The 288,358-nt window shown below is 38.4% G+C and overlaps 2 protein-coding genes and 1 long non-coding RNA gene across 4 annotated transcripts in view; 2 read left to right on the forward strand and 1 right to left on the reverse strand.

The window, feature by feature from the left end:
• Positions 1-7,363: 7,363 nt before the first annotated feature.
• Positions 7,364-168,501, reverse strand: cadm2b (cell adhesion molecule 2b). The gene is made up of 10 exons (XM_042414698.1): positions 168,191-168,501; positions 65,328-65,354; positions 45,030-45,179; positions 32,590-32,742; positions 31,638-31,775; positions 22,859-23,017; positions 22,472-22,562; positions 22,121-22,299; positions 8,903-9,025; positions 7,364-8,782 (listed from the first exon to the last, which is right to left on the reverse strand). The coding sequence occupies exons 1-10, from the start codon at positions 168,249-168,251 to the stop codon at positions 8,664-8,666; spliced, it is 1,200 nt and encodes a 399-aa protein (XP_042270632.1). The 5' UTR covers positions 168,252-168,501; the 3' UTR covers positions 7,364-8,663.
• LOC121899105 lies at positions 9,708-12,056 on the forward strand. 2 transcript variants are annotated; one of them, XR_006096626.1, is made up of 4 exons: positions 9,708-9,931; positions 10,791-10,904; positions 11,546-11,581; positions 11,666-12,056. It is a non-coding gene; the product is annotated as an uncharacterized LOC121899105 (long non-coding RNA). The 2 variants fall into 2 exon arrangements; XR_006096625.1 differs by having other exon boundaries at positions 9,708-10,904.
• Positions 168,502-201,374: 32,873 nt separating the features above from the next.
• gbe1b (glucan (1,4-alpha-), branching enzyme 1b) overlaps positions 201,375-288,358 on the forward strand; it is a 91,605-nt gene continuing 4,621 nt past the window's right edge. Inside the window, exons 1-15 of the mRNA XM_042414869.1 lie at positions 201,375-201,663; positions 212,007-212,176; positions 214,823-214,938; positions 217,176-217,301; positions 217,935-218,070; positions 220,687-220,777; positions 222,605-222,814; positions 233,428-233,543; positions 235,461-235,588; positions 235,905-236,003; positions 249,762-249,872; positions 249,962-250,133; positions 264,523-264,707; positions 268,771-268,901; positions 277,701-277,818. Coding sequence (XP_042270803.1) covers positions 201,566-201,663; positions 212,007-212,176; positions 214,823-214,938; positions 217,176-217,301; positions 217,935-218,070; positions 220,687-220,777; positions 222,605-222,814; positions 233,428-233,543; positions 235,461-235,588; positions 235,905-236,003; positions 249,762-249,872; positions 249,962-250,133; positions 264,523-264,707; positions 268,771-268,901; positions 277,701-277,818 — 2,007 coding nt within the window. The 5' untranslated portion in view covers positions 201,375-201,565. The remainder of the gene's footprint in view (positions 201,664-212,006; positions 212,177-214,822; positions 214,939-217,175; positions 217,302-217,934; positions 218,071-220,686; positions 220,778-222,604; positions 222,815-233,427; positions 233,544-235,460; positions 235,589-235,904; positions 236,004-249,761; positions 249,873-249,961; positions 250,134-264,522; positions 264,708-268,770; positions 268,902-277,700; positions 277,819-288,358) is intronic.

A 288,358-nucleotide genomic window follows, 5' to 3' on the forward strand; every position in this document is an offset into this window, starting at 1 on the left:
TGGCTGCTTTGAGTACAGGTCCGCCAGCCACTAGGTGGCTTGTTTCAGCCATTCGGCCCGCCTCTTTGCCCATTTTTGATTGGCTGGGAGTTAGGCAGCATCACGCAATGCCAAGATGGCGACGGCCGGAGCAGCTCACTTTGAGCTTCAAAACCGCTCTTCAGAAACCAACGGGTGATGTCACGGTAACTACGTCCATATTTTTATGCAGTGTATGGTATCCCCTCAAATACCTTGGAATTTCTACTCCTGCACCATCGAGAGTGTCCTGACGGGGAACATCAGTGCCTAGAATGGAAACGGCACCGAACTGGAACACAAGGCCCTGCAAAGAGTGGTTTGTTTTGACTGAACATGCAATAGGCAGTGCTTTACCCTGCCTAAAGGATATTTACACCAGGCGCTGCAAGAATAAGACTAGGAGTAGCATTAAGGATCCCAGCCACCCAGATAACAGCCTTTTCTCCCTGCTCCGGTCGGGAAGAAGGTACCGGATGCATTAGGCCAGCACTGAGAGGCTCAAGACATTACCCTCAGGCCACTAGGATCCTAAATGAGGTAATGTGTAATGCAGTGGATGAATGTATGAGGAAAGTATTAATTTGTATGCGCTGCTTGAAGTTCAGCATTGATTTTCCTGGTAAACATATCACAATGTCACAAGTGCTGCAACAGAACTCTGTTTCACAGCATATCAGTCTGTTGATTCTCTGTGTGTTGCATTACCCTTTTCAATTCAGCCAAAGTAAACTCGATAATCAAAGCAATTAAAAATGCAATCAGTTGTGTTTCCAAAATGCTATGTGGAAACTTGGCCTGGCAGCTCTTTGGGATTCTGGACCTTCTCTCCTGATGACCCCTCAAGGTGAACTCTTGTATGGCTGTCCATCCCATGAATACTAAATATGGCTGAATTAAACATTTTCTCCCTTCTCACTACTATTTAATCAGTTGTCTTACTAAGCTGTCTGTCTGGAGTAATCCCGGAGGCTCACCATCACACTGACTGGCATCATAAAGATGACTGGCACGCTACTCTGGAAGTATTCAAGCTTTAGCAATCCCAGTGGTCCTTTCCCTCTTTTTGTATGCACTCTTTTAGCAGCTACAGCCCTATAAATCAAGAGAAGTTCAAGAGAAGAGAAGCAGAAGCTTGGTTATGTGCTTGCAATGTGTTATGTCATCTCTTGACTGATTCTCAAGTATGATTTCTCTTTGCAAAGTGCTTTAATACATATCTTTAATAGGTTTTAGGTTCTGTGTTTGTAATCAGATCACAGATTTATTTTCTTCATTTCAAACATTTTCACAGTAATTGAAGAGAAAACATCACTGTATTTTGTCCTTTTTGGTGGTTCTGGCAACACCCATGTCAACTAAGGGTCATAATGATTGTATTTTCATAGTACAGATCCTAAAGTGCTATTTAAAGTTAAATATGTAATATCAGCTGTTTGAGTAATAGGCCTTGCATTGTCTGCAGTGTGTCAAAGGAAGAGAAACTTGACTTCATGCGTAGTTATACTCATAAACAAACTACAATTGTGTTTCCCAATCAACAACAACAGTGGTTGCTTGTTGTGTAAAATTTGAATATTTCTCACTTTGATGCCCCCAATCATAGTATAAAGGAAGGCACTGTGGCAAACAGACTTTTAAATATTTAGATAAAATACTTAGTTAAAATATTTTGCAGCTTGTGACACAATGAATTTAAATTTATATGGCATGTTCCAGGACTACTGCCCAAATTTTGACAACTGGAGAATCCTTCTGTGTTCCCAGAGCTCCCGACTTCCTTCCACATCGTAGTTTGAACAAAAGGGTTAATGATTGTTCAATTTTGTTAAACTTATCCATACCTAAATGAGGTAGTCTTGAAATCTAAAAGCAAGAAACACACAAGGCAAGAGAAATATTTAACTGTCTACATGTGAGATACTGTATATGTACAGAATATATATGATTATTATATTGATGCAATAGATAACAGTGCAGAAAACAAATGACAGTGCATTGAGCTGAAGTGTAAATTGTGTTATTGATGCTATTTTAACCCAGAAGCAATTAAACCTGATGTCGCACTATTCCATCACCATATACTGAAAAAAGGACACATCCAGAGGAGGGAGAGGAAGACCTTGATGATAATGAGGCTGATGCCAACACCTCATGTCCACCCACATCCAGACAGCTGGCATCCTGCAGGCACGGCAGTTTGTCAGAACCTTTTCAATACAATGTTTACACAATTAATACTCTGTTTGCATTAGATAGGGTTCGTTATTTTAGCAAAAAGAAAATTAAAAAGAAATTCCCATAATAGAATACACTTGAGAAAGGATGTTGTTGATCATTATGGTCATTAAATATGTTAACTTTCTTGCTTTAGCACAGTATCCAGTTGAGGATTTTGATAATAAATGACAAACTATGCTCCAAACTACAGTAGCAAAGTTAATGACGGTGGTTACAAATGTTTGTTTGAACTACGGTTTTCAGGAACTCAGTGACACCTACATATAGTTCTACCAGCAGAACATAGTAAGTTGGGCATTGTTGCTTTTAGGGAAAGGTTCATTTAAATTGCCATCTAAATGTGCATCAGGTATTTATTTAGCAGTTCATTTAGCAATAGAATGATTTTTAGAGACAGTGAAATAGTGTCTCATCATCTTTCTCAAAAATGGTGGCTTGTTATCTGCTGATTAACTGGCTAATTACACTCTGGCCACTACAGCGTGTCTCCTCCACATTAAATATGATACATTTTCTGTGTGAGCGTATACACTTACCTGTGTTTCCATTATGCACATTAGCTGAAACTGGCAAATCCTTACAGAACTTTAACAGATTGAACAGCTCTGAAAAAAGCATTAAAAATTATATTTTGAATATCATAATCTGTAGGGATGAACACTTTTATTAAGTACAGCACTGTCTTTTCACTATAAAGAAAAAATAATCTCAATCAAACTAATGCTATGATTTTACTATAGCTATCATTTAATTGGAGGAACATCAGTCTCTAACTCGCTAATATTCCAACTTTAATTAAGTCTCCGGTGAGTTCCTTGGAAGAATCTCAAGTGAAAGTGCTCAAATCCAAACAGATGGCTCACTATTTATTGCACACCTTATGCCACAGGTACTAGCTTTTTTTCCCCCAAAACACTACCCAAGACAAGGCTTCCCTTTATGTACTCTCCTGGGCCTGCACAATTCAAAATTCAGCCAAACAATACAGAAAAGTTTGTTTTAATTAGATCTAAAAATACAATATAGAATAAATCAAATGGCAGACATACAATCCCAGGGCTGCCTATTTAAAGATGCACCACAGAGAATGTGAGTCAGTGTGGATGAATAGGTTTAAAATACAGTGGGTACCCCTGTTTCAGTCATCAATCCATGGGCCTGCAAGTGGCCTGATTCGTACGGCGGAGCTGCTGCCTCACAAAGTGGAAGCCCTCATGCAGCAAACAAGGGAATTGTATCTGACTGTACACATTCATCTAGACTAATGGCATGGTGATGCATCCAGGGGGATACACAAGCTCATGTTCTTTGTTCCAGATCATTTGACTCCTTCTAACTTCCACTCGGCCCTGTCACAAGTGGAAGTGTGAGTGATCTGTTTAATCTCATCAAATATGATTAGGCAAAACACATCTCAAGATAATACCCTTCAGCCCTCAGATTCAGCAGCGATACAGATGAGGCGTGAATGTTGCAGCTATAAGTCAAAAGGGGGCTGCGTAAGACTTGGCTGTATCCCACCTTTATTAGCTTTATGTGAAATATATATTATATATATATAATATAATATTTAAAGATAAATAAAAGTAAGAAAACATTTGGACAATGATGTTCCAGTAGTATACTTGGCATCATCATGAGATATTTTTTCTGCAATTACTTCATGTCCAAGGTAGCAGCAGTGTTGTAAACATGCAGTTATTATTCTTCCTAAATCTCTATTAGAATGAGCTGTCAATCAAAGACAAAACCATTTACACAAACAATGCAACCTCAAGCTTCTAAGGGTAACAATAATAGACTCCCAACTCAAGGTTCTGAAAAAGAAAGGAGGGATATTGAAAAATTGTGAATTTCATCTTCTACTGTTTGCTCTTTGCACCTCATCTTTCGGTGCAGAGCAATGATTACAAGTAAACCCAAAATATTTGTCCTGCATGGCAGGTAATATAAAAGATGACACAGTATGGGCAGAATAAAAAACGCAGTTGGATTTTTCCAGTTGGGAACGTTATAATTATTGTTATCGGTGTGTATACATTATTGACTCAAGGTTTGGGTGAATCATGGAGTTACCTTGCCATGTCACTAATACCTATTAATCTGTAATTAAAAACATGATCCAGAGGACAAACATTTCTTCATCACATCTGTTTAGCATTCTGCATTTGCTTTGCAATCCCTATCCATCTTTGAAATCCTTTTATCCTTTTACTTCCTCAGTAAATCGCCCACTGCATTACACAAGGCAATTTACATGCTTGGATAGTGAAAACAAGTGGAATAACTGTTATTTCTGCATAAAACGTTGTGCTGTTAATCCAAAAGAAGGACCACTATTTGTGTCAGGGTTGGAGGGCTTTTCATGCGCAATCTTGCCATGGCTCCTCCAGTTGTCACTAATCTACAGCAGAACTGTAGGATGAAAAAGAAAAAAAAAACAGACTGTGTTTACAACAGTCTGGTCCAAGTTGCTTTAAAAACTTTACTTTAATACTGAAATCTTTATGCTGAGACTCGAACAAATCGAGTTCTCAAGAAGTAGCATGCCAAGTCTGACTGATTTAATTTTACAGGATGAGAAATACAACTGCTAGAACAATTAGCTCAAGAATTAATGTTCAGCACTGCAAAATCTGAATTGTGCTGTAGACCTAATATGTTTAAGTGTAATAATGTTTTTTAAGATATCACTTCATCCCTGAAGGATTTTGTCAGAGACTTCTGTGCTGCTATGATAAGAGCTTATTGTGAGCTGGAGGACTGATATGGACCCTGCCTACAGGGTACAGTGGGGATCAGTTTCTTCAGTTTAGTAAGACTTAGAAGGTCTCCTCAGAGGTCATGCTGTGATTGTTACATTGCCCAGGGTATGGTTCTCACATTTCAAGGGTAAAGAGAAAATCCATTTTCCAACTCACTATTTACGATTGCACATGAATGTTTCCCTCCTCGATATCCAATTACAAAATTATGATGGATTCTTAGCATTATTTTCTGCAAGGCATTATTCAAGACAGTCTATCTCAATTTACATGGCTTAACGAAGCACTGAGCTTTTAATAACGCGAAGGAGTGTGATACTGGAAGCTGATGTTTATTTGAACTGGCTGGGCTTTTGGTGGTAATGATTATGAAGTGAGCATTGGGAACCGTCTCAGTGAGAGGTGAGGGGAAGCGAGGCGTTGTGTGAAGCAGGCAGATGGTTGGCCGGACAGTGTGTTGATAATGGCAACATTAGTCTGCTGGGAAGCAACATTATGCTCAAGGTCAATGGGAGCTGAAGAATGGAGGATCATAATGACTCAGGCCTTGTGTCCTGGAACGAGATCTCCCTTTAAGGATGTTGAGATATTTAATATGAGCTCAGTAATCTGCACAAGGTTATTATATCCATCCTCAAATTTCAAAAGGTTCATCTGTGTCACTGAAGCAGTAATAATGGACTATAAACTTTGCTTTGTTTTATTTTTCTAAATTGGTAGGGTGTACTGTACATGTAGTATCCAGATTACTACTTTAAGTTTGATGAGGTGTGATTAGATAATGTGAATATAATACATATTTGCATATCATTTTCCTAGAACACTTTCATCTTGAATTTTCCCATATGCCTCTCATATATTCCTGGTATTTTCATAAGCACAATACTATTTAAGTCTTTATACATTATTTATATGCGTACTAAGCACATATTCATCCTCCAGTAATCCATATTTATGTAATTAAGGAGACATGACTGTTAGTAATACCTGTATCAATCTATAAATTAGTGATTCTCTTTCATATTTCCCACCAACACAAAGAACATTTTAAACTCCATTGTTGCTACTCTATGCTACTGCTTCATCCTTTCTTCTTCATGTTTATTCTTATTTTATTATCTATTCAGTATGTTTATCCCATTTGTCTTTTTCCCTATTAGATGCTATACCTAAGGTATTTGCTTTTTAATGACCTCTTTTCCCCCCAGGGATCAATAAAGTTTCATCTCAAGCATTATCATTTCACTTCCAATTAAAGCAATCAGCTCCTGACACTAAAGAAAGCATCATTGACCATAATGTCAAATCACAAAGTTGTTTGCCTCACTCATCCTACTTCCTACTTCCTCTCTCTAGTTTGTTAAAACAAGGGCAACAGCAGCCTGCTGTGCTAACATCTGCGAGTAGTTTCATGAAGCCACTTCAAGCATATCGAACTGAGCTCCGGTGAGATGGGCGTAGAGTTCACGGAGACTCTAGTCTTCTTTTTGTCACCCTGTATTAATGCACAAATCATAAGCAGAGCCAGCCCTCGGGCCATCTTCCTGAGGAGCTTCATGGTTTTTTAATCTTTCTACAAGTTAGACTCTTTGCATATATTATTAATATTAAAGACTGAGTAATACTCAACAGTTGCATGGAATAACAATTACAGTGCAGCTTTGGTCAAAGCGCTGTCCATCAACAGGCTCCTCTTTATATAACAATAGATATGTGGATACTGGATAGTAACTGATATTGTGACTGTGGGTAATAGCACTGTAATTCAAAAGCACAAAGCATTACTCATGAGTTCATTTCAAGGCAGTCACAACAAAATGGCAGCTTTCAACTTGTTCATATTTTAATCCGCACTTTGTCTCTCTTTTTCTTTTCTTTTAATTTTTTTTTTTTTACAGTGGCATAGTTGAAAAAATGAATATTCAATACTGAGAAAAAAGCAAACCTCACACATCCCCCATAAAAAGCAAATTAATTACAGCGATTAAAACTTTATACAAAATGAGTTATTTATAGCATCATACTGAACTAACAAAATAACATGTATGAGCATTGGCAATGTGGTTCGATATCTTTGATACAGTGACTATATACAGTGAGGGGATGTTTGATTCACCAATGCCTCAACATGTCATTAGTACTGTTTGCAGCAAACTCAAAGGCCATAACGGTGATCCTTGTATTGTTTTTTTTATGAGAAGTTACAGAATTAAAAAATGGAAAAGTTAATGTCAGACAACTACTTTAGTAATAACAGCAATAATATCAATCAATGTAGTATTATATAATAAATGTCAGTCAATCATAATAATAAATACATATATTTTGACCAGATTTTTTTTTCTTTTTAATTTTAAGCAATTCATTAGAATCCCTGTTTGAAGAAATCTTCAAAAGTGTGAAAACAATTTCATCAAAGTGACGAAAACTGATATGACCTGAAATTAAAAGCTATAACCAGTGTTTTTCCCTTTACTAAAATTGAAAACTTAAAGATAATTTACATGCCTTCTGGCAAAACAAGCTCTTGTTTGCCATGGATAAATGAAAAAAAAAAAGTGGAATACTTTAAATACTGTATATGCTCATATACAAATTGTAATGTGTCAGGGATCCCAAGATTCAACAATATTGTTCACCAATATTCACGTTAGCAAAGTATTTTACAGCAATATCCACACATTGAGCATAGTTGTTCAATAAAAGTCAACATAAATAATGAACCACACAAGGTTCCACTCATTCAGTTTGGATCTTACATCACATTGCCAACAAAAAATTAAAATTCTTCATCCATGACAATAACTGCAAGTGTACTGAAATCTTCATCATGTATCTGACACCATCTCTCCATCTAGACTCATATTGAATCCTGAGACAAGAATCAGTTGATGTGTTTTCCCTCCTTGTTAGTCCTCAGACTTTGTGCTTTAATTTTCTAACTTGTTCTCTGTTGGTAAAAATCAACCAGAGCAGAAACCGAAAATAAATGAATGCAGAAATATACAGATCGTGCTAAGAGGGAGTTGATTTCATCTAGAGACAATCACATAGATTGTGCTTCTATGTTTTGTTTTGTCAAAGTTTCAGGTCTGCTTTGTTTTTTTAATGCAGTATGGCTGTGGTGGGGTAAACTCCAGGCAACATCCAAGACCACTGTTTAAACCCTAAAAAGATTCCTCTGATGTCAATGTTTAATAAACTGATATATTAAACATATTCTGCCCTTAAAGTAGTTGCTTTAAGAGCAGAACAGTTTGAAAAGCTAAGACTTGATTCTGACTTGAAGCACATTTCATGTTGCTTCATGATTTTAAAAAGTTGTACAACAGTTAAAGTAAGAGATAGTAGAAAAAAAAGTTAATGCAAGCAATGGAAGAAAAGCAGAAAAATGTACAGCATTTAGGCACCATAAAACTGAAACTGAAATAATCCAAAATTGTACATGGTTCATACTGATTACAAAAGGAGAAGGCTATATCGTCAGCAAATGCTTTGAAAACAAGCATATCCAAGCATGAGCTTTCTGGAGAAGACAAAAGAATAATAAGTAAAGTAAAACACATCATGTAGTGACACTGAGGCAGCTTAAAATTGCATGTCTGCTGTCAAAAGTTGTCATGAAACAAAGCAAAAAGTCTAAATAAAGTACTCTTTCTTTTCCTCTGCATGCACATGGTTTCCCTCAGCGTTGATGATGGCTGTGTCTGCATCAGGGGCGTCCTCTGCTCCTTTGGCCTCATGTGTTAGATATGTCCCTGTAGACACACAGAGCCACAGCAAGTTATTCACCTGCTGAAAAGCGCTAAGACATATACAGTACATTTACTCCAAGCAAGAAAATTGTTATTCAAGGCAGCTCGAGTGACCTCTCTTACCTTTATGTCTGGCCAGATATCGTCCGAGAACTATTATCAAACACAAGGTGATAAAGACCACAACTGCAACAACGCCACCGATTAAAGCATGGTCAGGTCCCTGTTGTCCTAAAGCATTAGGATCTGAACCGACAGAGAGAGAGCAAGTGAGAGAGAGAGAAAGAGAGAGAGATAGAGAGAGAGAGAGAGAGAGAGAGATAGAGAGAGAGAGAGAGAGAGAGAGAGAGAGAGATGGAGTGGATAATTTTAGAAGATAATATTAACACCTGCAAGATGATTTGCTGCTGTCTCATGCAGCTGTGGACATTTTTTAAACAGCAATGAAAAATCCAGATGTAGCTTTTACTCTCGTAAACAAAGGACAACAGTCCCAAATGAGCTTCTGCCGTATTTAGAGCAACCTGACATTGCTGCTTTGATATGGAGCACAAAAAAATCACATGAGCATAAAAAAAAAAAAAAAAGATTAAATAAATAAATAAATAAATAATAAATACATTTTGGTGATGAAAAAGTACATAATTAAATTAATGTCTTGAATGTATTTCTACATTTCCATACATCAACTTTTATGTAGGATAGTTCTGTATTTATTCAGTCATTTATTTATTTATTTATTTCTGTATTTCTTCTTTTATTTATTTCTGTATTTCTGTGTCTGTATGTTAATTGAGTGGGTGGTCCTTACATCAGTCTAAAGCAGGATTGGTCAGCTGGGCGAACCAGCCAGAAGCAAACGATTCTTATCAAATCATCATTGTACAAGCAAGATATGCTAACCCTCTATTAACTACAAGGACAGACTGTATATAAAGATGGACGACGCGTCTCGACTTCCTACTGCTATGCAAAGTGAAGCCAAAATATCGCATTTACGACATGTATGTATTACAGGAGCTGTCATGGTGCTCATATGAAGGCGTTTGCAACCAGACTCTGCAGTAGAGTCGGGAGAGTGGGATTCAGCCCCTCAACTTGACTGACAGCCCCCCACCACCGAGCCGAGTGAACCAAGTAGCCATGATGGAGGTAAACCAGCTGGTAACTAGCAGCTACAGCCGTAACAATGATTACATTCGGTGCAGCCGCACTGTATGTGACCAATTCATATAAACTTGCATCCATCCTGCCCTGCCAGTCGCACAGCCGGTACACACAGCTGTTCAGGAAGTCGCTGGTGCTAACATTAGCATTAGTGATTAGCATGTGTAATTCACAGTCTCTGTGTTAACAGACCACGTTAATGGCCATTTTAAATCAGTAAAGTCTATGAAATGTTTAGTTTATGTTCATCCACCACAGCAGTTCATTCAGTTTTTTTTAATAACATTTTACTGTGTCATGAAGGTAAGTTAATGCTTTTTGTGTTTTATGGGTGTATAAGAGTGAGAATATTGCTAGAATACAGACAGTTAGCCAGCCAAGTTAAACCTGTGAGTCTGTAGAGATGTAGGCTGGAAAGCGAGGTTTATTGTATTTCCTAGCTGACAGATTTAAGGGTAACAGGGCCAGTTAGACTGCCAAGGTCATCCAGTAAACACAGTTAAAGGTGTAATGAGATGTTTTCAATTAGTTTAACTGAAACATCTATGGAACATAATTATTCATGCAGATGAGAAAATGTGTTTATAATTGTGTATGCTCCATATTGTTTACGTATTGTGTCGAAAATGTTGTGGTGCAGGTGCAGTTTACACATGTAGATGTTTGTAGCATTGTGTATGGGATGTTTAAAGTAAGTGAAATCCATTGAGAAGTCTGAAGCAAGCCTGTAAAAGTGGAAGTTATTACAATGAAGTTCAGAGATAGTAGAGCTGATGCAAGCTGAGCGAACGCCACAATGATATGAGTAACGTACTGACTACTGTTTTAAATATGTTTTGCACAGGTAACCCCTGTGAATAAATGTGCTGCACCAGTTTGGACCCAGAGCTTCATTCTGAACCTAAACACACTCAGGCGAACTGGCTAAGATTTAGTGTTAGCTAATCCCAGTTTGCTAGTAAGTAACTGCTTGTTTGTAACTCATACATGTCTGCCTTTTTGTCTCACAGTAACATTTTTTATGTCCAGCAGTTTACTCTCAATTCACATCCATCAATGTTATACAATCCACCAGATAAGTATAGCTTCCTAAAAAATAGAAAATTTTTCAGGATTTTTTTTTCAATTCTTAAATGTTTGACTGCAATTCGACTCTTACTGTTGATAACCAGTGATATAACTGAACAATAGTTAAGATCCACTCCACGGCTGCTGGATATTAGTGTAAGTCTTCATATGCTCCTTTTGTAAAACAAAGTTTTATTCTCTGATGTGGTGTTTTTGCTTCATATTATACACAACCTCTACTTAAGTGTTGTGCTGTGTTGTTAATGTGACATATAGAACTTATAGTACAGTTCTGGATAAACATGGTTGCACAAGACCTGAACATAAATTATTTGCAACAGTCTACTGAAAATGATCTATGATCTGAATACTGTTTGTGTTACCAAGTGTCCACATCAACCAAAAATGTAATATTAATCCATGATGACAAGTCTACTGGCCTTGTATTACTTTAGCTTTAATGTTGTTACTGTACATTACATTCAAACAATTATATGTGTAAAATGGTGTAAACCTTTCACATTATACTAGGAAAAGAAGAGAGGAATCACAGCCAGATCTGCTCAGGTAATAAGTACATTAATAAAATATGAATGTTTATAATTTCTCTGAATGTTCAAACATTTGTCTATCTCTACATTTCTTTCAAAGACTGGCAGAGTGGACATGAACAGTAGAAGGTCTGCTGTCAAGGCTGGGGGTGTCTTCATCTTCTGCACTGTACTGTGGCACAGACTGCTTCTGTAAATACAATACAATCATGTGTAATGTATTAATTGTATATAGATCAGTTTGAGCTCAATAAGTATAAGTATACTATATGTGACCACTGAAATACAAAAGATAACTAACTTTGCTCCTTTGTTCTCTATGATTATTATTGTCACTTCGCAATAAACTAAAGTTCAGAAAATTATTGTTCTTCACACTGAACAGATGCTTCATCACTGTCTGTCCTTTGACTGTCTAAGTTAGTTTATATGTTAATTACGGAGCTTTTCAAGAACTATGGCTGGCTGATAATTTTAATACTTACATTAAAGGGGGCCTATTATGTTTTTCCTTATTTTCAGTCATATAGAATGTTACAATGTTGGATGTTCATATTAAACATGGCAAGGTATCAAATAATGAAGTAAACGTATGTAGAAGTAATCCCTGTAAGCAAAAAGCACCAGCTTCAGATTGCTGTGAACGCTCGGTTTCCATCAAGAAATTCGCCATGAGCCGATGTCGGCTCGTGATGTATTTCTTTATATGGAAATCTGCTCCACGCACAGCATGCCAGTTCACTGCTCCACTACACTAACATTATGGCATTTTTCCATTGTTAAGGGGGTAGTCACGCCAAGCCATGACTCAAGTTGAGCTGGTACATTGTGTGTGTTTTTTCCATTAAACAGCAGGACAAAGTAAAATAAGTTGTTTACTTGTTGGAGGTGTGCTAGTTGTCTGCAGCTCTTCATCAAATATCATCATCACTGTAGCTGTTTCAGCTTGTGCTATGTACTATTATTTCTAACTGATCCACTGAACAAAAAGCTCCAAATATCTCCAAATATTGTGGTGTAGAACTGTTTTTATTGAATAATAACACTGCTAATGAATCTCTGCTAATTCAGTGATGAACATGTTTCATTTCCTATAGTCCTCACAATAAAGGTCTTTTATTTAATCATTTAAAAACTTTTAATATGAATCAGCAACAGCAGGAAATGTTGGGTTTTCATCAGCAGTAACTTAACACAACTCTGATACAGCTGCCCAACAAGCTTCCTGAAGCTGGCCAATCAAGTGTGCGCTCATCGCGAGGGAGGCCTCAAAGAGACAGGAGCTAAGACTGCCTGTTAAGAAACAGAGGCTGAACTGAGGGACTGCATAAAGGGCCAGTATAAGATACATAAGGAGTTTTTGAACTATGAATCATGAAAATGTACTATAGTGGAGTCCTACGGAGCTTTTTCCCTATCTTTATTCAAGAGCGTGGTATATCAATTTGAGAGCATAGTTTATTGATTTCACGTTCAAATTTTGTAATTTGTCCCTAAAAACCCTGCCCTTGCACTCAAATAGCCTCTGATTGTGCTTAGATTTGCTCTGTTTCTGCTAAGCAACATTATATTTGAGTGCAAGCACACAGTTTGAGCAGAAACAGAGCAAATCTAAGCGCAAGCAGAGGCTATTTGAGTGTGAGGGCAGGGTTTTGAGGGACAAATTACAAAATTTGAACGTGAAATCAATAAATTATGCTCTCAAATTGATATACCACGCTCTTGAATAAAGATAGGGAAAAAGCTCCATAGAGTCCCACAATAAAAATATAGAGCTGGAAATTAGCATAATAGGTCCCCTTTAAAATACAATTTTGTGTATTAAATACTTATTGACTATGGTCTTGCCAACTCAAAATCTAATTTATAAACAAATAACTGTTGCCCTACCAGGCCGTGAGTTTTACAGTGGGCTAAGCTTAGCTAGCTAACACAGGTTAGCTGACAACAATGATAAACTTACCGAACAAAAAGCAAAGAAGGCCCAACAGTATCTGTAGGAACAGTCAACAGCAGCTCTACGCCAGTTTAAAAATGCTGGTAGTGAATCACAAATGAAGACATATATGAGCATTCTCTTTCAGAAAATGCTGTGGTCATTCGTTTGTCGCTTCAGATAGAGCTTTGAGGGCCACGGTCAAGCCAAGGCAGTAATAGGAGGTCAGTTCAGGACCTCCTACCTTATTAACATACAGACACAGAAATACATAAATAAATAAATGAAGAAATGTAGAAATACATAAATAAATAAACAAATAAATGAATAAATGTAGAAAAAAAGAAATGTAGAAATGCATAAATAAATGTAGAAATACAGAAATAGTCTAAATAAAAGATTATTTGTGGAAATGTAGAAAAGAAATCCAAGACATTAATTTAATTATGTCCTTTTACATTACCAAAATCTCTTTATTTTTTATTTATGTATTCAATCGTTTATTTCTGCATTTATTTATTTACGCTTATGTCATTTTTTGTGCTCCATACTTTGAAGTACATGAATTGAGGTATAAAAGAAGTAATCCTAGGAAATAGCACAAATCTCTGCACAATTCAACATGGCATTAGCAAAGCAACATGCTGCAAGAAAGCTGAAGTCTAGCTTTGAGTGATGTTTTAGGTTTTTGCCAAAGCATTGACTGACACTATCATTTGTTTTCTCCTTGCACACTGCCACTTACTGCTGCTAAGGAACAGGTTTAAAAAAGAAAAGAAAGAAGTGTTATTTAATGCGAGGCATCCTCCGGGCAGAGAGCGTGCTGAAGGTTTCCCAGGCAGGAGCATGCCTTTGTGTCTGTCCTGTAATAAACTGTAAGTGGCTGTGTCTTTACTGTGCACCTCGTGTGCTCTCATTATCTCAAGCTGATGAATGGCTATGGCTTGTGCTCAGCTTTGCAAAGTGACCCTGGGAAATGACGACGGGGATGTTCCTACAAACCTTGTTATACTCCTCCGTTAAGGGAATGCAACCCTCATTTTCAGAAACCCCAAAGTGTAAAACGTTAAAAAAAAACAACATGAATTTGTGAAACATGCAGTTCATTTAACTCCATGCAGATTAGAACCACCACAGTTGTTTTATCAGGGACTCACAGGCAGGCACTTCAGACTTTTAAGCAATAACTGTTTTGGTTGAACAACAGTTGAACAGTTGAATTAACTCAACTTTGGTTGAATGTCGATGGATATAATGATCTGTGCAGGTGATTCCACTGTCAACAAGGGGCATAAGCAATTTTCATATCACACTCAGTTGGTGCACAGTGCTCACAGAATTGAGACGAGCTGAATTGCTCTTGCTGCATGGCGTCTGAACTTGTCGGCTGAATGCTACTTGCCAGTTATGCTTCCACTTTATAGAGTGAGTAAATGACTATTAAGTATTCATTCTTGTCCAACCAGATTTTTGAGCTTTGAATCACACGTAAATACACTGTTTATTATTATATCAATCCTGGCGTAAACTGCAGAAAAGCAGAATTTACAACCAAAACGGTTGCAAAAATGAGAGCATCTTTCTTGAAAGACTGAGATAATACACTACTCACACTGTCACAAAAAAGGAAAGCTAAAGACATTTAGGCAGCGCACAAGGACATCAATGACTCAGTCAGCCTTATTTTGTCTTATATGGTGTGTAGTTACATAAATACGACATTAAATGGGAATCCTGATTCCATCCTGTCTCCAACAGCTAACAACAAAGAATTTAAAACTTTATGACAAAATGTATATATAAGAAATAAAATATCCCAAACTAAATAGCTACAGAGGAACAAAGCTAAAGAGATTAAATTAAAAAAAGATTAAATCATGAACTTGACTAAAGAAATGTTGTGAAAAGAAATCTTTCTTATAGTATGTATGTGATCAGAAATGTGAAAGATAAAAAGTTCCCAAAATAATTTTGGACCTCATTTCTGCTGTAATCACAAGATCTGGAATCAAATATTTACACCCTGGCCTAGATAAAATCTCCAGCCCAGCTCCACTCTGATATAGCCATCTATTTCATTTTGCAAAGACAAACCAAACCAGAAACATATTGTGTGATAACTTATGCAGCCTGTGACATGGCTGGAGAGAAAGTGGCACGCGTCAGCAGATTGAGCATCCATGCATGGAGATGGTTTGGCTCATGCTGGGTGGAGGCCGTGATGTGTCCTGACCCAGATCCAGATCCAGCATCACACACTGTAAAGCTGGCTTGCAATGATCGTCTAGTGGGATATTTACCTGTTGTGGGCCCTGGAAAGTCTTTGGCTGTTGCCATGGTTGCAGACAGTGACAGCAGTAAGGGAAGACGAGGGGAACAACACCGTGATAAAAAAGGTGACCAGAAAGTTCAAAGGAAACATGAGAAATTAGCATGGTCTATTTTTTTTTTGAGAATTTACTTCAACAGCATGCAGACGTGACGGAAAACAAAGCTTGCTGTCAGAGCCAAATGCATGCCTAATTGGAGAACCATCCACAAGGACAAGATGAAAAATAAAGGCGGACATATAGATTTTTGGCTATATAAAGGAGTCAGTTCACTCAAATTACAAACAATATGTATTTTCTCACTTATCACTAATTGTATGTGGCCATGCAGTTACTTTTATCTTAAATTGTCCAGCTTTTGAGATAAATGTCTCTGATATTCAATAGACCTATCAACTGAATTTTTTTAGTCACCTATGAAAACATGTTCCTCACCTCTCTTGCAGTAGATGGAGGCAACAATCTCAGAGACAGATATCTCAAACCCTGAGCAAATGAAACCAAAACTAAGTACATAGCTAGATACCATTAGTGGTAAATGAGAAAACATATTATTGGAACCGACCTTTTAATACTGAAAACAAGCAATCCCTTTTGGACTTTTAATGGACTTTCAAACATTCAGCTTTCTGGTAACACATTCACTTACACCTGAGAATTCAACAATTTCTAAATAATGGGTACCACTTTCTGATAAGGCATCCTTTATAAAGGGTTTATAAGCATTAATAACTGGCTTAATTAATATTTAAATAATTTACTGATGATTTATAAATCATTTATAAGCCATTAAAAAGCATAATTTGTGGGTTGTCAGGTTGTGAAAAACCCCTCATTTCTACACCATCATAACATTTGCTTCACCTAATTCTTTAGGAAAACACCTCCAGAGTACTGTTCAACCATTTACCTTCTGGAAAGGGCTGCAGGGCATTCAGGCAGAAATCCATTTATTAACAATTTTTGACACTTATAACTGTAGACTTTAATTATTTTCATTACTGACTACTACTCATTTGTTCGGGGTCATAAACAAAGCCTATCCAGTGTGAATCATAGACTGTAAAAAATATGGACGTAGTCACTGTGACATCACACAATTAGTTTTGAAGCTCAAGGTGGGCGGATCCAGCCGTTGCCATCTTGGCAGTGCCTGACTCTACCTAACTCCTGAGGTGGTCTGAAGGAAGCCTGGTTGCTGAAATAAGCCACCTAGTGGCTAGCGACCTGTCACTCAAAGCTGCCATGTCCTTTATTAAGCATAACTTTATGATAAATAAAATTGAAATGGGTGAGTTATAAAAAAATTCACCCCTGTACAGTTGTCATGAACAGGGAAAGTAGCAGTAGAGGCCAAAACCGTTTTTTGTACCAGGCGGTAAACATGTTTATTTCTGCTGTAAAGTTGGACATTTTAACACGGGGGTCTATGGGGATTGACCTGCTTTTGGAGCCAGCTTCAAGTGGCCATTCGAGGAACTGGCACTAGGCACTTCCGCATTGACTTCATTTTTCAGCCCTGGAGGTTGCTGCTTGGTGTGAAATAATTCTTTATAATTGTTGTTGTGGTAATACTAGACCGGTACTGTTACAGATGTTTTACTTCATCCTATTGAAAACATTCAAAGTGCTGTTTTGCCTTTTTTGTGTTCTAGCTTCACCCAAAAGAAGATTTATAATTATTTATAACACCCAATAAGTTATTACCAAATCTTCTTTTGGGGTGAAGCTCAAAGAGTTTTGCTGACGTTTGTAACCATTTTGGATTAGCCAGAAGTTAGGTGGAGTCACGCACTGCCAAGATGGCGTTGGCTTGAGCCACCCACTTTGAGCTTCAAAAGCTTCAATACTTTTGTGTATGACCCTGAACAAATGACCAAGTAGACCTTCAAAAATCATCATCATAAATGATTATAAGACATCAAGTCTTAAAAGTTATTAATAAAGGGTTAGTGTTTCCCATTTTCTAAGTCATCCTGTCTGCAGTTATATTTAATAAGTCATTGATGACAATAATTAAAGTCTACAGTAATAAGTGTCATTAAATTGTTAATAAATGGATTTGTGCCTGAATGCCCTAAAGAATTAGGTGAAGCAAATGTTATGGTGGTATAGAAAGGACGGGTTTTTCACAACCCGACAACCCGCAAATTATTCTTATTAATGGCTTATAAATGATTTGTAAAGCATTGGTAAATTATTTATTAAGGCATTAATTAATGCTTATAAACACTTTATAAAGGGTGCCTTATCAGAAAGTGTTACCAAATAATGTCATATAATGTTACATTTACAATAAGGATATATAGTGCAAAGATTATGATGGGGATAGGTAAGAGTTTGAAAAAATGGCTTACGTATACTGTGTTTTTGTTTTCCTGCATTATTATGAGAATCAAAGTCCTTACACTTTAAGATTTGTGGGTTGATTATCCAAATGAGGCACATCCAAAAATTCCATCACAAAACAAAAGCTATCTTGGCGATTTCACTTGTTTTATCTTCAGAGTGCTCTTGTGGCTCAGTATGGAAAACTCATACATAAACACTACAATACTAATTCTATTAGAAGAGATGAACTCATAAACACAGAGAATGGGATTTTACTAAACATTATTCAAGCGTAATTGCATGTGTTCTTAATGCTTGCTTTAAGAGCAAACAGACCAAGAACAAAGTTATATTCTATTTTCTACTTCTAGCAAAACGGGTGGTTAACAAACAGCAACTATCTTGTGTGGGAACTTACACTGACAATATCTGCAAAACTAATCAGTAACAGTAATAAAAATGCTGGTGGTGTAGCAATGCTGTGTATAAAAAATAGATTAGAAAGGTAAGACAAAAAGAGCATTGAATCCATCCAGTAAAACAATTCTATTTTCTAGCTCAAAGCCTTGTTGTTAGCTCATCAATCATCAACTGGATGTTCAGTGTCATGTTTGTGAGTGCATGGAGCGTTGAGGTGGGGCCATGGAGGGGGTGGAAGCGTACCTGTGAGCGAAGCTGCCTATGCCTGATGTGGGAATGTCGGCATTAGCAGACGGGAAGAATGGAGGCTAGAGAGGGGAGGCAGGGAAGCTGAAGATGGAGGCACTAAGGTGATGACGTCAGCTAAATGAAAACAGGAACAACGGGGAGCAAAAACAAACCTCTCCATGGGGGAACAGGCTCAACATGAGAAAAGTTACAGGAAAATCAAACAGCACAAATCAATTACTGCGCATGGCTGGTGCAGTGGGTTAATTCTGGTCTTTCACCTGAGTGAATACAGGAAAAATAACAAAAAACTAAAAAGATGATCAAATACATCAGTAGCACAAATGACTCAAGCTGTGAATGAGTAAATTCTTTCAGGAATATCTTTCGGGAAAGGATGAGTCATACACGAAGGACTCATATTTCTTATATCTGTTAAATTTTCAAATGATTAATGATCGGTTGATAAACGGGCCACACACATAGAATGCAAACCTCATCATGTATCATGCTTGTTAAGGTGAAAATGTATAATTAATGCGTGAAATGTGAGGGTAAGACGTAAGAAGCGGGGCAGCAGCTTTAAAAGCAGATGCAGATATTTCTCAACTGTATTTAACCAAACTATCTGTTACCATCTCTCTAACATCTCAGACAGAGTAATTATCATATACTGTGTTTCCTCGCTTTATTTAATACAGTGTATTAAGGAGCATAATTGCAGATGGTGATAAATTGCAGCGGAGTGATGACATTTATTGCTTCTCAGCTCTCCTGTCATTAGCAAATTAGGCTTAGAGGCTGAGATGATCCGAAGAGACCCGTTAAGTATTCAGCCAGACATGATGTCACTCTGAAGAATGACTGTCATCATCAGTGGAAATGAACCTGTCTTGCACATCTTTTACCTGCTCAACTCAATTTTTCATCTTTCCCTCGTAACCAGGACTTTGTGTTGAGTGCGAGAGGGCTGTTGAGGGTCATCAGTTTTGCTATTTCCTCAGTTAATCTGACAAAAAGTGAAACACAGCTCACTGATACATATAACAATTCAGGCTAATCCAACCAATTTCAATGTTTCTTTTCAATTTGAAATTATGAAACAAAGTCTTTCTGACTGAAATAGGAGGAATGAAACTTTTGTCCAGCACATGGTGTACAGATATGACAAGATGATGTGGACTAGCCTGACATCACTGCCTTCCCCTGTTCAATGAGCATGATGAAAGAACAAACTGAGATAACAAAAGCTGAAAGGATGAATGTGTCATCCTCCTCTTCCCTTGTTTTTTCCCCAGTGATGGGCTTTTTCTGCTCAAAAGCCTCTGCCTTAAAATCAAACAAAGAAGCTGCTGTGCATCCACTAACTGCTTGTGAGCTTAAATAAGTCCAGTGTCTGAGCTGTGATAAGTTCCTCCCAAACAAACTGCACTCTCGTGTGGGACTGTTTAATTGGCAAAAATGGAAACATATAAATCCATGTTGAATTTTAATATTCTGTCCTTGTTTTGTATTTTTACTTGGCTGTATTTGATAAACGCTTTAAACATGTGCTGCAGAGGCCTTAATGATCCATTTCCTGCACCATGCTGTCTTTATTCTCTCAGCCCCTCCACTGTCTCGGGATTAACTTATCTCTCCTCCAGGCGGTACTTGGAAGCTAAATTCTGCATCCTTAACACTTTTTTTTTCTGTTTCCTCATAGAGTAAGTCCAAAAGCTAAACCTATGCAGCAATATGTACAGTACAGTGAGGTAAACTGGGTTATCCTCCACAGTGCCAAGGCAAGATTTGGAGGCGGATTCTTCTGTAAATGATAATGTGATATATACTGTGGTCAGTTGGAAGCCACTTTTTACTCCAATTTGATACTATACTGCATCCCCACCTGGCAGCAAAACAATGTGATTAAATGTCAGATTTATATTATGAAGTCCAATCAGTGATTTTACATGTTTTATCCCATTTACTCCATGTCATGTATAATTCATTTGGCAGCTAACAATTTTGCAAACTAAAATTTTAGGCAGCTTTGACTTTGGCTTTTGGAAGTAGGGCTGGTCATCTATTAACTACAGTGTTACTGGTTCAATCCACATTTCAAAGTGTGTGACATTGAACCCCTATTGCTGTGACCCCAGCAAAGCAATGCATGTTGAATAGTGTGTGTGCACTGGTGTGTGAGTGTGTGTGTTAATGAGATGCAAAGTGTAAAGCACTTTGTCCTACTAAAGTTGAAAAATGATGTATAAGTACAGTACATGTTGCTAAATTTATTTATTTATTTGCATTTGTTTCTCTGTTCCAGGTTTCGAGTCATTTCCATGCAGTATATAAAAATCAGTAAGCGTGTCATTTAAACTTGCTGTGTAAACCATCAAAGTGAGCATCAAGTTTGCATTCATGATTGTCAAACTTACAATATTGTTACAGTGTGAGGTCAAGCTGTAAACACTTTTTAAATCAATCAGCACCTAATCAAACACGATCACACAACAATATTGTAGTATCGACAAAAAATCATGCAGACTTGATATTCATCTTGGTATGTTACAAAAATCAGTCAAGAATCTGATTATTTGAATTATTTTCATACTGTATGAAAATGAATGGAAATTAATGGCTGCCTCATATGATAATACAAAAATACATTTAAAAATCAAAAAGGGTAAACATGATTTTTAGTTAAGGAGCTAAAAGTTGCAAACACACTGGCAGGATCCTTTAAGTTGTTGAAGTCCATGAAAACTAAAATAGCGCCCAGGCTTTATAGCCAAAAAGTTGGAACACCATTCAAGGAATTAGAAATCAAGTTTAGCACACATTTGCTGATTTATCCCTTTCTAAATATCTATATATTATCCGTACCTGCTTATCCTTTACAGGTTAGCAGGGCCTGGAGCCCATCTCAGTTACCTGTTCACAATCTACTTCTCACACAAAATTGGTATAAAAATACTTCTTTAACATCTTTCCCAAAGGGGCAAAAATGACAAAGTCTCCACCAGTCATTATGAGTGGCACATTATCTGACAAAAACACTGTAATTCCAGAAAATGATGCTGAACCTATTATTGCTTTGTTATTATGCTTTTTGATTTGAGACCATTTTTAACATAACATGCACCGTCTGCATATCATGCCTATTTAGGTTACTAAACTGCCAGACTGACAAACCCTCTGCTGGCTTTGTATTTTTGTAATGAACACCAACCGTCTCCAAAATAGCACACAGTGTAAGTGCACTGCAAAGCAACAGCAAAACTATGATCATCCATAATACAAGATTAGCCCTTATTGAAGTACCCACCATATACAAACAGTACATATTCAGCACTGCTGGACCCCAGGTGGTTGCTGGCCTCACAGCGATACGTGCCATTGTCTGTTTTGTTTAGTGTGGTGATGGTTAGTTCTCTGCCCTCCACGATCATACGGTCAATGTCTGGCAGCTCTCCTCCATCTTTAGACCACAATACTGGTTCAGGTCTAGAAAAGAACACACAACAGTGTTGATATTACTTTCTCGGTTTATTTTGCTGCAGTACTGCAGTATTACTCTTCAAAATTACATTCTGTAATGAAGAGGAATTGCATTTCAAGTCCAATTTCTTCATATTGTCATGCCAGTAATCAACACTGAATTGACGTTGATACTTACATTGGGTTGCCTATGGAAACACACTCCAATTTGAAGTATTGCCCTTCCTGTGGAATAATCAGTGAATGTGAGATCTCCAGATGGGGAGCATCTGTGAAGAAGAGACGAAAAAATCCAAAATTATGACAGCACTGTAGGCTTTAATTCGAACACTGACGAAGTACAACAGTAGTTAGCTCTTTACCCATTGGGCAGCTCTTAGCTCTAGCCCATATCCCTGTTCTGCTTTGGTACTAATCCCTTACCTGCAAACTAATCCGGCACTAATCCTGAGCCGATGCAAAGCTAAACCTGCAGACATAAATGTAATCTCAATTCTAGTATTTCTTCTCAATGCTAATCTTAAACCTAATCCAGCTTTGCAAAGGTATGTATAACTGCACTCACAGTGGACCTCCAGGACCTCAGTTGTCATGTAGGGGTTGGACAGAGACACATGCTCCACGCTGCAGGTATAGGCGACTCCATCGTCTCGTTGGTCCACGTGAAACTGGAGGCTACTCCTCACTGTGAATGATTTTCCTGTGGCATTCACCTCCTTAGTGCCTGTAGAGCATCAGAAAATGAACAGGGGTAAAATGTACTTCAATTACTATGATTGGGGAACAGTTCTGGCATTTGTGCAAGCACTTCATGCAAAAAATAATTTTTGAAAAAGAACCTGAGAAAAACAGAAATCAGCTAGCATGTTAACTAACACGTGAGAAACATGAAATTTTATTTCAAGTTGTTTTTCTGACATAGACAGCTGCAGTGTTGTTGTTTTTCTCTGCATCTCCTTTGAGGGAGAGAATCCTTGGCCTTTGAAAGTCAAGTCAAAGTAGAGTGAATAGTGAGGGGAGAGCAGTGAGCGTTGACTCGGTTGGTTGGGTGTGTTTGCTCCTTCAGGACCATCGCTCAAACATCCCAGTCAACACAAACAGGCACATGTTCCCCCGGCAGTGTGGAGAGGATTTCCGTAGTTGTAGTCACACCTTTCTTTTCTGCTCTCTCCTTTGTCTTAGTTTCATGCCCAAACATTCACTCTTTTCACAGCTACAGATCCTGAATTTTCTTTCTATTCTCCCAGCCCTGTTATTTTGTCTTCATTTAGAGATGCTTCTTAACTGGAAACACTTCTTTGTAGTTCTCTGTCTTTTCGTGTCAACGGTTTGTGTGGTAGCATCACTTTGCTCTGGCACAGATGTACAAGGCTACTGCCTCTGAACAAAGCAAAAAGGACAAAGGCATTTACCTGACAGTGGTCTCATAAGGACTTTTCACTGAAGACTTTTCACTACAACCTTCACCTCTTCTGGACTTTGTGCCATCCAGTGCAAACCTGAGTCAATCAATACATATGTATGTACTCACTCCACTCCTTCATTCACAAATACACTCACAGACACACACACGTAGCACATCTCTGTTCTATTAAATACTAACAGCCCATTGCAATGAAACCCAGATCACCCATATCATCATCATTTTGGGCAGATCTGTTCCATTTGTTCCACTCCACGGATTCTCTTTGATGTTGTCATGTGCAAAGGGATTAATATTTTATTGGACTTTCCAGTGGAAGTACTATTACTACTACAATTGCCACAACTATACTGCTACTACCTATATTCCTCTTGCTATTAAGGTTGGCATTCAAAAGTAATTGTCCGAAATTCACTGTATTGTGTGTTCTACAAAGATTTAAGAGTGTCAGATTTCTATGAAAATGTTCTAGCATACAAAAGATCAAAAGTCTGAACAGTGTTGTGAAGTTGTTGTGAAGTGAAGTTGTTTAATTTTGATGTATTTAAGCTTGCTAGCTTTTTCTAAAAGGAAGTGGCTATTGGTACCGAGTCCTCCATTTCAATAGTCTATTTATTGTTGGTACGGAATTATTACGCAGGCACATTGGTATTGATTGGGCAAGATCATGTGATCAAATTCAAATTGTTTTAAAATGGAGGAACGTTTTTGCTTGCAGTTGATACGACAGTCCTTCCCACGGTTAAAAAGATTAGGTTTAGGCACAAAAACCGCTCCGTTATGGTTAGGGAAAGATCATGGTTTGGGTTAAAACAGTAAAATGCGGTAAAAATGTCCCATTTAACAGAATTAAAATGCACGACATGACGGCCAAAATGTCTGGCAAAAATGTCCTGTTTAATGGCACTAAAATGTCTGATGTGATGGTAAAAAATGTCCAGTTAGTGGTCTAAAAGAGGTCTGGCAATAAATTCTGGAAACCCATGTGGAAACCAATCTGGACCAACAGGCTGTGGAATAGCTGGTGCCTTTCTAAAAAGCTTTACTTTTTTTTTTTAAGCTTTCTATTGTGGGATACAATTATGTACTAGTACTAAGTAGTACTAGGAAGAGGAAGATATAGATAATAACTACGAGGAAGAGGAAGAAAACAAAATCACCGTTTTACATCTAACCTCACTGGCCTACAGGACATCCCACTCTTATGGATAAATTCTTCGAAAAGAAGATAATTTTGACAGAAAACTATGAGCATTACATATCGTTTGAGCAAACAGGAGAATCAAATGCTTTGCATTTTTCCCTGAAGTTCAAAAGGGCAGAAAGGAAGTGTCTCTATGGTGTCAAACACAAATCTCTCCAGCTTTTCCTCTCATTCGTCAAGTTGCCTGAAGCATCAGATCTGCCACAGAGAAGCTGTCACTCTGTTTCAAGGTGGCTGCTAGCATCGCCAGAGAGCATGCAGAGGCAGCTTTCGTAAGAATGTGAACGTGCCCAGGTGCACCTGCTTTGAACCAAAACCCCATGAGCCAAAGCAAATCTACATTCAGGCAACTGGGGGCGCTCTTGTAGTCACCACCTGTGCATCCGCTTTACAAGTAGGAGCCTCAGTGGCAGGATATGATTATATCAGAAATTTAAGTGCAGGCATATAATAGTTCCATAAGGGTAATGTTAGGGTATGGTTTGGGTGACTTAAATGTTGGCTTCCCTTCAGATTAATTATTAATGTTCAGTGGGTCAAGCTGTCATCAGCCTTGAAGGAATAAGTGCATAATAATTAGAGCCTTTGTTTATTTCATGAAGGCATCAGAGGCATACTCTAATAGCAGCATGTTCATTTTTTAGACTTGCAACAACTTCAAACTGTGCCTCTTTTAACACCAGAATCTCCTGCTCAGCACAGTTTGCAACCTACTGCCTGCTGACCAATAATTACAGGCTAAAATGTGTTGAAAAAATTCCTGTTTTCTTTTCTTCTTTTTCTTTATTCTGTGACCAAATTCCTCAATTAATTTGCTTGTCAAAAGCTCTTTAAGTATAAACTCATATTCATGAGAAAAATGTTTTTTTGCCTCATTTAGCAGTTGTCAGGGTCTTTAATTTTACATTGGACCTTTTTTTATCATTAATGAACATTCTTGCACATTTAGAATTTTGATGTTTGGTAGTTGGAGGGTACAGAGGCATAAGGAATGTGCTAATAACTGCTCTGCTGGCAGATCCATAGTTGGGTTCCTGTGTGAAATGGCAATCCTAGTTTATTTTCTGCCAGTCTGAATCACTGTGGTCATTGGTAGTACAATGCTTAAAGATCCCCTCCAGACATAAAAATACTTTGCTTTGAATAATAATTTGTGTCTAATATATTTTATCCACAAAGAAAGTTCAATTACCTTGTTAAAATCCTTAAAATGACACATAGTCCTTCTCCCTCATTGAAAAGTCCAGAATCTATGAATATGCACGTTTTTCATTTCAAAATTTTAACTGGTGGATGCAAAATGTCTCCTTCTTCACACAAAAGTCATTTCTCAGTACATGCCTTAAACTCAGATTTACAGTCAGCAAAGAGAAACTTTCTCCCTCCAGCAGATTAATTAGAAAACAGTCTTCTAGTACACACAAGGCAAGAGAATAACTCTTATTATTTATAATTTCATATTTCATGTGAATAAAAAAGGAATTAAAAGCTTATAAAAATGTTCTGGCTCAAAAAGTTACTTACATTTTTTTTTTTTTGTCAATATTGTGACATTTCTTCACAACACAGGTTTCCATCTATCTGAACTGTACCGTACTGTATTTGCAGCACACAACTTGGCTGACTAGTGTTGCCAGGATAACACTGTTTCAGACATGTGTTGTCCAAGTGCTGTTGTAAGTTTAGATCTCAGTTAACATTGTTACAAATGGCTGAGAATGTGAGATCACCGACTACTGAAGCTTAGCGAAAGTTCAATCAGGAAGACTATCTTCATGCTTACTATTTATATACTCTCTCTCTCTCTTCCAACTCAGCTCACTGAGGGTGTACACTCCTTCAGTTAATCCAATTAGATTTTTACCACAACCTTTGTAAGCCAATCATCTCAAGCGGTCAAACATTTAAAACTCTTCTCTACTCCGTTCACCTCCTCGCTTTCATCAGATCCAGTGTCCATAGCTCTTTAAGCTGAGCTCATCAGAAGTCCTGCTCCATATCTTCTAGAGAAGTTAAAATTTTACAAGCTGAAAGCAAGTTTTATCTTACATTTGGGCACCAGATGATGAAGAGCAGCCTGCTCACTCTGATGTTACATTACATTACAACGCTATAACACGCTGCATCTCACACCCATGAATTAACACTCATACATATGCATGCAGTTGTAGCCATCAGGGAAAAGAGGAACTGAGAAGGGAGTCAGAGAATCAATAAAGGATGTGTAAAAAAATAATGCTAATTTGAAACGAAGTGTGTTTTTATCAATGAATTGTTCAGTTTTCGACTGTAAGATCAACAGTTGTCAAATACATGTGAATTAGTTTGATGAAAATAGCCAGGCAAAACATATGAGTTGTGCTACTGTAGTTAATCAAAACATGGTGGTGAAATTTCAACTATATAAGACCAATGACCTTTTGAATAATAAACTCCACATTAATGTGCCTGAGCAGGTGGTTAGCAGCAAAGAAGCACCACAGGGAACTGTACTTTCACCTTTTCTCTTCACTCTGTATACCTCAGACTTCTAATACAACTCTGAGTCCTGCCATCTGCAGAAATTTTCAGATGATTCTGCAGTTGTGAGGTGCGTCAGTGGTGGACAGGAGACTGAGTACAGGGAACTGGTTGACCGCTTTGTGGCATAGTTTGGGAACAACCCCCTCCTTATAAAAAATGACCAAGGTAAAGGAGATGGCTGTGGATTTTAGGAAGACCAAGACTACGCTAAACACTATTTCCATCCTGGGAGAAGAGGTGGAGGTAGTGGAGGGCTACAGATACCTTGAACGTTCACCTTGACAACGGACTGGACTAGAAATGTAAAACTGAGGCTGTCTACAGGAAGGGACAGAGCAGACTCTACTTCTTGAAGAAGCAGCTTAAGTCCTTTAATGTGTGCAGCAAGATGTTGCTCCTACCAGTCTGTTGTGGCGAGTGTAATTTTCTTTGCAGCCATCTGTTGGGATAGCAGCATCAGAACCGGCGACTTTAAGAAACTGAACAAACTGATAAAGAAGGCAGGCTCTGCACTGGGGACTGCTCTGGAGCCCAAAGAGGTGGCTGTGGAGAGATTCTCTCCATAACCATTGTGCAACATCCTTCTCTCCGAGAGATGGATGTTGGATGCCATCTACAATGACTCCCTCTGACATTTTACATTTAATTTGCACATTAATAGCAATATCTTGCCTTAAAGTTTAAAATTCTGTTTTTATTCTACTTATTTTTATTTAGTATAGTATTTTTTGTATATATACATAATATTTTTGGTAATTCAGACACACACCTCATTGTGTGTGTTTTTGTAAGCTATGTGTGTTTTTTGTGTTTTTTGTCATTTATGTGATAGCTGCTGTAACACTGAAATTTCCCTATAGGGATAAATAAGGTGCTCTATCTATCTAAATGTAAGGAGCTTGCTGTATTTATTTAAGTTATGGTTCAAAGTAAAGTTAGATAAAAATCAAAGGTTTCTTGTGTTTTAAAACATTAGTTTTGGATGGAAGCACAGAGGTCCAAATGTGTTTCAGATACAGCATGAAGGCTAGTTGTCTGATGACATGAAGCACTGATTTGCATATGAAAATGTTTACCACAGCTCACACTCTTTACTACAGTATGCTGTGTATGGGAAACACTGTGAACATCAGACCTCTTTAGTTTAAAGACACATATAGTGCAAACATGAATCAGCTGTACCAATTTGTTTCCAGACTCTTTGGGGGTAAACATGTTTTTTTTCCCACTGATGGGAGAAAGTTGCCACATGTTGCTGTTCGCATTTGACAATTAAAAGTTGCAACAAAGTCAACATGTTGGAGATATGTGAGCAATCAGCAAGCAGCAAGGAGCAAGAGAAGTGTACAACTTAGGGGTGTAAAATTGTTGTAAATCAAAAAGAAAGTTTCTGATTTTTCATCTTTGCTCTGCTTGCTCTTACAGAACAGGAAGCAAGCCAAATTAAAAATGAAGGAGCACACCGACATAAAGATAATAATAAAAATATATTGTCTGCATTCAAATGTCTTGATATCTTTCCTAACTCTGAATATAAAATTAATTGTCATGTGGAAGCTGTTAAGTATCTGAGTGTTCCTTTATGCCACTGTGAAAGGAATATATAGGCCACTTTATGTATGCAAAGAGAGTGACAGTGGGTGGATTTTTTCCTCAATAGATTACAATTTGAAGCTCAGCTGTCATTCAGCGACACAAATAATGACTCTATACTCTGGAAACAAATTATTTGACACCGGATGACAGCTGCATTTTGAGGTTTGTAATGCTGTGTGCTTCTAATATAAATTGTTGAAAAACAAATCATCAGAGCATGAAATAAATATGACATGCTTTTGCTATTACACCTGCTGTCGTCTTGGAGCTTTGTAGACTGGTCCCCCGGTGGGGATAGAATTGACTGACAGGAGACACCGGTGGCAATGATCTACCACAGAAGAACCAATGGCAAAACATGCTGCTCCCAGCACATACTCGCTAAAGAAAGCTTTAAAGCAGCACCTAGAAAAGATTTGGATACGGAGCACTGATTGACATTCCCCTTCTTTGACACTTTGACATGGAAATGAAGTTTTTAAGTCAAACCCTCCAGTCTCTGCTTTGTTCTTTATCTCTCTTTGACTTGGAGATGCATCGCACCAGGTCTGTTTGCCCAAGCGGCTTAATAAAACCCATCTTATGCAGGTAAAACTAATAAAAGCACATTTGTATACATGACACCAGTTTGGGGCAGACTTGGGGCTCATGATCTTTTTTAGTGATATGAATTTCACACATCATACATCAGTGCCATTTCATACACCAAATATAAACGCGGGGAATCATTCTTTTGTTTTAATTTTCCTTTATACATTCTTTGATGCTTGCTGATCTGGGAATGTGGTAAAGGTATTACATTTTTTTATTGTTATCCACTAGAGATGGGAATTGGAGCCATGTGCAAAGTTATGGCACCCCTTGAACAACCCTTTAGCTTTTGACTTTCCATATGTTAAAATATAAAGTTTTAAAGATGGATTTTGATATATATATCAAAACATAAAGCAAAAAAAATAAAAAATAAAAAGATCATCTCAATGCCTCTTGAGATGGACAGCAAACCTTGTTGTGATGATGTGCGCTAGCTCTCCACTGGCCTTTCAGGAATCTACGTGCATGTCATTTCAACAAGAAAATTTCATATCCCAGCCCCTCTCCCATCAATCATCATGCCATGTTGGGCAGACACAGACAGAACCACCAAGAAAAAGCTCTCGGGTGCAAATCTTCAATAAAGAGCAACTGTCACACTGAGTCTCCACAGCAGGCTCTATTACATTAAAGAGCTCCACACAGCTTACCTCTGCCATCAAATTGAGGAAAAACATTCCATTCCTATTTTTTTAATGTTTTTGTCTTTTTTGGTGCTTTTTTTAAACAGCAGGAATAAGACAGCGATGAAAGCTGAAAAAATACAAAGAGCAGAGCTTCACACAGTTTGGAAAGAGGTTTACAAGAAAGTGAAAGCTTGTAAGACACACTATGTGAAACCACAGAAAACTTCTGTTCGTTTAGTGCGATCAGCACACATTACACTGCACCATCTGCTACCTAATACATTGTCTCTGTCAGTGTTTTTTTTTTTTCAGACTGGGTGAAGCAAGTTATGTGGCCTCTCTGAGTTTTCATTCTTGTGTGTTCTTGTATCCTCCTTGACTCATAATCGCAGCTATTCAAAAAAAGAAAAGAAAAAACAATCAGTTAGAGCCACCTGGGGATAGGATGGATGGTTACATGGCTGACAAGAACGAATGTGAAGCCCAGCAAGATCAACCCATCACATTCAAACAGCACTAAGGTCTGTAGTACAGAGGATTTCACACCGTGGGATAAATTAACCCCCGTGTGTCTTTTTCATTGAACACACAACATGAAACATACAGCCATGCTCAGAAAAATGTTGTGCTCATGTTCATAAGAGGCTCTTCCCCTCTAAGACGGTTATGGAGGGATGGCATAACTACAAAACATGGGTTCTTCACCATAACTACTGGCTAGAAATACTGGCAAGTGTTAAAATGATTGGTGAGTTTTGTTGATTAGTTGGTTCAATCAACAAAAGCAGAAATGTCAAACATTTGCTGGTTGCAGCCCCTAAAATGTGAGTATTTCATGATTTTCTTTGTTTTATCTGATTGTTAATCAAATATCTTTGGGTTTTGGACTGTTGATCACACAAAATAAGCCAGAGCACCAGAGCAAGCCCTGGACTTGACATTCTCGTTTTTGATAATCACCTTTAGTATTGCATGACTGATTTGTGTTTCTATTAATCCGCTAGCTGAGTACACCAGGAATCATTACTTTAGTCCCGCTAACAGTGAAAACAGAATGCAGTGCAGAACTTCTTGTTGATGTACACTTCACTTTATAATTAGAATCAATAAAAGACACTCCTATATGTCTTCCCCTCAGTCAGAAGCGTGGATGGCTCCGCCACGGTCCAGCAACATTTGGACAGCTTCCAACGACAGCAATGCTGGCTGTAAGCCAGGCGAATCATGGCAACGCTAAACCTCGGCCAGTGGAACAATGCATGAATATGGGCACAAAGGAATGCAGCAGCTGAATGACTTGACAGTAATGATGTCTCCAAGAGGGTACAAGTGGTAACAGAGGATATGATGCTCTGTGAAATCCACACCACACGCTTACCTTGGACTTCCTTGTCATTTCTGAACCACCGGATGTTGGCTGCTGGTTTGCTGCCCAATGTGGTGCATGTCAGGGTGATTAAGTCCCCCTCCAGAGCAGGCTTGGTGAATCCTGTAATCTCCGGCCGTCCTGGCACTCCTGTGGGGAATGTAAATATAATGCAATGACTCATTTATATATAACATATTGAATACACGTATATGAAGATTTGGGTATAACACAAGAGGATGATACAATCTGTATCCCTCTGACAATGAAAAAAATATTTATTGATTGGCGTCAACTCATTTTCAGATATTACCTGCTTCTTCTCTCAGTCACAATATCATGTTTACCATTTACCGTATTTATATTTTCTTCAGAATTCGTTTTTTAAGTCAGGGAAAAGGGAATAATAAAGATGATTACTCCAAATTACATGGGGAAATAAATACACTGAGATGCAATATCCATCCTAAATTTGTTGTTTATCATATAAAGTAAATTAAAAAAACAATCCCTCAATGTATTTTTCAGGATTACTGTAGCTACTTTCTTGCTGTTTGGCTGTGAGATGACTGATGAAGGTCAACTCACTGAAATATCTAAATAAATGTACTCAAAGTGTTGACATTGTGTGGGAGTTGACTTTTACTTGCTGTCTGCATATCCTTCAACACACCTGTCTGGCTTACACAGGTGTGAAAAGATTCTTATTGAGTTTTAGTGGCTGTCCAGCCTGGCAGAAAATTGAATACAGTAACACGGCTTGCAAACTTACTTTTCATCCTATATTCTAGTAGACAAGGGTATTTAATGCAGCCATGTAATTTTCCTACAATGTAAGAAGTGCCTGGTGAAGAAAAACAACTGAATATAATTCTAAATGCGCAGGTATTCAAGCTGTCAGAACATGACGAATTAGCCACATGTAATTGGTCTGTGAAGACTGGGCCAAAATGGACGTGCTCACCCAGAACAGTGAGAAAGGCCTTGGTGGTCTTGACAGGCATGGTGAAGAGCGAGCAGGTGTACTGGCCCTCGTCTGACAGGCTGACGTCACTAATTCTGATGGTGAGCTCCTGCCATGAGGCTCGCACCAGCTCAATTCTGTTGTCCCTCAGGGCTGCAGAGTGAAGGAGGACACACAGAATCACAAAGAGCACAGAAAGAAAAAAATACAGAAAACAGAGTCACCGCTGGACAAATTCACGCTGATTTCTGTGATGGTAATTAAGTATCATTTGTAATTAACATTACCTTTACCAGAACAATGCATTGTGCTTTTAGTTATTTAGTTGTCAGATGCTGCAAACACATGCTGTGGTCAAAGGTTTGAAACATTTTCTTCCTATTTGCATTCTGGGCCAACTTTGTGATTCACAGTCAATGTGAATACAGAAAGCATCAGCAGGATGCACTGAAGCGTAGCAGCAGAAAAAGCTTAAAGTCTCAGATTACAATATTTATTTAAGTAATCACTTATATTCCAGGTATTGATTTACACTCACTCGGACACTTTTAGCAGCTGGCTCTGACATTTCTTAAAAATCTTACCCTGGCCTTACACAGAACCACTTAACCTGCAGTTACAGTGAAAAAAAAAGAAAAAAAAAAGAAATACATAAAAATACACAAGTTCTAACAAGACTTTAAGTAGTGCAGACAACATCTGGGTAATAATAGTGATTTGATTCACTATTTATTCATTTTCAGTGCTATTGTACTGGGTTAATCGTATTTTAATAACATGTTGTGGTTGTATTTTGTACAAATTAACGATTTGAAGCAAATTGTGATTAAAAACTAACATTATTAAAGGTTTTACTTGATATGCAAATGCATATTTTTTTTAAATGTAATAATGTAACACATAACAATTGCATACAATTACTATATCAATATTGGAAAAAATATTTTTGTTAATATTGTGATGTTGATTTCTGCCAATCACTACTACAACTAAGCAATGCTACTAGTAATTAAAAAAAAAAAAAAAAGCTGCTATTACTACAACTACATAACAATTCAACTACTATGAAAAATACTCATGATAATATAATAATCACTGTCAACATTCATGAGACATAGCTTGAAATGAAAGCTTTTCATGTTTTCTTTAGATACTGGACACCTTCATCACTGTTAATTCAGATGTGACTACACATTCGTAAACTTGGGAAAACCATGCAGCTGAGCTGAAAAAGGTCACCTCGCATCTGTTATCGCTTAAACAATTTCAAATGCAGAATCACCTGCTCCTACAAGCGACCAACCACAGAGGGCAGGAAAGAAAGTGCTCTTCACTGAATAAATTACACATTCTTAATCCTCACACTCCCTTTAGGCCTGGCTAGCTCTCTCCTTGGACCGCTCTTTCATCTGAAGTAATTTGAACTCTATTGGATTGTACTACACAGGGCAAATCTGGCGAAATGCAGCAGAAGTAGGTGTTGCTAAGGATTTAATCAACAAGGCCAATGTAAAGTGGCGCCCTATCAGATGCAGAAGACATCTCTATGAAAATCATTAATCACCAGCTCTGTTCCTATTTGATTTTAGCGATAAACATACACTGCAGACATGTGATACACAATTAAATTAGACTGGCTGAAATGGTTATTAGATTTACACAGACATAAGTCATTATCAACGACGCTGTTCTTTGGCTTCAATTACATCATATGATTTGATGATCATTATCCTATGATCACATATATGCTAAAAAGAAGAAAAAAAAAAGATTGGCTATTATTGATGGCCCCTAAGAAGTTTCTGATTAGAGACTCTTTGTTATCCAAGAATAAAGAGTAGCGTAAATAAAAACAATCTTCCAGCCAGAATTAAAATTTAATAACAAGCTGTGCCATTAGAGAGCCAGCTTATTATGTGCTACGGGGCTTAATACAAACATTTGATAGTCTTACTGAAGAAAACCGCATCCTGAAACAAAGCTGCCTGATGTTCTTTGTAGTTGAGCATCCTCACTACAGTGCCTAAAATTGCCTAGAGGCTCTGGCAGAATACAGCAAACCCTTTGGTGGATGGATGCATTGGAGAGGTGATGGGGTCTAGGCAAACATCATGCAGGAACTCATAAGATATAGAAGTACAGGCTGGGAGGATCAAAGCTTTGGACAAGATGACATACTGTACTTCCCCTGGCCCTTATTCCTCTATCTCTGCAACGCACAGAGAAAAGACAAAGACAGAGAAACAGGCTGACTTTTATTCTTTTTAACCCCCTGTTACTTAAAGCACAAACACTGAGATGCTGATAAATGTTCTGTTTTCTATGGAAGGATTTGTTACAGGAAAACTGACAACTTATGGCTAAAGTGAGTTTCCAACCAAAATCTGTAAAACGTGCAAGTTTGTTCTGACAGAAAAAAGATTTTAAAAAATCCATAATAATATCCATAGAAACTTCCCAAACTACTGCAGCATAATGCACTTGTTTGCTGTCCATCCATATGGTCAGTCTGATCCAAACAATCATTGTTTTGTCAAAATATGGCCATGTATGTTGCTGTTGTGTTGCACCGTTGCCTTCTCTGGAGCTCAAAAGTAGCTTGAACACCAGGGGCCTGATTTATAAAACTGTGTGCAGGATTCACGTCATAAGGTGGCGTACGGACAAAACATAGAGAGTGCTTAAGCACAAAAATATTCTGATTTATAACACACTGCGCATGCATGTCCTATGCCAGTTTCCCTTTATAAATCACAATTAACTCGAAACTTGGCGCACATGAGAGAGCGTCTTGGTCCACCCTTGTAACGCCCATAGTTGCCTATAAATAGTCAGTGAAACGCCCCAAATTAATATTGATTCAGACCAACTGCATGAAGACAACCATGGCAAACACCAACAGAAAGGCTAGAAAAAGAAATGTCACACAGTGTGAAATTGAAGTTCTTGTTGGGGACGTCAAGGCAAGAAAAAATATATTGTTTGGTGGACTCAGTGTGGGCATTACAAACGCCAAACAGGCTTTAGAGTGGCAGCATGTGGAAGACACAGTGAATGCTGCCTGCTCAGAAGGCCGGATCCGAAATAAAATAGAAGTGGTCCGACATAAAAGTAGAATGTTTGTGCCACTGGCAGGGGAAAGGGGACACCGGAGCTCAGCCCCCTTTATGAGTGACTTGTAGGGGGACACAGATATGGAAGACGCACCGGATGACCCAGGTACCTTATTTGTATTCCTTTGTTTGAAAAGAGTGTAAACCTAATGCATTCGAGTTGTGTTTAAACATTTGTTTACACAAATAAATGAGACATTTTCCATTGTTTTTAGTCGCTGCGTGTTCCAGCGGGCTGTGTGCCCAGTCCTGCCGTCTCCACTGCACCTCGTGCATCTCAACCCTCTAGTGGCCATGTCCTCACAGATCCTCGCCATAGAGTTAAAAGAAATAAGACTTGTTTTATGTGACACATCTATGATCCTAGCAACTTGTATTATTTTACTATTCTACTATTAATAACTGCACACTATATACTGTGTAGCCTAAAATTTAAGCCTGTTGGCTGCCTCTCTCACCCAGAATACATTTTACATTTTTCTTCTTTTGTAAATTCATTTTTTTAAATATTATTTTAGGATTAGTTAATTTTTGTGTATTTCTTGTGAAGGACTGTTGCGCACCACAGCAACACCAAGGCAAATTCCTGGTATGTGCTTCCCTGTATGTACTTGGCAATAAACTCAATTCTGATTCTGATTAGCTGTACACTGAAATATCTACTTAATAAATACTGTTATGTTTATCCATACGTTGTGTTTTAAGTGACCCATCACATCCACACGCTGGTGCAAGGCAGCTGAGTTTGGCTCAAATGCCTGTGAGGGTTGAGGGGAACTTCTGCAACAACAGATATCTCCATTTTTATTTATTATCCTAAATCATATTTTTTGTGTGTGTGCACTCCAGGGAGTATTGATCAAACAGGTGTTTATTTATTCATTTCAAGAATGGGTTTTAGTTGTTTTTGCATATTAACTCTTAACATAATAGGTGAGAGGTAATATTTCGTTTTATTTTACAAAATGGTATCAATTTCAAACCATTTCTCGCATGTCATCTTTCTGCCACTGAAGTCACAGTCCCTCATTTCTCCAGTTTATGTGCGTATGCATGAGTCAGAGTTTCTGAGGAGGACTGCACATTGTTCTGTCAAGTTTGTTTTTTTATAAATCCAAAAGTTTGCTTAGAAAGTGGCGTATTCCTTCTTTTGTGTATACGCAACTGTTATAAATGAGGCCCCAGAGAATTATATCATGCTTCGTGAATGTTTTTAGTAATTTCTTCTTTGGCTTTGTTCTTTGTGAGTAATGAAACTACCAACTTTTAAAAATGCCTTTTAACACTGTCTGATACTCAAAGGATGTGGAGTATCATTTAAAATACCAAAATAGCACATTATAATAATAGAACATTTTCTATATCTTCGGAACAATATAACATTACCATCAAAACAGAACTAAATCTAAATGTGAGTTGCTGAAATATTGATTCAGACAGATAGTTTGAACCCATGTAGTGGCTGAGAACAACTTACAGTTAAACAAAAGATGGACTTGACTGATGCGTTTTTGTTAGACAGCCACTGGCACTACACAGCACATAGGCCAATGATATATTGATAGAATGAGATATACAAAGGTTTGAATAACCCAAAGACAAGTGTTATCTATTACTCAAACAGCATATGGCCAGGAAACCATACTACTAGAATCCAATCCAGGCTAGAGGCCCAGACTGTGGGCAGATCCGTCACAATCAGACCCAAATGCCAGCGGCTGACAAAGCTTTTTTCCAGGTGCTTTAGGAAATCAATGTGATGAAAAGGTTCATTTCCCCCAAACCCTAGATAGCTCCTGTGCTGTTCATTCTGCTTAGGAGGAAGCATAAATCTGCACCCTGACCTTGTATATGCTACAGCCTTGCAGCATGGCAGCTTAATGCGCAGTACATCTCCTGTGATGGAGGCCTTACCAAGGCTGTCTCAAATCAGTAAAACTGACACCCCGATTCCCCTCAGGGCAAGGGATACTGTTGCTACTGCCCTTTGATGCAAAGTAATGTTTGCCTTGTTTCCTTGACAGTCCTTTGCACCACCAACCATGACAGTAGCAGACCAATCTGAGGTCTCCTGGGAAAACTGTAGTTTGTCAGATTCAGTTTTAGCAACCTAGGCCAATTTTGCTTAGTTATCTGAATGTACTGTGTCCAAGACCCAGTTCCAACATATGAAACTGCTGTTAAAATCACTTATTACAGTGTGTGCTGTTTTCATGTGTAAGAGAAGAGCTGACAGTTTGCCTGGTAGCTACATTATCTCTGTGCTCAGACAAATCTGGAAGCAGAGAAACTGGAAGTGCACTTATCACATGGCATTCACTTCTGCACTCCACTGAGCAGCAGACAGATGTTAACCAACGTTTCTGATCAAAAATGATGAAGTATCTCCTGACAGTCCAGTTAGAAAAGGACATTTTACATCTATCCATTAGTCTTGGAAACAAGCCGATGGCCCTCTGGTTCAGCCAAAATATGTTACATCCGCAATGCTGAGTGTCCCCATTTGGCCATTTTTGCATGGCCTGTAACCACTTTGAGCTAGTCCTGGAATGTGAAAGCACTAGCTGTCCTTCAGCGAGAACACAGGGTGCTGGCGCACCCCCCCGCTCTCCAGCCAGGGGCTCCACTCTTTGCAATTAGAGTATGTTTGCTGCTGGCTGTGCTCGCTCAGTGACTGCGATTCTGGACGTGTTCCAGGGCTAGTGGTGCAGGCAGGGGGCTCTTTCCCACCACACATGTGGCTGCAATTAAGAGAAGGAAAGGGCCTTGTTTCAGAGGGCCATTGTTACTGCCTACGCTCTCAGAGATCCCACAGAGCAGATGCTACTCAAATTGGATTCATTTTCAGCGCTTTAAGGAGGGAAGGAAACAAGGAGGAATTCTCCCAGCAGCAACACTACGTCCCCTCTTCAAGCGGTAAATAATGAGACTGAATATATTTTTGTCCATCCATTTTTCATCCCACTGACATAAGCTTGATTGTACACCGTGGGATTTTGTTCTGCCTTTGAGTCTCTCTAAATTTAATTTTTATTAAAACAAGTGCCAGTGGGGATTACATAATTCTGTTGGTTTACAATTCAGTTTACACATTTCAGAGTTTGTAAAGACATTAAAGTACAACATAACAATGACTTAGCCCATGTAAAGGGATATAAACATATTTAGGTAAAGGAATTTAAATACAACATCTTCCATATTATTCTAAAGAGCTAATATACATTATACATAAGAGCGCAGTGTGGCACAGAGCTTAGTATAGTACATAGAAAAGCAGCTCTTCACATTAGCGATAATAGCTGAGTCTACTATATAGTGCCATAATGGTAGATTCACATTTCAATGAAGCTGGAGGTAACCCAGTACACTTAAAAGCCCATTAGTCCCTGAAGAAAGACATTAGCTGTGGCCATGAGACCCTTTCTACATTTTGTCGCCAGTAGAAACAGTCACTGATAAGTAAACAAAAGACGAAAAAACTGGCTTGTCGCTTGTGAAATATTGCTCAGTATTATTTTAGTGTAAGATTCCTTTCCCAAGATATTTGATGAAAATGTGAGAAAGCGTCACTGGGAGTGCATATTTATGAAACTGACATTTCACTTTTTACTCTTTCACAAAAAACTTAAATCTTTTTTTCTTTATACATATTTGTTTGTCTATATGGCTTTTTCTTCTCCCTCATACTTTTATCATTTCCCTCTGCTTATACTTCCACTACTACTACTCCTACTCCTACTAGTAATAATAATAATAATAACAATAATAGTAATCACAGTTAAATAATAGTTCAAATCATTTTTAAACTGAGGATGGATTAACACACAGATATGTGAGACTAAGCTGAGGTAAGTGTCCACAACACTAGCTTACAACAGACCTACCGTCAAATGTTGTGTTTACTAGAATGGAGGTTTAAATGTGCTTTCATCGGTGCTCACTCCAGTAATTGCATCCTTGGTAATTATCCTTCATTCTCTTAAGCTAATGAATGTTTTAATGCTCACATTAGAGCATTAATTTACCACATAACAGCATTTTGATTACTACAAGCCAATTAAGATCAATTTTGCTTTGTGACCTTTATGATCCAGGCTGAATATCCCAATTAAATGTCATGAATGATGAACCATAAACTTCTGCTAGATGGAATTGAGATGAGGAAAAGTGATGTAAAATTTGCCACAGCATGTATACGTCTCCATATCTCCGCAACAAGCACATACTGTAGATCAAATGAGCAATTTGTTATCTACCTTTGACATGCAACCTGCAGTGGCTTCTCATTAATTGCATTATGCATATTCACCGTATCTGACAAAAGATTCTGCTTCGATCCTGCATGCCTCCAGGAATATCATTACCATTCTCTGCGGCATTGCTACTCAGGTTTTATCCTTTTCCCACAGAAGCCAAAAGAGAAGTAAATCATAATGAAGACAGCAAAGGACAGCTCTGTTCTCATTTGTCCTGCTCTGTAATAATAACTCATAACCCCAGCAACATATAAAAGGGATAATTCTACAAAAGACATATGGTCCAAATCGATTTCTTCATTGTGGCAGGCCACCACAGAGCGGCTCCCTTCAACAGTCCCCGCTAATTGGCCTAATGTATGAATTATGGTTTGGCCTGGCTATTAAGGCGATCTATCTCTGTTATCTCAGGTCTGTGGAGGTAGTGCGTAGGAATCTGTATGCTGGTCTTTGCCATAGTGTAGTCTGACGCCTCTGAGGTGGCAACAATCAACTAAGACCCAGATATACATAATGAATGAGGAGGAGTGTGCCAAGGAGCCAGCTGGCATGATATAAGAGGAGGGCTGTGTTCAGCTTTAGACAAATGTGCAGAGACAGTCCAACCCATATGGATCGGCTTAGGGAATCCAGCAAGGTTAACACTCTCTTGGAGCTCCGCAAGGTTTGACTGAATCTCGTATGGGAAAGGATGAGACAGAAGTCCTTCTTATCGTTTACACTCTCACCAATAATACATTAGGCTATTGAGCTGTCACCTGCCCACCATTTCCTTCCCACCTGCAACCACATCTCTTATCCTCCTTCCAGGTCTGTGATGAGAATTGTTATTGCTGTGTAGACAAATTGTAGGTCACGACCCATAAGATGCACTGCCAGGATTACAGCTACCTACCTACTTTTAAACTAATAGTGCACCATTGTGATTGTTCTTTTATTGCATGTTGCAATTAAATTAACAGATGTTAATTGGGGTAATCTTGTTGATGGAGTCCTCACTGGAAAAATGATAGCATCTGTGATAGTGTTTACATTTTTTTGGACACTTGTGGTCAAGTAAAGCAAAGGAAGAATTATTTTGCTGTTTTTGCAGTGCAAAATCTCTTAAGGAGAAGTACATCTATTTGGAAATGTGCTAAAGTTACTCTGCTTCATAAAGAAGATCCACTAGATCTTAATAATAATAAACCAATTTCTATTATTTGCACTACAGCTAAAATATTTGAGAAGTTCACTTTTTAATAAATTATCACAGTATATTCATGATCTCATTATTTTATCCCATTTCAGTCTGGTTTTCGTCGTAATTTTTCTACTACTACTGCCCTTGTAAAATTTACCAATGATGTATTCTCATCCCTAGACAAAGGTCAATTTACAGGTGCAATTTTTTTATTGATTTAACCAAGGCTTTTGATTTGGTTGACCATTATCTTCTTTTTGATAAACTGTATGCTATTTGTGTTTCTCAATAGGTATTATTTTGGTTTAATTCTTACCTTCATAATGGTCGTCAGTGTGGATCTTTTCATCACAATCAATCAGATTATTTAATTATTGAAAAGGGTGTATCTCAAGGATCTGTTATAGGTCCTTTACTTTTCTATATTTTTGGTAATGATCTTCCAAAAATTTGTTCTAATTGTTTTGTGTTATATGCAGTTATATGCAAATGGCATGGTTGTATACACATCTGATTCTGATATAACTAAAATTCAAAGCTCTCTGCAATCAGAATTTTATTTTGTTCAAAAATGGTTTTTAAATAAAAGTCTCATATTAAACAAGCAGAAGTCTTGTAGCATGTTATTTGGTACTCTCCACTGATTAAAGTTGATACATTTAAATACTTGGGATTTTGGATTGATTCTGAATTTTCTTTTAGTCCTCATAATGATTTTATTAGAAATAAAATAAATGCTAGTCTCATAATATCTGTCAATTTATTGTTTTACTCTCCAAATAAAAAAACGAATAGTCCAACAGCTTTTATTTCCCATTATTGATTATGGTGATATCATATACCAGAACACCTCTGAAACACATTTTCAGCCTTTAAATGTTGTTTACTATAATATTTATAGATATGTCCTGAGGTGACCTTACTGCACGCATCATTGTTTCATGTATAATACACTTAACTGGCTACCACTTCACTCTCAGAGACATTTTCATTGGTTGCTCTTTGTTTTCAAATGCATCTACTTTAACTATCCTTTATACCTGAAACAGCTTTTAGTTCAATTCAGATCATCATACTCACTCAGACCCTTATGTGTATGTGTATGTCCTTGATGATGTTACTATGTTGATTATTTTGTGTCATTGGATTTTTTAATTCATTATCATTATTACTTATGTATTTTCTTTTGTTTAAATGTTATTAACTTCCATGTTTTGTGCCTGAGAACCCCCTCAAAAGCGAGATGGTGCATCTCAAGTTGTTTATCCTCTAATTAAATTTGGAAACAGAATAAAGTAAAAAGCCTTCCTGAATAGAAAGGTTTTCAGGGCTTTTTTCTCTGTATCATGTTTGGTGCAAAAGATCAATTTCCACATACTTGCTGTCCTTGGTGTTACATTGGAGTACACTTATGATATTTAGTGTCTTTGAAATTCTGAAGAGACACAGAAATCCTTTTTCTCCTTGTCTCTAATAGTCTTTGGGGCTTTTTTTCATATTCTCATTTGTCAGACCTGAATTAAAATGGAACAAATTATATTCAGGCCAAAGATCAGATTTTTGTCTTATTTTACCCAGCAGCTGTCAAACTCAATTGATATAAGATGGAACTTCAGCTTTTTTTTTTTCTTTTTTTACAGATGTTTCTCTTTACTTCACTATAGCTGTTCAAAGGGATTTAAAAGGTCATTTTAATACTCTTTTTCCTCCCTCACTATTTTATATCAGACTCCAAACACATTCACACAAATGCCCTTATCTTTAATACCGAGCTTGAGGGAAAGAATGAGAGTAAAATAAAAAAAACTCACAGAGCGTTTTGTCTAATATAAGACAGCAAGATGTATTTTTTATCATCATTACTAGTATGTGTTGAGCATCCAGAGTTGCACATAAAAGCTGTAAATGCTGAATTCCTTTTGATTACACATGCAATCTTTGTGAGGGAAGACTGGGGGAAACTTGCATGTGCATCAAATGCTGTCATGAGGGGATTGTAGTAAGCAGAGAGGTGAACAACAGAGAAAATGGACAAAGATAACAAGTGCAAGGACAAGAAAAGATTAACTTAAACAACAGGTAAAAAACTGAGAACAACAAAATACAACATACTGGTATTAATTTAATCGTGGCAGTGACAGCAGTCTATGACCAGATGTTCATCAGAAGGAGAGAACAGCCTGCCTTGAGCTTAGCCAGCCAGTTATTGGACTGAAAGGTAGCATAAGGTTGAATCTAACATTTTTCAATGGATCCTACAAGAAGGCACAACAAACAGGAGAAGAAGGACAGTTACAACCCTCTGCCAAGCAATTAACTGGTGATTTGGCACAGTGGAGATTTCTTCCCAGGTGTCCCACCCTCTTCCTCGCATGAAGCCCGTGTTGTTCCACGCCTCCCATTTCTCCTGATGGCCTCACAGGCATCATATTAGTTGTGCCAATAAAGCTTTTCATTTGGCTATTTAAAACGAGATGGAGAGGAAGTGTTCCCACACTTAGCCCTGGCAACCTCAGCTGAGTGGACTACATTCATTTTTGTCATCCGTATTGCTCAAGAAAAGGATTCTGTCATGCAATATAAATGGCTGCCCGAGAGGGGCAAAATGGCTCATACATATTATGCTCTTCAAGCTCTCCTTACATGTTTTACAGCACCAGCATTCTGCATTTACATGTAGATAAAGATTATTGCTCTGTATTCACAGGAGATGGGAAATGTGAACAAAACACAGTTTACTGGCTTCATTTAGGCTACATGAAATGTCCCAAAGAAAAGATTTAAATGATGCATAATGTGTTACATCTCTTCAAAGTAACAAAAAAGTGGTGGTTTTGGAGTTTTTTCTGATGGAATTCGGAAATTTTCAAAATTGGAAAAATAAAAAAAATTAAAATGCCACCAATTGTACACCAAATTACACAGAAAAAATAACAATACAAAGAATGGTTTTGGTTCAATGACTTTTGCTTGAATTAAAATCCTTTGGGCACATTCGCACCGTTCACACAAGAGTGTCTATTTAAGATTCAGTTAACTTTTGCTTAATTGTATTTGGGAGTAATTTCATCTAATAAAACACCTTAGACCTCATTACTAAATCCAATCACTTGCGAAGGAGAAAGTATTTCTTCAAACCAGACGGTGACTCTCTTTCTGCTAGTTCACTCTGGCGTCTCTCTCTCCCATCAATTGTTATTCAAAAGGAAAGTTCATCTTCAATCACTGAACCAATGATATTGTATTAGCAGCTACAGCATAAATGAAATGGGTAATATGCTGTGAGAAACACTGAAAGATGAACACCTCCAATCCTTACAAGACCAGTCCACTGTTATACTCCCTTTCACCCCAATTCCAATTTATCAACTCTAGACTTTTGTCACCTTTAAATTGGATTTGGCTGGTGAGAGCACATTATAATTCATTCTGGCTTGGGCCTTGTTTCATGAGGTTGCAACAGTGCACTTCCTTTACAGAGTGACATCCAAACAGCTATACAAATGTAGGGCAGCTAAAATGCTAATTAAGCCCAATCATTTCACAATCCACAGGCGTTAAAGTGTTGTAAACAACAGCGTCAGTGTTGCGTGATTACAGAAGTTCAATTCAAAAACAGTCTATTTCTGTTTAGTTTGTGCCCTGGGGCATCAATGGAGACATACTGTACATTCATTAAAGTCTGCTACAACATTAATACATTTCTCTCTTATCCTGTCTTTCTCCTCTATTCAGTCAAATTGTGTGCTCGCAGGCAGGGACAATTTTGTACATTCCAAATTTGAAAGATTAATGAAGACTCCTGTAGTAACATAATCTGGCTCAGACATCTTTATCATATCTCATCATTTTATCATTATGGCCATTATCCCCAGGAATATTACTCACCTTTCTTGTCCCCAAAGAACAGGGTCTGTTGTGCAGGGTTTGACCACTGGAGGGAAGTGTTATCATTGTAATCCACACGACAGGTCATGTTGGCTGTGCCCCCCTCCACCACCGTCACATTCTGAGTTATGGGGAACTGACCTTGGCCACCTGTGGGATTATGAGACAGAGTTTGACGTCATGGCCGTGACATGAATATATTGCTGTTTTGGACTCTTTGTTACTGTCTTTTCATTGAATCACATTAATGTACCATTCAGACCTGACACCTTTCAAAGTTAATGTTCTGTCATTGTATTGCCCAATTACATTAATGTCTTCATTACATCACACTAAACCAAAGATAGCTTAATGGGAGCCTGGTCGACATGGACTCCAGCCTTCGACAGCTGTTGGAGGAAGAAAACAGTGTTTTTTTATCCTGAAAACAATGGTAGGTTTTAGTCTCCCAGAGCGCCTTCCTCGCTGCCTTATTGCAGGGCCCTAATTGGTAGCATGGCCTAATTAGAGGTAGTCATGTTCTGCTGTAGAGTCTAGGGCTGCAGCTGGGTGGTAAATTGACACATAATCCTAGACACTGTGGGCCTTCGATCCGAGCGACTGCCCTGCTCCGAAACAGCCGCTCGTCACAGTGTGCAGAAGACATCCAAATGAGGCCTAATCACCCAGCCTTGCTGGATTTTACCTTCTTATTCCACATTTGTACTTGTCGTCTCAGCAAAGTCCCCTAATTACATTGCAGAAGCATTTCCATCCTGCCTGTGTTTTATTGAACTCTGCCAGCCTTCAGAAACAGATGTCTAAAACCAATACTCTATTGTGGGGAATTGAGAGAAGACAAAGTGTAGGCTAATATAAGCCTGACTAGACTGACCCCCTTAAAGTATCACACCAGTAAACAACAACTGTGTTAGAGCTCTTGAGTTCATACTTTGAGCAGGACATGCTGTATTTGCCTGGGTGCATTTCATTCTTCACAGGGTTATGTTTGTGTATGTTTTCTCTCGATTTTACAAGTCTGCTTTGGTGTCCTCTTGTAATGTGCCTGAATATGAAGGTGACTTTGCCTCTCCCAGGTACAGATCACCATAGGGACATTTCAACCAAGGGAGCAGCTGTCTGCCTCATTAGTCCGGGTCACATGGGGGAGCAGGGTAGGCTGGGACAGCCAAAGGTCTATGAACCTTCCTTGACCTCGATTGTCCTGATGGAGACCATTGTCAGCTAGAGGTGAAGGTGAGGCTGGCTATAAATAGTAATGGGAAAACCATTCCAACAGGGGCACATTATTTATCTGCTCATTATACCCAATCACATAATATCACATCACCAAACACGTCACCATTTCATCATGTCATCATTGCAATAATTCAAATGCAGTTGGCTTGGTGTGAGCAGTAGACCGGCAAAACCAGCTATGCATGTCATTACGTTAAAAGGGGAAATGGATATAGGCGTATTGTGTGTTGGGTACCATATTGAGGTGTTGTTGTCAGTTCCTGCACAACTTTTGACTTTTTTGTCATATCATCTCCCCCACCATCTCTCCACGATCTTTGCTGTCTCCAGTGTATACTGTTCACTATTCACAAAAATGTTATGAATGATAGTGAAATCCAAACAGTAATGAATATAAATCACAGTCCCTCGGGTTTTACTCTGGTTGGGGTATATAGGATTGCTATATCCTTATTTATATAGGAATATTATATTCTTTTCTATTTAATTATGCCTACAAGGCCAATAAAGGCTGTTCACATAATCAGACGTACGGCTGTGTCAAGAGTGTTATTTTCAAAGAAGTGTCAGTGCAGGTTTGTGTGCACTGCAGCTAACTGGGCTTCACCTAATACATTCATGAAATTCCACTGTCTTGACATTCTGTAGCAGTCTAGAGTGGCAAATGCTGTCCTTTCTGTGGAAACATAATCCCCAGCGCCAACTACAGAGTGTATTTCATTTTTTTGAGATGGTGATTGGACGGCGGCCGGCTTTACTTATACAGTACAGTGCCAGACAATATTCTAGAGAGTCACTGAACCACATACTGCTCCAAGGACGCTACACTGTGCTGTGTGACCCTGTGCTATGACCTCACTTTAAAGAAGCATATGTTCAGGTGTGTGTGTCAGAAAGGGACACTTCAAAACATATTTAACTTGTGCAAACTGGTCTATGAATTTGATTTATATAGCATATTTTGTACAAAAAGATGTGATAGCACTTGACATTACAACTAAAGAGAGGGTAATAAACAGTTTGTATCTTGTAACAACAGAGTAATACTGGGGTAATGTCATAAAAATAACAACCAGATAATAACTTGGTAATGACAGTGAGAATATTGGTAAATTTAACCTCTGTAAATGGGGAATATGGGTCAAGTAATAACATGGCAAAAATTGCCCAATACATCCATGGTACACCCACTTATTTTTCTTAATTAGACCCCTTCTAAAAATTGTGTGGGCATGTATACCGAGTAAAATCTGGCTCAACCTTTTGAAAGAAGTTACACCTTAATCACTCTTCTTCTTAATTTAAAATAGCACAACAGGTGATTTGACATGACAGAACAAAAAATGAGTTTGGTACATACAAAGGTTCATGACGTTTGGTGACATCATACAGTCCCAGTATAGCTCTGTCCACCTTCAACCTGATCAGAAATCTAAGCAGCTAGATTAAGTGTGTGGGTGTGTGTGTGTGTGTGTGGGGGGGGGGGGGGGGGGGGGGGTGTCTATGACAATAACCAAGTGATGAAAGATATTATCCTTGTATACCATGTCATTACTCAGCTGTAATACAAACTGTTATCAAAGATGCAAAACAGAGCATTTTAAACAAAGCAGCAAATGATTAGAGATACAAACAAAAGAGACAAAAGATTTAAAGCTACTGTGTGTAAGACTTGAACATTTCTGCCATAAAGGTGTCAGAATCACATAAAAATCTACATATTTGATGCTCTAACAGTGGGAAAAAGAACATACGGTGGTTGAGGAAAGACACAACAAAAGCTTCTAAGTAAAAGCAAGTTAATGTAGATTATGTTGAGCCATGGCTGTTTTTCTCCTCTAAAGTGAACCCACTGAGAGGGAACAAACAGTTCTGAGAGAAGTAATAGAGGTATGAAGGTTGTCTGCTCCACTGATGATCCGAGACAACTCAGTGAAGTGCAGTGATGAAATGAGGAATAAACCTGCACTTTTGCAATATGCCTTGGGGGAAGATGGGCCGTCTCTTAAACACAAAGCTTATCAGCTATACAGGCTAAAGAACGTCAATACTGGGCATTGCAGTATCCTTTTCTAGCGCTTAGATGTATTATAGTGAATGAGAGGGAACTACTTATTTTCAGTCAAGGCCGGCAGCAGGCTGACAGCTTGCACATATTTACAGTAGACAGCGTGCAACCTGCCTGCCATGACAGCGAATAGGTGAGGTGAGGATTGAGTAACCTGAGATATCTTGATGAAAGTAGCTGGCGCCCTCTGAAACATGAATACCATTAGAGTTTGCTTTTTCCATGCTGGCAACTCCTCTCCTTTAATCCATGAACATCATGAAGTGCTATGTAAAAGAAAAATTCAATATGTGATAAATCACATAGGCGTTTCTCTCTCTCTCTCTCTCTCTCTCTCTCTCTCTCTCTCTCTCTCTCTCTCTCTCTCTCTCTCTCTCTCTCTCTCTCTTTCCCTCCCTCTTTTTGCAATCCAACCTCCATATGGCTTCTCAGAAAGGGAGGTACAGATTAAAAACATGAAATGATGAACTGTAAACCCAAAATGAACTCATTTTTAAATTAAAATTTAAGTTAATCAATTAAATTCCAAGGTTTTTATTGTTTTGTTTTTTGTGTACGTGCTTAATCAAAAATATTTCCGACATCAGCCTGCTTATGAGTCTAACTCTTAAAGCTATAATTGGTCCCTTGACAGTGCTTTCCCTTTCCACAATGTTTTTTATGACAGTCACATGGATCTGAGAGCTGCTGTTTTTATTTTTAGTGCTAAAGCAAGGAGCCCACTCCAGTAAAAGCTGAAACTGGCAATATCACTCTGAGCTGGGAGATTATTGTCCACATTCAGGTGGGCCACCAGCAAACTGATCATCAGTCACAATGTCAGCACACACGAGATTAGTCAAGTTCTTTGCTGTGCTTCACACAGTCAGAATGATGCTGACACATCTCTCCACTGTGACATTAACTTTCATACAGAATCAGGTGATGCTGCCTCATGAATCAAATATTTACCTGCGCAGCTGAAATTGAATGTAAATGTGAGAGAGGGGATAGCATCTTCATTGTAAACACAAATATTTGATGATTAGATTTTAAAGGGAAACCACAGAAACAGATGTCTGCTAGAGAGTCACAGACTAGATGTAGGTGTCTGCTCATCTTTTCTATACATGTTGGCGTGGGATGAGGTCTGTGCAGCAGGTGTAGAGTATAAATATGAATACAGATGTTCAGATGGCTGGCTGTTGAATTGCATTAACGATAAACTATTTCATCTCAACCAGACTCTCTTCACACTGTTATCAGAATGCAGCTCAGACCGTAGCCTGATGGAATCTGAGCCTGATAGTATTAGAAGCCAAGAATATGATACTTAGGTTATTGATTTTGCGAGTCTTGTGGGTGGGTATCTAGAAAATGTGAATATGAGGAAAGAATCAGAAATCTTCATGACTGTACTTAAAGGGAGGATTAGGGGAGTTAGCTGGTGAATATAAATTGGGAGCTTTATCATTATTGATGATATGGAAATCTGTTGATTCTGTTTTGATATGATACTCATGGAAAATCCCACCATGCTGTGAAACCAGGTTTGAAAACTGGATGATTAGAGAACCCTGCTGCATATTTAATTTCACTGACTCCTCTAATGACCGCTGATCCAGGGCGTAAGGTGAAAAATACGAGGAACATCTCTGTTGAGGAGAACAGAGAGTTAGTGGAGGAAGAATGAGCCATACCACCCCAAAAGCCTTTCTCAGTTTCAGCTGACTGCACCAAATAATGGAAAGCAGTGCCTTGATGAATGGCTAGAGAGCAGTCAAGCACACCACTGCAGAATAAACTGTAAACTGCAGGCAGGATAAAAAGAAAACAAATAACTAAAAAAAATAAAAAAGATAGTTCAAGAAATAGCAAATGCCTCCATTCATTACAGAATAATAACAACTATTAATATTCATATGAAATTAATTTCAAGCCCTTTATCAAACCACAAGTTCACCACTGGTGCTTGATTTTACAAGGGCTTCTCTGCAAATAGAGATGTTAGAGGTACTGAGTTCCCCACTGCATGCTAATGAGACATGGCAACTTTACATAGTGCCTGCTAATGACAAAACATCATATAATAACACATCTCCACAAATCACACACTGTACGTGTGTGTATGTGCATTGAATACTGAATGTCTAAAATTGATTGGTTGGTATTACAATGTAAAGACAGTGCCTGTCTATAAATTAGTCCAGTCCATGATTACATAGAAATGTTTTAAGCATCTACACACTATTACATGTGTATAATATTGCTTTATTGCAGAAATTCACATCAATGCCTCTTACAATCAAGGACAAGTTTTTACTTTATGCAATATGAAAATAATAATTTTAAGGCAACTGAAATCATGCCAAAAATTGGTACATGGGTAAATGGGAACTAGTTTTCCTTTTTGTGCAAATGCAAATACAGAGACTTGTAGTTCAAGAGACTTGTAGAATCAATGCCAAGGCTGAGGAACACCATTCTGGCTCCCTGAACTATGCTTAATGTTAGGTCCCTCTACTACCACCACAACTGCTGCTGCTGGGGATGCAGCACTGTGCACATTAGCTGAAAGGTCACAGATGACTGGGGAGAGGAAGGAGGAATGCCACAGGGCAGTGACAGCATTTATAGTGAAGGGTTTTCTGCAGTGATTTTCTACAGTGGTGTCACCTTGGTTTAGGTAAGCCAGCCAGCATAGATGGTTATACCTCACTCACTTATGCATGCTCAGTAAATGAAAGTATTCAGCAACAATGGGATGCAACCAGTGCTTTTGAGAAGAGATGTTTAAGATGCTCTGTGTCCTGTGTTCTGCTTAGAGAGATGACTGCTGCCCTTAACCCACGGTATCAAGTGCCATCAAGAGACATGATCTCTAACAAACTGATACTGGCATGGTATGCCACAGAGAGAGAGAGAGTGCAAGCTGAGCTGGAGGAGTTGATGTATAGACCAATGTAGCTCAGGACCACTTCATTACTTTGGGAGGTGAGCTGCAAGAGAGGGTTCACCACACAAAAGCTGCCTATGTGGCCCAGATAGGAGATTTTGTGGCAGAAGAGATTCGTCACATTATGGCAGAGTTTAATATTCAGGGAAAGGTGGTAGCAGTAACAGTCAATGCTGCAAACATGGGTGCAGCTGCCAGGAGTTTGAAGGTGGTCAAAATAGGCTGCTTTGTTCACTCTCTTAACCTTGCTGCCCAAAAGGTATACACTGAGCTAACAGTGTCAAAGTGGGCAGTAAGAATCCGGGCTGTGGTTGTGTTGCTGAGGAAGGCAATCTTAGCCAAGCCAGTAGTAAAAGTGAAACAATGCCTCTTAAGTATATGTCTATTCCTCTATTGTTGGCTGCATAATTGTTACCAAAAATCTTAACATGCAAATGAAATGCATGTGCCATGCAAATGTTTAATATGTTTTAAGATCTCCCGCAGCATTTGACGTGCATGACATTAGCATTAGTTTATGACACTGTAAATCATTAAGTTGATATCTTCAGTAAAACTGTTTTTGTGTGTGTGGTTGTTGTCGTCTTTTTTGAGGCATGCAGAGGAGTTTGTGAGAGTGATGAAAATCCTCTACACCTCAACACTCTGTGTGTCCTCAGAAAGGACTCCTTGTGGCCAAATTCCACCCATCCTGCAGAAGCTTCAGGTTCAGGATACAGACCCCACCTTTAATGCAGCAATTAAGAAGAGGGTGTAGGATGACCTCTCAAAACGTTACACAGTATGTATTTTGTTGTTGTAAATCACTGAAAGTACAGATAGATTACATTAACATTATTAAAGGGTCTAATTCTAGTACTGGCATATTATTGTTCTCTTCCAAGATGAAAACATCAGGATGTTCCTGGAAGAGGCCACATCATTGGATCCCATGTTTAAGACCAAAATCCTGGCTACTGCTGTATGGTCTAGGTTGGAGGATAAGGCATGTGGCGAGGACTTCATTTTGATTATTGGTACTATACTTTCTAGGATCTAGGTTAAGTATTGACTATTGAAATGCCACACAGAAAAGTGATATAAAACTGTATTAACACAGCATGTACTGGAAGTCGGATGAGGAAGGAAGAGGCTGCAGCTGTGGAGAACACCACAGCACATGTAAGCTTTCCATAATACTTATACATTACTCACATCCCTTAAATAGACTAAGCTAAGCACCTAGCATTAAGATGATCTCAGTGCTTCAGTGCTTTCCTCTTGGTTAGTCTTAATCAAGTGACTGATTTTCTTTTCTTTTCTTTTTTTTTTTTTTTTACCTTGATACTTACCTTTCTTGACTGCTGTGACTGCAAGTCACTCCATGTCTGACTCCGCACTGGGGGAGCTATTCGCTGAGAAGGACCTGGCCCTTAAAAACAGCCAGGCAGAGCCACTCCTTGACCGATCAGAAGGAGCTTGAACTCTACAGAGCTCTACCTGCAGAGGTGACCTCCATCAATCCTGCTGGGTGGTGCTGGGAGAGGAGAGGGACCTTCCCCATCTTGTTTAACCTGGCCTCTAATTATACATGTGTCCAGGCATCCTCCACTCCAGCGGAGCGAATATTCTCAACTGCTGGAGACACAATCAGCTAGGAAAGAGCATGCCATGCCCCAGAGAAGGCTGACATGTTAATATTTCTTAAAAAGGACTGACTGACTAGTGGCTAGATTGAGAATGCTGGTTGTGATGTTGCCCAAATAATACTACATTGTAAGTTTCTTTTACAGTTATTTAATAAATACTTCAATATTTTGAACATTTTCAAAATGTATTCATAAAAACCATTTGACTGGGGGGTAGTGGTGGCATTTTATGCAACTGAATGCTTTCATTCACATGATGGGTATTGAATGAAGTACTGGCACTGGCATTGGTACTAATAGACAAGTAAAATTAGAATTTAAAGAATTTAAAATAGCCAAGGAGCAGCACTGGAGGTCAGAGGAGGCCAGGGCTGGGCAGAATTTATCTGCTGAGGATGAATTTAAAAAATGAGAGGGAGTGGGTTGTACATCACAGCTCATGGTACTGGAAAATTATTATACAAAGTAAGTTTATGGCCAGAAACCCCAATTTCTCTGCGAAGCATGTTATTCAGTAAACAACCGGAAGATAACACCAGATCCAGCATGTGGCCCTTATTGTGCATAGCTTCAGTCAGAGCCTGCACAAGATTAAACAAGATTAAAATAATCAATCACACTTAAAAACTCTGAAGCTAGGGGATTCTCAAGGCAGCATACATGTACATTAAAATCATCATATTCAGGCATAACAACAGACAAAAGGTCAGGGAATTCTTCTATGAAACCTACAGTGGACTTGGGTGACCTATATACTAAAATACAGAGAATTTTTGTTGACCCTTTTGACACAAAAGGCAGAATTTCAAAAGAAAAGAATAAACCAAGATCACATCTAGGACACTAGACGTTAAGCTATTTTTATGTAGCACTGCTAGACCAGTCCATGTCCGGTTATTCTGGGTTCATTTAGGAAAGTTTACCCTGGCGGGGAGCATTCGACAAAAGAGGAACATTGTCACCATCAGACAGCCAAGTTTCTGTTAGCAGGACAAAAGTCAATATTGTAAGAAATAATGAGATCATTGCATATGAAAGGTTTGTTAGCTAGTGACTTGACATTGAGCAAAGCAAAGCTAATGTGCTCTAATTGATTATTAGCCATGACAATGTGGCTGCAGTGAACAAAGGAGAGGTTAGCCATGTTAACAAATCTATGAGGTAAATGAGTGTGTGACCTGTTATTGAGAAGTACTGGGATACAGGGCCAGGATTAGGAGGTCTGTGTGGGGATAGACAGTCGGTTGATAGACTACTAATGTGTGAGATAAGTAGTTTCCAGGGGGCAGGAGAAGATGATCCACTGTCCGTCAGGTCCACCAGCAGTGCAAAGGAGTTTGACAGAGGTAGGATATCCTCTTTGCCCGTCAGGTCAAAGAGAAGGAGAGAGACCCTACGACTCTCCTTGACAACAGTAGCCCAGGAGCTCACTAACAGTACATCCATTTTCATCCAGCAAAAGAACCAGGGGGGACACCGGTAATGATGTCAGGCTCCAATGCAGCCAGCTGAGAGCCGAGTTGGGCTTGCCACTGCAGGAGTTCATTGATCAGAGATTCAATGGCTCTTAACTCTGATTTAACACCAGACAAAACATCAGCGGTAACCATACTGGCCAGTCGTACCACGAGTCTGGGTTTGGTGGCTTGACTGTTGGACGGAATCGGGAATAATATCCACAGAAGTATCTACTCCCTCAGGCCTCCTGGAGCTGTGCTGTGGTGACCACACAGCGACTACCAGCGGCTAAAAAACTGTCGGAACCAGGCCCAGCAAGTCAGAGAGGACAATACCAAACTGCAGGAGTTTGGCGTGTTTGTCAAAGCGACAGCACTGTGGAAAAACCACACTGTTGCTGAACAAGTTACAAGTCACAGGCTCTTGAAAGCAACTTAAAATCCAGACATCCGATGACTGAAATCCTTTATCTGGTTAAAAGATACAGCTAAAAACGACCAAGATCTGAAAAGTGTATCATAAAAATGTGGCTTAAAACAGGATAAAAAGTCAATTTAAGACAGAGCTTCTGGCGGACACACACAGTGCCAACACTTGCATGGAGTACATGCACAAATGAATATAGTATACCTTTAAACACAATATACTCTTGAGAACATACTAATTAATCACTGGTTTTGCTGTGACTTAACAAAATTCTAATTAATTGGCCAACTCTAAACTGTGTGGCCTATTTGCCAGCATGTTCGGAGAGAAGGAAGTTGAACATCCGCAGTGTATAAATTTTCCATTTAATTAAAACTTGAGGCCTCTTGTGGTGTGCAATCCTTGGTAGAGAGAACAAGAAATATCGGAGCTTGCTGTCTCCCATGTGAGACAAATACAGACAGCTCTCTGTTCCAACTCAGTGTGAAGTTTTGTAAAAGCGTGGCTTACATTTTGCTCTTAACATCCTGTTGGATTCCCAGTGTTACTCCTCTTTCGTTTTGTGTTGGAATTACTTATTATTTGGCACAGGCATTATATCTTCTGTACTAAATTCTTCAAAGAGGTCACATAGGTTATAACATCAAATCTATTCTCTGCTGTAAATAACTGCTGGGCTAATAGTTGTGTCACATATTTTACAATCCAGTCCAGCCTTCTCTGAAGAGGCCCAACCTTGATTCAACCTTCTTTACTAACTCAAGACCTATCTACTCATTTCTTTTTTGTCTCAAGGATGCTAGAGAAAATCGTTTTAAAGCAACTCTTGGTGATGATAAATGGAGGTGTGTTCTTTATTATTATAGATATCAAGGATATAACATTTTGAAAAATAAGAGTTTCTCCAGCACTTGAAAACAACCTGCTGGAAGTTCATTTTACATGAGAGCAGATACAGATGAAAGGTTGGTGTCTCTGGGAATATGCCAAATAGTTGTCAATCTAAATGTGAAATAGAAATGTTTGAGTTTCCTCCACCTCTTTAGTTACATTGTTGTGTACACAAAGGCTCAATTCTGGGGCCAGTTCTATTCTCATTAGAAGTTACAGCTACTGAGTCCCCTACAAATTACATTTGCATATACTAATTTCCAACAGCAAATATGTTTCGCAAGAAAAGCAATGCCTTAATTTTCTGCAATTAAATTCTGACAGCTGTATTTCCTGTCATTCGTTTGACTGCTTTTCAATCTACTTTATTACCTCAATACAAGTTTAAATGTTGGGTGACATTCCTAATGTTAGTCCAGTGATATTTTTTCTGACCAGAATCCTACCAAAATGTCATAGATATCTTCTTCTCTTCATGTGTTTTAGCAAACAAGCATACTTATGACTTCCAGCCCAGGACTAAGTGAGGGAGCCACATCACATTCATTTTAGCAATCACTCATTTTTTTATAACCTGATGTCAAGGTTTTATTGATAACTTTTATGAAGGCGTTGCCCTCAGCAATGTCTCTGACCTCTTGGCCCCTTACTGTATGAGTCAGAGTGCAGCTTTAGCACCACAGGCAAGGCTCTTGGCAGTTTCTAAGTCTAGGCTCAGGATGAAAGATGACTGGATTTCACTGTCAGGACACCTAGGCTATGAAAGGTTGTGCCAGACAAGCTCAGACTGCCAAATCACTATTATCCTTTAAATTCACTTCTAAAATCCCTTCTGAACAAATAAGCCTTTTCAAATTTAAGTTCAAATTGTGTTTATTGCTTGTTTAGCAGGCATATTTTAACAATAACATCAATAAACACTGTACACAGTTACACAAAGAATAAAACATAAAAAGCAACACAGTGTGAAGTAGAGTAGGTCTACACTATAGCCATCCTGACAATAGCAGATACAGTATGTCAAGGGAAAAAAAATTTTATTAATGCATTCATTCAACTTCTCTTTGTTAAGTTACTACTTAGTGTTTTCCAATAAACTTTTTGAAGGGGGGCATGTGAGTGAGTGGAGTTTAACATGAAAGAAATTCAAACCTGTGCAGCCAGCATATAAATGTTTCTATGCCCAGTTGTCCACTTATCCTCCATACTGGCACATTTCAAGTTGCTTTTATCTTTCATATATATTTTATATTTCATAGCTGAAAATAACAGTACTCTGAAGTTATAATGAAATCTATATCTCTAACTTGTCTGTGATAAAAACCCTTCTTATTTTGACAACTTCATAGCAGCAGCGGTGAGGTACCGGGTTTAACCAGCATACATGGGTGGAAATGGCAACTTCACACAGTTAACAGCTGCAGCTTTAAAGACGTGTGAATCTGATCACAGAGGTCAACTACTATGAATGCACTTTTTCCCATCTCGCAGCTGAATTCAGGATCATGTGATTGGGACAAACCATTTCATAATAGTTTTATTAATGTACTGAAAGCTAACCTCCAAGTGTGGTTGAAAAACATGCTTCTTTTATTTCTCTTAAAGAGTATACGCTTTGTCTGCCCTCCCAAATAGTAAAATGTATATATATATATTATGTTCTAATAAATATAATATTGTGTTTTATTTGGGATAAATATATTTATGTATGTAAAGAATGAAAAAATCATGCATGTTGCAGGGGATTAGTAAACACATCTACTACTTTATTTATTCTTGTGGTTTTATTCCGGTATTTTTTGTTTTATTGGTGTGTTATTGTCTGCACAGTGTCTGCACCGTTCTCTGTCTAGGAGTGGCTGAGATTGTGAGATTGACACTAAAATGAGAAAAGCTACCTTAAACGTCAGTCCACCTTAAATGACCCTAGTCAACTTCAGAGCTAACCCCCTTCACTTTTCCAGCAGTTGTGGAAACAACAGATGAGACTTTTCTCTGTCTTGAGAAGCTGCAGCATCTATTAACTAACACACTGTAGCCTATATTGTAGATTTACTGCCAGATTGACAACTTACTGTCAATGTTTTCCTCTGCTCCGCTTGCATTCACCGTCACTTTTCTGCCGCTCGCTCTCCACACACTCTCTATGCACACACTTTACGCACTGCTCTATTCCTTAAAGGAGCTACACTACCAAGAGTTTCCCAGGCAATGACACAGAGGTTGACTCACGTTTCGGAACAGTGTTGCACAGAAGCTTCCAAATGCTATTCATTTCCGAATGAATGGCGTTATTTTTGGTATTAAAAATTAAAAAAAAAAATTTTTTTTGGCCTGCTGCAATAAATAAAACCAGCTCTTCCAAGGCTTTCACTGGCAGTAAGCATCTCACTAGCTCACCTGACAGTGAACCACATTTCACTTGAGATGAAGATTGTGGGTCAAATACAGGCGTACTTTGCTCTAAAGTAGTCTTTTTGTAGATCTCTGAGCCCTACACTTTTACTTAATAGGGCATTGTCAGAAATATGTGGTACCACAGATCCAAACTGGATTCCACAGTGATACAGTAGCGTCAGTTGTTATTATTTTAAATACTGCTAACATGACTGTTTTTGGGTTTGTTTGTTGTTGTTGTTTTGCCGCTTTACCCTAGTGTGTAAATCAATATAATTTTTTGAAATTTTTTATTTCTGTATCATTCCAAACATTTGGTCCATCACACTTGGGATTACAAGACACCACTATTTTGGAAAACATAAATCTTCCAGTTTGCATATACAAAGCATGTGGACAAAGGAAAAGAAAAGAAGCACAAATAAATAAAGACAAAACAAAACAAAAATCCCAAATGAGCTGCTCACATAAAGAACTGTTAAATATCTACAGATTATCTCAATAAAGAGCTTTTTTCCTCTTATCTCAGGCTTTCCCCAGATAACTGGTTAATTTATGTTTCATATGTGAACAGCCAACTCAGTCTGTGTGCATCATCCATATCAACAAAATCAATATCTATTTTTATCTTACTAAACGAAGCATCACACAGTTCACAATAAAAAAGACAGTAGAAAACAAAATGGAACTCATTTTCTATATCATTTCCCCCTCCCTATAAGCTAAAAGATCCCTATTGATCATATCAAAAGCCTTCTGAAAGTCAACAAAGCAGGCATAAGTTGACTTGTTCTCACTAATTCTATTTGTTATGGCTGTAGTCAATGATCAAGACATGAACTTGACTGACGAAACCCATTTTGCTCTTCCTGAAGGAGCCATGCTTTCTCTTGATACAACATGAGCTTCTCATTAAATATAGTGGAATACAGCTTGTAAACTGTGCTCATTAGGCTGATCCCTCTGTAATTTAATGGCATGCACCCTCGGGTCCTCACTTTGGGATTTTTGGTATTGGATTTATAATAGATTTAAGCCACATAGATGGTATTTTGCCAGATTCAAAACATGTTTTAACTAATTTGCACAAAATATCAAATCATGTGGGTGATCTTAATATCTCATTTGGTATATTTTCAATTCAGCTGCTTTTCCCAATTTTGCTTTATTATAGCCATTTGAACTTCATTATGATTAAGACCCTTATTAAGGTCCTCATTTACAAAATATTCCTCTTTTAATATTTGGCTCTCTATTACATTTTTCCTCAAAATATCTTTATAATACTTATCATTAGAATCTAAAGATTCACTGGAGAAGAGACCTTTAAAGTCTCTCTTCCTTTCTAACATACTTGCTCATTGTATGTTAGAGCACGGAAAATTGTCCGGATAACCTACGAGTGATGTCGCAGCGCTGAGTCTGAGCGTGTGAGAAGCTTATAGATGCACAGTATGGAGCGGAGGGACAGACAGCTGCTGAGCGCTGGGAGCTCTGGAGTAGAGAGCCGGGAACAGAGCCGGAGCTTCGGGACAAATAACACCCGGGAGTCACACCGGATTCTGCTCTGATCCGGAGCCGTTTACTGGCGGGAAGAGAGCTCAGAGTTTATTTTTGAAACTTTGAGCAGCAACAACAGTGAGCGCTCAGTCCGTCTCTGCTGTTTCTATGTAGCAACGTCATCATGTAGAAACCTACGTCAGGTCACCTGGGGAAAAAGTTTTTAGAAGAGCTTGGGAAAATGGCTTTTTGACGCCAAAAACATGCACACTTTGATCAAAATTTGAATTTTTGAATACATATGGAACACTAGTAAGAAGCTACAGAATAATATAAAAAACATCAAAAAACAAAAGATAATCCTTTAATCCAAAATTGATTGAACATAGTAGTTCTCTACCCCAAACTTGACGCAGCCGCTCAGAAAGACCCATAATCAGGCCTGAGAGTGTCTGTTTCAGGCTGTCCAGATAATGGCTGCCTGTCACATGATTCTCTACTGCAGCATTGATATTATTGCTCTCTATAGCATTTATGTGGTCTTCTTGCCAAAACTAACAACACCCCTCCCTCAAAGGGAGTGAAATGGAATGATTAATGCCCACGCTTCTGTGGAGGACTACTGAAAATTAATACACACAACCCTTCATTCTAAAACACTTAAACTATCTAACACTACAGTTCAAGAAATCTATTAAACTAAGCCATCTCCACTCTACTAATCCACTAAAATATGTCACTTTTGAGTATGTAGTGCAACGAAACTAGTGTCTTATCATACTGAAATGTGTAAATTACTTTATGAATATAATAATGAGTATATTTGACACATTTTTCAAAAACAAAAACAGCTTCTGCACTTAATGGCAGCTCAGCCTCTGGCTTATCTGCTAGAAGCTGATAGCCAAACCATAGCCATTTCTCAGCAAATAAATATTCCATACTTTATGTTAGCGGAGTGCACCGACACTCTCTCTTTGAAGCATATCATGTAAACAACATGCTCCATTCACTACAGTCTAAATAAGAACACTTCTTAAAAATTCTGGCTAGTTGTTGCTAGTATTAGGTAGAATACTAATGCATGCACATTCCTTACTGAAATAGTTTTGAAATTGAGACAGCTTTGTCAATAGCTGATGTTAATTGCTTATTTACTTAGGGCATGTGATATATACAGCTTCTGTGAATGGTAAAGTGATGAAATTATGTGAAATTGACAAAATAAGTCAGTTTATCTTAACAAAACAAGACGAAAAAGATACAAAGACCTTCTGATCAAGTTAGCAGGGGGATGCACAACAGCAGATAAAGCATTAAAAATGCAAAGTATGGTATGTAAAACTGAATTTATGCAAGTTGGTGCATTACAAAGTAACCAATAGAAAGATGATGCAAGCAGCAAGAGGAATCTGACCACATTTATCATGTAAATAATATCTGAACATGCTCGCTGACACATTCATTAACTAACTGTAAGTGTTGATAATGGAAATGCTTTGAAAGGGAATATTTATAAGAGTAGATGAGACAGCCTGTCTTTTATCAATTGCCCCGTGAAATAACCCCATCATATCTGATTGTTTTCACCCAGAGTGACCTTTGCTGAACAGTCTTAAGAGGAAAAACATGGGCAAAAACATATTTCACGTCGTTTATTTCTTTAACGACTGAAAGGTCATATCTGTCACCAAAAACAATCATTTACTCTGACAGTGTAATTTAAGCCAGATTGGTTCAATGTCAACAGAACTGCTTCCTATGTATACGGCAAACCTGGAGATCTGGGGCATTCAATGAACTTTGCCATTTCAAAAGCTATGAGCGTATTTGATCGGAGTGATTTTGGCAACTATTTAACAACAGAAGCTAATTAGCACTGAATCTAGATCTGATCCATTAACTAAAACTAATCTGTTAATCTGTAAATTACCTGTCCAAAGTGATGCATGTTTTAAAACTGACCATCTACCAGTTCAGACGTATTCTGCTTAGATAATGTCACAATTTAAAATCAACAGGGAACATTTTAAATCTTATTACACAGGCCTTCCAATATGCAAGTCATTCGTTCATGGAAAATCCATATGTAATTATGGTAAAAGCAAAGGCTTTTGCACAGATTAGTAATGTGCTCCATGTCACTCTCTTCCGCACCCCATTTGCATAATTTGCAAGTACAAATGCAAAGAGGATAGAGAAGAGAGTATATGCACAGGTCACAATCCAACTGCAGTTTATATCTTGACTGTTGTTTTAATTCCAGGTGTAAATGCCACCTGAATGGCTTTTGCAACATCAAATATGAATGTCTCTTGCATTAAATGTGTTTCTATGGAGCCTTATCAGGACACATTTGACTGCATACATTCTTTATCTGTGCTGGGGTTACAGTGATTTTCTATAAGGCTCCCATCAATTCTAAACAAGAACAGTTCACAGCAGATCAGACAGGCACAATGCACATGTTACGCCACCACACGACAACCATGTATCTGCTCTGGATTGTATTCACAGTTGGCACTGATAGTGTGATCTTAAATGATGCAGTCAGTTGATTGAGCTGTTATAGAGTCTGATGAAGCCTGTTAGAAAAGAAATAACCAAGATGTAGTGAACTGTCTGTCAGCTTTACCCTCCATCAAAAAGGACATTTTGTGCCAGTTACTGAGTAGCACCTGAGCAAAAGCAAACCTCCCTCACCCATAGGTGGTACTGAACGCTGTCCTCCCCTGTGATTTGCCACAGTGGGGGATGTAGGGGGAAGGTAGGGGGTGGACAATCCACAGAACTAGCAATAAATATCCCTGCTGGGGGAAACTGTTAGCAGTGTTTTTGTTTTGCTGTACAGGAAAAAAGGAAAGAGGCAATACATCAGCTTCAGAAAGTGTGTCAAAAATACTGTATTCTCCAGGTGAAACAGGAAATTACACGTTCCAACTGGTGTTACTTAGATGACTGTACATGTGATGTGCTCAAATGAACTGTGGGATTATGTTTTTTGTCAAATCCTGATGCTTTTAAGTATTCTCACGTTGAGAGATAACACTGACTGGCAGTAGAAGGTCCACATAGTTACTGTGAGAGAAAAAAATGCTCATTTGTGAAGGAGAGATGTTCAATGTTCAATTTATGGAAACGTTCAACTTATGAGTCTTTTCATAAGAATGTGCTAATTAAGCCTTGATGTGATCATTTCATCTACAGGGCCTGACTCTGGCCTCCAGGGTCTCATACGGGAGATGTTTTAGCTTCACGGCGCCAGACTGGGAGATAAGGTGGTAACCTTGGATGGGTAACAACAACTGCCCGCATATTTTCCAATTAAAGTTCATTCTGGCACCAAGTGTCCTTGTTTCTCCCCTCCCCGGTGACGTGACCTGAGCAACTCTATAAGAAGTGATTGGTTTCCTGTTTGTGCTAAGTTTTTGGTATGACTGTGTCCATGTGTATGCTGTGCCAAAGGCTTTTCTGATGTCAAATATTTGTTCTCAATAAACTTCATACATTCAAGTAAGCATCAACTGGAGCCTGTGGAGTCAAGTACTCAACAAGTACAAGATTTTCCCTATCAGTTACAAAAAATGACAAAATTTGGACAAAAAGACCAAAATGCTTTTAGTAGTGATCAACCCAATTGATAAACACTTGATTGTGATTTATGCTGCATGTTTTCCTACTAAATAGAAGTATGGACTTCCTTTAAAATATTGAGGAGTCATCAGGTGGGAATGAATGAAACTAGTTGCCACATGATCTTCAAACATTACTTACCAAGACTGTACTGTGACACTTCTATTCCCAAATAACCTCACAGAATAATGTGGTCAGAAACATGTTACACTTTTAAATGTTCAATAAGACCTTATCGTACTAAGAATCCTCACTCTGTCTGGATGTAACATAACCTCCATCAGAAACACTTCACTTGAAATGCAGCTAAACTCATACTAAACCTGCTCGAAGCCCTTCATAATGGTTACATAACACAATTATGAAAACTGAATCCATTATTTCAGCTTCATTTTGTTACCTCTGCCATAACTACCAGTACAGTAGCTGAACAGATTTCTCAATTTACTCTGCAAAAATTCACTATTACTGCTACCTCAAGCTGAAAAATAGGAGTTTGGGATGAGCATGTAATATTTTCTCATGAAGCAGTTTACTCCCCTTCTACAGTATTTACACTTTAAAAATTAATTCTCCTTTCTCTGCACTTACACTGGTCAAAGCATTGCTTCATATGTTCAGGTGAGAGCAAATAAATCTAATCAGGAGGTCTCTATAAATAAACCCAATGACAACTACCGAGTTGATCTTTTATCTTGGCTTCTAGGCCTTAGGTTTTATCGACGATTACTGCCAAAATTACATGGCAATTACTGGAATGCAATAGGAAAGCTGACAAAATTCATTCATCAATATGCAAGACTGATACATGTGGTTATAGTCATTATCTTCATCATTATTAATAAAAGTTATTAACTGTAATTAGAATGCTGAATGTGTATCTTCTGTTAATTAAAAACTAGCCCCCTAATTACTTCTGTAATTAGAAAACACAGCATTTTCAAAAAGGGGGAAAAAAAGGAAAAACCCTTGGCGTTCATTCATGAACATTAACAACATTAATCAGTGGGTTTGGTTGAAGTCATGTCCAAAAAGATAAAAACAACAACAAAAGAAACAAAAAAAGCCATGCAAACAAACAAAAAGACACTGCCCTAAATAATGCATGATTATATGATGTTAGTAAGGCACATTAGTAGGAAGCAACATTTCATTTCACTGTACAACACAACAAGAGTAGGCTATTCAAATTAAAATTAGTCAACTGCTTACCCAAAGCAAACAAAAACAACTAGAGAAATAAAATGTATACAGAATCCACGAGTAAAGGCATTAACAGCCGCTTCAATAACCATACAGGCACAGTCACTGAGGCACAGAGGTATTGATGTTTGGATGCTGCAACAGTATCAGTCACCAAGAACATGAACAATAACAGTAAATGTATATCCAATATGAATGGAAGAGAAACGGTCTGTAAATCATCAAATGTTCTGTAGCAGGATTTTCTCTCAAAGGTAGAAGTAATTCGTGACTGAGCAAGAAGAAAAAAAAAACACCCTTGGTGGTGTATTTCTCAGTTCAGTGCATAATGAATCTGAAAACGCCAATTTATTAGGCAGTAGATCAGAATCAGTGGCAATGAAGTGAATACCTACACCACCAAACATCGAGACAAAGCATTCACTACTGAAGGGCAGCGGTAAAATAAAAAGTATGAGAAGCAGGCTTGTGATCAGAAGGTCTCCAGTTTGCAGAATGCACAGTATGTCTGGGAGAATCTGGGTAGAGAAAGCAAATGAGAACCACTCTCTCCTCCCTCATCCACTGCTGAGTTGTCCTTGAACCAGGAACAACCCCCAGCTGCTCCAGTGGAGCTGCACAGTCGACCAAATAGAGGAAAAGCATGACTGGGTGAGGCGGGCAGCTCCCTGGTGTGAGCATGTGAATCTATACATATGTGAAACAGGTTGTATCTGAGAAAGAGCAAACATGTTCAGCAAACCTCTCCTGGACAAATAAAAGTTAAAAAAAAAAAAAATGCCCGGAAAGCTTCACAACAACCTGTGTATGTTAATGCGTCCAGGGCTCTTGGGGGAGATATAAGAGTGATCCAAACATTGTTTATTGGGAACTGTGTGCAACATAAATCATGTAGCAAGAAAATGGAGGCAATAACTCACCTTTCGCTTTGCTTTTTGTCCCAGCCACTGATAGCATTAGGAGGTAAAACAAGGAAACAGCAGGTTAGATAGGTAGTATGAAGGGGTAACAATGATAGCATGATTGTTATTTGCTCTGTTGTTGGTTACAGGAAATACAAGATTAGACAGTAGTGCATGTGCAAATGTTTCACAATAATGGCTCTAAAATTGTGAGACTACCTACGCTTTTTGTTTTTTGGCCTATTCTTTTCTATTGGCCTGCAGGAAAGAAAGATAATTTCATATTAAATTTCCTCAGCTACATATTCTTGGAAATATACAATTAAATGTGCAACTTCACATTTTACAATCACAGGCTATAAAGCACCTTTTCTTAACAGAGATAGTGGCGCTTGGATTCAGGTTGGAGAGATAATTAAAACTAATGGCCTTGACATTAACCTATTGAGTTATCAAGGACACTTTCATGTTTTTGTGTTCAGAAAACCTTGGAAAGAAAACCTTAACATGGTGACAGTGAGGAAAATACTTCTGGGTGGCGGGTCCTCCGCTCAGCCAATTGCAAAGCTTCAAATTCTGTATTTCAAATTGTTTTGACATCTACAATATTTTTTTTAAAAGAAAATAATTTTGAAAGAATATCAAATAGTTAAAACAACACAAATAAAATAATAGGTCAGATACCTACACAACGCAAAGACAATGATTCAAACAACAAGTAGCTATGTGGTTTCAGCAATAGCATCATACATAGCAACCACCAGAGCAACAATAGGAAGCCTGAAAAAATCTTCGTAAAAACTGACAAACTGACATCATATACATTCACTGAACAAAGATTATGAAAATAAAATGCACATTTCTCGCTACACGCATTTTTATGTTAAAACTATCTTAAAATATTGCATTTTTCCACCGAGAATAAAAGGAATGCTAGCCTTTTTTTGACTGTCAGAAACTTGACAGTCAGTGATGTGGACACAGGCCAATAGAAAAGAACAGGCAAGAAAAAAAAAAAAACCCTAAAAAAACAAAAAACATCTTTAGAGCCGATATTGTGAAACTAATACATTTTGCGCTGTGGACCAATGTAGCTATTACACATTTTGATGTGAGACTGGGTCGTGTCATGACATGCCAAATGTTAGAATCTAACATCAACATCAGATAGAAACAAGACATTTGGAATTCTTGAAAAAACATGAATACAAATATCACAGCTTCATTCATTCATTCATTAAACCCTCCAACAAGCTAAGCCATAAAGTATAACACATTCTTTAACATCTACAAACCAATATCTGTAGCTATATACTTACACACATGCCATTCTGCAAAAGACACAACACATGTATTTCTGCATTTTTTTCTGATATGACCTGAATGACACTCCTTACTCTATAGTGAACCATAAATGAATGAACAAAGAATAATACTTGGCCATCGGGGCCCCCCAAACTATTAAAAAAATAAGTCCATCCTATATACTCACTTACTCCTGGTTAGGGTCAAGGGATCAGGGTCTACTGTAGAGCTAACACAAAGCCATCCATAAAGATATGTGCCCAGGATGACCTGGAGGCTATAGGCTAAACCTAGCAAGAGACCAAGTCTAATGGTGCATTTAGGCAGTTTAATTAACTCAATAGGTCAAACAGTTCCAGGTTTATCACTAAAGGTTGTAAGTAGTAAACTGTTCAAAACCTGTCTGGAGCTTGGTTCAATTTCCCCATTAAATGCTGGTTTAATTCAATGTCTCTCAATGAAGTTAAGGGAAATTTTATCTTCAGGCATGATAGGAGGAACCACAAAAATAAGGCCAAAGTCGTACATAAAATTAATTTTCTTTTAAAATATGCCATTATAAACCCATAAAATGATAATTACAATTAAATCACCAAGAGTTTGAAATGAATCTTCCTTACCATTTCTGCTTCTGTATTTGCAAGTTAGTCTTGTTTTTGCTTTTATAAGATTACTGTGTCACAGGAAATTATGTAAAATCTGGTTCTGTTTTGGATCAAGAATGCTTATATTCATGTAATGTTTCTATAGTTTAAGGATCATGGGATATAATATATAATAATCAAAACAATTAAGTGCTGAAAAATTGTTCATCACAAGAAATTTAGAAAATCTTTCCCATATGGGCTGATTGGACATTGTCTGAGCAGACTTCTAGTCAATAACTTTCAATTTTCTGTGCAAATTATATGCTAACATGGCAGATTGGTAAACAATTTCCTTTCATCACCACTCCAGAGACATAGTCTTGTTTGTCTCCAGTGGTTACATAAAGGATGGCGCTCAGCCGTCTTTCAGGTAGAGACACTTAGTTAGGTGTAATGAGGACAAAACAGTGTTACAGAAGACTTTAGACTAGAACAGATTAACACTAGATTTGCCGGTAAGCCTCAGATTTAGCAAAGAACTCATTGATAAAAACTGCAAAATCAGCACCAAATGCTAATCACAAGTAAAACTGCAGTGTGTCCAACATAAGTCAAAGCACCATACACAGAAAAGGCCCATTTCCAGACACATTACCACCCTCAAACCTAATATACTATACATCATGGTGAAAGCATTGTTAAGATAGAAGAGTTAAATCAATTGCTTTGTAATGTGGAAGACCTCATCAAGATAGTCTACAGAGAGGTTTTTTGGCACAAGGAAAAAGCTACTCTGCTTACATAGAGTGATGGTAAGAAAGTTATTTCTAACCATTTCTAATGAGAATAGATCACTAAATGACCTTTTGCGTCAAGTAAGAGGCCACTACTACTAAATCTAAAGGAATGAACAGAGGAGGTGAGAAAATACATTCAGTGTCTCAATTTCATGAACACATCCAGGTTTTTTGAGCTATCAAGTCACCCCACTGAGTATTTCTTCATCATACAAAGGAAGAATAACCTGTAACCACACTCACAGAAGGAGTAGGGTAGTCATTTTTAAACTGTGGCATCACAGAGGGAACAACAAACACTGAAACAAAATTCAACATTCACAATTGGATTTCCCCAGGTCATATGATAGGAGGAGGATCAAACAGTCAACCACCCACCTCAAAGGTGACAAGTTGGTATCTCTGCTTTTGTTACACACAAAAAATAACTCATTGAAACACTGCGGATTTCACGAAAAACCTCTTAGGGAGTACAAGGTATTCATAATGACCTTTAACCCAGATGTTACACAACACGGCACACATCAGCAAAACAGAAAATCGTATGAGGAACAAAACCCTGAAGGTAAACCCACTGCTGGTCCTCCTGTTAAAGTCTATCTGTGAGGTAGGAGGTTACAGCTCACATCTGATTTCTCTGGGAATGTTGATGAGATTTTGCAGGATCTGTAGTTAAGGTGATGCTTGCATGGTTCAACAATCATCCAAATGGGAAACTAAGGATGCAAAACACATGATTATCACCATTGCCATACCAGTTACCATTATCTTTTTACAAAAGGTTTGGCACTCTACTCTAGCAGTATATGATTTAGAATAAGTCTACTACTGAACCATCATGTACAGCATTAAGCAGACATGAATGAAGGTGTTTTTTTCTGTTGCAATTGGGTTTTTGGAATCATACATTTTTAGAGATACAATAACACCAGCAGAAGAGTACTGCTAAGTTTGACTTATTTTTCACCAAACAATCATCAAATTGAAAAATTTTAACTGATTTTCATGCAGTTATGCATCTCTGTGCATCCACAAGTTGTAATTTCAGTCCAGCTCAATTTCATGTAAATAGGCACTTAAGCCAACCAAGCTTATGCTAATAAAAAAGTGAGATGAAAAATGTGGAAAAAACACAAAAGCACTGCTGATTATGCTACAAATTAGCCAGAGCCCACCGAGGTAATAATACAGAGACTTGGTATTTTTTGTAATACACATTTTACTTGATTATTTAATATTTGATTCAATCAGATTAGTATTTGTTTTTCAATTTTCAGAATAAAGATACTGAAATTCCTGGATTTTTAATAATTTGGACATATCAGCCTCCTGATAAATGGTTTCATTCCATGTGTAAATTAGAATTCGCACAGATTTATAGAATGAGTAGCCTCACAATTTGCTTGTCCTGCATAACTTTTTTTTCCTCTGAATGAAATACCAGAGTGAGCCTCACCTGCAGCTCGCTGGTGAAGCAGGACTGGTGGATTTCCTTAAAAAGCCCTGACCAAATCTGCAGTGACTGGAGGTTACACAATGTGCTGTTTCTTGTGGATGCAGAGGTTGACTGACAACACCACTTCTTTGCTCCTCAAGAAATAAGCTCTTCTTGTAGTATTTACCTCACTTCCACCTCTGGTCTACTAATGCATTGTGTGCTGACACATCCTGTCTATTATGGGAAATGTCTAACAGCTAACAGGCCGCTGTTCCCTTCCAGCTGGAGGTGCCAGTGACATTGTTCACACCATGCACACATACCTCATTTGTTTCTGTTGTTTTCAATGATCATTTTTGGCTTTTTACCATGTTTCTGCTGCTCAAAGTCGCATGTGTATTCAACATGCTCATCAGTGTTGTATTCATGTGTTGATATTTGAGAACTGCGGGCCATCTATCATAACAATAATGACATGTTTGCAGAGACGGCGATTTGAGAGACACGATTCTGTGTGTGTACCTGTGTGTGTGTGTACATGTTGGCACCTTCAGTCGTAAAGAAGCCGAAGCTAAAAGATTGAGCTGCATTTTTTCTCAGTAATCCACCTCCAATGGGCCACTTTTGCACATAACACATGTCTTTGCATGACTTTTGTAGCCAAGCCAAATGTTCAATAGAAATAGTGATCATTTTGCTCATTACAGCGCCCATAGCTGAGGGTGGAATTAAGCCTTATGGAACGTACTATTTCTAACTTAAAAATAGGTCAATTTTAATTTGAAGTCTGCCGAAAGGACAAAAATGTTTACCTATAAAAATAGGTCACTTCTTGGTGATCCTTGAACAAACTCTTATCTGATGAGGAAACTGAGAAGACCAAGTATGCCATTCTACTATCTAATGGAAATTTCATTGTGTTTGACACTCATTAATCTTTCTGTATGCTCCCAAGCCCGCGCCTCTTCCCATTTTCTCCTTACGTGGAAGTTATTAATCTCTGACTCCCTCTAAATTTAATAGTGTTGACAAAGTCAGACAGCATGAGAAGACTCTCCTTGCTGTGAACTGGAAATGCTCGCAAGCACATGGCAAGCATATCAAGATATTCTATCTGAAAAGTATAAGGCTTTGACATTCCTAAGAGGGCTTTCACTGAAAATCAATAGCAGCGCGCATAACAACACACTAATTCCCCGTAAGAATGTCAATGTGCTTAACACATATATCGCATGGTTAAATGCCTGAGTGCATTCATTACATTCAACACAATCACATATGTGTTTAATATGACTATATGACCTGAAAGTTACAGCATTTATTATAATAAAATGAAAACAAAAGTCCATACTATGTATAGTTTAATAAAACTTACTGAGCGTAATCATCTCTCTAAAGAATACAATTCTTAGAACATGACAGAGAGGTCTTGAAGCTGCTTCACTGTAAACAGACTGGATTTCAGTTTGCACAACGTCATTTATTAGTCGCATTTCAGGGTCTCATATATTTGCTTAATCGTAATGACCAACTGACTCTCAGAACATTAACCTGTAATGACTTTTCCTGGGAGCAGAATCATCCTTGTGATACATAACTGTTCTAAACAAAGCATTTCTCAGGTGATTTTATTTATCATCAACAACACTCTACTGTAACGCTGACAGGTAGTTACACTATCAGTGACTCGGAAGCAGTGCAAGGGTAAAATGATATATTAGCTCGGACAGGCAACATATGGAGCTAATCAACACTTAACAAAAGGAGGATAAAACAATATGTCACTATATGTTTAATATACTCTGATTGCAAAGTTTAGTCATAGTTACCAAGTTGTTTCCAGTTGTTTAATGTAGCACCAATGACACCATGCCCACCAATTTTTCATGACCAAAGGTTTTTATATATATATATATATATATTTATATATATATATATATATATATGTAAAACATGTACATATAATTGCTATTATGTTGTAGTTTGAGAACATTTTGTTAATTTGGATTCCTGTAAAAAAAATTAAAAAGCACACCATCATTATATCACTTCAGGAATATATTAAAACATCCTTAAAACTAGATTTTTTTTTTATTTAAAAAAACAGTCCTGATTCTCTGCCCCCTCCTTGAGATTAAAAATATAACTTGTCTATACGACCAAGACAGAAAATGGCATTGATTAATTCATAAAATGAATCTTGAAATAATATGAGAGCTTCCTTTCAAGATTAAACTATTCTGAAAAATGACTAACAAGGTCTAATGAATGTTGATTATTCATCAAGTTCAGTTTATACATATGCGCATATTACATTCAAATGAAGATTATGCAAAACATTATACGACCCAGTACAAAGTAAACAATGCACAGGGAACAATAGACTACCTAGCTTTGTCTAACAACCTCAGTGAAGAGGAGGAGAACTCCTTGAAAGAACAGAAAAATAGAAGGAACCATGTGTAGGATTAACAAGGATCTCACTCCAGATGAATGAGTGCAATATGTGCCGGAACAAAACAATAAAATGGATAATAGCATGTCAATGACAATGAGATAAGAAAGCAATAAGAAAAAGAGAAACACAACAAGGCAGAAAGATGGGACTATGGCCAGTTTGGCCACCAGAGGAATAAATATGGAGCAGTCAGGCTGCTTGTTAGCTGTATTTGCATTGTGGAAAGCTCAAAGTGCAACGGAATGAAGTGCATTCATTTATCTGTCAGACTTATTTCTGAAGTGGGATGCAGGCCTGTAACAAAGCAATAGCCGCTGGTCCCTGTGGTGATTAGTTTAACCGACCACTGAGAGGTTTGTCCTCTAACACAGTGAGAGTTGGCCTCTATCCCTCAGCTGGCCATCACTGGGGTCACTGCGCTCCCTCTGCCAGTGTCACACAACAAACTCTCCTGGGACAACACGTTTGTAAGTAACCCTTTGACAGGGAAGCACTTCATCATATTCAGCTCACACCTACATACTCACAGGTGGAATCACAAGGTAGTTTTAAAAGCTGCTCTGGGTAACTGTGTATGTTGGCAGCCCTTTTATGTCAGGTAACAGAAATTTTGGGCTTCCATACCCAGAAATGTTGTGCGAGCATGTCAGACCTCTGCATGCTGGTTGGAGCTAATTTCATATGGGCTAAATAGAGCAAGTTTTGTATTTTGATCTTGTTTTAATATAGACCTACATAAGCATTATTTTCATCATCAATTAATCTGTTAATATTTCTTTTTATTCATTGTTTAGTCTAAATGTAGAAAAATGTCCATCACTCTTTCATAGAGCCCCAGGTAACATAAATTAGTAGTTTCATCCAACCAATGTATCAAAATCCAGCAATGGTACAATTGTTTATACCAAAACTAGAATTTAATTAAAGAAAATATGGATAAAATGTGGTATCTCATTTAGAGATATCAGGATTTTTAAAATCCCATTCATGATACTTATAAGAGAGCAACAAAGTATTTTATAGAAGAAAAGCTCATAATTGAAAATCCATATTTGTGTGTGTGTTTACGTGTGTCAGTAGCAACAGGTCAACACAAAGCTGTTGGTAGTAACAGACAAGTGAAAGTTTGGGAACTGTAATCTATTGAGCATGAGGTGATACAGCTGGTAAAGTTCAACAGACATAATATCCCCTCGCCTGTGTCCAGAGTTTTGTGAATAATTTAGTCTTTAGTGGATTATTGATGAGGCTGAGCTGTAAGAAACGATGAGTGCCTCCAGCTTTTTACAGCGATAATACCGAATGAATTACTCGATTAAAAGAACTAACTCCTCCATATACAGCAGCGACTCCCATCGGAGCAACACAAGCATGTTTTCCTTATTCCTGGCAGCACATCCCGCTGCAGGGGCTTGAATCTCTGCTGCTGGCCCAATAAAAACACCACAATTTAAACACATTTCTAGAGCACTGTGAAATGTAGCATTACAGGCACACATATTGTACCTCCTGACAATGCCCCAAACCAATTCCTTCTTCAATTTTCTCATCTTGTCTCTACTGTGTTTCAATCGGAGCACTTCATGTAACAAAAGCCTGCGAGTGTCCCTCCAGTTAGAGTAACACAAGCATGGGAAGGCGAGCCATAGAGTAATTGAGAAACCTTGATTTCACACAGCTGTGTCATGGTGTAGCCATGGTGTGATGAAAAAGACCTACTCAGCTTTTCATGTCACACTAGTATTGTATAAATAAATGCAACATACAATCCTTGTACACGGTAATGGAGGATGTCAGTAAAACCTGACCTGCCCATAAAACATAAAGGGATTATTCTTGTCATTTTCTTCAACTCTTATCCCGGGATCAGAGCAGTACAATTTCAAAACAATAAAAACAGTAGTTACTTGTTGATCTTCTTTAAAACATCACAGCACTGTAATGTAACTACTATTTCATCATTTTACAGTTTCTAAAAAAATACATTGTGATTGTAAATATCTATAAATTCTGTTAATAGTAGACACCAGCTTATTCAGCGTGAAGCAGTTTGAAGCAGCTTTGTTACACAAGATCTACTGCTGCTTTGCAAGTCTGACCAATGCAAACCTGCAGAAGGCACTCTGTCACATACATTTTGGTTTTGTAATAGATTTTTTATCTGTTATTTTTGGGTGCATTTTATGCCTCTATTAAACAGTGATAATGGAGAGATGATGAGGAAAATGAGGGTGAGAGAGATGCAACAAAGGTCAACAAAGGTAATGTCTAAGCCACTGTGGCACCGCACTTTTGTCCCACATTGACAGGGTATTGTTATTATTAGTACTGTTGTTTTTGGCTGGTACTTTTAGGTACAGTATATGCCAATAAGCCTGAAGCTGAACTTGCTATTTTTATCTGTTCACTTCACTTTTCATGTTCACTCCATTTTACATCTCCCAAGAGCCGTTCAAAAATCTGATGATGCTCAGATTAATCACAGCCAAGAGACTAATTCCAACAAACTAGTAATCCACCTCAGGAAGTACTGAGTTAAGGAGGGATTTCCAGAGTGGTCTCAATCACAAATATAGAAAATACTGAGTTTTTTCAACAATATATGATATTTTTTAATATTAAAGGCCTATATGCCTTGCCCTCCTTTCTCCAAATCATACACGAGACATACATTTAACAAGCATTTAACCTGTTGGACCGATTCATATGAGACAGCTATCACAGGTTAATCTCTGATTGTCACCATCTGCAAAGTCCAGTTTGCAGTGTAGTTTCATATACCTCTGCTAAACAGTGAGTCCCTCAAACTAAATGACAAAACATGTCAGTGGTCCACACACTCCAGTATGACAGATAGAAGTGTTTTGTGATCTGACACCCCTATCGGCACAGCTTCATCATTTTGTGACTTTAGAATTATAAGTTTCTATCTGTATTCTGAGTGGTTTTGAGACATTGAGGTTCAAAGTTTTGACACCTAGTTAGCAAAACTGAGTTACAGTATAGTTCTCTTTTATTTGTCAAAATAACAGACACTCTTAATGTAGGGTGAATTAGAGTAATGTGGGATCATTTCTGCAATTGGCACTTCAGCAATATATTTTGATATGAAGCCAATACATTATATCCGCAACCAATACCATTCTGAAATCCCCAAGATGTTTTCTAATCATATCAGAAAAGAAAATGCAAATATCACACTTGGAATAGAAATGGCAAATATAAAAGTATCCCTTTTTCCAAATTGTCCCAGATTAAGTACATTTCCTAATGTGGGATATTTCAGGCTGAAATCTGGGACATTCATTGGGAGGCTGAAAAGCCCATGCTAAAAGGTCTAAATCACCTTAATTCATACAATAAAAATGTCTTTGGTCAGTAACACTGAAGGCCAAAGTGCAACTTTGAGAACTTTTCAGTTGGGATTATAAAGTTCTCTCTGCTGAGGCTTCACAGAAAGCTGTGATTTTGTTGAAAAAAAAGTAGACAGATTAGTTGTATCTCGCTATCTCTCTATATAAAGCAATGAATCTCCGTCTGTCTGTCTGTATGTTTGTCCTTCACATATCTCGAGAACCATTCATCTTATCTATTTCATACCTGGCAGGTGGATTGCCGGGGAATCAAGGAAATGCAATGTCGATGTTAAGTTGTTTAAATGAGTGGCTCTTGAGAAATATATAAAAAATACCTCATAAACAACATTGATTTGCTTCTTCTTCTGCCCTTGGCGTTAACGAGCGGAAATACAGACAGCACCACTCTGCCATTGCAACCCACATTGTGGTCAGAGGTGGGATTACAACCGTTGTGATAAGAACTACCATAGAGAATGAATTGAAAAAGTTTAGATAGTTAAGCTCTATCCCCGTTCCTTATGCATGGGAACTTTGTATGTATGTTAAAGGCAAAGTGCAGGATGTCTCAGGCACGTTTTGAACAGGCACTACAGTTCATCTGATCAACTTCAGCTCAATTCAAAATTGTAGTCTCTAGATATTCAGCATGTGAGGCATTTAGGGAGCATCGGTAAATTGTAGCATCTACCAATCGTCTGCATGAAAGGTATTTAGGGAATGGACACTGTTCTCTCTAGGTAATGAGAAATTGGTCCATTCCAAACAGGCACATTTTGAGCAGGCACTGCACTAGTTTTGTTTAAAAACACAAAATCAATGTATGAGCTACTTCAGGGAGTTATGATTTGAGATATTTTGGCACACACAAAATTTAGTTGCTTGTTTTAAATGACTACATTTGGTTTTCATTGGCAGATTTGAACTAATATTACAGTTCTTGAAGTTTCACCAACAACAATCAAGAAAATGTTTCTCCATTAATGTGCTAATATTTTCTCTCCTTGCTGTATTTGTTCAAGTCTCTGTCTTCATTTCAGAGCATTTCTTGTCTTTTTCTTCTCCAAACTTTTTTTTATAACTAATAATAATCCAATAACTATTTTTTGACAAAAATGTCAGATGGAGCCTTATAATTCTAAGGTCACAGTTTGTCTGTGCCTTCCAAAACCATTACAAATCCCTGTTGAAATGTTTTATGATGTGACAACGCTATGGTTACAGTCTGGTTAGGTTCAGACACAAAAACGACCTGGGGTTGCTTTGTTAAGATTAGGAAAACATTGTGGTTTGGATTAAAATTATTACTCCATTAAGGTCACAGGTCCTTCATCAGCATGGTTACGATAACAACCACATGGTTAAGGTTAGGAAAAGATTGTGGTCATGGTCAAAAGAAACAAATTGATTCATAGTTGGAAATGGGAAACAGTAGTCTCCCAAGTTAAATCTTATGTTTTGTTGACCCATCCATCTGCCCCAGACTCCTCCCTACATTGTTGTTGCTCTGTCATAACGTCACCTCATTTCCTCCTTTGCTCCCTTCATAATTACCACAGTCACTAGAGGGCTTTGTCACTCGAATGTAAATGTAATTTTGGGGCACTTGGTTAAAACGACTGATTTTGTTGTTTTTCTTGGAAGTCTCCTGCTAAACCAACATAATTATATTCATTTCATAATTACATTCATTTCAGTTTCACTTGTCTCCTTGTGTCGGAAAACTCATAGTTGCTCTCTCTTATGTGCAATGACCTATTCAGATAAATTAGCGATGCAAGTTTGACCCACATCACTATGTTGGTCTAAATGGGGTCATAGACACTGCTATGATTGGAGCAAGTGACACAGACCTGGCTAAAGATGTGTATTAGGCTCAGACACACTACATAGCACTTCATGTATACATGCAAATAGCAGCAGTGTTTGTGTCCACATCCACAAATTAGAAACTTTTAAGACCAATATTATGTATATAAGACATTATGTTCAGAGTGGGTAAAGAATTTGGTTCTGCTGGGATTAATAATTAAGTTATAATCATTACCTTATACTCAGTAAGCTTTTTAACTGACAGCACCACCATTTTAATACCAGCAAGCATTTAAATGTGCCCATACGTAACTGCCAGTATATATGCCACCTTAAACATGATGCCTATTGACATCATCATTGTTGAAGAAGTTGTTTAAACTCACAGCTATGGTAGAAACACTGCCCTTTGTTTAATTCATGGACATGATTTTGAAGAAGTAGCGTGTGTGCAGCCATTAATCATACTGGCGAGAACAGGAGTCATGGCTTTCAGACTGGAGACAGATTGATGTCGAGATGAAGCTCAAGCCTTTGCCATGATGTGGAAGACTGTGATGTCTGTTACCTCTCTTTTCTTTTTGTTTTCTTCTACACCATTCTGTCCATAGCAGCCTTGAACTTTATCATGGCACTTAAATCAAATCTTTGTTTTTGCTTCAGGCACAACCTTTTAAGATTTACAATTTCAATGGTCCATTCGACACAAAATTGCCTTTTCAACAGAGGATGTAATAAGATGTTTTCAGTACAGCAACATGAAAGATTCAGACCTGCAATTTAATATGAAAAGACACAAGCTAACTCCTGTCTGGTAGCTGTACTCCCTGCACCCTCTAAAAAAACTTTAAACAGGCCACAATATTGAGCTTAATTATACAGGTATACTATACAATAAACTCCTGTTTTTGTGGGAGTCATGATAAGGTAAACACACCATAACAAAGACAACCACAGTGCCTGCAGTTCCTCTATCATTCAGTATTACCTGCAAGATGGTTTATGGTGTGCAGGCCATGTGGTGCCTGACACCATGCCATGAGGATACGCCTCAGTCCAGCTGAACTGTATTTGATATGAACTGAGATGTTTCAAAGTGATTTTGGAGTGTCCATCTCTACTCTCCACTCTATTAGAAATCAAATTTCCTTGTGTTACAGAAAATTGCTTGACATTATGTGGCTGCACCGATGGCTTGCAGCAGCCTTGTGCATGCAGATGAAGGTCCCTGCTTAAGGCAATCCGGGACTCAAACCTGTTAAGTCTTTATCTGCCTACCCCCAGCATAATGGCAGGCCTGCACACACCACTCCTCTGGCTTCAGTCTAGCATGATGGGGACACTGTCAGACTTCATATCTTCATATGGCACACAAGGGAAATGCATAATTCCAAACCCAATTTTACAATCAATGTGTAACAATAACGTTGGGAACAAGGTTTATCATAAGTTTAAATGAGAAATACCTACACATTATGCTGACATTTCCACCATTTGATTTGATAAAACGATAATATTCCAATCATTTCTGAGATGAGAATTTGCTTTTTTTCCCCCTCTACACTAAGCACCCGATTCATACCTTGACTAAAGCACTGCACAGTTGGGATGTGCAGGACTGCATATGTTAATGCAGTCTAAATTTGGCCCTAAAATGGCAATAAGCAGGGTGCTTTATTTGCTGGATGACTACAAGTACAAGTACAAGGTTTTAATGTTGCAGAAATTACACTCTATGAGCATATTTAGGCAATTGTGTGTCACGAATTGGTTCCAGGGACGACCATTTATATTCAAAACATAACCTAATAGTTAAAAAAGCAATGTTAAGAGAGATGTGATGAACAGCAGGAGGGAATGACACATGCAAAAAATACTGTACTTTGCTGTACATCTTCTCATCACATAGTGTGGTTCTGAAGAATAAAAAAAGACCTAAAATTCAGTGTTTACAGTTCTCTTGGTGTTTACATGAAGTTAAAACCCTGCATGATGCCTGACAGTTATCTTGGGCCCAGTTCCAAACTTTTTAGATATTTTTCCCAGTAATGTGTTGTCATGGAAAATGTTTAAGAGTAATTGTTTTTCTGCAAAGAGGATTTCAAGCTGTGAAAAACTGATAATGTTCACTTGGAGCAAATACATGTCACATTTACTGAATGAAGTGTTTCTCACCAATAAAAAATGAGATTCAATGCTATTTATGGAAATCCTATAGAGCCTCCCTGGGGTCAGCTGAAAAAAAAAAAATCCAGGTGTAAATCTGTACTCTTGGTTTATAAACTGTACTCTTGGATTCATAATCCGTGCCCTTGAATTACGAATCCATGCCCACAGTTTTGTAAACTGTGCATTCCGATTTGCAATTCATGTGCTCAAATGTAATTGATTGTAAAATGGGAAGTTGCTCATTTAATTTTACATTTCCATGAATATGTGGCTCAGGATATTTAATATGAAATCATCATCTTTCATAAAACATATTCCTCCTCAATTAATATTGAGCCACGTCCTCCAATAAAGCACTCCAACGTGTGTGTATGTGTATGTGTGTGTGTGTGTGTGTTTGGGGGGTCTTTTCTCTCTTAATCAGTTTGAAATAAGTAACGTTTTTCTAACAGGTAATGCAAATGACTGGCTTCATCTCCATAGCAATGTAGCCTTTCACTATTCAAAACTGACAAAAAAATCTGTGGGCATGGATTCGTAATTCTAGGGAACAGATTATGTATCTGAGAGCAGTTTATAACCTGTGCACACATATTTCTAAACCGAGAGTACTGATTTACACATGGATCTTTTTTTTTCAGCCGACCCTAAAATCCTATTGAGTGAAGTTAAATGCATTTTTGAATGAACTGTTGGGTCAAGCTTCTTCACTTTGATTTGTAACTGGTCTGTCATGTCAGGCCTGCATACACCTCTCCTGCCTCAGAGGTAGAAAAACAGACAGAAATGGAGGGAGAAATGGAGGATGAAGCGGAGTTGACGTTCTCAAGGTCATTACATGCCAGAAAAAAGGGAGAAAGCAGGTTGTCATTGGTGACGAACCCTTCAACTAAATGTAATTCATACAAATGTCTGCAGGGAAACTATGGATAGTACTATGTCATACTTAACCACATGTGAGGCACACTTACACACACACTCACTTCATCACCGTCCTGGCATATCAGTCTCTTATCTTTCAAAACACACCCATAGTTGTGTTGCATGTCCCAGTGATGGAATTCTAAAGAAGGTCAACCTCTGGAGAGTACTTTCGGTCACAAAGATAATCCACTTTGATGAATCTGTTCACATTTTCAAAGTGTCATCCTTAAAGCCTTTTGGAGGCATGACTTCCACCTTGATATGAAATAGATGCTTCATAAATCACCTCAGCTTGCAAACATTGTTGTGCTTTACAACACATCAACCTGAATTGAAAACTTGTTGAGAATGACAACATGATGTGTTGTAGATGTTACAATGAGGGTCACTTATTGTAACACAGTAGGTCAAGAACAAAATTCAACCTAACACTGCAGCCAAAATACTGACTTTGTTATCTAACATTGACAATAATATTTGGTATTAAGCAACAGAACTCAGGTACTGAAATCAAAAGTTGACCAAGAAAAACAAACTTTTGTATTAAAAAACTTTTTTGCACTGAAAAGTTTTTTATTGGCATCAAACAACACCAATATCTGAGGAATACTCTGTTTTCAGTATGCAATTCTAATTATTTTATATTGACTTATTTTTTGCATTTAGTTTTTTTTAAATGACAGACTTTTTTTCAGTGACAGTCTTTCAGTGTTTCTCTTTTAGGCTGATGTTTATTTTGTTTGTTTTTTTACTGAAGGTTTTCCAGTAACCATCTTCTGTCAGTCCTTTGGCATGGAGAGAAGGAATTTGAGGGGAGGGGTAGATGATTACCATAAACTCTACATAATGAGGAGGGAACATCAATCTGGTTGACCTCCTCTGACGCCTTGTACACGTTGACTTTTTCATGGGGGAAAAGTTCATAATCACCGTCTCCTTGTTCCGCCTTCTATTTGACAGCACAGCTGAGCTTTCACACAAACAACATGGTGAATGAGAAGGTTGTAGCAATTGTGAGGCTCCCAGGTGAGTTTACATGCCTCTTTCCAAGAAGTAAAGACGAGAGGAACCATCACTGAAAGTTTCTCAGCTGTGTTGGCTCAGTTGATAGAAAGGCACATTGTCATCCGGTCTCTACCATACTCAGGGTCACAGTGTACTGTGTACAAATTTAAAGCTAACTTTTCAATCATGGTCCTGACAGATTCAAATGCAAACTACTGATACCAAGTCATTGATGCTGGGTTGCCTGTGGCAAGGGGAGTGATGCTGATACACTGTGAATCTGCCTTTGGACAGAGACTCCCGGGCTGCAACACCCACTCTTATTCCTGCAGATAAAGAGCTGTGTCCATCCATCAGTGATGAGGCCTTCCACTTGAGAGTAAACCTGATATGGCCCTACTCTAGTCAGTACCTTCCAAGACCAATTTGCATTGTTAAGTACTGACTATCAAGGGTTTCTCCACATTTTTGGCATCTCAATAGAGTGCTTGGCAAAGAGTACTTTTCCTCCACCCTTCAAAGTTGCATGTCTGCATGAAGGTCATGTGTCATCCACAGGAGGCCTGCCCTGGAGCCACCAGGAATAGAGTTGAGCAAGGCAGGTGGTAACCTGTCCAATGTCACCAGGGCAGGTGCCAACAAACAGTGCGACCAGGCAGGTGCTTGAGGCAAGAGGGAAGCTGACCAGCTGACCAGGGCCAGGTCCCTCTGCAAAGTGAATTGAAATATGACCTCTTTCTGCTCAACAGTCCTTTTATGGATGTTTTTACAGAGCTATAATTATTATTATCATCACATTCTCTCTATTTGTTTTATTTTACAGGAATAGATATAAAATTCATGCAGAGGAAAACTATTTATCAGGCTATATTAATCTCTTCTCCTTCTTTCTTATCCCTTATCTCTACTATGACCTCTCTGCTCTCCACTTCCAAAAGAATGACTGTGCATATAGCCAAGTTCCTAAAAAGTTAATAGAAGGAAAGAGAAGACAACAATCTCTCATCTACAATACCTAAAAAGTTAACATGAACTCATTGCCTATCATCCTATGTTAAACAACTAATTTAACTAATGGAACCTCATTAAATTACACCATATTCCAAATAAGTCTGAACTAATGGATCTCTTCTATGACAGATACTTCTATTGAAATCACAACATCTTAACCAGATAACATTATAAAAAAACATATTGTTGTCTCTGTTTACATTGTGCCTTAAATGGAGTGGCCTGGTATACAGTAAAGAGAGCAGAGGCCTCAATTCGACTGACGCCTTATTAACATTTTTACTTTTCTGTATTCTTTACCATAATTAAAATGACATCAAAAATCGGAGACTGTTGTGGTCTGTCAATGCTCCATTAAGTCAATGCTTTATTGACTTAATATTTTTACTTATATTGTTTAGTATGTGAGGTTAGTGTCTCTGTAATGTTGTTTAACTGGACCCAAGCGCAGAGAACCCACTACAAAGGTAATGTCTGACTTCAAATATTTCTTTTCTTTGATCAGGTCAATACAAAAAAAGAAAGTCTAATGCCAGAATGAACAGGTAAATAAAAACAGAATTGGCCGCAGACAAAGGCAGTGAGCTAACTGAATGACTCTCTAAATGATATGGAAGTAGAGGGAGCTTGGTGTTGGTGTCTCCAATATACAGCAACCAAGATTTTGGTAGATATAGTGAGCTTGGCATGTGAGACAAATTATTACGCTGATCAGACTATAAAGAAAACTATTGGCCATTCCACTGGCTGGATTCCTGCCTGTCAATGCGAATGTCAGGGAATGCCCAGGGCAGCATCTGATTCATAACCCTGGACAGCGGTCATGACAATGAGTAAAGCTCTATGGCTATGAAACATTGTGTTAGTATGTCACAAATATTACATTGTACTTACTTAACATGTCCATGTGAAAAGAAAGATAGAAACCAAAACAAGTAAGGCAATTGATATAAAAATATATATATTTTTAGGCCATATTTCATTGGTAAAATATGGACAAGGAGCATTGCTAAATTCAAAGATACAGTATCTCTTATACTGAACTGAAACGGGAAGGATGCAAAACATTCACCCAAATTGTTCTGCACAGCTGCACTCGCAGGCCCGGTGACTGATGATGATTGATAATGATTTTACACATACCTTATCTATAGAAAGAAAAAAAAAAAGTTTGACAATATAATCTTGCCTCAAGGTCCACTTACTATCTCCTTTAAGAGCTTTAACTGCATCTACATTTCATCTCCTCAGCAGTGGATAAAGCTGGCAAGCAAGTGCTGAGTTAAGATTATGTTGTCAAGCTACTATTTCTAAGAATATATTTTCACCAGCTGAAGGTCCTCAACTGGTCCAGAATGCAGCTGCTAGAGTCCTCACAAGGTCTAAAAAGTTGGATCTTATAACACTGGTACAGATGCGTCTGCATTGGCTACCGGTTCATGCAAGAGCTGATTTCAAAATCCTCCTTTTTACCGATAAGGCTTCAAATGTATCTCCAGCCTTATTGCTCCATATACTCCATCCTGTCCTTTATGTTCCCTTGGTGCTAGTTGCTTAATTGTTCCTTGATTCAATAAGAACACTTTTGGTGGTCAAGCTTTGCCCACCAAGCTCCATTTCTCTGGAATAATCTATCACTGCACATGTGGGAGGCAAGCTCTGTTAATACTTTCAAATCCAGGCTGAAAACACATCTTTTTTTTCTGTTTACTATGACCTTTCCTATTTTCATCGGCTGGGAACCCAAATCACTGTTTTCCTCCATGACATGTAGCTACCCCAACCCAGTTGGGGTTATATGATCTCTGTTTTAAAATTACTAACCTAAACCTTGTTGTAATACTAACATTACTACCTATGTATGCGTGTGTGAGTGCGTGTATATGTGTGCGTACTTTTACAATATATATATGTAATGTATGTAATATCATGTGCTTCTTTTTTCTGTTGTCATTTTTATTGACTTGTAAAGACACTCTCTTGGTGATGTGCACTTAAAAAATACACTAGGTAAAGCACAGTGTGTTTATGTTCAACAGCCTGCAGTATTAAAAAGTCTTTATAGAATTCAAAAATTCTGTTCTGTGAAAGTAACACTTTCAAATATTTAAAATATAAAACAACATAGACTTTGACTTTGAGGGCACCAATGACACACAATTGTAATAATGTCCATTATTATACTAAAATCACTGAAATGGCAATTTTATGGCAAGGAGATTTGTGTAAAGAGTTGTATTTACAAAAAAAGGTAAACTGCATAAGCCAATTCACAAAGGCGCATGGCCAAAACAAGATCTATTGACTGCCACAGTCACAGCCCATGACTGTGGGGTTTTTCATGCTCTCTCTTTACCTATTGTGTTTATTGGATTTTTTAATTTGAAGTGGTCCTTGAAGGTAAGGAGCCCAAATAAAACTCCTGTTCAATTTTCTGAAACATTTTTTGAGTGGCAGCCGGTGAAGAAACATCTATCCACTGAACATATCAACTTCAACTCTAAGAGAAGAACACATTTACCTAAACACCAAAGTTAATACAAATTGAATTTCAGGATGAACTTACACTAAAGCCTGGGTCAATAAGGGGTTGGTTCTTCAGCTGTACTCTCACTCTACTTTCACTTTCTTTACAAGTAAAAACAGCTAAAGATTTGTCACCAGGCATTTGGCAAACAGTCCATTTTATCATTTGCCTCATATTGTGCCTGTTTGGAGTCACTCTGCACAGCCTTCAGAAGCTGCTGCTGCAGGAAATTAAGAGGAGGCAGGCTGGTTGGATCCATAATGCCTGTTACCAGGTCTCACCTGACCACAACAGGGTTCAGCTGCAGCTGAACCAGCAGCTGGTCAAAGGACTGTGCCAGTAGAAACAGAAACATGGTTCATAGTGGTGGTGGAGGTCTTTTCCTTCCAATGAAGAGCACAGCGTAATGGAATTCAAATCAAGTCTGTTTATATGTCCTTTTATCCAACACGTCTCATGTCTATTCATACCATGCATGACACATTAAATTATATGTGTCATGTACCCTAATGCCATGTCATACATATATTTTAAAAAATACTGCATCGTCCCATTAGCAAAAGGTGCTAATTACCAATACTTAATAACTAACCTTTTCTGTAGAGTGATTGTTCAGTTGTCTTTGGTGTTTAGGTAAATCTTTAACCTTTTAATATCAAAATCATGACGACATGACTGGTCACACTCTGCTTTTATTATTTATTTGCTGTGCCATGCTATTGTGTTTTTATGGTCTTATCTAAATTTTATGTATTCTATTCTACATCTTATTTATTTTCTTTTGGTCCTCATAATTATGTCTGTGATTTTATTTGTTTTTATTAATAGTAATTGAGACAATACAAAATACAATACAAAAAATACAGTAAATCAATCAAGACTGTAAATACATGGCCGTGCAAGTTCTCTGGATTTTGTTGGAAGTCATCAGCAGAAATAACAGAGGTAGGTTGAGGGAAAGTGACATCAAAAAAACCTTTAGCATGTACATAATATTGAGGATAAGGAATAATATAGGCTATGTGTAGATAGTATCGACAGGTAGATTAACATTAAAAGTTTCTATTTGTAGTACAGGTATCATTTTTAATCTTTATGTACCTTTTTGTCATCATTTCTGATACTTTGTTAAAATTCTCACAACAAAAACAACTCCAAAAACAAGGCAGTTCAGATGGTTTCTCTGAATTAAGACATTTCTAATGTACTGTATTTGCTTCTTGAAAAGATGGTACTGCTCAACACCATCATAACAAATTAACCTAATGAAACTAATAGCTTCATTCATGTCAATGCTTTACAGCATTAGGCTAAGTAATGGAATTAACAGCTACTATGGCCCCAGTCTAAAATCCATTAGTCATGCTTATTGTGCTACCATCAATTTTAATATTATTATAATTGAATATTACGACACAATATTTCCATAAACTATTGGTGAATAACAAATGTGTCACTGCAATGGAGGTGTTTTAACTAAAAGAGGACAAATAATATTGCACTACTATAACAAAAAACATTTTTTGTTTGTTTGTTTTTTTAAATGGATCAAAATCAATGCAGCAGAACCAGCAATATCGTCTTCATCCATGCTTTCTTCTTCCTTGTCAAAACGTGGTGCCTACATTACCCATGATACAACTCAACCAGTTCTTAGTTGGAGATTCGGGTGTGTTATGCTGTGTGGTAGCGATCGTTCTACCATTTAAAACCATTTTAATCAAACTGCTCGAAGGCGTCTACAGTATACTGGTGTGGTAATGTAACATGGTTTCATGAGGAGGACACCAGCCTGTTTTATGGTCTCTGCTGAATGCTGTTAGGGATATGTAACTGTTCACTGATAAAAGATAAGCATGACCAAACAGTTTTTGGTTTTTTTTTGTTTTGTCTTTTTGACTCATGGCAGGACTCAGTCACTGCTCTTTGCCAGCTGGCCAGAGTCTCTCTGAAACATGAATATGATTTTGGCATGCGGCAGCCTTCTTGTCTTTAATGGGAGTGTAAAATCAATTTTAGCCAGTTAGTGAAAAAACATTTTATTATTATTGCGGTCAGAGGTTGATTTTTTCCTTTTCTCTTCTTTTGGTTTCCTTTCTTTCTTATTGTTATTACCTTTCTTGTCCTCTTCCCTTTATATGTCTGCAAATGAGCAGACTGTAAAGGCTTAATCATTATTTTGAAATGAGAAAAAGCAATTTAATCCCAAAATACAAACTAATATCCAGAATTCACCCCACACAGTAATGATACAGTTTAAAGAATACAATTTATAATGTTTGAAGGAGCTGTAGAGTTAGGCCAACAAAAGGCAATTTGTGTAAGAAATTGAAGCCTTTCATGGATTTTATTTTTATTTCCCCCTCAGTGTCACTGTCAGTGTGACTGCACCTTTCATAAGTGTGAGAAATCAAATTCATTCATAACTAGCACTTATTGTTGTGAAACTTGCTGGCACATTATCTAGCAACATGATCAATACTTGAGTGGGATGATGACTTAATGTTACTTAATGTCACTGCTTTGATAACATACAGAGCAAATGTTATTTCCCTCTCTTTTCAGAGTAATCAAGTAACCTCAGCACTGATACAGGCCAGTCAAGTCAAGAGCAATCAAGACTTCGGTGAAGGCAGCTCGGGGAAAAGAGATGAGAGGGGAGGGGAACAGTGGGACTAACAACCACCACGACTGGAGACACGCCCTGCTGTGGATGAGACGATGTGTCTGCTGGAAATGAGCCAGTAGACACACTGAGTGCAGTCCCCAGACTGGTTCTGAGGCAGAGTATGTGGGATTTCACTTTCTTTTGACACCAGGCACAGCGCGGGTTCTGGCAACACAGCAACCACTTGGCCGACAGTGGGAAATCCAAGGAAACTGCTCGCCTAGCAAACATCACTGCCGACAGGGTCATTCCCAGTAGCTCAGTTCCCAGTGCCATAATTTACTCTTAATCCCTAAAAGACTCCCTCTTACCCTTCTAAAACAACACACAATATCTAAGCAGAGCCACAAGAGAGTGAAAACACAAGCCTCATGTTTAGCTTTATAAGGCCTATAATGTTTACTCCTGGATTTACTGCAATAAAGGACACAATTTGAGAGAGAGAGAGATAAGCAGAGGCAAAGAGAGCAACAGAGAGAAGCATGGCACAAAAAACAAAACACGTCCTCATAATTAAACAACCACATTGTACCATGCACTCCACAACAACCCATAGGAGGGTTTTCTAATACGCTGCCTCTATCAGTTTCCAAAACCATTACAAATTACTGTTAGAAAATAATTATGTTTTACGCTGTAGTTAAGGTCTGGTTAGGTTAAGGCACAAAAACCACTTGGTTAGGGTTCAGGAAAGATCATGGTTTGGGTTAAAGTGATCACTTGAAACATGGTATGGGTTAAAGTTACTACTTCCGTAAAGTTAGGCTTCCCTTGTCATCATGGCAACAGTAAACACCACAACAATCGAGGTTTTTAAAAAAACTGTCCCAACTCACGATTATAAATGTGACACTCGAGGTTGGAAACAGGAATCAAACAGCGGTCTCCTGCAGCTAAGTCCACTTTCTGCCATATATCTATCTATATATGGAAATTTGTCACCATATATAGATGTCATCTAAACTGTGTACGGCCGCTGCATGGCATCTGTCACTTACACATAACTATAGGTCATTTTCCTTGGGAGGAGGGGCTGAAAAAACAAGATAGTTCAAAGAAGAGATTGTTTGAGTTTAAACAAGGCAATACTTAACCACATTCATCCCTATGGATACGCTGGATTATTCATGACACATCCACTGTGTAATTGTCAAAGTAGACTGCAGAATGCAGAACATGTACACACACTCAAATATGTATTCACTCAGAGGTGCAAAATCTCCCTCCATGGGCTACACATGTCACTCTGAGTCTTGCCAGGTTGGCATTTCAGGTGAGGACTGGATTTCTTTCATGTTTATTTCAGATGGATCAGGTTGATTTTTTTATGTCTTTTGGAACAAGTGTGATTGGGAACAGTCATTATTCCCATGCAGATACCTTTCTTAAAGGGCTGGTTCATGAATTTCACATTTATTTTTCAGGACAGAATTTTTTTTCTGCTTTTTTCTGCTACGGTTTTGAGATATCTGTCAAATTCGAACTCCAGTGTTGTGGAAGTTAATGGAGTTCTGTTTATCGTGCTCGCAGCAATGAGAAACGTCATTGTAAAATTGAATAACAAAATATATTTCACAAATACAATGTCCCCTTACTCTGGATAATCCAAAGACCTCTCTATAACAGTCCTTCTACAAACTCTAGCATATTCTGTAAATTATCTTGACTAATACAAACAGTGGGTTACTGAGAAATTGATTCTGCAAAGAGATGTTGCTGTTGAATTTTAATTAAATGCTATTACATTACATGTAATATAAATGTTATTATAAAAAAATGAATGCAATGCCATCATTTACCTGCATTTTATTGGGGTGGCGTCAGAAATCTCAAAATGTGTGCAAACTATCTATATGACTGGATACAACAGAGGTACATTGAGATTTTTTTAATTTAATAATAGTTTTTTCAATTTTTTTCAATGAACTCACCCTGGAGAAGAAAAACAGGTTTGAAAAGCACTACCTGTTTTATTAACTGTTTTCAAGGAGTTCTTATCTCTGGCTTCACTGCATTTCACTACCTATGAGGCATCTTCCCAGAGCACTGCCACACATTCTAATTAGTGAGTACACAGGCTGAGTGGGCCCTTTAAAAATAGCTTCCCTGTAGATTAGCATGTAAAAGTACAGAGCAAGAACAGTATTGTAAAAGGATATGGAATGCTCTTTGAGGACAAAAAAAAAAAAAAATGCAGCAGCTCTGCCTTTAAAATATAGGTATTCTTCACATTAATGTGCGAACAAAAACTACCAGTGCAAATATTATTGGAAGACAAAAGTGGGCCCATTAAAAATGTGCTTTAACAGGTAACTTAAATGGCTTCAAGGTACTAGAAACCCTGCAATCACACTTCAGAGGAGTAGACATTTCCTCATCTGTGACAAAACTTGAGTGTGCTGCAATTTAATGGATCAGAGTTCTGTGCATGGCAACAGATGGGTTCTAGCTGGCATTCCCCTCATTATTGAGCCTCCAAGCCCTCCTCTCTCGCATTGCCACCTGTCCAGCAGGTCTAATGTTATTCTCGCACCTGGGCAGGCCATCACAAGCTATCATCAAAGTTGTGCTCTGAGGGCATCCAGTCTTTCTGCAACATGTCACAGCGAATAGAAAGTGAAATGACACACATTCACCTTGAGACTGCACCATCCAAAGATAACAGTTACCGAAAAGAAAGAACTTGTAAAGCGTCTTCAACGGGAGATAGTTTTGAATAACCTGTGACTATTGAAAATAATGAATGGAAATTTCCCTCAGCTCACCGTGAGGGCACATCCGCATTTATTTTGTTGATTAACAGAATATGTATTTATTCAAACCACGTACTCACGCTAACCTAAACTTCCTCTTATCTCCAAGCAGGAGCAAAACTGTTCCAATCATGGGACGGAGCAGCTGACAATGATTCAAATGGGATAGAACAATGCTCTCAGAAGCAGCTGAGAGATCCATATGTATGAAGATAACCGTGGCATCAAACAGCTGAGTCCACTTGTTTACTTCTCTCCAAACAGGAAACTTATAAGGAGCTGGCCACGTCTGCCTTGCCTTCATGATTATTCCTGTATTTTGTCTAATGGACAGAATTGGAATGAGTCACCCAGCGAAGCATCTCTTTCTCTTTTGAATTCTTTTTAGTCCTTATTTGCCCTTGCAACATTTTCTACCTTTTTGCATTACTGTGGTGTTGTGACACTACTGTAATAAAAGTAAATTCAACATGTTATGGTTTTTCATAATATGTCGCTCAGCGATAAGGAGAGATTTACTGAATCCTTATGAAGTGGATGTGACCATCCTACTTATTGCTTTTTGGAGCTTGCACTGAAAGTAGCAGTGAATGCTGCTCATCCATCAAGTGTAATCTGTTGTTTTTGCCTAGATCGCTACAGATATCTTCAGCTAAGAACAAACACCTCAGCTGTCATCAGGGCTGTGTTTCACCATTTCAGTCTGTCCGCTTCAGACGATGCCTACAACGGGCAGAATCTTAGCCAAGAGTACGAGTGGAGAGTGACATAAGTTGTTGAGATGATAGCTTTGCAAACAGCTTTCACAATGTGTTGAACCATCAGTCCTTGCCTACGGACACAAGGTATGTGCCTTCACTGCTTTCATTAACATATCTCTAAAGCTACTCTCCAGCACAAGGTCTAGAAGTTGATTAAAGGCTTGTTTGCTTGGAGGCAGGAAGAACAAAGGTTTCACAGCACCGTACGGGGAGCACAGTATCTGCACGACTGCCATTAAAAACTGTAATATCGGTTTAGCCTCCCGGACTCCAGCCATCAATAAGAAGGTCTTCATGACTGACAAAGGCAAACAGGCAAACAGCAAACAGCTCACAGGCACAATCCCACCTGATAAAGCCCATAACCTCATTCACTCTTCACTGGAGGAGTTAATCGAGTCGGGCTGACATCATGAACTGAGATAATGCCAATAAATACCATTTTCTCACTCCATGTTCGATAATTATAGCTCTCTAATCCACCAATTGCCTGGGTCTAAGGGTGAAGACACCGCTTAAAGATAAGGCTCTGTATGTTCATTATTGCAATCACATGGAAACGGTTACTTTTTGTGCAACAGAATGTGATCTATTGTATATTAATAGCAACTTTCTGCTCCGAGAGCATTTCGTGTTGCCACCAGTTCTTATTCCCAATGCAGCAACATTGAAGAGAAAGTGAAATTAGTTTTTTGTTTAGCCTAAGCAGCTCATACTAATGGGTCTTGCAAAGGGGTGTTGTTTGTACTGGACTATTTCGCCTTTATTAAATTATGTATTCATGGCTTTACTCCTCACTCTAGAGGAAATAGGAAATACATAACTATTGACTGCAGGGCTAGCTTCTCACATTCTCAATACAACAACTTCAGCATGTTCTGATCTCAGCCCCCTGTCTAAACAAGTGTCTCTTTCACTCGCTTCTCTGCCTCCGGTGCAATGTGTAATTTTGCCCTGTCATAACTGATATCTATGACAGTATTTCTGATAGTTCCTTCATAGACTAACAATCATCAGATTTGCTCATGTCCCCATGTTGACAGAAAAACAAGAGCTTCAATTTTATCAGCATTGTCAGTTCAGCAGTCATCCCAGTCAAGCCACACTGAATGCCCTTGACTACAAAACACTTTTCAGCGCAGGCTATTATTCATGCGTTTATTTACCCCATGCCACAACAAAAAGCCATGCCATGGCATTTACCCTATTTTTTATTAACCCACCTTTCAAGCAACTCCGCAATTAAAATAAAATCACTTTGGACTAATTTGTCTGGATCGCTATGTGTCTGTATTGATGGATGTGCTGTGTGAGAAGGGGCTGTTCACACACCGTTGCTGAGGTATCATTTCAGCCTCTGGAGAGAGGGCAGAGCCCGGGTGGGATGTTAGCAAAGTGATGTCCCTGGCTGAGCCCTCCATCACACTCCTCACAAGATAGACAGAGAGAATACTCTTCCTCCGCAGAGATTGATTGCCCGCAGTTGGCTGTCGGGAGAGATTAACCTTGTGAGCCTGGAAATATAAGGTTCTATCTTCTTCCAGGGTAGTTTTGATATATTGAACATTGACATCAAAAGTTTTAAATTGCAGGGTAATTAGAATATTTATGTTATCAAGGCTACAAAACTATAGGTGTGAAATCAAAGTCAAAAACCATTTGGTGCGTAAAGAAATGACTTGACATCAATTTAGATGGAGGAGTTTTGTGTCTGCTACCAAGTTAAATTAGCAACTGTGCACTATGTTTTATTTAAAATGTGCATTTTGAATTAAAAATAACATGTTCTTAAACAGGAAGAGGAATTTCTTGAAGAAAAACTACAACAATAATAAAAAGAAATGGAAATTACTAACCTGAGATTCTGTAGCTCTATTTCAGTCTGCACTACACAACTTCAGTTCAGTGCATTCATGACATAACCACAGCAATGCCCAAACATTAACCTATTTTTAAACCATCTCAAAAACTTCCAGTTGTGGGTAGTCGACAAAATATTATTAACGTAGCTTTGTACTGGAAACACAGACCTTTTTTTTTACTTAACAGTTTCACTATTGATCTCACTTCAATCAAGAAAGCCAAACACCACCTGCTTGAGATTCATGCCATCTGTATCACATAATTAATACCAGTCCTTGATTATGGGCTCATTCATGATAGCCTGTTACGTTCCTAATAGATGCAGTCTGCATGGATTCACATCTTCAGCAGAGCAGTCACTGTCACATTTCAGCATCCTGAATAACCATATACACTGCAGAGGGAGATGCAGTGGAGACTTACACAGTAGCACTCCCATTTTTATACATTATTGACGATGTTAAAAAAAGACTTTGTTCAAATATTATTTCATTTGACTGCTCAGATTTTAAGTCATTGCAAAAATTCACTTGATTTTACATGCAGTTTTTCAGTTAAGCACCAGAATCAATCATAAAATATTTAAAAGAGGGTAATCCTTCCACTCAGGCCAGTTTGAAGCAGTTATTGGGAAACCTCTACTCAGCAGGTTAACCAAAATGTGGGTCAGTGAAGTTGGTGTTATCTGCCCAGGGTCCAGGGAGAGAAATAAATTTAATTTAAATAAGCTCATCCAATTTTACTAGTTAAATATTATAAATATTTAGTTAAATACAACTTTACTTTTTAGAATATGGAGTATCAATCTGTCACTAACCTCTGTGACTAACACTTTTTGTAGCAGCTTCACAACTAAGTGTGCAGAGTCATCCGAGTTCACTTGCTGAAAACAGAGTAAATGTGAGTGGAGACTGAACCATACAGCAAGTGTGCTCTAAAACTGAAACAATAAAGGCTGAAACAAAAAAGGCAGTAGTGTGATAACTCTATGCAGGTACATCGCTACCAGCAAACCCTTCTCTTGGAAAAACTGTAACATTTTATTCTGCTCTCAACAGCTACAGTTACGCGGCTAAAACACACTTTTGAGACACTGTGACCACAGAAAAATCATCAGCTAAAGCTGAAAAATGTGAATTACCCTCTCAAAAAATTATACTTTTTTGTCTTTTTTTGCCTAATATGGTTCATTAAAATGTATGTCAAGACAGATGGCCTGGTCATAGATTATATCCTTGATGAAGTTAAGCATGACTTATACGGCCTCAGTTTATACTGGCCTATAATACCAACACTCCAGTATCTGGGCCACATTACTGACACATCTGTTGTGAGATGAACAACCCATAACAGAGCCGCGAGGAGAGATTACTCTGGTTTTACAGGGCAGCAGATATTGGACTGCAGATTGCAACCCAAACAACATTTTACACATGAACTGCAGTAAAAGTGAAAGCTGGAACAGCATCAGAACCATCAAAAGTCGACCGCAAGTTTATAATGATTTGTTGACACGGGTGACAGAACATCAGTTTATCTGGCCACATGCAGTCACAGCTAGGCTGCTAAGAGTAATCAAGCTCAACAAAGGTGTAAAGATGAGACTGAATTTGTCACAGTATTCGCCATCTGTGTTGTCTCACAGTTAATTTATAATTCTGTGTTCAGGGTTCGGCTGACAAGAGTTTGGATATATAAAACTAACCAAGGACAGCAAGCATAAAGTGTTTTATGCTCCACTGTAAAGCCTAAACGTCCATATTTTCTGCCTTTGGGGAATTATATTCAACTTTGATATTCCTTGGGTACATTTACACCTGTCATTGATGTGATGCGAATAATGTCCAATTAGGTCAGACAAAAATAGCAGAGCAAATAAATCATGTTCTCTGCTCCTGAGAAAGGAATGCACATCACAGACTGTCAGGTGTGCAAACGAAATTACACTTCCCATGGGGAACACGGACCATGTACTTCATTATTCCTCTTTTGGAGGGAAGTAAAGTGCACTCATCACACTTTTTTTACCCATACACCTACAGTACCATTATTTCTGACACCAGCAGCTTGGCCTGACAGAACTACTATAGCATAAGCATCTGGGCCAAGATTCAGAGCGAAAAAGAAGACTAATGAGTCTCTCAGTTATACTGTAGGTAGGCTACTGGACTAGGGAAACACCAGATCAGTGTGTGTGTGTGTGTATTTGGAAGGTCAAGCCAGGGTAAGTGTCGTCTGCTGCCTTCAAGGATGTAGATCCTAACGATCAACCAGCCATATTTGTGTAATAACATTTGTTTGTTGTAGTTTTCCGTCTAGTTAAAAGACGTTACTTGAAGTAAAGCTACAGTATCACGTATGCAAACCGATGTTCTTTCATGAATAATAACAAATTATTCTATTCCTACAAGCGTTCTGTTCATTCAATTTCATCGGCACACAAGGAGCCAGACAGAACAGGTTTCACATCTCTGAAAAGAACCAATGACTCATGACAGAAGGATGGTATCCAATTTTGGTGAGGAAACACACGCAGAAGACAGAGGCACAAAAATCGCTGGAGTTCCACTTGACTGTATCATCGGCTCAGCATGAACGTTCTCTTTCACTGGAACTATCGAGCCTTGGCTTCCCAGGACTCACAGCAGTGACTCACTACAACAACTCCTCTAACTCTCCAGCCAAACACACCTCTCAGATGAGTTACATGGTGGGGCCAGTATGGCAACACAACACTCAAGCCCCATTCTCCAGGTAACTGACAGCATTATCCTGCAGCAATCGGTAATGCTTGCTACTAGTAACTTTACCACTTTAACCATCAATGGAGGAAGAGGTATTCAGATCCTTAACTTTGACCTTGGATTTGGGACCTTGCTGTGGGTTGGATGATAAATCAGAGAGGTTGCAAAATTATTAACAAGATAGTAAATGAGAAAAACATTTGCTACAAAAAATACCCTTCAGGCCTCTATTCAAATTAAACTATCTGAGAAGAAACCATGTGAGAACCACTCTGGTTGAAATGTTTGCAACTTGCAGAAATAATATTAAACCTTTGATGATATTTCTTTGCTTTTTACAAGCCAAAAAAAACTGGGCACAAGTGACTTATTGTGAGTAAAAGTAAAGCTCAGTATTGCACTGATAATACTTTTGTACAATTAAACTAACCATTATGGTGAATGTGCCTATTATTATATAGTTAAATTAGTTGATCATTACTGATGTATTAATGTGTTGGCAACATTTTAATCTTGGTCAAAAAAGGGTTAAGATGAAGCAAATGTAACTACTGTTAAATAAATGTACTGAAGCAAAAAGTAAAATGGTTCCCTCTGAAATATAGTGGAGTAGAGAATAACTCAAAATTGCATGTAAGCACAGTATTTGAGTAAATGTACTTACCACCACTGTCTCCCACTGCTCATAATACTGAGTAATAATGTTGCAATCTACTTTGCGAATGACATGCATAACTGATGAAACCATTACAACACAGAAAGCTGAGTGTAAAATAATATAAAAAAACGGAGACAAACAAGAGCAAAACACATAAAAAGGTCAGACTAAAACTACCTTTTTTCTAAAAGTGAAGTTATAAGATTTGACAAGCCTGAATGCCTCAAGAAGTCGCCCCAAAGCCTGATGGAAAATGTCTGATCACCTTTCACAGACAAATAAGCATATGGATTGATTGAAACAAAATACCACCTGGGTTTACTAAATCTACAACACACTTGCACATTCTGAACATTTGAAAAACCGTAGATTGTACAGTCAATGAACCTTGTGCAGACAGATCAATGTGCATCGGGAGGGCTACGGCGTGTGACACCACTTCACCTCCTCCCTATACTCAAATCCTCTGGCTGCGTCAAAAATATCCATACGGTCACACACACACACTATGTGCCTTTCTATTGTATGAGGGTAGGAAGCCACACTCTTAAATTAACTGGTCTACTGAAGCAGTCAGGGATAAGCTGACACTCTTAAGAATTATCATCATTATACTGCTCTGTCAGAAATGGGTATCAGATTATCAGTGATGAGACTGAATACTAACAAATCTCCCTGCAGCCAAGAAGCTTGAAGAGAGCAGGGTGGCAGCTGTTGCCCTATAAATCTGATCATGTTTCTGCTCCCAGAGGAGCCCAGGAGGCTTCCAGAAAGAGCAACCAGAGCTGCCCAGCACATTGGCATTGAGTATCAGCTGCACCAAATTCACAATTTCCCTTCTTTATTCTCTTTCACCTCAGATTTAAGTGTCATCTCCAATGCCAAATGTTAAATGATTATGCTTTTCTAAAGTACAGTGTATCTATTTAGATAATAATGATAACAGGTTCAATGTAATTACACAACAGCTATGCAAAAACTAACTAAACAGCTATGATAACTACACCAGTACCACTGGTACTGTACATAAAATATCATACAACAGTTGCCTTGTCTCATAAGTGCTTAGCTGAAGTGAGAAGCACCTCTTACACTAACCTCTGTATAATCCCTCACAGGAAGCTCAGACAGTCCTCTGGAGCTCTCAGTGATGCATCCATCAAAACTATTTTCTTTCCTTTCACTCTCTTATGCTATAGGCAAGGGGTTTGTCCCCAGCTGAGGAAGACAGACTGTAAATACTACCTGCAAACGACCTAAATATATATTGAGTATAGTGCACGCTGTCATTACTGTGGGTAAAAAAAGCCTAAAATGTGCTGTGATCCATTTTGGCTTTCATCATAATCCTGCAAACACACAGTTTGGTATCAAAGAAACTGCAAGAGCAGACTTAAAAAGACATCACTAAACCAACAGTCTGCACTGTAAGATGCTAAAGGCTATTAAAGAAAGCCAAACATTTCCACTCATTTTGAATTATGTACAATACATCACTGACAGACTGACCATGAAAGAAAAATAGCTCTACTGTCTTTGCAGCACATCCTCAGGGTAAACTCTATATCACATTAGAACCACTGGCCATTCTGTAATAATGTCCACTGCCCAGTTGCGGTCTGTGGTGCCATGGGGTCTGCTCATTGTGATCTGTGGCTCCATGACGAAGTGCTAACAGCCAAGGGCATTGTTTCATGCTGTTCCACAGGGCCATAGCCTGACTCATCTTTTCTGATATATATCTAGCCCTAGGGATGATGTTCAGTTTAATTATGGATACACGGGACATCAGTCAACGTTAATGTTGTTCTTGTTTTACAAAGCCATCCATACGAGCTGCCTCTGCCATGCCATGAACATCCCAAAGAGATTTGAAAGGAGCATCACAGAATCTTAGGGCCAGGAAGTGAGCAAAGAAGCCAGGTGAATCTTTGAATAATTGATACAGTCTAATTTTCAAACCCAAGCATGTCTCCAGCTGCTGTCATCTAATCATCATTTCACGGAGTATACATCAGAGCTTTGTTGCAACAACGGTTTATACAGTATCAGCGGGTTTTTCCTCTGCCAATACTTTAAGATCGCTACGCCAACACAGAGCTTTCCAATGTGGTTCTTATACAGGAGCCGTGACAAATACTGCGCTCAGCCTTCGTCTCCTGACAGTGGCCTCCGGCAACACTCATCCCTCCCCTGGTAGAGCTGCAGGCAATATGGCCATTACCTTCAGCCCTGTGGAACTTTACCTCCCCGGATAGCCACACACTCAGAGATGCTGATGCTCCTTATGAGGGTTCTTCCTTATGGCAAGAATATTAAAAATGAGCCTGGTGGTGCCCACTTGGGATGATGTCCATCTTTATTGTGTGGGGATGTGAGCAGACACTTGGAGCAAATGTGCAGGTACTGCTCTCTCCCTGAGCTGACAGGATTAGTCTCACTCTGCAGGGATCACTTAATGTTATTGTAAAAATGCTGAATTAGACTGTTTCTATTGTCTTACACAGTCATGTCTAAAATTATGTATTTAATTTATCCTTTCCTTTTGTTTCAACTGAGTATGTGGCCAGCTAATCATCATAGCTCAGATTTCTTTGTGAAATAACACAGAGTGTAGATTAATTGCAACAGTTCCAGCAACAGAACAGAAGCGATTTCTCAAAAAATATGCTTCTAATGACTGGATGCGCCTACTGTATGTGTGTATGCCAGATTGTAACCAGCCAGTCTGATGTGATAAAAGAACAGGGGGATGCACAGATGGCTAAGGTCATTACTTGATTGATTTGCATTGTGATTGTTCTTAAAAATGGACCGTTAGAGTGAATTTGTAGAACAATCAGAAAAAAAAAACTTTCTCCGAGAAGAGTTAATGACTACCTTTTTATCTCTGTACTGACATATTCCCCAATTACCGCCACGATTTCCAAACGGATGATGAAGACTGTCAGGAGCGAAAATGCAAAGTAACTCCAACATCGAGACCAACACATGTTCTCCACTGCTGGAGCCAGAGACTCTTGGCTCCGAGTGACAGCTTCCCAGCCAGCTCTTCTTGGCATTGCTGGCTCTCTGTCCTGGGCATACTGATTCTCATATCAGGGTTCATTTACATAATCCTGCCTGCGATTGGTCTCAGTTTAATGAAGGGTGGTAATGCATTTCTATTACAATGTTTCATCCCTCAACATGCCAACATAAACAGAACAGTGTGATGACATCTGGTGAAGCACTCGCTGACTCCATAATCATAAAGAAGACAAGCCAGTCGGCGTTCAGCGGTGTTAGGGCTCCGGCATTTTCAGAAACAAAGGAGCTGTCAAACTTTTTTTCTGGATGCACGCTGTTGGCTTCAAGTGTGGCAAACTGTAAAAAGTGAGCAGATCGAAGTGGTAGCCATCAACAGAAATTCCTCCTCTCCTGTATCTCTGCTGCAACTATCAGCAGTGCGGCAACTGGCACTGCAGCTTCCTCTCTAACCTTCTTAAATATTGTAAATTAGTGAAAAGTAAATGGTTATTTTGTCTGTCAAAATCAAGGTCTTTCAAAGTACTGCTCTATCTGCCAGCTCATTATATGCTAGTGCCTGAACAAGGGAACAAAATGTTAATTTTTCAAATCATACCCATCAGAAGGGGAGCTACAATGCAGCAATAGAAAGATATTTAGTAGAAAATTGGCTTTTTTGATCATTTAGACGAATCCAGTTGCCTTTGACTTTGTACCTCTGGATATCCTATGACCTGAATGATTGAGAAACCTCCTAGGCATGTTTTTGACGAAATAAGAAATAACTAGGAATAAATGTTAAATGAGAGAGTAACATCCTGTCTATAAAACTTACAATATTTTCCTGTATTTTTTTCATTTTCTAATCAATGCTCTTGTAATCTCAGTTAAGTTAAAGGTCTAGGCAGTGGAAAACAACATTTTACGGATGTTACAATTGCACTAGTTCGGAAACCACCTGTGAAATTCACTGCATCACACTCATCGAGAATCAAACAAAGTCTGAAAATGAAACAACTAAAGCAATGCCATTCAACTTTGACTGAACTCCATTTGTAACACCTCAACAGATGGCACCTTATGTCGACTCTGTGAACTCCTGATGGGAAGCTGGGCTCACACCTCCAACCTCCCAACACTGGGTTTCTTCTAATACAATGCAGCCATGGCGGAGAGATTAAGTAGGCTGCCACAGGAGTGCACAATGCTTCATTAGGCCTAGTAAGGAGGGATGTCTGTGCCCAAAGCAATCTGGGACCCAGTGAAGTGTCGGGGGACCTCTAATGCAATCCTGCATGCTACTCATTACTGCCCACTGTATTGACTATATTCAAGGAGGGCTAGAATGATTATTCAACGGATCAAATCAATTCCTCACATAATGCCTTCACTCAAGATCTAATCACGGCATGCTTAATGTATTTAATGGTGCTAAGGCCAGCAGAGCATAAAACCATGTATGTGAAGGTGGTGATGTTAATGACTTAAGTAACTTGTGACTCCAAAGAAAATCCTATAACCAGTGCTGCTGTGCTGAGACAGTGTAATCCCATCAAGAAACTTTCCAGAGTTTTAATTATACTGAGCAGTCAAGCTTCAGGTCTGCTACGAGAAACTTCTCTGTTGGACTCACAAGGGCAGTGTTAAATTAATAGTACACTGGAAGATTATATGGACTCCCTGCCTTTATGATGATTCTGGATTCTGACATCCTTCAACCTCTAATGTGAATGATCGTTGATGGTAGGGTAGGGAAAACATGTTGTTAATGGTAAATCTCATTATGCGATTCCAGGTGATGTCACTTAAGGTCCAGTGTGTAGAATTTAGTGGCATCTAGCAGTGAGGTTGCAGATTGCAACCAACTGAATACCCCTCCCTTTCCAAGTGTGTAGGAGAACCTACAGTGGCTTTGAAACTTGTGAAAAACGCAAAAGGCCTTCTCTAGATCCAATGTTTGATTTGTCTATTCTGGGCTACTGTAGAAAAATGGAGGTGCAACTATGTAGATATAAAGGGCTTATTCTAAGGTAACGAAAACACAATGTTTCTTATTTTCAGGCGATTATACACTAATTAACACATACTTATGAATATTATTTTCTGTACTTATGAATACTATGTTTTCTGCCAAGTCCCTTTCACTTGATGCCACTAAATTCACAGCACATTTAGACATGTGTTCCCAAATAACTTTTCACCTTTTTTTCAGTGATATTGTGACTGAAATGAGCAACCAAAGATCTAACAAATGTGTTGAAGGAATTTCCTTCCTTTAAAATAGTTTGGGATCTGCATAATTTACACCCCTGTTTACACTGCCTAATAGTCTTCTTGTTTCATGTCTTTGCTGGTACATTACATCAACTGAGTGTCGATCATTGGAGTAGTGTGACCATTGACAGGAATATGTATAGCTGCTCATAAAAAAAACACAAGATCAGTGGCTTACATGTAAAATAATTTTTACACATCGGTCCACACAATCATACTACGAGGTGACAAATTTAAGAAAGTACAGTACCAGTTAGAATTTAAAAAAAAGAAAAAAGAATGAATCCTATATAAGTAGATGAGGGACCTTTACTTGACCCATATCTTAATTAGATGATTCTCATATTTTCATTATTTCTTGGGAAACAGTGTGCATAAAGCTGGTCTGAGGGAGAGTCGCTGGTCAGTTTTGTAATTGTATGTACTGCTAATTAATTCTTACTGGCTGGAAAACCAACCAACTTCACACTGAAGTCCTCCTGCTGTTTATCATCTTACTGCAAAAACACATACACTTACTCTCTCACGTAATACAATATTTGTTGACCTGTACTCAAATGAAAATATGCTTATGATTCTGTGTTTGTATTCAGAAAAAGTGCTGTATTAAAACCCCTATACCAGCTTCCAAGTATGTTGTATATTGTTGTATTTCCTCTAAACATTCCTGCTCACGTTGTAAAAAAAATCATTCAATCATCAAAAAGAAAACCATTGTTCAAGTGATGCTTTCTGTCCTTGATTGTGTTGAAGTAATGTAAATCCATGGTGAAGCAGCAACAGTGCAGTCCATCCACAGAAGTATCTAGTTTTAGAGTCTTGATGTCTCTTGAGAATTAGGGTAATCTCTTAATTTTTATGCAGCTTACAAATAGTACAATGTACAGGAAAACGTGAAATTCAAATTTATCACTGAGTTCATGTTCACACTTTTAAAGTACATGATTGTTACTTTTAAGGTTTTATGTATTTTTAAAATGCTAATATATTGCATGTTAATATGTTAAATTACTCACATGTGCTAATTTAATTATTAATAATAATTAATAATTATGTTTATATTCAACATGGCAAGAATATGGCATTATAGAAATGCAGGACACATCCTTAATATGAATCCCTGGTGAAGATAAATTAGCATCGAAAAAAAAAAATTAACTAATCAAAATAGTTTCCCACACTCAAACACTTTGCATCCTCAAATCAACCAGTGACCTGAGCTCTCCACGGGCTTCATCAGCACTCTGTCAGTCATTTTCAAACTGGATCGAGCAAAGCAGATTAGCCTGGCTCTACACCGGCGACACTGTTGACTCATTTGACTCACAGATGAATATAAATGATCTCTAATTCATTCAGAACAAGTAAATAGAGGAAACATCGTCTGGCATTAGGCTTGATGGAAGGTGTCATTCCAGGATTGCTCTGCTTTTCACCTCTGCTTGTAGGACATGAAGGTCACAGCACACGAGGCTCGATGCGGGCCAGCTCTCGGCAGCGAGGCAGGTTGGAGGGGCTGAGCTCCATCTCCAGGAGGACAACAGAGTGCCACTGTCACAGGGAGTATATACCCTCTCTGCCACCGAGAGCGGTCAAGTGGAAGGGGCCAGCCCTTGAGGAGGCATGCTTTGTGTGAGTCTGTATGTGTGTGTGGCTACGTACTATGCACAGGGAGCAATCTGGAGTGTGCTGGAGGCTATGGCCTCTTTGACATGATAGATTCCCTTTGCAGCCTGCAAAGCCAGGAGGGAGCCAGTCAACATCCTGCCACATGCCCTGCTGTTTATCTTCCAAAATCTGGTGGCGGGTTGCATCCTCTGGGCATGCCCCAGCCGCTCTCTCCTCTCACCGTAATCACCATAACTTATGGTGACATAAATGACCATACGCTTTCTAATGTTTTTTAGCTAGATTGAAAGACGACTGCTTTAAAACTGATTTTTTCCCCCCCATGGATTTCCTGTTATTGAGCTGAGAAACCTGCAAGTGGCATTTATATGGATATGCAAATCTTCACTGTGCTTTAACAGATTCAAGCTGAATCAGGTTTCCCCAGAAAAACAAGGTAGATAGCTCAGCGCTCTGAGATCATAGCCTCTTACTGAAGAGAAAGAGAGCTGGGAGGGGAAAAAATTCAATTCCAAATCTGCAGCTTCAAAAGTGGATGGAAGCTGAATGCAAATAAAGTTCTGTTTCTCTGTGTTGTGATTTATCACTGTGCCGAGCAGTAGTGCCGGAGCAGGCAGTGTATTGAACGGAATGACTCTCCTCACATATTGGAAAAGCAACTTAACAACAAAGCACAGGAAAAAAATAGAGCCAGACAGATGGATGACCTTCAGTCCTCCTTGGTAGGAATAAGGAATTTGTTTAGAGGCTTAATTGTTCACTCCGGTGAAATAATTGTCTGGGAAGTCCATCTATACTTGAAAAAAAAAATCATTGGGCATGAGTTGTTTTTGTGAAGTAAAATAAAATGCTAAGGGGATGAAAGTAAAAAATGATGGACCAGAAAAAAATAAATGAAGCACGTAATGTGGTTATTTGATATTTCAAAAACTTTGTCGGAACAGAATGACAATGCTTTTATCTTTCCTGAAAAATTATTATTGAATAAAATACGGGCAACGACAATCAGTCTGTATCAGCCTGAGAATGAGAATACAAATGCCTTTCTTATCATGAGCCACATTATGGATGCACCATATCCAAATATTAACACAGCATTTGACATTTCTCTATGGCACAATGACATTGCAGTACTCCACCCATACCATGCACTGGTAAACAAGCCTATTATGGACAACAACTGTGTACTCGGAATCCTGCTTCAGCTGAACCGCCACATTTCTGCTGAAATGCATCTTTTTAAGCCCCTGTTGCTTGTTTGCTCCATCTACAGAATCTAACTAGGGTTTACTATCATCTGTTGGACAAAACGGTGAAACGCATGGGGGACTGGGGCTTACTTGTTGTTTGTTTAAGCAATTATTTTTGCTGTTTGTTTGTGAACCACTGGGATGCTGTGCTATTCAGCACATCAAGCAATGTTCAGTATAAAACAAAACTGTCTAACAAATGGCATAAAAAGCAGGTGGGCTCCAGGCTTCCTGTTTTACTGTATTCTGATCCTCCCATTTGGAGCTCATTCTGAATTTCCAGTAAACAGGATTGATTGAATAGGGGCCTTGTGTTTTCCATCTCCCTTCTCTCCATATAATTCTCCGGTGATGAGTCATGTCACCATTGCTCTGCCATGGGTGAGCCTCAATCTCCGTGCCCAATGACTGCACCAGAGAGCAATCCTTCAACGCAGCCCTGGCATCAATCTTGCTTGGAAGCAGTTGGCGATGAACCTGGACTGCCTTGAAAAGTTCTCTGCCTGACAGCTTCCATGATCAGCCGTCACAGCTGGCTGTCTGATTCATACCTGAACGCCACATCAGGAGAGTGATGGAGAGAGAGGTCACCCTTCTGTTCTGCTTCCATGTTGAATGTTCACTACAGAACACAGCAGCGCTCTCAGTCCCCCTTCAAAATGCTCCACGAGTTACGTGTAAAATTTGGAATGGAGTAATTCTGTCAAACATGGATACAGTAAGACCTGGAGCAAACACAGGAGAATAATGGGACCTCTAGTTTCATTTGACTTCATGTGGCAAGTAACGAAGGTGCTGGCTATGTGCTTTATTTTAATTGAATTTTCATTTCCAGGGTAGCAAACAATGAACTTTTTTTTTTAAAAAAAAAGGTCAATCAAGTTATAACTATTTCATTTTCATATATTTAGTTACAATAAAGGTTTTATATCCTGAAGAAAAGCAATGGTAAAGGGTCAGTTCAGTTTTCATGGGGACTATTTCTTTAGTATAAAGTAGTTCCAATGAAAACTTTTCACAGGGAGGTCTGTGGATTATCCTGAGTAACCATGGCACTATTTCTGGAAATGATGTTTCAATGTTTCATATATAATATTTTGAGGATTTTAGTGCCACAAAAAAAAAAAAAAAAAATCATTCACTTCTATTGTGTTTAGGAAGCTACAGAAATGTCAAAGACAGATACTTAAACATCTCAGCAGGTGAAACCACTGCATGGCACTAGGGGTGTGTACCACCAGGGTTAACTGAAGAAATGTGTTTTTTTAATGATTTGGGTGAACTGACTCTTTAACATGTCAGTATTTCTGTAGTGACTTTGACTCAAAGAGGCAGAACCAATAACAGTTAGTTACAATAACATTACTTATTATTCTGTAGTCACACATTGGCAATAGAGATGAATAAGTAGGCTAATAAGATTCAAATAGAGGTTTGTATCTATCACTGTACAAGGAGAAATATACTCATGTCAAGATGAGTTATAAAGGAGCAAATCTCACACTGTAGCAAAGTCATTACTAAGGCTTGGGTAACGACCCAATCAAACCCTCCAGATATTCAGTATTAAGGCCATTTTGTGCCATGGGACAGTAAAAATAGTAATTATTGTACCTTTTTATTCCCAAAATAGGGATGTTGGCAGAACAAAACAGATGTCCTTGACTGTTATATTTTACTAATACACAAAGTAATTACAAAACCTCAATCATATCACTTCTGAATAATGAAAATCTCTCAGCAGGGTTTTATAAAAAGACCTACAAAAGGTGAATAGCATCAGGCCAGTGTCAGAAAGCTTACACATGCTGCCCTGTATCTCGATAAGAGCTGTGAAGAAACAGGCTGTTCTCACTAACCGACACTCTGCCATCTCCATATTTGAGCTGAGAGGGAGAGCTCATCGCTCCTAATCCTCACCGGCTAATCTAAGAAAAAGATTGTCATTCACTCTGAAAACTGTCTCTCACAGGTGTGCTCCATTTTTCCGCAATTCACAGAAAATCTTTAACAGGAGGAATCTTCCCCATGATCATATTAAAACTCCATTTACCCAGTTATCAGCTTTTAGTGGAGCTCAGTGTAGCAATATCACCCTATGAGGTCTTGGAAATTTACTGAAACTGAAAAGAGGAGACCACCTACTTACAGACTTATACACCAACACATGAATAATTCCTTAATCTAGCAATCACCTAGTTTATGTATTTAAAATGTTTTTCATTTTATTCACTGTTATTTGAACCCTAATACAAAGTATAATGTGTATGTTCCTATATTACTATAAGGTCAAGGCTGGAATGGCTTCGTCAGCTGCATGATAATGAATTATTCTTTGGCCCACTTCCATTACTTGATGTGATGTTTGAGGAGCCAACATTTGGCCAAGATATACGTGACCAGTAATTACCCTTCCTTTGTGTTGTCATGCTGCAGACTCTTGCTGGCTCTTTCCCAGAGGAAAAGAAAAATCAATTACTTACTCTCATATTTGAACACTGCATTTACATACTGTACAGATGCACACAGACATATTTTTTTGTTTGGCAGGAGTATTTCCTGCCAAACAAAAACTACACACGCAAAAAAAAAAAAAAAAAAAAACTCTGGGGTTGACATATAGTCTAGGCCAGGGCGATAAAACGATGTAGACACTTGATCAATAGCAATAAGAAAATTGTTCGATAGAATGTTCAATAGTTTCACTTAAATGCATTAAATGCAAACCGCCATGAAAGCAGAATAATGAATACACAAAGTTTGGTTGCATGAACAAACCCCAAGTGTGCTCCCTCCTAAGCTCATAAACAGTCTTGATAATGGAGCATGCTACGAGTGACACGCAAACAGCCAATCATGTAACAGGTGTGTTTGGTTTGCACCATCGACATGTGACACAACAACAGAAACAGTGTAGAGTAAGAAAATGAGTGCAGGAGGTAGGAAGAAAAGTACAGAAAAATAGTGTTTTTCATTGTTGTATTAACATTAAAAGTATCACCTGTGTGCCTTGATGAATAAAGTGGTTAAATTCAACCTTTTTTCTCCTGGTCTTTATTAAAAATAGGTCATTAAACATTATCAATAATTACTGATAGACTGAAATTAAACATTTTATTGTGATAAATATTTCAGTTATATCGCCCAGCCCTACGTGAAGTACATCAGAATGTGGACTAAAGCAGGGTTATTAAATGTCTGCCACTTCTGCCCATCACAGAAAGTTATTTAGTTTCATATTATCCTGCATAAACCAATATTGTTTGCTTGTAAATGATAGCACTGATTTGCTGCAGACAAAATAGATTGAAGACTTCAACTAAAGAAATCAAAACCATGACAAGCTTATAAAGCGGCTTTCTTGTGTCTTCAAGCTATTATGCATTCTTTTGCCAGCACTGCAGAGGGGAGTTGCGCTCTAATTAAACTCACCTCCAAATATCCTTGCCGACACCTCCAGAATACTCAAAAGCTTTTAAAATGTGGCTGAGATGGGAATTTGTTATGCATGTACGCAGCAGTGCTAATAAATTCCCTGTTTAGACTTCAGCCAAGATTAGCGTTGCAACCTGCAGAACACATCTCTAGCGTGCCACTGAGTCACAGAGGTCACTATTCAAATTCTTTGACACATGAAAGCCTCCTGTGATTGGACCAGTCCTCAGAGGTAACGCCAGCTGCCGAAGCAGGGCTGTGTGAACTGTTAACTACTGATTGCTGCTGCAAACATCTGTGTGGATAAAAAGCTTTGCAACCATTCAACGTTATCAAAGCTAAGAAAATAAGACTTGACAATGAAGCAGCATTCAATCCAAAAATGGGGATCGCTGGTGGAAAAAAAAAAAATGACTACAACACATTTTCTGGATGTTCTCTGGGGTAATAATGAATTTTAGCTTTGACTGTAAACTGCAGAAAAGATAAACCCCTGACTAAATAAAGCAGATCTTACTTTTGAGAAACCAGCTAATATCATTCATTCACTGCAGAAAAACAGTGTCAACAAGGAATTAATAAGAATTGGTTGTCTAATTTTAAGGCTCTATCAACCTAGCATCATTTGTGCATTGTTGCTCTGTTAAGAGGCTTTTAGAGCAGGCAGGACCTTTAAATTGATGTTAACAGTTGAATAAACACACCCCTGTCAGAGAGGAGAGCAGTGTGTTCGTTAACAGCTCCATCCCCGCACAAAGAAAGGAATAAACCTCCTCTGTGATAAAAGCTTATTAGCTACCTGCGAGGATTAAATCTGATCACTCGGGGCTGTTCCAGCAACAGTAAATAGATGTGTTTCTACTTTCCTTTCCGCTTTGTAAATCACATGCATTTTGATTCCATTATAAGCCCACATAAAATCTCTGCCTGGCACCAATTTTTATGCCCCGTGAAAAATGACATTGCCGTCACCTTTAGAGATATACCTTCAAACATGACTGCTAATCTACTGCGTTTGCTAAGTGCTTGAGGGGAAAGGGTGAGTTATTAAGATTGAAAGTAAAGACATCCTAAACGATTAAACACATAATTAACAGCTTCTGCATGAAGGGCATGACTTGTCAAATCTCAAGGGAGCCCTGATCGGCTAGCTTAAACCTCCCACAACTCATTCTGTTGCTCAAAACACAACATCAGCTCAAACACACAACATTGTGCCTGCAGCAAATGAAAACTTCTACTATCTTTGAAAATATGCTGTAATTCTTGTGATTATGCCATCCAGAAATCCCTGGAATCAAATCTAAATTCATCTTTCTGCAGTAGCCTTCCAAGATATTTTAAAAGAGCACTAGAGCTATGTCTGGGCTTTATATGACAGCCAAACTAACAAGGAAGCCAAAGCACTGTTCCCAACAAAAATCTATGTCCTACAACCAAAACAAGTTCAACAATTACATCTCTTTGAGGAGAGATAATTATTCACCGATGTGCCAAATGAACAATTTTGTTTGTCTGACAACAAAAGTATGAGCCACAAGTCTTGCGTGACAATCCAGAAAATCAAGCTGAGCTTTGGCCGCTGCCCCAGAACAAGCATCTGTCAAAACAAATGGATCTTGTTTTCCGAGTATATAAATAAATAAATAATCTATGATCCATGGATGGATTTTTAAAAAAAAAAAAAAAAAGGACATTGACAAAGAAATGTGGAATCTCAACCGATACACGTGATGATCATGGCAATTTTATTCTAAAAAGAAAAAAAAACATGCTCCCACATGCAGTTGCAGTTTGGGATTTGCTGTAGAATATCCCAAACTGCAACATTACATTGTGAAGAAAATAACCTTTAAGGATGCTGGTGTTCAAGCAAGTCAAACAGTGAAAATAACTTTACCACAAAGAAATACCAAATTACAGGTAAAAACACACAGACACACACAGAGGAAAGGGTATACTGTATTTGATTCCTCCTTCACACTGGGAAGGCAGCCGAGTAAATTTTGCTCCATTGGAGTGAAAGATCAGTCCTGTGGTTACTCCTCTGTTGCTTGTTTTTTGGCATATGATTGAGATGTTACATTTTATACCAACAACAGATTTGGCACAATATCCAACAGCTGAAGTAGACAAAGGACATACAAAAAAATCAGAGGAGCTTAGTCGCCAACCGAGGATGCTTTAGATGTAGACTTTGGCTAATTGGATTGAAAGAAAATCCTCATCATTCATTTGAGAGAATGATGCATAACATTCAAAATGCACTTTTGTCTATAGTACATAGCTGGTTCAATCAGATGGAAAAATGAATATAAAATAAATAATTCATTCACCTCCTTATTGTTATTCAGGGTCACAGAGACAATCCCAGCACACGTTGTGCAAAAGGCGGGGAAACACAATGGACGACTCAACAGTTAATCATAGGGCTACAACAGACAATCATTCACACTTACATTTATGCCTAAGGGCGATGAATGTGACTTGCATGTACTTTCAATATATAACATGAAATCACCTTGTCTGTAAAGTTAAAAAGAGAAAAACACCGTCAAACAACAAAATGTGCCCAGAAATACAAGATACAACACTTTGAAAATGTCTGTTTTCATTTTTAATTACAGATTGCATTGACACACATGTCCACACGTTTCAAAACAGCTCCTCATATTTACTATCCACAGATCAAATGCATTTTCCTTTTCCTGATTGCCAAAACCTAAAATAAAAGGAAAACACACACACACACACGGCTAAAAAAAAGACTTTAAAAAATAACTAAAAACCAAAACCTGACTAAATTTTAAATAAGTAATTTTTAATGTCATCTTTAATGATTCAAACCTGTTTCTCTTTTTCTATTTGACAGTATCTAGCACTTAATAAAGAAACAGCTCTTAATTTTTGCAGACAATTTTACAGTTGGTCTGGTATTTTAAAGAAACTGAGAGGCAAACAACAAAAGTAGCCGCAGAGACACAATAAAACCATCTCAAAATGGCCACTTCAACTGGAAATGACACCTTCTCTGAACATCCTGGTTGCCTGCAATGTCTCTTCACAAACCTTTCACAAATTAAGCAACCGTTTCCCCAGTTAAACACAATTCAGTCATAACTAACCACACACCACATGAGGTGATGTCAAACAAGACTGTGGGTGGTTGTTAGGTGAGTGTAAAGATGCGTAATTCCCACAGTCCCTCATGCTCATAAATGGGACAGATAGCCACTGTCTGTCAGCATCACAGCCATTGTTTGTGGCTGGTTTATTAGCTGAAAACACACACGCAGTCATGCACGCACAACTTCTCTTCCTCACTGGTTATTTTTTACGGTTTTATGTGCATTCCTAAGATTTACGGAACAGACGCATACTGCAGCACCTCCAGTGTTATAATTGGATAACTACAGTTGAATTACAGCTGACCTCATTTGGATGACAGCTGATCATAAATCACATACCAGTCTGGAAAAAGTTGCATCACTTAATTTCTTTGTGTGTGTGTGTGTTTGAGTACAAATTTTAATTGTTTGGGAATGGATCTTTCCTTTAAATTAATGAGTACAATCTAAGTGGGCAGTATAAGTCATGGGGGCATTAGGACAAGGGGCATTATGGGATTGAGAAAACGCCTCTTCTACTTCCAATGAAACAAGAGTGAGGCAAATTTGTGATTTGTGTACACATACTATCAAGCAAAGTCAAAAATGCCCTTAAAATTCTTTCAAAAAGGACAAAGGTGATAATTATGAGTAACTAACTAAAAACTGAATCACTCCACAAATACATTCCAATGATATTTCTTTCCTTTTCTAACACAACTGTTTGTTCACCAGTGTTCATCACATGCCAATCGTCGAGTCCATCACATGGGGGCGGCGTGTTTCGTCAGGCTCCTTTTTTCTCACCATGTGTTGAGCCCATTATATTGTACTTCCTGAATCATCAGAGCTGCTTGTCTAAACAGACTGAATTTCAGTAAATAAAAGCTAATCAGTTGTATCTCAAAACAAATTATCCATGTTACACTACCAGATGAACTGTACTCCATGATGGCACCCACGGGGGTTTGACATGCTTTATGGAGAGGACTCCTTTCAAAATGACTTAACAAACTGAATGGAGGTTAACTGAGCAGGTTATCACCTCTTAATCAGTCTTTCTGTGTTCACATCTATCAGAAAATTTGAGAGAAAAAGTTTATTTTAGAGCCTTTTATTCGTTTCTGAGTTTGTCAAAGGGGTCAGTAATCATAAAATAATTGCTGATTAGATTTTAGAACTATTATATTTTAGAGTATTTAGTTTGACAGGATGTGTCATTGTGCTTTACAAGAGTTATCTGTTTTACTGCTGTCAAATCAAACATGCAAGTATAATTACACTTAATAGAGAACTACAATTTCATCTTTTCATTTGCGACTCACTGTGTGGGGTGTCCTGTATTATGAAGCTAATTAGGTCATTTGCTCCATTGAAGACATTGTTTGGAGATTAAGTTGCTCTGACCCATCTGGCTAATGGCCTGGTAGGGTCTCAACTCCTATTAAAATATCTGCCACAGAGGACAAAGAAATATATTGAATCCTATTATTGTCCTAATCTAATTATTCAACATCAGTGGACTATCATTTCCCCATAGCCCTTGACAATTCAAGCATAATTGAATAAGGAATCCAAAAGGATTTTTAAACATACATCAGTTAAACGCTGATATGTTGTGCATTTGAGCTGTATTATTCTATTTATTTATTTCAGTTGTTTGAATAGTCTCATTTTGAGAAAATGTACTATACTGAAAATATACATGAGGCCACAGCAACTTACTGATAACGGATGGATCTTTTTTCCTCATATTCTATTTAAGTGAATAGAGTTTCATTACAGAAAACACTGATTCCAGCAGTCAGTCATTTTTTCCCTACCAGCTCTTCAGCTAAAAATTGTGACATCATTTCCTAACGATCCCAAAGTGAAAAAGTAATTAGGATGATAACAGTTATACCACATAGCTAATGGGATGCTTCACAAGTTCCCACCCATCGCCATTTCATCATTTACTGGTTGGCGTAATCTTTGCCTTATGACTCACACCCATCTGTCTAGTCTAAAAAGGACTGCAGTGATACTCTGACCAGCTTTAGTGCCCTAACGCCAGTCACTGGCACCAAATCTAAAATGACTATGACAGCTGTTGTCTCTGGCATGTGCTTTAGACATTGGAAAATATAGATGAAACAGATAATAAACCACTTTAAAGAGCCTTACAGGCTTAACTCACTTTCTTGGTAATGTCATGTTGCCAAAGTTGGATAACTCAATTCAATATAGAAAGTGATGTTCTGCACAGTGATTTCATCTCAGAACTGTCTGCTTTATCACTGGGCTGCCAACAAACTGCCCAGCAACAAGGTGTTCTGCAATTTATCCAGCTAATGTAAGAATACTTTTTTTCGAAGTCACTGCAGGGGAGAAGAGTCATGGACATCCATTCAAACTGAAACAGGTCTGTGGACCATTTTCCTAAATGTTTTTCAAAATAGTTGTGCATCTTTTACCAGCCATTATGTAATGAAATGTTCCAGTTTTATCTACAACTGTACTGATGCCAATGAGAATATTTCTTTTATCCTGCCTTCACAATAACTCAAAATTATTTTTATAAAAAAAAATATTCACAGTAGAATTTTCTATGTATTATAATATAATCTAAATTCACTATAACTAACATTGTGCTTGAATTACAGATTAAGAGACATACCTGTATCAAAATTAGAATTAGATCACAATGGCATGACAAATATATATAAAACAATGAATTATTAATCTGTAATGAAATGTTATGACTCATTTAAAGCACTGCATGGAGACATATAAATTACATCATGAGGGCATTATCATACAGCATATTGCCTTTCTGCATACTAGAAATTTCAGATGATTACACCTGTAAAATAACTGACCAAAACTGACAGAACTTGCTCTTTCTTAGGTGTGGTTTTCAGGATTACTCAGTGCACAGCTTCATAAATATATCCATAAGTACAATCTGTTCTTGTTGAATGAAAAAAAAAATTATTTGGCACTATGCATGGAAGCAAGTTAATACTACGCAATTAATGTTACACCGAGGGAGTGCTGTGAACAAAACACAAAACAGTGAAGTAAACAAGAAAATACCCTTGATTACCAATGAACTTCATGAGACATCATGAATCACTTTAATCTACCAGAAAGTGCAACATGTTATGCTATAAATATACAGAAAATACAAGAGTGCATCTTTCTCTGGAGTCATTATGTAACCATAGCATCCCTCCACTGCATTACATTTCTAGCTGAAATAAGTTACTGAAATGTTTACTGGTTCAGTTAATGACACTTTGCACTGTTTTGTAGGTTATAATGTCCCATCAGTATGACACAGTTACATGTTTTTAATGAAGGTAAGAAAACGTCTGACTAGAGTTGTATTTCTATCTTTCAGTTTTGTTCATAAAGACTTACAACTCCAGCTCAGCTCTAGAGAAGCTGCCGTCGTTAAATTGCATAAGATGTTATGCAGACTTTTCTGAGAGCCCTCCAATCATTATTTTGGGTGATTTCCAGGTCAAACTGTGCACTTAATAGAGACAGAGTTTTCAGCTTCAACACAAATCTAAAGTTTGCTCAATCTCCTTGATTGTAATGGGGTCGTTTATATAAGCCTCCCACAATCAGGTAAGACAGATATCATCTGTTGTCTGCCACCACTGACTAATATCAATGGTGGCAGACTTAACTCTAATCAATGACAATCATTTCTGCAATTAAATGACTATAAGTGGTGAAAACAGGATATATGAAAAACTTTATCATGGAAAATCTATTAAAGATAGTTTTTCTGACATGGATAGATCTGTCAGTGTGCACATCCAATGACTGTTGAGACAGACACTATAGCAGGCTGAATGAGATTATCTAAACTTGATAGAAGAAAAACTGTGAGAAATTCCAGCAACTGAAAAACCTGTATTTCAAGATTCAAGATTCAAGATTTAGATTCATTTTATTGTGTACTTGCATACATAAAAAAACAAAATGCTGTTATTCCCAGCCCACAACAGCACAACAACAACAGAAAGGATAAAGATATATATTGAAAAATTACATTAAAAAATGATTAAAAAACATATAAATCCCAAGAGGAAAAAAAAAACAAAAACGACAAACAGTTAGCAGCGGAGTGCACTGAAGTGCATTTAGAGAAAAAGTGCATGCTTCAATTTGATGTTGACAGCTGGTGCATGTCAACAAGTGACCCGCACTGATGGGGGGGTTAAATAATCCATTTTGCTGTCCAGAGAATGAACATTACTCAGCATTATTGTTGGAAGTACCGGTTTGTAAGGGTTAGCAGTTTGCGTAGCTTGCACTTCTCCAGGCTTGCCCGGCTTACGTATCCTGTCACATCACTTTCGATGTTTCCTCTCCGGCACAGCTTCAGGCAAGGCCGTGGTTGCCTACGGTTCCACTGGGTGTAGCAAACCAAGCTCATTCAGCTGATTTAGCTCCCAGCCAGTATTTCTCGTGGCAAAAGTCTTTGTGACGAATGTCCGAAAGAAACTGACGATCACGTTTTCCTTGCACCCCACACAATGACATAGACGTAGACGTAGACATGGACAAGGACACTGCATAGTCGGAACTAGGAGAGGCCACCTAAAATGTTGGTCGCGCCGCCATTACACCATGGAGAAAGACTGAGAGCTGAGTGCTTATGATGATCATGGCTGCGATCCTGCATTCAAAAAATTAACTTAATTTGCTTGGCAGATTGCTGAGAAGTAGCCTTGAAATGGGACATCAAGGCCTGGATGCCAACTCTCTTGTCTCAATTATAAAGGCTAATATCTTTTCAAGAAAGACAAACATGGCTACAAGTGGTGCTTAAGTCAAGCAACAGGAGGCCTCGCCAAGGGCAATGTGACTGCTGATAAACCCACGAGTCAACTGCAGATTTAATCTCTGCATCCCACATGGCACATAATGGGAGAGTTCAGTAAGATTTATCTTAGTAAGTCTTTGCACCTACGTACGCTCTAATTTTTTTATCTCATCAAGTGAATGTGGCATTGAAGAAAGTATGACAAGTTTAATTTCCAGTGGGTGGTCATGACAGGCGAGCCCTAGATCCCAGCGCAACAAACAAACTTAATTAGAAAGGAAGAAAGCGCTGTGGTGTACCTTCTGTTATGCCTGCAGAAACAAAGCTTTAGAATAGTACATTTGCAGCAGAGTTAGCCTCGTTGTCACCTGTCGGTTACATCATCTGATACCCTCATTAATGATGAGCTCACGCTGGCGCTGATACAGCCAAGTAACAAAGCCTGGATTATCACCACCATCAAAACAAACACAAAGTGTGTGTCATATATGGTGAGTTTTCATTCAAAAGGAGCAGCTTTCAATTAATCTAAAGATCCAAAAGAACTAATCATTACATTCCTCCTGCTAATTGCTCTTAAAAAATAATTTATCATTTATATATTCAGTGTGCTTGCTGTATGTTGCTATCTATGTAGACCAGCCCAGCCTGCTACCAGGACAGGCTGACCTGCTCCATCAATTACAGCTCCTTGTTTCCTGGCCAACTAAATACCAGGAAGTGTACTGTGTGGCCCTAGTGAGGCTTTGTCTGCAAATGTTGCTTGTCGGTAAAGGTGATTAGCTTGAAAGAAATTTTAATAGATGGTGATATGGTGCACATACGTTAAAATAAGTGACACATTCTATGTGCAGTCTTTTTTATTCAGATGAAAGTGCAAGCATTCGCACACAGAGCTGTTTCACAGAGAGCAATAATAGGCCTAACTATGCAGTTTGTAATGGAGTTTTTTTCTCTTTTAAGCATCCTCCTTGAGGCAGAAACCAATGTTACAGTAGAAAACTATGACAGCAGCATGTGCATGAGTACATAAATGATAATGACACTGAATGAATGTGGAAGTGTAACTGAATAATTAAGCAGTGAAAGTAAAAGCTAATCAATGATGTGTCTTTCCTCATTTAACAGGCAAACTGACATTTACACAAAAGTGAAACTCTAAAACAACATGCTGCATTAAAAAGGTAAATGTCTGCCCTTTCTACCTGCCTACCAGAGTCTTTGCTCATCCACAGCCTGCCAACGGCCATGCCTGACTCCAGGCTTCTCTGTTTGCTTAACTATGCAATCCTGAAGTTTACACTGAGTGGGCTGGGCTAGCTGTGGGAAACACAAGCTGATAATATCTAATCCTCTGTGTGAAGGACATATTTGTCTTCCCACCCAGTATCCAGCATGTTTAATAAACCCACAGTAGCTTGCTGAAATTTGACTGCAGCACACCTATTCACAGGCTACCGGGAAACATCCAAATTATCTTTAAACCTTATTATTCATCATTTTACAGGATTACCATTAACAAGAAGCTTGTAAAATAATACAAACAAGGGCTCGAAATGGTCATTTTTTCTATGTGACATATGGTATGTGCATTTACTCTAAAGTCAGATCTATAATGGATTTGACTCCATATTGTATTGAGCCAAATTCTCCCACCTTCAAGGGCAAATACAATTCTTTATGTCATTGTGCCCGAGTCTGCAAGTCGATCTCTATATCCTGGTGAGCCAGATAAGACTTCATAAGTTCATCACGGCATGAGCTGTATAGATGAGGAGGAAGCAAGATACTGTATCTCACTCTGGCCCTATGTCTTGATATCATAACATCATCACTCCAGCAATACAGTATTCTAGTGATGTTAACTGTTGACAGCCTGAAATAGCTTCTGTTGTTCTTACTAAAGGTATGTTTTTGAGATTAAAAACCGTTAGAGAAAAACATGTTTGCACTGGTTCTGTGCCAGATTGCTTGTTGTGTTTCGACTTTTCTGTCCCCATTTCAGTGTTTGTGTCGAGGTGCTCATACAAGTGAACTGACACCCACTTTGCAGAAAGCCACATTTGAATCTTTGCATATGCATCTGGCCGCCATCTCCTCTAAAATAATTTTACTCCCGGGAATTGCCACCTTGCAATACTTGCATTATGCTAAACAGTCAAACCAATCAGCCCAATACATGTACTATATGCAAGTACCAGCTGTTGTAACAGAGATCACTCTTCATTTTCATACTCACATCTTTGTTTGTACCTGTCACAGTGAGGGCACTGGCTACAGGTTTGTACTTAAAGTCTAACTTGTAGTTAGTGCAGAAATTTCATGAACATATGTTGTCTTGATTTCCTAAGATGAATCTATGCGACCATTAGATGCTATTTTATGAATTTATGCTTCTTAAATGAAATAAAAAATAATTCAACAGAGCTCTATAGGTGCTTTTATTATTATAACTTTGCTGCTGTGAGATCACAGAACCTATCAATTGAATAACCAACAAAAAAGCCCCCCAGAAGAATTAGGAAAACTGTGTGAACTCAAAGGGTTGTCAGTGAGCCAGCTTTATGCTGAGACTTCAGCTGAACAGGGTGAGCAGACGGGTCTCACCCTCATATAAACACATGACAGCTTATTCAGCAAGATTTCTTATTGTTCTGATTGTAAACTATTGCAGCGGCATTACTGCCAAGACGTGTCACCAAGAAAGCTTTCCCCTCACAGAGCCTGAAACCTTGAAATTTAGCTGCATGCAGTGAATCATGAGGGGAGAAATGTATTTTGCTAACTTTCATCCATTCTTGTCTGTGTCTGCTGTGTGTAATTATATCTGTCGAGGCGCGCGTCGCATTATGAATTCCAAGTAAACAGGCCTTTACATACTGATAAGAACTGTACTTCAATTTGTCCAAGAACAAGAGAGAGAGAGAAAAACAATGTCAGCATAAACAAAGGCAGCAGTTTTAATAATGAAGCATACTGCACACACATGTACATGTAACGTGTGTGTAACAGCTTTAATGTCTGATGTCTGTTTTCATGTCCGTCTACTTTATCATTAAACGTTGGAAAGTCAGGAGTGATGGTGCCTCTGTCTTTTATTCTAATTCACAGCCCTGCCAGAATTTCTGTTTGTATTTTCATAGCGTTGCTTTCTGAAATGTTCAGTATGCATGACGACCCTCTGGCCATAGAGCCGTGGCAGAGCAGAGCCTTCACTATGCTCCAGACAACTGTAGTAAAATGATATTAAGCTAACACGCCAGGCTTGTTATCAGGCAAACTGCCTCTTGATAACAAAGAAAATGGCTATTCCAAAGACTGTAGCTTACTGCAAACTGTTTTAATTTTGAGTACTTGTGTGCCAAGGGGTTTAGTGCTGTAAATGCATGAATCAATATACTATTACCATATCTTCCTTTATCCATGTTTTCAGACTGAAACTACTTGTAAAAATTGTGCAACAGTTTTGTATTCGACTGGATGTTACAGGATATGGTCTAAAAAACATCACTCAGGGGGAGTTAAATAGGCAGTCCACTGATGCAGGCATTTCCAGCAGTCAGCTACTCTCACTCTAAGGCCCAAACAAATGAATAAGGAAATGAGATCTGTTTAGCTTAAACAGTTTTAAGGTGATAGCCAACTCGCAGCGAGATATGACATGACACCTGAGTAATGCTGACGGAACAGATTCTAAATGAGGTGCAGAATACAAGGTACTCAACCATAAGGTGAGCGCATACAGTACCTGCTTCAGGGAGGTGGAGGAGGGAAAATATTGACAAGTAAGTGCTGCTGGAGTGTGTCGAAGTAAACGGAGCTGCTCATAATATAATAACAACTATTGCTGCTGCCTTGGCTTCATCAAGGAGCAGAGAGGAAAAAAAAGGTGTTTTAGGATTGTTTTCGATTGTTGCTTGAAACTTGAAGTGCTTCACATTCAGCAGCTCAGACTGTAAAACCTCCACACACACGACTACGAAGTTGAATAGAACCTGTTTTATCCGATTTGCTTGAAAGGAGTCCAACTGAAGTGAAAAAAAGGGGGGTGCAGCAACTGAGGAGCTCCTTTACACAAGGGTTTATAACACAGGACCTACATTAAAAATGTTATATTTTTTAAATCGTGTCACCTGCCTCTGACCCTGACCTAAAGTAGCCTTATTTATCAGGTAAAAATGCCACACAATCATTGGTTCCAGCTCCTCAAATGTGAGGATCTTCTGCATTTCTATGTTTTATATCACTGTAATTTCAATATCTTTGGGTTTTGGGCTGTTGGTCAGGCAAAATACGCCATTGCAAGATGTCTCCCAGGGCTCTGGGAACATGTCAGTTTTCATTTTTCACTTTATATGCTAAATGAATAATCAAAAAGAGAACTGATAATGAAAATAATTGTTAATTGCAATCATATCCACCAAGGTATGCATATGCTGGTGAATCCTTTGTAACTGGAAGATGGGCTGTTTTAATCCCCTGGGTGAATAATGTACTTAACTTTTAAAAAGCCCAGTCAACAAAGATATAAATTACAGCCTATCTTTACTTGCAGAACAAATCCCCATGGTGTAAAAAAATAAATGAATTACACAAAAAAACTGAATTTTAAAAAATTATACATAAACAGCTTTTTTTTTTTTTTTTTTTTTACCTCTGGTTTAAAACACTGTCAAATGATCAGCACTGACCTTGGTCGTCATATTTCCCTGTTAATGTGTTAAAATCTACCTCAGACCCTGAAAAAAACACAGTGACATAGTAAAATGTCCTCTGGGGCCAGCTGTCGTAACAACTTTATGTGAATCCTACTATAAAGATCCTAAAGTGAGAGGAAGCAGAGCAGCTATCAAACTATCACTCTCGGGTAAAGTGCCAATGTCATGTAATATCTTCACTGTGACTTTATTAACATAATATACATACAGTATCAGGGTTCAACGGGGTCCCTAAAGGCAAAAGCATGCTTTTTCGAGGCTGTACCTATACCTAAAATGTCAGTGAATGCACCATTAACTTTGGCTTTCTTTGTACATTCAATAAAAAAATAGCTACTGTGCCCTCTTTAACTATCAAAACCAGTAGCAAAAGTACTGCAAGCTGTTTCTGCAATGCTTTACACAGTACAGAAACAACCTTCCTCATAACCCTAAAGCTCAATGTTTCAGATGTTGTACGGCTTCACCTTAAAACAAATTGGGGTGATGTTGCTTAAAAGGCCAGTATTGCACTTTCGTTGTTTTCTGATTCCTCTACCTGCAATTCAGCAGAGTCTTTGTGAGAAGTAGTGCTCCCATGCTCTTTCCAGGCCATGGGCTGTACAGTAATCAATGTTGATGAATGAGTAGGAAGGCTCTCTTTATTCCAGCCCTCGCTGAATAGAAAGTTTCCATTATCTCTCACAATGTATTCACTCTATCAAAGTGACAGGGTTGAGGCAAGCCACACTCCATTGCCCTCACTGTGCCCATACCTACCTTCATCCGTCTACTCAAAAAAAAACAAAAAACAGGGAAAGCCGGAAGAGACTGCTAAAATAACACTGCACGAACCTACAAAATCTATAAGACTTTAACTCTTGAGTCTCATCCATCAAGTTCAAGACCTTTATTCTTGTTGTTCTATTCTTCTAAATGTTCTAAGGTGACTACCTTAGAACATTTTTAAAGAAAAATGACAGAAGAGAACAATTTGCCCGCCTTATGTTCAAGCAATATTTCACTGTGCTGCAACACTTTTATTTTTCAGCACACTTTTGTACCTGGCCTGATTTGGCTGGCCATCAACTTCTGACACTGTTAATCCAAAGGAATCTGTATTACCCACTGAAATTCAATTTTTAAAAAATTCAATAGCTAAAAAGCAAAATTACATTTTGAAACAAATAAGCCACATTGGGTATCTGATGTCTAATGGTGAAGTGAAAGGTAATGAGAAATAGAACTAAATAAACAGAAGTTAATGACCATTACAACCATTTTGGGGATATCTTACGCTATGACTGACAACGCTTTGCAAATTTGATTTACAAATGTCCAGGCTTGTCCTTCATCATCCAGTGAAGGTCCAATTAAGAATTGATGACCAAAAATAGTGCCTAATATACAAACAAGATGGCTAGAGGACCTTTAGTGCTATAGCACCTCTGATGTATTAACAAGAGAGTGAAGGACACAAGTTTGGTTTCTGATGTGGGAAACACAGTAAAGTCAATTAGGTCAGGAGGTCCTTGGCTTGACAAAAAACAAAAAAGCAAAGCTATCTGTATGCTGTCATGTGTATTTATACATGCACTTTGGAATTAAACCTTAGGACCTTAAACCTTGATGACCACCGGGGCGGCTGTGGCTCAGGAGGCAGAGTGGGTTGTTCACCAATCAGAAGGCCAGTGCTCCTGTCCACATGTCAAGGTGTCCTTGGGCAAGATACTGAACCCCAAATTGCTCCTAATGGTTGCACTAGCCAACAGAGACTAAGTGGTAGCTTGCCACCATTGGTGTGTGAGATTGTGTGAATGTGTGAGTGAGCAACAGAAACTTTAGATAAAAGCTCTACATAAATGCACCTATTTACCATTTTTACCATCAACTTTAGTTGCATGGGTGTTAAGTTTGGCAGTCACTATCAGTTCTTTTATGAAATGTATGGTCCTTTGCTTTGGTTTATGTCCAGTACATGTGTTTACTTAAAGACATGTTTTAAAATCACACTGTCACCTGTTAATCAAACTAAAAGGTTTGAAAAATGCACTTTTTGCACCATGCAGTGCCTGGCTACAGGGCTTCTTGTCAGGCCTCACATGCCATAAGCACTGCCAATCAAAAGGTATTGATTTAAGTTTATATGGTTGAGGTTAAACCGGCATTAAATGATTTTGGGGGGGGGACATCCTCCCCATCTCCTCAAAGGAAACTACACTCTTAAGCCAGAGCTGACTGACTGGGCATTGTACATTATGATACTGGTCTGTCTGCTAATCAGTCAGAACAGTCATTCTAATAAAGCTGGAGAGGGATGCAAGGACCATAAAGAGCAGCCAGTATACACACGGGGCCCAGCCTCCTGTATCATTATGTTACTCTGCTGTGGTTGCCTTTTTACAGGCTGAACTCATTATTTTTTCATGTTGTTGATCTTGGGACTTTACGCTCCCCTGAGAATAGGGTCATTCTCTTCTCCATTAGTTTTGTTAAACGGCTTGCACCTTCCATTGTTGCAATACTACAACACAAAAGCAAACTCAGGTAGTGCATAGATTAGTGAGATGGAGGACAAAGTTTACTTCATAGGATTTTTGTGTTGCCACGAAAACTGTATTCCCTGTCATGACTGTACGCTGAAAGAACAAAAGAGCAGTTCCTCCCCCAAAATATAGAAATGTGTCAAAATTATCTGTAGTTTTTGTCTGACACAACTATCATTCATTTGTGGTTGCATTTTTTTTTCCAGTTATTGTTCTAAGTCTGGAACATTTTGGTGATCTGATGTCTGTTTTGAGAAAAAAAAATCACAACTCATGATATTATTAAACATGACAGCTCCAAGAACCAGTAAATGTAATGATTAATATCACTGGATAAGTATTTAAAAATGATGAACCAAATCAAAAATCAGACACCTTTTTTAAGTCAAGCAATGAATCTAATTATAACTGATATCCCACCTCTCCTACTTAACTTGGTGTGATCACACTGCTACTCATCTCAAGAGCTCACTATTAAAGTCACTAAATGCCATCTTCCACTGTGCTATTTTAACTGCTTGCAACTGTGAAGTCAGTATTATAAGTTTATAGAGTCACACATACCTCAAATATTGGATTTCTGGATGTAAAAACATTAATTAAAACTTTGGTATAATTGGGAGTGAAAACAGAGATATTTGAAAATAGTCAGCTGTCTGTGGAGACTAATTTCAGAAAGCTGTAATTATTGTCTCCTGGAATCTTCTTCTATTGCTGAAAAGTAAGCCGGGTAGTGTTTCCACTTCCTGACACACAACCAGATGGTCCCGCTCGCAGTTGCAATACTTAGAAGCACTGAGAGTAAACAAGATGAAGAGGCTGAGTCTGAATGCATCGATCAGTCTATCAAAAGGATCTTTAAGCTTGATGATAAAAAAATTGTCTGTATCTCATAAAACTTTAAAAAGGTAAAGCAACAATGGGTTTTAAAATCAGAATAATAAACACAAAACACAGCAAACTAAAAGAGAAATTGAAGAGCACTTTCCCTGCACCTTGAAATTGCCATCCAGCAGGAGATGGATTTCTAATAAAAGTCCAATAAAAGTTGAAATAAGATGAAGAGGTGCCTTGACATTTTAAATTTGAGTTATTCTTCACCAGGCCTGCATCACATAATGAGGAAAGGTTTTAACATTTGTCCTTTAGCCACCATAAAGACTGCTTATTACCATTTTAACTTCTAAATGAACATATTTAAATGCACATGATATCCTTCTATCTGTTTGATGGTCAAGTCTTACCCATACCAGAAAAGTTCTGTTAAGCTGTGGCTGCCTGAAAAGACCACATCCAGTTCACCGTGAGAGGTATAAGGTTTTATCTGTCTTACGGTAAACCCTGAATACAATAGTCATTACTTTTAAACTGTGGCATAAAAGAACCTTATCTGGATTTTGTTGTCTTTTTACGGCATCATCGCATTAAACACCTGAACTGGTATATAAAACACAGCCAATATTCAGAACACTATACATATGAATACACTGAAACCAGTTTGCATTTACTTCTATCATGTACCAATTAGCTTCAATAAGAGCAGCCAGGATGCTTGAAAAGCTCCTCAAACCTGCAATCTGTGTTTAGATCTTATCTACAGAGAAAGGCAGATACGATGGGCGTGAAAAGAGACGAAGGTTTATATCTGACAGAGACCGGTTCCTCCTGAATTGCACTAAGCCATTGCAACCGCTTTCATCACTGATCCTCAAAAGGCCAATTTCCATCTGCTTCGAATATTTAGTTACCTAAAATGAACCCAATTGCTTACGAGCCTCCTCATCAAACAAGGGTTTGCCTATCAGTGTCATCGGCTTAGTGGGATATAAACATCCCTCATTGTGACCGGGGATTGTGGCCAGGTGGATGGCTGAGCAAAATGACAAACTGTTATTGTCAAGCCACAGCCCTTTGGTATTAAGCTTATAGGGCTGCAGGGATCATCACCGCATGCTAATGTCCCCAATCGAGAGGACCAGAGCACTTCCAAGGTGACTGACAAGCCTTGTGTGATGTCGAATTAAAATGTAATTTGTTGCAGAAAACAGAGATGCATCAACAGGCTAATCATTTACATGTTTTTTTTTTCTCTGCCAGGGTATTGCTGGGCAGGCCAGAATGTTTTTTAACTAAATTAACGTTCATTCATTCACTGGTGCCGTTAGTCTTCATCAGTGAGTGTCTTTATACAACTGAGTCAGTCCAACAACAAATAATATAAACCTGGAGTTGCAGGCTGTATCAAACTAAATATTTGTTCCTGTGCCTTAGATAAAAAAAAGAAGTACTGGCTCTACTTTTTTTCTCCCGTAAAATAGCTTCATCTTTGTTATTCATTAAAATATGCTGTAATGCATAGCTTTAAGGTTAACAGGGATTTTTCTGGTATTCTGCAGAATTTGAGAGCTTCTCTCATCGCAAGCTCCTCCTTGAGGATTTGTCACAGGCCATTCTATCTAATGCACAAGACAAATGTCATCATCCATCAGCGGTAGGTGAGCTATACCACAAAATGAATAGATCATGTGTCAGTAACTGTCAATTACAATGATGAACACTTCACAGGTTCAGGAATCTTAAAATGATTTCCTTGTTGATGAGGAAGCAAAGCACCTTTGCCTCTGTGAGTCTCTAAAGCCTCAAAAGATTCAAAAGCCTATGTTAACACAGACGACAATACTCCAATATTTGTTTAATTTCACACAGCATTTTCAGTCTTGGCTCACATTGTTACCTGCCACCTGTACTGTGTTTGTGTTGAGATCAGGGGGTGTACTGTGATACCTATGCAGACTTTCTAAGAGACTATTTATTACGTTTGTTTTATTCCGACATAATGAACTATAGATATTACAGTCAGTTGGTCATTTTAGATGATGTTGAACCTCTAACCCCTTTGTAGGAGGACAGGCAAAACTGAACATAAAGCTTCATCACAAGCTACGATTTAAATAACTAATGTTTGCCAAATTTCAAGATAATTTACTGAATCCTTAAAAACAAAATTACTGAGAAAATCCGACACTTACAAATCTCCTGCCTAATCACCTCTCACCAGCAACACATTGGAAAGAAAAAACAAAGTATAATGAAGCAGGCTGAGCACAAAACCCAAAATAATTAGCCAATTAAAGGTGTGAAGCAACAAAGAGGAGGCAGCGTGCGCAAAGTCTCAAGGTCAAACGCATTTAAATGCAAATTCAAATAACCGATCAGCGAGGAGGATGTGTGGTTTAACGACCACATACAAATGAAACCATCTGCCTCTGTATAGCTGAAGTAGCTGAATAGTTTACAAGAATGCACTCGCATTGTGTAGTGAATTAGCAAATTGCCTAGATGAGCTTACAGTGCAATTACCAAACATCAAGAAGTGATATTCATGTAAAAGGTACACCAAAACTCAGTTGAACAATGATAAATGCAATTCAGGCTCTGCAAAAGAAGCATGAGAGGAGAGACCTGGAATACAACAACTATTGCTGTACTGAGTTTGCTGCATCCTACATGTTTGTTGATTGATAGCATACGCAAAAACATAGCATTTATTGATAAGTGATTTTTCAGCCCAGGCACCACGCAGCAGCTGGCAGGATAAGACAAAGTGGAAGAAAACCATATTTGAAATGCCGGGGGTGTAGAAACATGGATAACAGAATCGATACAACTAAAACCAGGCAACACAATTTCATTATGTCAAACTTGTTAAAAGGCTTTCGAAGAGCGTACCTGTGAAATATGTAGAAGACATATTCCACTGTCGGAGACAGGCAGTGATAGTAGTTGGCTTACAGAAGTGGTGTCATTATGTGAGAAGGTTCTATAGTAATCACATCAAAATCAGACACTCATATTACAAGAAAGTCATCACATGTATCCAAATAACATCATTCGTGTAGCTTAAAGTCTGCTTCTGACATAAAAAAAAACATTTACTTTCACACAAAGTAAACTTGATCCTTGATAATGTGTTTCGCTTGAGTGTATTATTTTCTGCCTCCTCTGTGAAGAACTTCTAAATGAATTTCAGTGGACGCAGCTGCCACACACAGAGACGTGTGCACAAACAGACACACTGTCTGCACTCAAGTGTGAATTCCTCAGATTTAATTAGAAGCTAACTCTGAGTCATTATACAACTGAAAACAATATGGAAATTAGCTCATAGGTTCCTGACAGTTCAGTTGACTTTGACCAGAGAGAAGCATGACAAATTGTAGAAAAAAATGTCTCGTTTACTAGCGTCTAGTTTACTAACCAATTATCTGATAGCTGAACAGGGGAATCATAAATCAAGTGTGGGGAGCTAAAATGTGGGATCTTGTATGCAAAGTGTCATCTTAAACACTTCTGCCTTCAGAATAACAGGATTTTCTTCTCAGCAGCAGTTATAGTCATATGCATTCATGATTGATCTTCAGGAGCTCCTTTAACATTATTTGTCTACGCCTGTGTAACCACTGATGCGTATCCCTGTTTATTACAGGAAATGCAATATTTTCTTATAGTCTTACAGTGAAAATATTCAAATAACTTTGTGGTTATTTTGTGACTCCCTGCTGCTGAGGGACTGTTTCATTTGAAATTGTTGAAACTCCCAATGCACCCCACTGTTTAATATTAAAGAGCAAAGTGAAAAGTTTGCAAAAAATTTCCCCACTAGCTGAAACTCTGCAGCCCAGAGAGCATATCTCCTCAAATTTTGTATAATCACAAACATGTCAGTGTGCTTTTTTCCTCCATGGCACACAACTTGAAATACCTCCAGGACCCACATTGCTGGATGTGTCATGTAATCTCTGCTGAAACTGTAAAAAAAAAAAAAAAAAAAAATCTTATTTGCTTTTGCAAATGCAGCCACTTCCTCCTCTATTTCAGCCTCAGCCTGCACCTTTACTATATACACTGTATATACAGAGAGGGCAGAGCAAGCACATGAGTTCTTCATTTGAATTCAGGTGAGAAAATGCTTGTGTGAGCAATTTCAACACATATACAGTATTTGCTATCTACACCCTGACACCCTATTTCATCACTACAACTAAACTGTTTCCATTTTTTGTCTCAACATAATTTGTTTTAGTTCTTTTTTTTTTCTTTTTACTGAAGTAAGCAGGCTGATGATCTTAAAACGCATCATACCCTCTTGCTCTGGCCTTAATGATGTTTCTATATACTCCGTTTCAAGTTTACTTTAAATTATGATTTTGCACTTAAAATCATTCTCTATAACATGTAAAATTAGCAATTTAATACTAATTTAACGTTCATTACACTGCCATAACGGCGTCTTTGGAGACTTACAAACATTTTTTTTCAGCGCTATCAATATCCATCAATACTAATCTTATTTCAATGACATTATGACATGTATAATGCAAAGGCAGCTGTAGAAATAATAGCATTTACATTCAATCAAAATGCTAATGAGACCTAATTGCACAGCAGGGTTGTTTTAAGCATGAGAAAGCTCACCTTAGTTTCCTACATAGACTTGCAGTACTTCATACAACCTGATTGTGTACTTCAGAGATTACATTTAAAGCTTTACAACAACAATTAAATGAACTGGAGTGAAATAACATTTCTAAATTTACACACCATTATGCAGCCTGATACAATGATGATTCACAGATCATCAGACTACTGGGTGTAGTCTCTTTTTTTCTCTGCATGGTGTTAAGTTACTCTTTTAAAAAAAAATGGAAATGCAAAGATAGACTGGTCTTAGTTTTACATCATGCATCCTTGCTTCAGTTATGAATTGATTCTTAATAGAGAGTTATGGCTCAGTCTTAATCTTGAAATCCTGAATCAAAATACCCTTTTTTTCTTCAATAATTATTTAAACCCTGTTAGAATGCAAGAGTGGGTTGTACATTCTTTGTTAACAAGTGATTCTTAGTCAGCAGTAAAAAGCTAAATAAAAAAATTCTCTGTCTTGATGAACAAAGTGAAAAATATCTTTCCTCATTATTTTTGGCAGTCCAAATTAGTGAGTTTTACTGTCTCCACATTAAAAAACATTAAACATTTTCAATTTAACCCTGGACAATTTACAGTATATTGAAAAATATAGTCTGAGAAAATGAAGAATTATTCTCAAGACCCTCTGCAATTTGTAAACAGAAATTGCTCTATACTGCAGCAGGATACTGATAATGAAAGATTAGGCATATTCCCTCTGCTCAGTAAGCGTCACAGTATACTGATACTGGAAGCCTAATTAACACTTAAGAGCTAAATCCGACCCCATATGTCTGGAGTTCAGTTTGGCTCAAAGACACAAGTTTGTTAGTAGAAATAACACATAATTACCTGTCTAGTTTGTTCAAAAACTGTCCTTCGTTTGAATATGGAAGGCTCTTTGTAAAAGCAACCTTCAGCATTTTCTGCACAAACTCCAGAGCTCATAGCCTACAATAGAGACAATGGAGAGTTTGAATCCATCAAGCTTTTAACCTTGCAGGGATATGTATTTTATATAAGTTCTGAACTTGTCGAACTAGTTAGTTTCTCAAGTTCTCTGAATTGTTTTTAAATTTTAATGTATAAATAATCGTTTATTTTGTTGCAAACCACACTCTTTACGGCAATATTTTTCATCTTTTTGAGTCTGTCCATCTTTTCCGCAGATCACACTAATAAATAACTCTTATTGGCTTTTTACTCACAAAGCTTTTATTGCATAAGAGTAATAAATGTCTCTCCTCTGCTCCGCTGTGTGTCCAGCACACACAGCAGAAAACGAGAGCTCATACCTAAAAGTGGGGCTACTTCTGTTGCATGGACGTGGTTTGGGTATCAAAAGTCTGACATGAACCAGAAACTATCTATTCATTGAATTTACAGAAAAATGTGCTATATCATGATATATATCGTTATCAGGATATGAAATGACCTATATCAGGATATGAGATTTCAGTTATATCGCACAGCAGATCCCAAGTTCTCAGATTCCAGCTGAAATGTTCCTAGTTGCTGAAAATGTCACATTTTACTGGATAATCGTCTTTTATAATAAGAGCTTCCACACCCACACTGGCAATGATTATCTTCCAGAATTTAAGTGATTTTTACAAAGCACTGTGCACGAAGATGCACACACAACATATTGCTGTAATGGCGAGTGTGGGAGATCAGATTAGATTGATATTTCCTTCCTCTCACCTCCTCCGACACTTCCTTTTATCTGAATGAGTGTGCTTCTTTGCTGAGTTCTTGTGGCACATGAAGATTATTTAAAAATGTTGGTTATCTTGTTGAACAGATTTAATGAGCTGGCAGGGCATGCAGAGGTGAACAAACGTAGATACTAGGATTATAAACTGTGAATACTTTGTACATCCAGGCCAGTGATTAATGAATCTCCAAAAGTAAAAATATTTAAGGGTTAATTTGCCTATATTACAATACCATATTACAAAAAACAAAATATATTTTCTCATCTGCTTCTAACAGCACTCATCCAGGTAAATAGTTTCAGCTTTATGTGCAGAGGTTTTGCGATCTCCCTGCTGTCAACAGTTATAGAATATTAGGGACTTATACAGTCCCTGTAGTGAAAACTGTGTCATGCTGATGAGTTTTACAATGTTTTGAGCACCACAAAAAAAAAAAAAAATCCATTCAGGTCCTATTGTTTTGGAATGGCAGGAAAAGTCCCACATCTCAAAACCTTGGAACATAAAACCCAAAAGTATCTGGCTGGCTGCATATTGCATCAGGCCATGTAAGCGGTAGAAAAATGTATTTATGTAATTTGGGTGAATAAAGGTGACAACTTTTCACAATAGTATTACTGTAGACAGAAGGTCAGAATTTGCCACTCCAGTCAGATGCACTTTTGATGACATTAGAGAATAAACAAACAAGTTCTGCGGATTACAGTCAATTGGGAAACAAATGCAAAACGCTAACATAATAGGGACCATGGGGCAAGGGACCATGCTGGTTGGTTGCTCCACCACTTTGGTACAAAGTGAAATATCTTGACAAATTTTGGATCAATTGCCATGAAATTTCATACAGACATTCACAGTCGCAGGGGGATGAATTCTACAGTCTTTGATGATCCTGACACTTTTCTTCTAGTGCCTTGATGGGGTTTACACTTTTAGTTTATAGTGAAATATCTTGAGAATTGTTGAATCGATTGCCATGAAATTTGCTACGGCTCCATTGTGCCCAGAGGATGAATCCTCTTAACTTTGTCGATCCCCTGACTTTTCATGTAGTACCACCAGCAGGTTAAAGTTTTCACTTCTCCAGAGAAATATCTCCACATGCACTGGATAGATTGGCACAATATTTTGTACAGACATCTATGGCACCTTGCTTTTCTTCAAGCACCACCAGTAGGTTATTTTTGGTTTAGAGTAGTTTTAAGGTGTCTCAAGTTAAGCTAAATGCTTTGTTACATCCTGTAGGAGACAACTACAGCTGGTCAAATTAAAATTTAACATTTTACTATGAAAAAGTAATCACATAGGGTTTTGAAATATTCAAATTCACTAAACTGCATCATGTACTTTAATTATCATGGTGAGAAAAAAATAAGTTTAAATAGAGTAAATACAAGCCTTAAGGTTAAACTTACAGAAGCAGCAGTCAACTAATGCAGACCTATGAGCAGAAGGTCACTAGTTCAAATCCATGCATCATCAGGGAAAATCTGCTTAATGATTACTTTAAAGCTGCCCTTAAGCAAGGCACATAACCTTCAGCTGCTCCGGAGAAGCTGCTCAGTGATCAGTAGTATGAGACTGTAGTTGTACAGAGCAGCTCTCAGGTGCAGTTGCATTATGAGTCGGAGGTATGGAGCGACTGGAAAGGAGCATGTGTGGACAGAAATCCTTGCCTGTATAAATTTAAATGAGGAAAAGCTGGTATGCTTGCAGCCACCACATCAGCAATACTGTACCTAAGCTAACAGGCAGTTTAAAGAAGTGAGATGGCTGATGTCAGCACACTGACACTGCAAATGGTCGGCCAGATACTCTCTCGCTAGTTAAATATAAATGCTCTCAAAGTTAGCCGATTCCTTTCCCACCAGTCCCTTTAAACAGGCACCTGCAGTACTGGATGGGACTGATGGATAACTGTTTGTACACTTCAGACAGAAAGAGTCACTTGTTTTCACATTCAATGCTGGAGTTTAATAGTGTAAAGCAGTGGTTTTCAAAGTCTGACACCCCCCACCCCTGTGCACCTCACAGTTTGAAAACCTCTAGTCTAAAGTAATAATCCATAACATTTGCACATAAATACATTTCTGTGTTAATACTTTCTGACTGGTCTACTCAACAGTGATCCATTCTATACAGGCAAAAACTTTTACATTTCCTGTTCTGAATAATCAGTGTCAGATAGGTCTTTCCAGGAAATAGATCTCTATCGTCTGAGATGCAAGAGGTTATGTTTTAAAGTTCTAGATGCAGAAATAGTGATTTGTTTGGGATTATTACAAAGATAGCTGGCTAAATGGCATCAGCAGTGATAACCACTAATAAAGAAAAACACAGCAGGTGCTGCACTGTAAACTTCACAGAGAAAAAAAACAAAAGCAAAATTATAGCTGGAAGCAACAATACTGCCAGTCAGAAACTCCCTCCCCCCACACCTTTCAGACGTTGGAATTGGTGGCGCTATGTCCGACAATTTCTGTAACGTTACGAAACGACAATCGGGCATTCATACCTACTTTACGCTGTGATTCACCAGCTGTGCGGAGGTGACTAAGGAGCCATGGTTTGAACTTCACTCCGCCTTTGAAAGTGTCCATTCTGAACAGTTACCTGTTCTTTTCTGGTATAGCCCTTAGGTGCAAATAATCCTCCAAAGCACTTCTTACTTACTGATCAGTAGGTCTTTACATTGCTTAAGACCTGCAGGGGGCATCCTATGGCATCCCCAGGTGGCAGCAGGAGATAGCCAGTTCAATTTTTTTTACAAGTTTGAAGGCCTTCATTACCTCTTTATCTTACATAACTTCAGCAAATGCACACTACTCTGACCCAGAATACTTCTTCTTAGTGGCCAGTGGGAGGGGAGATGCATGGTGAAGAAGGAATATTTTAGCTGAAGTGTCCAGCTTTTTCTGAACAGGATGCTCACCACTGCTATTTGGAGGAAATGTTTCAAATTGATGCTCTACTTTTAGCAAATAGGTCTAATCTAGAGGATCTAAATTGGGGTAGGCAGGTTGCTCATTCTGTGTTTCAGCCTCATCACACCATCATACCTTGACTTACAAAATAACAGATGAGTTGTATCTATGGTAACTTTTAGGTTCTGTGGTACTCAACATTAAGTTTATGCTGTCACAGGCATTACTGAAACGTACATAGTAATTTTAGTACTGTAAATGCTTCTCATTACAACCGTAGGACATTAAACTGCATATGTGAATTGTAACATACTACAATTAACCATAATGAAACTCATATGCAAAAGTGACCACAAGCATTACGTTTCCAAGTTACATTATAAGTGCTTTCTTTGAGAGTAATGTGTAAATTATTCTCATCTTGCACAACACATTTTCCCTCTTAGATTTCTTGATCAACTAGTAGTCTTGTACCTTTGAAGAAAAGGAAACTTTAGGTGAAAACGTGTCTGAGGTGCTAACAACAACATGACAACTGCCATGCATGGGTTCAACTTCATTTCCTGACAAGCAGCAAGATCGAATGTAAGCAATATGGTTCACTGTGAGCTTGTTTTATCTCGGCTACAGGCTGCCCTGCCTCTGCCAGGCGCCTGTAATTGCATTGAGTGTCAGAGGGGATTGGGTGTGCTTTCACAGAAGATGTCTATAGACAGATGGACTGAGGATCTGCATTGACATCCTGATGGTGACAGGCCATGATACCTCACACTATGTTGGCCTGACAACAAAGGAGCCTTCCACCGTGCAATAAGATGACGTTCTGCCCCACAAGCTGTTCCTGAGCTGCTTAGATAGCAACAGGCTTAAAGCATGTCATACAGGACCGCACATTTAATATACACATCTCCTGGAACAACAAGAAATTGACAAACAATAAGAGAAATATGACAAAAAATCAGCCTCTTAGGATAACTCTACTAAAGCCTTGGCCATTTTGGGATTGTCTTTCACCTTGTGAGTCTGACCATATTAACATGCAAGGTGTGCCAAGGTCTTGGATCTGCAACCTTAAAGGTATGGCAGTTAGTCGATGCAAAATACTGAATAATTTATGGGAGGACAAATAAATTCCAGGCAACAACACAACACCGGACTCTGGGGCCGATTGGTTATTAATGTGAAGTTGGTCGGGAAACTTTGGGCTGTTAAAAAGGGCAATGGCTGAATATCTTACTCCAGGAATTAGTATGGGGCTTGCCAGTGCATACAGAGGCCGAATCAATGTGTAGCAGGCAATGAATTTAAGCAGCAATGGGAAGTAAAATGCAAATTACATGAATGTCAGGATGCTATTTGATATTTCTTTTATGTTATTTGGTTAACATCTATCGTGAGTAGGGGTTGCCATTGCATTGATAGACATTAAATCTGACATTTCTTCAAAAGTCCAGACCCTGTGTGCTTTGCACATCAGTTCTCAACATTTAACCTCCTTCATGCATTTGTATGGTGATGATCCGCAGGCAGTTCAGCTCATCACTGCTAAGATACATTTGGGGAGATAGCTTGAACTCTCATGAATATTAAAGATTTATTTTAAGATTATTTTTAGTATGTTTGAAGTTGAAAGAAGGAGACTTACTAGACCTCTGATTATCTGACAAGTAAGCTGACAGACTGTATTACAAATGTATAATGAAACTTTGAAATGGACTGTGAAATTAGTAAAGGCTGAAGTTATTCACTATTCACATGTAATATAACAATGTGATTTTATTATAGTTTGACAAGATAATCAGTCATATTCTGTTGGATATGAATTACTCTAAATTATCACTGGCAAGAGCCTTTGTTTGAAACAGACTTACATTATAGACATTTTACTTCTAATTTTCTAATTTCCTCTCATGGTATTTTATTAAGAAGCCTCACAGTTTTCAGATCTGCTCCTATTAAAATTTGCTGTTGATGCTGTTTGCTGTTTATGCCAACTCAACACTTCCTCCATGTTTACCTGTTGTCTTGATTCGGGATAATGTACATTTCCATTGCATTTATTGCATCAGTACAACAATAATCATGTCATACTCACCATCCTGCGGCTCAGCAAGCTCAGCTTTTTAACAGCAACACTGTCTTTGTTTACAATGATGTCCTGTCAGTTCCACTTTTAATTCACTTTAAAAGCCTTTCAGTTTCTCAAAGGGCACAATCCCTCTTTTCCCAGGTAGGCTTTTAATGTTAAATATCCACATGAAGTATGACATTTCATTGGCGATATCTTAACAGCACAAAAGAAAAAAACAAACAAACAAGTAAATGCAAATGGAAATGATTAAAGAATAAAGCCTATTTGTGTTAAAAAGAAAACTCTGTGCAGCAGATTGATAATTATGACTATTATGACTATGTTCTTGTACGGTTAAAATTAGTGCTGTGGAAATAAATTCAGCTCATGTCTGAATTTACCATACAAACTGCAGGCACTAACAACATGCTTAATTCATATTATATCATGACTATTATGCTGTGCTTGTACGGCCTTCAGAATGAGTGCCTGAAATTATTCACGATTTTCTCAAGAGGTTTATCCTTCAAGCAAGAGTCAAAAGCTGTACGTGCCAAACTGCCAAAGCTTGATGTTGATCAGAAAGTACCGCTGGTCATCTGATATGATAATAAAATCAAACTCAGAGAGATGTTGCACACAGAAACAGCTAATGCATACAGCAGCAACTCGTGTCTGTCTTCAAAAACAATTAACAGATGCCTTTAAGGGACTTTTACTTGAGGCATCTCCTGCCATCTGCTACATCACGGCTTTGACATTAATGCCTACTGTGAGACAACTGAACCACCACATAGAGAGCATTCCTCCCATAGCTATGGTACACTTGTACTGAAGGTAAAAATGAAAATTAATTTGGTTTGGAAAAATAACCTTTAAAAGGTTCCAAATTCATAATGATGTAAATTTAGAAATATTTCTGCTTTGCTTTAGTCAGCATCGACATAATCCAATCCTTCATGCTTTTAACCAATGTGAGATGAATTTAAAGTACTTTGGTATTTCTACATCAAATGATGGCACATCTGGTATTTAATATCTTATCTCTACAGTATAAAGTTGCATATTAACACTGCCAATTTCATCCTGTAAGAATCTGTATTACGCAGACATACAGAAAGAATCTCAATTCAAATAACTGGTGAAGCAGAAAATGTTCCCTCTGTGATAAGCTCTTTGGAATAGTGGAGTGACAGATATCCGCAGCTTGGGCTTTCCCTGCAGGCTTCTACACACACAAGCACACCACCACCATCGCTACTCTGACAACTTGAACACAGGACACCAGTTATCCAATACTGAAGACACTGGTGCTTCACAGTTACCTCATGCTACAATGAATGCAAGGGTAAAAAATGGAAAATAGGTCACACCATGAAATTAGCGCTTTCAAACAAGAAAGTCTGAAAAAAAAATGGGTTTTGTGCTCTGGTTCCTGAAGTGTCATCAGACTGTCTTGTCATTATCTGGTTTTGTCTGAAGGGAATCTGATTCTGAGTAAGTCCTAACAGCTGTAGAATATGGTCAGTGTGTTTTAAGGTATAAGTTATGATCTACTATATGTGTGGGATCACATTTAGCATAGATGCACCATGACAAACAAAAATATCCAGTTCTATCTTCATGACATTTAGTTTTGAATGTCAAAATGTCTCAGATACAAAAAGTGCTTGATCCTTCCTGTTAGAGCTGATTGTAGGGCTGAGAATTTCTGATTTGATAGAAGAATAGTTTAGAGGCATTAATAAAAAAAGATGACAAGCAGAAATAAGTGAAATTAATTAAGATTAATTAATTAAGACACTGACATTTTCAACCACTGAGAAGCCTATTGTGTAAAAAACAACAGAAGCCATTGTCAGAGGAGCCTTGCTCTGCTTTTTATTAGAGGTGGGACTAAAATATCAATATTGCAACATATCGCAATATTTCCACTTGCGATACATTATTGATACACTGGTATAGATTCAGCTACTTTGGCTTAATCACTACCAGAGTGCCACTACTAGAGCTGACGCGAATGCTTTGAAGCTTCATTCCATACCATGGTATTCAAACCAGTATTTGAATATTCATATATATATATTTACAGTCATAAGCAGCAACACATTGGTGAGAACAGGGAAGCAGGCACACAGCATGGGGACCCACCAAATAAAGCAAAAGCCCCCCTCCCCACCCCCCCACCCCTCAGTCATAGTGAATCTTCCAATAAATTCTAATAATTGCTGCCGAAGCATCGAAGCCCAAAAACAGGTGCTCGGGACAGTCCCAACCACTACCCTCCGCTTTCTTATGAAGGTGCTGAACAGACTGGTGACAGTCAGATAGAGACCAGTTGTAGGTAACAATTAAGAAGAAATGCAGGCAAAATAAGGAGCCATGAGCTGTTACCATCAGAATCTCTGCATCCGTGCTTGAAACACAGACAGTCCGCTGGAGCTTTGATAGTCACTAGAAGCACATTCAAGGCCCTCTGTAAAAAGTTCTGTGTTGTATCTGAGCTAGCAGCTCTACTATGAGAGGTTCTCCTGTGTGTGTGTGTGTGTATGTGTCTGTGGGGAAGTGTCAGTACGTAGTTATAGCCCCGCTGTTTATCATGTTAACGTTACCGTCGTCACTCATCAGTCCTGAATATCTTGAAAAGCTTGAATATAGTACGGTTAGTTATCGGCGGGTTGTGTGTTGTGTTTACTGCCACAGAAAAGGAATATATCTTCGAGTTATTAGCACAACGTTACCTCACTATTGTCTTATCAGGCTTACTAATGCTACCAGCAGCTCTGTGAGAGTCACAAACTGAGGCTACGGTTATCAGTGTTCTGATATTTATATGTAGCGGCATTTCTGTCGACAATGTACTGTCAATAAAGATTGTTCATTATCTGACTGTTTCCTGCTCTTTGAAATATTTTTTTCTTTCTACTTCAGTAACAGATATCATGATACATCATAGACTATTTCTTGTGATATATTGTGTATCACAGAATTGCCATTGTGATATGTCATTATCGTTGGAGGAATATCGTAATAGCATCGTATCATATCATCATCGTATCATCATCTCTGCTTCCCACCCCTACTTTTTATTTGGCTCCTGCTGCTGTCTGTCTTATGATATTATTTGTAGATTTTTTAGTGACACTGTTAACAGCAAGAGCCCACATACTGGTACAGAGAAAAAAATCTACCACTGCAATATTTCTAATGACCAAACACATGAGAACTTTTTGCTGTAATGAGAATCTGTTATCTTATAAAATGTTACTGTGGGCTCATAAAATACCATACCAGGTTTGTGCGGGAACAAACAGCATTAATATGCCTGGTAAAAATGATGGAAATGTAATGAATTAAGAAATTTAAAAAAAAAATGCATTCAGTCAAAAGTCTTGCTCAAGTCAAACTTTTAAACTCCAAACTTTTGAAGCTTTCAGTCTTTGTGAAAGGACAAGAAGAAATGCCAAGATCCACAGATGCCACACTGAGCCTTGAGCGCCAACAACCATGGCTGAATGTTGAAATTAATGTGGAAATGCCTTAAGATGCAGCTCCCCGATGGCTGCTAGATTCTGGCTCTGAGTAAACCTGTTTTGAAGTGAATGGGAAACTTTCAACTTCTCTGTAGAAACACAAAATCAACAGTTTTCTTAGCAGAAGTTAGGCTCTGAATAGCTAATGCCTCCTCGTCTAATGTTTGTCTTTTGTTCAGAGGATATTAAGACAGAAAGAAAAAGTGGTATGTCTGGGGGCGTTTGCTTGACTGACAGGTGTCTTATGCATTCAGCATTATGGTTGTTGGCCAAACTCAGTACGTCCCAGGCTTGACCTCTGCTTTGAAATGAACTCTGCTTTTTAACATTTTCCCAACAACTGATAAAATGGCATAGCTAAAGGTTTTGCACCAACCAGAATAGGTCTGTAACAAATCATTATTTATATAATTTATTCATCTGGCAATTATTTTTTTAATAAATCAATTGCTTGGTTTATAAAATGTCAGAAAACAGCAAAAAAAATGTGCATCACATTTAACCAGAGCTTCAGACTGCTTCTTTTGTCCAGCCAATAGTCCAAAACCAAAAATATATTACCAAATGCTAATTTTTTGATCAATAACCTACCTTAACTTGTTTTCAATTACCAACTATTTGTTATAGAGCTACGCTCATTCAATACTAGAGTCCAGAGTTCAATAAGTACAAGGGTATTTGATCTTAAGTATTTAAGATGTCATGCTGTGACAGATTCTGGTAAAAGTGAAATTATTATTCTGCATTTGAGAACTGTTGACATGAGAATTTTGTCAAGATGCAATTATCTAGACATGACAAAAATCACATTAACTTATAGTTTACTATAAACTAGGGATGTACAGAATTGGATTTTTCGATATCCAATATGCCGATATTTTCCATTTCATTTTACATTTATATATGCACACATTTTTTTCTACCTGGCTGAGGAGACTATTGCGCATGCAATCATAGATTGTACTAAGTACGATTAATCAAGACAATATAGGAAGGAAGAACTTAGGAAGACTGGAGTTCAGGAGCTCAGTATTAAAACTTTAATGAACCTGCCAAGTGGGTGGAGCAGTAGAGTTTTCGTTGAGTTTATTAGACAGGCAGGATTAATGGGTAGGATTTAATCTCTGGTCCACACACTGAAGCAGAGGGTGGCGATAATGCACCTAATACGTTGGTTGCCAACCGCCCTTATAAACCAAAAAGAAGAAGAAGAAAAAGTTTTTTCAAACAGAATAGTACATCCTGTCAGCCTAGGTGTTTCCTATCTGTGCAGCCGAACACAGAAACTCCTCTGCGGACTGTTTCACATTCCCGGTGCTTCCTCCGCAAGCTCTACTGCACTCAGCTGCCTCACAGACCCACTGCTTCGTCTTACTTTAACCTGAATAACAAACCGGGGCTCAGGGCTCGGTGCTCTGGTTGGATCCACACAGAGAGCCGGGGCTAGCTGGGAGCCTAGCGGAGCGTTAGCTGCCGCGTGGTTGGAGGGAAGTAAAGTGGAGCCTGCGGAGGAAGCACCGGGACCGTCAGGGTGAAACAGTCCGTGGAGGGAAGCACAGCCAGGCAGCGGAGGAGAAGGCGACAAATTGGCCTGTCATATCGGCAGAAATGCTCATTTCATGCCCATGCCGATATTTAATTTTAAAGCCATTATTGGCCGATACTGATGACGTGCCGATATTATCGTGCATCCCTACTATAAACCATATTCAAGTCTTCAAAACATCCCTCCGGGAGGCTATGGGTGATGTCATAGATGCTGTATGTATTTTTTTATACTGACCTTGCATGCGTCATGATGCAGCATGAACCAGACATAAAAACCAAATAGCCACTGGAAAAAACACAGTCCAATTTGAATAAATGGTGCCCAGATCTCAAAGTGCTCACTCAACTCTCTGGTCAAGTGATTTTTCCAGCAATAGTCATGGACTTGTGGAGCTGTACAGAGGATAAGACACATGGCTGCCACACTTCCTCTTGCTCAGCTCTGCAGTAAACATCTAAAGACATCACAATCGCTGGCTTGCCGCTTGTTTTACCAAAGAATGTCTGGAAACCTTTCTAAGAGCTCATTCAGGTATAACAGAAGGCCCAGCAGTGCCTCAATGCAAATCACCTCTGCACACTGGCAGCTTTTTTGTTGTTATCTCCTCTGATACAGTATGTCAAGTTCATTTAGAGATCTCAGAGAAGCCTGGCCAGAAAGCATTTACATTCCAGGATCCTGAAAGTGCCATATTGGCATAGACTGCTCACCGCCAAGCTTTGCCTTTGAGTATTAGCCTATGATTCATCACTTAAAACCAACTCCTGCCCCATTTCATGATCAAATGATGTATTTAAAAAAAAACAGCATATATCCATTCTCTTCCTTGGCAATTCTGCAAACCTTCAGACACATTTCAAGGGGATCCATCATCACCAATACAGCAAAGACAAAATAACAACAGCTGCATAGCCCAGAGAGATTGTAATTGCTGGAATTTGGTGAGCACATACAAAAGGCTACCCTCCGCTATATTAATAGGAGGCAGGAGGGGAAACATAAATCACAGCCACCCAGCCCACTTTTAAAATCTTCGGCTAAGTTTCACTTTGAACCCATAATACAAAAGGGTCAATTACAGAGAGATAATCCATAACTAATTCACTTGATTGATGGTCTAATTATGCCTGTTTATGTCATGCTAGATAATTCACTCTTTGATAAGCATAAGCACCCTCTTGAAACTCGGAGCAGTGGCAATAATGAGCATACAAACATGGATATTGCTTGGAGCTCTTCTACAACCCCTCAAGAAAGCATCATTTGAGCTGGCTTATATCTTGTCCGTGTCTCACTATTGACTCCATACAGTTATAGAGTGCATCTGAAATCACCCTGAGGATTGTTTTTTTGCATCGAAATGGGTACCACTTCAGTGAAAACAGCATGTAATATGGACTAACACCATTTGAAGAGAAAACATTTTGGACCAAGAAAGTTAACCGACTGTTATAATAGATTTATGATTAGTTTTTAGACAACATCCATACAAATTTGGTTAGTTTTCATGCAAGTTAGTTTTCTTGTTATTTATCGGTCGACATATGTGCCAATATCCATATGCCTGTGATAAACTTCTACTGGTAAAAATGAGGAGTTACTCAGCTATATCTCAGCTGGTTAAACCTCTCTCCAGGATCACCTACATTGTGTTTAAATAGAGCCAAGTGAACCCGTTAGTTATTCCCACTGATATGTTTTCTGTTGCAGCTACTGTTCAGCTGTTAACCAAGGGCCCGTTTCACCAAATTTGCAACATGCAAGCCGCAATTTGCAACGTGAGATAATTTCCTCTCGCATCAATCTTGACACATTTCATTAATCAAAACAACTTCCATACCTGTGATCCATGCATGAATATGCGGGAGCCCTGTAATATTCACAAATTTACCTGCAATTTGCAAGTGACAATCATTTGTGAAACGTGAAGTTGCCATAATTTGATGATAATATGATCTGCGTAAGCAGCGCTCTAAAATTGCTTTTGTGAAACGGGACCCAGGTAAACAGTATTTCCTGCACTGCTACAGAATGAATCATAATTTTATGCTTGCTACGCCCTTTGACAATATAAACATAAATACAGTTCAATGACTCCTGTTATTATGTGATTATGTGATCGACTACATTGACTTGAGTGATCACAGATACGGTCAGAGGGGACAGAAAGTTGGCATCTTAAATTTACCACAACGAAGCATTTGACCCTGTCTGAGCAGGCTTATTTAGTTTTCTAAAATCTTTGTTTAACCCGCCCACACTAAAATATGAGGCCAGCATTTTCAGTTTGTCCATGATGCTGGCTTACAAAATGCGTGATGCTGGACAGTAGGCCAAACTGGAGAGAAAAACTGTTTTTAGATTTATCTCACTAAATATTTGTGTGGTCTAAAGCTCTTTGATTACTCTGGCACACACAGCAGCTATGAGGTGATGGGTACTAATTCTTATAATTATGTCCAAAGAGAACTTTTCATCAGATCATGCAATTTGACTATCGTTGTTTTCAAGGGACTAGCATAACATCTTTCAGTACCTCATGAAATATTATTATTCGTATTAATACTTCAAACTGCTCGCATCAAGGCCTAACATACATTTTTGCTAGAGCTTGAGTGAAAACCCCAAGCAACAGGCACCCCACTATGATCTCTTGTGAATGCAGGCCAATTACGTAACTGCTGAACACAAACCAAACAAGTCTATGAGGCTGCAACTGTGCAGCTTCTGAGACAGAGCAAGTCAGAGCAAAAAGCACTTAAGCACCCTGATTTTAGAAATAATCTAACAACTGTGGAAAGTTCAGTTGTTGTGACCCACTATCACCATTTCTGGGATCAGTTTGCCACAGCTTATAACAGACATAGTTTTTCCTTGCTCTACAGTATGTTCAGGGTCTCTCGCTTAGCTGCAACTCCCCAAACAAACCAATAAGAAACTATATTTCCCTCAAGCAGCATGTGGGAGGCTAGTGTAAAGGTATGAGAAGGGCTGGGATCAGGAAGTCATTGAAAACTACCAAAAGTTTCGGCCATCAGCGTTTCCAGAGGTTTTGTTTTCAGAGTCCATCCAACACTGATATATGTACACAGATATGATCAACTTCAGCATTCACATTTCTGGCAGTGTCTGTACTCTAATTTGGAAATCAATTCTCAAGAGAGTATTCTTTACTCAAGTGACAAAATCCCCCCCTCACACTGACAGATGAATGAAAAAAACCAGTACAAGTCACTAGAGAGTACATTACTGTAAATGCATTTTAAAAACATGGGGCGCTTCCAGGTAAATAGGTTCAATTTGAAAGTTTATGATGGAGGATTAGATGGAAGGAAAGGTGTAACGTGATCACTTGCCAAGAGATTATGAAAATAAATCCTTCCTGCTAGTGTCCTTAAGGATATAGTAAAGGAAATACATGCTTAATTTGATTATAATGTAACATGAAGGAGAATTTGAGCACCCAGCGATGAAGAGGTCTACTCCTCTTACGGTGTAGATGCTTTTCCGGTACAAGTGGGAAAAAGATGAGGATTTGTTAGCTATAATGGAAGACTTTTAAAAAAATGCTTCCCTCAGTTTAAAGGTATTACACTGAAAAGGGCTACCTTTAATTGGGAAACATTTAGGAATGAATGCTTCTATAAATAATTACAAATGTATATAAAATAAAAATAGAACTAATTTCTTGAACAACAGAGGACAAAAGATTGCTGAAAGCGTCTATATGGTGCTACAGTATGTACAAACAGTAAGAGGCAACGAAGGCAGCAAACTCTGCAGCTCTTACGGGGGTGGTATTTGGTACAGGCAGGGGAAAGGATATTATAACAAGGAAAAAACACATCATAAAAATTAGCTTAGGGAATAAATGTAATGCCAAAAATTGATTCATTAGCAGTTTAAATGAACTTAAAGGCTATCTATCTCCCACGCCACTGGCGCCGGAAACAGGGTGGCCAAGGTGCCATTGACTCCCCCCATTTTACCTCCTACATTCTTTTTAAGTCGCAAATCACTGTATCCCCTCAAATACTCCTATATTGCAATACTTACAGTAAAAAGTGCACATCTCGTTTCTGCTCCTCAAAACTGGTATTTTAATGTAACAGCTTAATGTGGAGCGACAGGGATAGATGGAGAGATACGGTGCTGCACATAACAAGACACATACAGGCCATGGATGTATTATAGGCAGTAAAGTTGCTGTTTACAGTGAGTGGAGCAGTTTTCAGTGTTTCAGGCTTTTCTCCACATTTCAGCACACAGATTGGTCCATAATGAAAACTGCAGAGAGCACAAAAGCCTCAAATTGCATGGCTTTAATTAGCAGAGGTGTGCACACACAGACTTCTCCACAATCACAAACCAACTTTCATGTATTTTGCTTCTTTTACTTCTCTAGTATTTTGCATCTATAACATAATCCACTGGAATGTCTGTCAGAATAGACTCCAGCTATTAATGTGACTCAGGCAAATCTGAAACGTGTTACATTAATGTCTGAATTTTACATTGATGTCAGGATGGCTGTGGCTCAGGAGGTAGAGCAGGTCGTATGAATGTGTGTGTGAATGGGTGAATGTGGCTCTTAGCGTAAAAGTGCTTTGAGTGGTCAGAAAACTACAAAGGCGCTATACAAGTACAGTCCATTTACCATTTACCATCTCGTTTAAGTGCGCGCATTTACGCACGTTGCACAGCAGCGGTAACTTCATTAAAAAAGGATCAGTCAGGATCTGACGGTATTTAATGTTTTGTGTTGTGCTACACATCTACACTATTGACTGTATATAAAGAGGTCAGCTGTTGCACACAGACTCCAGGTTTATACGGTGGAGTTGTTTGTAATAAGGCAGCCCTTATGGATCACCCTTGCTGAAAACAGTCCTGTGTAAAACAACACAAGGGGCTGCGTTGGTGTGGGCGTGCTGTTCAAAGTGTCGGTGAGACAATGAAATATGATCGAGCAGTCCAGTTGGAGTAACAGATTATTGCATTTAAAGGCTGAGCAGGAAAAAAGTGCACAGCGGTAATATTCACAACTCTGGAAAGTTATCACGCTGCAACCCTGTTTATTAGTGCCTACATGTGGAGTGCATCTGTGTCCGTAGAAAATATGAAAAGGCCTTAACACAAACACACACACACAGATAGTACATATATTAATAAGATGACTACATTTTCTAAGACAGGACCTTAAACACACAATATGTAATTTTCTGCTGCTAGGGGCCTCTCATTCAAAAGAATAACAAAATAGCATAGAATCATGGATGTTGCTGTCTTCGTCATTGTAGTTCGCTTCTCCTGGTTAGGATTCCTTCAGTGTTCAGCTGAATCATCCACAAAGGTCTCCTCTCCAAAACAAATGGACCTGGTGATTAAAACCAGTAAAAATACTGAATAAAGCAGATTTAGTTTTTAAAATCAGTGTTTCTCCCACGCTGTTTGGGGGACACAGGACATCCAGAGGGGCCGCAAGTTGAACCCCTGCTAATATTTGCTCAGCTTGTTTCTCTGATAACTTAAAATCCAGATGTCCAGTGAGTAAAATCCTTCATCCGGTTAAAATATATGGTTAAAAATGACCAAGAATTAAAAAGTGTTTTGTTAAAATGTGGCTTAAAACGTTTCTGGCAACAACCACAACACTTATGTATGCGCAAAGGGGATATGACGCCATTGACAAGTGACAAAATGAAAGACAGTTACCTTAATTAAAATTACAGATTTCTCTGGGTTTGAAAACTGTTGGAAACATTTGGGATAATGTAAATACACAACTCAACAAAATATATAGCGTAAGTCTAGTTGTTTTTAGACATTTTAATGCGGAAAAGTTACATATTATACCTTTAAAGCACTGATTAATACCACATGCAGAATTAGTTGTTTTGATAGTAAATGAAAAGGTTAACTGCTTGTCTCTAAATTCAGAGAGGCATGTTGTGATTAATCTAGTTCCGTATCATTATGTGCACCCCAGCACCCAGCAGACCCACTGCTGCTACACTTAACTCAATGTGGTGTATACATTTAGAGAACATACTGTATTTTCAAATAATTAATTTACATGAATTACACTGACATTAGATACAGATTCTGTCAATTAAAAAAAAAGTAAATCATGACTTTAGAGTGGCTATATGTTTATGGTTTCCTATCATCTATGGTGCTTTCAGACAGCAGTCTGTTGTTTCAAGGCGTAAAGTGCAAGCAAGTTATTATCTTAACTACTTTTCTCCACAACCATCACTTTCATTAATGTTATACAAAAATGTTCAGGGGAAAAAAAACACAGTTGGATTTTTCTCATTCTCTCTATTCTGAGCAACCTTTGAGGATGTACTGCAGCTCTGAACTATTTGATATAATCAGCTATCTACATACTTAGACTGTATAACCAAACCTTTCAACCATTAGAGGTTTACTTTAAAGTACATTTCATTTTAATGCAAATTAGCAGTCTAACCAATCTTTACTGCATATCTTCAATAACTGAAATGCTCAGAGCTCTGCATACGAATAACTTAAATCTCAATACAAACTGCATATACTGTATTCATTAAAACACTGATTGGGTCACTATAAAATGAAGGTAAGAAAATCATTAACTCAAAATAATAGAACAGTGAATAATTAAGTAAAATATACTGTAGTGTGTTCGTTCCAGCAGAAATGTGCATGTGGCTGACACTCTGTTCATCAGAGGGATGTGTTATGATGTTGAAATATTAAGCCAATTATTGTAAACGATTGTAAGAGCTGTGGTCTTTGACTTCATGACAGAATTTTCATGACGGCATTTACCAAGTGCTGTTTCCATGGTTTCTGTTAATTCATAGCAATAATGCCTTAACTTATTTCCCTCTTAAAGCAAAGAATTTGTGGGCTATTATTAATTTTGCAAAGGCCAAAATGCCATAAAGCACACCTGCTGCTACTCCAGACTATGGATCAAAATTAGTTACTTTTGAAGCAGTAAGTGTAATGTTCCCTCACGAAATGTCAAATTATTACCAGTATCAAACAGCAGGGTGCTCTATGGATGAGGTCAATAACATGATGTTGTGATGTTTTGTTTGGTGCTCTGCACTCTGGGAAACATTTCCTGTGATCCCTGGTCTTGTAACAAGAGCAAGAAATATCTGACAGAAATGCAGTTTGCACAATTTTTGGACCTCCCTTCTAATTTCACCTTTTACATATCCATAACAAAGAAGCATCCCTGCTAACATACCATGAAAATTATCATAACTTGTCTAATGATTTACGTGACATACATGAAAGTGTGAAAAAGATCTGGATTCTGATGAGAATGTATTATGTATAAATATGAATGTGTAAATAAATGTTTAGAGAAATTAGCTTTTTTTATTTACAGATGATGCTTACAGTACGAAAAGTGCTCAAGTGAGAAATGTTTCAGTCATCTCATCATCATCACTATTTTCAATAAATATGATGGTCAAAAAAAAAGTCATATAGCAGGTTTCAATTTCTTTTCTAGGCTAATTTTTATATTTTTTGTCACCAATTTCGTTTTCTCAAGTGTTACCCATGGAAACAGCTATATATATATAATCTAAAGCAAAATAGGAATTTCATACTGACTGTAGAAATGGTGACTTAAATGTAGGGAATTACAAGATTGTGTAAAGATTGTTATTAGACATAAGTTCACACATACTATCTGGATGTGTAGTAGAATGTTAACGTAGATGTAGATTGAAGGTTAAACTTCAGTCACATGATCCTCAGTGAAGTGTAAGCAACTGATCAAACTTTACACAATTTTTCCTGTTAAATTTGGTCTTCAAGAAATGACAGTGGGTTACAGTTTCAGTGTTACTATTGAATCTAAAAATCCCCACTGGAGACTGTCAATCTAGGATAAATTTGACAAAGCCTTTGTAGAGCTAAGAATATCTTGAAAACCCATATTTCCTATTACTGCTCCTGTGTTGCCACTGGCAAAAGTGTAAGTAATTTAGGATCAGCCCAGTGCAGCGTTCGAGAAGAATATCTTAAAATATCCTGATTGTGTTTCACCGATTGTGTTTTCAAACCAAGAAAAGTAGAGCACCGAGATAGGTTTAAAGTCAAGAACAATTACAAGTATCATCAGTTATCGTACTTGTGCACTGTGCACATTATTACTTTTTTCTTCTGATGAAGCCCAGTGCTGAAACATATTGTTTTCCATGCTCTTGCTGTTTAGATACATTAAAGACACACACTCACCGGCCACTTCATTAGGTTCACCTGTGTGGTCTAATACAGTCCAATACAACAGCACTGCCATAAATTCTACATTTATGAAGCTTATACATTTTTAGTTTTTGTTGACATTGTCAGAAAGGTGATAATTCTACTTTATGTTTATTATTGAGGTCCTAATGGGTGGTGGTGGTGGTGGTGGTGTACTGGAGTGCATTGTATTTAAAAATGTTCCTAATATTTTGCCCCTCTCATGTATGTTAATGGAGTGGACAAAATATTCAATATAATATATTGAAACGGATATATATATACTGAAACAGTCCCTTTTGTCCTCATGTATTGTCATAGTGCTGATATGAGTGTCACAACTAATGGCATATTCGTTTTCATAATTATCATGATATTTAAAAATTAAATTGCAATATTATGTTATTTTCTAGTGGCCAGGCTTTTCCCTGCCTATCTAACTCAAAGGTGGGCCGCCTTTGTATTTCTGGCTGCCGCCTTTGTTGGAAATTCCAGTATGTGATGTTGACAGAACAAAAAAAGGCAAAACTCAACTGCAAGGGCAGTGCCTCCCACTCAGTTTGTTATTCTTGTACAGACAGGGACTGTAAGATGCTTTCAGATTAATTAATTCATTAATTAATGCAGTTAACTTTTAAAATAAAACGGCTGCCAGTTATGTTTCATATTGTATTTCAGTGGAATAAGGACACCAGTGAATGGTTTGGCACACAATATACTGGAGCAAGAGACTGAAAATAGTGCCAACTTTTCTATTAATTCAATAGAGAATTGATTCTGAATCGAATCGGCACCCAAGCATCATGATAGAATCGAATCGGGAGATAAGCATATGGTCCCAGGCCTACAAAATCAACACCATCATTTGTCACAACCTTTATTTTTCATCTTTTTGTTCCATCTTAGTATAAAATTTAAATCTCTATGGATACTTTTGTCTGTAAAATTGTGATTTTTTTCACTTAAGGGTGGATCTTTATCTCCAGACAGACAGACAGATAGACAGATAGATAGACAGATAGATAGATAGATAGATAGATAGATAGATAGATAGATAGATAGATAGATAGATAGAGATATATAGTAGTTTTGCCAGTTAAGAGACTTTATTCACCTGTAAAGTTCACCCATGTCGTGGGAATACTGTGAATAGTGTAAAGGGGACAGATTTTTTGTTGAACAAGAAAGTGGAGCATCAGTGATGGCAGTGATAAGGAAATGCAGTTAACCACATAAGACATTTCTGCAGTGAGCACCCTGATACTCTGCAACACCGACATCCCTTTTACACCTCCTATTATCATCCAATCTATCTGGATATCTCATCTTTATAGGGATCACAGAATACGTTGTAATTGGCACACTTAAGAAATAAATCAACCCAGTAAGTTAAAACATCACATAACTCCACCTCTTCCTGCTATTTCAAGCGAGCCCTGCAAAAAGCTACAGATGACCCCCTTCTCAGGCAAGGAAAAATAATAGAGACCATACTATAGAGGCATCGCTTCACCAGACCGTGGGACAATTCACGTTTGTTGACTCAGCCAGCTCCGCCTACCTTATTTGCAAATTGAAATCCATTCACAATGCAGGAAAAATTGAGATAATGAGAACACTATAATACCAGGTGTAAATGCAAAGACCTGTGATCAGATGTCATTATCCAGATAACAAATCCAGATACAGATAGCATGTTAATACCAGGCGTAAATGAGGTCGGAGACAGTTTAGTTGTACCACTGTTGCATCCTGTTTGCATTATGTTCAGTTGAGCACAAGGTTGCATCAATAATGTAAGCTTGACTACATTCGCTGTGATGTTATCCAGGTTGCTCACACATGCAGACTATCACACACACACACACACACACACACACACATGCAAACATACATTGTCTCTTCTTTCTGTCTGTCTCAAGTGCATTTTCTCAGCTAAGCAATTAATTATGTGGATATTTGTCAAAATATTTGTGTAAATTTGCCTTTCTTTGTCTTTGTTCGGGGAGACATGGTATTATTTAAAGAAAAAAAGGGCTAAAATGAGGGGGATTATTAACAGATCCAGACAACAGCATAGACACAAAATGGAGCAACAATTTATTACTGGCAATGCAAAGAAAGCATAGAGCAGTCTCAATACAATGATGGACAGAGAGGTTAGGAAACAACACTGCCTAGCCACAGATACTGTCTCCTTTGCCAATGAGCTAAACCAGTTCTACAGTAGGTTTGACAAAGACACTCATGGGGACATACTCGACAATGTATGTTGCCCAGTTTGGGATCCTATCACACTTACTGAGGAGGAGATAGGAGGCAGTCTTGCTAAGATAAGGCCACACAAAGCTCCAGGCCCAGATGGTCTCGGAGGAAGAGCCATTGCAGGGTGCACTTATCAACCAAAAGGTGTTTTTTTTTTCAAGATTATTCCAGGATGTGCTTGATGAACATGTTGTGCCACTCTCATGGAAGAGAATCATTCCAGTGCCTAAAAAGAGTCGTCCCTCCTCACTTAATGACTTCAGACCCATTTCTCTTACAAGTATCTTATGTAAGTACATGGAAAGGGTGCCTAACATCTCCCCATGGTCAGCTAGACAACCTCCAATTTGCCTATAAAGCACAGAGAGGTACTGAGGACAGTACATTAAGATTACTGCACATGATTACCAAACACATCCAGCATCCTGAGACTAATGCCAGAATTTTATTTATTGATTTTAGTTCAGCTTTTAATACGATCAGGACTGACATTTTATTAAATTCAATTTTTAAACTTGATACCAGTGGACACCTGGCACTGTGGATCAAAGACTTTTTTCCTGACCGCCCCCAAAGAGTCTCTGTACAAGGCTCCCTGTCTGATGAAATCATTTTGGATACTGGGGTGTGCCAAGGTTGCATTTTATTTCCTGCACTTTTTTTCCATGTATCTAACTGAAATGCAGATCTATGACAGCAACCTTTGTCTTTTTAAGTATGTAGATGACATGACAATGGTGGGTAACGATGAACTAGAGAGTTCCTACATTAATCACATCAACAATCTCTTAACATGGTGTCAAGAGAGTGCTTTTGCTCTTAAATGCAAACAAGACCAAGGAACTCGTCAACAATAGGGTTGGGCGACCAATGTGTCAGCCAATTATAAGTGAGGACCAAGCTGTAGAGATGGTAGGTAGTTTTAAATATTTAGGAATGATTTTAGACACCAACTTGAATTTTAATGAATGCTCAGATTACATTTTTAAGAAGGAAATGCAAAGATTGTTTCTTTCAAGGAAATTAAATATCTGGCATGCACAAAAACGTCCTGAGGATGGTTTACACCAGTCTAGTGGAAAATATAATTTCCTACAACATCACATGCTGGTATGGAAATTTAGGGTCTAGGAGTAAAAGCAAAGTCACAACAATACTCGCAGCCAGCAAGATTATACTGAACCCCAAGAGACAGTTGGTGGAGCTATTTAAGATATGTATTCATTCTTATTATTTTAGCACTTTCATCCCAACCATTTATTATTACAGGCCCACTTGTTTATTGTCTTTATCTCATGTATTCTAACCCATGGCAGAGGAATTCTTTAAGTGTATGTATGTCTGTGAAGCCAAAGATGAATTTCCATGTGAGTGGAAAATAAAGATGTCTATTCTATTCTATATATATATATATATATATATATATATATATATAATATGTATTTTAAATATTATTACATCATTATTTTTTGTTTATTCTTGTTCTTCTATGAAAATCATGCACTGAAATTGTGATGTGGGTAACCCTATTAAGTATTTACCTCATATGATAGGTAACCTTGTAGATATGGAGCCTACCTTCAGATTGTAGATTGGCAATTCCTAGAAGAGTCATATCGATGCTTGGAGCTCACCATCAAAGAACTGGCGGTATGTATCACACAGAAAGCAATTGTGTGCAGAGTGCCTACTTCTACATCAAGCTACCTCACACAGTGATTGTTAATTCAAGGCTGAAACTATGGATACTGGAAAACTCCATACACTATGTTGACCCTTCAAAAGAAAGAGTATCTAAATGTTTAATCATCTCCAAGCCCTAAAGCTCCTGAATGGTTTGAAGGTGATCAATTTGTTATTTCAAAGGAACCACATCATTTTTCAAAAACATCCTAAGTAGTGCTTCCGAGGCTCAATAACATATGAGGCATGTGGTGCAGTGTTGTCTACAACCATCAATAAGATATTACTACAGCAGCTAACAGCTCCTTTGCTACCACATTCGGGATTTCAGAACACTGCTTTGTTCAGCGTATGTAATGTGTTTAAAATCAGACCAGTCACAATTTTAGTAAAAACTTAAACAGACATTCAACATTATCTATTACACAATGACCCTGAATTTGCCCCAAACAAGGTACTTTAACATTCTGACGAGCAATTTTCCACCAACACAAATGGAGTCAGTATTTCTGAACATATCGTTTTCTTCAGGTTGAGACCACCATTGAAAAACTGCATTACACTTTTAGAGACCTCTGCCATTTGTCCAGTGTAGCTGAACTTCAGCCTCCACAAAACACAGTCTTCATGAACCTGTGAAAATGCCAACAGAGCCTTTTTTCACAGCACAAAAGCCTCCTACAAGTATGCATCCATTTGAAAAGTGACTGTCTGCAGCTTTCCAACGCCGGTCCATATGGTCCCTGTATTTACGGGGTGATGAGGCTTGCTCCTGGGGTTCAGAGTGGTCATTATCTGGGGGATGCTACAGCTCCAGTAGTTAAGGTCACCTGGTACACACTGGATGTCCTCATACTCCACCAGTGCTGGGGGATACTAAATGTGTAATCATCTCTGAGCCCACAAAAGGCCGGGACAGTCCAGACTGGCCATTATAAGAGCTTATTGTAGGGTCCATCCTGGCTTTATATCCTGCTATTTCTGCAGCCCAATCCAAAAAAGTACGTCTTTCCTGTGGCATTTTCTAACAGATAGCTAATATAGCTGACCATGGGGAAGGCAGGACTCTTATTGGGCTCAAAGTTCATACCAAGAGCAAAACCAGTATCTGCTCTTCTCACGCTATTTCCTGAAATCAATATTTTGTTCATTTAGTATCAAATTAACACAACTATTTTTATTTTCTCACCACACAGATCAAATTTATGTACAGTAAAAACTGTAGCATTAGCATCACCTGTACTAGCACTTCTTCTTCATGATCATTTCTTTACTCCCAATATCCACTTGGGTTTGGACCTTCAAGGGTAGTTCTGACTTCATGCTCTGCTCACAATCATGTTGGCAATATAATTGCAAAAAAGTAATTTGCAATGTTTGAGAAGGATAATGACCCTGTTAACCTAGGTACATGAACACAGTTGTTTGATTTAGATATTCAGACTATGAGGTCAGCGACCCTGTTTTATACTAAATGTTCAACAATTACACAGCAAAACCTCCTATACAGTTTAATCACTGCATGACTTAAAGCCCAAAATTTGTTAAAGCATCAGCAGATATAGTTAACATATGCAAACTCTCAGAAAGAACATGCAATGAATTGAAATAACTGAACTGCACAGCAAGTATATTTTAACTTTACTTTTATTTTACAGTGGCCATTATAAATTATACTTATCTATGCTCTTTATTCTTTCTTTCAGTACATATTGTAAAATGAATGAAACATTATGTATAGTAGAGCTGAACAATTTTGAAAAAATATCTAATTGCGATTATTTTGACTGAGATTGCAATTGTTGTATGATTTGCAATAATAGAGGGAATCATCAATCATCATTATTCTCATTTTCATTGAAAAACATTAAAATGATTATGTTGTTATTTTTGCAGGGATCTGTACAAAACAAAGATGTTTTCTGAAGTCAGAGAATATGATGTGTAGGCCAGGACATCTCTGCAGCACAACAATATTTAATTTAAAATGGTATTTTGACACACATTTCACCTTTAACAAATATCGCCTCCTGCAATTTGAAAATTGCAGTTAGCCGTATTGCGATTTCAATAAAATTATGATTAATTGTTCAGCTCTAATGTACAAGCTACTACACAGGAGTAAAATCCAGAGTTTCAGGTGAATTATTATTCCAAAATACTGGCAGGTTCTGCAGAAATGTTTCTGGTTCCTCTTCTTTCTTTTAAGAAATTTACATAAATAAAAACTAAATTAGTGAAACATTTAGTGAATCTCCCTGCTTGTCAAACCTTCCTGCAAGTTATTTTCACATTGTACATATGGATGTTGTTTCTGCCAAGCCCAAGACTGGGAGATTGTAGCACACCATTTCTTTGGCAATGGCAGCCTTGCCAGCCTGGAGCATGGTTCAGATGTTTGGAACGATGTTCCATGTCCCCACAAGGATGGATTTCTTTGGCATCAGAAGGTGTGTCGGCCATGAGCATGCTCAGGAAGATCTGGAGCTCAATCAATCCCAAAATATGCATCTTTAACTGCAACGTGAATCAGGTGATGATGTATGGATGAGAGACATGGAGAACAACAAAACACACAACAAACAGGCTGCAAACATTTATTAACACCTGCCTCAGGAGAATACTAAACATCTGGTTGAGAGACAAAGTAAGCAATGTGGACCTGTGGAAAAGAACAAGCCAGGATCCTCTTCATTGACTTACAAATTCGAAGGAGAAAGCGGAGTTGGATTGGACACACCCTCTAAAAACCTGCCACAAACATGACCTAACAAGCCCCAAGGAAAATAGGAACAAGGAAAAGAGGTCGCCCCAGGAACAGCTGGAGGTGTCCAGGCAGAAATGTCTGGGAGTGGGCTTAACTGGGGAGATCTCGAAAAAAAAACACCAACAACCGAGTGAGGTGGAGGACATTTGTCAATGGCCTATGCTCCCTAGAGGAGCAAAGGTCTTAAGTAACATATGGATGTTGTCTTTTCTGTTCCAACACCAAATTTTTATTGAAGTTGGTATTTTTCATCAGCACAGGCAAAAAAATCAGCTGTTTGGATCAGAAAGTGCTGCTGCTGCATAATACAGTGCACGGCATGCATAGTGGCCGATGGATTTTTTCATCTACCAGCCACCTTGGCCGGTGAGTCAAAAGTTAATTAAAATAGACTAGAACTGGATCCTTACCTTCAACTCTGCTGAGCGTTTTACATTCCATGAGAAGCTCAACCGCTCCTGTTTTCTGTTGGCAACATCTGCTATGTGACTTCTTTTCTTGCCTCTAAACATCGTCAACTGTAACTGTGCACACACAGTCTTTAGATGTTTAGTGCTTATATACATATTTACTGTATTTACAGTTCTATAAAGTTCCCTACTTCCCTCCAGAGCCCAGATTAGGCCCAACTAATGGGGGAAGGAGGTTACCTGACATTTTGCAACTGGCAAAAGACAATTTGCATGAGTCACCATTACCTCCTCTAGAGCCAATCATATGAACCATACTTATTTATACTCTCCGTTTATACCATGTCTGTCTCCCTTAAATGAAGATGCAAACTGCATCAAAAAGTATGCCCTAATATCTAATAACAAGTCATTTAAGAAACAACCATCTGCTGGAAAATGTGCAAGATATCACACTGTATGTTTACTTTACTTTTTTTTACCTGAGTGGTTATGTTACTTGCACACCTGAAGTTGAGAGGTACAGTTTAAGCTGCAAAAATAAACCAAACTGAAAGAATAACGCTTCAGGGTTAGAATAAACTGCTCTGAACGTGCTTGGTGTGAACACACCCTCACAATGTCATCCTCGAGGAGCAGTCAGCAGGTGTTCAAACACTTTCCATAAAGACGACTCCCAATGTAATGTAGTCTCTTTGAAGAGAGAGTCATCTATCCTTACTAGTTCCTATGAGCACAGTAAACTTACTGCAACTTTGATTTATGTTGATTTTCCTTGAAAATCTCCAGCTTTCTTTCCTCACATAAATCTAATGTATAAAGAAAAAAACTCTGTGAAACATCAGTGTGCTATTTTATCCTATATGAAATGGTTTAACCTTTATTTTAAAACTGCATTAACCCCTTTTACATCTCACCAGTCATAGCAGGTGGAGGAAATGGCAGATCTATCTATGACATGAATCTTTGCTTTTTACATTTTGTGTGCCTCCCTGTTTCACACCTTCTCTTCCTTTCCCCTTCTTGCTCTCGGCTTAGCGGCTTTAAGGCTTTTTTCTCTCCTAGCAAAGCATGCACTCTGGCTCTGAGCACTGGCATCTCTTGCATCGGTATGCAGCTCGCGTTCAGACTGCTGATCCCTCTTTATGAGGACATGAGTTTCAATGCTTTTATCCCCCACCTTCACTTGCAAATATGCCTGCATTCAGTATCTACACTCCAGCTTTAGAGACCCGTGGGAAGCCTTTAAAGAGGAAGTCAATAAAAGGGTATAAACATGCATGAGCTTAAGTTTGTGCTTTTTGTGTCTTTATTCCAAAGTTGGGTTTTTAGGATGGCATCTCACTTGAGCAGGGTTGAAGAACTTAATCATTTTCCACTTGTTACATTCAAGCAGAAGCTGTTTATATTTATCTATAACATATTTTTTTCTTCACTAAGTAAGAGTAAAACCATTTTCCAATAAAACTGTTGTTCACTTTTACATTTAAGATGTGTGAGCAGTCATAATTGCCTGTTTATTTCAATTCAACATAATCTGCAATAATCTTATGAACATTACAGATCTGGTTAATGGTATGAATACCATAAGTGAGAACATGCAATTCGTTATTTTACAGATCTGCACGGTATGTATATATTAATTATAGTGGACATCATGCACTAGGAAGACTCCTCTGCAACCTTAACGTACTTTTAAAAATCAGTCATTATACTGTATGGCTTATACAGCATGATATAGATGTGGGTATAAAACACTATAAGACTATAATATACTGTATGTGGTTACCAAGAATAGCAGAACACTTATCTGTGCACAATCTGGAGAGAAGCCACATTTCATTTGTAGGATCTATGTGGGTTTTTGGTACTAATACCAATAATCATTCTATGCAAAATATCGCTGGCTGATGCTGCAGTGAACTTTTTTAAAATTTGTCAGGGACTGGGTCTATAGTGCAACTGTGACAACGCAGAGACTCAGTTGCTTGTTCTACTGCCTTCAGACAGCGCATGCAGTGGGAATAGGTCTACTGATAACTTCAAGCAAGTTTGCTCAATAAAATTGTCAAATTTAATTGCTATAAGAAAATAAATAGGTTGGACTTGTGCTTTTTTTCATGATGCTCTCAGGCACATAAACAGTCGCTTTACTTATTTTGCAGTGATAACACTTGGGAGTAGAGAAAAACCAAAAGCACATGGGAAAATGTCATGAAATACTCTGAAATACTGCCAGACTTGAAGACATTTTAATTAGCCTCCTCTTTGTTAAGTTTTACAGTGTGCGCTCTTTAAGTTGGCATGTTTTCCCCCAGTTCCTGCAGCTTTCCTCACAGTGGACTGAGACACTAAATTGTCTTAGAACATGAATGTTACTGTCTGTCTGCAGGCTTTTTCCTTCCTATCTAACTCAAAGGCCACCTTTGTTGAAAATTCAAGCATCTCATGTTGACGGAATGAAAAAGGCAGAACTCAACTGCGAGGATGGTGCAGCACCCGGACAGTCCACAGCTCGCACATGCTAGAGTTATCTTATAATCTTATATATCTTATATATAATTATCATCTCCAAAAAAGGCACCGGTTGCAAGCATTTTTTTGATTTAATGACTAAATAATTACCTTTGTGAGACCAACATGAAGTATATTGTGAATCCTTTCTACACCATTACTCAGAGACTAATGTTAGCAGAGCAGCAATCTCCAGTATTAACAGACGAGACCGGCTGACCAACACACACTGCAGCATAAAACAGTTTAAACTAACTCTGAGGTGAAGAAAATAACTTGACGCACAGTCTGTTTCACCTCAGAAACCCTGCACCCGCTCAGTGTCCTGCACAGCGTTGTCTTTCCCCGGAGCTAACGGTGCAGCAGAGAGACTGCTCTCTACTGCTGGAGACATGACTTTAATAGCGAGCGGAGCATTCCACCTCCCGCTCAGTTTGTTATTCTCACACAGGCAGGAGACTGTAAGATGTTTCCAAATTAATTAATTCATTAATTAATGCAGTTAACTTTTTAAAATAAAAATGCTGTGGGCCATTTATCTTATCTGCCAGTTCTGTTTCATATTGTATTTCAGTGGACTGAGGACACCAGTGAATGGTTTGGCACACAGTATACTGGAGCAAGAGACTGAAAATAGCGCCTCCTTTTCTATTCATTCAATCGAGGATCGGTTTTGAATCGGCACCCAAGTATCGTGACAGTATCAAATCAGGAGATATGCATATCGTCCCAGGCCTACAAAATCAACACTGTCATTTGTCACAACTTTTTCATCTTTTGTTCCATCTTAAATGGACGCTTTTGTCTGTTAAATCGTTAATTTTTTCACTTAAGCACACAATATTCTAAAGGTGTGCATACAAACTGTGTGCGCCGCATCACACATGTTCTCCAGCCTTTGCCACCTTTGCCTCAAAACAATCCAGGGAAATCCCTGTATCTGTACACAATGGCCTCTGTGATGGGCAGGTGACCTGTCAGGGGTATTTGCCTGTATTCTGCAAAATGTATGCTGGGATAGTCTACAGCTCCTCATGACCCTGAGAGGGATTCAGCGAGCTGAGAATATGGATGGTTTTCATTTTTGCCCCGACAAAAGGTTACAAGATTTTCTCACAAGTCAACAATCTTTTGTTTGCATGTTTCCTTCTTGCTTGTTTTGATTTATTTTCAGGGTATTTAATTTGTATTGGCCATATCAAATCATATAGCCATAAAATGCAAACCATTACCCTGGAATAAATAACTGAATTTGCCATGATTTGCTGCTTACAAGTCTATGAAAATGCATGACTTATTCCAGCAAGCTATCAAATTTCCAAAGATAGTGCAACAGAGTCTCCTTTATCTGGAGCTCAGACGTCCAGCCTGACTGCTCGACTGAAGGAGCATTATGAGCATGGCAACCCACTGATGCAAAATCCTGTTGACTGTGTGAGACTGATGGAAATTCTGTGTTGATACATAAAAACACAAATATTTAAAACCTCAACATAGAGTGGGCAGTAATTCCAAATGTACTTAGCCTACATGTATTGTTTACATTTCAAAGGTTTGGGGAGGTATGTCCAAGATTCTCTACCTCTAAGGATCATATTAATATGAGCTGATAAACCCATTACAACAAATTAACTAACCACAACAGTCATTTACATCCTAAAACACCAAGATTCAGTATAACTATCCCTGAATACTGTTTACTATGCTTACTAAGTACCATTTTCCAAAGCTGGAGAGTGGTTGCTCACACATGAGGACTTTTTAATATAAAGCCACTTTTGCCTGGACTATCAGTGAAGTAAAAGGAACACACATTGATTTCAATTTCTGAATTAAACTTGTACACTGCTAAAGAGAGGCTCCCTAGCTTATTGTTCTTATTGCAGCCATACTTGTGCCCTGGAAAAAAAGACCCTGACATAACTCAAAACAAGCAGTCACTTCTGGTCAGGCTGCCAGGTGTTTGGTTGCAGTGTACCTCAGCTATTCAATCACTCTTTTTGGAAGCCTCCCAAATATGCACAGCAGAAAAAGAAGAGGACATCTATTATGGCCACATAATGCTCCACATAATGCTCCCAATATTTCATGGTTAACATTCTGCACTCAACACCGCTCTTACTTTCATTAAACGGCTAGTATTGTGGAAAACAAGAAAAATGAGCTTTGGGATGGATCCCTCCTGTGCTGTAAAATTACTCAACTCTATCTCCTCTGTCTTTTTAAGTTATTTAAAATTTTGAAATTTGCGGCTCAAGAGTGAATGGTGTTGAGGCGAAACTACGTCACACCAGAAAGTCAAATCAAATTTGCTAGGTAGCTGTAGCATGAGCCCACCCCTGCCGTAACTTCTGTAGCCACAGTTTGCATTTCATCCGGATGACAAGCAAAGAAGAAGGTCACTGGAAGTGTGCTGTTGCTGGCCGTTCAGCAGCTAAAAAGTCTTAACAGCCTTCCAGAGGAGACAATCTTCCCTCCGTTATCAGCAAGTGGTTGTGTGTGTGTTCCACACATTTTACAGCCGACTGTCTGCTTAAAGAGACTCAGTACGCTGCTGGGTTTTCAATTTTTCATCTTCAATCTGTGGATGAAGTTTTAAAACAAGTATACTCATAAACATTGTTTCCCTCTGTTACTCAGCTAAAGGAATATAATATATCTGTGCTAAAGCTAGGCTAGCAATCTCCAGTTTCCTTTGAAAAAATGACTTTGACTTTGTTAGGAAACTTAGACACGATCTTACCGTTCTGAAAAATCCTTTTGAAATCTCAACCGTGTGACAGCAGGTTCTTCCTCTTCATTCAGGATCAGACTCCGGTTCATAGACCACTATATACTTTCTCTCATCTCCAGCTGCAGACATCACTCCAGGTAAAGATGCAGCGTAAGGGAAACTGCATTATTCATTATATTGTATTCCAATTGGCTAGGGGTGAAGGTGGGGGCCACACCTCCAACCAATCGGAGCAGGCGGTCATTAATTATGCCAATTTTACGTAAATGGCTTCCGAAACAGCCTGCTGGAGGACAGAGGGGAATCTGGGCTGTAAGGAAAGATGGATTTAAAGAAATCTAAACAACTTTTGGTGAATAAAATGTCACAGATATTTTTAAAATAGACTCAATATTAAGAAAAAAGAAGAAAAAAAGGCCATAATACCAGATCTTTCAGACGGTTAAGATTTTCTTTTTAACAGAGCAGACTGAAGACTACTTTTGTGAAGATGTCTTTCACTTCTGTGATAATAATCAGAAAAGCTCATGAACAGACAATAGAAAACAGAGGTGACATAAGTTCTAGGTGCTACAACATCCACTGTGAAAAAAATGACTAATACAGATTACATGCCCACTGGGTCATGGAATGGTCTATCGCTGTCATTTCTGAACAAAAAATATTAACTTTGTTCATAGAGACTGCAGCAAGAGGAGAAAAAGGAGATCATCACACAGGCTAAATGAGATTCAGAGGCTCATCCATAGTCGGGCACAAAGCCCACTTCAACAGAGATGAGGGCCAAGAGAGATTGGTAAAGGTCAACACTGCAAACGGGCATAAAATGAAGTATAGGCTTCATTTTGGGCACAAAACTGAAATGTAGGGAATGCATAAAACACACAAAACAGGCGTCTATCACCTTCCAACAACACGACCGAATCTCATTCATCAAAGCTTCAATGAGAAATGTTCTTTATTCTATTCCCTGCAGATCCTATTGAAATAAGGTTTCACTCAAGATTTTTTTAGATGTGTGATATTGTACATATCCAAGTAGATATTGATTCTACTGTATTTGCATTGACTATTGTATGTTACCAGAGTAAAAAAAGTCCAGGTTTTTTTTAGAATGACATACTATAAAGCCAAAGTATGACCTATGGGGCTCAGTATAGCAATCTTCAAGCTTTTACTTTGAGGACCTCACATCATTTATTTCCTATTTCTATTATATGTTTGACGACTACAGTGTGTTGTGTTGTAGACACAATGAGTTATGGATGCAATTATTCACTAATCTTTGTCATTTAGAAACCCCAACGGCAAGGAGCGCCAAGTTTGAATGTCAGCTTGGTGTGTAATGGCAAACAAATTACATGTGGAACTGCTGCTAATTTACCCAAGCAGGCACATCAAATACATAAATGTTTGGATGACCAATATATTGTATTAAAATTCATTTGGAAAAAGAACTGCTGAAAGTCCTGATTTAGTCCTGATCTCAGAGTGTGCTCTGAGTATGATTTACTAAAGATGAAACACAAAAAGCGACAGTGCAGTTTTCTTAAATTCATGTTCATTCATATCATGAACAACTATTTTACTCTAATAATCAGCCTCCATTTCCAGGAGATTTGATTCATAGCAATTGCATACTGCATGATAATATAAAATCTTACCCTGACTTTGAAGTCAATCTCATACAGGTCTAAAACGTACATCCGGCTCTGCAGAGTAGCTGCTGTTACTTGATGACATGATAAATGATATACTTCCTGTTGTGCTTCCAGCTTAAGCAGAGGACCGTTCATGTTTAGAAATATTAACTCAGCTGTCTGAAATCATAGGAATACATATAAATTCTGTTTCATAGTAGATTTCTCCTCTCAGATGCATGAACACAGGTGCCTCTTCAGGAGTCTGAGATTGATGTAGCACTGCTTTAACCACTTTTCAGCGTGACCAATTATGGCATTAAACTTATCATGGGTATCTTGAGACAGGCTTCTTGACAAGTAGAAAAATCTCTTAACCTCTTCCGCTCAAATACGGGTCAAAATAATCTTTAATAGCGTAATTGCCCTTACAGTCTATCAACTTCATTGCTAAGCCTATACCCACTCGGAGGGGGCATGGCGTGTAAAAGTGCTATGACAAAGAGCATGGCGAAGGGAGACTGACAGCACACGGCGCAGTTGGGGCAGCGAGCAGCTAATCTTTAAGCCCGTTCCCCACTTGTCTGAGCACATTTGCTTCTGGCTTGTGGCTTATCCTTGCAGATGTATATCTGTCAACAGAAAGCAAGAAGGGCAGCAGTGGCTCTTTTGGAGCACATTTGTCCCCTTTACTGGATTATTCATTTGCAGTAGTATACAACATGGCACCAGAGCCAGCACTTGGCAGCTGGGAGACAGTCTGCAGGGATAAGCTAACCCTCAGCAGTGAGGAACGGGTATCCTTGAATGTAAACCACCTTCCTCTGCCTTACCTTGCCTTCAGCTCAGCCAGCTTATTCCTGCTGCCTGATTATTCCAACCCACAGGAGATGCGCCCATGCATATATCTCACAGGCTCCCTGTGTCTCACAATATGTGACATTTTGGGGTTCACTTTCACTTGGGTCCAATATGTATTCATTTCAAGAGATTTTCAATACACCCAGATCCAGGCTGAAACAGAACTCCATTTTCACATAAAAGAACTATGAAGTGGTGCAGCAACTGCCATCCTATAGTGCACTCAAAATGAAAAATCGACTGTGCTGGTAGGAAAGTTATTCACATCTATGTCCACTGTCCAAATGTTGAGAATGGTGCTGAAATCAACCATGTTAATGGCTGAAATGGCTTTTTATAAAGGCCATGTGGTTTCAGTCCCAGACAACTATAGAGCACCAAAGAGAGCTAAAAGGAAACACTCTGATGCTTAATTTCAACCCTGATCCTCTAAAATTCTGCTGTGTTTAATTTTGTTTCATACATAATGAATATTTTAGACTATTGTTAGGCTCGAAAAAGCTGATTGGATTTCCTGACATAATAGGCTATAGAAAACCCTAACCATATGCATACAGACCAGAATGTGTTAATTCAAACAGATTCAGTTTATTTAGCTTATCTATTGGAATTTCCATCCTGATGAATGCAAATGAAAACATTTCAGAAATGCAAAGCATTTTATACTATATAATGTATGCATTCATATGAATTGTACATATAATACGCTTCTTATTTTTGAAATAGCTTTGGATTGGAATTCCAGTACATGTGAGTTTCAAATATTGCCTTCATGCAAAAAATATGCAAATAAAAACACAGTAATATTGTGTTAGATGAATGGCATTATGGAATCATAATAAAACAATTGTAAATCACTAAAATGCAGTTCTCGGAGTGTTAATGTTATTTTGGGAACTGCATAGACTGATGGATCATCACTTTCTTTAGTGGTCTGGCAAATATAGTGGAACATGGAAAGATAAATGGACGACGCATAACATGTTTTGATAACAATAAAAACGACTTCCTGTTCTACTCTTCACAAATAAGCAACACTGAACAATCACAGTAGGTGTTTTAACCCTCAAAAATTGGTAGGTCTTCTATTAGGCCAATATTTAAAGGAAATATCAAATGTTTTACAAGATGCTTGCATATTTTATTACTTGCCTGAATCCCCTTCCTAATCAGGGAAAAAATTTCACTTACATTATGAGGGAATTATTCATCCTCAACCTCCTTGTCTCTTTTTGTCACTAGTTTTTATGTCTGTGGTTTTGATACCAGATTAAAAGTCTAGACAAAAAGAGAGCCACTTTCATTTATCCTCCACTTTGCCCTCATTACTGCCCCCACACGTTATGGTCAAATACACACCAATGCTCAAATGTCACCTGCAGGTTGTACTTGCCAAAATGTCTGACAAGATAAGAAATGATGAAAGGCTCCATGCTCAAACAAAAGAAAAGTTCCCTTGGCGGTATGGGAGCTTTTTGGGCTCCGTAAGAAGGAAAGTGATGAAACACTTGAGTAGAAGCAATGTCAGACCAAACCAGAGAAGCTGTGGCCAACAAAGAAAGACACAGATCATAAAACTTACATCTCTGACACAACCAGCCCGCAGGTCTCCAAAGAGACTAAGTATAGCCGCACCACATGGCTAATTAGCATTACTAGCCTGTCTGCCACCTAACCTGTTAACTGGCTCTGACAAATCTGTCAGATGTCTGCATGAGCTGGCTTCAGTGAAATCTGTTGTGATGACTCTGGTGCAGTATATACCGACACCTTATAGAGTGACATAAGTTCCCACTGATGCACATATGGGGACAACAGAGAGAGAGAGGAGACATAACAATTCATCTCCTCTGTCACTACAATATATTAAACATTTAAGCAGCGGAGCACTTCATAGGTTGCAGCTATAGATAAGAGTCCAGCAATGTATTTAAGCAAAATACTAATAGTATAGTTGTTCTAAGAAGGATGAGCCTGCATGAAATGGGTCTCAGCATTATCGAGCATGAACAGAGCTGCTGAGGCTGAGGTCTTGTCTACAGTATCACTGCAGTGTGTGGTGTGGCGCACAGCAATTTAACTGTCGATTAGGCTGTGATCACACAAGATGTATGCACCGTATTACCTACGCCAAAGAGGTTATGTTTTCAGTCCCATTTGTTGGTTTGTTTGTCTGATAGCGAGTATGAGTTCTCAAAAACGTGTTTACAGATTTTTAATGAAATTTACTGAACGGTTCTGCCATGGCCCTGTGCAGAACAGGATCTAGATGCACATCATCCACATCCAGTTTATTAAGACTTGTTAACACCACAGCATAAGACATTAGAACATAGGACAACATTTTTGAATATTTGCCACAAACTACGACCACTGAAACTGCTGCAAAAGTCTGGCATATGTATCCAGTAATTGCCCACCCCTGTGTGTTTTTTTCCCAGCTGATCCAGATCCCAATGCAGATAAACATTTTCTGAGCATTTTAAAAACAAATGTATAAGATTGTGCAGCCTTGGTGGAGGTATGTGCTCTCTGAGTGCTTTTGAGTTTCATTTGTTTCATTTATTGTTTGACAGCAACAAGCTCACGAGTCAGAGCTTTATGTTTTGGAAACTGAATTTTGTGCTGATGCCCTGGTTGCTCGGAGTTCCATGTGTCTAAACTTTAGCCACATAGGATAAATATTTAAAGTAACCCTTGAAGTCGGGACTATCTCAGCAGAGCTCTTGGAAAAGATGATAAAACTCTCTGTGCCCTGTTCTCCATGGCAGGATGTCAAGAAATGAAATCTGATTCAAAATGGGCTAGCTTGCTCATGCCCATTTTGAGTCTCAACACTGCTACCTAATGATGCTAATAGTTCTAATCATACTATCATAGCCAAAAACTGAAGTAACAATACAATGCAACAATGTATCATGTGGTAATCCTAAAGGCTTCTCACAACATCAATATTTTTTTTAATATTTAGATCTTCTTACAGCGTAGCCCCTTAATGCAATCCTGTTTGGAGGCCAATTCTGAAATCCTAGTTAATATAACAATACCTGCTGACAATTACAAAACTAAAGCAAGTTTCATGTATCTGCCACTAAATTTGTATACTATAGTGATTGGGACTGACGCTAAAGGCTTCCTGGATGGTAGGAAATTAGATAGATCAAACATAGTCATTTAACTGTAACCCTCTCCAAAAGGGGTAAATCTTGAGGGGGCACAGCAGGAGGTGGATGTGGTTGAATGTGTCATCAGGCTGCAGCCGTATATTGATGGCATTTGAAGTTGTACAGCTCATTGAGATGAATGAAATGTGTGGGGTTGAAACTTGCTGAAGAGAAAGACAGCAAGACTGCCAAAAGCAACATATATTAACAAAAGAAGATAAATTCATAAGTCAGTCTTGTAAGATTTAACACCATAACGTTTGAGTTAAAGTGAAAACCGGCTGTGTATTTTCGTGAAGACATAATGGTCTGACACTTGGACTAAAAATAATTAACACGAGGCATGAGGTGATGTTCTCGACAAAATCTAAGATTGCAATAGGACTCATTTAAGAGTTGATGTTTGATGTGACGATGCAATGTGAACATGACATGAAATATAGCAGTCGTGTAGCGTTGTTGTAGTTGAGAAGCTGACCATTGGTTGATGGTCTGTTTTGGTTCCCAAAGTTGGCATTTTTGGGATGGCCCCTCACAAAAAACAGGAACAGGCTATAACTGATCATAGGTGACTTTCCTATTATCCCCTCAGTACAGTGCACTGAATCAGCAATGATAATAAAAAAAATATATATTCCCTCCTCATATCATGTGGAACAAACTGTTATTAAATTGGGATGAGTGGGCATTTTTTGCTTTGATTTGGGACTTCCTGACATTACACCCTTTGACAGCCCCCTCCTCACCCCCCCCCCCCCCACCCCCCCACCCCCCTCCATGCTGTGGGCGTTATGTATCTGCGCACTGGTCGCCTACAGGGCGGTGGCTGCGCAAGCATGTCCAAGAGCGGGATGGTCTGTGGGGAGTTGAGGGAGTTGTCATGAAGAGGCACTGAGACCTGGCTGCATAAAAGCATCACACACACAACCTTACCTGCATCTGATCCCAGCAGCCCAACTTTGAATGAGCGACTAGGCTACGGGGCTTGCACGGTCAGTATGCTTATACATACCGACACTCTCGGAGAATACACACACACACAGTCACACACACTCTGTCTACACTTTACCACGGTGCGCAAACTGCCCGTGCTGGAGACAAAAGCTCAACTCAGATGCAGTCATTGGTGTATGAAAGAGAGAAGGCATCTAAGTTATTGTCACCTTTGTTAATTCGGCGATTGAAGCCAAGTGTGAAATTGCTTTAAAAGGCCCACAGAAGGACTTATAAAAAAAAAGGATCCACTCAATGACACCGGTCGCGCAACAAACAAGACGCACGCCAGCAGCTGCTGCAACCTTTTGTGCATCTCTGTGTCAGCTTCAGGGGACATAACTGGCTGAACAGACAAACAGGAGGCGACTGCAGGCGATTCATCTGCAGCCTGATGTTTGATATGTCAGTTAATACCAAAGGGAGGGCAACATCCAAGTTGTCTCCGATACAAAAAAACTTGTGCAGCCGCATTCTGCTTTTCATAGCGCCGCACAATTCAACTTCCAGGCATTCCAGCACAGTCGGCTCTGACAGCCGACAACGACAGCCGTCCGCCGGCCACAACTGCTGCGCAAACACACCTCATCTTTAAAAGAAAATGAACTCTCTTTGCATTGAACACTTAGGCTCACGTGTGACATGATCACATATGATCTTTACACTTAACGCAGCCACATCATCCCCGCACACCACGCCCGTCTATACAGCATACATCCAGCGCTCACCTTTAAAGATGCTTGCACAGAGGCTGTAAAGGATGAAGATCAAGTGCTGCTTGACAATCATATTCTTCTGTTTTCCTTCACGATTTTACGTCGACACTCCACTCGCGTTTGACTGTCCCTTTTTTCTCTCTCTTTCTTTCTTTCTCTTCTCGTTTGGGATGGACTTATCCAGCTAAACGGCACAGTTTCGGACTGAGCGGAGTTACATTGATGAACTCTGCCTTTTTCCAGAGAAGTCCTGTGTATTTGCGCAGATCCGGGGGCAATGATTACTGTAGTGAAGCAGGACGGCAGAGATGCTCGTCGGCAAAGTGCAGATCCTGCCTCTCTTTATTGCCTCTCTCTTTGACTTGCTGCAGAGAGCAAGAGTCCCGCCCACGCTTTTTGACTAATGAAGACGCTTCACCAGTGGAGAACACCTCGAAATAGTTCTGATTTCTGGTTAACTGTCAAAACAATTACACCGTGTGATGTAAGGGTGACTTTCCAAATCAGAAATCCCCTGATCAATTTTAAAATGATAATTTAGCAAATGTCAGGGCAGAACAATACCTATCTGCGGAAACATGAGGAGACTTAAGGAGAAAGACACATCATAAAAAAACATAATGAAATATAATAAGGTCAAGTGATGCTGGGCACCATAAACCCTCTATATAGCTCTAAAAGGATGTGATGCTGATGCTCTCTACTTCCTGTTTATTGTCAGTGTGAGTGTGGCTGTGAGTGCAAAAGTCACCATGCCAGTGATTTAATGAATTAAATGCCCACAGCTAGCAGAGTTAATTTAACACTTTTAGACAGTTTTGAACAGCCGCCCCAGAGCCATAACAGCTTTATGAGCAGACAAACAAGCCTGCAGTCAAAGCTGGACAACTCAAAATAAGTGTCGCTGCAAAATCGACACATTATTATCACTTTGGTAATATTTACAACGCATTTAGTGAGTTTCTCTCTTGAAGTATTGGGAATGCAATGAAAAGGACGGTACTCAGCAACAAAAGAAAGACCTGCTTGCGGTGTGTGAAAAGGAGGTTGCTTTCCCAGAGGTTGCGACCTGGTGTCTGGATGTGTGTCAGGAATCAGTGCACAGGCACAGGGGAGGTTAATGGGCTCCTGGTCATCCTTCTTCCTTCAAAGGCTCCTACGAGTGGTGCACAGGAATGAGTGTGACCATCCCTAAAGACAGAGGTGGGGGGAAAGTGGCGGCTCCAGCCAGGGATCGTTTTCTAAGCCCATCGCGAGGATTTTACACATGGTTTAACATGCTGCCAGGCGAATTTGGTTCAATTTTGCACAGTGGCCTTCCACGCCACTCCCACTTCAAATCAAATTGCTGACCTGGCCATACCACCTGAGAAAAAGCTTAGTGCTAAAAATATATCTCAGGCTTTTAAATCACCGGCTTTTCTCTCAATATGAATACATGTAAATGACGTGAGAAGCTCTGGCAGTCATTATCTAAATAAGCAATCAGTGGGGTCACTAATTTTCATTGCCAAACAAGAAATTAATGCAGCGTTTTTCCGCATGTTCTAATCCATTACAGCTTTTAATCAGAATGAGACGTATGGGGACCTTTAACTAAGACGTTCGCTCACTCAGTTTTGTATGTTGATGCTGCCTGTTAGCCTTTTAACTTGCACATCCCTGCACATCTCTAATCCCTTGGGAACCATTGTTGCCTTCTGAACTGTAAACCCTGAAGGACTGAGCGCTCTTGTGTGACATACATTCACTATACAACTCACTTATAATTCAGAGCAGAACTATACGAAGCCAATTACCATGAGGATAGTGGTAAAGAATCCATCCCATGTGTCCTGAAGGTCAATTCCTCGTCATTTCATTAGATCTTTGAGAGTACATTCCTCTCATGCGCCTTTTTAAACAGCAAGAATTTATTGACCATGTGGGTTCAGCAGAAAAGCGTGCAGTGCTGACACAGATCTGTAATGCAGAGGAGCATGTTCTCCTTTGCATTTATCTCTAGGACATGATACTGCTATTCTGTGCTTTGTACGATTTGAAATGCTAGACTGTGTGCATTGCCACATTTCACAAGGTCACCTGCTTCAGAATCCTAACAACCTATAAGGCTACAATCCAATATAAAACTTTTTTTTTTCCTCTCATACTGATTTGGATCCTTAAATGAAATTAAATAAAAACATGAGACTCTGAGCCAAACACAATCCTGCAACGTGCACAAGAGGGAATCAAAACAAAGACAAAAGACAAAAGTTTAAGCTAAGCTGAATTACATTAATATGCATTAACCTGTCACTGATAGCATTTAATCCTCCTCACTGATCGAAAAAACAACTAATCCAGACACACTCAGTGCACAATCCATTTCAAGATTGGCCTGAATGACGTGTCGTAAAGCCTGAATGCTTTATGTAAATGATCCATTCCAGATGATGAAGTGCTGCACACAGGATCAGGACATGGACTGTGTCAGTCATTTTGTCATTCAAGCAATAAATACTGTACTACACTACACCAGAGTTAAGATTTAGCATTTCAACATCTACAGTTAACAAGAGCTTCATGACAACTAAACAACTGATTTCCATTTTAAATTGAGAACCTTAGTATGTGCTTCTCCAGCATACAGCATGTTTGACAGATTTAGATTTAAAAGTCAAACAGTAGAATTCTATATTTTTTCTTTTTTCAACTTTATACCTAATGAGAGATTACACAAAAACTGAACCCACGTTCAATAATGTAGAGGTTACTGTAAAACACTCATTATAATTACAACATAATTATAATGTATATAATTATAACGATGTATGAATATGTTTTAGATGAGGCAGTGCTGGCCAAAGAACAGTGTTTTTTTTCTGCTTGGATTGTTACTGAAGAAATAGAACCTGACTGATAAATCATATATTATCTTGCCAATATTAGCTTGCTGCCAATATCATTGCATATGTCTTTCTATATACAACAAATGTTTTTTTTAATGATGTGTGTTTATGTTAAATATATAATATATCGTTTTCCATTGGACAAGCAAAGTATAAACGCTTTCAGATGTACATTGGTGTTACAGAATCCCAATAGAAAGTTGGCTTTAATAAGAGAGTAATGGTGTGCAATGGTGATCTGATTCTACATGGACAGTTTCTGTCAGGTTTAGGTTTTCTGAGCTCACTGGATGAGTTAAACCTGACAAAATTCAGTTTAAATTTGCCTGCTTTGAACAAGATGTATAAACTGTGCATTTAATAATCACAGAAGAGTTGTGCACATAATTGAAAGTACAGTTTCAAACAGTGTGTTCTCACAATGTGTGTGTGTGTGTGTGTGTGTGTGTGTGTGTTGTATTGACTCAGAAATATCATGAAAAGCACTGAGATTAAAATGTTCAGTCTTCATACTAATGAGCTCCCAAAACACCCGTAATTAATAAATTCATATGATTCAATTAAATGTATCACTCACAAAAGCATTTCAGTTTGGTTCTCACCTTGAGGGAGATTTACAGTCGTGTTTTAAACATTAGGAATACAAAGACCATCTCTGTGAATGCCAACCTCACATCCCTTTGTAACAACCTACTAAATGCTGTACATAATTCATATGTTGTCACTAAGATTACAATTTGTAATCTTATTTTTCATCAGATGCATTTTCAAACACTTCTGTCTCCCGCAAGTGGCAAGTTGCTTTGTATTGAAAGATGTCCTGGCAGATTCACTGTTTATGGATACAGTTCAGTTGCCAGACAACTGGACCAGACATCTTCTAACTGAGAATAAACTGTAGTGTTAGCATTGCATTTTTCATTCTCATCGTATGTTCTTGATAATGACAAAAAGGTAGCAGATACAGTAGCAGCTTGATAAAGAAATATATATAATATTTTAATTAGCACTAAGCTACTTTATCACAATAAGATGAGCACAACATTTCTGTCGTTTAAATCAGTGTCATTATTCTGCATCATGCTATTGTGTAATGATGTGCAGCGGATGCTTGTTGTAATGTGCTGTTGAAGACACTCGCAGACATAGATGAAGAGGAGTATTTAGAGTTAATGTTATTGCTCTGAATGATGCCTGTTCATCACTGCTTTCCTGTATCACTTGTAGCAACACCAATTATAATGAAGTGATTATTTTAAGACCAATATTGTGTCAAAATAACACACCTTAATTAGTCTAACCACCTGCAAAAGCTGTACTTGTTTAAATAAAGGTTGTAGAAACAGTAATACTGCTATTCATAGAAGTACGGTGCCTTTCCACCTGTGAACTGAGGGTTAAAGCTTAGACCACAACAGTAGCAAAGCATTTTGCATACTCTCCATATGAGCCTGTTCTAATCCAGTGTGTCTGATACATACATACATTTTTCCTGTCAGTGCTCCACTGGGAAATAACACCTGCTCCCTAAAGCTTTGTAAAGCTTGAACTTTAACGTGTTGTAATGAGAGCTTTATGTTCTTTGTGCTTTTCCTTATCCCTCTAAGAATATGTGCTATTGATGGTTGGTAGGAATACAATTTTATCTGTTTATTGCCTTATTGATGGGACACTGGAAGCTGCTACATTTCATAATGGGTTTTCTGTACCAGGCAAAGAACATGCAAGTCAGCACTCTATGGATGTCATTACATGCAGCAAAATTAGAAGTAATCACTCATGTATGTTGTCTGCAGATGTATGCACCTCACAGCCATTCCCCACAGTATTTTAATCTAATCTCAGTATCAAGTATACACAGATGTCATTGGTGCCTTGTCAAGAATGTTGTTCTTGCCGGTTCTGATGACTGTTTTCCAATAAAAGTGCAACCATATGTACGTCTAATATGATCAGCTATCTAACCTAAAAATGTATTCTTGATATCAGCCATATGCTGCCAACAAGCTGAAGCGTCAGTCAGCTGGAAGAGTGACAATCAAATCAAAAGGGATTCAGCTTTGTGCGGCAATGTCGCAGACAGATGAAGGGAAACCAAAGCCTCTTTTAATAACCTCAGACCTAAACATGGATTATACTACATGCATAACACAGAGGCTTCATAATGGCTTCATCAGACGTTCATGACAATGAATTCTAATCTTATATTTTTATGTATTAACGAGATAAATTCCCCTAGGAGAATTCAAATTGTTTTACATACTGGTCATTATCAAGAATTCCTAGTGGTACTAGCCAGTGTTGCTGAACCTATGTCAAATACTAGGGAATGACAAAATATCAGGTACACAGAATAATGCAATACAAAACAAAAATGGAGCAATTTAGGTTTTACAAAGGTATCTTTTCTTTTGGAAGGCTGAGGAAGCACTCCATACATTACTGATTCTGTCACATAGCGTTCCCTATGCATGTCAAAAGTCAAAATGTCATTTTTTTTACCTGTTATCGAGTGGTTCCATCTTCAAACGTGATCTCGCAGATGTCTACTGTCTGCCTAGAATGATAAAATATCATGGGTCAAGGTGAAGCCAATATTTCCAGAGACTGTGCTGCTTCGCTAGGCTCTTGGACGTATGTTAAGTCCGCTGCACTTACTTATGGCAGGTTTGTGAAAATATTGGATTTCAATGTTGGTTTCGCTCAGGGAAACATTTTATCATTCTGGGCAGATTGTAGACCTCTGCGACATCACAAAAACATCTTTGAAGAAGCAATCCACTGTCGGATAACAGCACCATGTGACAGAATCACAACTTAACGCACAGAGTGCTGAGGTCACAAATGGGGTTAGGGGGACTATTGTATTTGATTACATTGGATTCTAGTGCTGTTTTTGTGTAACTGCCCCTGTTAGTGGTTTTCTGTTTTGTTGCATTACAGGGAATTGAGTTTGAAACATTATACTGTGATTCTAACTAATTAAAAATAATTTAATTTGTGGTTGATCTATGTAATACATTTCCCTTAAGACTGAATCAAGACCTGATTCACCTGGGTTGTAGTCAATACAGGCTCCAGGTAGTCACTAAGAACAAAACATCGGGTCTGTTCCGAGAAACAAGTTGAGTTATCTGGACAACATGAACTGATAGAAAGCACCTCAAATGAAAAGTTATCCTGGTAACTTAGTAGCTAAATCTTGAAACAGGCCCCAGGATAACCGTGTTCTCCTTTCAAACTATTTAACCCACAGCACATTCCGCTTCTTAAGATTATTGAAAACATAACTCAACAAACTACAAGGCAAAACCTTGAACAGTATTTTAATATATAATGAAAGTTGAGATTTTTCTTCGAAACACACATGAGTACGAACATTTACACGATATTCCCTTAAAGCCCTATTATCCAACATAGCCCTCAGTTTTCGAGTAACCATATATTACAGCTCCGGCTGTGAGAGTGTTTGCACTTGAGTAAAATATTTCAGCTCCATTTAATGTAGAATTGCTTACTGTACAAGGATACCCAGCAAAGTCCCACTGTTGTATTCCTCACATCACGGAATTTCTGGGCAGAACCTTAGTATAGCTCATTAATTGTGACTGAAATGTTGAATAAACATGGTGACACAGGAGACCCCCACCTTATTCTCTTCAGAAACTACTATTGAAAGATGAGTCATCTCTCAGCCATGAGAGGTGCATGTCATTACTGTATCGTTACTGCACAGCTCCAGGAGCGCCGAGCTGTAATAATTCAATCAATACTGGCCTTTTGTCTAAACTTTACAAACCAAGCATCTTTTCAAGGGCACATACTAACCCCGTGGGATTACTACGAAGGCATATTCAAGCAGACGTGCATTTCTCCACCTCTCCATCCCTGCCGATACAAACAAAACCTAGTGCCCTGGTTATGCAGAGTGAAGTGCTTTGTGTTAGGGCTCACGTCCACGATAGCCCACAGCAGCTGGTGTTCTCACAGACCACTGCATGGAAAATGGGCTGATTTCAGGATTTAGCTGCCCATGGTGGATTTCTCACTCGGTGCTCATTGGAGCCAGAATCACTTTGATATGGACTTGTGCAAGATTAACAGCAAGATTTTAGGTCCCCAGTCTCAGTTTTGTTAGGTTTGGGTCAGTGTTGCTGCCATTTAGCATCGTTATGCAGCCCTGACAAAAGCAGCCCTATTAGCATACAGCTATTTAATATTTGCATCTGAACAGACGATTCAAGCTCTGATGCATCTGTTGTTATGATAGTTGTGTCTGGAAGAAAATAACATGTCACATCAAACATCAAGGTCATTGCAATACATTCATCAGTGAGGAAGGTCGACATTTAGTAGTTATAGAAAAACCTTAATGATGCTGATGTTATGTAAAATATATTGATGTACTACATCAAAATATATGAAAGCCTAAACAGCTCCATCAATCAAAAAGCAAAAGAAAAAACACATCTGGTGTCTATCAGCTTTTATTCATTATACACTAATTGAGAAACAAATGAGTAACACGTTTTAGAAGCATTGCACGACTTCCTTAGAAGTCTGACACAGCAAGTGATACCAAAAGTTTTGATACTTGGATAGCTGTGTTATACACAGAATTATGATGCCAGTGTCTCATAGCTCATCAGCACTCTGGGCACCTCCTTTGCTTATCTTTGCATAACTACACATCCTGGTCATGTTTCCTTTCTCCTCCTGACCATCTGTTCCCTGCTGCCAATCTTCCGAGTGTGCCAGCTTCTGCCTCTACATCCTCTCCCTACTGAGTCAATCTTAGTATTGATATCATATTCTCCCTCGCTCCTTCTCTCTTTGTTTCTGCCATCTTTCTTTCTTTGACATACACCAATATGAAGTGTAACAGAGCTGCAAAACAGAAGTCTTGATAGGTATGGCAGTATGTTATATGGTTTATGATTTGTGTTACACATCTTGAAGTTTTATAAACTGGCGTCTGGCTATATCACTGGGGGAAAAAAACTAATATTCCTTGACAGTAATAAGGATTAAATGTTGTTGGGATTTAGAAATATGAGCATTAGCATTTAAAGTAATAACTGAAATAAACTGAGCTATTCTATTTCTCCTTCAAAACAATTTAATTCTTTACTTAAATGTAAAGAATTAAATGTCATAGCTTATATATTTTAGTTGTGATTCAGTATGAAGTCAGAAAGTTCTTTCACCTTCTGTTGTTTCTGTTGATTTCCATGTTTACATGTTTTGCAGCAAGTGTCCATGCAGGTAACTTCACTTTCATTTAGTTTGATGTACAAATAATCTGATAACTATCATTCAGAGTTATATGGTGTAATTATTTTCCCTAAATTAATCAACTCAAAGGGATTTGTTGTGTAAAACAATTACCTACTCAACATGGATGCTTGCTAAATTGCTAAATTAGCTATGTTGTTATACACAGAATGTACCAGCTGCAGGTTATTCCTAGTTATAACAATATTGCTGGAATCAATATTTATAAGAAGACTTTCCCAGTATACAGTATTACAATGTGGCAAATGTATGCAAAGTCATTTATAAATGTAATTTGTGTTTAAATGCAATTAATTGTGTTCACCTGGTGTGCATAACATCAAATACATAGATAACCCCTCTCTGTAGTTTTTGTAATTAGTTTGGAATCATTAATTTTGACAACAGAATTATGTTAAATTGTAACATGACTTTATACCATCATGATACAATTCCATGAACTAAACAATATCAAACCATCACCCAGCCTAACCTTACTGAGCATCTCTGTTGTCACTGAAAAAGTAAAAAACAAAAATCAGTAAACCAATAATGATGTTTTGCCTACAGACTTAACAGCCAATCTGCAACAAAGTATTAAAATGTTCAGCCGCCAGCTTCCTTTTAAAAAGTACTTCATTGTACTACGAGCAGTCAAATGCAGGGAAAAGAAATTATTCAGTAGTAATAAGTGCAGCTTGCTGTCAATTTCTTTGTTAAAACCAAATTCTACCCATAACTCTAAGTAGACCTTCTTAATCAGGTTTTCCATAATTTGACTACAAGAGCTCTAGTAAATGTCAACTCAACATCATGTAACAAAAAGAACGTCATTTTCTCTTTGCAGATAAAATATTTTTATGATTACAAATATTTATGTGTTTGCCACAGAAGATTGTATGCTGTCTAATTTAAAACATAACCTTAGTATTTTCTGTAACTGTGCACTATTGTACCTTTTCTTTGACAGGCCTCTACACTCACCACTCCACTGTATTAAGAACTCTACTGCTTGCCTTGGGCTTTTAAAGGAATGACTAATACACTCTTTGCAAACCACTGAAAGACTGCTGTAAAATATCTCAACCTAAACAGAGTGATGCATGTGGGTGCAGTAATATACTGTGGTCAACACATTTAACGGAGGTCTGTTTCTCTAACGTTCTTATCAGTAGTGTTTGCAAACATTATTAAGGTGTTTGAGAAAGGTTTTCTTCGAGTTTGCTAAATAGAAGCATCAAACATATGGATGTTACCAGCATATAATATTGAAAAAATGAGTTTCTTAAGTTTTGTTTTGGAAAAAAAGTGGAATTCCATCAGTGCATTATGCATAACTAATACATAATTCATACATAGATAAAAATTTCATCAAGGAAACATGATGACTGAGGTACACGCAATTACAAGCTTTGCTCACATCAAAGTAAAATAAACTGATATAAATAAGTGATGGTACGTAGGGAAGCATGCATTCAGGCTAATTGATGCTCCATGAGAATCCAGAGTGCAAGTCGTATAATGATGTTTTTGGTCAAGCGAACTACCCCACTGACAAATTACTATAGTATATAACAGCCTGCTGATGTTTGAGTTTTTTTTTTCACTTAAACCAGAATTTGAAAGTGCACTCATATTTTGGCTGGCTCAAACTTTAAGATGCATCACCCAAAAGAGCTTACAGAGCAGCAGGGTGATGAGAGTCTGTTGTTTTGCTGTATACTTAACATGGCTCTGTTTGCAAACCTGACAGGTGTCACGCCAAATCCATTAAGAGGCATTTGCACCTCTTGCCTAAAGAGAGTATTTCAAAAATGTCCTCTTTGGTAAAAACAAAGCTGCCAGGGTGGCGATGCCAGACCCAAGAGGACAAAGTGGTTTTCTGCCAGGCAAAAACCTCACTGAAAATTATTATGTAGAAGAAATGACATGGACTTCAAATTATAAACTGTCTCTTCATCCTCTAGTTTAAGATTCCCTCTTAAGATATTATCTTAAATATATGGCATCTACTTAAAAGATTAATATTTTACAGTGGCTGATATCCTACGCTGTTGTACATTTACTTTGGTCTAATCAACACATTTTTCTCTCTGATACAAGCCCTGCACTTCTCTCTGTGTTCCATTTACAATTTCCCTTTTTTTTTCACTTTCACAAAGACATCTGTTTTAGAGGTGAATAAGCCTTTTCAGCTAATGGCTAATTCACCTCTAGAGTCTATTAGTCGGGTGCACTACCTGCTGTTTCTCAAACTGTGCTGCTAATTTTAGATGACTCTCTAGTCGCTGTACATGTAAAACAAGGTGAACCACAAAAACAAAAACATACCGAACATAAAGCGCGTATTTCAACACAGCACACAAATAATAGATTTTTAATGTCACATACTGTCGATCAAAATATATTTTCCAATTTGTAATTGTCATACACAGTTAGATTTCTCACACTAAAGCACCCGAAAACAAAACTAGCCTTGCAGATAATAATAATTTCCCTCGGGTATAACCTCTCACTAACAGTGCAAGAAAAAAATCTTGATTAGTTCTCCTGTGATTTGTGTGGTGCTCAGATATATCTCATTTACTTGATAAATATTCCAAAACCATTCCCATAAAACTTTTGATTTCAGCAGTTTCATTTGACACATATCATGTACCCTTTTTGCTGGTAGATTTTGATTGATTTCTCCAAATGAAATGTCAACGTGTCATGGATCAAACCAGTTTCCAGTTGTTCCTATTGTTCCCTGGAAAATTGGGAAGGAATTCACCTGACAAAAAGAATGTATTTTCGTGCAGGGGTGAGGCAATACATCAAAATGCTGTGATTCTTTTGCCAGACAGAAAGCAAACACTGATGTTACTTTCAGCATGCGCGACGTTTCATTTCACCAAGGAATTTGTCAATTATCTCAATACACTCTTTCTGTGTGTGCATGCAGGGTTAGATTCACGGTTTCTACTATTATGAGCCAGAAATGTGTTGTTTTTTCTGTGAGGTACATAGCAATGACTCATTTCCAACTGTGCTTAAGTTTTTCAGATTTAGCCCAAGGAAATGAAATGCTCCCTGTATCGCTTTGAATGCATCTCATTTGAAATGATGAATACTTCAGGTGCAATAAACTATAATAAATCTAATAGTCTCATGCAGCACTGTGGAGAGGAGGGGGGAGCTGCTTACAGCAGCTAAGTCTGCTGCTCATCCCCCAATCAATTAGATCTGTGAAATCAATTTCTCTTTGCATGTTTGCTCTTGTTTGCAATCATTACAACCTCCACCCCAAACAGGCATGATAAACACCCCCTGATTTAGAAGTGTTTGTTCAGATCGGAGGGACCTGCTGCTTGTCTTGCTGTTTATAAACTGTGGAAATCTACAGGGATTACACAGGCTCATCACCATCTGTGGCATTACTCCAAAACAGGTCTACACAGAGAAGAGCCCTATCGGGGCAGTGAGTGGAGGAGGCAAAGTCGGACTGACATATAATGGGCTGCTCTCACCTCATCTGGAGAACAATGCCATCGCCATTAATTGGGCTGTTAGCAGAGACACACACACGCACTGTGTCTATATATAGATATGTATTTGAGGGATTAGGACTGATTTTAACACATACATAGTTGCACATGTAGAGGGAAATATTATGTTTATTGTCATATTTTCTTAAATATAAAACTACAACTTTATGTCTGATGAATAAATGGTGTTAATAAAAGCTCACTGCATCCTGTTCTATTTGCAAAATGTTACTAAGATGAGATAGAAATGTGTCTAAAAAAAAGTGTTTGTTTTTTTCATCAAAACCAAGAGTTCTGTTAGTTTACTCTGACCCCCAAGAGTATGACATACACAACGCAACGCACGACAACAAAACTTCACAATACTTCCTGGATTACAATGCTTCATAACAGATGAAGATCATCTTGTACTGACTTCTAAGGGAGGAGTTTCTGGTTCTTGAAGTCTACAGAATTGTTTGACTTTTTTATTGACAGCTGTCACAAATCAGATTAATAATTACTGACAAACACTGCCAACACTTATGACAGTGACATTAAAAGCTTTGACAATAATAGAACATTTTGCAACAATGGTGCACCACTTAAAATATAGCCATCAGGGAATCAAAATTAACTTCCAGCTTCATTTTAGGATGAGGTTTAGAATGTTTAGAATGAGGTTTACTGATAAACTGGCCCACAGATTGTGCATGTATGCCCAAATGTTCATAAATGCGTTTGTATACAATCTGCATATTAATGCTATGCAAAATGTACCTTCCAAAGAACAATAGATATTTGATCTTTGACCAACCATATGCTGCAAGAATCTCTTCCTAGTAGTGCTCACACTTAAGAAAATTAGCATCAGCATTTCCATTAAAGCACCTCAGTTAACTATAATGTCTGTTCTTGTCATCAAAATAGTTCAAATGCAGATTCTTATCTCAAGAGCCCTGCTGAGACAAACATTCATATATAGATCCATACTGAACTTTATATGCAAAATCATAATATTTGATTTTTTTCTGCAGAGCGTAACTCTCTCCATATAAATAATGAATTGCCTTACTCTCACAAATCATGAACAGTCTCCTCTATGTCTAACATTAGTCGTTATGTTAAAGAATAACAGACCTTGACGAGAAACGGACAGGTTGTTTTTTTTTTTCCATTTTATCTTAATCCCAATTTTGTAAAAGTGGGATTTGGTTAAGCAGGTCACAAGTATAAATTTGTAAGCAGCATATTACTGTTCACTTGTGATGTCTATTTCACTAAATAGTACAAAGATATGTAGCTGCTGCCAGAAACCTCGTTTTCTTTGAGCAAAATGTACCCATGACCTTGTGTTAATCTGAGTTTGTATAAATGCCAAAAAATGAAAGTGAAAGGATGTTCAGCATGATCAGAGCATAAGCTTGCCTTTCCAACTGAGCTATAACCCACAGCTAAGTGCACTGACCCAAAAACCATCTCACTGGCTTTAGAACATTGTCCAAATGGTTCCCACCATAATTACATTTAGGTTCATAATTCTTTCATTAAATTGTCAGTAACTGTGTACAGCACAGTGTAACTGTAACTACAAAGCCTTGGAAGAGGACAGAAGCAAATTAGATTCCTGACGTATATCAAGGTAAAGATGATGACAGAAATATGTCCACTAACAGGTACCTGTTAGTTAAAAATACCTACAGAATACAATCTTTGTAAGTTCCCACATTGTTACCACCTTATTCCTTAACTTCATATATTGTTCCCTTGTACCTACATGTATATACAGTATGTACTTTACTGGTAAACTGTTAGCACAAAATATAGTTTAATAGTGTTACCCTAAATTTAATATTTCCTTGCAATTGTATTAAAACCGCCGTTATATCATTACATGTCAGTGTCTCAACAATGTTTCAATTTATTAAAAGTCATTCCAGCAAATGTGATTTCTAATCAACGACTAGCTCGTTTCTAAACATGCCTTGGGTTTTGCCATACACGGGAACTGTGTAATATTTGAAAATGAATTCTTGGATTAAATGTTTTTTATTCTTTTGTGTCATTTCACAGTCATTATTGAATCAGAAATTCTTTGCACCTTGTTGAGTCTTTATCTTTCTTTATACTGTAAAATGGCCAACACATTGAAAAAAGAGACATCATTTTGGCATTTTTTTGACCTTTGGTTTACAACAAGGACTTGCGTACATGTTTCTAGCACTCATTCATACCACGTGCAAACTTGTTTCCCTACTGTATCTAAAAATAAAAAATTTAAAGCCTTTTTTCACGGTTGTCTGAAGGCACATATACACCCCTCCTGTGACCTCATCAACCATTTGAAATTTTTCAAAGAGGCCTTGAAAGCAAATCATTGGTTCAGAGGGCAATGAGGGAATGACAACTAATTCACCTTCTGCAAAAGTGAACTTGAGGCTTGTGAAGATAATCATCACTCTTTGTAATGGACCTCTTTCAACGGAGCCGAGTAAATTTGAATGGTAGGATGAGACCACAGAAGGAGGTCTTTAAAGAGTGAGCGCAAAAGCTGAACTTAAATGGAAGGTTATTAAACTGCCTTTTATGGCATAACAAAAGACTTGTCATAACTCTATAGTCCTGTTGAGAGAAAAAATACCTCATAACCACTGTGCAAGTTATGGTGCTGAAGGCTCACTTTTTTAATCAAATATTGAAAACATGATTAGTGTTGGTGCTATTATTAGTAATGATATTATCCCATTAGCATGATCATTATACAATTTATTATTAATAATAGGAAAAAGACAATGATGGTCGATCCTAGTTATTTATGAGCGGCATAAAGACAACTGTCAATGGGGTGATGATGGTGATGATGATGACTATAATTACAATTGTTATGAATATTAGGATTAGCAGAGTTATTATTATTGTCAAGATTGTTATAATGATAGTGTTATTGCTGCTGTTTGCTATTCATATTATTATCCATATCATCCAAGTGTTATTATTATTATTATTATTATTATTATTATTATTATTATTATTATTATCATTATTATTATCTTACATTCAGTAACAGTATAATCACATATCATCACATATTATTATATGTGGTGGTGCTGGTGATAGTAGTTGCAATTGTAGTAGTAGTACTACTACTAGTAGTAGTAGTATACATTCAATCAAAGACAGGAACTTCATCCGCATCTCTAACAGAGCCCCTTTTTGTTTTTGTGGGGTTTTTGTTTGTTTTTCTTTGAATTTGACTTAATTACTGTTAATAACACATAATAACAGATATAGGTACAATGAAAACAGTGATATTATGATAGAGTTGGATGACGGTGGTGGTAATGAATGATATTATAATTAATAATACAAAACCATTAATAAATAATTAATAACATCTTAAATTGTTGGCAGCTGAAGTGCGTGACCCTGTCTGGCAACTAGTTTCTAGTTGGATTTGCCCGTGGGCTGAGCCAGCGTGGAGGGCGCTAGGGCAGGGAGGTATGACCCTTCTAGCCAGAAGAGGAAGAAAGGGAAAATAAAGAATAAATGAATTAAACAAAACATCAAGGACAAATTGTGAGCGAATTATAAGGTTCTATCTCACATTTTCAAAAATGAGTTATTCACATGAAACTATTCTTTCTTTATGTGAACATTTTGTGTAGCCTTGTTTTTTGTTTTCTGCATTCTTGGCCCTTAAAATTGAGAAAAGAAAAGGCTCTGTCTCAAAAATCAATCTCAAACTTGGTATTATAAGGTTCCAACTGAAAAGCACCAGTCAGTGCTCAGAATAAAGACAAGAGGACCAGTCAGGTTCCACCTCTTTACTGTGACTGTGGTTAAAGGAGCTGAAAATATCATGAAATGTTGCTCAATCTTAAGTTTTGAAATCTCTAAATTGATTATTTTATCTAAATCATTATAAATGAGTCTGATACAAACACCAACTGAGCTGAAAGTCATTTTTTTCTTGTTTGAACTTTATGAAAAGCACCTAAAGGTACCTTTAGCTACCATGCTAGTCAACTAGCTTTGTAAATTTAATTACAGTTACCACAGTTGTTAATAATGATTAATATTATTAGTGACTTAAGTTACTCTGATTACTTAAAAAATGACAGAAATGAAAGTCAAACTGTTAATATGTAAGAACATGAAACACATTCAGGCTGCTAGCTGCTAGCTGCTGATGCTAACTCTACCTGCTGCTAACTGGGTTTGTGTCTGTCTAACGTTATAGCAGACACAGCGATGATGGTGACTACATTCAGAGCTCAGATACTGACAGAGACCCCAGATTGTCAACAAAAGAAGTAAAAAAAAAAGAGAGAAGTAAATAAAGAAGCAAATTTGAGAGCAGCAAAAAGAAGAGCAATAGACAGAAACAGCAGTAAAAACGACAAAACAAAATAGAAGAGGAAATATCAGCAAATTAATGGAAAAACATGTGTTTTTCTATGTCAATCTTCAGATTTTTTTCTGTTTTTCAGTCTCAACTTTCTGTTACCATTTTGGCATAGAGAGGAAGGCCCTTGCTGGGCCTTCATTATCCAGTATGCCTTGCGGTCTGACGAAGATATCTGAGGGCAATGAGTGACTGTTGTAATTTTCTCTCTAGGCCTGTTGATATGTCACTTTATTAAGATTTATTATTTGCATTATTCTCAGGGGAGAAAATATCTTATTATTAATAGTAATAATATTATTTCGATAGTATTCATTTCCTTACTACTCTCTCTCCCTTGTTTGTTTATTTTTTGCTTTTTCCTTTGTTTTAATTCTCTGGCCCTTCCCCCTACAAACATACTCAACCCAACCACACACACTCTGCCTCGCACATTTTAACTGTAACCACATTGTTTAATGTCCTAAGCTGTTTGGCTGTCCTGTCTTAATGTCTGTATGTTCTGATACTGTCCATCTGTCTTGTCTTATGTTATTATGTCTTTTGTTATGTAATATTGCACCAATAAAAAGAAAAAAAGAAAACATGAGATTCTGAATCTTGATCAGAGCTTTGTTGTTTTAGTTGGTTATTTTTAACCAACTTTTGGCTCCATCTCAAAACAGCTTTTAGAGTATTTTGAGTAGAATGTATCAGTATAAGGTTCACAACATGGACATGTAAAAACCTCATTCATTCTGTGCTTTCAATTCATCAACCATTGAAGTTTTCTCTAGAGTACAGTCGAGCTTTGAACACAGTAGTTCAGCCTCACTTCAGTGACCCGGTCTAGATCATGTACTTTTCAGTAATTGGAGGTACTATACATCTAAATTGCTGTTTTGTATTTGGGTTCTTCTTTTTCAAAAGGTTTAAAGAGTGACATTTCACACCAGTTGCTCAGTTTTTTTAAACATTCATTCAACATTTTCTTAAAATTCAAATAAGATTCTAAAGTTCTATATAGCACTGAGACAGGCCTTTTTAAAGTAACAAATGACCTTCTTTTAACAGTGTATGCTGGGGAATGTTCGATCCTAATCCTTTTAGACCTCAGTGAGGCTTTTGATACTGTAGATCATGCAATTTTAATTGACTGCCTCAAGCACTGGGTGGGTATCAGAGATACAGCACTGTGCTGGCTGAGCTACTGCATTTCCCATAGAACCTCTTCTGTCACTGTGGGCAATTTATCATCCTCCTCGCCAGACATAACTTGCGGGGTCCCTCAGGGTTCAGTTTTGGGTCCTATCTTCCTTGTGTATGGTCCCACTTGGCCATAATATCCATAAAACATATTGTCAGCTGAAATAACTGAGAGTTTCTTAATTATAAACCCTCATATATCCCTTTGTCTCTTTTCTAGTGTTTTTTCTAGACCTTACAGATAAATCAGATAAATGTGTCATAGAAAATAAGATGATTGTTGGTTGTACGATTTTCAAACAACTGAAAAACGCTAATCTGATCTGCCCTCCAATCTATACAAATCTCAGATTATCCTCCAGTCAGTCACACTGAAAAATACCAGTCCAGATGCTTTAATCCACAAAGGTAGTAACACACTGATAATTAACATGTGCATCAATGATTCTGCCATTGAAACAGACTGATCAGTCACATGACTACACAGGTAAAACTTGTGTGTCAGAAATCTGTACATGGCTAATGGAGCAGGCTTTACAGAACAGACCAAAAACCTTGGCACATGCTTGTGAACCACAGCTGTTGTGTCCACTGTTGCTGGTATACACCAACATGAAAAGGGAGGTGTTCAGTGAGCCTATACATCCGGTGCAAATTGGCGGGATGTAATGACATCAGTTGTCAATTACAAATCCTGGTGAGGAACACATTTCCATATTTCATAACTGCACTGATTGATCTATAGGCTCTGACCTCACACACATCCACAGAGTTGAGCACAGCAGAGACTGTTGTGATAAGTACATAACACAATCTGTTATCTATTCAACTGAGATGGATAAACTTAAACCCAGCCTGCAGCAGCAGGCTATGACACATCAAGCAAAGCAGCATAAAATGATTCACTCAATTACTGACTATAAATGCGTATTAAAATCACAAAACTTCACAGTCTCTTATAAAGTTATAGCTTTGACCATCAGTATGACATAAGCCTGAGGTTGCAGACAAGTACAGCTGAGTGTAGTGGCAGCATAATACACAAAACAGGAGCTCAGCAGTTTAGATGTAATTATGATACAAAGAACAATAATGCAAGCTATCACAGAAATGTTCCAAATGCTTTGCTGAATATGAACGGTGTGAACAAAATGTGACTGTGACTACCTTTTGTTTGACGACAACCATGGTTGTTGGGGTCACACAGATAAACAAACAGCAGGGGAGGAAATATCCAAACCAAAACACATACTGTAATATTCAGACATATACACATAAGTATTAAAATGTCACAACTATGTACATAAAGCTATAGCTTGAAAGCATCATAATGCAGGTGCCAACAACAACCCAAGAAAAATTAGTTCAGCCATAATCCACAGTATGCAAAACCTGCACATAGCAGAAGCAAATTTAGCTAATTTAGCAAAGCACACAAACACCAACTCAACAGAGCCAAGACATAATGTATGTTAGCACAGTCAAGCAGAACTTACCATGTTGAAGTGAAGTAGTCAACAGCAGGAGAGAAAACTTTCAGCTAACTACTGACTGAAGTTCATCTTTTTTGCTGGCAAAGCAAGATAGCTTGTGAAATGTTACATTAAAAGTAACAGTAGCAGTTAGTTTGAAGCAGCATTACAAAAAAGCAAGAAAATGAGCAGTGCTGCAGCAGCAATAGTTTAAATAGCCCATGAATTTGCAAAAAGTGGTGTATATGCAAGTGGATAGCTCCCAGTCTGAAAAGTGTGGAATGTGGAATGTGAATGTGGAATGTGGAAGTGCCTTAAACCTGCATTCTTTCTTATGGCCAGTAGATGGCGACTCCACTGGTTGAAAAAAGAAGTCCAATAGTACAGAAATTTATGAGAAGATGACCCTACTTCTCACTTGATTTATTACCCCAGTACACACTTTCCTAATGAGTTTATGGTCTTAATCGTGTATGGTCTCAATCGTTTCAAGTCTTCTTCAATACAGTGTGATGTTCATTTTGTAAATTGTGGTCCAATTTTGAGTAAAATAGACGATAAGGCAGGCTATGTTTTAGGGCATGGCATGAAAAGTTAATTATAACATTTGATCAGATGATTGTGATAAAAGACCCTCTGAGGAGTTGGCCATTCAGTTTTTCCTTTAAGTAGATTTTGTTTTAATGGTTTCAGGCCTATTTTTTGCTCGTAAAAATTAGCATTAGCATTAGCATTATCAGAGTTAACCCATGGATGTATTATAAGAGCTCTTATAATACATCCGTGAGTTAACCGTAGACTGTAAATGCATAGGGCTAACTAAGCTAGCAGCTAGCATTAGGGTCATCTCCACCCTCTTGTCCAAATATGGTCACTTCTGGCTCCAATCAAAGATGACAACTATCAAATCGTTTAACTTGAGGTTTCAAAATGGCAGTCCACAAACCAAAGGTTGACATCACGGTGACCATTTATTACTGCTATCCATTATACTCGGAACTCGGAAAAAAATGACCTCCAACATGGAAAAGTGCAATAAAACAATCAAGTCGGAAACTAGGGCAAGTGCCATCTAGCCTGAGTTTGCTGACATAAACGCATCTGATGTCACAGCAATATGGTGGTGTATGCAGTGAACAGTGCAGAATTACCTTTTCATCAATTTTTATTTAATGTAGTGTTTCTGTTGTGAAATGTGCTGTGACAATGTTGTAGTTGCCATTTCCATTCAGTTGATTTCTTTGAAGTCTTTGCGAGCATGCGGTGCAAGCCTACTCCTCCCGTTTCTTTTAAAGTGTGCCAATCAGCTGCTGTAGTGTTGGACTGGAATGAAACCCTGCATGTACATGACCCTTCAATCAAACATCAGTTCACTGCGGGCATCCATGTTTTCCCGAGCAGATGCACTGGGACGCATTTAGATTGGAAGTCAGGAATCCCAACTTGGAACTATCGACTTCCAACTTGCAATGGATTGCAGCATATGTTCGTTGGTTAGGTTTTTTTCTTTTTTTTCCTCTCTCTCTTCATTGAACATTATGTACATACAGACACTCAGCTGGTGGACATGGAATGGAAACTCTCTTCAGTATTCCAATGTGTGGAAAAAGTAGATATCAATCAAATGAAATATGAAAAAGTACACAAATTAAATTAAATATAAAAAATAAAGTATCTAAACATAATAAATAAACAATATCATCAATAAAAGTCAATATGCTTTAATCAGGAGCTACAGAAAATATTTCTTTAAAATATAGCAGTGTGCATTCACTTTCTTTGTTCGTCATAAAGGTTAATGTATCTATGTACAAATTGAACTCAACCGGAAAAATATTAAGGCTTGGGAAGGACTTAGAGAATCTTTTCTTTTTAATTTAATCTTTATTTAATCAGGCAGTCTCATTGAGATTAAGATCTCTTTTCCAAGAGAGACATGGGAACAAGAAACACAACAGCAGACAGAAACAACACAACTACACAATAAACAAGGAATTAATAAACACGAATCATGAAGAACATCAGATAATAAAGCTTTAAAATCTCCAAGGGGAATGTAAGACTCAAGTTTGAGGGCATTCTGCAGTTTATTCAATTTAAAAGGTGTATTGTACCTGAAACCAGTTCAGCCAACATTGGTGCAAACATGAAGGATATCTAAGGTCAAGTAGTTACTGGATGGTGTACTGTAGTTACTAGATTTAAATGAGAGAAGAGATGTGAGGTAGTTGGAAACTACAACAGCAGAGCTTTATAGATGAATAACATGAGATTGTTATTTCTTCTTGACCAACCTTGAGATACAGAGAACAATGGTGAGTACAAAGTTTGTAATTTGTGATAAAGCTTAATGCACTATGATCCACAGGATTTATACAGTGCATCTTGCATTATGTGGAATTCACCAACCACAAGTATAAGATTTGTCATGTAACTCAAAGGTTTATTATTACATTCAAATTTAGTAATAATGTCTTTAGGCATAATTATTAACTAACTTCTCTATGTCTCTCCAAAACACAGATGAGGAGGGGCAGTGACTGTCTCTGGCTCAGCACCACAAAAGGTGCATTTAACATCTATGTCAATAAATTTGGAAATTATTAAAATGAATGAAAATGTTATTTTAAAATGAATTTCTTTGATCTTGTTTGAAACACAGAATAGGAAGGGGCATAACCATGCTTTGTGCCAGTTTATATTATCTAATCATGAACTCCAAAAGGGTTTCCCTTTGGGTGAGATCTCATTATAGTTTTGAAGCTCTTTCCTTACATGTTTGTATGTGCATTTTTTGTCTGTTAATTTTATCCCACCAACTTTTAAACAAGACACTTGAACATTAACATTTTCATAGCCTGAGTGACATTTCATTAACTCAATTATACCTGTGGGAATAGCCCTTAATACAGAAGCAAATTTGTTCTATTTGACTGGAAAAGATTTGGCTCTTAGGAAATTTTGATAACCATAGAGATTATCTTTATCATCAAACAAAGCTCTAACAAAGATTATACCCCCTTCAATCCAGTTCTCTTTATAGATACTTACTAGTAATATTAAAGGCGTTGTTCCAAATTATATGCCTATGTGGGGAAAAGTTGTGAACATACTGTAACACAATTTCCAATACAGTACATCCTGCTGATAGAATTTTGAGAGTTTCATCAATAACACTCTTCCAAAAAGCCTTTGTTGGTTAGGTTTAAGCATTAGGGTAAAAATATCCAAGTAGGTCTATCTGCGGACTCACAGTATCTACACAACACACCCACTTGGTTAAGTTGAGGCATGAGTAGGTGAGATGGTTAGAATTAAGGTTAGGGCTCGAGGGGGGATTTGTACTATAGTGGGTATATCATGTAAGTCTACAAGACTGCAGACCCTTCTCAAAATATCAGGGTCAGAGCCAATCAGAGGCAGAGTAGGGGCGGGTCTTACGTGTGTTAGATACATCCAGAGCCCTAACTGGGGGTATGTTAAAACAAGTAGCAAGAGTATACCATGTGGATGTTGTGCTCAGTGCTGCCACTGATGGCTGCAGGCTAGATTGCAACAGTAAGGTTTTGGGGGTTTTGTTTTTGTTTTGTTTTTTTTAAATATGTAGGCTACCATCCAAGACTTAACAGGAATTAAAACAATTTATTGTTTTAATAAGTGTTCTGGGCTACTTTGGATTATATGAACTTTTATGAACAGTGCTCTTAAAATTCAATAACTGATTTAAAAAACTGAAAGCATATAAATGTAGGTAATAAATTGTAATAACACTTCTGCATCAGTGTCACAGAATGTTCTGTAGTTTCTATATAGATCAAATCTTTAGTGTATTAAATGGATAAATTGGAGGTAGCTCAACATAATGGGTTAGTTAAATGTAAGGCTTAACTGTTGCAAAATACTGTTATAATGCATATTTGAATTAGCAAATATTTGTGGAGAGTTTCTCTTGTTGAGTTCCTGTAAGATTAATTTAAAATGCATACATAATTCTCCACTGTTATGTGGAAACATATCAGTAACTAAGAAAATAGACATCATATCATTATGATTAATAAGAGAATCTGTACAAATTTGAAAAAGTTCATTTTTAATGTGCATGACAAATTAGGTTCATTTTCTGCACTTTTCATTAAAACTGATGGATACCTACAGAATAATTACATTTAATTATACCTTCAAAGCTTGCTAATGCTAACATTTTCCCCCACTGTGACAAGTGTCAGGTGAAAAAAAATATGAAAATGTTGAGGTAGCCTTTTAATGGAAGAGTTCTGAGTTGAAAACAGCTGGCCCTGACTGGGTTAGAAAGTACCTTATATTAATAGACATGTTCTGTCACATTATAGGCACTCTACTGAACTCAATTGAATTCAGATATTCAAGGCATTCATGCATCCATTGAGGCTAATGGAGGACATTATGTGCCTCTTAAGTTAATTATTTTAATGCAAATGTTCACTGGTTCAAATTGATCACTGTTTTGGGCTTAAAGACTTGTAAAAGGAACTTCACAGCCTTTCACAGACGAATGTGAAATTTTGCTTCATTATCACATTACAGTTAAAACACTGTTTTCAGACAATATTCAGATGGAACAATCAGAGGGAGGCTTATTCTCATGTGTCCAACCCACACCAAGGTTTCTGTAGCTAATGTTCTCCTTGTAAGAAATAAAAACATATTAGCTCTCTTATTCTGAATATTAATTTTGTTTAATAATGTTTCTTAATTGTCCATGAGTATATCCTTTGTTTTTCTGAATAACATTTGGCTAAAAGTGATCTTCATAAGGTGTTGATCCATTTTTGTTTCTTGTTCGTACTGGGTTATTTGGAATCTAATAACAATATATCAGCTGACAGATTTTTTTCTTTTTTACATAAATTCATAACATAAACAATCAAACAATAAAGATCCCTTAGATGAGCTGAGCTGAGCGGGACATTTTACAGTTGAAAGACATATTTGTCGGTGCTCTCTGGTGGATAAAAAGACACTGTTTCTTAATTACGTCAAACCTACTTTGGCATTTTTGTAATGCAATTTCTTGCTACTTATTGGCCAATATATACACCAATGTACACCAATACCGATATACTATAACTGCAGTAAGCTAATATTGACCAGTACATCAGCCTGGTCGATTTATCAAACTGTAGCTTTACCATGAGCAATTATATATAAGTACAGCAAGTTCATTCATCATTTCAAATGCCCATCTTTGGAAAATGAACACTTGTGATCTTATACATTGTTGTTTCAGGTTTTAAGATCTGGGTGTTCAATGGTAAAAAATATGGCTTATGTTGACTTTTCTCAACCAGTATTTTAACAGTTAAATATTCTCCAGTGGAAGAGAGTGTTTCAGGATATGGATGAATCCTCTGAAGTCAAATCTATAGATTTGCAACACAATCAGTCATCATTGCAAATTTTAAACATAATAGGATTGAGATCACTGGGGGACTGATGCCAAGAAGGAAATAATATTCTCACAGCATGGCATATAAACCAATGATGACCACAGCACGCATTGGATTAGTCATTAAAATATGTTTTTTTTTAAATACTGAGAGGCCAGTGTAATTATTTTTCTCTAACCTTATTTTGCAACTGTCTTCTTGTTTCTGTTATAGAAGTCTTGACTTCCTCTTGCTGAGGCCCAGTTTAATTTTGGCCTCTTCACCCCCTTTCTTCAATTGTCCCCTGAGACCCTGCTGCTTGATTTAAACCATTTGGCCTGTTATAATGCGAGGGTCAGGTGTTAACAATTCGCTTTTTCTGAAGGGGCTGACTAGTCTGAAATTTATAAATGAGTTTTGCCGGAAAACCTTGAGTGTGGCGATACAGGCTCTGCTTACCTTTTCATGTCCTCAACCTACATTTACAACTGTGACGTCGAACATAGGAAATCACTTTGAATCATATATTTTTGACTCTGTTGCTTTCACTGCCCACATCCACGATGCTCTGATTCAGAAAGAGTACAATGAGACTTTCCATATGAGGGTCATGAGTGGACTGAAATGACATATGTGGAAAATCTCAACTTCATAAAGAAATTCATGCACCTGACAGGCTCAGAAACCACTGTCAGCACATGCTTTGTGTTCTGCCTCATGCATGCACTCCGATATCGCAGCTTCCACCTTCTCTAATGTCTCTCATTAAAGACATTCCCTTGACACATGGAAAGAGATCCTTTCCAGTCCTCTCCGAGATCCCAGCTCCTCCATCCTTGAAATTGAAGGCTGAAGTGAATCTTATCGCCTCTCATTAGCTTCATTCCCATTCTCTCTCACTCTCTTTATTGCTCACTGTTAACCTTCTCACTTGGTGGCATTCATGGAGAAGTGGTGTCCTTCTTTCAGTGGAATTATATGAGTTGCAATATTTCACACAGATCCCTGACATCTAATTTGATCCCCAGCAGTAGGAGGTTGTCTGTATTGTGCCTAGATCCCATTCCTATACCTAATTAAATTTTAATTACCATACATTTCCATTTTGTGTTACTGAGACCTGTTAGAATAGGAGTGCATCAACAGCTTCATTCATGCAGCTCACTTTTAGTGGGATTAGTGCCAAAGAAAATGCATCACAAAGTATACATATTTTTAGGTGTTCATGAAAAACACCAGAAAAATGTCTGAACCCAATTGTCTGATGAAAAATTAAATAATATTCAGTTCCACGGACTCAGAAATCAGCAGGAATTTAAGACTCAGAAAATGTATGCTAATTATATTGTTGGATGAATGCAGTTCCAAAACCATTGCGTTATGCTTTTGTTTAGTTTGATTGATATATTGTGCATTGATGCAAATAAATAGGCCTTTTTTTTGCAATTCACAAAGAGAAGAGCTGACTCTGCTCCTGTCTGACAGCTGGAGTCGGGAGATGTCTGTTGTTTTGAAAACCTCCTCCTCTGAAAATATCCTTCTTCAGTAGACTACTGTGACAGTGTCCATCAGTCACATAAAAAGGGTTGTTCCCCTTCCAAAATCTTAATCATCTTAATCTTCAGTCAAGTACTACACACACAGATTCAGAGTTGCAATCCTTAGAGACTGTGTTCGTAAGGCAATCAAATTGGCTGCAAATATGAATTAAAATGCTCATCTATCATCTATCCCCTTTTTTATCCTCTTTACCTTGCCATTTGGCCACAACATCTGCACATATGTTGTGATATACTGCTAAAATAACTTCAACTAGTTCTCAGTTATATCTCCCAATTTACACAGTCTTGTAATTTTTAAAAAAATATTTTTTTCTTAAAAATATATTAACAAATATCAGGGTCATACAATATTGTTGTCAGATTTTTTAGTCATTTGGAGCTGCTCTGTCTTCTTCCCTTTTTTTATTGCTCATTTACTTGCCCATTACAGTTTCCTTGCATGACCCTCAGAAACACTGCACATAATTTAGCATTTCATTTCCACATCAAACTGTCAACTTCTCTGTTGCCACGATATTTTGAAAATCTGTTTTTCTTCACTTATATGTAAATAGCGCATTTGTCTTTGAACGACTGTACATAAATGGTATTCTTCAAATTCAGTCGTCAATCCAACATTTCTGATGCAGACTTTTTGAAACAAAAATATCGAACAAAGGGGTGCAGCAGCTTTGTCGTGTCACGAGTTCAACATTCTCTCAAACCTGTATTGCATTGCTTCTCCTCAAAACTGTGTAAAATGTTGTTCTTAATACTGTATATGATTATTAACTTTTATCATGTGTGTATTTTGTTTTTCTTTTAAACATTGTTTATCCAGGATTCCTGCCTAGTAAACATGCTGTTTTTCAGCACTGTCCTGCTCATTCATAGGGTTTGGTTTCATGTAATAATCCTGTATGTTTGGAGCTGCCTAGTAAAACCACTATTGAGACACAGTGAGAGTTAGGATTTGCAAGGAGATGCAGCTGATCTTCTTTTTTTTTATTATTTCTTTTCAAACCATTTCAGTTTTAGTGTTCACTGACTTCTCTGCTTAATCCTCTGTCTTCTAACAGCTATAATTTCGCCTTAGAGGTGTGTTACTGTATGCAGGTTGAACACACTAGGAAGTAATTCTTTCAGCTTGGATGCATTATAATGCTTTGATGAATAATTACGGGTATTGAACAAGCGATTGTATTTTTTCATTTCACATGATATCAGTGCAGCATGCTTGCATACCCACATCAATTAAGTCAAATAAGAAGCCTGTTTGTGTCGGCTTCTGTTAAAGTCACGCAGTGGCATTTCGATTGTGTGATGCATTTCTGATTCAATGTCTTCCCAACTAAAAGTTGTGGGACATATACAGTTCAGTACCACAGGGACGCTCAGACTTCACAAATGTTTGGGACTCAATCTTCAGCCATTATCTGGACTATTCAGAATGAATAAATTACAGCTACCCAAGGTTGTAACCGTGGTGTCTTGGGAAAAGGAAATAAGATTTTCTTGGGTTGAAATTTAGGTGAACAAGATGGGTGAAATGAAAACAGGGTTTGTTTAGAAAGCTGTGATGCTATTATTGGTTGTCAGTTTAATGGTTATATAATGTTTTGATTGAAAAAAAAAAAACCTAAATCTGCAATTTTCAGGATGTATTGAGGAATATCAAGTTTGATCCTGCCTGTAAGCCATCTTTGACCAAGCACCTTGTTGATGGGGTAGACACAATAACCTGAAAAAAAGATCTAACTCTAATGCTAGGTCAGGTCAGTGTCAACCACAACAATAACCACAAACATAGAGCAGACCCACAGCAACACTGATGCATATTCTGATACAAAGTGGGGTCACATTAGACCACATAAGTATGTGTCATCTCCTTTTATACAGTGTAATAGTCTATTATGTCCCTGCCGTGTGTGTCGTATGTCATCATTTTATGAGACTGTTCCTGTTGACCTGTGAAATTTTGCAATATTTGCCCTTTGCAGGCCAGTTAGCTAACTTGTGCTTTGTCTACCCCATTTGTTGCAAGAGAAATATCTTTTTTTATTTAAATGTACAGTATCTTCATATAGAACATCTTGTCTGTTACAGCTGAGAAAATAATTCAACTGAATCAGATTGGTTAGGTAGTATAAATTGTAGTTGCTACTCATTTTGTCATATTGCTTTCAGATAAAATTGATTATTTACTTCAGCTCATCAAGCTAACATCCTTCAGATAAAACCTAGTATCTGTCTATTGTTGTCATTGGGTATTGTATATTTCCACATACCCCTGTAAACATTTGTTATTTAGCTGTGAATCACATAGACAAGAATTTATTGGCATAACCTTCTAGGGTGGACAGTAACACTTGTTCCATCTATTACCAACAGATGGCTCTTTAGAATGACACTCACTTTGTGACCTTTAGCTGGGACAGTTTTATTTTGTGACAAGGACAGCACTTTCAAGAGCCGCACTATTTCTTCAGTCAGCATGCATATTTATCAGGTTTTTCCGAGAGGAATTTAATCTAAATTATAGCAAGGTTATTCTTCTCAAGTCCATTAAGATAGTTTTGCCACTTCTGTGAAGGAGTTTGTGGTAAAACTTATTTAAGCCAGGGACATAAGATCCAATCAGTTCCTGCACTGAATGTCAGAAGAGTAGGATGAATAAAGGGAAAGAAGAAGTCTGTGCTAGAGATGGCCTCATCCAGTTATGTGACAGCGGGCCTTGACACTGAACAAACTTTTTTCAAATTAGACTTTGCTCAAATCAATCTGATCTTGCTTCATGAAGTCTGTCTCTGTTAATACACTGTGCCAAAGTCCTTTTTGCTGAATGATAGGCAAGTTAAATCAATGCATTCTCTTCTAATAAAGGTTCAGTTTCACCACTGGACATTAAGTACACAAAAAATGATTGCAAATAGTATATAGATTAATTTGTGTAATGCCATGTAAACACTTTTTTCTATTGTCATATCAAATCAAATTTAGCAAGTTTTTAGTTCTCTTACTTGTGACTGCAGAGTTTATAGCATGGTCCATTACCATTTCATTTTTACAAAACCTCCAAAATTGAAGGACAGTACAAAACTGTACAAATATTCAATTGGCTTAAAATGTCACAAATAAATGCCTCACGAAAATAACTCATTATAGTAACTCAGCTCAACAATACTACATGTGTAAAGCCCCAGTAGTGGCCCCAAGAGGCTGCACTGTTCGTTACACCTCACTTTATGAAAGCATTGGGCAGAATAAACAATATGCTGAGAATTTCTCTCAACCAAGGGGTCATTAAAATCAAAATGGTTCATCCCCTTAGGAGAAGGAATGAATTTAATTTCAATCTGCCCACTGGACTGTGAGAAATCATGTGTGCAAATTTGACATTTTGGCTGGAAGGTGACAAAAGCTCATGAAGTATCCAAAATGGAAAGAGTTCATCCGCTGTGGAGAATGAATGTGTTCAGGCAAGTTCACAAAAATAGTCAGTTTAATTTTTTTGGTCAATGGAAATTACTGCCTGACAATGGTGCAAGAGTGGTCAGGGGATCCATTAGAACTTTTGGATTTATTGTCTAGGTATTCTGAATGTCAAGGAAGAAGATGTTGGTCACAAAGAAATTTTGACCTGACACATTGGCCGACACCTGCTACTAGAAAAAAGGTCATAGGATCACCAAAATTATGAGGAAGCATCCTCTGAGGACCATGAATGTCTGTACTGAAATTTATAGCAAAGCAGCCAGAAGGTCATGGGGTCTCAAAAATGATTAGAAATCCTTTATTACAATTAATATTAACACCAAATGCCATGATGGTGCTGCATAAATGGATAAGCTATTGCTATTCAATACCAATGACATTACATGTCCCCACATGTGTACTATTTAAGCCAGGGACATAAGATCCAATCAGTTCCTGCACTGAATGTCAGAAGAGTAGGATGAATAAAGGGAAAGAAGGAGTCTGTGCTAGAGATGGCCCCATCCAGTTATGTGACAGCGGGCCTTGACACTGAACAAACTTTGTTCAAATTAGACTTTGCTCAAATCAATCTGATCTTGCTTCATGAAGTCTGTCTCTGTTAATATATTGTACCAAAGTCCTTTTTGCTGAATGATAGGCAAGTTAAATCAATGCATTCTCTTCTAATAAAGGTTCAGTTTCACCACTGGACATAAAGTATACAAACAATGATTGCAAATAGTATATGGATTAATTTGTGTAATGCCATGTAAACACTTTTTTCTATTGTCATATCAAATCTAGCAAGTTTTTAGCTCTCTTACTTGTGACTGCAGAGTTTATAGCATGGTCCATTAGCATTTCATCTTTACAAAACCTCTAAAATTGAAGGACAGTACAAAACTGTACAAATATTCAATTGGCTTAAAATGTTACCAATAAATGCCTTACAAAAATAACTCATTATAGTAACTCAGCTCAACAACACTAAATGTCTAAAGCCCCAGTAGTGGCCCCAAGAGGCTGCACTGTTCGTTACACCTCACTTTATGAACGCATTGGGCAGAATAAACAATATGCTGAGAATTTCTCTCAACCAAGGGGTCATTAAAATCAAAATGGTTCATCCCCTTAGGAGAAGGAATGAATTTAATTTCAATCTGCCCACTGGACTGTGAGAAATCATGTGTGCAAATTTGACATTTTGGCTGGAAGGTGACAAAAGCTCATGAAGTATCCAAAATGGAAAGAGTTCATCCGCTGTGGAGAATGAATGTGTTCAGGCAAGTTCACAAAAATAGTCAGTTTAATTTTTTTGGTCAATGGAAATTACTGCCTGACAATGGTGCAAGAGAGGTCAGGGGATCCATTAGAACTTTTGGATTTATTGTCTAGGTATTCTGAATGTCAAGGAAGAAGATGTTGGTCACAAAGAAATTTTGACCTGACACATTGGCCAACACCTGCTACTAGAAAAAAGGTCATGGGGTCACCAAAATTATGAGGAAGCATCCTCTGAGGACCATGAATGTCTGTACTGAAATTTATAGCAAAGCAGCCAGAAGGTCATGGGGTCTCAAAAATGATTAGAAATCCTTTATTACAATTAATATTAACACCAAATGCCACGATAGTGCTGCATAAATGGATAAGCTATTGCTATTCAATACCAATGACATTACATGTCCCTACATGTGTAATTTGGTCATTTCTCCAGCAGTTGAAATTTCTTTACAACCACAAAAGTCAAGAAGTCCCACAACACTACTCTGCAACAGCCTACAAAACAGCACATTTGCATAAAAATCTGAGTCATCTTCCTCTGAAGCGCCAGATGTTCTTCTTCTTATTATTGTTTTTTTGTGGCAGTTGGCATCCATTATGTCGCATTACCGCCATCTACTGGATTTAATCTAAAATCTCAACTGACTAAATAAAATAATAACCTCTACCCAATTTCTACTCTGCTATAACTTCTCTATTTTTAGATGTTTGAGAGAAACTAAAAGCTTCTCTCAGCAGCTGCTGCACACCTTTTCCAGAAACTCCCACAACACCCAGAAATCTCCTCGCTGCATCTACAATTATGTCAGTTTTCTCAGATTTTCTTTCTACTCCAGCAGTACAGTTAATTGCCGTTGCCAGAAACATAACCTGATCCGTACAAAAACAAAACACATCATGTCTTCTGGCTGATTTGTCCTCCTTAGCCTCTTGTCTCACATGACAATATATCTTACCTACTCCCTCATGGTTAATTCTCTTCTTAGATCTAACCATGCTGCATGATTCCCTTTGCAAAGAAGACACTCTGGATCTTTCTCACATTCTTCTTCACAATCATTCTCCCCACATTTACCACATCAAAATCACTCCCACATACAAAAAACCTATGATCAAACTTCCAACAATTCTTGCACTGCAAAGGTTTAGGAACATACTGCCTTACTGGGTATAACACGTGATCCAAGAACACTCTATCAGGCAAGTACTCCAAACTAAAGGGAAGCATAACAGATATAGTTTCATACTTTTCATTAACTACTTAGTCACACCTCTTCATTCTGTAGCTGTCTGTCCCCTCTTTACACTCTTTAAATCTCCTTGCATTCACTCTGCGTGAGACTCCATCAACACCTTTTATTGGAGCTTTCTTGCTAAGCAGAAAACATGCCACTGGGAACATATCCATCTCAGAACCCAATGCCAAGATTTTCAAGGCTTTTTCCACTGGTACCTTTAACGTACACTCAACAACTATCAAGCCGGAGCGTTTCATGTCGATCAGTTAAACTTCCCAGTGAGCAATTTTTCCACTGAAAAGATGTTTAAAAAACAGCTATGGTCACCGGTGAAAGGGCGTTCAAAATAGGTTCAGAAGTGAAAGTTTTTTCACCGACTATTTAAAGATGTTGATTAAATGTTCACATTAGGACCATATTTCACCGGGATTTGAAATAGTGGCTTTCAACTGAGAAATTAGGATGTGGGATGTGGTTTCTTAATTAGGCTCCATGATGATGATAAACTATTATTTTCACATTGTAGAGGATGAAAAATTTCACTGTTACAATTCCTGGTGAAATATGGTCTAGCAGAGGATGGTTCCTATGACAGGTCTCAAATTCCCATATCATAGAGAACTGCACTGACCAGTCAGACAAAGGTCAGCTGCCCCAGACACACAGACCGCTGCTATTTATACATCCATGACACTGAGACAGACAGCAGAGCGGAGCAGAGGAGAGGTCCATAGACAGCTCTGTAACCTTGCTACACAAGTCCCACAATGTTTGTTTTTGTTTTGTTTTTTTTTCAAATTTTTGTACGAAATAAGCATTTGTACAAATCCACTATCTGAACTTTTCCGAATACTGTATTCGTATTCAGGTCCATTCCGACTATATAGTTCCATATTTATGATATTTTATATGAAACTTTAAATGTGTTGAAATTACTTCCTCATGTAGACCACATTTCTACCAGTGTAATATGACTTAAGATAAATACCTTCACACAAATCAATATCCTCTCTCTTTAAAGCTACAACTGAACAAATGATCAAAATGATTAAACAAATTTGTGTTTTGTGAAACGTTGGTGTTGTAATCACATTCTGGCTGGTTGAAAAGAAAGCAAAAAGAGGTATTCGACGTTCAGATCGAATATCACCCAGTTTTCAACTACAAATCAATGTTGAAATTCCGGTTGGTGTTCACTAGTTTCGCCCACATTCTTAATCCATTTTGCCACAGCGTGCTTTTCTGACAATCCAGCACCTTCTTTCAAACCCCGAATCTTCATTCCAACCATGTAGGTTTCTTTTTCATGTTCACTCTCACTATGACTCATGAATCAACTTTCTTCCTCTTCCCTGAGGCTCTCCCGCTTCTAAACTTCAAAAATTCTCATCTTCCATTTCCCTTGTTCCCTCTCCATTTTCCGACTCCATCCCTAAAGTTCCCCCACCGACGAGCCAGATGCGTCCTCTGCTGTCATCTTAAAGTTACACTGTATCCCGGCAGCGCGCGTCTCGGCTCTCTTATCTCTGACCCGCTGGAAACACAGCATGTTGTGATGGGACGGGCTTGGCGGAAAGCAGCCTGATTCGCTGTTGTCTCCGGATGCTGAAAGCGCTCACAGTACGTGCCTGTCTGTCCTTTGTTCATGTCAGTGTCTGTGCGTCCGGGCAGCAGCAGTCGGCGCTCGATTGGTCTAGTCTGGTGCAACCATGGCAGACCAAGAGGATAATGTTACAATTCCTGAGTTCGACAGCCTTCTCCAAATGGATCCCTATCTCAAACCGTACGAGAAGGACTTCAAGAGGAGGTAAAAAACGGCTCAAACGACGGTTTTGTGCACAAATTGTCGCCAAAATCAGTCCCCGGTGGTTCGAGCTAATGCCTGGTTTACGCTGGCTTTTGTGTTTTTTTAAATAAAGATACACATATAACAGATAAAATGAGATGTTTACAACAAACAAGACAGTCCTCTATGTGTCCGGTTTGACATTCTGAATGACCAGAGGTCGCACAGACCTGCGTTTCCCTGTCTTGCACAACAGATAGCTTGTCTTCCCCCCTTCCTAGCCTGCTGAATAACAAGCGCTTTAGAGGATGTTCAGCTTATGCAAAATTAATGAACAGCTACTAGAAAAGTCTTCTCATTTTAGGTGACAAGTTGCAGAAGAAGGCGAGTTGTCTCTCAACTCGTTTGACAGTTTAGGAGTAGGCATGTTTTCCGAGTCAGCTGACGTCACGTCGCATGGTGAGGTGGTGCTTTCAGGTGAATGACTGTTTTGTTTTCAGGCTGCTTGTGCGTCACTGTGGCCCAGCATCACAACGCACTTTCCTTACTGCAGGCCCTTATTATAAGATATTTTAGTAATGAGTTTTCTTCTTAATTCTCTGCAGTTGTTATCGAGGCATCACTTGCTCTAAAATGTTTTGGTTTTTTTTGTTTTTTTAAAAAAATGGGATTAAAGTCTGGAGTTAGTTGGAGGCTTCCAACTCGCAGCACATACTGTACAGTAGTTGATTGGGTTGCTTGCAGTGTGAAATGCCCTGAAATATAAATAACCCCTCAGACATTAATTTGACTTTTTGCGGTACTCATATGCTGCATGATTTTGTTCCCCCTTCAGCCCCGATTTGGCCCCCATTCAAATTAATTATAGGGTGGAAATCTTACTCTGTTAGAGTGTGTGGGACCAGTGATTGTGCTGTGTGTGTGTGTGTGTGTGTGTGTGTTTGGGCTAGTGCATTTATTAATCTGGGATTATGTCCAGCACGTTTTCCAATCACACTTTTCCTGCAGTAAACAACAAGTATGATGGTTGATAGTAGGCTATCCAACTACACAAAGAAGTAGATTCCAAAATTTAATGACCAGATTAGAGTTTTTTTGCAAGATGCTTCCTCTTAACTGAGTCATACATTTATGCTCAAACCAAAGCAGGAAGTTATGATAAATGAAATAACGGTCTTTTCGGTTCACTGGAAGATGTCTTAACAGCTGTCTTTGAGATTTATATCACTGCCAGGGAGGGCCTTTAATTTGACTGCAAAATGCATGGTTCTCTCTCTCTCTATCAATCAATCTGTATTCTCCTTTTGACTTATTTATTCTAGGGCTGCAGCTAACAATTATTTTCATTATTGATTAACCTGCTGATTATATTCTTGATTAATTGTTTAGTCTATGAATTGTCAGATAGTGAAAAATGCCTGCTGTAATTTCCCACAGCTCAAGGAGATGTATTCAGATGTCTTTGTTTGTCTGTCCAAAACTCATAGATATGAAGTTTATTGTCACATATGATGAAGAAAAGCAGAAAACCCTCATATTTGAGAAGATTGAGCCAGTATATTTTTGGGACTTCCACTTAAAAAGTACTAAAACAATGAATTGATTGATTGAATTTTCTATTGATTAATCAACTAATCATTGCAGCTTTAAATGGAGCATTGTTCCAATTCCTTGTAACTTGATTTTGAGAGCATTATACAGATATATGTGTTGGTTCACCAAACATCTCCCAGGAGAGATTAAAACATACAAAGTGTTTAGTTTAATGAACTTGAAGTTCATAAGGCTCTTAGGTCTGTTTATTGTCTGTCACTTCTATCACCCAAAGGCATCTGAACTAATACAGTGAATATTTACAGCTAATTATACAGTGAATACTTGCTTATTTTGAACACTGAAACCAACATGTTTATACACTATATGCTTAAATTAGTGCCATGTTGCCTCACAGAGACCTGAAAAGAACCACCTGGTGTCCTTCAGTAGTAAATGCAATGACCTTGAGTCCACACTAATCTTCAAAAGTAAATAGACAGTCTGATTGTAAGTCAATAGACTGTCGTCTCACAGTTTATTTTCTATAAAACTCCATTTAATATTCATTTTTTTTTGGTCCTTGTGTCTTTTTAATTGCTGTGAGTTCTGGTTTTAACCTGATAAACAGACTGGACTAAAATGAAGAAGTGGACTTTTAAATAACTTCATAATGGCTGAGTAACAACAAAATGTTCGAGTTAATAACACGATGTTGATTTCATAATGGTTTCTCTGTCTTTCAAAAGAACTGTAGCCTCATTTCTGAATGCAAGGGCGAGTGACTCACAAACTGACAGTGTTATTCCTCAGCTCCATTCTCCAGCTCATGTACAATTAGCCTTACCTGCTGCTGGATTTCTTTATATTTAATGAGTGTAATGTTTTTTACTTAAAATTCGACAGCGATAATGACTCACGTTGATGCGGTATCAGGTCATCGTCGGGTCGTCTCAGAAACTAGACCTTAAAACTCTGCTTAGTGGCCATATAGTTTCATCCATTTTCATTATGTGTCAGATCTTGTCTCTAATGTGGCAGGTAAGGGACCACCTGCTTTGTATTTGAAGCATGTGAGCAGGGCTCTAGCCTTGCAGAGAGATGAGCGTGTCAGTTCCATCTCAGACACAGCTTGGGATTGCTAGGCTTCACCGAGCTCTAGACGTGTCTCAAACGCTTCTCTCGCTGATGAAAGTTACACATAAATTATTTTACATATAGGAGCACTGCTGTGTGAAGGTTAATTTTTGATAAGCCCCCCGTGTTCTAAAGCCCACAGTCCAAACACCATATCATGAACACAGGCATAGAAATCAAGAGCTTTCTCAGGCTGTGGTGTCACGCTGAGTTCTCGCACCCAGCTGCACAGTGCTAAGAATTCAGCTGGCTTATCAGAAATAGACCTATGACCACACAGGCTGATTCTTTAGATTTCACCACCATGTCATGGATCAAGGCTACCCACCATCTCAGGTTTGTTGAACTTTTGCTCACACCAGGTACAGCCAGTTTAAATAAACAGGGCACTTAATATTCCTGCAGTTTTTGCAAGTCTCCCATTCTAATTAGCTATTCCATGGTTGCAGGCGGCTTATTTTATGTTATCAGGATGCTGGTTTCAGATTGATTGTGAAAACAAGCGTTGATGGTGCACGCAGGTTACAGCCCCAGTGAGCAGTGCTCTGTTGACATGCTTCATTATTTACCCTTCCTGTTGTGCAAGTCTGCAGGAAGTGCTGCTAGGATTGTGCAGCTCGTTCCACCATGTGTCTCGTAAATTGGACCAAATGAAAGAAGGGAGCATTGGGACTGTTGTTTATTATGGCAATGGGTTCTTGCAACGATTTTAGAATGTCATTACAACTTATTTCAATGTGAATATGCAGCAATGTGTCTTGAGTCTTATGCTTGTGATGGTGATGCAATATATTTGAAGCAAAACTGATTATTGACTTTGATGCAATGACTACCAATGCATGAGCTCAGATTGAAAAGAAATGCGTGCGCCTTGCATGGCAGCCGCTGCCATCAGTGTATGAATGTGTGTGTGTGAATGGGTGAATGTGGCAGTTAGTGTAAAGCGCTTTGAGTGGTTGGATGACTAAAAAGGTGCTATATACAGTTGTATGCAAAAGTTTGGGCACCCCTTGACAAATAACACATTTTGGTGATTTTTTTTTTTTTAATTGAAAAGATGTAAACACAGCCTCTCTAGGATATGCAACATAAAACACAGTATTTTCAGCAAACATTATTGCATTGATACTTTCTATGTCATGAATTGAACAAATATAAAAACATCATTGTGGCATGTGCAAAAGTTTGGGCACCGCAAGAGTCTTGAAGTCTCAGATTCTTTTTACAAGGTCTCAGACCTTAATCAGCTTGTTAGGCCTGAGCCATGTGAACAATTGTCATTAGGAAATGTCAGCTGGTGCCAAATTCAAAGCTTTACAAATACTCTGACTCTTCAAACCTTGTGTGAACACTCAGCAACCATGGGTTCCTCTAAGCAGCTCTGAAAATTAAAGTTATTGATGCCCACAATGCAGGGGAAGGCTACAAGACGATAGCAAAGCGTTGTCAGCTTGCAGTGTCCACAGTGCGAAATGTAATTAAGAGATGGCATTTCAGGCCAATTGTGGAGGTCAAGATGAGATCTGAAAGATCAAGAAAACTCTTGGAGAGAACTCCTCGTATGCTGGTCAGAAAGGCAAATCAAAACCCCCATTTGAGCAAAGGTATCATCAGCAAAGGTATGTTTGGAGAAAAAAAAAGGAACAGCATTTCATGAAAAGAACACCTTGCCAACTGTTAAGCATGGGGGTGGATCTATCATGCTTTGGGGTTGTGTTGCAGCCAGTGGCACAGGAAACATTGCACGGGTGGAAGAAAGAATGGATTCCACTAAATACCAGCAAATTCTGGAAGCAAACATAACACCGTCTGTAAAAAAAACTGAAGCTGAAAAGAGGATGACTTGTACAACAGGATAATGATCCTAAACATACCTCGAAATCCACCATGGACTACCTAAAGAGATGCAAGCTGAAGGTTTTGGAATGGCCTTCACAGTCCCCTGTCTTAAACATAATTGAAAATCTGTGGGTTGATCTTAAAAGAGCTGTGCATGCAAGAGGTCCAAGAATATTGCAGAACTAAAGCCTTTTGCAAGGAAGAATGGGAGAAAATCCCAAATACAAGAATTGAAAGACTTTTAGCTGGCTACAAAAAAATGTTTGCAAGCTGTGATATCTGCCAGAGGGGGTGTTACTAAGCACTGACTATGTAGGGTGTCCAAACTTTTGCACAAATGCCACAATGATGTTTTTATATTTTTGCAATTTATGACATAAAAAGTCACTAATTGCATTAATGTTTGCAGAAAATATTATGTTTTTTTTCCCATATCCCAGAGAGGCTGTGTTTACATCTTTTCAATTAAAAAAACCCCCACCAAAATATGTTATTTGCCCAAGGTTTGTATATAACTATAAATGCAGTCCATTTAATAGAGCTTAAATACAGAAATTAAAGTTTGGTAGACAAAAAAGTAACTTATAGTTTCTTGGTTTTCACATTTGGCACATTTGCACAGAAGACAAACTTGAGGGAATTATTAGAATGACTGGATCACATATATAAAACTAATTGGCCTTATATGTTGTATTATAATGAGTGGATGTTTTATGCATATTCTTCAAAGGTAGCTTTGGCAGCATTTATTTTCCTGTCACCTTGCTTGAGGGTCAAAGGTATGAGGTTAGCACAGAACTTTAGCTTTCATTAATCAACCTCCCCGCAAATGTTCAGGTCCCTATTTAGCCTCATTAAAGCACTCAGTCAAAGACGGACATTAATGACAGTATTTGAAAGTCAACTTGCCGCTAGGCTGTATGGAAGCCCTTAAGGGTAGATGAGATCAGAGGGAGTAAAGCCTTTTCTTTAACTTGTTTTTCTCCTGGCTGTTGCAGACTCTCCTAAAACCTCTGTGCTTCAGCTGTCACCATCAGTCACACACAGCACAACAGACCTCAACACTCACCCTAAATTTAGATGCCCGATTGTCTAACAGTCGGTGTATGAAAGGTATTAAGTTCAGCTGCTCCGTGGGGAGACTTTTAAACAAGCAGATGATAAATATAACTGAAGATTTAGAATTGTGACCATAATTTAGATTAGTTGTAGTTTATTTATGACATTAAAATGTCAAATGCTAAATGTCAAATTGAGATGTCTGTCATCTTTTTTTCTATTGAGATCATCATGTAACACTTCATATGGCCTTACCATGTCTAATTTCTTAATTTAAATGTTTTAGTGCAGATTTGAACACTGAAAGTTCCAAATAATTCTTTTAATTGACTTCTCTGATTCATTCAGCTGTTGTTCAATCATTTATTGATGATTAAACAACATTAATTATTTGGTGATCCCATGAAACTGCAAAAATATTCTCAAAATGCGACTCAACTTTGGCCTGATGGTGGCGCTAAAAGTATTGTCAGAAAATACACATGCATATTGTACAGGTGTTTTGAAAACACATGTATCTACTTGATTGTGAACTTGAAAGAACTGTATGCCTCTCTTCTTTTGTCTGCATCTTATCAACCAGGTTATTTGCACATTACAGCCAAAGAATCAGGATCATTTAAATTATTGTCTCAAAAAGGTTTATTAAACACCTTAAAATAATGACATCCCAAAGATTCCTTTCATATATGATGAAGATTGGATCGACTTTGTAGAAAAGGAAGCACAAATGTGTTCATGGTTAAGACAGGCATCCAAATGAATTGGCTGAAATTGACCAGAATATATGGAGGGAACTTGTTGACCTGAGGAACTCTGGGTAAATCAGAAGTTTGTTGAGTATTACAGTGGAAAAAAGATGTTTTAGCTATTGGTTGTGTTAGATATATTAACTGCAAAATTAGGCAGAACATCATTATATTACTGGTCCACTGTGACTTGTTTATGATACTCAATAGTATAATACCACCTTTTGTTTGTATATTTATCAATTATGGATGCATCTATATGACCCATATGTCCAACAAAATGTTGCACTTCCTTTCCTGCATTGTCTCTGTACAGCTGGTTAACAAGTGATGCTCTGACAGTCTGGTCAGGTATTTTCCTGACCTTGACATCATCCACACAAGAGCTTGGCTATCAACGTTTTCTTCTCGGACTTTTTGCCTCCAGATCATCCAGCCTGGACTTCATGCTGCTCTGTCTCTTTGCCCCCTTTATTTCTCCTGCAGGGTTTTCTCTTGCCTCCGCTTTGGCCCTGAGTTAGTTGAGATCTCCTTCTGCCACTGGAGATGATGGATCATCTGCTGCTCCTCATCATGCTTCAGAGCTTAAGTCATAGTCCTCCAGCTGTTTCTGAGCCCCTGTCCTTTTATTCAGGAGAGCCCCCCCCCCAACCCTCTCCAAGTGTTCTTCTTTTTTGAGCACCCTCTGACCCTCAGCTTTCTCATTAACAAGATCTTCTTCCAACTGACTCATCTTCTCAAGGACCTTCACCTTTGTTTATAACTGATCCACTTTCTTTGGCAGCTCCTGAACCTTTTAGGAGAGTTTTCTATAACTGAACAACTTTCTCCACTACCTTCTGAGACTTGCTTTTCTCTTATTTACTCTCAGGAGATGTTAAAAAATGTCATTGTACATCACTACTTCAAATAGAAATTTTTCGCTTACAAAATCATGAATAATACAACAGGGGGTATGAACTAAACACAATCCCATTTGAAGGCACAGAACATCTCAGAACTAATACTTCGCTTCTGCAACATTGCCAAGAATTTACAAGTTGTAGGGAATATTAAGTTAACCAGATAGTTTTGAGGAGAAGCAGAAAATGGTCTGATTTCAGTTATTTGTCAGGTGGTTGATGTCTGTCACTTACAATGATGCTGTCTGCAATAAAATCTGTAGGAGTAATTTTTCAGTGGTGCCATATGATATTTTCTTCAGTATCTTCGAAGATAAAGAACAGTTACCCAAACTGTGAGATAAGAGAGCCAGGACTGTAATCTGTGACTCACATCTATAATCGCCTGCTGCTCTATTACCACTGAACAGGGGACAGGACGAAACTCCTTTGTAATTTCTGGCTACAAGGGTTAGTAGTGTTTCTTGTCGTGTACAACCCACAGTAACAAAGAGCAGCAGGGTTTCACAGTGCAAAGGAAAATTAGAAATGATGTAATATTGCTTTGTTCTATTGAGAAGACTGGTCAAGTGGTGAAATCTCCAAAGTGGCCAAAAAATCATTCAATGCAGGTTTAAGTTTTTATTATTAGGAGAGAATGTCAAGTACTAATATTAATATTATAATACAGTACATCACAGTCTAGACATGCATCCACCAGTCTCCATGTAGCACCTCTGTAATTCATAGGATATTGCAACTTTCCCAGCTTGGTATAACACTTAAATATTTCATGTGTTTAACTTGCAATCGGGGAATATATTTGAGAGCAATAGAATGCAGCATTATGTGAGGAATAATACATTCTCACATAAAAACTCCCATTTTACTGACTGACTTGATACTTTAAAAATATTTCTGTAATCTTAAAGCCTCTATGTGAAGGATTTGACCATTTCTGACTGTGATGACTCCTAGTAAGATGCTGTAGCTGTCAGCAATGCACACCAAACACATAGCAGCAGAATCATTTTAACGATGGTATAATCACATGGAATTTCTACACTTTTTCATAACTTACCAAGAAACGTGACAGTTTTAGGTGAAGACAGGGAAACAGCATGAATTTAGCTCCAGTTGTGCTGTTCTAACACTGACTTGCTCGTATTAGGAATTCAGGGCCAGTACTAGAGGGGGAAAAAAAGTGTTGCCATATGTGATGAAATGGTCACACTTGGAGGCTTTGCTCTTTGCAGCTTGATGAGAGAGTGTTTTACGGCCAAATGTTGCCCGTGGATATTATGTGCAGTCCCGTAAACTGAAGAATATTGTAGTAAACATGAAGAATTAGCAAATCACAAAAAGGGGACAAGATATAGAGATGTGGCACCAGTGCTGGAGGTAGAGATGAGTTCATATTCACAAACATAAAATTTTGTAGGAAAAGGGCACAGGGGAGGGGAAGGATGCTCGCAGAAAGTCTAATTATTGCTAATAGCCAAAGAAATCAAAGTTTTGATTTGGCCTATAGCTTCAACTCTATTGATGACTTTCAGAAATTAAGTTTGCCTTTTTTGCCTCTTTCATTGTCTGATTGTGATGTGTGGTCTGCTCTCGCCTCCTCGCTGTAATCTCAAGTGGAAACAGGCACAAGAGATGTGCAGAGAATGCTGCTTCCATACAGGATTTTGGATCACTATTCCCACTGGTCCAACCCCCCTGGAACTCATTTGTTATAATCATAGGCATGACTTTCATGCCTATTAATACTGTGGCAGTGGAGCTCTGCCCTCATGTGAATCCTCCCTTTGTCCTTCCTTTCAGTGTATTCTTGAAATGGTGACAAAGTGGCAAAGGAGGCATGTGGCAGCATTGGTTGGACTTTAAAGGTTTACATTTGGCAAGCACTGTCTGTATCCACTATGCTCAACACAGGGAGCAGCTGCTGAGAAATCGCGCTGTTAACTTCAGCCCATCATCACTAGCCCCAGGGCCTTCACAGGCCAGTCTGAGCTTGGCTTTGGGGCTATAGGGGAGAGAGTGCACTTAACTCAGCTGGCTGAAAGTGGCTTTCTGTACCAGGGGGAATCTGATATGGACACCAGCTGGCTGCAGGAACTTAAGTGAGATAAATTGCAAAGTAGTTAGTCTATCCTTCCCAGTTGAAGGTAACAGACAGAGGTTTATCTCTCAGGATAGGCCTGTAGTCACACATTCTTGAGGGAAAGAGGTAGGTTTGCATCCTGAGGTGGGACCTCAAAGAGATAAGGTTAGCGTGGAAACATTAAGATGCAGTACCATGCACTGCTGCACTGTATGTGCAATATTTGAGAAAAGTTGTACATCTGTAAATCATTTGCAAATGGAACATTTTTAAAAGCATACTTACAATACACAAATAATTAAACAGTTAAATTTGTCTCAAAATCATTCGTCTGGTGTGTGAGCACTTTTCCACCCTAAGACACAAAATATCATTTTACAGTGGCTGAACAGGTAAACTAAAGAAACATTCATATTAGAGTGCATATTTATGTTTGTACTGCAGCTGGATTGTATTGATTGAATTTAAAGTGTCTGTATCCGTTCACCATTATTCAAGATGGCTAGTGTTTAGCGACTCTGTATGTTGTGTGTGATCTTATTAATATCTTGTGTTGCTATTGTGAGTAGAGAACAAAAAACATTAACATCATATAATTTCCACTGTATTATCATTCTGTGACCTGTAAAGTGTAGTAGCTGTTGGTTAATGAAATGAAATGAAGACGTGGCGCACCGTGTCAATTACGCTACATGAATATTTTACATACTTGATAATTGATCTGAAAAAGCAACGGTTAACAGAAGGTTTCGAGTCAGTAATTCAGAGTCAAGGAGTGAGTACACGTCTTCCTGTACTCACTGTATTGACAATAATATTCATCAGCAGTCGCACCAGAGAGAAAGCTGGAGAAACTCACCCTCTGTCATCCCAGTTACTATTGTTATTTCTGTCCAACTGAATGAAATGCCAACTGAAGTACAACCTGAAAATAACTGAATTGTATTTAACATTACAGAATGATGATGTATAACAGTGTGCAATATGTATCTGATAGATTTTCAGTCTCAAGAGTAGATTTTTCATTGAATTCTTATTGTGTGCTTTCCTGTTTTTTTGCAGGTATGAGCTGTTCCATAAGCAGCTCTTACTGCTGGAAGATGCAGAAGGAGGCTTTGACAATTTCACACGCAGCTACAATTCCTTCGGTGTGCAGCGACTGCCTGACAACAGCCTGTTCTTTAAAGAGTGGGCTCCGGCTGCAGAGGCCCTCTTTCTCACCGGTGACTTCAGTAAGTGGACTGATCCTCCTCAACAGCATATCGGCAGTGTGATGTCCAGGTCCAGGTTGTTTTCTTAGAGCTTACAGAGTTTTATTACTGCTCATTTATTATCCTCACTTGCATTTTCTGTGTTTAAAGGTGCTAAAAGTCATACAAAACGGATTCAGTATGGATGTGAACACACTCAAATTAAAGCTGAAAGTTGGCACTTGTAGTTATGCTATCAATTCATTTGTAATAAGTAATCAGTGATCACTTCTTCAAATAGTGAGTCTTTCAGTGTATTGGGAAATCTTTTTTTTTTTGGCATGACAGCAATTCTCATTGTGTTTTAAAGAAGCGTGCAGCAGGCTGATAGATGAAAGTATTTTTCACTAAGTTCTGTAATAACAATCGAATTGCAATTATAAATCGGATTACTAAAAAAGAAATGACACTGTAATATAAAGTTACCTTCACTGTTGGGACCAAAAAGGAGAAGAGATTTCAGTGCAAACAGAGAGGTTGCATATCTTCATGGTGCATTAAATAAGATATTTGACATTTCTGTACTTCTGAACACAAAAAGGCCAAAAATTAAGAAAAAGTGAAGTCAACCATGGTACAAGGGTATCAGCCCTTTTGATCAACCAACTTGGGAGTAGGAAATGTGGAAAATATTGATTACACAGGATAAACTTGCATACTGAGGGGGGTTCTTTTGAATGTGGGAGTGTTAATATTTTAGTAGCTGGTTATTTCATCATTGCCTGGAAAGTTGTTGAGAGTGCAACCTCTGTGTTTGCACTGAAATCTCTTTTCCCTCCAGTACAAACTTTGAAAGTCATTTCAGGTTAATAGCCTTTTGAGTTTTATTTTCGGTTAATGTGGGCTGTGGAAATACAACAAAGTTACTTATTTTGATCATCATTAACAAGATTAAATGAGACTTGTTCTCATCTATCAAATAGATATACAAGGAGTATGCTCTCAGTGTCAATTTGTTTCTTTTTTTATATCTTTTTCTTTCCTTGATCAAATTTATTAATGCATTGCAATCTCATTACACACACCAGCAGTATATTACTCTCCTTGGAGATACAAAAAATAATAGAGAGAATAAAAAAAAAAAATAGACTTGTGCATGCAACTCAAACACAATTTGCCAGACCACACCACAGCACAAACACTTCCCTCTGTGCCAAAGCCATTCTGAATTAAGTAACACCCTGCAGGTAATGATAAAGGAAAGCAAATGCTAATAGTAATACCCTCAGATTGATACTGTGTGCAAAACTGGAGATTTATCCATTTGTTTATTGTCCCTACACATTTTATGGGCTAGTTAGTTCTGTTGCTGCCATTTCCTCTTCCCATATTTCTCCCTTTCCTTCTTAATTATCTTCCCAGGACCTTGGGCAGCAGCTCAATTCCAACATTCAATTCTGTGAGAGATTACATTTTGACACGGCTCAGTCATATTATTTGATTTCAATTTCATAGTAAATGTGGAAACAGCCCAGCAGCCCTAGCCATGAATATGGTGCAGGTTGGATGCATAATGCACAGTTTTTTGTAGAGGAGTTAAAGCAAAGGGAGATAAATAAATTGTGAAAAAAAAAATGACTTGGCCTGCCGATGAAAAGTGCTGGTGTTGTGCCCGGTCACTTCTGGAGCATCTCCTGTGATTCATTCTCTATCCTGCCGTTATTTTTTGCTCATGAATAGCAAGCAGATATGGATTACTGAATAAAAACAGCGTCCTAAATTGACATGCCAGGGTGGTCGCTTTATAATAAAAGTTTTGTGTCCTAATATATTCTGTCAGTCAATGACAACTGGTAATGTGGTATCAGCAGGTTATGAATGTCACACCTCAACGTTGTACCCGCAGAGATATAATTCACTGAGCAGTGAAGTGGTATTTTTTCAGTTTTTCTTTTAGATGACTGAGCCTGCTGGTTTACTCGCTGTTACAAAAGTCACAGGATACAGGAGAGCAGTTCAGAGCACAAAAACAACAACAGGAAAGAATTATATAAGAGGTTTTAAAAGGAGAGAGAGGTGTGAAGACTCGAGTATAGAAATTATAAAAACAAAGAAGCCCTGTGACCACGGGGAATATTCAAATAGAGCAAAAGCCATAGTGGTGACTATCAGCTACAAGCTGTTTCAGCACAAGGCAAAGTGGCACCACACTGCTGTAATTAGGTTCAATGTAACTGTTAATTGTTTTATTTGCAATCAAAAATAATTAAAGCCCCTGTAGTTGGGTTTTAAAATTCCCGATGTCGGCAACTCCTAGTGGTGGTATCAAAAAAGACATTGAAAGAAACACATAGATGGCACCAATTATCACTCTTCTTTTATTGCTATGAACAAAATTGTATGTCGTAACTTTATAGGATGCAATAATCACACACATATGGTTCATAACAAAATAATAGGTAGATATCAGAAAGTAAACTGCAGGTCTGTGATCATTTTATGTCAAAGAATACCAAAAGGACAAAAGACATTCATGCATTGACTTTGGCAGTTCAGTTATAGGCATTTTTTTTCTATACATACTGTCTGTCTTTGATCGGGCCTCATCAAATCAGAACTGATCTATGTTGTAAACCAATTATTGTTGATATGATTTGATATATTTAAATCTTCTCTGTCCACCCTTAGATGGCTGGGACAAATTCTCCCACCCTTACACCAAGAAAGAATACGGCAAGTGGGAACTGACTGTACCGCCCAAGTATGACAAGTCTCCAGCTGTGGAACATAACACCAAACTCAAGGTAGAGAACAGAACATCTTCACGCCTATTTTCACGCCCTCAGTAGGTGCCATCTTGCCTCTGCGCTACAGGTACTTGTCACTGTAATATGAGAGGGAGATTCCCTGTCATGTGTGGTGTCTTATGAACCAAGTGAAAACCTGGCGTGTCGCCGTCAACAACATGTCATACTCACAGCGCGCAGACGGGAGATTACTGTACGTACACAGTCTGCACAGTGGAGGGTAAGATACACCTGAGGAGCCCAACCGATGGCTTTTATTTCAGCTCCCATCTGTGGCAGGTATCCCTCCGGACAATGTGCCGTGTTTGTTCTGTGCAAAACATAGCTCACAGTGGGTGTAGATGATTGGTTTTTAGCTCTAGTAAATAATTCATCAGGGTTAAATGTAAAAGACACACCTCCCATTATGCATTGTCTCCCAAGCAAACAGTGTGGATGAGAAATAATCCTGAAATGAGATGCCAGGCGTGGAATGGATGGCATCGCAGCACCACTCTCCTTGGGACCGGGTCATCTTTGGCACACTCCTGCGCCCTGGACAGGCTGCCCAGCTCCCATTGTCAGCGGAGGTCAGTCTAAGGACGATAAGAAGCAGATGGAAACGTTGGCACCTGGCCTTTCCTTGTGCACCCCTGCTGCCCATGAATAGCTGTCTTGCTGTGAGCTCCACTTTAGAATTAGTTCCACAGCACTCCCTCGTGGAAGCACAAGCCTAGCTCCAATCTCTCTCCTGTAGAGCAGCTTGCCCTTCATCCCCTTTGTTCAGGGCCCAATTTGTCTCTATAAACAAGCAGTGTCCTTTTGAGTGTACAGTATTTACAATAAGCTCTTGATGCCGCGAGTTTGCGAGAAGTGAACTGAAGTGTTATCGAAGGGATCAAAAGCCGTTTTTTTTCATCCACACACCTAACTTCTTGCATATCGCCTGGTTCTTAGTTGTTATTCCTGTTCATGCACTCATGCTCCTGCCTAGCAGTCTGATTTTTTTCTTTAATGTGCCTAATGCTTGCCAATTTGTCTGAAGGACCACCGCTCTGACAGGATTAATGCCAGTCCACTTATCCAACTATCTTTTCCTAATCCTATAAACTGTGAAGCATGTCATAAGGGGAGCCAGGCAGCTAACCCCCAGGTGGTCTGGCCATAATGAAAAAACCCCAGAGGGGGGTCTGGCCAACGGCTCGCAGGTAGGTGGCATTGGAACAGTCATTACTTCACAACAGTAGCCAGAATTAGTTGGGTTCTAATGCTCGTTTCTGCAGGGGACAAAACAGGGTGAACACATACTGTGGCTAACACTACAGGATCGATTTCTTGGTGGGTTTTTTTCAATTCCCGCACTGGCTTTCTGCTTTCTTATTTGAGTGATGGAGGCAAAGTAACTTGCCAGTTAGATTTCCTAACTATGCTTATTTGACCCCCTTCCAATCCTGAATTGCAGACATAATAGATAAAAGATAATGATTTAGATTTCCTGTTTTCCTAAATTGCTCCCTAGCTCAAATCTCATCTCAAGATGGGCCAGTCAGTGGCTGTTACAACCCATGAAGAGGTTGCACCCCTCACAACATAATTACCATCGAATCCAAATTCACCGCAACAAGTATTCCGATCAATACTGGAGCTTTTTGTCCACTACACCATATTATGTCTTCAGTGCTCTCTGAGAGCCCTGTACAAGTAGGATATAATCGTTTTAAAGCTGTGAGTTTTACATCGGAGAGCATTGAGCTGCTCTCTGGAAGAAGGACAGTTTTGTTGTTGACATATTGAAAAATGTTTGGTTTATTGGTTGAACAATCTGCACCATCTTTTTTGTGTAATGGATGGGGAGTAACAGCATGGTTTTATGATGTACAGTAAGCACTTCATGCCTGGAAGATGCAAATAAATGCTGACTTCAAAATCACATACATCGAAGGAGAGAAACAGGCAGGAGTCACAGAGGATGCTGAGGCCCTTGTTGATTTGTCGCCAGGCCTCGAGGACTGGTATCTTTTGCAGCCCTTTTTTTCCATTTTACTTAAGTTTGGCTACTATTATCCTTCATCCTTTCATTAAGTATTTGTTCAATCCAGATTTATCTTATGATCCATACCTTTTGTCTGCTTATTATACAACATATATGTGTCCTTCACTCAGCTTATGTAAAGTCTTTTTGAATGTCCCCTCTCTGTGTCATTATTTTGAGTGCCCTTGCTGTATTATAATACTCATTTGTCTTATTTTCCCAGGTGGTAGTTCACACCAAGGATGGTAAGCGGCTGTACCGGATCTCGCCCTGGGCAAAATATGTGACCAAGGAGGATAAATATGTCATCTACGACTGGATTCACTGGGATCCCCCACTACCTTATATCGTAAATACGGCTTATTATTATCATTGTTTATTTCTTTTTAGAAAAGCAATTTTTTCAGTGTTTATTTCGATTAATTAAATACATTATACATTTGAAATCAGTCTTACATCTGGCCAAGCCACAGCTGCTCTGGTTATTCTTAATAGGGGTACTTGAAGCTGCTGATTTGAGAGGGTCTGAATGTGTCTCAATGCTACTTTACGTCGTTAGTACAAGTGCACACGAGCAAAACAATAAGAGGCTATTAAAGACCACCTTGCTTTCTTTATCGCTTGTTATTTTGCACCATTTTTAATTAGAGGAGACCTCTCACTGGCTGTATATTCACTTTATTTACAAGTGGCTCAATCATGTACTTCAAATAGTGGGTTCACAAGAGTGGTTGGTAGCCATCAGGAAATCTAGTCTTTGTTTAAAGCAAATCCCTTCTCCGTTTTGTAACACAGACAGTGTGAATCATAGATCTTTTAATATTTAACAGCCTCTGTGGTAAGATATTGGTGGAGGGACTCAGAAAACCCACACTTTGTCTTTGACCTTATGGTTCATAATTACTCACCAAATGTATTTTTAGGAAAATGAATTGGACTCTCATATGATATCTTCTCATATGAATTTTGATTTCCTCTTCAGCACGTCCACCCTCGGCCAAAGAAACCCACGAGTCTGAGAGTATACGAGGCCCACGTAGGCATCGGTTCTCCTGAGCAAAAGATCGCATCATACACCAACTTCATGCTCAACGTTCTGCCCCGTATAAAAGATCTGGGTAAGACCTCCATATGTTTATTCTCTTCCCCTTTGGCCTCTTTGGTATTTTATTTGCTACTCAAGTCTTCAAAAAGTACTCAGCAATCACCCTGCTGCGATTCTCGTCATTTTAAGTGATTGTCAGTCAGAGCTTTTGTTGACTCAACTTATCCAGCCATGTACAGAGAGGAAGTGAAGCATTGAGATGATGTTTGTATACACGTCCCTACACATCAAATCTGAGCCAACAATGTGGTTGGAAAAGCAATAGTCGAGGGCTTTGAGAGTTTTTCTTTTCTATCTCTCGGTGTCCATCTCTGTCAACACTGGTTCATACCCCAGCAGACATGCCATGCTGCTTTGAGTGCCACTGTTCCTCCAGTACCAGTATTTTCACTGGCAGACCTGTCACACTCCCTCTGCACAAAGCCACATCAGCAAGTCAGCATCCTGTTTACTGGCATGACCTGAAGGGATCACTGACCGTTGGACAGTGTTTTGTTAAGGGGGCTCCACAGTCTCAGTCACACTCCTCGCAGCCGAGAGCGGGCTGCAAAACTGACAACTTGTTTCGGTTTCCATTATCTTGCTCTATATAAGAGAGCCAATAGTGGAGAAAAAGCCATCCTTTTACACCTTGCATCATTCAGTAAAAAAGATATCATACAGACTTGCATGTACAGGCTGGACAACATGACCTAATCTTTATATAATGATACATGTTTCCAGTAACAGTAAGTATTTTTTAAGTACAGAATGATGTTTTTTTATGTTATAAAAGAAATTAAGAGGCAAACACAACATTTTTGACACAACAAATCATTTAAAACAAAGTATATTGAGTTTTTTCAAGTGTGATTTTTATATTTGTTGAGTTTTTTCAGATGCATTTTTTTTTGTCTGTTTTCTATTTCTGCTGGTTTCTTGACCAAAAGTGTGCCTTGCCATGATGAAAATTCAACAAACTTATATCATAATGCTCCAGTCTCCAAAATAACACAGACTAAATAGTCTTTTCCCTGATGGTGGCGCTATAGTGACCTGATGAAGTTCAAAACAAATTATTGAGGACTTAATTTTCTATCAATGAATTCTGAACAATTGCTAAAACTATACATCGCCATTCTTCTTTCGTGACTAACTTGCTCGCAGCTTTGATTAAGATTATTCATACCCCAAAGAAATGACAGTGTGTGTTCCTATCAGGCAGCGTTTGACGTGTTCTCATTACACATATGTCTCAATAACTGGGACGTGTGATTAATTTTCATTAATCTGATTCATAATAAAGCGCAGGATTCAATTGTGACTTTAACCTTATGGAGCAGATCCTTGTCTTGGTTTGAAATTTTGCTCCTTACCAAATGATATGAGATATGTGGCATTATTTTGCATTCAAATACAGCCTGCTGCACTGACATTATTAAAAGACACAGATATGACTGGCATAGCAAACCAGGAGCGATCTGATAAATGCTGTTTCCGTGGTCGTGTCATCCTGTTTAGTTGGGGGAAAAAAAACCTGCCAGAGTAAATGCTGTCAAAGAATCTACCTGCAGCAGCTGAGGGAATCTGCACAATAGGATTCTCCAGGAGGCTAAACTCTACCGTCTCTAGTGACGGCTGCCTTTGCCTGCCATTTCATTTTCTTGACTGTGGAGAGAGTGTGTGTGTATATATATATATATATATATATATATATATATATAAATATAAAAAAGAGAAACTTCCTCTCACCCCAGTGCTTTGTCACACTCCTTCAAAAGCCAGAAGTTTTTTTTTTTTTTCTCTCTCTCTCTCTCTCTCTCTCTCTCTAGCCTGAAAAGAAGCTGTGATATAAATAAATAAATCCGCTCCACACAACAGTGAAAAACTGCAGGGCCTCCTTCTGGAGTGCTCAGTGGCAGTTTAAAAGCCTGTTGTTCTCTTTTTCATAGAAGCAGTTTTCGTAGGTCGTTTTGAAATGTTGTACATGACCTCCTGACTCTGATAGCTGGTGTTTCCCTGTTGCCACAGCTTGTCTGTAGGATACCAGAGCTTGTGTCAAAAAGGAAATGCCTTAGAGCTCATATATACAGTTTGACTGACACGGGTCTAATAGTATTACAGTAAGTCGTAATATCTACGGATGCTTGCTGCACCAAATTAATGTGGACAAACATTCAGATAATGTCAGTATTCATAAGAATTCAAAAATATTGTATCGTCTATCCTGTGTGGCCAACCGACCCAAAACATCACAATAATTTTTTGCAATTTTTCCTGAGATTTAGTGTATGATCCAGACAGCTAGTGTTATTTTTAAGAATCATAAAAAAAAGAGAAGATGGCAGGAAATAATAATCCCCTGCAGTTATTGCAGGAAATGAGGCTATCCAAATACACAGGATACAAAGCTCCCCATAATAAAGAAGCACCAGGATGTCAAGCAACATTGAATCATGCTGCCATACGTATCCAACACATATTTTTTTTATCATACATAATTTATTAGTTTACTCTCAGCTAATATCTGAATGGTATTAACATCAGTTAGAAAAAGTTACTTTTGGAAAACTCTAAAAACATGACATAGAGAATAATCTTTTTTGAAATATAAATATGTATTTTTCTACTCCCTCTCCTTTGTATCCAGGTTACAACTGCATTCAGCTGATGGCTATCATGGAGCATGCCTACTACGCAAGCTTCGGGTATCAGATTACAAGTTTCTTTGCCGCTTCCAGGTAAATGTTTGACAATTTCAGTATGATTTATGTATTTTTCATGTGTTTTTATTATAACAAATCATTTTGGAACTCTTTACAGTCAGCCTTTTTTCAACAATAGCCATTGAGTGTATTTACAGTCTGTAATTATCTCTCTGTTTAATACTTTTCATTGTAATTGGCGGAGGATTGAAGCAATTCCGAAAAAATCATTATCTTTTATATGATGTCAAAGGCAAAGCTGATGCATGTGCACATGTCACGTAATGCGGAGGACAACATTTAATTGTGAGTTTGTATTTCTGTGTCAGAAGACACTGCTGACTGTCTTCTTTGGTTTTCTTTATCAAAAAAAACATGATGCAATATTTCTGTCAGCCCAGAATTGGTTGGCTGTACTGTAAGCGGATACACCACTTATTCTTTCATTGAGTTTCTGACAGCGAAGCCCCTCAAGGCATGTTTGCTGCTTTCATTAGTGAATACTTGTGCCATTGCAAAAAAAACCTTAAAAAAAACCCTCTTGGTCCTGCATTATCAAAACACACTTGTTATCAAATCAGACAGCTTTGCAGTGTTTCATATGTACACCACCTTACCTGCCTCATCTGCCTTATAATACAAATAATTTTAGAAAAAAATGATGTTTATTCGGAGGGTTGAGTAACTTCACACAGTCATTAAAACAAAACTGTGTGAGCAACTATCCACTTCAAAAAATCAGTCACCTCAAATAAAGGTTAGGAAGCCCGACAACAGTAATAATCTCTCTGTAAATACATTTGCTGCTAATCCAGAGAGTGGAGGGACTCCTAGATAAAGTGGACGGTGGACTAGTCAGAGTGTTTATCTTCTTTCAGAGGTCCCCTTTCCTTGCTTAGAGTTAGAGCATAAACTGTATGTAATGTATATAGTGTAATTTCACCCATGATTGATCTCTCAGTGTCATTTAAAACCTGAGCGGTCGAATACTGGGAAGCGGGGTAATGCTGTTATTATGTGTCCTGTTTTGCAAGGGAGCTGATATAATGATAGCTAGAAGGACAGATGGGACATTATTGGACAATATGGGGAGTATACACAAAGATGTGCTTACATGGAGGCGTGCATTCATACATACAGTCTGTGGTTTTCTGTTTGTGTCTTGAGTTCTACAGTGTCCTCTTTACAGCACTTTGAATGGTAATAAAGAACTGTAGAAGAGTTATACTGTTCTACAAAATATATTAAATTACAAAGATTGTTGGATAGCTTGTTTCTGGTGGACCATCTTTAGACAAATGGCCCAAGGAAGAGATAATGTTTGTGAAATAATATACTGTTCAATACTGTCCTGGTTATTTTGAATTACAAACACCAAAAAACCAAGGCTTGTTGGTCATCAACTTGCACAAGCCAGGTTTATTTTTGGGTGCGGGGACAAGTTTAGGCCTAGGACTGAAGTTAGGAATTAGATTTACAGTAGGAGAAGTAGACTGAGAATCATAATTAGGGTTTTTTTTCAAGGAAATAACATTGTAACACACAAAATAGAAACAAGCAAATAAATAAATATGCTCGTATGTAAGTACTGTATGTAATGTACTGTATACTGCATGTAAGTATTGCATTTGTGTAAGTATATTAGGTCCACATGAACACAAACAGAAAAATTGGTCAGATTGTCCTAAGTTAGGACAGTGGTTTGATCAATCAATAAAGGATCATTTTAACATTAGGACTTGAATGTAGAGTTAAAAACAGAATTAAGGGTAGATTCAAGTTACACTGAGTTTATTTCATGAAGTGGAAAATCGGACAGGGTTAAGATGTAGTGAACTAACACATGTGTTTATGTGACCGCAGTCGCTATGGTACCCCAGAGGAGCTGAAGAAGCTGATTGATGTGGCTCATTCGATGGGCATCATGGTACTGCTAGACGTTGTTCACAGCCACGCTTCCATGAACACAGAGGATGGTCTCAACCAATTTGATGGCTCCGAAACGTGCTTCTTCCACGCACCTCCCAGAGGGGTACACAAGATGTGGGGCAGCCGCCTCTTCAACTACGCCAGGTACTCCTTGTCTGGCTGTGGTGTACTGTACCTCATCTTTAAATGATTATTATCATTTCCTCACGCTGCAGTACATGTATTGATTTGGCTTGCATGTTTAGAAGGTGCATTCATTAAAAGTTAACTCAAAAGCCATCAAGGGCATATTTTTAAAAGAGATATATTTATAATTCATCGTGAGAATGTCTCCAGTTTTATTATGTTTTATAAACTGTATATTTGTTAGTTTTAAATTGGACATTTACCGTACATTACATCCTGCCATTTTCCACACATCAAGATGTATGAACAAAACAAGCTGTTTCATTTTAGCATAATTATGCATGAAGTTTATTGGCATCTTTGCACAACATAGTTTAGATGTGCATTGATGCATATGGTTAAGGCATGGTGTTTAAGTCAATTTGATGCATTTTTATTGCAAATCACAATTTACATTTTCAGTGTCAGCGAGGAGGGAATAAAACTTTCTTAGGGAACATTAACAAGTTATTGGGAACAAGTTATAGGGGCGGCTGTGGCTCAGGAGGTAGAGTGGGTCATCCACTAATCAGAAGGTCAGTGTTTCGATCCCCAACTCCTCCCATCTGCATTTCATAGTGTCTTTGGGCAAGATACTGAACCCCAAATTGCTCCCAGATGGTTGCACCAGCACCGTGTTAACTTGCAGCCATTGGTGTGTGATTGGGTGACTGAATGGGTGAGTGAATGGGTGAGTGAGCAGCAGAAACATTTTAAAGCTGTTGGGATAAAAGTGCTATGTAAGCAGCCATTTAAGTCTTTATGGAAGTTGCAAGAGCCTTGAAGAGCATATTCAATACCGAAAGCTGTGCTTTATAATTAAATCACAATGCAATTACTTACTGATGTACAGTAGTAGTGAAAATGTACCTACTATACATTTTGTGCAGTAGCTCTGCATTTAATCATCACCATGGGACTCCTTTACTTTGACTTTATATTACTATAATTTTAATGTAATTAAATCTGACATTCTGTTTTATTTTTCGGAGCCTTTTAGTACTGTACCCAATATAAAGGCAAAGAACTGCCCACTGATTACTGCGATTTCAACTCAACTCACATTATGCTCTAGCTGTGGAGATAAAAAGCTGCACATAATATGATATGTGACACCAAACTCATGAGACAGAGGGCTCCTGCTAACATTTAAAACCTGCCATGGCTGTATCAGATATATAAATGTTTACCTTTTGAAAAACAAGGTTGATACATGAGCACATCAGTTTTAGTGCTTTGAATTGAACTAAAATGTATAAAGACCATATGAATAGATTGATAAATGAGGCCAAATAGGAGCTGACATACAACTCTTTATTTTTTCCCGAGACTATCTGGTACGACATGATATGTTCAAGGTCAAAAGCAAGACAAATGACCATGCAGTCAGGTTCAATGTTAATCTCATATTCCTAAGGCGGAGAATGGGCCATTAATGGTGAATTTAAGTTTCCTCAAATGCTCTTGATTTCTACCTTTTACACATTTGGCCAGACAGGTGTTGAATATTAATGTGTTATGAGTAATGATTTGATGTTACAGTGCTGGCAGTCTTTGGTAATGTTCATATTTTCAGCTAATTACAAGTGTGAGGAAAAACATGAAAGGCCTAATGTCGGCAGGCTGTTTTTTTGACTCTGCTGGTGCTCAGTGTACACCAAAACTATTGATTGGTGTTGTTGTAGGCCCTGTTAATTAAGTGTCTCTCCTCTCGCCTCTGTAGCAAGAAAATGATCCCAGCACACATTAAAGAGGAACGGGTACTGTTGAGTCTATCAAATGCCTTTTTTGAACTTTCTTTTAATAAGTGTGTGTGCGTGTGTGTATGCGTGTCAGTAGTTTCCAATACATTATACAATGCTTAGTGTCAGGCATGGGGGCTGTAATAAGAGAACAAGGTTCTTCTTTCATTAGTTATTGAACTCTCCTCATATCTGAAGCACTCATTAGACACGGTGCAGACATATGCCACGGCTGGGAGGCATATGAGGAGTCATTTGTAAAAGCCCAAAGGAGCTCCGGCAATGTCATAGCCAGTTCATTTGTCTTCTCTGCCTCTCACAGGTTGTTTGGACGTGTCGTTTGTGTCAAGCTTTTCTGCTACTCCCTTTGGAAGGAAATGAACCTCGCAGGGTAGCCACGAACCTAGTGTGAAATACAGCCTGTTTTTTATTAATCAAGCAGCCCTGCTATCAGCCATCAGAGTCTGACCATGATTAGGTTGACAGAAGCTGACTGATACAAGCTATCGGAGCAGAGATATATTCTCCTAGTTGCAGCCTCTTCTGCTCAGCTTCCACTTTTTTTAAATTTTTTTTTTTGTTGGTATGGGTCTCTCTTCAACTTTTCCTCATAAAACATTCAACTCAGTCTGAAGAGAATGCTGTTTAGATAGATGCCTTGTGTCCAATTTGTTAACTTGAGTTGCCTCGGAGTCAAATGCGTCTTCATTCAGTATTAACAATGTCTGGCTTTGCAAATATCAGTTCCAGGCTGTAGAAACGCTAGAAGTGGTTTTGCAGTTGCTGAATACCAACTTGATAGAAGGAAAAAATGGGCTGCATTGAAACTATGTAAGGTCACATACTGCAGATGCTTGCCCTAGCTGACGCTATAGCTGGTGGATGTCAAGAGGTTCTTGGCATCACTTTCTAGAGAATCGTTTGTACTTCTGCCTTATAGAATTAGATGAATTATTTGAGTGTAATGGTGGAAACTTGCTTGAGCGGAAATGTTCCAAATGCCCTTGAAACATCAGAAGATGATGTTCTTATTTTTCATTGAACCACCAGATAAAGACATTTCAAACTCCTTAACTTATCAGAATGTATAGTATAAATAAATACAAGTACATGTGCCTTACACCTGCTGTGATGAGCAGAAATGAATAAGGGCTACTGTTTCTTTTATAAACGTTTTCAAAGACGTCAAAGTCACCTTGAGACAGTGACCGAGTAAATGGAGCCCACGGTTTGGCGTGTCGAGGTTGGCAGCCAGAGAAGCCAAGCCTGTTTGCAGATCAGGGCCTTCAGATGTGAGAGTTCTGAGAAGCTTGATGTTGGCTCGTTCTGTAATCCCCCCCACCTCTCTCAGGATCATTTGCATCCATTTTTCATCAATCTTTGTGTGGATTCTTAAGATATGAAAAATAGGCCGAGGGCCAGGATTTTGAAAACTCTTTTTAACTCTTCTTTATGCTCTCATGCTGAGCGATCAGCCCTGTGTTTGCAGACCACAGAGTGATAATTCTGTCTTTGACAAGATTATTCTATACATATGTTTTTATTACGTTCAAATATTTGTTAATTATGTGTGTATGGGGCAATATAAGTAGTGAATTTATCTGTGCCTCTCTGCTGCTGTTGATCCTAAATGAATGGTGACAAAAGATAGCTTTTAGACATTCACTAAATGAGATTAACACTGCTTGGATTGTACTATAAGTATATTCTATGGGAGCTTAAATAAGGCAGAATCAAATCACGTGGGTTCTCTGATATGTAATATAGTGCTAAAACCAGTGATCAAGCTATGTTTTTAATCCATAAGCTTAATGTCATGAAACCTTAAGGATTCATCATTACAAGCTACTGGCATGTATAATGATATATTCTTTGTATTATATAACTGTTACACATGGTGTTTTTAAAAGAGCAATCTAATGAAACATGGGACTGGTATCATGTTCTCAGTATGACTTTTGTAAAGTCTAAAATGTGCCAGCATTTAAACTGCGAAATAAAGGAATATCAGAAGTTTACACAGGGAAGACATGGAGGCAAGCAAAGAATCTTCCTGCTGATAAAAGACAGGCTTTTATTTTAAAGAAACAGAGCAGAAACAATCACAAAAAAACAAAAAAATCTATTCCCCCTTGGAGCATTTATGTTTTTACATTGTCGGACCTACTTTGGACTATAGCTGAGGCCAGGCTTCTGTCTGATCGATCAATGAACTCACACTTGAAGTATCAACTCAGTCCAAATTCAGTAATTTCAGTATTTAGTACCCTTGAGTTATTCCCCCTGCCCCATCAACTCACACAGCAAGGGGAAAAGCTGTTTTTCCCCTCTGGTGAGCTTCAGCTAATGAGCTCAACTTGGCTGTAGGTGTGCATGGCGGTTGGTTGGAGCTGCCTGTAGTGCTTCCAGTAGGTGCTGGATGGAGCCAGTGGTTAGGAACGTATAGCTTCTCTGCACCTTCATGCCCCTCAGCCCCTTAAAACTATCTGACAAATACCAAAAAAGTTTCATGGCCGAAAATCATCTCGATCTCAAATGTCCATCTACGTGTTATAAAACAATTCATTCTTACAAAATCTTTTTAATTAGAACTCTCAAAACTCAAATTATGTGAATCATAGCAATATAATACACACAATATAGGCAAGTTACAGCATGAAAATTCATTCTTTAACTTGGAAATAGTAGTTTGACAAAATTATTTTAACTTGTAAAGAGGAAAGGTGTTTTTCAGTTGTACAGGAAATGTTCATTAAGATCAAAGTTGAGGCAGCTTGTTCACTCAGACACTCTTGGTTTCTCATGTGATAAATAGACATGTTTGTTTTGTTGGTGAATTGTTTCATTTGCAACTAGTTTGAGCGAGCAAACCTTTTTGTAACATATTTGGAATTCCATTGCTTAGCCAATACTAAGCAAGCAGTACGTGCTCTTTAAGCTGCCTATCACCAGTTAACAAATAAACAGAGTATTTCTCCCTCAGTAAAGCCTGTAAGGCAGTGCCCTCCCTCAAGCCTGGCTGCCAAGTTCTGCCCAACCTCTTTTTGTAATTAACCAATCTCAGAAGGTGAGTGCATTGGAACACATGTTGGTGCTATTAGCTGGCTAGCTAGAAGATTCAAGAGTTACAAGAGCTTTATTGTCATATGCACAGCAACACAGCAGATGGCAACATTGAATGCAGTGAAATTTGGCTTTTCGAGCTCTAGTTCCAATTAGAGTATATAATTGAAACAGAATAAATATTTACAATGTTAAAATGATCTGATGCTTCTATATTGTTGGGGTCCATGATGATTTTTCCAGCTTTCCTCGTGCTCCTCTGGATGTAAAGGTCCTGCATGGATGACAGTTCAGACCAGGTGATGCACTGAGCAGCCCTGATGACACTCTGCAGGGCTTTGCAGTCCTGCTTGGAGTTGCTCCAATACCAGGCTGTGATGCAGCCAGAGAGGACACTCTCAAAAGTGCATCTGTAAAAGTTGCAGAGTATCCTCCTGTCCATGCCAAACCTCCTCAGTTTCTTGAGGAAGAAGAGGTGCTGGTTCATGGTCCTCACCAACGACTCAGTGTGAGCTGACCACTTCAGGTCCTCGTTGATGTGGATTCTGAGGAACCTGAAGCTGCTTACTCTCTGCACAGGCGCCCCCTGGATGTAGACGGGGAGTGTGTGCTTCCTGTACCTTCCTGAAATCTAACACCATCTCTTTAGTCTTGCAAACGTTGAGATGGGTGTTGTTTTGACACCATGATGTCAAGGCTATTACCACCTCTCTGTAGACTCATAACTCCCGGTGTTCGGGCCGATGGTGGTGGTGACGTCTGCGAAGTTAATGATGGTGTTGGAGAATAGCTATAATTAGCTGTGATTTTGGAGACATGCCTGTAATTTACATGCTTTCTTGGTCATTAAGGTCATATCGGTTAGTGACTAAGGGTGATTGGGCATTTGCTATTAGAGCTCCCACACGATGGAACTCTGCCTACTGAACTCACACATACTAATTCACTAGCTTCTTTTAAACCTTTTCTTAAAACTTTTCTCTTTGTAAAAGATTTTAGAAATTTTTATATTATTATATCACTTAAATAACTTAAATGATTATACATGAGAACGTACTGTACACATTTAGAGGTATTCTGCCACTGTTAAAATATAGCTCATTGGAGAAAACTCCTATGGGGCAGCTTTGGCCTGCCAGACTGCAATTGATTCCTGAAAGGCAGTAAGTACAAGGTGATACTAATTACAGGCTGCTAAACGTACAAACAGTCTCACAGGCAGCAGAATATCCCTCCTAGGATGCCAAGCAAGAGCAGCTAGCTGCCAGGCAGCCTAAAGAATGCCAGACAAATGGCAGATATCTGACACAAAGCACAGCAATACAGGGACAGTCTGTCACACAGCTAGATGAGTTTACCTTGCAAGGCTGCCAGCATCACCAGACTGCCTTGAGGGCCGCTTAACAATGCGGTGAGAAGTATAAAGACATATTTCTTATACATGTCCAGCACAGACCACAATTGTGCATTTTAAGACATACCTAATTCTGATGGGTCATTGAACCATTTGCTGAACTCTGTTGTACTGGACTGCAATTTTGTTGGTATTTTATGGAAGGATTGAGAATGTGTGACAACTAAACATGATTATTTTTTGTTACATTCAGACACAAAAGCAATACAATATAAGGCATACCCTTCAAGAATTTACTTTGCATATGTGTTTGTAATTTATCCATAACTGATGTGCTTGATGAAAAATTCCATGATTCAGTAAATAAATAAATCAGGCTTCAACCAAGAAATGTGAATTTATTGCAGGTGTCACTCCTGTCAGTGTCTCTGTCCTGGACACATTAATGGCTGCAGGGACTGGAGAAAAGTTTGAAATGCGTTAAATGAGGCACCTTATTTGTCCTTTTTGGTCCAACAAATGCACACCATCCATCAGGCTGTCTAGCACCGTTGTTTGAGCATCACACTTCTTGTGGAATGACCTGTCAGCTTCTTAAATTTATTTGGTCTTATCTACAGCTTACCTGTGATGTTGTGAAAACAGGGACTTAAATCTTTCTCTCTGCCATCATGACAAGTTGCCTTGACCCCTTATGCAAAATTGACTTCCAGAAACAGAGCATTTTGATATCTGCTCTGCTTGCAACCAGATGTAAATTCCATAATATGGTTTTCTTTCATTTTCAGCTAGAGGAGGAAATAAGCTCTGATAAGAAGCAACTAAGCATGAAGATGCTCTGGAAAAAAAAAAAAGTCTGCTATTTGAATTTGCTTGGTGAGTTTTATAGCGGTGTGTGCTTGCAGGTAAAACAACAGCACATATGATAGATTACCTTATCTTACTCTACAAGCAGCAATATTAGAGCTTTACTCTATTAGGGCTCCCTAACCAGGTTTCACTGTCACTGCTGAGCTTTAGCATGAGGACAGTGTAATATGCAATTTGCTTTTGTATTAACACCACAGACCGAGTGATAACTTCATTGAACTGCATAGATAAGCGGTGTATTGCATCGGGTATAGAGATCTAACTTTCTCACTGTAATTGGACTTGATGATGAATGGCATTGTGGGTCCTAATGTGGCAGTATGGTTTCATCCCGAGCCTCTGGCTCTCACTGGCTATTATCTCCATCCCGTGAGGATACATTGTGTCTGAGCCTTTGTTGGCTCTGCGCAGTGGAGTGGAGGACCTAATCTATTTATCACAGGGTCTGCGTGACCACCCAGCCAGGCTGCTATATCGGATCATACCAGGCTCCCTTGTGCTCTTCCTCAAGGGAAGGAGGAAGCACCGATGTAACATGCAGCTTCACACCTGTCAAACAGTGCCGGGGTTGGTCGTCCCTGAGGGATGGAGCACAGAAGGCAACGCATTTAAATGTATTTTGTGTCATGGCTTACTTGGCAGTAAAAAAAAAATCTGGGATTTTATCTTTTGCCATGGAAGATGTAATCCTCAGCATTTAGTGTTTGAACATGCATGGGATGAATCGGTACATTTTAAAGAGGACGTATTATTGAGAATGAGAATTGTCAGGTGTTTGGATGGTTTTGCCGTTTGAGATGTTATTGAAGTTCTGTTGAGGCATGAATCTATGACTCATCACTGCTTCAACGACTTTTTGAAGGGAGGAAATTGCATCATTCAAGCAAAAAAATGTTAGAACTGCTCCTCAGTGTGGTGTCACAACTGGAAAAAAACTCTAACAATATTCAATATCTAACTTCTCTAATTCAAGGTCTGAATCAGGTTTGCAAACTGCTATGTAGATATAAAGAGCTGACCCAAACCAGAACTACATTTTTATATTTTTAATAACACAAATCACTAGAAATCCAGCCCTGCAACATAACCTTACTCAACAGTCATGTTGTGTTTTTGTTTTGGTAACTCAAATGTCACCAGCTCATCATGCTGAGACTAGTCGAATGCTGTACTATTGTCAAATTTCACTTATCCATCCACACATGTAGAAGGGTATAACAAAAATAGGCATAAATGTTTTTTAGACTGCAGTAATAACTCAGAACTCAAAATTTGGACATTAGAAGACATTGATGACTTGGATGATATCAGAAGAGAACATTTGTGCATGTAGTGTCTTAACTTAATTGCAAATGTTTTTGAATAGCATACATTGGTGAAGAAACTGTTACAACAATGTATTATGTGTGCTGCCATGCTGGTAAAACTTGGTAGGAACAGTAGTTTTTCATATTTTCTAAAATCCAGTACATCTAGGGGACCATTCTCTACTGCTGGTCCATAACACTATTATTACCCAGGTTCATTCTTACAAATACTTGAGTGTACATATTGACTGTAATCTGTCTTGGAATGTCCTTGTGAGTATATGCACTGGGCTCCAACAGTGACTCTACTTTTTGCGCAGACTCAGGGTGTTTGGGAACAGGCAGAGGGTAATGATGTTCTTTTATCATGCTGTGATAGAGAGTATATTATGTTATGGAATCTCAGCTTGGTTTGGTAACATATCAGTTAAGTTAAAATCACAAATAAACAGACTGATCCACACAGCAATGAAAGTGATGGGGGGTGAGGGAGCATCCCTCCCTCCAAATTCTCTTTGAGAAGACTTTAGCTAAACAGGCTAGGAAAATTATCGCTGACCCCTCTCATGTCCTGTCCTATCCTCCCATCACGTAGACGCTACAGGGCTCCAATTAAATACAGGAAAAGATGCCTGCATCGGTATAAAAAATCACTTTGATCGCTCCATCAGTGAATCTTCTAAACTCAGGACTTAAGGAGGTGATGAAATGAGGGGTTGTGTTGCACGTATTTAAATGCACTTTATGTTTGCACTTGTCTGTGCGATGCACTTTATGTCTGTTACTGCACTATAATTTTATATATTTTTTATGTGGCAGCCTTTATGTCCAAGACAAATTTCCTCAGGGACAAATAAAGTAATGTTGACTCTTGAGAAATCATAAAATATTCAAATTATATAGCAAGTGCTGTAGTAGATACATCCCAGAAATATTTTTTTTTAGAAAGAACAATAAAAGAAACACTTAATGAAAAACAACCTCAATGTTCTTTAGATATGGAAAGTCATGGATCGTGAATTATCTTTTATTACATTCATTAACCTGAAACCATCTCTTGGCCAGCATTAGGTTGGTGAAACCAAATGTTTGATAAAGAAAAATCTCATCATTGTTCCTCATAGACATACAGTAGATACCAATATATGCAAAATAATAGTAAATAATAGGAATACGTATTATCTACATTTGTTTATAGGTACATTACACATATAACCTCACAGCCATTGTTGGAGCTGAGTATACAGAGAGCATCTGAGATGTGAATTTCAGCCTAAGCAGAGACAGCAGCTCACGTTTAATCAGTGTCACAAATGTGTCATTCGCCTCACATCCTCAGTGCTTTGCCGCTGCTTTCCTGCATGGCATCCATGTGTACAATGTTTCATTTGGTGCTCATTACGCACACCACATAGAGACAACCAATCTAGAGTTTTAAGTGACGTTTCCATGGCAACACACCACTGAATGGGAAGAGGTGAGGTGTATAGTGTGCTTCACCTTGAGTGGCTGTTCAGATCCGGATGACTTTCCCATCGCTCAGTCAGGAATGGGGACTGGGGCCATTTATGGCATCCACCTCCTCCAGCTTCCACCAACTCAGTCCAGTCAACAGCATCGAGGGCTACAATACACAGCCAGAAGTTACACTTTCATACTCAGATAGTTTGTTGGTTTCCCCCATTTTTTTTTTTCCCAGAGTATTTGCCCTCCTGCTTGTAGGACAGAGGAGCATGTCATACATTGAAGATGGAAGCCAAAGCGAGAAGAAGCGTATGATTTATCTCAACCTCAGGAGAGGGAACTCAATTCCCCTGCATGGTGTTTGTTTACCCAAGTGTAGCATGAAATCCTATCAGTTGAAATACACAGGGATGGGCCCGGCTAGACTAAACGCTTGCCCAGTGGTCATGCAAGTGGTCTGATAGAAATCAGAAAACTTCTCTGTGTACTGTAAGCAGCTGATTTCTCATCCTGACAACTGGATATGTGAAAGACAGCATCTCCTCTGCGGTGTACAGTAGTTAATGAAAACACCATCTCCAGTCAGTGACACTCCATCTCCAACATAATGAAGCTTTGCTTATCAACATGTGAATGTCCTGTAGCTGTGAAAATTAATCTGTGGTGCCTAAAGTGCATGATGAGATGTGTGAATAATTCACAGCTTCTTGTTTATCTGACCTTGAGAATGTGTGTATGTGTGTGTGTGTGTGTGTGTGTGTGTGCCTGCCTGTTTGTGTTTTTTTTTTCTAGCTGGGAAGTGCGGCGGTTCCTTTTGTCTAACCTGCGCTGGTGGATGGAGGAATATCGCTTTGACGGCTTCAGATTCGATGGCGTTACCTCTATGCTGTACCATCACCATGGCATCGGTAAGGCTGGTGTATGTGCATCTCGCAATTGAGGACTGAGTAGTGTGTGTAAATGTACATGTCATCCCCTTCTCCTGTGAACCCCGAAGTGCAGTTTGACTTTCAATTTACGTTAAAGAATGAGGCCAATAAGAGTTTAAATGAGAGGTCCTACTGATCTCAGCCGTTTATCATTTTTTTTATTATCTACACAGGATGTGCCAATTAAAAAAACATATGGTCACTATTCTGCTAGTGGCCTTTTTAGTTGTACAGTAGTGTAAATGTGGCCTCATGAATTAACTTCACATGAAAATGTTTTCAAAAAGCTCAAGGTGAAAAACATTTTTACAAATGATGACAAATACATTTTAGTTGAGTGAAAACATATTTATTGAATTTAAAAATGAGACCCTCGCAGGCAGAACAGCCGCTGGTCGGTTGACAAAAACCAGCTCCTCTGTTTTAAATGAAGTAAACCTTCTGAAAGGAAGTGTTATTTTATGTGATACAGTGTGGCTTGTTAGGAGAGATTTGACGAATTATTTAGAGAGGAGTGTCAATCAACTTTAGCTCAAAAGTCGGCCGAAAATTTTTTATGAGGATGGAAATGCGTTTGAAATATTAGTCAGGGCTCCAGGATACACACAGTGAGCCTCATGCAAGAATGTATTTTGTATTCTTATCCTAAAACTCTTTTTTTTTTTTTTTCTGTGAGGTGTTGCAAGTTGGAGCAGGCTTTCTTAACTTCACAAACGTGTTGTAAATGGCTTGTTTCAACCTGAAGAATGCCAACTGTTCATAAGCAGGGGCACGTTTGTGAGATGTGATCATTAGCATGATACATGTCACTAAAATTACTACATAAGGTGACCTGTTCTGCTCTGTTTGTGCAAGTTTCATTCACAAACGTGTTACCAAAGAGTAAAAAGAAGAATTTTACAAATACAAAAAAATCTATATCAAATAATATTAACTGAAGGCAAAATCATAGAAGTAATATGGGAATAGCATGCAATACAATATTGACTGTGTAACAACACAAAACACAAACATAAACTTATGTATACCTGTCATCTTTACAAATGTTATTGAACTATTACTTTTTTATTGGAATGGACACGAAAATCAGAAAAATCCTTATAAATATACATAAAGGATAAAAAATAGATTCAACACAGTTACTGTTGTAGTTGTCACACAGTCTGCAACATATTATATTCTGTTGAATCTCACTGAGTATATTACTAATGCTGGTATGTGCTACTTTGCAGTCCTTGAAGTGGCATCTTACTGTGTACCTTTTGTACTTGTGAACAGGAAATAGAAGTATATGTGTATATAGTGTCTCTGGCTGTGTCTGAAATAAATCCTACCTGTTATTATTATTTTTATTACCTATTATCACCTATTATTGAGTGTGAAATACGTGCTTTATAAAGTGCCCTCAAAAAAATTTCAACAATGGCACGAAATATGTAGTGTTAATGGCATTGACACCACTTGCTGATAACAATCCCACAATTCAGTACATCATATTTAAAGATACAAAAATGACCTGTGTGTGACTCATACCTGTTAGTGATCAAAATGGGGATTTATACGTGTATGAAGTCTCAAGTTAGGGCTCACTAAAGAAACCTATTTACTGTATAAAGATTGAGAGAGTGACTTTGGAGGCAGCCGCTGTTTTTGCACAATACAATATTAATCCAAAGGTTAGAACAGTGAAATAAGGTCTTTATAAAAATGTAAGTGAGCATTGTTATTATAAATTACATTTATGTTTTAACATTGAGTATAGTACAGAAATGTGTCATACTGTAGATTTGAGTCAAAACAGTAGCAGCACTTATAAACAGAGGAGTGAAGGATTTCATAAGTTTAGTATGGGTGGAAGACATGATGTGTGTTGACTGTGGATGTTTTTCTCCTCAGGCATTTCCTTTTCAGGGGAATACAGTGAGTACTTTGGCCTACATGTGGACGAAGACTCTTTGGTTTTCCTGATGCTTAGCAATCACATTCTTCACACCCTTTATCCTGACTGCATCACCATCGCTGAGGTAAAAAAAAATAGACTCTGTCACACACACACATTTAGCATCCTTTTACTTTGCAATGACACTGCCCACAGCTACTATTAATTAAAAGCACTTATTCATTAGGCATAGCTTACTTACGTATTCATTGGTGCAATTAAGAAGTAATGCAAAAGGAAATGGGATGTCACTCTTTTTTTGGCCTGTGGTGTTGGATTTTCACCTGATAATATGTGAGTTGTGGAACAGTATTGATGTGATCTTCGCTGACTACTGGAGAAAAAAAAAACTGTGCGCACAAAGAGAAAATGTGATATGACATGTTGTGACTTCTCTGCAGGATGTGTCAGGGATGCCTGCTCTCTGCAGAGGCGTGCAGGAGGGAGGACTTGGTTTTGATTACCGACTGGCTATGGCCATTCCCGACAAGTGGATTCAGGTGAGATGATTTGCCTCTTTTTTTAATCTACCTCTTTTTTTTACCCCCAACAACTTAATAGACTCTTAACTTTAGGTATGCTCATACTAAAACTTCTGCAACAAATCAAGAGAAAAGTGAAAGTGTTTCATTTCAAAACGGGGATGAAAAACAAAAAGAGAGACAGGCCATGTTAGGAGGCATTAAACACTCTTGTGCTATATTACAGCTGTAGATTGTTGCGAAACTTTTGAGCCTTTTAGGAAGCTTGTGAAAGTGTAAAACTCACTTAACGATATACAGTAGTGACACGAGGATCTGACCTTGTATTTTCCTAGAAGAAAAAGAGGAAAACAGGAAAAACTGTATCAACAGACATCTTGCTTAAAAAAGTTTGTGCTTACATTCACTGACGAGAAAAACTACAAATGCCTGCAAAATGCACTTCACGATGTATTTAAATGATATTCAATACAAAGATGATCTTTTTGGGGCCTATAAAATTTGTTTTTTGTTGATTTTGTGGTATAAAGGTATTTATTTAATGTAACTTGTGGGACAGCAGTTGCTGGTGTTTTTGTATTAGATTGCATTATATTAAGAGGGGTTAATGTTGCATTGTACACTTTTCTGGTCACTTAATGTATATGCCAAAAAATGGACTATAATACTTGAATTATTTTACGCAGCCATAGTCTGATTTTCCTCAGCATTCTTCTTGCATGCTGTAGTTAATTTGGTTTTTGATTTGAACACAATAGTTGACAGATTAACTGTTTCTGTAATACCAACAATACTATACAATAAAAAGGAAAGAAAATGCAATGCGAATCAAAGTGCTTTGCATAAAATTTCTTAAAAATATCCCCATTTAAAATACAATACAACAAAGTAGAATACATTTCAATAAGCAAGGCTACAAAAATTTAAATACCAAACAAATTACTTACTACCAAGATGGATTAAATGGCGATAATATACTGTATTATTTCATATTTTTAAGCTATAGTATTCAATTCCTATGAAACAGGTAACAGTTAACATATTCCAACAGTTATTTTCAATTTAACTGTCACATTCACATGACATTCAGAGAGGGACACATAAATATAAACAGGTCACATTGTTTTCAGAGAAAAGCGGTCTAAAGTCTCTTCATGTGTGAAGAGACTCTGCACTTGAGTCTTAATATCAAGCCTGAGCTTTGAGAGCAGTTTTTTTTTTTTTTATCAAACTGAAGAAGGTCTTTGTGCTTTTTCTAAAGCAGCACTAATTTATTTTTCTTTTTTTTCCCCCTCTTTAATCCTACCTACTGCATGAATGAGAAGGTCATTATTTATCCCCTCAAACACAGAGTTATGAATAAATGATGGAAGAGACATAATTGTTACTGAAAATAAAAGTATTTGACATATTTATTCATGATGACCTTTTTCTTAGATCAGTAATTATTCCGAGTCCTTTACATGGATGTACAGTGGCGTCCAAAAGTCTGAGACCACATTGAAAATCTCTAATATTTTTACGTAAACCACGAAATAATCAGATTCGGAAACATTTAAAAACACAGGAAGTTATGACATGGAAAATGAAGAAGAAATATTTAAGATTATGCACTATTTTAGATCAGTAATCAAATTTGTGGCACTGACCAGCTTAACTTCTTTGTACAAAAGGTAAGATTTCCTTGAGTTGTATCCCTTCCATTAAAGCATGTGTTCAGATGACACTCAGGTGGACTTCTACTCATCAGAGGCTCGTTCAGGTAACTCAACTTGCGGCCAGTGTTCACCTGTTATAAATATGGCTGTGCCTTGAGATTTCAGCAGATGATTGATTAGTAAGTAGCATTGTGATAATGGGAAACCTGGCATCAGAACTAAGTGAAAGTAACAGAAGTCAAATTGTTGTTCTTTGCAAAGAGGGGCTAGACTAAAGGTTTCTAAGGGGGCAGTGCAAGGAATTCTAAAACGCTTTGCAGAAACTGGATCAGTTGTATCCAAAGCATGATCAGGCAGACTAAAAGTGAACACACCATCAGAAGATCAATACATCAAGCTTAGTTCCCTGAGAGATAGAAAAGCAATTTCATCACAGATACAGAATTTGCTAAATAAAGAACGACTCCAATCAGCAAAAGTACTGTCAAAAGAAAGCTGTGTTGTGGTGGTCTCAGAGAACGAGTAGTAGTTTCTAAACCACTTCTCAGGAGGGGAAACAAGGCCAAAAGCTTGGGATGGGCTAAGAAATACCAGCATTTCACAGTGGATGACTGGAAAAAAGTCCTCTTCACTGAGAAATCCAAGTTTGAGGTGTATGGAAGTAACAGAAGGGTGTATGTAAGGAGACAAACAAGACAGGGATTGAAACCACAGCGTATTAAACCCACAATGAAACATGGTGGTGGGAATATTCAAGTCTGGAGGTGTTTTGCCTACTCTGGAGTTGGACACCTGTACCACATTGACTCCACCTTGACCAAGGAGAAGTAGCACTCCATTCTCTGGTTTGCATCTTTGTGGAGAAGTATTCATACTGCACCACGATAATGACCCCAAACACACCTCAAAGCTTTGCAAGAACTACTTGAAGACCAAAGAAGACAAGGAGTCCTGACTGTCATTGACTCTCCTCCAGAGTCGTCTGACCTCAACCCCACTGAACATTTATGGAGGCACTTGAAGACTGAGAAAGCCAAGCATACTGTGACATCACAAGAAGCTCTTTTGAACATTGTTAAATCATGCTGGGATAAAAATGGGTCATCAGGTTTTGCACAAACTTTGGGAGTCCGTGCCAGCTCGAGTTCATGCTGTCATTAAAGTAAAAGGAGGACATACCAAATACTAAGATATTCTCAAATTCATGTACATTTAAGATACAAGATGCAACTTTTCACTCAAATTGTTACGCTGATATTATTATTTGTAATGAAAAAATATAGTATTATATTCAAAACAAATGTAAAATAGAAGTATCTTGTCTAGTGGTCTCAGACTTTTGGACCCCCGCTGGTAAATTTTCATTTGATGCGAGCGGGAAGAAAGACGAGCTTTAATAATGCTATCATGAAGGTCATCTATTCACTGATCCAGGCTGAAATGTCTTTTGTGATGTTTTTTTTTTTTCTTAAGTGGAGCATTTGAATAGGTTGACAGTCAGCTTAACATTTCACTTTGATTCATTATTCAGTCTGAAATGTCTGTCCTTGCCATAGCTTTATATGATATCAAAGCAAAGGTTATTTTTAAGTTTGAATTCAATGCTCTGTTTATTCTCCCCAACCAGTCAGACAATCTTTATGAAATCAAGAACATTTCATCCCCAACAACAAATCCTCGTCCTAGCAGGTTTATCATCATCCATTCAGTTATAGGGAAAGTACAGAGGATAATTTCAGCCATAATAAACAAGAAGAGGAAGAGGGACAAATATTTTTCCCTACTTCTGGGGAGAGGAAGCAGTAAAGAAATATAAAACAAATGTAAGTTTTAAATTGAAATGATGGGATTTCCATGAATAAATTTCATGAAATGGCAACAGAGTGTGACAGTTTATGGTCATAAAATTGGCCATGAGCAGTGAGCACCAGATTTCTGATTCTTTTTCAAGCTTTAATGACTCAACAATGCTATTTTTGTTAATTATGGGTGAGGTTCTAATATGGTAAACTAAAAATGTGTTCATTTGTGAAGATTATCTTGTAACAAATTGAAAAAAGTAGAGAATAGTGTTGTGTACCAACATATTGTGACTCTAAATGTTTCAATTTTTCCAAGAAATTTTCTACTGTAGTAGAAGGGTTAAATCACTATTATTACACTTATTATTATTACATATTAACCACCTTGTTTTTAACCTTGGTTTTTGTTTTACACTATGCTGAGAAAAAGCTTGTTTGGAAGAGTGATGTCTCGTAGGTAAATGTCCTGCTGGGCAGACCAGTTTTCTCGCCTACTGTCAGAGCTTTTGAGTTTTTCCATGTCTGGTTAAGGTTACTATCAGTCATGCTATACAGAGTACGGTGTAGATATTTGCTCTGCTGTCTTTCAGATGAAACATGTGTGTACAATCAAACACAAAAAAACATATAGACAAACACCTACTGAACTAAATACACTGAACAACCAACATGGCAAAGTACAAAAGGAATTGTTGCACATGTGTTCACTTCGGGTGTGTATTTATCAGGACTGACACACTTAAAGTGTATGATATGCTGATAAATGTCAAATCACATAAAATATTGCTTCATAATGAATGTCCCACTGTTGACTTGCAGCAGTGGATGCAAGAGTTATGCTTGTAACCATTGCTGGGTTTACGGTTAATGTGACACTAACTACCTTTTACTATGTTATTATTTTATTTAATCTCTTTAATAACAGCAGTTATACTAAATTATTATTACAGTTATTCTCCTGTCCTTTCTTCAGTTTCAGAAATTGGATATCTTTGAACAGTAGTAGCTCAAAAAGCCAGCAAGAGGAGACTTGAGAGTTGTTCATTTTTAACTTAAATCTTAAAAATGATATAATGTGGCTTTACTTAACAGCGCATACAACATTAAAAGGAAAACCTAATCTCTGCTCTTTGCATTTATCTTATATCTTAAATTTAATACGTACTTGAAACCAGAATTTAATTTGAGCACACCTGCTGGAAAAGGTCTTGATCAGGGAGGATGTGACTTTTTCTTTTTCATTCAATGGGGCTGTGAAGTGGAGCTATAACATTAGATTTACCATATAAAATACACCATCACCCAGATCAACAAATAATGAGAAAATGAACATGGTGATGGTTTTTTTTTTTTTTTGCTCATTTAATCTCAGTCATATAAATTTTGGAAAGGTGATAATAAAATCAGAAACTTGACTTTTTAGAAGGGTAACTTTACAAAAACAACTTAAATATTCAATATCAATACTGAAATAGAAACGGCACTTTCTACCACCGATCATAACTAGCAAACATGAAAACATCATTGAGTGATGTGTTACCATCCAGTACTGCTTCAGACTGGATGGGAAATTCTGGGCACCAAATATTCTCCATCCTTCCACAACAACCGTTGAAGCACCCTTTAGCTTGCCACTTCAGCCCAAACTGCCACTGTGAAAGTACTTAATGGCCCACAATGGGAAAACATTGTTTATAACAGTGTAGCCATCAGGTATGAAAGTCCATAACTGTATCATGTTGAAGTCTGCGTAGCACAGGGAAAGTGCACGCCAGCCATCCATCCAGAGATAAATAAAGGCTATTATATATATATGTCTTTACCTGATAGTTTGTTTTTTCTTCCTGTCTGTTCTGATGGCACCAACATCCCTCTCAGAAAGCTTTGTTGCAACCCTGTTCTGGTGCAATGTTTACTTCTTCTGGAGAACTTGGATACATTCACTGTACTTGGAATCTGTACATAGCTCATAATTTATTTTATTGCCCCCCCCCCCCCCCAGTGCTTTCCTCAAAGCCTTTATTGATAAAGTTAAAAATTAAAAATGCTACCCAATCGTCAGTATGCGACAGCGTTTTTATGGAATCAGCAAATATTATTTTAGAAAGTACATTTTAGGGCAGCATACAGGCAGAAGGTGATCTCTGGGGGATGTGTGTGTGTTTGGGTTAGCTGGTGGATGAATGTGGATTGTTTTGTGTCCTGTCTTTGTGTGTGCATGTGTGTGCGTGCATGTTTAGAACAAGTTGAGGTCTCTTCTTGTTTGATATTTTTAGGAAAAATGTTGTTTTCAGAATGCCTTAAGAGGTTATCTGTTGCAAGATTCATGTAAAGCTTTGCCTTTTTATCCATCAGCCCAAACTGAAAGTTATATTTACTCATATTTTGGTGAAAAAGCAAAGCAGAGTGTGTGACCTCGGCACCACATGCATCCTCTCACACTACAGTTTCTTGTGTTTCTCGATGGGGGAAGTCTATGCATCGTTAATCAAGTCTGTCTCTCACAGCAGTGGGTTTTACTCAGTAGCGGGGATGGAGGGAGGAGAGGAGAGGAGCAATAGAAAGGAGGGAGGGGGAGAAAGAGAGATAGTCCCAGACTTGACCTTCCTCGGTGATGCTTGCACTAGCTGTGCGGCAAACAGTGCTGTACCGCTGAGACGCAGCCTCCTCCACGGTAAGCAGAGGTTTCACAGGATTATTCTCAGGACGCCTCTGGAGAGGTTGTTGCTGCTTTTACTTTTCAAACAATATTGCTTGCAATGCGATATTCGCTTAGATACTTCTTCTGGTTGCATTTTTTCAATTAAATTTGTTGCCTCCCTGAGGAGACTTGACTTGAATCGTAAAGCTGAAGGAGAGCAAGTGAGCAGCGAAATTCATGTATTTCTGTGCAGGGGAGCATTCATATGAACATGCCTTGGTATAGTCAGTGAAGTGCACTCAGGGCTAGCCTTGCCTCTTCTCACAGAGTGTCAATTAGGGAGGGATTTGAATGGACTGAAGTGGAGCCTCCAGTTAGGTGTGTGTTGCAGAGAAGGAGACATGGAACAGGGAGGACTGGCATTCAGGAAGATAGACAGACAGACAGACAGACAGACAGGGAGAAACAGAAGGAAAGAGAGACAAAGAGTCAGAGCCACAGAGCTGTGAGCTTATTTATAGATTCACATGTGTGCACGAATGAATCTCTTTCGGTTCCTCGAGCAGGGCCTCACGCTGTGTTTTGTCCTCAGCATGACTGATTGATATGACTCATTTACTGGCTGCAGAAGGCTGTTAGGACCAACAGGCTGTGAAAAATTAAGATATCCTAATGAGAGGACCAGATAAGGCGCACAGCACAAGTTTGGATGATTCAATCTGATTATAACCATAAAATGCTGTCACTCCTAATGGATAATGTTACAAAAGCCCTCTAATTTAACAAGCACCCTTCCCTCCAGCTACAATGGATTGAGATGTAATTGAAACAATTAGAGGCGGAGGAGGTAGAGGGCTCGCTGGTCGCAGCTAGAAAAAGAGAAGGCGATGCAGAGAATTCTCCGGCATCCCTCTGCTTCTCTTAGCTCTTCAACTTGAATGACCTATGAGTCAATTGTCCCATTTTTTGTTTCTGTTCCTCTGTTTATTTTAATTGAATGAAAATATAAGACTGCACAGTTCTCTCGTTATTAGTCTGAGAAATCCATCTCTGGTCCACATACTTTGCTGTGTCCATCATATTGGAAACGCTTTCAATTAACATAATTTAATGAAATTCAGGCCTCTGGCAAGTGATGATGGACTACAGCTTGTTTACGTAAACATGTCAGCGGCTTCACCGCCAGTCTTTAAAGGGCGCCCACTCTCTTTGACCCCCTCGCCTGGCGTCACCCGCCGCTCGTCTCCTTTAACAGCAACATTACAGCTTCATCTTGCTTTATTTTATCAGCTAATTGCCCTCTAAGGCTTTCCTGTATGGTGTTAACCGGTATGCAGGATTTAGACGGCACGCGCTACTGCAGCAAGGCTTATTACAGGAGAACTGAGGTGAGCTAAAGAGTGCCTTTCAGCTGAGTGAAGACTCCGGCAAAGACATTTGTGTGGGCAGAAAGTTCATTAATTTCCAAAACTGTAAAAATATAAATATAGGGAGGCATTAGCTTGATCCATGGGATTGAGCATACACCTTGGTTCTCTACTCACCTCTGGGGGCGGCGCTGTATGTGTAGAGAGAGGATGTCCCCATAGCAACACAAACTCAAACACGGTGTTTGCAAAGACAGGAGAGGCAGGATGCTCAGGCAAGAGCTTTACACTAAACACATCTCTGCCTCAAAGTCCTTCCCAGCAACATGTGATGGTAGTAGAGAGGCTCTTGAATCAGTCACAGCATGTCAGTTTGCAGTTAGATGACCTCATCTTGCACTGCGAGATTTTTTAAATTTTATTTCTGGCTCTGCCTAATTAATCTGGGCACTCTGGTTGGCTCCTGACAGCAGGCTTGTAAAGTAAGATTTGTGCACTTCTCATTATCATTGATGAAGTGGAGTGTCAGTGGTGCCAGGGAGCTCGGCTGGTCGGGGCTGATGTGGGTGAGCTGGTGGTAGGGTAGTCGTCAGCCCAGTCACTCCTGTCTCTGCGCCGACACTCCCACTCCCAAATTAATTGCTCCCAGACCACTTTTGCGGTTGAATTGAATTGTAATGATTCATAAGGAAGTGTAAAGTGTCTGATTGCACGTGGATGAGGAGGCAGCCAGGATGATCCCCGGGGTATATTCTGCAGATTCAGCTGTTTAGCTTTTATATTGAAACTGGTGGGGAAAAAAGAATCCAGCATTTTTATTTGCATATTAACCTGGGATATTATCTGGGATGCTACCAACTCATCTGCCTTAACAAGATACTTTTCATTCAGAAAAAGGTCTTGAGTAAGTCCTGACCCATATCTTGATGTCTAAGAAACAGTGTTGATATTTTTCACACCTGTGTTCATGTACTTATAAGATACTTATAAGATACTTATAAGTACATGTATGTATCTCATATCTCCCTGATGGTTTCCTAATTTTTGGCTGGACCGCAACAGCGGGGCCAGCCCTGACTGAGTGATGAAGTCACACCACTGGTTGGCTGAAGCTAAGTATCTCAGAATGCATTTTGCATCAACAGACAGCCAGCAGCAATGACAGAGATTAAGCTGTTATAATTTTTGCTGTAGGGCTATTAATTTGTCACTTTAAGTTTTAATATTTTTTCAGGCGAGAGTAGTGCCACCTACCAAAGGAGACGGTTGTGTGACATTTAGGTGAGAAAAGAGGATCTATGCGCTGTCACCAGTGTGACTTACTATCAATTTCCATGTTGCATGCGTTTAGTGTCTTCTCAAAATAAAGCACTTCCATGTTCATGATAAATAAAATAAAAGCAATATAACAAATACATTCACAAATGCAAACTTTACACACATGAAACACACTATATTGGAGTCATTTACACTTAGTATTAATGATTAACTTGATAGTTAATGCATTAAAACAATTTTTTTGGTTGTGGTGAAGTGAAATAATATATAAAACATATAAATAATAGCCTAAATCTTAACTTAACCATTCTTACAACAGCACCATATAGTCTACACCCAAAATCTGGTGCAATGTATTTTAAGTATTTTTAATGTTTTTCTTATTTGTACAGCATATTGATTTACAACTACTGTATGAAAAGTGCCATACAAATAAATAAATTTAAACATACATAAAAACAACCATCCTAAAAATGCTGCAATGTCCATGTCTGATGGTAACCAGGCAATGTACACATTAAAAGCCCTGTAGTGTTTCATACACAGTCCAGCCATATACGAGGTTTTGACCTGGCCTTGTTTCAATCCATTTTCAGACCTTCATTCATGTTCTAATAGGTGTTCAAAGGACTATCATTTACCTTATGGTCATACTTATCATTAGCAATATACCATTACATCAAATATAAAGCCATTTATTTTGTCTTCAACATCAATTTTAAAAAGCAGCTCATTAATGGTGCCAAATAACATGCTTTTTAAAACATTTGATTCATTTTTTTAATCCCTTTTTTAATTGTACGATATGTATTATACCTGTCTTTTTCCTTCTTATTTTTTACATTCTGGAGAGGACTTTGTGTAAGCCCCATTGGCATTGTTCTTCCTTGCACATATCCAATTAGTTTTAATATTGTATGTCTTTTTGGAAAAACATCTCCTTTTCAAGACCTAGATTCAGCACTACATTATTTTTCTAAAATATTTACCCATACTGCTGACAGTCATGCTCCTTACAAAACGTTTAGAATAAAAAATTGATCAAACCCTTGGTTTTCTCCTGAACTTGCTCTAGCTATACATAATAGAAATAAACTTTGTTCCATTGCTAGAGCTTCTGGCACAAACACTGTCTGGCAGAACTTCAGACAGCAGAGGAACGGTGCCTTTATAAGAAAAGCTAAATCCGACAGTTACCTATCTTCCCTCTCAAAGTGCAACTGTAATGGAGCTGCATTCTGAAAATACATAAAATCCTTAAAGAACACACTGCTCCCACTAGTAATTATAGGTGAAAATGAGCCCATTATTAATAAAAGTGACATGACTGAAGCTTTTAATAAGCATTTCATTGCAGAATGTGACATGAAAACCTGTCCATACACACTGTCAGAGACAAAACTCACAAAATCCTAACTTGAACCATAAGAGCAAATTTTCACTTGGAACCTGTCACATACAGTACTCAGAGGTATATAATGCACTGATAAACTTTAACACAGGAAAGTCTCCTGGTTAGGATAATTTTGACCTTGTTATTACTGCAGCACGTGTACACATTTTTGATTCAACCTTTACTTCAGGTAAAATTCTCAAACTCTATGGAAAGCAGCTCCCATTGCATAAAGTCCTATCTGTCCAAAATCACAACTACGTGGTCTCCTGGAGGATAATAATGTCCTTCAGCCTCAGGAGTCAGGCTTTAGACCGGGTCACAGTGCAATAACTGCTGCAACTGCTATTGCGGAAGACATTATTGACCTGCTTGATAAAGAGCAACACTGTGCTGCACTCTTTGTAGTATATGTTGTAATGCTGCTGACCACAACATTTTGTTTAATGAGCTGCTTTCTGTGGGTTTTGATGTTTCTGCTTACAGCTGTTTGAAGTCATAACTGTTGGATAGAGTCCAAACTGCTGTTGCTGTTGGTTTCAAATCAAGCCCCCAAATTGTTGATAAAGGTTTCCCTCAAGGATCAATATTAGGTCCACTGCTATTTACTCTTTACATAAATAATATTTGTTTTCTAATTCAGCACTTAAATGTTATTTTTTATGCGGATGATACCATCCTGCATGCCATCAGCCCTACTATATACCAGGCCTTTTCTAGGTTACAGTCTGCTTTTGACAACCTCCAGTCCTCTCTGTTTAATTTCAAGCATGTCCTAAACTTTAAAAAGACAAAATGTCTACATTTCATAAGAGCATGAACCTTTGATGTTCCCACACCTATCCATACGTTAAATAGATAGGCCTTGCTGAGGTTTTCTGGTGGCATTGGCAATGACAAATATGGCCACACATGGCTAAGGTGAAGAAGAGTGAATGTGAACAGATGGTGATGTATAGAGTGGGATAGCCTCTATTTAGGTGGACCAGCCAGTTCATCTCAGACATATTGATCGGCACAATTTATTCTCTTTACTCGGAGGATTATGGCTCTGTAGAGTAATATAAAGGTTTCCTGACATGTCAATCAGCTGTCATGGCCAATTCCACTGAGCAGACTTAAGCCTGTCACTGAGATGGACTTGCTGACTCCCCCACCAGTCAGACAGGCTGCATGTCTATCACCAAGGGTTCTTGGAGGGCATAAGCTCTCAATTTTCTTGTTTGTTTTTTTTTCATTTAGGAATGATATTGGTATTGTGGCTTTCTAGCTTCTTAGTAGTTCATTAAAGGGGACCTATTATACTCATTTCCAGCTCATTTCCAGCTCCATATTTTTATTCTGGGACTCCACTAGAGTAGCTTTGCATGATTCACTGTTCAAAAATCTTCTTATTTATATTATACTGGCCCTTTATGCAGCCCCTCAGTTCAGCCTCTGTCTCTTAACAGGCAGACTTAGCTCCTGTCTCTTTAAGACCCCCCTCCCGATGAGCCCAATCTGTTGTGATTGGCCAGCTTTCTGGGGGCCTGCTGAGGGGCAGCCATACCAGAGTCGAGTTAAGTTACCCCCGATGGAAACCCAACTTTTCCTGCTTTACTGCTTCATATTAAAACCATAGACTGTAAAAAATATGGACATAATCACCGTGAGGTCACCCATTGGTTTGTGAACTGCCGTTTTGAAGCCCCGAGTGTAGCGATTTGAACATTGCCATTTTGGATTTGGCCGTCGCCATGTTAGATTTTTGGAGCCAGAAGTGACCGTATTTGGACCAGAGGGTGGCACTGACCCTAGCGCTAGCTGCTAGCTTGGTTAGCATGTTGCATTCACAATATAAAGTTATGCTAATGCTAATTTTTGCTAGTGAAAAACAGGTCTAAAACCGTTAAAACAAACTGTACTCAACAGAAAAACTTATTATCCAACTCATTGATGGGTCTTTTATTACAACCAGACTTTTTTTAGGCGACCAAAATGTTACAATTAACTTCAGTGAACTGAAAACACATTGTGAAATAGCAGCAGCTACGCCTATACACAATGGTTACGTTACATAAGCAACGTTGTCGCTGTGGTAATGACTTGTAAATCACAAAGTAGCCACGCCCTGAAGCATATGCTGCTTTATTGTATATTTTACTCTAAATCGGTCCATAATGTACAAAATGAACACCATGCTGTATTGAAGGAGACTTGAAACTAGCAATTGAGACCATTAACAAACCATTAGGAAACAGTTTACTTAGGTAATAAGAAGTAGGGTCATTTTCTCATAGACTTCTATACAATCAGACTTCTTTTTACAGCCAGTAGAGTCGCCCCCTGATGGTCATTTGATAGAATGCAGGCTTTTAGCACTTCCGCATTGGCTTCATTTTTCAGCCCCAGAGGTTGCCGCTTGATTAAAACCTTTTAAATTACTAAATAGCGGGAGACCTTTATTGTGAAGAATTTACAGAAAATGAAACGTGTTCCTCACCAGATTCACACACCTTCGTCAGCAGTGCAAAAAACCAGTCAACACAACATCACATGGAGATATTTGGAGCTCTGTTTAGCGGATCAGTTAAAAATAATGCAGGGAGGAATAGTACAAGCAGAAACAGCCACAGTGATAATAATGTTTGATGAAGAGCTGCAGACAACCAGCACATCTCCGACAGGTAAACAACTTATTTACTTTGCCATGCAATGTAATGGAAAAACACTCACAGCATGGCAGCTCAACTCGAGTCATGGCTCAATGTGACTACCCCCAAAACAATGGAAAAATACCATAACGTTGGCAGAGCGGAGCAGTGAATGGTGCACTGTGTGTGGAGCAGATGACCATATAAAGAAATCCGTCACAAACCGACATCGGCTCAGGCTTAAAGTAGAAAAAAACGTTGGAAACCGAGCGTTCAGAGCAGTCTGAAGCCGATGCTTTTTGCTCACAGGGATTACTTCTATATACGTTTACCTCATTATTTGACATTTTGGCTATGTTTAATATGAACATCCAACATTGTAACATTATATATATGACAGTATATATATATGAGGTCCCCTTTAAATCATGTTTGTTCCCACTGCTGTGCACGTGGTTATCTTTACTTTGCCCTGTGCTCTCGTCTGCTTGTGAAACTGTGAGTGATTAGGAACAGCTCTTGTGACCATATAACAGCACTGTGTGGGCAGATGTGCTCGAGATGCGTATTTCGGTGACCCTCTGTTTCCTTCTGACCTCTGAAAATGACTCCCTGGCAGGAAGTGTGCATGTAGACTGGCCAGCGGCAGGCATTGATTCCATGGTTGGATTTATTGTTGAATCCCTCCGTTTGGATGAGAGGCTCTGACCTTGCCCATCTCAGGTGGGGAGAGCTGATGCCTTACTACCCATGGGCTGTGGTGAAGTTATTAAAAACTCCATTACCGCCATTCAAAGGTAGACATAACTCACAGTGCGGATATAGAGATGTCAAAACAGAGATTGATCTGAGAAAGAAGTGTAACCCAGAGAAAACTTAAGAAAGGTAGAAAGACTGCCAGAACTGAAATACTGAGCTTTAGACATCAGTCAGACCCTGAATGGATCTCTCAGCTGCACATCTATCATACCCTTTTTCAATAAGCCCTCTCTGTCACTGTGTAGATCCTGAAGGAGTTAAAGGATGAGGACTGGAACATGGGCAATATTGTCCACACACTGATCAACAGGCGTTACGGAGAGAAAAGCATAGCCTATGCCGAAAGTCATGACCAGGTAGGCTATTTTCTACCTGATCCTACTACAGCATCAATACAGTCTGCATTATCCCACTGTGATTAATAGAAGATGACCTACCTTTCCAGGCTCTGGTTGGGGATAAGACTCTGGCCTTCTGGCTGATGGACAAGGAGATGTACACCAACATGAGCTCCCTGACTCCCATGACACCCGTCATTGAGCGTGGCCTGCAACTCCATAAGATGATCCGCCTCCTCTGTCACGGACTGGGTGGAGAAGGGTACCTCAACTTCATGGGTGAGTCATCACGGTAGCACACAGACAATCTGACACTCCACTCACATATAAATGATGCTGTATGTTACAATGGATAATATTAAGTAGTCATTAAGTAATATTTTATTAGCCTTGTTATCTGCAGTTCAATAAGATCCTGTTTTTGTATAGTGTCTTATTGTATATTTTAGTGCTGAAATGATCTGTTCCTTGACAGAAAATTATGATAATTAATTAATAATTCACATCACTTGGCCAACAAAAATGCCATTTTTTTTCTCCAACATTACATAGTCTAAACAATTTGTTGTTGTCAACAGTAAAAATAATTGTTTCTTGCAGCCATAATATACTGGGGTTATATTATATATTATATTATTTATATATTTTGCATGGCTGAATTTGATCTGCACACATTCAAACTGAAAATTCTGCAATAAAATTTGCAAAATAATGTACATACTGCATCAACATAATCATGTCAATTTCGCTTTACATCATGTACTATATCACATTTGACACAACATATTAAATTGCATCATATTAGATGCCATATTGTCATTTGTGGTCATATAAGCATATATTATGTCCTACAATCATACAATCAGATCATATTTCTGTATAAAACCCAAACACGTCTGTGTGGTTCAGATGACATTGAAATGCTGAACGGTCAGGAGGCAGTGTCCCTCTGTTTGGTTCATTTTTTTTTATTAAAACAGGTGAGGGGAATCATTTCAGATCCCTCTCATGCACTGTATTCTTCTTCAATTTGAGATTCTTCCCTCAGGCAGACACAACAATCCCTAAGTGTTTACCGAACAGATATAAACACACGTTTAATCGCCTGTCCATCCTAGTCCTCCACAGGCAACAGGCAGAAACAGGCTGCAGTATAAATATTTAATTGATAAGACTATCCCTACTGTGTTCATTTGCGCTACTGTTAGAGGTGTTATCTTTTGTGCTATAATGTCATTTATTTTTGGACATATCATTATGTCATAGTGTATATGTAGGGTTTTTTTAGCTTCAGGTTAAGACCAAAAAAAAAAGCTTTACCTTTGAAATCCTAATTCATAAACGCTTAAAATAGCTTGACGTAGCCCTTGTAATGTTTTTTTTTTCCATTTGGGGAAAAGTGCTCAGTTATTAGATTTGTTATATTTCTTTCATGGATATATCTCGAGTAGCTCACCACCAATGAGTCATAGCTGAAGATAAGCATCAAAGGAACCTTTTGAAGTGGGGTTGACATTGGTTAATACTCACTTTCCAGAGCTGATTGTGAAATACAGGACAAAAGATGTCTAAGATCAGATAGGCTCTTTTTTTAATGGATCTAATTCCCAGTCAGTGTTGAGATGCTCCTCATTTTCAACTCATCATCTGAGCTATGGCATGGCTCTATAAAGGCCTGCTGGTAAAGATAATAAAGTGATAATTAATGATGTTAGAAGCTGACCTTGGATGAATGTGTTTCCCTGCTTAATGTAAATACAGCCTACACTTGTGATCCACAGCATTTTAGCTCCACCTGGTGACTAGGTGATCGGGTCAAACTCTGAGTCCAAAGAATGTATATATTTCTACAACATCTGTGCTGCCTCTGTAGATTCATTGTCATTATTCACAACAGTGTACAATCTTACATGAGGATAAAGAGAAACACCCGTTGAATTTCCGCCAAGTGGATTGATGTGTGTGGGGGGGTGGGGGGGGCAGGAGCACAAACAAAGCAGCTGTTCTCGATGGACAGTCATAACAGGGCAGCTCATAATGAACAGGATGTCAGAGAATTGACCCCATGTGGGCAGCTGAAGGACAGTTGAGAGTAATTACATCTGATTCTCTTGCTAAAGTATAGCTAAAAGGCACACTCTGCTGTACTCAGTGCTTTGTCTCCTGTGGATTTTTGGTGCCACATCTGCTCTCAGACAATCAGTGCAGCATCTGAGTCACCGGGAGTTGATGAAGCAAGTGAAAAAATACTTGAACTGTCAATTTGACAATGATATTATTAAGGCAATAAATCATCTTTAGTGAAAAATAGATAGAAGGATTTGTCCATTCACCATCCAATCCTTATTTCGCCAAATCACATATATTATTACAAATTCCATAAACATGTACAAGTAGCAAAAGGATATTCTCTTGTCTGGATGTGTGTCAACATATTAACAATGTATAATGACACCTGTTTTATGTTGCTATTTCTAATTTTACTGCAGGAGCTTATAAATACTCTATGACATATGACTGTTTCTATTCCCTCAGTTATTCAAATTTCTTTCAAGGGGTTATGATGACCTGTATGCTCTTTATTGTAGATAGTTAAGCAATTCAATTGGGCAGTTGTGAGTTTTTCATATCTACTTTTGTATAAACCTTTAATGCATCAGTTAATTTTGCCAGTTTTTGTTCATAGGTGTTGTGTCATAGATTTAGAGAAAGGACAGGCTCCTCTGCGGTATTAATAGGGAACTGGAAGAGTAATCAAATATAGTGAAATAAGATGACCCTTTTCAAAGCAATTATGGCTAATTGTTTTTCATTTCATCAAATAAGCATTTGCAGATTTACTCAGCCAAATAAGGCAAACTCCCAATTCAAACTTTAATTTACCCCATTCTATCTAGCAATGCTTAGCAGTTTGAAGAGCAGAGATATAGAAAGGAGACCAATATTAAGGACGCAGAGAGAGGAATATTGCTCCTTTTTTTGAGAACTGCTGTCTGGATTTGTAAATGAGTAGTGCCATCGTATTTTGATGATAGTAATAATGTATGAGAGTTAAAACTTTTTTTCTCAAGAACACAAAATGAAGGAGCTGAAAAAAAAAGTCTTAAAATCTGCAAAGACACAGTGCACTGAAGTTCAGCCCTGAGAACTTTCCAAAGTTCAGGCCATTGGGTGAGCATTAGGGAAATGCTTGAGAAAAAAAAAAAGTAAATCCAAGATGACATGCCGTGTTAATGGATCAATGACGGCAGAGTCATTTAGCCAGTGCTGAGTAAGAGTAAATTGTTTGAGCAAGCAAATCAATTTGAAGTGCCGAGCCTAGAAAAACCCATTTATTTACTCATGACCAATAGCAAACACAGCACAGCAAAAGGACAGAGGGAACATCAGTATTTGAGATGCTGAGAGATGGATACTGTAAAGGATGTTGGAGTGTCAATGACATTAAAGCGCCAAGTGGCGTGGCAGTAATGAAACGCCTCAGTGGTTTTATCATTACATCAGCAGGGACAGAATGGAAGCGCTCGCACTTCCTGACTTTCAGGCTCACAGAGACTCAAGATAACCTTGCAGATTTACAGTCTAAATTATTGAGCTCAAAACTTCTCCCAGCACTCAGTATTCATGAAATGTTACAATGCAACAGGCAACCATTATACTGCAGCCTTGGATGGTGAATTGAAAACCAGCGCTTCCTCCTCACACATTTCAAATAGATAATCTCACTGAGAGCTACAATAACTGGGTTTTGAGACTGGTGGTTTTGGATGAACGTGCCAATCCCACCTCTGCTGTTGGACCAGTAACACTTATTTAATGTGTAAACTGGGAGTGGGAGTGTACATTCACACTGTAACAAGAAATCAATCTAGCAAGTGCAAATAATCATTGCATCACTTCTGCAGCTTTTTTTTGGCACTGCATCTAAAACCTTCTGTGACTCTCGCCTTCCCATCCTCTCTGATTCCCTCATTGATCTTCCTTTACCAGAATCCCTCCAATGGAAAACACATTGATCCTTGGCTCCTTCTTGTGCTGCTAATTACTGAGGGGACTGTGTCACTGTCAGGCCCTTATCTCATGCAGGGCTGTGTAGAGGAGTAATGGGATGTGCCAGCTGAAAAGCTGTCTGACATAACCTTGTGTAAACATGGTTGCCCCGAATTAATCATATCATTATTGGAACCACCCTAAATTTACGCATCAAATATCATATGAAAGCAAAAAGTTACATAAAGTGTACATATTCTTTTTTATATTCATAGTTCTAGCTATTATTGTTATTGCTTACAATAGCTTTTAATCACCAACTTCATTGCTGAGATCTGGTGACATCACTAGATCAGAGTCCAACAGGGCAAGGACCACATGCGATCTGATGATCACAGGACTTTTTAATATATCATTCAGATGCTGCTTTTATAAAAATCTAAACTAAATCCTAAACTGCAAACTCTACTACCCAAACTATGTTTCAAGTTAAGGACATCAGATTAAATTATCCCTATCCTAGTTTCCCTTATATACAGTGATTCTTTGGTTAAATAAGCAACTCTGAATTGTTTTTTATACCTCCTTGCCAATGACAGCCATGGCCGGAGGCATTATGTTTTCGGGATGTTTGTCCGTCTGTCTGTTCGTCCGTCTGTCACATTCTCATGAACGCGATATCTCAGGAACACCTTGAGGGAATTCAATTACATCCGGCATAAACATCCACTTGGACTCAAGAATGAACTGATTCAAATTTAGTGATCAAAGGTCAAGGTCAGTGTGACCTCACAATACACATTTTTGGCCAAAACTCAAGAATTCATACGCTAATTACGACAAAGTTTCACAGTCTCTAAGTTAAGACAGCATGTGAAAATTATTCACATGTGAGGTGGTATTTCTAGGTTTTTTATCCCTTAAAGGATTACTCAAGTTTGTGACAACTTGGGTCTTACTTTTATAGTTTTGGCCATCATCTCTATTGGTAACATTAACATTATACTCACTGTTTATTGCTGAGATCTGGGAAAGCAGCAACATCCCTAAAAAAATGCTTTTGATTGAGCAAGAAACATGAACATTCTCATGATCAGACTAGTTTTAAACAAACCCTTTGATTAGCCAAACCTACTAGGAAGAGAAAACAAAGATGAATAATTACATTTTTACCTTTTCAGTTCATGCACTTCAACTTTGACCTGTTGTGCTTACTGTAGTTGTGCACACACATAGTTTTCCTGTGCAAAGAAGGATTATTACTGATATTTCATTACTAATCATAATTAACTGCATGGTAATTAACTGGAATTATCCTTTAATGATCTCTACAAAGAAAATTATTTGTATATTTTATACAAGAACCCCTCATAGTATTTTATTTCAGATCACAGAGCTTTGAGTATATTATGAGACACAAATGATGAATTTATTTATGTGTATATCAGGGTAGGAATCCATCATCCTTGTAAAGAATGTGCTATCTGGTTTATTTCAGCTGTGAGGAAGCAGAGGAAGGTGATTATCATGGTGATTAATGCAGGCATATGGGAGGAACATTACCGTATTATCGAAGAGGAGAGGGAAATGATTACCTTATGGAGGTGTGTCCAATGTGTTTCTTTAAAGCTGAAATGAAAAAAGAGTCAAAGGCCTCCATGGGGCACTGAATCAAGCTGTACAGGGAATCAATCATCTCCACTAGTCTTTATAAAATAATAACATCGGGAAACTGAAAGTAAATACAAGTTAAAGAGGCTGGTGCACTTACACTGTTAATGAAGTGTAGCTCTTTTGAAGCTTTTATCAAAGTACAGGCCTGTATCTGAGTTTGCCATCTTGGACAGAGATTAGCAGGTAGACCATGCTGTTTTTGTTTGTGTTTTTTCCTCTAACCCTAGTGTTTGCGTGTTAATGTGCCTGTATACCCGACACACACACACTCACAGAGCAAGTGGATGGTAATAGCATAATGATGCCTGCTCATTAATGGAAAGGTACAATTACAGTAAACATTTTCACATTGTTAAGTAACTGTTACTTTGCATTTCTGGGTACATTTTGTTGTTTGGTGGTGGTCCTATTTGTGCAGGGCAAGTGTAGGCCAGTAGATGACTTGACATTGTGTTGAAATATTTCAAGTGCAGCATGGAGTAACAGCTTCTTTATACGCTCATTATTTTTGCCCTGACTGTGCTCACATCTGTAGTTCAGTTACCTCCGTTTGAACCAAAGAAAAAAAATGATCCATTGTTGCCTTTTGGTTCTAGACCATTAAGGGTTTATATTGACTTATTACAAACAAACCAAGAGTCATAAACTTAAGTCACATGGACTGACAGGTAACTTATTCATTGGACAGTTTTGGTGACCTATTCTGCATCATCAGTGCTATATGGGCCTGTGGGGGGAAATGAAAACAAAATTTATTTCAATGACTGACAGCGAGTGACGCTGTGCTTACCGGCGCTTGAAATCAAAACTTATTTTCCCTGGTGGTCACAAAAAGCATGCACTAATAGCAATAGCTGGCCATGAGCAATAGTTCACACTGTAATTTGTATTAAATAATGACAAAATGCGTATTGTATTGCTGTATAATTGGGGGAAATTGTTGCCAACAGCAAATGAGTGATGTGAAATTGTTATTACATATCTGTTATCAGTATCTGTGATCACTATGGCTGCGAACATAGACCAAAAGTAATCTTTTCCATCAGAAAGGTTGTCTTAGAGGATTTATCACATAAAAACATTGCACACATAAAAAATAAGGTGCAGGGAAACCAATGGCTTGACATTGGCCTGCAGGGGTATAATGTGTCATGGAGGTTTCTGAGGGATGAGGGCAAACTCCACACAGAAAGAGCCCATCCGGCCCAACCTTTTTACCACTGAACAACAGTGCTAACTACTGCACCACCATGCCACTAACTGTAAATCCAACTGGATTTGCAGTTATTCGATAAATCAATGTACTTTCCCATTTTGTCCTAATAGGAAGGGATAAAAGGCAAGACAGCTGACAGGTGTCAATCAAACCACAACTTTAAAAAGCTGCTGCCAGTTAAACTTCACAAAGAGAAAGCAAACTGTTTTCTGCATATTTAATACTTTTGTTTGTTTCCTGAGATCATACCGAAGTTTTTTCGTCCACCATCCACAATTTGTTTTGATTTTTATGCAGCTGCAAATAGCTCCTTCATTTCTGCTGTGCATTGCATTTAGGGACAATAGAGTCCATAAACAGCATACATCTATAAATCAAATAGATTCAGTATGCACTGCATTGAGAATACTTAATTTTGTCACTTTTCCGGTGTGGATGCACTACATGCTCAAAACCTGATTAGTATAAAATACACATGGCACATGGTTGAATCAGTGGCATGTGGATGTTTGCCCTGTAAAGCAGTTTGTAATTGCTGGTTTTGATTAGTTCTGTATGAATAAACTATATATTACTATTATTATTATTATTATTATTATTATTATTATTAAGTACAAAAACCTCCCTGATGGCTTGTCCTCAGTCTGAACAGTTCATTACACACTGCTATATTGATCCATTTCTCTTTTTTTTTCTTTGCCAGAAAAAATGTACAATGCTATTGTAGTTGCTCTCACTCTCGCCACCTACACACACCATATGCAATGCAGTGCAACACAGAGGGCCCATTTCCCTAGTGGATGTCCGAAGTCATTCTGAGAAATGTAGGAACTCAAAAGTGCTGTATATGTTGATGTGACAGTGAGGGACAGTGAGTGTACCAAAATAATAAATTATGCATTAAACATCACATATTGATATCTGGCAGTGAAAGCGTGTCTGAATGTAGTTTTTTTTTTTTTTTTTTCTCCTGAAAAATGAGCTCGCTGAGGTAATCATTGAGCTTATTCCTTAGGTGCTACTTAAAGGGTGGAGCCTCTAGCACCGGGGATTGACAGTATTCTTTGATACCATCGCTTCCTCTTGACACATCTTGATAACATGTGAATGCTACCTGCATACAGAGAATGCCATGCTTACAGTGACCTCGTTTGTAAAATAAAAAAAAAGGTGTCACATTGTAGCATATCCTTGAAAAATTTCATTCAACATAGTTCCCGGTTTCTTACTTGCCTTTTTCAAGTGTTTTGAAAAAGTAGACTGTATAGTTTTCCATTGCAATTCTAATTCTACGATTACAAGTGGAACACTTATACCAGGCTCTGTAGGTTTAGCCACTCATTCTCCCTGTTCTACAGACTGAAATGTGCAAGTATGTGCCCAGCCTATGAGAATGTGCTTATTCAACACAATGGGGCAGCACTAATGAAATAGTAGCATTGATACAATACAACTCCTCATCAAATTAGTCTTCAGTGGCTGATGGAGGGTAACTTGTTACCAGGCTCTTCCTGCCAGCTAGAGTTGTCATGTGTCCTGCTGTTATAACTGTTGTTAAACCTCACACAGGCTTTTCCCTCTAACACAACCAGTAATGATCTGCCACTCACCTGCCCATCCCCCAGCCTTTCTTCAAAACAGAGGAGAGGCGACAGCCAGACCCCACAGTATGCATTAAAACCAGATTGACTGTAGACATAAAAGAAAGGTGGCTAAAAACTTGGTTTCTTAAATGCATAGACACACACTGATTTAGCATTATAGCTTTAAATGATTTACTGTGCACCTGCATCTTGGATGTGCACAACAGCTGCTATTAATCCTGTACACACCACTTTGCCCCTGTCAGGACCTTTGAGAGGCAATCTTGCCATTGTCACCACTGGCCTGCAACAATGCCCCCCCCATTACCTGCTGTTGTACATCTCAGCACCTGAGTCATTGCCACATACCACAGGTGCAAAGGGTTGCTTTTTCAGGGCTGAGTTCTAAAGGTCTCAGTATGCTTTAAACTAATTAGGTCTGATAGCCTTCACATGTGTCTGACCATGTCTGAAGGTGAAATTGTCTGTACCTGCTCTGAAAAGCCACATGAAAAGCCTGTTGTTATAAAGAGGGGCAAGATGTTATGGATCATTCAAATGAGGATAATGCCCTTTGAGACAGTTTGTCAACAGTCAGTGGTGTTGTACTCAGTTGTACACATGAAAAGTGATGGAAGACGTTATGTTAACATGAAATGAGAGCAGTTCAAACCTTGCCTACATTCATACCTCTTCACACCTGTCCCATCCCTGCATGAAGTGAGCGTGGTTGTCAGAAACATACTGAGCACACAGAGGCTTTAACAGTAAAATCAGGGGTAAAAGTGGGCTGGAACGCTCCAGAAAGGCATTCCGGCACCTTTGATTAATAAGTAAATAAATCTGATTGGCAGTTTCATACATAATAATGTCAAGCGAGTTCATTTCTTTGTGTGCCGCAGCCTGGCGTTCCTTCCAGCAGATGCCATCAGGATACTCGCTCAACAAATCAGAAAGTAATGTCACCCCACAGCCCCGCCCCCACACTCAACACTTCCTTTTTCCGTTCTCATCCCCTCAGTGGATTCATGCGTGGAAATTGGGATGAGCACTTCCCAGTTAAGAAAGTACATTATTAATATTAATTTGTGATAACTTCACTCTCAAAGATGGAGAAAGATGGAAGATAGAGAGGAGAAAGATGACAGATTATTTTCAAGGGTAAGGACTGAAAGAAATTTAAAGCTTGCATACAGTAAGTAATGTCATTCATTTTAGAATTGTTTTTAATCAGACAATGGATATGTGTTGTTGATGTTATTCCCTTAATTCAAGTGCTGCACAGCCCAAAGCCACACCAGCAGCAGCATAGCCAAGAGTAGCTGCAGCTAGGGCTGTGATGATAACCGCATTACCGTAATACCGCCGTCATATGATGCCTACCTCATGCCATGCTCATTACGATCATCACTGCATTTTTTTTTTAAAAAATGTCAACCACAACTGTCACTACACTGCAGTCTAATATGCTTGCGCATATACTGTGATATACGGTAATACAGTGGAGACGTAGGAGGCTACGTGATATGTTGGAGAATCTGCGTTCCCTCGGCTTTCTGCGGACACCAGGTCACAAGACCTTGGCATCGCCCCATGAGAACGACCACCCTAAACTAAACCCAATTGACCAGCTCTCCTGTCAGTCTTCCTCACCAACATCCACTCCATCAACAATAAACTAGACAACCCAAGACTGCTTCTGACCTCCCAGAGAGAAACCAGCAGCAGCACAGCCCAGAGTAGCAGCACACACACAGAACAGAATTTGCCAGATTGTTGGAGAGTTTCTCACTATGACTATTCAAACAAGCATATCCATTTATTTTTGCCTCTAACAAGAAGTTAGGATGCTCTATATGCAAAAGTGCTACATCACTTGGTGTTTTTTAGAAAAGGATCACAAAGGGACTCTTTTTCTAGCGAATGTCAAAACTGCAAAATTTCTTCAACAGAAGCCACACAATTGACATCATTGCCAAAAAAAAGAAAAAAAATACATGAACACCGGTTTTCACAGAATCACAAACAGGCAGTTGCAATACTTGAAAAGAGATCAGAAAAAGTGTTAGATTCAAGTTTACTTAAGGCACAAGAGGAGTTAATAATTCTGAGCCAACTACTTCTTTCAGACTTGGTGGAACTTGGATATACAGTTATAATGCAGAAGGCATTACTGAGGCTCTTTTGAACTGTTTAATAAGTCATAATACTGAAGGCATTACTGAGGCTCTTTTGAACTGTTTAATAAGTCATGGCCTTGATGATGCCTTTCTAAATGAGTGTTTGGTTGGATTTTGCTCCGATGGAGATTCGGTGATGTTGGGGAGAAAGGCTAGAGTCTTTACCAGGCTGAAAAGCAAGTTCCCACATCTGATTGCCTGGCATTTAAACCACAGACTGGAGCTGTCTGTTGGGGATGATTTCAAGCACTGCACTGAAATTAACAATTTTTCAAGTTGTATGGACAAATTATATTGTCTCTACCACCAGTCCCCCAAAAGTCTGAGAGAACTGAAAAGCACCAAAAGTGAAGATACTGAATGCAGTTCAAATAATAGATGCATGTTTTAGGGACAAAGCTGTGTTCACGTGACTTCATAAAGAACATGGGTCTTATGCTTGATGCTCTGGAGGAGCTCAAAGATTTGTCTAAAAGTTTGCAGTCAAGGGACATAACATTATCTCATGCTGTGAACATTATTAAGGAACAAACTGATGTTTTTCTGGCCAGACAACACAATCCTGGACCACACTACAGACAGGCTGCTGAAGCTGTTGAATTTGGAAGCTTCCACGGGGGAACACTGAAAAATGCCTTAAGGCAGAAATCCATCAACCTCCAGAAATTTTATAAAGCACTCACTGACAGCATGTGCACACAAATGGTGACTGAGAATGAAACACCATTTTTTGACCAAATCAACGTTCTTATGCCAAAAGCAGGGGCCATCACCTTTACCAATGTTTTATGGGTAGGGGGACATAAGACAGCTCTGTGACCTTTTTGACATCAGATTTTCTGGTGTCAGACAGAGATACAGAGATTCAAAGGAGCATCCAAAAATTCCTGTGACTGATGGGCTGCTGAAACTGCAACAAGCAGTAAAATCACTTGCTGTTAGCAGTGCTGACTGTAAAAGAAGATTCTCTGAAATGAACCATAACGCCACTAAGGAGCAAACTACAAATCAACAAGGTCTTAGCACTGATGTTCATTGCTTTGGTTGGGCCTCCTTTGGACCAGTGGGCTCCAGAAAAATATGTCATGAAATGGGTGGGTCAGCTGATCACATAGTCTGTCCATAAAGAAAACAAGTCCACCGGAGCTCATAGTACAAATCAATTTGGGAGTTATTTTGAGGTGAGTCATTTTTCCCCGCTGCACTCTACATTGGATCTTAGGGATCCCCCACCTGCCAAATCCCACTTTAACCCCTGAGTACAATGTACTCAGGGGTTAAAGTGGGATTTGGCACATTGGGACATTGGGACATTGAAAAACCATGTGTATTGTTCAAACAGTGCAGTGATGTGGTTGTGGAGCAGAGGGGGAGGATGATTTAGACAGCTTAGAAAGGTGCTTTAAATTGGTTATTTGATCCTCCAGTCTCTTAAGACACTGAGTTGTTGGGGAGATTGTCACTTAAGACATCCCCTAGTGGCAGCAGAGCACTCAGGAGATCTTCCGTGTCTTTTTCCTTGAGGACAGTCATGCCCAGCAGACCCATCAGTTGTCACCTGTAGGTAGGGCCATGACATAGTGCGCAGTGGCTGCAATATCCCTGGTGAAATAGCTCATTTGCTGTGCAACAACTCTGTCAAAGATGGTAACCTTAATCTGTAAAAAAAAAAAAACAAAACTCCTGTTATGTTGCCTTCACACACTCTTAGATTTCTTCAGGCTTATGGGTTATGAAAACTGGCTTGGAGGTGCCCTCTAGAAAAAAAGTTTGCCCAGTGAAGAGAGCCACAAAGGTAAAGCTTACTGTTGATGGTGTTAGACACAGACTTGAAAACACAGGGAAAGTTCTGCCTCACCACCATCCCAGCATGGGAAAAACAAGAAGGTATTGTCTTCAGTCCTGAAGTTGTGTTCATTTACTAAGGTAGGGCACACTAGCAAGGATCTGGGGGGTCATAATTGCTGCCACACTACAGTGCAGTGATTACACCTGAGCTTCATCCATGGGGAATGCGGAGAGCAATTATATCACTGCTGTCTTTTTGTAATTTGATGACAAAGCCAGGCGGTCCATATACTTCAGCATGTGCCAGTGGCAGCAGGCCTGAGGTGACACTAGTGAGCAAACCGGGACGGGATGGAGAAAAGTAGATGAGGAGCAGCGCAACTGCTGCCCACTCACAAAGGATGGTTGAATAAACTCATCCTGACTGGCTGAGCACATGCACCATAACGCAAATTTCAGTCTACTGTGAAGCAGAGAGGCTTGAAAGACATAGCCTGTCTGAAACTGAACTATGGTACCTTATGGTATCAGCCGATCTTATTATTCTTTGAAAAGGAATCAAGATGATCACACCAAAAGGATTCATGGCCATCCATGGTAGATGCTTAAACACTGTGGTATTCCTTCATCAAATATGTTATGTTGTAACCTCAATTCTTGGTTTCTGACCATCATATTGTGAAAACTAATGGTCAGATTGGCATGAAACCTAACCCAAGAGCCACACAGTCCCAAAAGCCATATCCATGCGATCTACAATGTTTGACTTTTTTCCACAAATCCTTAACTAAATACAGTATACAGTATTGTAACTGTGCTTGGTAAGATTATTTCCATGGGAAATAACAACACAGGAATTTCACATGCACAATGAATGTGTAGTGTACACATTCCTCTTGGTGGAGTGCAGGGAAGACAGTCTGCCTTTGACTGCCAGTGGAGCAAGTCTGAGGTGTAATTCTCTCCTTTACATTTCAAGTTCAGCTGTGTGGGAGGCTTGTTATTCATGCAGATGTCACAAGAAAAGGCTCTCTCTTTCCCGCTCTCCTCTTCTCTCTCTCTCTCTCTCTCTCTCTCTCTCTCTCATGTCTTTGCTGCCCTAATTCCTAGGCAAGTGCTGCAGTAGGCTTGTTCTGTTGGCAGTCCAGGCCTTATTGTTTGATACTTCTTTAACACCTACGTAATGTATTCCATTAGAATTTGCTGTCAGTTCCACTTCATCCCATCACTCAGATTTTTTTAAAGGAGGTAGGGGCTCTTAGCACCAAATAAACAACTAGCCTCTATTCTGTTGTCATGCATCTTCCTCTGTCTCTTGTCTAAGTGTTTCTTCCTCTGCCGGGAATTCAATTATCCCAGCTGTTGTTTTATGATGTTGTTGTGACATCCGATGACGGATTCATTATCTCATCTCCCGGTGTGACAGGATAGTACCATCAGGACGGTTGTTTCCTACACTTCTGCAGTATGCATTCAGCTGTACATCTGGACTCTTTCTCTGTCTTTGATGCTAGTCTGAAGTTTTTACTCTAGCCCTTGTTTGCTTTCCCTCTCAATTAAAAGAAGATGAACAATCTTCTGGAGTAGTTACATTCAAAGTAAAATAGTAGTGGTCATAGTGAGGTGGCAGAATATTGTGGAAATTTAGATAATGTTTTGATAAACATGAGTTAATCAACAGTGTGATAAAGACAGATCTCCTGACAGATTTGTGTTTACTTTGTGTCAGACTTGTGAATAGTTCTTTGCAGTTTCTCCTCATTTCCAGGATTGACTTGAAGTTGCTCTCTGTTGTGAAGAAATATTATATAAATATAACCTGGTGAATTATTTTTACATATATTAGTTGAAAAAGTAAGACTTAAATGAAAGCTATAGGATTTCTTTGCACAGTATTTTCACTTGTGTTGGCTTTTTTTTAAGTTTTATTCATGAAAGGGCATGTTCCTGTGTGACAGGAAGGTTGGCACTCTGCAGTTGGTGAAAATGTTAGGAGAGCTTTGGGGCTCTGTTTTAATATGGAAAATACTAACCTCTGCTGGGGTTATAAAAAGGTCGCAGACTGTCACAGACTGTGGTCTCTTTGATCTATGTCTTTTTTGTCTTGTTAAAAATTGAACAAGACCTGAAAAGAACCTCATATAGCACAGCATGGTACTTTAGGGTATGCTAATTTACAGACACTCTGCCTTTCCCTTCATTATGTACATTCTTTAATAACATTCTCTGTGTTGCAGGGAATGAGTTTGGCCATCCTGAGTGGCTGGATTTCCCCAGAGAAGGGAACGGGTATAGTTACCAATATGCCCGGCGGCAGTTCAACCTAGTGGAAATGGAGCACCTCCGCTACCGTCAGCTCTACGCCTTTGACCGGGACATGAACCGTACAGAAGACAAGTACGGCTGGCTGGCTTCAGCACCTGTAAGAACATCACACACTCACTGTACAGTTGGCTCTGTCCAGACACTCTCAATGACAAATTCACACGAACATAATGTCACAGCACCATTTTTTTGCCACATATGGAATGGACGCAAATGTCTGTCCCAGACTGACTGAGTGAGTTTTAATATTTTGTTCAGACGAGAAAGTAACCATTTAGATTTCAAATATGTAGTCAGTCAGATGTGAGGAGCCGCTGGCAGCATGAGATTGGCGTCATCTCAGCTGCTAGCAGCAGGACTCCTGTATGGCAAGTGGATAGTGCCACAATTACCTACCAAAGAAGACTATTGTGTGACATTTACATGAGGAAAGAGGATCTATGTGCTATTGTCAGTGTGACTTACTATCAGTTTACACATGTTACATGTGTGTAAAGTCTTTTCTAAATAAAGCACTTCCATGAAAGCACTTCCATGTTCATGGTAAAACTATTTGAGTTGTGGTGGGTAAGTGAAATAATATATAAAACATATTAAAAAAGCCTTAATCTTAACACACCCCTTCTCACAACAGCACCATAAAGTCTGCTCTGGAAAAATGCTGGTGATGTCCATGTTTGATGGTAACCAGGTGATGTACAGGGAGACGACATGTGACATGACATGTATCACACAGTTTTAAACTGACGTACCAAGTTCAAACATACTTAATAGGCATATTTTTATACATCAAATTATGATATACGCTGTCGTCACGCTGCCGCCAGTAGATATTCATTCCATGCACTAGCCTTAACATCGCTGCTGGTCCCTTGTCAGCAGTCCTAATCAGTCTCATTCAAAACTCAGTCAGTCTGGTGGCGACGGAAGGGTAGACTGCTCCTTCTCCTGCCATAGTCCTGGGATCATCGGCCGGTCAACATCCTTTGATATTGACACATGTTGGTATGGAGAAAGGCCCTATGTCAAATAGACTTCAGTCAAAGCCCAGCACACTTCCTGGGGACTTGGTCACCACATATCACTGCTTCCTGTATCCATCATTTGAAACTAAAAGTCCTCTAGTTTTTCATACACAGTCCAGCCAAATTGTAGGTTTTGACGTAGTCTTGTTAAAGAACAAATTGATTTCCAAGTGGCCACTGTTGCACTGTTGCATTGCTGTTTCCAAATTAGAGAGTACTCTAGGTCTTAGGCAGGTGGAGATAAATGCACCATAAAGAGAGTTTATTTTGGAAATGCCTTCTTTCTGTGGCTGCTGTGAAGTTGAACAGACATCACAGATTTCACTCGCATCCAGCAGCTTCTCTCTTTTCCTGCAATTCAAGCCTACGGGAGAGAAAAAATTATGTTTTTCTCCCTCACATCCCAGAGAATCAGTCCTCAGATTAGAGCTACTTCACCTTGCTGCGTTACGCTCTGACCTGTGTATTCCTCATTGGCAGACAGAAAAATGCAGCAGAGGATTAAATGTATCAAAGAGCATAATTACAGACATGTCTGGTTCCAAAGGATCATTTCTGCATATTGGTCCATCAATTAGAAGTGTGTTCTGACTTACTGGAACCTTTTCAACCCTTTACAACTGGGTAAATCAGCTTTGGAGGCAAAGAAACAGCAGAGTTTGAGTGATTTCTGTGCTCCTTGTTGGGGTAATGAGAGGGAATAATGATCCCTAAGGTTGCTACTGGCATGGAATATGTATACATTTGGCATCAGTGCTTCAAGACTGTTTGTATTCCTTTTTATGTAAAACCATATAGTGGATTACAGCTCTACAATGCACACTTAAGACGTCATTTAATTATGTTATTGAAGTTGTTCTGGAAGGTGTAGGGAGCAGGAATACCTCTGACAGCAAGAGTTTACCCTGTTGAAGTGTTCTTGAGCAAAACACTGAATAAGGGCAGTATTTACTTATGACTTATAGAAGGCTGGAGAAGATGTGCGTGTAATTAGTTTTCATGTTATGTATTCCTGTGATCACAAAATGACAGACTCTATGTGTCTTCGATCACACGTGAGAAAAAGTTATATTAAGTTGCCAAATAGTTCATCGTTATTCATCCGAAAAGGTTTAGACAGCCTGTTGTCTGGATTTCAAAAAATCATCACTAAATAATAAGACAAAAAATTGTTCTTAAATGATAATTTAATTGTCTCAGTACAACAAGGTTGTTGTTTGAAATTTAAAAAACAAATTATCACAAGGAAACAAAATATAAATGGCCCTTTCTGACCTTCCAAAAGGTACCTTTGTTTAGTCCAAGTGAGTTGTATAACATTATTAAAATAAGACAATTCCTATCCTTGTGTCCCTGTGTAATTAAAGACCAGTTGAAGATGAATATTTTTAAAGTAGAGTAGTTCGAGCTTTATCATAGTAGACACATGAATCAAAGTAAGCGCTATGTTAAACTAAACCAAAGGTAAGGTATGTAATTGGTGTTATGACTAGCTGACCCTGCATTCTCAGTACTCTGAAGCAGCTTAAATGAACATTTCTCACTCAGAGATTGATGCAATATCACCAAAAGACTTGACCTAGAACATCACTCACAGATTATGCCAATAACTGCTCAAAGATTCTGTAATAACCAGATGAGTCTGAATCCTTTGTACCGCTTATCAATGACACTACCAAGGTAATCGTGCTTAGTGGGAATATTCTACATCTCCTTTCAATAGTTCACCATGGTGAGAGGGTCCAAGGGCGTTTTGTAGTTAAAATGGTAATCAGAAGAGGGGCTGTCGGCAGTTCTCCATGTTGTCCCACTGTAGGCGTAAATGAACTAAGCGGAAAGAGGACACATACAGGGACTTTTCTTTAAAAGTATGATCTGTAACCATGTCTTTGAAGATGTGCAGCTGTGGGCTTTTAAAAGTCAAAGTCTGAACATGAGCTAAAGCTCCAGTTGGTGCAGAGATGGCATCACTTGAGGTGTCCAACCAGTACACACTAGCACGCAGACTGTGGCATCACTGTGCAGTGTGTTCTATTTATACTGTACCAGCATTACTCAACTGGTGACACACAAAAAGTGCATGATGGGACCATTACAGCTGCCCATAAGATAGTTTTATTTATTGATGACAATTTAATTTGAAATAATAAAGGCTCTCTGTGACACTCAACATTCAGATTTTTGATAACATAAAGGATATACTTCTTATTTTCTAATATTGAGGTCATTGGAGGTCTTGGGATTTACTCTTCTTTCAGTGCCTGGCCAAGTTTCACTTGATACTGTTGTTTAAGGTCAGCATGATGCTGCAGTGACAGAAACAGAAACTTGTTAAGCCCTCAGAACTCACCTCAAACTAGAAGACATTGCTTTCACATCAAATGACCATATGTTTACATCTTAGGGGGATATATTTCATGTTGCACACTAAAAATGATCATTTAGATAACAAACTGACATTTTCTAATTTAATCAGAATATTTTTTTAATTAACACCAAGTCAGTTGATTGCATTTACATTTATTTATTTGAGTATAAATGTGAATTTACCATAAATGCTAATCGGGTCACAAATTGATACTTGCAGGTTATATTTGTTTTCTAATGCTAAAGCAGTTAGACCCATACAGATGAGCCTGATGTCACTCCAAATTTGTTGACTTCTCATGTAGAAATAGATTCTGTAAAAGACTTTAGACTGTCAGCTCCTTTCTTAACCTCTCTGCCGGTCCAGTTTCAGGGGTGCTTATCTTCTCATTCAGCCGTGAATATGCTGCCCTGAAATTGGCTTGGGGAACAAGGCACTAAAAATAGGGGGTTGGGTGACATTGATAATCTCTGCTAATGACACGTTAATAGTAGCTCGCTCCACAGGAGAGTGGCGGCTTTATCATGTGCAGCTGTCTAAAGCTGACAGCGTGTGCATCGCACCTCCCTGGGCCACTGCTTTCTGCTGATGAGTGCCACCTGAAATTTGATGTGGAAATGTTACTCAGTCTATTTAGAAATGTGTAGTCCACTGATATGATGTGCCCCATTGTAACTCTCTAAATCCAAGATGAAAAAAGGTAATGATTATTCATGAAGAAATATTTCATTAGCTTTTCTTTTCTCTCTCTTTTTTCCCCCCTCCAGGCCCAAGTCAGCATTGCGCATGAAGAGGACAAGATCATTGTGTTTGACAGGGCAAATGTGCTCTTTATCTTCAACTTCCACCCCACCAAAAGCTACCAGGGCTACAGGGTGGCTGTTGAAAGTCCAGGAAAGTATCCTTTAAGATCCCACATGTGACATCACTGTTTGTTTTCTTTGAATCTTCAGACATTGGCTTTTCCCTTTCACGCCACAATGCACATTTGCAGTCCCTCTCCAAGTAATGATGTCTTTGTTAGTGGCTTCTTTTACACAATAACATGATTTATCTTTTCAGCTTGACAAAAATCTCTGAAGATATTTCAAGCAACAGAGTAAATGTCTGTTTAAAAAAGAGCAGAAATGAGACAGAAATGGAAACATGAGAATAACATCCATGTTCGTACAGAGTATATGAACTTTTTGGGGAAGTCATCTATTTTTGCTCTGGGTGAGAATGAGATGTAGATTGTGTAACTTTTCATCTAACACCCCCAACGAGTCCAAATTTCTCCAGTTTGGATCCACCCATTTGCTCCTCATAAAGATGTAAAACTTGAAAAAAGTGTTACTCAAACAGGAGTAAGTTGTGCATTTGTAGGGAACTATTTTCATGCGAGCATGTCACCCAGTGCAACGGCTTTACTCACTGATTTGTTTTTAATCGTTTTTGGACAATAAAGGAGCTCTATGGCAAACAGGGATAAGCTATATCAGTCTTTGGCTACACAGACAATAGTAGGATTAATTCATTGTTGTTTTGTTCTTTTGATGGGATTTGTAGGCAACAAGAAAAATATAGAATGTCACCAGACTTATCCTTTAAGGGCATCTGCTGCATCAGGATATGCAATTGTCCTATTTGCTAGCATCAATGCATGCCAACTTTTTTAAAAAAAAAAAGCAGACATTTTATTTCAACACATCTCAGCTCGTGTACCTTGACTACCTCCTCTGTCTGTACAGCTTGTCTGATGTGTGCAGCGGGTGTCGCCTGATCTATAATGAAACACTACATGATATGGCCAGTGTATGTTGCACTTAAGTCCTGTAAGAGTAAATTTAAATGATAGAGTAAAACGGGTTATTTAAAGATATTTTTACAGAATCCAGCATCAGACACCATCAAGGTAAAACGAGTAGCTAATCTCCAATGTGTGGACAAGAGTTTCTTAATCGATCAGATGGTTCTGTGTACAGTGTATGAAATACGAGGGTTGTCAAAATACCTCACCTGTCATCTTCACCGCTAATTATTGATCTGTGTTTGAAAGCTGGACATGGCTCTAAATGAAACCACAAGTACGTTCCTCAGGGGATTGAGGAAAATAAAAATCACTGCTGAGGAGATGCATTCTCCCGGGCTGAGAAATGGATCAGGGATCTAAAGACTGTGTCAGATGTGTTTAAAGGAAGTGTGACTTGTAAAGACCTGCAATTTTAATGGAGGTGTTTTCTCCAGGGCTAATACTTTTGTGATATAATTTTGAGCAGTCACTGTTGAGAGGAATATGAGTCAATTGTTTATAGTGGTGTTGTTATGCTATTAGAGAGAAATAATAGCAGAGCCCAGTGATTCAGAAACCGCTCTCTTTAGCAGCATTGGCTGTCTGTCTTCACAGCGAGCAGCGCAGAGGAATTTAATGAGTCCCACAGTTGTGATTACAGCAGGCTTAATGATCAGGGATGTGAAGGGGGACAGAAAGCTGACAGATTTGTATTTATTATAACGGACATCACTCTCTTCTGGGGCCCACTGTAGCTCATGCCAACAGTTTCCCAGATGGATACGAAGCTGTGTTGTTTTTTCAGCTATGACTTAAATAATGTGATGTTGAGTCAAAACCAGACAGAGCTTGTTAGTTTTCTAACGATGACGCCAGCGGTTCAAATCACTACACATGAGCAATTCAGTCTCAAATTATTATGATTCAATTGGCTGTTAAAGAGCAGTTGTTCCTTTGATTTTCACATATTTTCTTTTTGTTTCATTTAAAGTTGAAGCTTCTAGCTAATTGTACTGAAATAATAATAACTCTCTAATAATTCTGAAAACATAATGTCATGAAATATTCTGAAGGAAAAAAAATACAGTATCAGCATGATGATATTATTACCATTTCTAGTGATTTAATACAGCAACATGCTGTATCACATTTCAAACCATTTCAAGGGGCATCTTATTAAATTTTTCCCGGTTATTACTGTACGTGATCTGACAATTATTATATTATATTATTGTTAGATAGATGATTAGATTATAATGTCACTGTTTCATAGTGGCTCTCTGGGTAGGATGATTCCTAAAGTGGATAAAAACAATGCAAAAAGAACATTTCTAATCTCTATGCCAAATGTTACCAATCAACAATAAAATATAAAGACAAAAAAACATGTCATTAAATGTGGAAAGTAAAAGAGAAATAATAATCATGTTTATTTGATGATTAAAAAACAACAGTAACCCCTAATCTCTTAATATCATGCGTTAATTGTAAGCTTGTTTGATGTGCAGTAATTGTACGTTCTGCCTCGTGTTTTCAGCTCTGCCTTGATGGGGTGAAACTTGGGTACAGCACTAATAGCCTTGCTGCACAGTGTCTGTAACACCGTTTTTGAGGGTTTATTTTCATTTAGGATGGAACCGCATCTTTTCCTCCTGGTGCTTCTTTTGATGTTTAAGGAGAGGCCTCAGACACTGGGTGGGTTGAGAGGAAATGCAAATAAATGTGAGGGCAAGGCTCTGGCTGTCATTATACAGAGAAGCAGTAAACACATAAAGGCAAATGTGCCATGTGTGTGAGCAAGGTAAATGCGCCATGTGTATGAGGAGATGCAGATCCTCCGATGGGAATGTGTGCAGAGGATCCAATTAGGGGAGAAGACAGATGAAAGTGCCACTCAGAGGCAGAGGAGGTAAACAAGACAAGCTCAAAGAGTCCAAAAGTGCTTTTTCATTACACTCAACTGTCATATGCTTAAACTTTCTTCTATCTGTGTGAGGGTCAGGGATGTGAATGCGGAGCCCCACACCATGTGTTGTATCTGAAAGAAATAGCCAGATGTAGCTGACCATGATGTATGCACCACTGAAAATGGATCCTATACTGGGTGTCATTTCCTTTGGCAAAATGGTAAGCACAGTATAATATCAGAGGGTGTCCCTCGCCAGCAAAAAACAGCATTAATTTAGCTTTTGGTGCCCTCTGTCACATGCTGTATGTCTGGATGGATCGTCAGGTAGTTTCTTTGTGTTCTTGGTGTAAAACTTTTATAAATTTTGTCAAACAAAGCAAAGAAAAAATGACCAGCAGCAGCACCGGTTTGAAGAGTGTAGTGCTGTTCTACATAACACTTCAGTGTGTTGGTTAATTTAACATAGAGACTCGAGGAAAAATAGTTGTCAGTATAACACTGAAAATAATATACAGTTGCTGTTGTTCAGATGCACTGCAGCTTGATAACTGCTGTGGTTTTAGTGTCTGGGGTATAATGGTAAAGTGAAAGTCTGCTGTCTTAACTTTGCAATAAATAAATAACAACTCAACTGCAATATAGTCATTATCCCTTACTACCAGTCCTTAGTTTGAGGCTCAGTGACTGTTTGGCCTCTTCATATTTTAAGACAAGCTTTTCTTTTGCTTCTCATTGTCCTCTTTTGAATGTGTTTTTTTTCCTCCTTGAGGAACAGGAGAGGAAGTGAAGTGAAGCACCTCACCAAAAATGTTGGCCATTAAAATGCAGTCAACGTCAGCTTTTCGACAGGCACTCAAACCATCAGTGTTTTTTATTATTTTCTCTCTGACTCGTGGTGGAGGCATTCTTCAGGCAGTGGGCTTTATCTGGCTGGTTGGAGTATTTGAAATCCCAGTTGGATCCCGTCATGAAAGCTGTACCTGTCAGGGCAGATTGGTCTTTGATTTACACTGTGCCAATAGGTAGTTGAGATTGTGTCAGGTCATCATTCTCCTTTTCTGTCTGAGACGTTCCTTGAATGCCGTTTGGAATAATTCAACTACAGGTGCCGTGACACTAACTAACTAGAATTTAGAATAAAATACACACTGTCGTACATAGGTGACAATAATTTACTCTGATATTATCTAGAATGTATCAGATAGGGTCACTGAAAATGAAAAATATGCATCTATTTGTTTTTACAGCTCTCTGCAGCATGCTGTAAGATACATCAAGATGGATTGCATCCACAAAGTTACATTACTTTTCTCTGTGTGTGATCCCATTAGGCTCTAACTCCACCAGATATCATCTACAAGCTTCCTCATCAATCCTGAAGCTTAATCTGTGATTCCAAATTTTTTCATCTTCAAATGGTGTAAACAAACAGAGCAGCTGCTTTTTTTCAGGCTTTGAGTTGTGTATTACAATTTGGATTTTATTTTTATTGTTTTAACCTTCAATTCTATTGATTATTATAACATTGTTCTCACCAAAAAAGTCAAAAAAACAGAAGCAGTGAGACGATCAGACAGTTTTTAATAGTCCTGTTAACATCTATATTTATGCAGATGACACAGCCATTGTAGGTCTCACACAAATAAAAATAAAACACACCAGCAGATACAGGTAAATCAAGCAATTACCTGGTGCACAGACAATCTGCAGTTCAACAAATCCTAAACATATTGTTGACTTTAAGCATCCTTAACTGGATATGGGACATGAACACATAAACACAAATAACATAGTCTAAGAAAGACTCTTCGTTCTCTCACCAGCTCAAGAAATTTAGAGTGAGACGACACCTCATGTTCTTGTTCTACTCTCTAATAATTGAAAGTATTTACACATTATTCATAACAGTCTGGTACAATGGTTCAGACAGTCAAACCTATAAAAGACTCCAGCAGATTGTCACTCAGTCATCTAAAATCATTGGCATCCCGCATCCACCAATTAAATCTCTCTCCCAAACACTAACTATAAAAATAGGACATAAATGTCTGGCATTTCAATAGTAAAACTGTTTGTGCAATGCTAAATAAAGTACATAACCAAGAAGTCAGTCTGTAAACTTTGATGAATGTTTACAACTGAGTTTGGGTAATAATTTTAATGTTTCCCTAGTTTGGTCACCAAGGGGATTTGTTTAAATCATGTCTGATGGTTTAGCTGCTCGTGTTTCTTGCCAAGTCTGACAAGTTACATGGTAATTGTAAGGAAGACTAAAATTATGAAAATAAAACCCATGTTTCACCACTTATAGCAAATTCAACAATACATAGCATAGGAACCCTCTGAAACAATGTATTTTCTTTAAAAATATATTGCTTTTATTTGTAAGGTTAATTTAAAAACAAAAGGATGTGCACTACTTTGTATAAAGAGTTTGACAAAGGTTGGTCTGGATCTCCTCAAACTTCTAACAAAACAAAGCAACATAGTATAAAGGAGAACTTTGCTGAAGGCTGTGAAACGGTACTGTAGGTGTCATACTCTTCACACAAAGTCATGGACATCCCTTTATCTTGATATGAATAGGCTTTAAGGGCCCCATTGGGTTCTTTGAGTTTCATACAGCGACTGCTGGTTGGCTAGAACCATCTCTTAGTCCTCTGTAACAGAAGCTCTTTCTTCCATTTCTTCCACTGACGTAACTTGTACAGGCTGAGCAGAAAGCATGGAAAAGCCGACTCTGAAAATGCATTTAGAATGCTTACAAGGCCATGCCACATTCTTCAGATGTGCACATATATCTCGTTCAGCTCTTGTTCACCCACGCCAGGGTGCTATTACTTTCATAAAGACAGAAAAAAATGACAAGCTGATGGAGAAACCAAGTGGTGGCTTGGTCTGCAATCATGGTCATGGCCAGATTGTTTTCAGGTCACCAATGGCTCTAATCATCAAGCTTTCAGATTGACTTCTTTTCTTTCTACTCATTGGGCAAAATTGATTGTGTTCTTAAATCTTCTCCTTTATTCACAAAGGTTGTATTGATTACAATAGTTTACAGCTGAACTGCAAGCATTTGTTACAACCGTCTGTAGCTACTAACAAACACGTAATCGCTCAAAGCTTCCAACTGCCAATTTATGCTGATTTTTGCTTCCTTGCAGACAAGTTTTCCAGGTAACTCTGAATTACTGTAACTATGCCTCATTTCCAGCTCGTACCATGCACATGCAATCCACAAGACTGGAAATGCACAACAAGGGTGTGGATTTAGTAATTTGGTGGCCCTACTATAGGCAAACAGACATCAAGCCTCCATTGTGCCTTATTTTCACCCCTAATTGAGAATGCTGTCATTGGCAGTGGTAGAAGAAGTACTCTGATCATTTAATGAAGTAAACTGTAAACTGTAAAAATACTCAGTAGACTGTTGCATAAAATGGAAATATTCAAGCACAGTACAGTACCAGCCAGTGAAAGTATTTAAATTCAATTACTTAATGACTTAATTCATATATTTATTTTGTGACGTTATATTTCTACTCCACTACATTAGCATATAAGGATTTTAAATGAAAAATATATTGTACATCAACCTTTCTCCTTTTTTGCAACAACTTATAGAAGATTTACACTTTCATATACCTGTTGCCCTGATATTTCTATTGTAGTGTACCACAGATAAGTCTGTTCATTATGTAGTTATTTTGTTTATTTGTTATTGACTATATTGGATGGAAATTGTCTTTAGAATTGCCCACTTGGCCCACAATAATATATTTGCTTGTATAATCTGTATATAGTTTTTTGAAGGAGCGTTGTAGTGTCACTAGCACCTCAGGTCAATTCTAAAACCTTTTATTGGGAAATATTTACAGTTAAAATTAGAATTAGTTCATGTAAAGGTCTTTATTGTCTGTAGTAAAGGACTTAATTCTTAAATTCAAACAGATTATTGGTTTCCCTGAAGCATCATAACCCCTGAAAGAATATTTCCATATTCCATCTGATAGTTATTGTAAAACCTCCATAGCGAAATGAGTTTGTTCTGTCAATAAAACACCATAGCAAGCGAGCGGAGCAGAGGAGGTGTGGAGGAGGGGATCTTCCTCCTCAGCAGAAACAATGCACAGAGCAGCACTTCTTTTTAATCATCACTATCAAAGCAGACAAGCAGGCAGCAAAAGCGGAATTTTTTCCGGCTCTGGGGCAGAATGAGGCAGTGTTTGAGGATCACACTCAAACTCTGGAGTATCGCCTATGGGGAGATAAGGTGATTATTCAGCCAGCCAATTAGGGGGCTGTTTGCATGTCTGCTCCTCTCTCCTGGTGTTTGTTACAGCACCACTCCTTACAGCTCACATCCCTGAGAGACAGGAGTAAATAATGCACTGCACAGATGTTTACAGTATTGACATATCACATGGACATTGGGGTACTTGTGTACGCTACTAAGCATTTCTGACTGACATGAGCAAGGCTAAACTTTGCCCCTGCAGAGAAGTTTTTAGATGGAAACGCATATTTATGCACATGCTTGTCAAAGTGCACTTTTTTGCATTTTAAATTGGGCTTTTAAAATGTCTTAAATATTTCCTCGGACATTGATAATTACCTTCTGACATCCATTCGTTTTTTCAAGCAACAAGATGATTGAATGTACTATCATGTCAATCAGTTTTAGAAAGGGAGGAAGGATTTTCTAAAAGTGTGCCATCTAAATTGTTTCTTCAGACAGACATTTGGAGCTCTTTCCCAACAATTTAGATATCACATTAGACATTATTCTCCATTTCCCTCAGCTGAAGGACATAATTAATCATGTAATCAATTTGATGCTGCACTTTTGTAAAAGGTGTACAGTATATATGCTAAAGCCCTCACTGAAGCATATGGCATGATTTGCATATTATATTTCATGTGGTGTCTTTCCATCTTGGTTCCTCTTCCAAGAACACACATATTTCATCAAACTGTACTACCCCTTTCATAGAAGCTGCCAACAGTCGGCTCTTCAGTGTCTGAACATCCTGTTCAGAAACACAGAAGAGAGATTGTGCAAAAAGATGGAAGAAAAAGTGTGGTCCATTACCCCTCCACCACCCACACGAACTACACACATAATACTGTTTCTACTACTCCAACTCTCTCAGTGGAGTAAAGAAGCATATGGTGTCTTTTTAAAAAGTAGTCATCCACCACCCTCCCCCCACCCCCCTGGAATGGTTGTTTTACAACTTTGCATCACAGTGGATTCACTAAGGATTTTTGACAGTGATCAACTGATAAGGACTCTTTATGTCAAAGAAAAAAACACTAATCATGTGCATGAGCAACATACAGTTAACATACAGCACAGTATATGCAGTATTCGTTTAGGATGTTTAGTCACAATGGATGTGATGCTTGACACAGCTTGAGTCACTGCAGAATCCAGATGTGATTAAAGTTGCCTCTACTAATTATCAATGGTGATGAATGCCTGCACAGTCTTTTCTTTTGTGTTATATTGGTTCTTAATTTAAATAAACTGTGATATCCTCAAAAAAAAAAGCTCAAGCATTTCATTGTGATTCAAAGTTGCAAAACAATAAAACACAAAAAAGCCCAAGAGAAGTGAATACTTTTTGTAGACGCTGTATCTGTGCGTATTTGTTGTCACTCATTTGGATCACTTTTTTTGATTGAATTCATTATTTATGCAGTGAATTAGATAAATTAGACAGGCAGGCTGGATGGTTGAGCCATGGCTGAATCACTTTTGTATTTATGTTAATTTCAGGCAGCGTTCTCTTTGTCTGTTAGGGCTCAGCACTGTCACATTGCAGTGCTGTGAGGGGGTAGATGAATGCTGATGGATGTGAGGATTTCAATGAGTATAAACCAGCTGAGCCCTGCTAAACCAAGTCTGCACACCAAAAGCACTGGTGATAAAACCTTCTCTCGTGCTTCTTTTGTCTTAGATCGTATAATCTAGTTTCCCACTGTCCTTTTGCCTTAACCTCCATCTTTGTCAGATACAAAATCAAGCTGGATTCAGATGAGGCTGTGTATGGCGGTCAAGGACGGCTGGACCACAACACCGAGTTCTTCAGTGAGCCCCAGCCCCTCCATGGTCGCTCCAACTCCATGCTGGTACATATTTTAAACATCACACTTTTGACTCATCAAAGTTAATCTTTTGTTGAACATAATCAAGTCCTAAATATGGAGTGTACTCCAATTACCAGTCCAGGGCCATTGTAGTGGAGTCCAGTCTCTAGACCACTTTTTCTGATGAGCTGTATCACCAACCCACTCTGCATACTAATTCCAACATGGTCCTGAGGATGTGGTACATTCACACTGTGAAAATGACAAAATTAAGTAGTACTCAAAAATGTCAGCATGCATACTAAATGATTTTTCAGAGTGCTGTCGATGGACACTATTGTCCCACAATGCAATGCACATATATAATGGAGGAGCTGCTCACGGCTGAAAAACATCAAAAGGAGTTGTGGGCGGTGATGAGACATCTCAGGAAACAAAACAAAAAAAATTAAGTAATAAAAACATCGGACTAACATTTTTCTCTCTCTTGGTTGTTTCCAAGTTGACTTAACCAACAGATATCCAAAGTCACATGACTAGCATAATTTCCTAGCTGCCAGAACAGGTAGAATGGATTACTTAATTAGTATATACTTGTGGTTTTAATATATAGTGTAGTTTTGGGGCACAGCTTCTTTTTTCATTTCAAGTTGTCAAACTCATGTGCATTAATAATGGCTGCATTCTGTTTAAGTGTGCAAGTCTTGAGATCCAGGTATAGACTTTTTTTTTTAATCATATCAGGAAAACACATGACATTAATGATGGCTTCCTTCCATTGAAGTGTCCCAGTAGACCACATCAGTGAGTACAATGGATCCTGACACTGAAGCATAATGCTGCCATTATTTATGATATCAGCTGCTCCTGTGTTTAACAACTTAAAATGTCTACTTTGACAAAGTGCTGCTGTGTTTTTTCCATCACTGGCATGGCTCACTGACACATTTAAAGCTCATGATACACAAGTGTACAGTACCTGGAAGATTAAAAAGTATCCACCAGGCAGAAGATAAAGGCTGAATCATGGGCGACACTCGAGAGAGTTTCTATATTGTTAATAAAGTAACGGCAGGCGCAATGGCAGCAGCAACAAACTCTTTTTCTTCATAACTTTCCTAGTGTTGTCATTTGTTCAGAGTTTTACTTCACATCCTGATACACTCCCCCCACCATTCATGTGATTTATTGCATCTTGCAGATACACATATACACGTTTTATTTAAATGTTCTTTTGCAGCACTGCCAAGAGTTTATACCTGAGTATACATTGTAATGTTCCTCACACTTGAATGCATTAATCAGTCAGTTCTTATACATTAATCAGGGGGATTTGTACATTTATACTTTAGAAAATAACTTATGCAGAAATAGATCCCTTAGAATAAAGTAATAAGAAAGTATTAACACACTAACTGCTTGGAGCAGTATAAAATGTGATGAAATAGCTGTCAGTTTATTCATGTTTTGTCCATTTTATGTTCCATGTTTAATTTCACAAATCAGTTTAATTAACCCAGAACGGAGTTTGTAGTGAGAGGATCTTTTAAAGCCATTCTAATGAGGTTTAAGTGTGTTGCCATAAAAGAGAGCTGTCTGTTCTGGCACAAAACCACCATCTCCCTGGTCTGGACCTCTCAGCGTATCCACTGCTCTATAATTTAGTATCTCCTTCATTAATATGATTTTTAATGCAGAAACCAGAAAATGATCAAATATGGCTAGATCTGTTTATCAGGGGAAAGTATCGATTGTTTGTGGTATCTCGACATCATTAGACTTTGTTTGTGAATATCATATCTGGTGTCTATGCATTTTACTGTGCTCAAGCCGGCAGTTATCCTGGAGTCACTGAGAGTTATGTGAATCTAATATCTACCGCTTTTCAGATTCTCCGGCAAACAATTTGCATTATTCATGGTGTTAGAACTTACCTTTTCATGTGCACGGATCTTAAACTCGCACAGCGTCACAGAGGGGAGGAAAATATCTCGGAGAATGAACCACTGGGCTTCCATCATGGAGACTGCTTAAGGCTAATGGCATGAAATGGGTCGGCCCTTGAAATATAGAAGGAAACATTGATATGCATTTTAAGCCTAGCGCTCGAGGATCTTCCTCATGTTTGCCTCCTTTTTTTCTGATGTAATTTTTTTTCTTGATTAAAATGCTGAAAGGCAGTAAGATGTTTATGAATAAAATCAGGGATGCATTAGAAAGGATCACCACGGATACCCAAACACTCCAGCTATAAATCAGCTGATTGCAGGCCATAGATCTTGTGTTAATCAATCCAATTAATGCATGAGGACAGTGATATCTGTGAAATCGTCTCCACGGTCATGATCTCCCACCGTGGTTTCACAGTTTGTTTAGTAAAATAATAAATATTTCGTGGCAATACACTTAAACTGTTTCTGTTAGTGGCAGTGTTGACATAGCACCTGATAATGGTTTGTTTATCTGAACTCAACTTGAACCTCTTCAGATCAATACTGAAAGCGTTGGTGCATTTAATAGATAGCAGATATTTTTCTATATTAAGAGTTGGACGGAGCACTTTAATGCATCAAAAATGTGTTTGGCAAAGCTCACGCTGCTATTAAGAGCATCAATTCAGCATTATTTAAGAATCCGTCCACCCCGGTTAAAAAGCGTCTTCCTCTCTCATGCAGACAGTGATCCTCCATCGTATTAGCTTAGGTTTCATCAGTTAAGGAGTCATATTCCACATTCTCTTAAATCTTTCCTAACTCTTATTAATTCAAGCACCACTGCTTCCCCCATGTCCCTCTTGGCCAAAATATGAAGTTTAGTTAACAAGTCATCTGCTAATGTTGGCACCATCTTGGATTAATGGGGAATGAAAGAGAGTGAGAGGAATGAAGCCGACAGGGAGGGAGGAAGGAGGCAGGGTCCGGACCTTTCTGTACATACTGTATCTCCTTTACAGGCTCCCTCGTAGAGATTGCACAGTGAGACTGTAGTCTTGCATAAAGATGCTTCTTCCTCCTCGTCCTCCTTCTCCTCCTCTCACCTACCTTGTTATGACAAGAATAATCAGACAAGAGCCTCTGCGGGGGCTGTGAAAGGTGCCCACACTATCCATGTTTTATTTAACAACTGTTGCTTTCAAAGTCTGCGCAAACTTCTTCTCCCCTGTCTTTTTAATGGGTCTGTCAGTTCTCCTGCTTCCTCGTTACTGCATGATAATAAACTCTCATATCCTCCAAGAATGCATCACTCCTCAGACCGAGAATGCGCATAATTGGATGATGCCAACAGAGTCTATGGTGAATACCACTGTAATGCCCTGTGTGTACAAATATGGTCTTAGATTTTTGTCATGTGGTATCTGTTTAGCCCTTTCAGTCATGTCTTTCCCTCCAGTCTAAAAACAAATCAATAAAGAGATTAAAGAACAAACAAACAAACAAACAAAAGATGGTAAACAGGTTCTACAAAATATGCAGGAGAATGCTCCATACTGTGGTAGACATTTCTAATATTTAACCTTCACATTACAGTATACAGTATGAGCTGCAGCTTTTACACATTCTTCGCTAAAACAAACTCATGTTCTTGTGAATATTCAGATTTCACAGTTAAAAAAAATCTGTTAAATAGCAAATTAACACTCCATATTTTTGACTGCAAAATAAATTCAACAATTTGTTGCGAGTTAATACACATTAGTGCACAAACTTATGATAAAATGTAAGTTAACCTGTTCTGTAAGTTGTCACATTTACAGTTTTGTTTGAGTGTTATAACGTCAAAGGGATAGCGCGAAGAAACGCTGATGAATAATTAGCTTCTTCAAAACCTTTTGATAAACTTTGCGTGCATCAAAGGAGTTGTCTCCTTTGACAGTTTCACTAAAAGAAATTATGCTGAAGTGAGGAAGAAAAAGAAAGTGAGGGAGACATAGCAGGCTGGTGGCAAATGATCAAAAGACGCACATTTCCATCAGAAACATCTGAGGCCTGATGTTGAAGTGTGAACTAACAGAGTAAAACTGTGACAGAACGTGGAGAACCTGCTTCATACTTTACATTCACGTACAAGAAACACACATATACTTAAAAATCCTCATGTGGCTGCTGTGTATATTGTACATATGTACTATAGAAAGATCAGAGCTTGCATTGATTAGTATGTGTGAGTTATGTCTTTTGTATTTCATACAGACAGTCATTGTTCCCAGGTGATGTATCCTAATGATCCCCATCAGTGATCCCCTGACTTTTCATCTAGCACCAGCGAGGTTGACATTCGTGGTTTTGAGAAAAATGTCTCGTCAACTATCTGATGGATTTCCATTCAATTTATTGCACACATTCATGTCAAGCAAATGTTAGTATGCTAACATGCTAAACTAAGATGCTGAAGATGGTAGAGATTGTACTGTACCTCTTGACTGCAACATCAGCATATTAACAATGTCATAGTGTGCATATTAGGATGCTGATGTTAGCATTTATCTCAAAGCACCACTTTGACTAAGTACAGAGCTAGCATGGCTAATAGAGGGGCTTAATGTACACATTTTTCTGTCATGTAAGCTAGGTGATTAGGCTGACCATAAATTAATCCAAGGTAAAATTAGATTTTTTAACCACCTGGATGTTGTAATTTTGGTCATATTACTTGAGTTAACGTATTACTCACCAGTTTAAGTGCTGATATGGAATAGTGACATTGCTACAACAGACTTAAAAGTATTATAACCAATGAAATTATAAAAAGAAGACCCAGGTTGTAAACAGAAGCAGAATTTTCCTTTAGATGAGTCTTAACTCAGTTATCCACCCAAGTCATGTTTGTGTTGTTACACTGTCAGATCCTTGGTTTTTGCCTAAGATACAACCAGCATGTACAGAAGTGCTTACAGGGAGCTGATCCTTGTTAAGTGAGTAATGGAGCTGAACAGAGACATGTCTGGAGAGTTAAAGTGCATGGGTAGTCAGGCTTGCCAGCAGCTGGGGTCAGGAGACAGAAACCTAGTGGATGATATATTCCTGTGAAGGACCTCATGAATCCTTTATCAGCGTGTTTGAACATTGATCAGATTGAGTATTAGCCCGAAGGCTGGACTCTGCTCTTGTGAGTGAGTCAAAAAACAAATTCTCACATGTGCTTGTGATACAAGATGATCCAAGAACATCCATGAGACAAAAGAAGTCAAAACAAGACTGGGTCAAAAACTAGAATATGGCTGGAAGTGGAGACACTCAGCTGAGGCGACTGATGAAATTACACCACTGTCAGTCAGTCAGTCAGTCAGTCACAGATTTTCGCATTTGGCCCCGCTGGCCCCCGCTGTTGAAGTCCAGCCAAAAGGGACAAATGGACTTAACTTTCTACTAATACAGTAGCTCACAAAAAACTGCTTTGCTTCCTCTTTATCTCATTTTTGTTTTGCAGCTCTGATAATAACACTTACAAATTGTCAGATTTGCAAAGGTTCTGTTGTACAATAACCGTTGTTGGATCTGACTGCTGGTAGAAACTGCCGTTGCTTAGATCTGAAATGTCTGCCGGTGAAGGCAAGGCAAGGCAAGGCAAGGCAAGTTTATTTATATAGCACATTTCAGCAACAAGGCAATTCAAAGTGCTTTACACAAAACATTAAAAGCATCAAGACAAAGTGCAAAAGAAACACACCACAAAAGGACACCCAAATACAACCAAAAACAGTCATTAAAGAGCCCAAAGACACAAAAACAAGCTAAAATAGAATGAGACAGGTATAAAATACAAGAATAAAAGTTACAGTGCAGTGTAAGAAATGAATAATTATTTGATTTAATCAAAGGCAGCGGCAAATAGAGAAGTCTTCAGCCTTGATTTAAAAGAACTGAGAGTTGCAGCAGATCTGCAGTTTTCTTGGAGTTTGTTCCAGATATGTGGAGCATGAAAACTGAACGCTGCTCCTCCATGTTTAGTTTTGACTCTGGGGACAGAAAGCAGACCAGTCCCAGACTACATGAGAGGTGTAGTTGGTTCATAACGTAGCAGCAGATCAGAGATGTATTTTGGCCCTAAACCGTCAGCGCTTTATAAACCAACAGTAGTATTTTGGAATCAATTCTTTGACAGACAGGAAGCCAGTGTAAAGATCTGAGAACTGGAGTGATGTGATCCACTTTATTGGTCTTAGTGAGGACTCGAGAAGCAGCGTTCTGACTCAGCTGCAGCTGTCTAATCGATTTTTTTTAGGGAGATCTGTAAAGACACTGTTACAGTAGTCGAGTCTACTGAAGATAGTGAAGCAGTAAACACCTACTCCAAATGACTCATCAGAAAGCAGCAGAGGCTTTATGGACATATCCAAACAAATTCAGTCAGATGCTGGAAGATAAGGGTTGCTTGTTGCACACAAAACACTAGCAATAAAATTAATACTACACTGATAAAAACTGCCTGACATTACACCTAAACATTTTTTTTTATTAATATTGAGTGACTGGAATTGTGATCTTTATTAAATCATATTTAAGGTTCACTAGGAACGTGTAGTTATTAGCGCAGATGCGGGAGATCAGCAGGGTGATGGGGGTTTATTTCCTGGAGCGCTGAATAACCTTTTCATTCACATAACAGAGTTATCTACTTAAATAACCAGCTCCACACATACTCTATACTAAATGCTAACTACTAAATGATATTCATAGCTACAGTGGAAATTGCAAACTGAAAATGAACCACCCACCACCCCAGACAGCATCTATATATAGATTTGAGTTGATTCACGGACTTTAATACTTAAAGGTTAATACAAGTGTGTTTGCAGCTTAAGTTCTTTACCCACAAACTTACGTATACTTTACATTTTTTGCGAATCATTTTCAAATGCATGCTAAACTATTTAAACTAGTTTTTTGATGTATTTTTCCTTCTGTTTAGAGCAGGCATTGGCTTCCAATAATTTCTGTGTGATAATAAAATCCATCACAGTGAACACCAAGCCTCTCACAACTGAAAAGTTGAATATTACACACCCTTGCTCAGTTCAGTACACTCAGGGATTTAGGCTGTTACAGCCCACTTGGTCTGGTGTGACCATCAGCTTATGGTTGCTAATGTTAGCGAGCATTAGGTAGATGTTGCTGTATAATGTACATTACTGAGTCAGTTCACTGACTTTATGAGCCTTCTCTACTTGTACTACTGTAACACTACATTTTAGCATTTATGATCTCGTGTCACTTGTCCAAAGTGGCCGCTGTTCTTTGCCACAAAATGATGATGTTGCATTGACAAAAAATAATACTTGATGATCGTTGTGATGAACTATACAACTCAAACAAGTCTCATTTGCTTCTTTTAGATTTTAATGTGTATAAATTAATGGATGTCTGGAAGAGTAAAAAAAAATTCTTAAACACAGCAGCATACTGTAATTGTTAAAACAGTTGGTTTTAATATCACTAAAGTATATGTGATTTTTAGTAAATGGACTAAAACCTTCACAACCACTAGCTGGGTTCAATGTAATATTTTATCCCCACTGACCCACTTGGCCAGTAGATCAGAGTTACTGGCCTGGCAGGCAGAAAATGAAAATAACTTTTTTTTTTTCCATAATTTTGGTGATTTATTATACATAATATGTACAACAGTGAAGTTCTCTTTAGATTTGGTTGTCTTCCTTTAGTTATTGATATGTAATGTTTATATATGACACAAATATGCAAAATATAAATTTAGGCACATATTGGATCAGTAAATGAATGATGTATAAATGTAAGTTTCTCTATATTTTCTGTAAAGCAAGATAGTATGGAATACATAGGGAGAAGAGAACAGAATTTATGATAATAACATTTCAGTGAGTATGGATGATCTTCATAATAAACTCAATTAAACTAATTAACATTAACAACATTAATGATTAAATAAATGCTGAGAGATCCGCAGAAATGTACCACTAGTGAACAGTGAGAGAAAGAATATAATGGCATTTGTTTGTGTTCAGTCTGAGTTAAACCTCAGTTTAGTTACTTTAGGTTTAAACCTGTATTAACCTCAGTTACACAAACAGAAACAGCTGTAATGTCTGTACTTTTGAGAGAGATTTCTGCGGTAGATGTTGACAAAGCTGGCAGGAGCCACAGATATGAAGGCTACACAATAATGTCATAAAAAAACACTCCTGGTGATCAGTAGCAAGCATTTTGTTAGTTATAATTTAAACCGTATATGTTGTTGCTTTTAAACCTTGGTGATTAACACTTAAATAGAGAGCTGTGTGTCTCCTGCAGAGGCTGATGCTGTCAAAGTCACACAGAAGACATACACATAACTATGCAGTGAGGATGCTAACCAGCTAGCAAGTTAGCCGGCAAACTGTACAAAACATATCACAGTCGCTGCCCATGAATATTATTGCTTTCATGAAAGTAGAGAGCCCCTCTGTGTTCTCGTAGCCTTGTAAGTTTCTTTTGCTAACATTTTTTTTTTCAAGTACCGGTGTTGCACCGTATTTGGTGACCCATCAGATTCACCGGTAACAGGCTAGCAGGCTAAGAGCACAGCCTTCCCCACGTGTATTTCAGTGAATCACGATGCATTTCATCAGTCACGTGTCTTGAAAACGATGACACGTCCTAAACCGCACTCACGTCGCAGACTCTTGCCCTTGAACCCTTGCCCTGTTTACACCTGGCATTAACATGCGTCCCGGGTGATCCAATCATAAGCGGACAGCTCTAAGTACAGGTGTGAGCACACCCAAGACACATTGCAATGCGATCACTCAGACCACATTTGGAGGTGGTCTGGGCATGGATATATAATAAGAGCTGGATAGGGCGCTACCGCTCAGCCTTGCAGCCAATTTTTCCCAGTGGCCACTCGCGGTATTGCAGCGAAAAATCCCCCCGCGGCCCAAAAAGGATTTTCCCCATAGAGCACCATTGTAAAAGAGATGCCTGTAAAACTGTTGACAGGACACCTCGAACTGCAAACAACGTCAATTATGACTCTTTCTATTATGAATTTTTGATCCATGGAGGTTTTATGTTTGTCAAACTTTCCTTGAGCCGAGAAAAGTGATTTAAAAATCTTTGACGTCATCATAATGTAAAGTCTATGGGCCGAGCGGGAGCTCGCGGACGGGGCCAGCGGGGGAAACACTACTGCGCAAATTCAGTGGGCCGCACAACACGGAAGCAAACCCAGAAGCTAGAAACTTTTTTTGGCATATGCACCAGGCAAGCAATTCCTGTAGGACTGAATGGGCGCCATTTTTAGTCCGGTATCCAGCTCTTATAATACATCCATGGGTCTGGGCCGCATGTGGCCACATCCACAATGTGTCCTAGGCCACATTGAAGGACCGCCTACTCAACTGACATCCTCTGTTTTCTGGCAGACTAGGCATGAGAATTGAATTGCTGCCTCCTGTGTTCAACTTGTTTGATAACAGGATAAAGAAATGCATTATTTTGTTTTTACGTTTTTCATGTATATTAAAAAAAACGTAATCCACCTCCCGTTTCTGTTTTTCCCATTCCCCTAACCCGTTTTCCTCTTCAAATCGACAATTGGAATAGAAATTATACCAAAACCAGAAAATAACTTGTTTTTCGCTTGTCTGTCTAAAAAAATGCTCGACATAATGGAGCTCAGGATTTATCAGGTGGACGGCTGCTTTACTCCAAACCTGGACTGTGTTTGTGTACCAGCTGACCTTTTGGATGTGTAGAAGAACACAGAACATTAATTAACATTAGATCCTGACCGATGCTGTCGGTGTGTTGGAGATTTAAATAATCAATGAAGTTATGCTGCTGTGCCTCATGCGTAAATGGGGACAGCATCTCTCAATGGGGAGATGCACCTGCGGGGAGATCGTTGCATATAACTCTATATTTGTTATATATATATATATGTGTGTGTGTGTGTGTGTGTGTTTCGACGCAGTGCCAGAGCAAATCAATAGGACGGGCATTTGATTTTCATGAGGGGGCACACAATGCATTGTATATTTGTTTATCCTGTTATCGAACAAGTTGATCACAGCTTTGGACAGAGGGTTCATGGACCCCCGGTCTTCCTGCCAGTTAAAAACGGACAAATTTGGTCTTTGCAAACCGAAATGATGTACGTGTCTATTTGCATATAGACCAGGGAAGTGAGATTCGATCACATGTGGAGACGCCTGTTAATACCAGGTGTGAACAGACATACTTAGAGCTGTCCACTTGTCATCGGATCACCCAAGATGCATGTTAATGCCAGGTGTAAACAGGGCCTGTGAGACAACAGACAGCTGTACCTTTATCTCAACCATCAAGTATGTTGTCTTGTATGATTAGATAACTCTGAACAACAGCATCACTCTGCAGCTCTTTGAGTTGTAGGCCGGACCGGCCACCGCCCAGCCCTATAATCGCGGTTGCCCGTGAGCGAGTGAATGAGTGATGGAGTTTCACCATTGGTCAGCCGGCCGAGTATTGCAGTTTCCCCATTGGCCTTTGCTCTTTCAAAATGAATTGGCACAAGATGATGGAAGCGGAAGACAGCAGCGCCACACAGAGTGACTGTGTTTCCTGCTCCGAGCTGACAGCGCTGT

This window comes from Thunnus maccoyii, chromosome 6 (assembly GCF_910596095.1).
Source record: "Thunnus maccoyii chromosome 6, fThuMac1.1, whole genome shotgun sequence".
Classification (NCBI taxonomy): Eukaryota; Metazoa; Chordata; class Actinopteri; order Scombriformes; family Scombridae; genus Thunnus; species Thunnus maccoyii.

Coding starts and splice junctions, on each gene's coding strand:
- cadm2b (XM_042414698.1), bottom strand. CDS start 168,251: ATGATTGTCAAGCAGCACTTGATCTTCATCCTTTACAGCCTCTGTGCA. Junction 22,300..22,471: donor GTTTCCATAGGCAACCCAAT/GTAAGTATCAAC, acceptor GTTCTTTTCTAG/ACCTGAACCAGTATTGTGGT. Junction 8,783..8,902: donor ATATCTGGCCAGACATAAAG/GTAAGAGAGGTC, acceptor GTGTGTCTACAG/GGACATATCTAACACATGAG.